Source organism: Pezoporus occidentalis, unplaced genomic scaffold (genome assembly GCF_034315485.1).
Source record: "Pezoporus occidentalis ecotype Australia unplaced genomic scaffold, CSIRO_AGI_Poc_V1 ctg287, whole genome shotgun sequence".
Classification (NCBI taxonomy): Eukaryota; Metazoa; Chordata; class Aves; order Psittaciformes; family Psittacidae; genus Pezoporus; species Pezoporus occidentalis.
The window spans coordinates 235,220-499,185 of record NW_026914796.1 but is presented as its reverse complement, the minus strand read 5'-3'; the positions used below and the strand labels follow the sequence as shown (position 1 = coordinate 499,185).

Here is a 263,966-nt window from a genome sequence, read left to right as displayed (position 1 = left end):
CAAACCCTTAACCGTGACCCTAACCCAAAAAACCCCAAACCCTTAACCGTGACCCTAACCCTAACCCTAACCCTAACCCCTAACCCCTAACCCTTAACTGTGACCCTGACCCTTAACCTTGACCCTGACCCTAACCCGAGCCCATAACCCTAGGCCATAACCCTAAACCATAGATGCTAATCCTAGCCGATAACCCTAACCAATTTAGGCAAGCTCATATCTGTCCAACCCAGTGAGGCCCGCTTTAGCCCAGTTTGACCTCTCCAGCCCAGTTCAGTACTGTTCAGCCCAGTTTAGCCCACTTCAGGAGAGGTTAGACCACTTTGATCCACTTCAGGCCACTTCGGCCCAGTTCACCCAGTCCAGCCCAGTTTATCCCAGTTCAGCCAGTTTAGAGTTGTCCAGCGCAGTTTAGCCCAGTATGGCCCAGCCTCGTTTACCCCAGTTAAGCCTACTTTGGCCCAATTTGGACTAGTCCAGCCTCCTTTACCTCAGTCCAGTGCAATTAAGCCCACCCAAGAACATTTTAGCCCACTCCAGTGCATTTTAGCCCACTTCAGACCTCTCCAGACCAGTTTAGCCGAGGACAGCCCTCTTTTATAGCAAGGTTATTTTCTCAGCATCATTTAACAGTTACCACAGAGACACTTCTTTCATGAACGCAAAATTAAAAGAAGCTTTACAGAGGCATAACATACTCCACAACAGACCTTATGTAAAGTGCTTCTCTTTAAATATTTCATAGAAAAAATAGAGGAGAGTGGGTACATTCGTTATGTCATCTTTAAAATCTGTACAACAAGTACCTTAAGAAAAATGCATACACACATCACAAACACCCCTTCTATTGCAGACCACGATGGATTCTTCCCTCTGTTTTCTCCTTCCATGGCAAACAAAGGGTGATCACGATGAAATGGTGGCAGTTGACATCCACCTGGGAGAAGGAAAAAATACCCCAAAACCAAATTCTTTACCATCCAGCTGGGTGGGAGTCTAAAGCTTCCTTTTTTTTTTCTGAAGGCTACAGCTGAGCAGAGGAAAAGGTATTTTGGACCACCTTTGCTACAGTTACTGAAAGAGAAAACGAGCAAGAAAACATAGGGCGCAGGACCAGAGAATAAAGAGGTGGGGGAAAATAGGAGGATGAAGAAAGGAGAGACAAGGACAGTGGTAGGGCATAGGGCATGCAGACAGAGAGAGAAAAAGGAGAGTAGAAAGAGGACAAAGGGATTGAGAAACAAAGAAAGGGTCATATCTGTAAGAGTCCAAGAACAAAAAAATCCAAAAACCAGAAATGGGCCAGAGGACAGAGAAAGAGAAAAAAGGGCCAAGGAGCAGGACAGAAGAGGAGAGAACGGGAAAAAGGGAGAGCCGGCTGGATGGAGAGGCATAGCAAGGAATAGGCAAGGACATAGAGGCATAGCAACGAAAGTCAGCAGGCAAAGAAAGAAGTAATGAGCACAGGAAGGACAGAGGGACAGTAAGCAGGACAGAGGTGGAGAGAAGCATTGGGGCAAAAGGAAAAGAAAGAGACAAGGAGCAAGACAAGGTGATACAGAGAGATTAAGGAATGGACAGGGAGGCAGGATAAACTGAAAGACAGGCAGCAGGACAGAGACTGGAGTAAAGCCTGGGATGCACATAAGGAGAAGCATGAGCAGCAGGACAAGGAGTTACTTCAGCAGTTACTGCTGAAGCTGTCCATCCATGGCTGCAAGAGTTTTGTGTTTGATTATGTGCATAATGTGCTGGGGAAGCAGGACCCTTGCAAAAGCCAGATTACAAAGGACTGAGGTGGATTGATCCTCAGTCAGCCTGTGTGGTCATCTCCATGTCACTGACAGCAGCTGGTATCCTGAATACACACAGCAATACCTTAGTTGCAGCTGCAGAGCCCTCCTCTTCCATTCAACTGGAAGCCTTGCCAAGCTTTCTGAAAATTTCTTCTCTCTGCTCCCTTCTTGAGACAAGCTGATTCTCCTCTTGATAAAGCTTCTCCTGCAAAGAATAAAGCAAGCTTTCCTGTCAAATACCAGAGTGTGGAAGCATAAAAACACCTGGTCACCACCTTGCAACTGGGCTGGAGTGTGGATTCCTGGGGCACTGCCTGCTCTGACCAGGAATTACTCACTCAACCTCCCAAATCGGAGCTCCTTCTCCCAGCATTACAGGAGCATGATGACAGTACAGCAGGTGTATAGACACATGCATACCAGGTATGTGATCTTAAAGCTGCACCAACAATAATTTCGCACACACTTAACATTGGTTCCCTCTTCCACACAACAGTTCTTGAAAAGCTGTAGTTTCTTTACAGACTAAGTACAATAGTTTGAAAACACACAGGTAAGAACACAGAAGAGATACTGTGGCCTAAAGTTTAACATGTTAAGACATGCTTGGGGAAAGTCTTTCTTTTGTATCAAGTCCACATGGGCTTGCCAAGTCTAAAGGCAGCAGAAAAATGACCAAAACAAAGTTGGGGTCTTCAAATCATCTTTCCCCAGCCCAAACAACTCCCCTGCATTCAGGTCAGCCAAGCCGTACAAGACACTTCTACGCGCTCCCCAGGAATGCTGATTTCTTTATATCCCTCTTAACTGGGTCTCAGATATGAGTAACTCCAAGCCATTGGCTAATTTGTCTGTTTTGTGTTTCTCTAGCTCTCTGAGCATCAAGTCTTGGAGTCTAACATGCAAAAATAACAGAAATCAGAGGTAGTAAGTGCCTTTAGCTGAGCAGCACATCACACACATCAGTTTCTGACAGCAGTGCTACATGACCCACCACCATTTCAAAGTAACGCACTGTGTTTATCTGGATCTTTAACCCAGCAGAGGCACTTTAACTATTTTTTTTCATCAGCCTCTTCAGTTCATTCTTCAGCAGGTCAAGCATATCATTTACATCCAGTTCCATGGGGAATCTCATGGACAAGCTTCTGCTTCTTGCCTGCTTTGATTTTCTCTTCCTCCGGTTTGGTAACTGTGCTACCACCAGAACTTTTGCATGTTTCTTCCTCTTTCACAGTTTCTCTATTTTCTTTAGGATCCTGTTACAGAAGAAGTACATTCTCAGGCAAAAGAACAGATTTGCATATTTTCCAACTTTCTTCCAGGACAGGGGGCAAACAGGAAAAGAACAGCACACCTGAGGAAATTCAACTTCTCAAGACAACAAAATCCAAGACCCTTTCCTTCAATCTGACCCAATACTCCAACTTCTCACCTTCTTCATTTTTCTGGGACTCTGTTCTGGGAGAGGCAGTTTCTGCCTGATCTGGAAACTGCTGTTTCTCTTCTCCCTGTTCTTCACTAGCATCTTCCACATTGCTTTTTTGGTCTTGTTTCTCCCCATGCTCTTCTTTACCTGTTTCTGCCAGTCATTCTTCTTCCCCCTGGTCATCACAGGCAAGCAAAAAAATTGTTTCTTTAATGTAGAAATGCCACACAAATGTTTCAGAGAAGAGATAATCCTCTGAAAAAAAAACATGTATGAAAAACAGCACTCACAGCAATTGCAGCCATTAAGGAGGGTCTCTGCTGAGCTACAGTATTAACTAAGAGTGACTTCAGTGCTGGACACCACTCTGTGACAAAGCAAAGAGCCTGCTAGACACCTGCAGAGATGATACACAGGCAGAAGCCTACCCATAGAGAACCAGGACAACCTAGAAACGAGAGACTTCCCCAGAAACAAGTCCTGCAACATTAGTCAACCCCTGCTGGACTTGCCAGCAAAAGATCACAAGCTTCTTTAAATGGATGCTATGTGAAACTTAAGAGGACTATAGCACTTTCTGAAAATACTTAAACTCTTGCTGTGCTGCCAGACACCTTTAGTTCTGGTTACACAAATGACTGTCTCTTTAGAAGCCATAGGCAGACCCATGGGCTCCCTGCCACTAGCAATCACCCTGGGGCTCACATGAACCAAGTCTGTCAGGTTCTCTCCAGTCTCTGCTGTTGGGCCATCACCTCCAAACAGGCTTGTGATATTGTTTCCAAGTTCTGTCAGTGGGAGACCAAAAAATCCAGGTTATTATGTACCCAAAGGAGTAAGGAAGCAATCTTCAGCCCTCAGTTCTTCCCCTCACAACTGTAACAATCACCTAGGAGCTCCCTTGGTGGTGTAAGTTAGCCACCTACACCCCAGAAACCCATCCTTCCCTGACGATACTTCGTGGTGGTGTGTGCACAAAGTGGGGACTGTACCACTGATGGAATAAGACCCTGAATTTGGAACTTCTACTAAAAAGCTTCAAGCTCCAACCTCTGGCTGCAGTAGCCATCCCTGCACCCCCCTTTACATCCAAACAGATATAGGGAAAATCTGTGCCATAAAATTTGAGCAATGCAAAGTCAGAGATCAGCGCATCACAACCCAAGCAAGATGAGAGAATGCTGCGGGGCTGCAGATGCAGGAATTCCCTTCAGGACAGACCTCCTGAGATCAGCAGCTGTGGCTGAACAAAGAGTAAACACTCCCCATTTTTCAAGTTGCAATGCATGCCATGGTCACCTTTGGAGCATATGGCATTTCTGAGCTCCTGGAAGCACCCAGCATCTACTCAGAAGGCTTTAAGGTATTTTGAAGCTGTTTGCACAATCAGAGGCTACGGCTAACTGCCATCCCCCTTTAGCCTCATGGCAGTGAGAATGAGAGAGCCAAAAACCCTGATGATGCAGAGATAAAAAGAAGAGAAAACTTACGATAACAATGCTGCAGAACAGTTAAACACCTCTCACAGTCACATCTGCAGTGATGGGCAACAGCACTAAGTTAGGAAGTGGCATGGTCTGGTTTGCTAAAGTGTGTAATGATCTGGGATCAACTAACAACATGTCATCTTGGTTCAGGAAAGGCAGATCTTCACAGCTGACATACAACTCAAAGTCATCTGTAGAGGTTTCAAGTGACAGTTTTGTGTTGCAGAGAGGGTGCCATGCGCTGGAACAAAATCCTTTTGTTGTGCTTTAAACTCTTGGATTTATCATCCTCCTCAACTCCATGAGTAAACTCCACCTGCACCACCAACAGAAAATGTCTCAGCAACTGCAGACTTCCTCTATGGCACCTTGTGTCAGAGGTTTCCACAGCATTTGGCTGCTCTGCCTCATGTAAAGGCCAGGGCACAGGCACATGTTTATCAGCAGATGTTTCCACTTGCCTGACTTCTTATCTATTGCACTTCTACATCATAGAAGTATTATGCACGTGCCCACAAGGTACAGCTGTAGTGCTTCTCCAGTAGCACTACTCTTCCCCTCTACTCTGCTCTTGTGAGAACCCCCTTGCAGTCCTGCATCCAGTTTTGGGGGCAAAAACACAAGAGGGATGTGCAGCTATTGCAGTTAATCCAGAGGAGGCCATGGAGATGTCCTGAGGGATGGAGCATTTCTGCTGAAGAAATGGAGACAGGCTGAAAGACCTGGGCTTGTTCACCTGGGAAAAGAGAAGGCTCTGTGGAGATCTTAGAGCAGCTTGCAGTGCCTAAAGGGGTTACAAGAAACCTGGAGAGGGGCTTTTGACAAGGGCATTTAGTGACAGAACAAGGGGGAATGGCTTTAGGCTGAAAGAGGGTGAATTTAGATTAGATATTAGGAAAAAATTATTTACTCTGAGGGTGATGAGACAGCGGCACAGGTTGCCCAGAGAAGCTGCAGCTGCCACATCCTTGGCAGTGTTGAAGGCCAGGCTGGACAGGGCTTGAAGCAACATGCTGTAGCAGAAGCTGTCCCTGCCTGTGGCAGGGGGTTGGAACTACGTGCTCTTTAAGGTCACTTCCAACCCAGACCATTCTGGGCTGGATTCTATGATTCTATAATTCATATCTCTTTGCCTTAAACCATTAGAAAAGTCTGCTATCTACTTTATAAACAGGATGATGGTTTTGAAGCAATGTGAAAGGAGACCACTCTGCACTTCTTCAATGTACATATGATGGAAGCAATTACTCAGTGTGTGTTATTATTTCTGTAACCTTTCCACGTTAAAACTATTCAGTTAAATAAAACTATTAATTCTTCAAAATGTGCTGCAGAAGTGACCAGGTTCTCTACATTTTTAGAGGCATTCATCAGGATTCTGGCAGCAAAAAGCAAAGAAAAAGGAAAGTTTGACAGAATAATAAGGAGAAGTAGAGGTATACATGGTACAATCTCCATGCTTCTCTTTGCTCTTCCAACTAATTAGCCACTTTAGCAGACTCATTGGCAAATGTCTAAGGCAGCAGGATGGGACAGCAGAAAAAAAACCTAAACCCCAAAACCCGTAGGGGAAAGTTGCAAGTATCCTGAAGATATTTAGTGACTCCCTAGGGAGCAAGAATATACATATCTAGCATGTAACAGTGTTCTACTATAAGTGGCAACACTGCAACAACTTAATGAATATTCACTTTCCTCAGCAGCTTTTCAGATTATTACTTAAAAATCACCCTTCCAATACAATAAACTTTCAGTAATTTCACTGGGTTTTCTACACAATAATAAACGATTCAACATTCATGCAACTGACAAGATGAATGTAAAACTTAAACTAAGCATTCAATTTTTTTTTTAAAAAAGGTAATGGATGTTTTTCTTTGTTCCAATATGAATCCACATAATCAAATTTCCTCCATTTCCTAATATGATGTGAAATCATTGCAGATTCACTTTGAAATAATTATCTTTTGCTTTTTAATGCCTTTTTCACTATCCCATGGTGTAGAAATATTGAACAGTAAACTGTGACACTGAATTCCTTTGCATAGCTGGCTTTCAACCTCATGAAATATTATTTGTGCTTCTTCAGGCATTTCTTTTTCAAATAGATCAATGTATAGGCTAGTTCTCTGGTCCTGCAATGAGCATAAAGTATTTGTTCAGAGGGACAAAATATGAACTATTATAAGAGCTACTAAATAAATACAAAATACAGCTTCAGGTAAGATTCTGAAAAGCAACACTGGTAATCCTTTAAAAGGAAGCAAAACGAGATTTAAAGATGCTGCAAATATAGTTTTTAGAGCAAAGAAAATACACACAAATATGCAATGAAAACTTATGAAATACAGAAAGGTAGGGAACCCCTGAGGTCACTCATTATAGCACAGGCATAGTAACTGTCAGTATTACAGGAGGAAATAAGAGTGAACAGTAATGACAGCTATGAATCTGTGACACATTCAGTCACCAGGGCAAAGCAGATATAAGGCGTAGACATTTTTCACCAATGGTTTGGAGAGTTTAGAAATTGCTATCCAATCCATGTTCACTGGAAGGGAAACATTAGCAAGATTCTCAAAATTAGCAGAAGGCATGTTACTCAGTCAAGGTTCTTAAAGTTTCCTTTCTTCCAATACCTTACATACGAAATCTTGATACCTTATACATTGCATTGGGCAAATTTATGTGGATTATCAGTCAGTGAGAACTGTATATACACTGAGTGTATGCATTTATTCCACTTTTTACACATACATGATACCTGTATGTACCTGTTATATCCCTAGCTAGCATCTGGCTTCTGCTTTGGGTTTTTGATCTGAAAGTCAACAAACCTGGTAGCATCTCTTGCAGTATGGTGGAACATTGAAATCATCAAGACTGCAGTCTTCATAATTCTCTTAACAGATGATTGACGATGGATTGTGTCTTGGCCCTGACTTGTAAAGCAAAGACAGGAGAGTACTTCTTTATCAAATCCACAGTTGTAATTCTTCTCTTCTCTTTCAAAGCTCAGGAGTGAATTTAAAAATCCAACACCTTTCCATAGACATTTCAGATTTGTACAAATCTATTCTTTCAGAATCCTGCAGGTCAGAGGGGACCTTAGTCCAACATCGTCATTGCAATGAGATAAGCACTGACTGACCAGGTTGCTTAGGTTTGTGCGTAGTTGGGTCAGAAAAATTCCCCAAGACAGAGATTCCACAGCCTCTCCGGGCAATATGTTCCCTCAAACCTACCTCAGTCTCCAACCTTCCCAATATCCACAGCCTGGCAAATCTAACAGAGAACAGCCTTGCAATGTCATCTGCCAGTTCTCCCAGCACACTCAGACTCAGATCCTATTTGGTTCTATAGACACACATAGGTCAAGATTTCTTGGGAAATTCCTGTTGACTTCCTCACATACACACTTCCATTCATCTGGAAAATGTAGTTCTGCAGGAGACAGTGATCCTGTAGAGCAAAGAATCAGATTAAAAATTAATCTGTTGCTAAAATATAAAAAGCCTAATGAGCAGAGGGAGACAACATTTTGTCTTCTTTGTTGCTAATGTTAAGGGAAGCAAGATAGATAGCATCCCATTAACATGGGTTCAAAACAGAGGAGATAAGCTATTTCAGTGAGGCAGAAATCTCTGAAGTGTTAGATCTATAAATTCAAGACTAGATAAAGTAAGCATTTGTAAAGCATTTTTAAGTTCTTTTTAAGATCAAGTTTCTTAATAAATATTGTTAACGGGAGATAGTGCTTTAAGCATGCAATTGCAGATGAAATGTATTTTAACTGTAAGTGAAACAACGATACCACAAAGGAGACCCCTAAGGACTGTTCGAAGTTCAGTCTAAAATAAAATAGGAACTAACAGAATAGATACTGAGAAGCACTGATGATGATGAAAATCACTGTGAATTATGGCAAGTGCACATCAAGGATCTAATTGCAGTCAACTGCAACTACCAAATCACAGCTTCCTGGGTTAACAGCCTCCTTCTTTCCTTCATGAGCTAGAGGAGAAGCTTGAGGCCCCTGCATGGTTTGGGCCTGGAGCAAGCATTCCTGCTTCCTCTCAGCATCCTGCAGCTCAGCCACCTGCTGCAGGAGGACCTCCACCAGGGAGCATCAAGCGCGGCCCTTCCCATTGTGCAGGAATAAAGAGGAACTTAAAAATAATACCAGTCTCTCCAATTAGTAGCTGAGTGAGTTCAAACACTTATAATGACTTTATAGACAAAGAGTATCAAGAAGGTTTTCTTTATTTATATGGAACGTCAACTGCTACTTAGCTATTTAAATTTAAAGAGAAGTTTTAGTGTAGTTAAATTCCCTGATATAATCACTTAGAAATATACTGACAGTAAACACCTATAAAAAAAAAAAAATAATAAAAGCAACTGCCTTTCATTGATTCTTGTACCAGCAGTGGTGTGGTCAGCAGGACCAGGGAAGTGCCTGTACTTGGCACTACTGACGTTGCACCACAAGTCCTGTGTTCAGTTCAGAGCCCCTGACAATGAGAGAGATATGGAGGTGCTGTAACATGGCTAAAGAAAGGCAGTGAAGCTGATGAAGTATCTAGAGCACAAGTCTTATGAAGAGCTGCTAAGGGAACTGGACTTGTTTAGCCTGGCGAAAAGGGAGCTCAGGGGAGACCTTACCAGTCTCTACAACTACCTGGAAGGAGGTTGTAGTGAGGTGGGTGTCAGTTTCTTGTCCCAGGTAACAGGTGATTGGACAAGAGGAAATGGCCTCAAGTTGCACCAGGGAAGACTTAGACTGGATATTACGAAACAAGTTATTCACCAAAAGGGTTATCAAGCATTGGAACAGGCTGCCTGGCAAAGGGATTGAGTCACAATCCTTGGAGGTATTAAAAGGTGTGTAGATGTGGCACTTAAAAGACAAGGCTTAGTGGTGGACTTGGCAGGGTTAGGTTTTCAGATGGACTTGATCTTACACGTCTTCTCCAACCTATATGCTTCCATGATTCTGTGATTCTCTGTCTCCTTCTTCATACCATCATGCAGTCTATAACAATTGTACAGGCAATGACAGAATATTGAAGCATCAGACAGCAATAACAGAAAACACAAAGTAGTTACTTTGCCTAAGAGGAAGTAATCCATTTTGAAGGTCATTTGTCTTTATATATTTATAATATGCACATTCTATTACATACAAGGGTTTCAAGGATTACCTAATATGGAGAGAACATATTACTTTTCTGTGCAGTGTGTTAAATGATAAATTGCTCCAGTGTTGACACAATACATAAATACACAGTATCCATCAATAAATAAATCTGAAAAGAGCTGTATGTAAAAGCTGTGACAAAAGACTTTTAGGAATAGTCATTTTACTTCTCCAATGATTAATATTGTGCTGTTATTACAGGAACATAAACATGTTGGTCTCTGTAGATACACAACACAATGCAGATTGTAATTCTACTTGTAGAATACCGAGTGATAAATCTTTATTGAAATGAACAGGAATACTTACATGAAAGACTCACATGAAGGTTAACAAAGGTCATTGTTCTGAACTCTGTGATCAAATGTATCTTTGGGAAGGGATGACCAAAGTCACTGCTATCAGCAATATCAAGGTTCTTTACATTCTCTTCAGCTATCAACTCAGTTAATTATCAGTAGTTCAATATTACTATGAGTAGCCTGTTAGAGAATACTGTTATCAACCTATCAGGCACAGAAAGAGAAATCTTTAACTCATTCTGAAGAGTCTAAGTTGATATTAACTCTAGTGACACTCAAAGCAATGACTTTCTCTTTCCCCGTCTGGTTTCCCTAAGTGCTTGAACCAGATCCTTCACTGTAACCAAAAAGTAAACAGAGAAGGGGACAGAAATAAGTGAACCTAGTTTTGGCACCTTCTGGTTATGAGTTATGTTGTTTGCCCCTAGTAGCCAAGGCCTTTAGGCATGTTAATCATGTCTGCTCAAATTCATTGCTTAGTATGATGAGGTGACAAGTACTGTGACCAAGACAAGGGCAGAAGATGGTTAGTATCTAAACTTTATCAAAGTCTTTGATACTGCCTCCTTATCACCAAATTGGTGACATTCAAGCTAGGTAAATGGACAATAAGGTATGCTGAAAATTGTCTGGACTGCCAGGCTCCAAGTGCCGGGTACAGCCTGTTCAGTTGGCAGCCAGTAACAAATGGCTTCCCTCAGGGATCTGTTTAATGTCTTCATCACCAACCTGGACGACTACAGAGGGCATTCTCAGTAAGCATGTGGATGACCACAAATTAGGGGGAGTGGCCAATTCATTGGAGCGCAGGGCTGCTATTGAGTGGCACACAGGGAGGCTGGAAAAACAAGATGACAAGAACCTTAAGGTTCAACAAAAGCAAAGGCATCTAGAATTTCGTAAATCCATTCAAAAATATAGCAAATGACTGACAGGGAAGTAGCATTGCAGAAAAAAAGTTGGGTATCCCGATAGATGTAAAGTTGAATATGAGTAAGAAAGACACACCCTTGCAGCAGAGAAAGCTAGATACATTCCTGGCTGTTAACAAAAGTGTCGCTAGAAGTTTGAAGGAAGGTTTTCCTCCCCCCTCTCTTTGGCACTTGTGAGAGCTGCTTTGGGCTTTGAAGTACAAGACATACTGGAATAAGTTCAGTTTAGAGCCATCATGATGGTCAGGGAGACAACTACCTTGTAGGACAATGTAAAACCAACAGAGATTTGGTTTCTTCCTGGAGATGCACAGCAAGCAATAGGACAAGACATACAAAGCAACAGACTTATTTTTTTTAAATCATTTTTTAAAAAAATGGTCAAATACTGCAACAGGCACACAGAAGGACGGAATCTCTGTTCTTGAAGGTGTTCAAAACTGAGCTGAACAAATCTTCTAAGCAACTTGATTTGATTAGATCTGCTTTGAGCAAGGGGACCTGTGGATTAGATTTGTAGCATATTTTATCTTGTAATTGATTCTACACACACTGGAACTCTTCACAGAATCTCAGCCCGTAACTATCACATTTGGTTGCTTTCCTTAAGTAGCTTGTGATTTCAGACTATAAGTTTTATCTGCTTAGGGAGAGCAGCCAATTGGAACAGAGGCATTAAACTCTATCAAGGACTCCCAGAACTCTAGCTTCAAACCAGGGTAGTTCCAAAATGAAATCCAAATCCTACAGACTTAAATGAATACTAGAGAAATGATATTTCATTTTCTAGGGTGACAACTTCATTACCAGATCTGTTGATAGCCTCCTAAATGGTTTGGTTTTCTTTTCCAGTTTCAAAGCCTACCAAATTAATGTGAAATGATACCAAGTCCAGTAATACTCTGCGTAAGAAAGATACCAAGTCTGAATCTAAGGAATGACCTGATCTGAGTTATGAATATATAAAACACAGTGAAGGAATTTTATAGTGAAAGAGTGTGATTATAGTAGAAAGTAAAGGACTGCTGCCAGAGAAACAGAGATAAGCAGGGATGGTGTTGCTATAGCAACAGGATGACATCAGGGTTTTCCTATTCAGTGCACTGGGTGATAATGAAGTATCAAACCAGCAGCTTCTCTATCTGCTTGCTCCCCAGAGGTGGGCAGGGCCCCATTTTTGTTTGATTGTTTCACACTTCAGAGTTGTCTAATTAGGAGGTTTACAGGTTTCTTGACATCTGTGTTAGGATTCTTTAATGCCTCGTTCTTCTGTGGGAGTCTAAGGAGAGACACATTCACTTGAAAACAAAAGAAGAGCCCTTTCTCTGTCCCTCAGGAGCAAAGCATTCTAAAGAGAATAAGATTCAAGGAAAAAATGGGAACATGGTTCATCACACAGCACTATGCCTCTCAGGCATCATCAGGCCACAGCTGACCAGCCAGCTGCAAAATGAAATTTAGTAGAGGATAAAATAAATGAGGTTATTGCTTCTGCCAAATTAATGCTTATTTTTAAGCTTCTACATTTTCCAGGGAAATGGTGTCTCCCTGGACCACCTTGCAACATAGTGTAGACTGCTTTAAAGACAATTACATTTCTTTAACCTTGAAACACATCTATGTTAGATTAATGAGATCCTCTTGGTGGAGGAGAGGGTAACTAGAAAAGGATAGGTGATAATACAGAGGAGGAACAAGAAAAAACTTAATAAAACCCTACTGATAAGGTGTATAGAAAAACATCCATTATTTGCATTGCAAATAATAAACACAACCCCAGCTAGGGGCTTATATTAGTTTTGTCTGTATCAAGGACTGAAGAAGATGTAGTTTCATAGCTATTGCAAAGAAATCCACAGTGTGACTTGACATTTGCTCTACAAAAGGCAATACTGAACCTTTAATAAAACCCCAAACTTTCGATCCACCTAACCCTAAGAGATCACTCCTATTTAGTAAGTATACAATAATAATCAAGGTCTGGATTTAACACATTGATAAGTTGAGAATTTTGTTAAATGTGGCTGCATCTCTACTCTGACTACTCTGCAGTAATGGTCTACCTGAGCTAGCTTTAAACTGAGTTGCTTAGACAGCAGAAGCAATTTAGCTACAGATCAGACAAGTCAGTGCAAGCTGTAAAATTTCTCAAGCAGCTGAATAAATAGCTCACAGTGAGTTTCTGGCTGCAATATTTAGAGCGAAGACAGACAGATGGACAAACAGGTAAGATTTACACTTTAAGCACCCACAAGGCAGCTAGCCTGGGCAGACCTGCTTTACATTGTCGTCACAGGAATATCTCCATCACAAATACACAAGTAAGAGAGAGTCCAGGCATGAAAAATTTATATTTTGACAGGATGAGCAACACAGAAAATCTCATGCAAGTGAAGCAAAGTTCTTGGTAAAATGAGGCACAAGATAAAGGTTTCCTAATGCTAACACTATTCCCTGTTATTTAGGATTCCCTGTTACTATTTTTGTGATAATACCTGTTATTATGTGAACTTTGGAAATTTTTGGTATGCTTGATTTATTTGAAGGCATATAAATTAAACTGAGTTTGCATGAATTGTTTGCCGCAGAATGGACTCAGAGATCAATATGACCAGACCAAAAGCTGTTTATTACAAAGTATCAATTCCTTATATATTGTTGCTTACACTTGCTCACAATGATTTGGCACATTATGATTGGATATATGTCCTTAAAACCCCTAGTAACTAACATATAATCGGTCAGGCACATTTATGAGAACTTGACCCTGAAAGCTTGCCAGCAGTCCACCGGGTCCCCGCTAGTTGGGGCCCTGTATTCCGGGTCCCCGCTAGTCGGGGCCCTGTATCCGGGTCCCCGCTAGTCAGGGCCCTGTAATCTGGGTCCCCAGCGACCAGGGCCCTGTAGTCCGCGTCCCTGTTCGGGCGCCATTTGTAAGAGGCGAGGAGAAGCAGACAGACCAACCCAATATGGGTGATAAGCAACTTCTACTTTATTTGTGACGCAGTTCACACATACATAGGAGTGGTATTCAACCACTCCTTCTTGGCACAACAGTATTGGTTAGCCCCCCACAGCTTCCTCCACATTCTCCTCCCATGTCCGGTCTCCGGCTACCTGTGGGGGCCACCCCCTGCCTTGCTTGCACAGTCCTCCAGAACTCTATGGTCCTGCTCTTAGAGTCATTCTGCAACAACTCTCCCCTTCTTTGTCCCCCCCAGTTCCCAGAGGGAGGGGGAGGGGAATCAAAAGCCTGCGAATCCCATGGGTTGAGATAAGAACAGTCCAGTAACTAAGGTATAATACAAAATCACTACTGCTACCACCAATAATAATAATAAGGAAAATAACAAAGGGAGAGAATATAAAACTAAAAGAGGAAAAGAAAACAATAAACACAAGTGATGTACAATACAATTGCTCATCACCTGCCAACCAATACCCAGCCTGACCTGAGCAGTGATCTGGCCTTCTGGGTGACTCCCCTCAGTTTATATACTGGGCATGACGTGCTGTGGTATGGAGTAACACTTTGGATACTTTTGATCAGGTGCCCTGTCTCTGCTTCCTCCTGGCTTCTTGTGCCCCTCCTCACTGGCAGAGCATGACACTGAAAAAGTCCTTGATCAGAGTAAGCATCACTTAGCAACAACTAAAAACAGTGGTTTGTTAGTGTTCTCAGGCTAAAGCTGAAAACACAGCACTGCATCAGCTGCTAGGAGGGAGAAAAATAACTGCTACAGCTGAAGCCAAGATATAGTTTCACTCTAAGTAGCAAGTACTTAGGAGTTAACATTTATTCACATTTTTATAATAATGTGTTTACTACTTATGGGAACAGAAAAATGACTGGAATGAATAAAAATATTTCTAATAACCTGATTCATGCCAAGTTTTATAAAGGTCGTACTTGAAAGTTAGAAAAGTATGTAATATTTTGCATTTTCCTCAGAATTAACCTGCACTTTCTAAAAAAAGGTGAAAGACAGTCAGATGCAGAAAGGAAATACTCATTATATGATACACATATTTAAAACTGCCCTACACTCATATTTCACTTTCATCATCAGGAAACCACACTCTGCACATTTCTGGAAAACACTTTGTCAAGAAAAAGCACTATAGACAATCCATAGAAAGGGGGAGGGAGAAGGATGTAACTTGAATTAGCTAGAATTCACTTTATAAATTAAGTTTTAAGGAGTATAAAAGTAAGAATATTTGAATTGTCACGTTTGAAGTAATTCCTATTGTTCTCAGAGGTACATTACCAGTGTGACCACAGATGAACCATAAGAAAAATAATCTGGTGTAGTCTGAATGGGACAAATCAGATACGGGGAGCCTCATAAATCTTCCCACCCTTGAAATTTAAAAAAAAAAAGAAATAGAGGCTTTCTAGAAAGGAATGCTGAAAGCCTGATTTCTTAAGAAACCTCAAATCAATAGACACTGTATAATAACATTAAGCAATTATTCCTTAGTAGAACTGAATAGAAAAACCTTGGACCTTTTAAACTTGTAGTGTCCATTTTTTATTTTTTTTTAACTTTTTTCCTCAAAAATATGTAGAATATATATTATATATAAAAATATATACAATAATAAATATAAATCCAGGCATAATTATACTTTTACTTTTATTAATATATTAATATTAATACATCTTTATCATCTATTAATTATATATTAATAGCTAAATAATTTTAATAAATACGTAGTATATAATATATAATATGTATTTACATTGTACTTTTGTTAAGGTATTGATGTCTTTACAATATTTGAATTTTCTGTAAACTTTTATTACTGCAAATATTTGACATAAGATAAAGATAAAACTTCTTCTGTTTTTGTGTTTCCTGATCTTGTGGCTAAAAACCAGTTGGGACTTCTAAGATCCTGATTACAAACTTGTGCAGATGCCATTCTGAAATAGTTAGAACCACCACCATAACTTGTCTTCTTCTTTTATGGAGTATGTTCTTTTCCTTCATGTGATTTCTTTTCCCTTGACAGACCATTCTAGGATTCTGTCATTCTGTGTTATGACAATACCATTTGCTTGGTTTGTACTAACTAAATGAACAGTTTCATTAGCACTGTTTCCACCATTTGAACTGCTACTGATAGGATACTAATATATAGTAGTATATGAAGTATATACGAAATGTGACATAGAAATCGAGCTGTAATGCTCTAAGCCCCAATAACTAGAAGTATGATATTGCTTACATATATAATTCTTACAAACACAGTTGTACCGAATATAGTCTCTACATTTTAAGAGTTACTGAATATTTACTGAATACTATGTATTACTGAATAGTCAAATAAACTTACCGCATTAAATTTTCATGTTATCAATGTACCAATTGGTTCCAGGACAAATACGGAATTTCTGAATAAGCAGTTAGTGTGTGTGGTCATCACATTAACAGCCAGCTATTAGGAAATCTAGAATGATATCCAAACCCTAAAGAGAAATCCCAAAGAGAAATCCCAAAATGGTTTTCAGTTCTAAAGTCTGAAAATAAATGGAGCAAAGTGATGCATAATCCAGTCATGTCCCTGATTAATTCATTTTTTCCAATTCTTCTTTCAATAGACGTGGAAAAAGAAGACAATTTTCATTTAATTCAGGAAAAAAAAAATTGTGATTTTCTGGGGTTTCTATTTTTTATAAATTATGTCTTAATACATCTCCATTTTTTTCCAAGTTTCAATACTTCTAATTTTCACTGCTTTGAAAAGGAAGTTTCTGTCAAGGCTTTTTTCTTTCCAAAAGGCAGGTTTTTAGATTAGGAAAACAAAAAAAAAGGAGGAAGAGGACAACTAAAAGCAAGGGGCTCCCTTCTAAATCTGTCGTCCCCACACGGAACCGCTTTGCTGTCCTGCAGGGGGCTAATGAGGAAATGCACTCCCACCAGAAACAGCCGGCTGATGCACTGGTAAAGAAGATCTCTACTGGTACTACCAGGAAAAAGCGGTGGGTCATAGTAGTAGGGGACTATGTAGGGACAGAAGCACTCATCTGTCGGCCCGACCTGGTTGCAAGGGAGGTGTGTTGCCTACCAGGAGCATGGATCAGGGATGTTGCAGAGAGGCTGCCTGCTCTAGTAAGTTCCATGGACTATTACCCACTTCTAGTGATACATGTGGGTGCTAGGGATATAGATAGCAGTAGCCTGGGGAACATAAAGTAGGACTACAGAGGCCTGGGAGAGGTGGTTATGGGCCCTGGAGCTCAGATAGTCTTTTCTTCAATTCTCCAAGATACAGGGGAGGAACTTTAAAAAGCTGGGAGGATTGGCCAGGTTAATAAATGGTTAAAGGAGTGGTGTCATAGTCAGGGGTTTGAGTGTCTTGAACACGGGACCCAAGTTTGTAGGGCAGGTCTACTGGGGGGCTGGTGGAGCTGGTTTGATGATAAAGAAGGGGAAGAGCAGTTTCGGTAGGAGGCTTGCCAGACTTGTCAAGGATGCTCTAAACTAGATGTGTTGGGGGAGCGGGGTATCATTCCATCCCAACACACCCAGTCAGTTGCCAGCACCTATAATAAATGCTCGGAGCAATGTAGAGATATTCTAGATGCCCTAGCCAATGAGCCAGCTTCATTTGGAGCTTGACTCAGATGCCTCTATACAAACGCCCGCAGCATGGAGAACAAACGAGGAATTAGAGATGTGTGCTTGTCTATGGGGGTATGATATAACAGACATCACAGAAACATGCTGGGATGGATCCTATGACTGGAGTGTTGGAATGAAAGGTTACAGGCCCTTTGGAAAAGACAGGCCCAGCAGGCGGGGAAGGGGAGTTGCCCTTTATGTTAGGGATAGGCTGGAGAGTATGGAACTCTATCTGGGGACAGGGCTCCTGCGGATGATGCACTCTACAGACAGATAGGAAAAGCCTCACTCTCACAGGCCCTTGTTCTCATGGGGGACTTCAACCACCCTGGCATCTGTTGGAGCAACGGTACGGCCCGGCACAAGCAATCCAGGAGGTTCCTCAATTGTGTGGAAGACAACTTCCTTCTGCAAGTAATAGGGGAGCCGACAACGAGAGGTGCCATGCTTGACCTCATGCTCACCAGCAGGGAAGGCCTCGTTGGAAATGTGACGCTTCAGGGCAGCCTTGGATGCAGCGATCACGAGATGGTCGAATTCAAGACCCTCAGGACAGTGAGAAGAGTGTGCAGCAAGCTCACTGCCCTGGACTTCAAGAGAGCAGACTTTGGCCTCTTCAGGAACCTGCTTAGTAAGGTTCCATGGGGTATAGCCCTAGGGGGCAGGGGGCCCAAGACTGTTGGTTGATATTCAAGGATCACCTGCTCCAAGCTCAGGAGTGTTTTATCCTGACTAGAAGGAAGTGCAACAGGAGGGCCAGGAGACCTCCTTGGATGGATAAGGAGCTCCTGAGGAAAATTCAAATGAAAAAAGAGGTTTATAAAAGGTAGAAGCAAGGACAGGCAGCCTGGGAAGAGTACAAGGATGTTGTCTGGGAAGCTAGGGACCAGGTTAGGAAAGCTAAGGCCCAGTTAGAATTAAACTTGGGTAGGGATGTTAAGGATAACAGGAAGCAATTCTATAGGTATGTAGCGAATAAAAAGCAGACTAGGGAAGCTCTCAGGAGAACTAGCTACACAGGATTTGGGGAAGGCTGAGGTTCTGAAGGACTTCTTTGCCTCAGCCTTCACTGGCAAAAGCTCTGACCGCAGCACCCAAGTCTTGGAAGGCAGACGCAGGAACTATGAGAATGAAGGCCTTGCGCCCACTGTAGGAGAGGAGCCGGTTCGAGACCATCTTAAAAACCTGAACGTACACAAGTCCATGGGTCCTGATGAAATCCATCCGTGGGTCCTGAAGGAGCTGGCAAATTAAGTTGCTAAGCCACTGGCCACCATATTTGAAAAATCATGGCACTCCGGTGAAGTTCCCGATGACTGGAAAAAGGGAAATATAACCCCCATTTTCAAGAAGGGGAAAATGGATGACCCAGGGAATTACAGACCAGTCAGTCTCGCCTCTGTGCCTGGCAAAAACTTGGAGCAGATTCTCCTGGAAGGCATGCTAAGGCACATGAAAATCAACAAGGTGCTTGGTGACAGCCAGCATGGCTTCACTAAGGGGAAATCCTGCCTGACCATTTTGGTGGCCTTCTATGATGGGGCTACGGAACTGATGGACAGCGGTAGAGCAGTTGATGTCATCTACCTGGATAAAAAGCGTTTGACACTGTCCCACACGACACCCTTGTCTCTAAATTGGAGAGACATCAATTTGATAGGTGGACTACTTGGTGGATAATGAACTGGCTGGATGGCTGCATGCAAAGAGTTGTGATCAATGGAGACCAGTAATGAGCGGTGTCCCTTAGGGATTGGTGTTGGGACTGGTCTTGTTCAGTACCTTTGCTGGTGACATGAACAGTACGATTGAGTGCGCCTGCAGCAAGTTTGCTGATGGCACTAATTTGTGTGGTTCGGTTGATACGCTGGAGGGAAGGAATGCCATCCAGGGCGACCTTAACCCACTTGTGAGGTGGGCTGATGCCAACCTTATGAAGTTTAACCATGCCAAGTGCAAGGTCCTACACCTGGGTTGGAGCAATCCCAGGCACAGGGCAAAGAAGAGATTCAGAGCAGCCCTGCGGAGAAGGACTTGTGGGTGTTGGTCGATGAGAAAATGAACATGAGCCGTCAGTTTCAGTGTTCAGTGTTCAGGTGAAAGTCAAAAACACAGCACTGCACCAGCTACTAAGAAGAAGAAAAAAATTACGGCCCCTTCCGAACCCAGGACACCTGCCCACATGGGCATTCCTTGCAGGCTGATTCATCATTTGTCTGAGCCAATATCCAGCACCTCCAAGAACTTTCATCTTCCTTAAGCCCAGGAAGAATCCAGCCTCTGAGTTGCTGAGATTCCTAGGTACAGTTCTTGGATAATTATTACTGTATACACACACGGTATTTTACTGTCCTGATGATAAGCTGATTGTTTTAAGATGTATAAATTTATAAATCTTAGTTGACGGTTTGCAGATGGTGTTCATAGAGAACTGTAGATGTTGGTAGTAATATTTTAGACGATACAAAATCAAAATTATTCCAGACAGTAGAATGAAGTGAGATACTTGGTTGGGCTCCTTTTTTGTTTGTTGTTTTTTTTTTGTTTTGTTTTGGGGTTGTGTTTTTTTTTTTTTTTAATTGAAATAACTACTGCCCCATTTAGTTCAGGCAGTGATTCTGGCAACAACATAACCTCCTGAAGATTTAAAATTCTTGTCTTTTCCCCTTTTTTATATGTTGAGCAAAATCTCTGTACTGTCAAAAATCGTACATGTAAACAAAAAGTAACATAAAAATTAACTTTATTTGTATTATTTGTATATTGGTTCCGGTAAAAACATTGGGAATGTGCTTTCCTTCAGTTGAAAAAAGACAGACAATGCATTTATTGCTTGACCAACCTGATACCCTTCTATGACAAGGAAAGGCTGTAGACATTGCCTGTTTGGACTTTAGTAAAGCATTTGCCACTGTTTCCTGCAGCAATCCCCTGGAGAAACTGGCTGCTTGTGGCCTGAATAGGCATATTCTTCATCAGGTAGAAAACTTGCTGAATGGCCAAGGCCAAACAGTGGTGGCAAATGGTGTCACGTCTTGTCAGTGACCAGTTCGTAACTCACGGTGTCTCTCAGGGTTCAGTTTTAGGGCCAGTGTTGTTTAATATCTTCATTGACGATCTGGATGAGGGAATCAAGGGCACCCTCTCTAAATTTGCAGACAACACAAAGTGTGGGGCGGGAAGTCTTGATCTGCTGGAGTGTAGGAAGGCTCTGCAAAGGTATCTGGACAGCTGTGGCCAATTCTATGAGGTTCAACAAGGAAAACTGCTAAACCCAGGACAGCAGGTATCTCGATGTCCTGGGTTCAGCAGTAGCAGTGATTTTTCCCCTTCTTGGTAGCTGGTGCAGTGCAGTGTTTTGACTTTCAGCTTGGGAACAGAGCTGATAGCGATGTTTTGGTTTGGCCAAGGACTTTGCGAGCCTCATGCTCTGCCACAGAGGAGGGGAAGCCAGGAGGAAGCAGAGACAGGACACCTGACCCAAACTGACCAAAGAGGTATTCCATACCACAGCACGTCATGCCCAGGATGTAACTGGGAGTTAGCCGGAAGGGCTGGAAGACTGCAGGGTTGGAGGAGGTATCGGTTGGTGCTTGGTCGGGGCTGGGGGGGCAAGTTATCGGTCAGCTGGTGGTGAGGTGTTGTATTCTCTTCCCTTGTTATTTCCTTTATCATTGTTATTACTGGTGGTAGCAGTAGTGATTTGTGTTATACCTTAGTTACTAAACTATTCTTATCTCAACACGTGGGAGTTGCATTCTTTTTGATTCTCCTCTCCATCCCTCCGGGAGTAGGGGGAGGGAAAGAAGTGGGGGGAGTGAGTGAACGAGTTACCTGACTGGGTTTAAACCACAACAGTTCTTTTTGGCGCCCAACGTGGGGCACGAGGGGTTGAGATAACGACAGATCTGACCGGATTAATAGTCATTCGTCACAATGCTGATTTATTGGCTCTCAGAGTTGTTCTTGTTGATCTCACAGCTTCAGACCGTTGTAACTTACGCAGAGCCGGTATTCGCTGTGTTAGTGTTTATCAAGTGTGGGGCTGGGGCTAAGGTTCTTGTCTCACTGTGCTTTACGGGAATGGCTTGTAATACGGGCGGGCTCCAGCAGCAGGGCGGGACGGACGTGGCCGTGGACTTGTACCTGGCCGTCCGGCTGCTCTTCACAGGCCTGGCCCTCGCCCTCGCCTCCATCTTCGTGAGGCCGCGGGGAGCCGAGGGGCGCCGCCCCGGGGAGCAACCGGTGGCGGGAGCGGGGCCGGAGGCCGCGAGGGGACGGCTGCCGGTGGAGGAGGTCAGGGGGGGCGAGGAGCAGAAGGAAGCGGCTGCCGAGCAGCGGGAGAAGGCGGCGGAGGAGCCGAGCCCCCCGGAGGAGCCGAGCCCCGCGGAGGAGCCGAGCCCCGCGGCCGAGCCCAGCCCTGAGACGGCCGAGAGCATTCCCCGGCAGCCGCCCGCCGAGCCCCAGGAGGGTGCAGGAGACCACGCAGCATTTCCCAGCAAGGCAGAGGAGGAAGAGCTGGACTCAGGAAAAGAGAAGCTGGCGTTGGGAGAGCCGGCAAGCACAGCAGCTGCACCAGCCCCAGTGACAAGTGCAGCAGCATCGTTTGAGAGTTCTGAAGGTTTTGAATGGCCTTTGGGTATCCTTGGGACCTGACTGCTGATTGTGATGGGGATCAGCATGTTGGCACACATACAGACTGTGTTCTACCCACAACCATTTTGTCTGATCTCAAAAGTTAAGCAGAGTCAGGTTTGGGTCTTGTCTGGGGTTAGATGACAATATAGGGGGACCAAGAGATTTTCCCCAAGGCTGGACAGTCATGAGTGGCAGGGTGTGTGGGACAGTATGGGCAAGTATCTAGTCCACTGGGCCCCTCCAGTGCTTTGGAAGCATCGGAGATGGAAGGCAGCTGTATGGAGTCTCAAGCAGCAAGCTGCAGAAACTGCTGAAGGGGACAGTGAATTATTTTAAGCCTGGTGGGCCCATGGCACTTCAGGCCATCAGAGCAGAGATGCAACATAGAGATGGACTCATGATCAAGGGGTGGACTTAGCAATGGACACTATTGCCCTAGTTATTCACGAGTGTGAACACTGCACACAGTCTCTCCTGCTCTGGAAGACTGTTACAAGAGATGGAGCCTGACATCATGGACCAGATGGACTCAGCAGCTTTATAGCTACTGGTCCATGCACTTAGATAAGAGTGATGGTATATTGAAAATGTGGGATCTGAGCATGACGTGAATGGTATGGAATAAGGGGTGGATGATGTCGTGGGTTCAGCAGTAGCAGTCTTTTTTCCCCTTCTTGGTAGCTGGTGCAGTGCTGTGTTTTGACTTTCGGCCTGGGAACAGAGCTGATAGCGATGTTTTGGTTTGGCCAAGGACTTTGTGAGCCTCATGCTCTGCCACGGAGGAGGGGAAGCCAGGAGGAAGCAGAGACAGGACACCTGACCCAAACTGACCAAAGAGGTATTCCACACCACAGCACATCATGCCCAGGATGTAACTGGGAGTTAGCCGGAAGGGCTGGGAGACTGCAGGGTTGGAGGAGGTATCGGTCGGTGCTTGGTCGGGGCTGGGGGGGCAAGTTATCGGTCAGCTGGTGGTGAGGTGTTGTATTCTCTTCCCTTGTTATTTCCTTTATCATTGTTATTACTGGTGGTAGCAGTAGTGATTTGTGTTATACCTTAGTTACTAAACTGTTTTTATCTCAACCCGTGGGAGTTGCATTCTTTTTGATTCTCTCCGTCCCTCCGGGAGTAGGGGGAGGGAAAGAAGGGGGGGAGTGAGTGAACGAGTTACCTGACTGGGTTTAAACCACGACACTCGATTAATTGCTGATAAGGTGCAAAGCTTGAAAAGGAACAGTCTTCAAAGTAAACAGCTTTTCCTTCTTCAGTATTAGTAAATTATTTATTTGTCCAGCACTGAAAGCATACTTTCAGGGGAAGTATCTTCTCTCTCTTCCATCTGCAGGTCCTTTACTTTTTCCTTGACATTTAATTTATTGTTACCAAGTTGCTGTTCTAGACTCCTTATCTTTTGTACTGTCCTTTTTTGTGAAATCATGTATTTTAAAGACATAAAGCTTTTGCTGACAATACTTGGATGAATGCTTTTGCGGTTTGAAAGAGGGGGTTGAGAATCTATTTCTTACTTAGGTGAGCAGTTCTAGTAGCGGAGAATGTTATGGCCTCTCCAAAGCTAGAAAATCAAGGAGTGCTTGTTCTGAATTTGCTAAACTTCAAGTCTCTAATTCATTTGAGGAAGCCTTCATTACATTTTCTTATGGTTGTTCAAGTAATTTAGTATAAAAAAAGTATGCCTGCTGTGATTTAGATTACAGCGGAGGAACTCTTCAATTTAGAAAAAGGTGATGCACGTCTCAAGATGATGACACCAACCTGTTTCACACAAATTTCATTTAAATAATTACCAATTCAGAGTTGCAAAAGTTATTTCAGGCTATAATGTTCATGTAATTCTCACATCAATAAACTGTGAATAGTTTGAGCAAAAATCATTTAGAAGTATTTGACAGTGCTCACCAAGTAGGCCAGGATAACTCATTTGTATAAAATTCTGAAATTCTGATTTGAAAAGACTGACTGAAATGCTTAGGCTTTAACTGGTGGAGAGATTTCATGTTTTGTAATCACATGATACACAAATGAGTAATACAGCAGTTGTAGCTGAAAAGAAAAATGTGTGCATTCCCTAGAACATAAAAACAAGGAATGAGGTAAGTGTTCTAATGAACAGTACTTGTGCAGAGTGATTCTATAGAAATCTAACTGTCAAGATGAGACAGTATGATGAAGGGACAGGGTAGGCACTATGTTGGTGAGCAGTAATTGTTTTGAGGTTCCTCATAAAAACTTAATATTCAGTAGTTATGTTGTGCTGTTTCCCAAAGTGACACCAAAGCAATAATCTGCAGACTTTAAATGTCTTTTTTTTTTTTTAACCCTTTTCCTCATGCTTAAGTAGTGAAATTATAAAAGAGTGTAAATATTACAATTCAAGGAAAATTAAGAAATTAATCCTGCAGCATTAATGATTTTTCCATTCCAGGGTGTAGTGGATTTGTGGTGTTCCTGTTTTTGAAGGGTAGAAGACCAATAAGCTTGCTGCATGATTTTTTTCTGTCAATGACTCATTTTCTGTTCTGAAGTTTTTGACAGTTTGGCAGCACGTTCTCAAAGTTTGTGCTTTGGGAACACACTATGTTAAAGCTTAAAGTGGTATGTGCCTTTGAAAACGATTCTGCTTTAACATGTACCTAATTGTTGCAGAATGACTCTAAGAGCAGAACCATAGAGTTCTGGAGGACTGTGCAAGCAAGGCAGGGGGTGGCCCCCACAGGTGGCCGGAGACCGGACCTGGGAGGAGAATGTGGAGGAAGCTGTGGGGGCTAACCAATACTGTTATGCCAAGAAGGAGTGGCTGAATACCACTCCTATATATGTGTGAACTGCATCACAAATAAACTAGAAGTTGCTTATCACCCATATTGGGTTGGCCTGTCTGCTTCTCCTCGCCGCTTACACCTAATAGCAACGTTTGACATGAGATACAAGGGGAAACGCTTACTTGAAGGCAGGCTTCACTATTAAATGGACTCAAATTCCTTAAGTATCTGGGATCAGGAAGAACTTTATGGGATAAGGGCATCTCATCTTCTGTCATACATGTGATATTTAAAATGATCTTAAAACTTCAATCAGTAAAGTCACAGAGGAGCATTAATATAAGGGTTTGTCTCTGATATTGGAAAGAAAGCAGTGAAAAAAAAATCTTAATCCCTTACTAATTACCCTAAAATTCCCTAAATCAGGGAATGACCAAATCCATGAGTGAACTATTCTGTATAAGAGAAAACAGAAACCACCAAAGGTAGCTAGAGAATTTTTAGATACAGAATATGTAAAATTTCAGACGGAGGATAGATTTGCTGTTCTGCAGAGTATATTTCAGTAAAACAGGAAATGCTGTCATTGCATCAGTTTAGGAAATATAAGGGTAAATACGTCTGGAGAGGCCATCTGCATTTGGGAAAGAGGTCTGACTTCTGCTGACCATTAGTTACTCATTGTATGAGTGAAAAGGAAATTATTGTGGCTTTCTGGTTTGTTTTGATGAAATACTGCTTGCTTACCTTGAAGCACTTTCTGAGCATTTCACTTTATAATACACTACAGAAATGTAATCTCTTTTCTGAACATTTCAGGTGCTTAAACAGAGGCACACAGAAGGCAAGTGGATCCAGCAAAGCTTTACAGAATTACTTGGAAACATGGGTAAAGTACCTAAACATCTGAAATTCGTATTGTGCAATTTGACTAAGACTGGTTCTGCAGACTGAAAAGCATGCACAGACACTTCAATAGAGGCTGTTGTGTGTACATGTTAAAAGGTAAAGGCCTATTTAACCCTGTGCACCCATACAAATATGTACAAGTATATATAGATACATACACACATCTATGGATCATAACACAGTGTAATAAACTGATGCCTGAGGTGGAGAATCTGCTTTTGCAATTTATGCTAGAATACTAATATTTTTGGCTGTTATAGTTGTTCGCATTGTCCTATTTCTGCAGGTTCTCTCCGATGGTTTCTAGAAATCATACACTGACTTGGCTCTCATGTTTAAAACAAAACTGGGAATTGGAAAAGGCTATGAAATCTCCAGTTCAAGTTGTACATTAATTAGACTTGGTCTTTTATTGTCTTTTAAAACTATAATTTAGTAGGCATACTATGTCAGAGCCATTTCAGTCAAGCTCCTTTCTTGTCCCTGCTTCAGGAAGAAGAGAATAATTAATGGCACTGTCTTTACAGACATAAGAATCTTTTTCAGGAAATTTGGACTCTGCTAGATTTTGGTATCTTTTAATGTGGGTACTTCGCAGAAATTGAAAAATTGTCACAATTATATTTCCACAAACAGTGTTCAAGGCTGTAAAGCAAAAAAGAGTTTGCATGGATTTTCATTCCAAGTTTGTATAAGGAAAAGTGGTGGCTGGTTTTCATTCATTTACAGTGACGCAGTTCAGACCAAGATTAGCAAATCTGAGGTGGGAAGAAGTGGTAAGTGATGTAAAAAAACCCAACTGCTATCCCGCTCTTTGAAAAATTAATGTGCAGTTATATCACAGGCAATTGCAAACCCAAATAACACTGCTACTGTCTAGCAAAATGCCAGTGTTCCTGAAGTAATCTGTAGATTTTGTAATTTGTATTTAAAGGATTGCTTCCTTTCAATAGGATTTACAACTTGTAGACAAGACTTACGTTCTGTGTTTGTAAGGCAAGAGATACCTCAATTTTAGAGTATTTTTAAAATAACTAGAAATAGACATGCTTGTTACCAATATAATCATTGATCCATGACCAGCTGTAGATCTACAAGTAATAATTAAAAAAAAATAAGGCAAGTTAAATTTATTGCAGTTGATAACTCGTAAGGCAGTTATGAAGTAAAAATTTTGAGGCTAGGTTGGATTGCTGCTTAAACTAGTGGCTCATTCAGGATTTTGAACCGCTGCAAAATGAGTCAGCTGTTTAATTGTAGCCTCCTTCCTGGAGTTTAGAGCAATGCTGCAGCCCTTCAGACAACATTCTACTATTAAATGTACTATCATGCTCCAATGATGTACCCAACAGTGAGTAACGAGTGTGTGTTTCTCCTGGATTTTTCTTCCCCATCTCTCCTTCCACCTCTCCACTGTTCTTTGAATGATAAATATACTACAGCAAGGAAGCGCAGAAGGATCACTACTCTGTTACCCCCAAATTAACATTTCCAAACTTACTCTCCATGTTATTTGACAAGAGATTCGTTTATGTTTTAGTGTCCTCCTTCAACAACAAATTCTTCCATTTTGGTTTGATTAGCATTCATTCTGTGATTCTGGAGAAGTTCTGCAAATTAGGGAAGTACTAACCACATTGCCTAAGTGTGTTCAAATAAATTACCCCTCTTATGCCCAGATTCATTCTATCACTTTTGCTAGTAGTTCTGCCCTCTTACTGGTAAGTTAATCTAAACTCTGCTTTTATCAATATGGGAGTAATGTATTGACAGGTGAGTTGTAGCTGGTCACTATTAATTTAATTATCAAAATGTTTGAGGACCAGTTCTAAAGCTTTAGTATCTTTTGTGCTGCTAAAATAGGCACTTTAATGATTCATTCAAGGTGTTTACAGTAGCATAATAAAGACTGCCACTAAAATCAACAGGAGTTTTTGCATGTCACTTAAAAGCATGTCACTTAAAAGGTTTTTTTCCCAACCATTTTCTTTTTATTACTTTCACCAAAATACAACATATAACATAGTTTTCACACACTTAGAAGATAAATAAGTGTATCTTCAATTCTTTCATGCATTGATAGCTTATGGAATACAATATTTTTGCTTCATTGACATTAATTTTAAATACAGCTTGTTTGTCCCTTTTCTTTCAAATTTTTTTTTATTGTTTCCCTTGTTAACTTACAGATGTTTAAACAAGAACTGGGAAACTGCAGTGATATTTATTGCTAGAGATAAAATGTTGCTCAGGGTGAAGACTGTATATCAAGGTATCAACTGGTAAATTAAAAAAAAACCCAACTTAAATGTATGCTGTGAACTGAATTGCACAGAAAAAAGAGTAACAACTCCCTACAACAACAACCATCACCTCCAATTTGTGTGTGGAATAGAAAAAATAAATCCAAATCTTCTACTTCCACACTGATTCGTATGCATGTTAATTACAGCATTTACTGAATTTCATTTTGGAATTTACAATAAACTTGTTTGTAATTATAATAAAGGTATAAAGGCAAAACCTCATACTGCATTTCTCTTGAAATTACCAACTGTTCTAAAGGCATAGTTTAAGATCATAAATACAATCCCACTGAATTTAACCAAGTATCATAAGACTAACTTGCTGCATAGTGGGGAAAAGAAAAAAATAGGTGGCACTTTGTATCTTTAATGGCACTTCTTTCAGCATAGTTTGCATTTTGTATTACTAGCCAGGGTTACTCTTCAGTATAGTGTTTTAATATATGCATGAAAAATACACAGAGCACTAAAAAAAGCAACAATTCCTATGCTGTTTTTCAAGCTTTAGCTAACAGTACAAGGATCATCATTGCTTGGTTTCATTTCCCCTTCCAGCAATAAAGTGATCACAGCCTTACTCAAGTAACTGCATGTTCCCTTTTTTCCAATTGGGTGTGTGTTGTAGAATGCAGTCATGTCATCCTGCAGGAAAAGATGTTTCTGTTAGTGTTGATTATATATAGCAGCCAAACACAGGCGAATGAGAGGAACGTCACAAATATGCTACAAATGCAAATGTGTTTTTCAGACTTCTAACTTACAGTAATATAGTTCTGCTCAGTTTTCAAAAGTCTCCCACATATACTTACCTAAATATGTGGAAAACAGACAACTGAAATATATTTCGGGTTTTTTTTACTGAGTTTTCCAGTCCTGTAGAGATACCATCACCTTATTATTTTTTTAAACTAGTAGATGACACAGAACAACTGCTCTCTTAAAACATACAGTGAGATGATTACTATGTGGTTAACTTACTGTGCTGCCACAGTATGATTGTGAGCCAGGCCCTTAGATGTACACATAGAGATACTGACTACATGTTTATTTGGAAGAAAAGAAAAATTTTAAATCAGAGAAGCTTTCACAGGTAGCACACTAATTCATTAATCAGATCAACAAAATAGGTGTTCTTCACTGAACACCTGTTTTGTAGAGTTAATGATGTTAAATGTCTGCAAATCATGGATTGGCTGCTATAATAAAGGTTCAATGCTTTAATCCAGAAAATTGGTTATTTTTATTAAATCAAGAGCAGAAATTGTGTGGTGAAAATATTAGACTTGTAGTTTTAGGATGTATTTAAAATCACTGGAGTAAATACTTTTCACACTAATTACATGGTAATAGGGAAATAACAAAGTTCAAAGTACTTGCAAGTCAGTTTAATGGAAAACCATAATTCAGATAGATGAGTTCTTTTAGTTAGGAAAGCTTGAGATACAATTATCATCAGAAAAATCCTAGCGAGGCTACATTTAACTGCCAGCAGGCATATACATTCAAATATGGGAGAGTCGGGTTTCAGAAAATTTTAATGTAAGGAGCTGGAATATCCAACAACAATTTCACAGATATTATTCACAACTACAATTTGAGATTTCCTCCTGAGACAAAAAGGCAACATTCTGTGTAAATCTGGGGTTGGAAAAAAATCCATCAAATTGGATTTCTGGATCAAATCCTCCCAAATGGAGGCTAGGGCAGCACCATTAAAAATTGGGTTTGCATGGGATTTTTCTTTCTTTTTATAACCACTGGGGGCTTCCAGCTTTTCACAGAAGTCAGCAGTGTAATCAAGATACTGTGCAGAGCTGGCACGTAATAGCCATTTATGTGGGTGGTAATTCTGATTTTGCTACACCTACAAATGTTCTACCCATCAAAATGTCCAGGCCAAAAGAATCATACTTTCAAGAAAATTGTGTCCTTTTAAAAATAAAGGTGTTGTGCAAGGTGGTATGTTGTTAAGGTAGCTTGCCTTGCTTTCAAATCCTACTACAGAGAGTACTGGGAAAAAGTGAACCTTGAAACTTTTGAAAGAATTCTTAAGGAGCACTTCCTCATCTTTTACAGGAGCTAAATTCAGCAACAGAAGTGTTGTTGTGTATGTTATGCATAAATTGATTATTCAGAGCTAGCATAGGTATCTCCAAGTATATTGTGCACAATAAAACACCAGACAGAACAAGGAAAATCATCCTCAGTAGCACAGGGACTTGTCCCACTGCTTCACTCATATTTCCTCCTTCAACCAGTTCAATAAACCTGGCTTTTGTACAGAATTTTAAAGCTTTGAGGCACCAAAACTTGCAGCAAGAATATTTATACATCTTTAAAGGACAAAATCCTAGTGAAGTAAATCTTAAAAGCTACATAATGATTAAGTTTCATTTATTTAAGTCTTAGAGATTAAAAGCTTGCTACATCATGAATGCAACTCTAGCACTAAAATTGGTAGTTAAGAACAGTTTGAATTCACAATTTGGTAATAAAGTCAGTGGCAATCTTTTATCTCTGCTCTTTGCAGGCTTAGGTAGCACTTGCGTATATTTCTTTCTTATTTGTGTTCCATTCTGAATTCCTATTGTTTTTTATTCTGAGTCTCACATAATTAACATTTATAAACACACTTCAGTAAGAATAGTAAAATCTGTAAGTTAGTAATTTTTTACTTACTTGCTTTTCAGATCCCTTCGGAAGGCTGTGATCTTTCTGAAAGTCATGAAATGCTTCTTGCACCACTTTGTCCAAGTCCACTTTGTCCTGGAACTCTAGCTCAGGATTTCTCTCCAAAATAACAGATATGACCATCAACAACTGGGAGGCAGAAAAAGACTGTAAGACTTTAAATTTGTTTTTTTTTTTTTAAATTCAGATTACATAAAAGCACTCTTAATAATTACATATGCCTCTTTCAAGCAGGAGGCCATTTAATAATGGAACAGGTAATAGTGCACAGATAATAGAATTCTGATTTTGATAAAAGAATCACTGGAAAAAGCAGGCTTTTATGACAATTACATTTTTTGGTGACTACCTAGTTAAGGGCACTGTGTAAAGACTGACATCAACATCTAACTTTGCTGGGAACCAGGGAAGTTATTTTAGTTTATTCAGTTCCTTGTAGGGCTGCACAAATGCTAATGTTCAGCCAGTGGAGAGGGTGAAAATCAGCAGATGCTGAACCCTAAGCATGTGATATTTAGAGGTATAATCATGTATGTCATAATATGATTATACCAAAGTTTATAAAAAAATGAAAACTCGCAGTTCGAGAGAATTTATATTCCATGTATCTGGAAAGAGGTTTAGAGGAAGGTGAACATGATGAGTGACCTGTCATAATAACTACAGGTGGGCAGCACAGTCTATATTGGTCATCTTGGGTTTTGGTAATTGTGTTATCTTTTAGCAAAAATTGGGAATGCTCCAGCAAACAGCATGACCATTAGCTGTTAGCCAGAATTGAGATGGATTTGATGTTACTGGGGAGGAATACTCATAAGCACCAGCACTTGGGAACTAACAGCGCTGCTGACAGCACAGATGCCAGTGACCAACAGTTCAGATGCTCTTCATCTGTTCAAAAAGAGTATGCTATACGCAGTGGTGGGAAGGAGTTTAAATAGCCTCTTACTTTACTGTTGGGTATAAGGAAAGCGGAAGTTAGTTGATTCAGTAGCATAAAGATAGACAGCCATAGCAAAATGGGTAAGAAAATCTACTGCAGGGCAAACTGATAATTTAGAGGAGTTTTTCCTTAGACCTAAAAAATTTTTAGGAAAAGGCATGGCTTAAGGAAGGAAATCTAACCTGGAATTACTAGTTTTCAGCTGTGACCTAATTGTATTGGTGCTGTCCTTCATATTTATCTATTTACTAAAGGGGAAGAACATCAAGAACTTAGTATATTCTTAACATGTGAACAGCAACCTGACTAATCACACAAAAATGATGGAGAAACCAATGTCTGTATTTAAACTGCTATTTCTTAAAATACTTGTTACTTTATGTTTTGCTTTTAATCTGTAACATACTCATATACATTATAAAATTTCATTCATTATAGGCCACACACCTCTACAATAATTTGCCTGTATTCTGGTTGGTCGATATTTTGCAGCATATCTTCAACTAGAAGGGAAAAATTCATTTCATACATCGTCATATCCGATAAGGTTGGTTGCTGAAAAACAAATCATACTTTTACTCAAAGACCATTTAAGCTAAATCAAAATCATCCCCAGCTAAAGCCTATTTGCTGGCCAAATAAATAATACTCAACTAAGAAATATGACCAATTTAGGATCAAAAAGAGAGCCATTCTCAGAGTCCTTTACTTGGAAAGGGTCTTCTAGACTTACACTTACATAAATGTGTATAAACTGACCTGCATTCTATTCTAATGGTATTTTACTCAGAACCAAAATGAAAATTTGATGTTTTTCCTAATTATTTCTTTTTTAATCATAACAGGAACAAACCACACTACATAATACATTACAGCATAAAACAGACATTAACAATAAAATAATTCAACATTAATAGTCAGACAGAGTAGAAATAACTGATCATCTCTGCTGATTATACCTGTGGTAAAAACTTCCCTGCCACTATTAAACCATTAGGGGTTCTCTCCAAGATCTGCCACACCCGATCATAGAATCCAGCAGGAGCTCGATTGAGAGACCCATCTATCTGTCTTCTGTTTAGCCAGCCTCTGTGGACAAAGAAAATTGGGAGTTTGAAGTAAGAAACCGTTACAAATACAGAACCAAGCCACGTTCTCTCATATAAGCCAGTGAGGTAAGTGGTGACATCAAATATGTATTAATGATGCATATACAATATATGTTGTCCTTTCTGGTATGTTATGCTCTAAAGCAAACAAAATCAAGATGCTAAGTCTGTAGAAGTTTGAATGTTATTCTGATGTGTGTGTTTGTGGTTTACCTAACTAGAAACGTGCGAAGCCTATACAGCACAGTACAGTAACAACAGAAGTAGGCTGAATTCATCATGTCAAACCAATTTAAGTCACCGTAAATTAAAATGTACATAAAATACTGTACCTATGACAGTCTAATTTACACACACTGGAAAAAATTACTATTAATGAGTAGTAACGAGTGGTGTCCCTCAGGGATCGGTGTTGGGACCGCTCTTGTTCAGTATCTTTGCTGGTGACATGACAGTGGGATTGAGTGCGCCCGCAGCAAGTTTACCGATGACACCAAGCTGTGTGGTTTGGTTGATACCCTGGAGGGAAGGAATGCCATTCAGAGGGACCTTGACACGCTTGAGAGGTGGACTGATGCCAGCCTTATGAAGTTTAACCATGACAACTGCAAGGTCCTACACCTGGGTTGGAGCAATCCCAGGCACAGCTACAGGCTGGGCAGAGAAGAGATTCAGAGCAGCCCTGCGGAGAAGGACTTGGGGGTGCTGGTTGATGAGAACATGAACATGAGCCAGTAGTGTGTGCTGGCAGCCCAGAAAGCCAACCATATCCTGGGCTGCATCACGAGGAGAGTGACCAGCAGGTTGAAGGCGGTGATCCTGCCCCCCTCCTCTTGTGAGACCTCACCTGGAGTATTGTGTGCAGTTCTGGTGGCCTCAACATAAAAAGGACATGGAACAAGTCCAGAGGAGGGCCACGAGGATGATCAGGGGACTGGAGCACCTCCTGTATGAAGACAGGCTGAGAAAGTTGGGGGTGTTCAGCCTGAAGAAGAGAAGGCTGCGTGGAGACCTCATAGCAGCCTTCCAGTATCTGAAATGAGCCTATAGGGATGCTGGGGAGGGACTCTTCATTAGGGACCGTACTGACAGGACAAGGGGTAATGAGTTAAAACTTAAACAGGGGAGGTTTAGGTTGGATATACGGAGGAAATTCTTTACTGTAAGGGTGGTGAGGCATTGGAATGGGTTGTCCAGGGAGGTTGTGAATGCTCCATCCCTGGTGGTGTTCAAGGCCAGGTTGGACGAAGTCTTGGGTGAGATGGTTTAGTGTGAGGTGTCCCTGCCCATGGCAGGGGGGTTGGAACTAGATGATCTTGAGGTCCTTTTCAACCCTAACTATTCTATGATTCTATGATTCTAACTGTAATATTAAAAGTCATTCTATTGAACCACTTTTTTTCAATAGTTGAACTACTGAACTACAATAGGCAAAACAATTATACAAACAAAGCTCAATGAAATTCTGCTTCTATAAAATACAAAGCGCTAATAGATAATGGATTAGAAACACCTATCATACTAATTTAAATACCAGGTTAGAAAAAGCTTTTCAGCAGGATTGCTGAAAGTAGGTTTTTCATGATGGTGTGTAGAAAAACAAGTGTCCTGTAAATCTGGAAAATTAGACAGAATGGTTTTCTTAATCTTTAGACACACTGAGTTAATTTCTCCATAAATTACAAATTTTGTTTGCTTTCAGAAGTACACTTTCCCTTCTTTTTTAAAAAAAAAACAACTTACAACCATAAAGTCTGAAATTCAATTTTTGTATTTTTCAGTATTACTACAGCAAAGTAGCCAAAATGTTTGAGATACCAGCAATGGAACTCTGGTAGATTCACAGCACAGAATTAAGTCCTATGTAGCAGTATGTATTTGAGAGAAGTTTTCCTAAAAGTTACTGTTCTTAGTTGGTTTTACGTAGAAAATCTATTTTGTATGTTAAGACAGTATTGAGCTTCCTCTAGGAAGCAAAGCTCTGACGAAAAGCAACTAATACTTTTGTCTCTTAGGTTAATATTCCTGCACAAGGTTTTTTTCCTAAAACAAGTTCCGCATCTTCTCTGGTCACAAACAACTTTTCTATAGCCTTAATAAAAGCAAACAAATACTGCTGAAAGACCTCATGCAGGAAAGGTGGGAAATTTCTACACCTACATATTTGGATATTTGCAGCACAGGAATCAACACACTATTATTATTTGATACTGTAGATACATTTAGATGTGGGGCTTTTTTTTTTGTTTGTTTGTTTTTTTTAAAACTACATTTAAATCACTGCTTGGCAATATGGCTTTCTGTATTTCAAAGACTTAGCTCTGTTAGGCTGCTCAAAAACAGAGAAAAAAATAAATAGGATAATTCCGTGATCAGTTTTGTTAAATTGGCTATTCTGCAGAACTTTTGTAGCCCAGCCTAGCTCAAATGAAATTCAGCACTAATAGTTTTGTGTTTTTTAGTTTTTGTGTCTTTGCACTGCTAGATACAAATCTGCTAGATATTGCTAGAATATGGTATGTTCAGAATAAAGTTCAGAGTAAAATTAGTTGTTTATGCAGATGCCAGCATCCTTCCACAAAGATAAAAGTGAAAAAGGAAGATGCAGTATAAAGGAAACAATTGTAGTATCTGGACACAGGTGAAAGAAGTTAAAAGTGCATTTTTGCTGTCTTTCCTTAAATACATGTATTATTGATTGCAGATGCCAGGTGATTTCAGATGTAGACAGAGTAGCTCAGAAATGAAAATTACTTGAGCAGTGAAAACAGGTGCCACAAACCCACACATCTCATTACCTCCCCTGCTGCTGTGGTTGAAGAATATCCAGCAGAAGCTGCTTCACTTCACTAGGGGACATCTGGTATAAGTCCTTAGCTGGCATATCCCCAGCCCGGATTTTCAATTCATACTTCATAGCATGGATAATCCATCTGAAGTAAAGCAAGGAATACATTTATCAATTATGTATGAAATTTCCAAAGATGAAATACTAGTCTAATAAAATAGCTCATAAGAATTCCATATGATCTTGCTACGCGGCTGACGGGACAGACAAAAAATACCAAACAAATACTATACTATTCTTACTGTATTGTGGAATTTACTCAGATTTTGTGTTTGTTTGCAATATGGTACAAACTAAAAGGAGTAATGCATTAATTTTAAGAAATGGGTTCTGATGCATCTTTTCACAGGGAAAATATATTGGACCACATATTCTCTTATGTCCCATGGTCATTAAGACAAACATTTACATGCCTTTTGATGTTAAAATTCCTACTCAAAATTATGTTCTGACAGGGTATGCATTTTGCTGATGAGTTAAAAAAAAACAAACACAAAAGCCACATAAAGTTTAAATTATTTAACATTAAAAAAGACTTCAGGGCTTATTTATGGTTTTAGCCTTTGAAATTCCTTCTTGCAGTCTACTATATTTTTCTTTCTTTTGCTACTGTCTTTTGAAAAGATTTGATTAAATAAAAATACACCACCAGTGAAGATTTTTCAGCCTTAGGTATGAGAGCGGCAGAGCTTTGCAAATTATTGACGGAAAATGCTGAATTTTTGTCGTGGTTTAAACCCAGTCAGGTAATTCTACGTATTAATATAGAAACAGTCCTACATCCTCTAATATCAATGATGAAATAATGCATAGCTATATCTGAAGCAAGGTAACTCAAGCATGGAGCTCAGTCTCTTACCACCTACATTGCTTCAGTTCAAGCAGGAATTACTAACAAAAGGGAAAAGAAACTCCACTAGTTTTTCCTTGAACAAGTCATCGTGTAACACTTGATCAAGTCAGTGTCACATGAGAGAGCCTTGCTCTCTTTATCAGAAAATGCATAATATTCCTAAAAGCATTACCTTGTCATCAGTATAGACACATTCTATGGGCATTTAATTATTTAGCCTACAACATACAGAATGTTTTTGTTTATGTAACTCAAGTCAGTCTTTCCTGAAGGATTCCTAGTATTCACAGAATTCATGGAATTCTGAGATGTGAGGCCAATTCATTCAACATTCCTTTGAATTTGAGGTTTCTAGGACTATTTATTGAAGGTGCAAGATACAAGAGATTATTAGGCAGCATGGGAATTTTACATAATCTAGAACACAGAACTTTCATTTTAGTGGGTGAATAGTGTCCTTCTCTTGTTACTAAGTTTAACAAACAAAACTGGCTTAGGAATTGTTTTTTTTTCACTGATGAGTCAAATTATCTGTCTGGAAGTCATTCACTGGTCTTTTCTCTTTGCAGTGGCCTACAAAACACAGCAAAGTCAAATGGTCCTCCTACCAAATTCTTCACTGGTAAGAGGTGGGTCTGTTGGTTCAAGTTTTTTGTACTAATGGGGCTGTCAAACACGTGATCTATTTCAGCATGAAATCCTGCAAACAAGTCAGTAATGAGACACTACATCAAATCATTATCAAACTGGAATAGTGTTTCTATTTGAGAAGGTTAATTTTGCTCACTGGGTGAGCGATTACACCAAAATAAAGGAAATGAAACCCGTAGCACTAACCTTGGAAGAAAAAAAGAGAAAAACTGCAAAAGGATTAGCTACAAAGAATGAGGAAGGGGATGAATGAGGAGTAACATGGATCTGCAGGGGGTACAGACAAAGTATGTAAGTGCAAAAGGATAGATGTAGTTGCTACTGGTATCTACCACCACTGCTGAAAGGCTCTATCTTCTCTATGAAAAAAATCCGGAAGATGGAACACTTACTTAAGCACGCGTACTAATTCTGTAAATCTCATTCAGTAGCACCTGCCTCCTCATGGAACTGCTTATTCAAATGTATGTCTCTTCCTTAATGTGAAAACATTACCAATTTCAGGATAGCAAAGTAAATGCAGATACCATGGAATATGATAACACTCCAGCACAGACTACTTGTTGTTCACCTCATCAAAGAACTAAATAGAACAATCCAGTAGGTAAATGATGTTTTAAACTTAGTTCAGGTTTGTGATTCCTGAACCATGTATAGCTTAGCCTAACCTATTTAATAAAGAATTGGACAACTATTTAGCTAATGAACAGTCAAGAAGTGTTTTATGCATCTATAATCAGGATACTACGCAGTTTGGCAGGGTTGCTTGGGGATTTTTGAAAGAACAAAGACATTTTTAGCAACCTTATAGGACAAATCATGTTTTTCTTTACCATGGCAGCAAAACATTTCTGTGTAGGGAACTGCTCTTGAACAATGTCTTCATTATGTGACATATCACATACTCAGGTTCACTATCAATCAGACGCACCCCTTGGTGCCTTAAAATATTTTAAAGGCTGTAATGGTAAGTACGTTTAAAGTGCAGAAGGCTATTATTACAAACAGTCTAAAAGAACAAGCTATCTTTTTAGGCAAACGATTGCGCTGAAACTCTGAAAAGAAAGCCTAAATACCTGGAAACACTGTTTCCAAGGGATCTGTTGCTCATGGTTGCCAGACTTCTAAGACCAATTTAGACAAGCCTGTATTGTGAGCTGAGCACTGACTAGGAACCAGAGAATGCAATTAGAAGCATATGTTGATTTGGATGATAATTGTGTGGTTTCAGAAAAGAATTAAATTCATGCTGAATCCTTCCTAGATAATCATATTTATGTAATCTCTAGCCGCTACTAATTTGCCCCAAACCTACATGACACAGGTGACTGCGCAACTGAGCAAAAAGCTTTTAAAGGCCTCATCTAGGAGCCTTAATCCTAGACTGCCTTCTTCCCTCCTTTCTTCCCTCAGTTCCTGAAGTCTGATAGTAAAAGCTTTTACTGTCCTCTCTATCTCTCAGTTCTTCCCTCCCTGACAATACAGTACACCCCTAGTCTTCGGCCATGTCCCTCTAACCAGCCTGATGGGTGGGCAGGCAGCAGCACACCCGGCGTGCCTTTGCATTAACAGTGGGGCACTGTAAAGGATGAACCAGCATTTGGTCTGGTGTAATCCATTGTGCTCCTAGGACACTATGTTGAGATCACATGTTTACCAGCAAGGAAATCTTTGCTAATTACCAGCCTTAAGCATGCACATCATACCTGTACCTAGTACAGAATAAAAAGATTTCTGCAGAGATTGTATTGCTGCCCAGAACAGATTTGTGAGCAGAATTTGCATCCACTCTGCAACTGGGAAACTCTGGATAGCACCCAGTGTCTGCTGCCAGGCAGGAAACAGGCAACTTGTCTCAGGAGCACCACTAATACACTTAAGTGCATACTTCATTACTTCGGGTATGCCTGTAAGGCCAGCTGCAATATAAAACAGAACCCCTTCAACCCACTGCACTACTAATGGAGTGTCACTGTGTATACATGATAGAGCTACACATGGTCTGGTCAGCCAGCTGATCATGCTTCCCTGGCAACTGGAAGAGCTAGGCAGAACATTCTGCTCCTGGCAGGACAGGGTGATAACTGCTCATTTGCTGTACAGAATGCACCTAACCCTGCTACCCTGTTTTTGGTTTTAAAGCCCTGACATGATACGGGATCAAGCTCTGAAAAACCCTGTAGTTCACTGTGCTAGCTGCAGAAAAGCTTCAAAAGGGCTACTACAAGTGCTGCTCCATGCCACTTCAAGCTCTTGAACAGCAAACTTGAGCTTAGTTATATAACTGATTTTGGCGCACCAATTTAAAGCAATGTAGAACTGAAGTATGCAAGTTTTGCTGCATCATCTTACATAAACCGTTTTTGCAGTATAGCAGCAATCTCTGTTAAAGTAGGTGTCTTTCCCGGCAGTACTAGCACTAAGAACAACAACAGATTGATCTTACTGACCCAATCCGTATCTTCAGCATGCCACTGAAAAGTTCAGGGGAATTGGAGATGATCCAACCAATGTGTATGACAAGCTCCTGCTGAACTACAGCTTCTCTTTCATCTTGTAAATGACATTTTTCATAGATGATTTCCTTAATCACTCCTGGGGATAAGGGATTAGAAATAACTTCTTCCTCTTGGCCAAAGGCTCCAAGTGTCACCTGTGGTATATTGAAAACAATTCAGAATACACAAGACAGGAATAAAAGCACCACAGAAGCAATTCTGAAATGAAACTTCATGAACTCTCCTTTCCTTGTTAAATTCTCACAATAATAATAATAAAAAAAAATGTCAATGGCTGATGCTTGTTAATATTGTTAGTTGGATGCTTTTAAAATAACAGATTTCACTATAAGCCACAGTAAATATGAAATATAATTTTCCAAATGAAAATAAAAATACAAGCCCACTTCTTTGGTTTCAAATCTGGCTGTGTAGTCATGACTGCACACTAGGTTTAGATAGCCTTCCATTTCTGACATTTCAGCTGTGGAGCTCGCTTAAGGTTCCAAATGAAATTCATAGTTTTGTTTTCTTATTTCTTATAGCATCCCAGAAGTTATAGTCTTCATTTTAAGAAAACATATTGCTGATACTGAATTGTTTAACCACAAAAAAATGAATTATGTTAAAAGTGTGATTTGCTTTTAATGAAGACAGTAAACCAAAGCAACACTTAATTTTTCTCTGACAATAAAGATCATTATTATAAAGGGATCCGTGAAGGCAAGTGAGGTTAAAAAGCTGGAAATAAATAGCTGCACATCCTGCTGCATGCACGTGCAGATTCCTCTACAGCTATGTGTAGTGCCAGAAGCACATACCCTGACATCAGTCTGGAGTAAGACAAACACAAATCTGTCATACTAGTGTACCATATAGGTAAATATACATACAGATGTATTCTAATACAAAAATACATAATATTCCATTACTATTATTTGAAAACAGCTCTTCATGAATGTAATTAAAATTGTGCTGGAAGTTAAAAAATAAAAGTCCTCCTTAGGAAGGGAAGAAATAGTGATAATTAAACTTTGGAACAGAAAACTGAAATCTTGAAAGAATTTACTCAGCTGCCACCCGTATGTTATCAGACAGAGTGGTTACATCTTCATTAAGTAAGTCTTAAAAATAAGCTTTATTACTTGATTTCATCTACTTTTGTGAAATAAAAGGGCATATATATATAAAAATAATAAATAAAAGGGTATAAATATATTAGATACATAAAATCTAAGGAATTATGGGAATCATAATCTTCCCTTCTTATGTGGATGCTGAACTGTATTTTGAGTATTGGTCTGCTAGTAAATAAAAGTAAATTTATTACCCCATACTATATGCAAGTATTAAATATATCCTTATTTTCCCCTAGGGTTTTCTTCTTCAGTAAGGATTTTTTTTAAGTCATTGGGTATTTTTAAAAGAAGCATCAGAGGCCTTAAAAATTAAAAAGCCTATTTATTTAAGTTTCTTTGATACCATTCCTTAATATATTTCTGAGGAGTGAAGACTTACCTGCTTGCCCTGAACTAAAACATTAGTAATAGATGGTGCAAGGCTGTCCACTAGTTTACCTAAAAGACTCGCTGCGAAGCGCACAACAGACCTGAGGGCAGAAAACAGAGCAATCCCACTACATATCAAAAGCTAGTTTAATGAATTCATGTCTATTTGAAGTCTGCAACAGCAGAGATCTCAAAAATAACTCTGTGAATACATACATTATTTATGATACAGAATTTGGATCAGATTTTATGTAATCTTCTATGGATTTTCATTTTTTAGTCAAGCTACAGGTTAATGGATCAAAATCAAATTTCATTAGAACTCATTAAACTACCAGCTCCATAAAAAGTTTGTCGATTTTTCTCAGCATCATCCTGAAATCAGACAGATTCTCTTCTGTGCCATTTTCATGGTTTTGCGAGATAACCTTGGTAATTTTTACTCTATTTAAGGAAGACTTATAAAGATTTGGCAAGAAGTACAACATGCAACACCAAGGCTTTGTTTTGTTTTCCATGCTGAGGTAACATTTTGCACATGTAGCATAGAAAGAAGAGACTTGTGTAAATTGCTAGGTTGAAAACTAGCTGTAACTTCTAAGAAAAACATTTTACCCAGTTAATGGTTAAAGATGTAAAGCTTAAACAATAATTTCGTGACAAAATACAAACCTAATAGGCTTGTATTTGAGCTTTTCTATCATGGGCTTTGAGGTGCCTAAAAATCATTATCCCAGAGAATGACTGTGTTGTAGTCATTTATAGTATTAGTAAAAAATTCAGACAGTTGATGTTGCTTCCTGTGAAAACTGCTATGCACTTTCTGAGATCAAGAGCAAAGCATTTAAAAAAATTCATTAGCTGATACTATCAGTATGCAAATAAGCAAAAAAAAAAAAATTCACAGAGCTGCATTTCAGACTTCTGGGCACTTTACCTGTTTGCCATGTACCAGTAAAGTAGTAATATGTGGGGTTATAGAAGAAGAAAATTTCTGTGCAAATGCAGCACTGTAGCGCAACACCAACCTGTATGTATGTCACGTGGCAACCATGGAAGAGAAATGAAAAACAGTTTACATGCTTTATTTCTAAAAATACTTTTGATTTTTATTCTTTACAAAAAATTACCAGCAAGGTATTTTGGTTCTACCTTATTATTACCAAAGGCCCATTTACATGTTATGAACAGACTAAAATGAATAATGAAAATAAATTTTTACATTTACAGCCTCATTCGTTAGGAATAGTGACAGAATTCAGGACAGGCTCAACTCATTTGTTTGAGAGAAGGAAATGAAATTTCTACTGAGTTTAATTAATAAACAACATGTAAATACCAACTGACTTGCTGAAACATTTTAAAGTAACTGTGACAAAGCCTCAATGTAAATTATTTCAGGGCAATAAGCCAACTGATCTGATCACCAGCTTTGCTGCACAAAGCTACTGATACTATTTTATCATCCCCTGTAAGAAATAATAACATTAGTATTCTTTTCTCATTATTAAACAAGAACTGTACACTTGCAATAGCACCCATAGGAAAACCAGCTTATTGCTCCCTTTTTATATTTGAAAAGATAACGGTAGGAAAATGCTTTTTTATTTCTTTTAAGCATTACAGACCAGATCTTCAGCTCCAGTGAACTGATACAATTTTGTTAGTAAAGCTGTCCTTTTCCTCCCATTTAAGTGTGTAAGGATCCGTCTTCCAGCTTTACTGTATAAACACATCAGGAAGAAAAACTGGTGCAAAACAAAAGGAACATGATATATGTATACAGACCAGAGCTTTTTGCTGCCAGCTCGTCTATAGATTCTTTCAATATGTTCAGCAACAGTACCTAAATGCATTAAAAACAAACCAAAACACAAATAAAACACATGCAGAAAGACACATATATGCATTTAATAGTAATAAGGTAAATTTGATGAGATTGGTTAACTTTGAAACAGCTTTAGTAAAGCACTTACCCACTGTGTTTAACATGTAAAATACAGATGCAATCAAGTCCCCTATCACCCAGCTGTATGTTGTTACGCAAGAAGCCAAACCAGGTTTCAGCTAAATTTGCTGCCTGTGCTACAAAGAGACCTATACCACCTATTCTTGCAATCTCGGGGGAATATTAATGTATGTACAGATTAGACCTATAAAAGTACATACCTATCAAAAGGTACAGCCTCAAACTGCTGTTTACATTTGGATATGGCAGGTAGATATAGCCTCCGCTGTCTTGCTTCTTTGCTGAGCTAAAACTGACAGTCTTGTCAAGTCTTGTACAGTGTAGTTCACTGAAGTGGCGTTACGTTTGGACAAAGCTCGTAACAGCTGACATCCAAGACACACGTTTTCAGCTTAGTATATGAACAATAAATGACCTGATTAATCATCTGGGACACGAGACTTTAGTTTTACAGGAAGTTGGGAGAGTGTGAACAAGATCTTTCACCACTTTGTGGCCCTGCCCTGAGTAACTACAATAAAGTGGCCCCTCAAAATAGCTGTGACTAAGGCGGTTTGATTTTTATTGTTTATTTTTGCATAGTGATAGGACAAGGGGCAATGGGTTCAAACTTAAACAGGGGAAGTTCAGGTTAGCTATAAGGAAGAAATTCTTTACTGTGAGGGTGGTGAGGCACTGGAATCGGTTGCCCAAAGAAGTGGTAAATGCTCCATCCCTGGCAGTGTTCAAGGCCAGGCTGGACAGAGCTTTGAGTGACAACATCTGGGGTAAGGTGTCCCTGCCTGTGGCATGGGGGTTGGAACCAGATGATCTTAAGGTCTCTTCCAACCTGAACCATTCTGTGACTCTGTGACTCTGTGTGTTACAGCACTGCTCTTGCGAAACTATTTATCACTCTTGCAAAGTACAGCATGGAATATGGGACAGAGATGACATTTTATTACTGATCTATTACTCTCCTTCTCAAAGCTGATTGTGTGTCAAAACCACAAAGAACGTTTTGTGAAGTGTTATGGATTAAAGCAGCATCGTGCGGCACAGACAACACCTACAAGTGGAGGGCAGGAAATGGGAAGAGCAGTATTTCTAAGTCAAAGTAGGCAGTTCAGGATTCAGAAAATGCAGGAAGTACATGAATTAGATTCATCAGAATAACAGATACCATTCTTCTGTAGCCCATAGTTGATCATAGTGCATCAGTGTGCTCTACTGACATCTCTTCAACTGTGCATAGCTCAAGTGGGGACCATTATGTTAAGGGTAAAAGTAGTGACAAACATTCCATAATTTTGACTTTATTTGGCTTCTAGATCTTGAGCTCTTGGATGGAATGGCAGTGTTTTTCATGCCAGGCACTTACCAATGAAGTTCATCTAGAATAACAGAAGGAGCAGAAATTGACTCACAAAAATCACAGCCTGTGACTGTCAGCTGGAATTCTCAAGGTTCTTCAGCTTTTATTTTTAGATTTATGTTTTAGTGATGGTGTTATTATTTAATGCCGGTCTCTGTAGTCTCCAGTCACAGGAGAGTCAATGACTCAGGCCATTTGTCTGAGTTACCATCATCCACTATTCCATGTGGGATGGCACCAAAAGGTCTATAAAAATTACCTCTGAACAGCCAGAGGCATAGCAGTACTAATTTTTTTTCAAGAGAGTTTTAAAGTAAGTTCTTCGTCATAATCTGCTGGTCAAAAGTTGCTATTCTGGTTGCCTACAGAGGTCAGGAAGTCTGCCTCAAGTAATTTCAAGAGCACAGAAGACACAACCCACAAAGGACTAAAGAAATCTATGACAACAGCACAGGTAACAGTGGCTTCAGAGGGTACACCTGCCTAGCACACAGATTTCCGACTGTGACTTTGGGGTCATGCTGTATTTCTCCAATGCATTGTGTATCAGGCAATGAATTTTATTCCAATTTATGTTGTTTTTCATAATGTTTTTAATACATTGTTGTGGTTTAAGCCCAGATGGTAACTCAGAACCATGCAGCTGCTCGCTCCCTCCCCCCTTTTTCCCCCTGGCTCCCAGAGGCATGGGGAGGAGAATCAAAAGAATGTAAATCCCATGGGTTCAGGTAGTAAGTAGAAGTCAGTAAGGCACCATACAGAACTACTACTGCCACTACCAAAAATAATAATGATAAGGGAAGTAACAAGGGGAGAGTATATAAAACTAAAAGGGGAAAATGAAACAAACACAAGTGATGCCCAATACAACTGTTCACCACCTGTGAACTGACACCCAGCCGGACCCGACCAGGGATGTGGGTCTTCCAGGTAACTCCCCCCAGTTTATACAGTGGGCATGACATGCTGGGGTATGGAATACCCCTTTGGCTAGTTTGAGTGAGGTATCCTGTCTCTGCTTCCTCTCAGCTTCCTGTGCACCTCCACACTGGCAGAGCATGAAAGACTGAAAAGTCCTTGATCGAATTAAGCATTACTTTAGCAACAACTCAAAACATTAGAGTGTTATCAGCACTGTTCTCAGACTAAAGTCAGAAACACAGCACTGCACCAGCTAGTAGGAAGGAGAAAAATAATGCTACAGCTGAACCCAGGACATACAGCAATATGTATATCATGTATATTTATGTCAAAATGACAACTCTACATAACAAGAACCAGCTGCCTTATCTCAAAATTATGAAGCAGGGTTCTGTAACATGGGATGGCAAGTTACACTACTTGACAAATAACTACGATATTATTTGATCTTAACACTCCTCTTTTTTCTCAGGAAATATATACAAAAGCAGCTAATAAGCAGTCTTTGAGGAAAAAAAGCCCAACACCAAGTTTTGCACTACAAAAGTCACAAGCCTCAGTAGCCTCATCTGAATTATTTTATGTGAATTTAAATCCTGTGCTCTTAATACAAAACTATAACACAAGAGTAAGCTGCACAGATACACTGAACTAATTACATGAAAGGAAAATCAAAATTCAGTATAAAGCTTCACACATTTCAGTGTGTTACAGACACACAACTTGTCTTTACTTTCAGTTTTCTATACAAGGTTAAATTCCCTATTTTTTGTATCTGCGTGCCCAAAATTGGAACCAGCTACAGCACCAGCCTACAAACAGCCTAGAAGAATTCATACATTTAGCTGCTCACTCCCCCCTACACTATGAATTTGCATGTCCCATTTAATGCAGAAATTGCTTTAAATGGCAGAGAAAATAGCTACACGACTGCTGTAGTGTAGCTATTTACTAGTGTGGCTAATGGCACAATGGCCATTATTCATGTTCATTACGACTAAACATACAGCTGCTTCCTGAAAAACTCAGAACAGTCAAATGAAAGAAGGTCTTACCGTCCTTGGTGATAAAATTCGGTCCTTCCCTTTTAAGCAATATACTTGAGAGTAATGCTTGACTTGCTAGGCAATTGCAGTCCTTAAAAAAAAAAAAACAACACAATCCAGCAACAACATAACCACAAACAGCCTTCAGGTTTTTACAGGGCCTTTCTTAAAAAAAAAGAATAAAAAAAACTACAGATTTTTTTTTCAAGGGGACATCACAACTATTTCAAACCCTATGTATGCTGTATCTTTGTCACAGCTGCTTGCAGATACTTCCCAGTGGATCAAATTAAGTTGCACTTATTTGGCCATAGAAATGTTTCCCGATTATCTGCTCCTGGGGACAGTCATTTACAGCAAAAATGCTTGTATTGACATAAGGAACCAAGCAGAATATTTTGTGTGTTCCTATCAAATGCTGGATCTAGAAACACTTGGTGGTAGATTTCTTCTAGATGGTAGATGGTAGATAGATGGGAAAATGGAAGCCAAGAATTACAGCATGAAGTACCAGAAGTAAAGAGGAAAATGTAAAGAGGAAGATTCCCCAAGCATGAAGCAGAACACTGGACCTTTTATGTTCCTAGTTATACTAACAGCATTGAACCATGACACAAATCATATTGATAAAAGAAGGCTGCTGTTAAAAATAACAGCACATTATTTCTGCTTTCATGAAGTTATACTGTATTTTTATCAAGTTTTCTTACATTAAATTTCTGCAGGATCTCATATGTTGACTTGTTTTTCCAGTCATTAATATTTACATCTGGTTGCTGCTCAAGTTCAGAAGCATTTGGAGTACTAGACTGTCTCTTGACCTTTGAATGCTTTGGAAGATCCAACTCCTCCAACCTCTTAAATACAGGAGCCCTTAAAAAAAAAAAGCATTTGATTTCTTCGTACTACAGAAAATATCCTGATTATGAAATATCATCATCATTATTTGCACACAGCCTTACTCTTCTGTTTCAGTGATTCTTAGGAAGTCAAGCTGTTCAACAACTGCTCCAGATATTAGTGTCTGAAATGAAAAATTGAAAAAATAAAAAAAAGACACAGAAAGGTACATAACTATACAGTTATATTCTGTTCTCAGTGTGCTGCTTGTTGTTTCCATTGAGCAAGAAGTTTCTTCATTTCCATTTCCAAATATCTTTACACTTTCAGAATATCTTGCCTCTTAAGATCTCACTTAACACAGCAGAAGTCTCTTGGACCTGCTGTCTCTCTTTTACTGGTGTTCTGCTGATCTTTTGCCTGCAACATACAGTGAAATCAAGCAATGTCCACCCCCCTGCCTGCCAAAAAAACAATGTTTGATGAGAACATCTGAGATCAAGAATTTGCATTTCTTAGAATCCTGCATGATACCCATGTTCTAGATGGTAGGTAATGCTTGTTATTTCAGGGACTGCAGAAGAATGGGTAGTTTTCCTGTCAGTATTAGTGATGTTTCAGGAAGACACATCATGGCATTTCCTACCCTGTAGTCATTCCTTAATCCAAGCCTACCTGCCCTAAGTCTACACATCAAACGCAACTTACAGAGACTTCTATCTCAGAATATGACATACTGGAAATTCAACATGGCATTTATCTGATGTAGTCATTACAATTCATTAACTCCAAATTTTTATGGATTTCCTATTTTGATACTGCCAGAAGAAACATAGTGTATAAAGCATTTTTAAGACTGCTTTTTGCTGATTCTCATTAGCTAAATAAAACTGTATTGTCAACTTTTACATTCCATTTTCATTGTACACAGGTTGCAGTAAAATACCGATCTAGTACACTGTGAGATGACTGAATATAAAAAAAACCTTTGACTTTATTGCTAGTATCATCCACTCTTTGACTTGCAGATCTGCTTGAGTACATGATCACAGTGAAGGTGAAAACCAGAAAAGAGCTTCAAGTCTTCTAAGCATATGCATTTTTAATTAAATTCGGTTTTGTATGTTTTATAAGTCAAAAAGAATGTTCACTCAATTAGACCCACCCATTCTGTCTCTAGGCACATTGACACATATGCATCTAAATGAAGTAGTGAAATTCACAAAGACTGCACACAGATTTTGTTGGAATAGATGAATTACTTAAGAAAACACCATGAATTAGACATGTCCCTTCTTTACCCAAATCCTCCCCAATGAAACAAGTAACAGTGCTTAAAAAAAAGACACATTCTGTTGATTGAAAAATATCTCATCTTGTAATAAATCAGTTTAACCAAATGTAAGGCAAGAAAGACATTACAGTTAAAAAAACCCAAACCAACAAACAAAAAAACCCCAACCCAACAAAAACCCACAACAAACAATGCTGTCGACAAACACTGTGGACAGAACATGTGGCATTTGCTATGGGAAAAGTCAACAGGCGCAGGAGAGACTAAAGGACCTTCATGTGACCAGCAGAAATACATCAGAATTTTTAAGATTACAAGGATATCTTAAATCTTTATGGCTCTGAGGATTTAATTTACAAATGACCCAGCGCTTGTACAAAGTCCTGATTTTCTAGGGAACAAGAAATCATAACAGTGTCTTTGGCCTTTTCTCTAATCAAGAGAAGGGTTCTTCAGTTGGTATTAACTAAGATTGAACCAGCATATACAAGTATTGTTAAAACCAGCACCTGACTCTGTAATTTTCACATTTTAATGAAGTGCTTTAAGATTAATTGAAAACAGCACAGATGTTAAAACTAGATCTTACTAATTGTAAGAACTTTAATATATATATAAAGCACCTTTTTTTCACTCTTTATTGATTATCTAATCAAAAGAAATCCCTCAATGCTTGACATGGCGCACTTATCTTTCGGTGGTAATTCTCAAGACTGCCAAACATAAAACACACTTTTTCCCTTCTGAATATTCTGTATGATGATCATCACTTTCAAAAGACTCAGCAAAAGGAATGAAGATAAATGTGTGCTTCTTTTGAGATGAAACAAAAGCTGTAACAAATGGCTTCAGTCTTGACTCCTTAGTTTTATGATATTAAAGGAAATATACTCTTTTCCCCATGTACTTCTAAGTAATACATATACCAATAGTAGGAGGTAAGAACACAGAAATCAGGAAAAATACCATACCTGTACTCTGTCAACATGAACTTTTACTCCTCCAACAATTCCCTTCCTAAAGGCTGCCAACATATCTAATATTGGATTGAATCTGCTCCCTCTGAAATTTGAAACAGAACTCCATTAATCTTGCAATTAGGTAAGTGTTACCCTGCAAATAATGCACATCTTGCTCTTGCTGTCTACCTTATATTGTCTTCACGGATAAGCACAACAAACAGTGGACGACCATGCATTTTCCAATACTGCTTAATGAACTGCAGTGCATTCTAGGTAAGAAATAATACATTAGTCACCAAAAATTCTCTGAAACAAAGCAACCCCCTAAAAAAACCAAACCACAAGCATAACTTATCAGAATATACAGTACAAGATACTAAAAAAGCTATCTTAAACTAACAACACTGAAAAACCAAACAGATTAAAAAAAGCTAATAAAACTACTAACAAGACTGCTTCAAAAAGTAGAAGCTGCTTTCAAACACTGGTATTTCACCAGTTTTCTGAAAATACTCCTAGCGCAGACTGTACTACTAGACGGTGTGGTGTACTGTGCTACACGTAATGACCTATCGAGTATGTATGGAAATGCAGGGCTTGAATCTTGGCCACTAATACGGATTAACCAATGTCACCTCCTAGCACTGAAAGTACCTGCTCCAGCAGAGGAGACATGGCATGTCAGTTTTACTCTGCTGTCTGCCTTGAAATCAGGGAATGGAGACAATCTGTAATATTTGTGCAAAGCTGAGCAATGTTTCCTCCAGGTAAGGCTTTGGTATTCCCCTTAAACAGATAAGTTTCATTCCTTTTTCAGCCAAAAGCATTTGTTTTCCCAAAGCAACAAATGATAATTTGTTTGCTGCATTACAGCATTCCCAGTCACTTCTGGGTGAGATTTTGTGTCAGAGATACTAGCTAGAACTCCTACTAGGCTGACAAGGATATTCACCTTTGAAGATTTTCCAGCATAAGCTGCAAGTTTATTTCTGTACTGGAAGAATACACACTACAGAGTGTTCCCCTTTCAGTCTTCTATTTTATCAAACTTCACATTTTAATCTTCTACAGACTCTATTTTCATCAGTTTCTCCAATGTAAAGTTACAGATACCTTAATGTCATCAATCAGCATCATAACATCCTGAGACATGTAAAAATCACTTAGATCAAAAATGATCGAGTAGCAAACTACAGTCTTCCCTAGTATCCGATAAATCTGTGGGGAGAAAAAGCTTCAATTAATATTTTCTTTAAAATATCTGAAGCAGTGAATTAGCTGAAAAGGAAAAAAGATATTTTGAAACTGAAAACAACATCAACATAGAACAGCTGACTTAAAAATCCCCAAAATATTTAATATAAAACCTACACATCTAATTTTAGGTACTCTGGTTTTTATTTGGCATGCAGGTCTACATTCTCCTTCAGTCAAAGCAGTTCACTTCTCCACCATCCAGCCTGTTTTGGCCCAGTATTGCTGGAACTGGATGTCTAGGAAACGTATGACAGTTTAACACCAAGACAGAGCACACACATGCATCACAGCAAAATGCATTACAAAGACTTTAAGATACACGCATAAAATAAAATTCCATCTCAATTCTATTTAAAATCACTCAGAGGCTAATTCAATATTTAGCTGAAATATACATTAGCACCAGTAACATTTATTGCAATAACCTTTGATGTTCCAAGGCATCCTATGGGCCTGTCCGGTCTTCCAGATAATCCCAGTTTGTCATTCACTCCCAAATGGAAGTAAGCCTGTGAGAAAGAATCATGAAAACTGAGGGAAACCTAGACAGATGGCTTTGGTATGCTCCTGCTGGTGCTTACACAGAAAGCTGTGTGTATTCTTTCATTTAGAAAAAAAAGATTCATAACGTGGTCATTACTTCTATTGGGATCATCTACATAGAATAATAAATCAAGTGAAAGTGCACTAGATTTAGTAAATGCACAGTTCAAAGACCAAATTGAATTCTTCTGATAATAGGTAACTTTACAGCAAAGGGGAACCAACAAAGTAACTTAAGAAAGAAACACAAGATGCAAGCGCAATCATCTTCTTCCCCTTCTTGCACAGCAGTACTCTGCTGTAGGCATGGTTTAACACTACCTCTTTTTCCTTCCTTTCTTCCTTCCTTCCTCCTTTCCTTCCTTCCACAGTGTTGGGAGGATGAAGGATTTTTACCTTACTTATGAAGAAAGAATACAGTTACTATGGGTTTACCTGAGAAGACAGCTGTTCAGTAAGGGTGAGCACAAGTACTGCATAGGGTCCTGGTCCAGGATTAGGACATAAGGGTGCAACTCTGGGCTTGGGCAAAGCCCTGGAGTCCTGACTATTTGCAGTTTCAAATGCAACTAAAACTTGTTGTTTCCTCCATTATGCCTTACCTTTGACTTATGATGTTTTCCAGTTTATATAATTAAAATATTTTTAAAATCTTGAACTTGCTCACTGAAATAATTTTTTAAAGGATTATTTGCATTTATTGTCTGGCCAGTCTTGCCTCTTGTAATGCTTTTCCAAATGTCAATATAAAGGTAAAACAGCAATATAGAAACCCTTTAAAGACCTTTATTTTAATTTTAGTAAAGGCCTGCACATTAGTGCATCAACAGCACAAGAGGGAAGTGTCTCATTCATTGCTGTATTATTATTTGAGTTAGATTATGTATGCCAGTATTACTTCAACTGATATAATTTTGTAAGACTTGCATGTTACAGAAAGAATCTTCACTTAGTACAGTGCATGAGAATAAAACTATAAAAAAGCCCAACTAAGCTGTAAGCAAGACAGTACAAACGTATCAGTGAAAGCACACTGAAAGGTGCCATTTTTTCCTTATTACGGCTGGTTTAGGTAAGTAACCCACCATGACTAAAACTTCAGAACACACAGAATTCTGATTTTTTGCGTTATAGGAAGATAATTCAGAGGAAGATGAAAGAGAGCACTTGAACAAACATGGCACAAAACAACTTTCGGCTGCTGCCAGCTTGGGGCCTTCCTGACATTGCCTAGGCTTCTGCATTAGTACAAGAACTATTCAAGAAGGAAAATAAACATTGCCACTTACATCACCTGTTCATCCAGACTAAGTAACCACACTCAAGTGGGAAAAGAATGGAGACATTAAAGCCCTAACACCTTTAAATATCTCATCCATATACATAACAAAACCAATGTTGAACCCCTTCTTGCAATAAGGGATGCTGAGGAGGAACTCTTCATTAGCGACTGTAGTGACAGGACAAGGGGTAATGGGTTAAAACTTAAACAGGGGAAGTTTAGATTGGATATAAGGAGGAAATTCTGTCCTATTAGGATGGTGAGGCACTGAAATGGGTTGCCCAGGGAGGCTGTGAATGCTCCATCCCTGGCAGTGTTCAAGGCCAGGCTGGACAAAGCCTTGGGTGAGATGGTTTAGTTAAGTGTCCCTGCCCATGGCAGGGGATTGGAACTAGATGATCTTAAGGTCCTTTCCAACCCTAACTATTCTATGATTCCATGAATAAATAATGGAGACCAGAAAAATGGCAGTAGGCATTATAATTTAACACGAAATATCACAAAAATAAAGCTCCAGTAGTAGTACAATATTGTCTCTCCCTCTGAAAATTCTTTCACTTGAGGCCTCATGTTGATCTACAGTCTGCTACAGCAGTTTCACCTTTTAGTAATAGCTTCCCATCTTGGTCTGTTACAAACAAAGCATTAGTTCAGATTCAGCACCAAAATATCTGAACACAACAATTACAGGCAAGTCCAGCTGCTTCAAGCAGGCTTTGTGGATAAAGTGCTCTTCAACTCTGGAATATCAAAGCTGCTAATAGCAAGAAAGGGCTGTGAAAGCAGGTGGGAGTGAGCTTGATTTCTGAGAGTGAACCAAACTAGAGTGGTCTTTCACACCATTTGTTTCTGTGTTCTGCTGTTCCCAGTCTATGCCTATGGAGTATTGTGCTACTCTCTCCGCTACTGTACTTCCACTACAGAAATACTTTATTCCTACATATTGCATACATTTTTTTACTAATTTCTTGTTCTCCTCTTCCCCCTTATCATTCACACCCACTAGACTCTGTGGATCTGTTTCTGTGATCGCCAGTCTTACTTTCAATCCGTAATTTTCCTTAATCAATGTCTTCCCTCATCTGCTTCTTTTCACACTACTTTTTTTTGACACATGCCTGTTTATAAGTGTAGGGGTTTAAACTGTTACCACATGCCACTAGACCAGTTCAAAAGTTTCTAATAAAATTAAATGAAACGCTACTGAGGACGGACAACATCAGAACTGTAAATATTGAGATCCATGTTCTTTATGGATCAACCCTCTTTTCCCCAAAATACAGGCAACTGTTTCAGCATTAGCTTCCCTTCCCCACAAATTTGTCCTGGTAGGACAAATACTACCAGAGTTTTTTTTTTTGCTTGCTTTTTGGTTTGTATTGTTTTTTTTCAATAAGCCCAGAGATGCAACTTCATTTATTGTAATTCTTATTTTCATTACTTCAGCTTCACAGCGAGAGCATCGCCTATTTTACAAGCCCAAAAGGATGAGGTTTTGCATAAGGCAATTTAATAATTTCATGACATTCGTTTTAAAATTAAACTTTGACAAGGCAGATGTACCTTCCCACCATGAGTACAAAGAAAATGCCAGAATTGCCAGATGTCTCACCAGCTTTTGAAAAACAGTTCCTGACACACAAGTTGTCACAGCTAGGAATGTAACTGTTAACAATAAAACTTAATGCAGGTCTCATCCTTCTGTCAGGGAGACCAAAGAAATGGTGGATGACTGAGAAAAACAATACATATTTCAACAGTAAATTTATGGAGTATCTATTTGCTAAACCAGAATTTCAGGTACAAAATTTCAGAGTAATAAGACAGAGAATCCATTTTGAAATATATTATCAAGAAGACTAATGAGCAAAACAGGGTGAAGAAATGAAGACATCTGAATGCATACAAGGGTGTTTATTTTCTCTTGGTTTAACTACTACTCAGAGGTTAGTGGAAGTACGTATTTGGGGCAAGCACTTTTCTAAATAAGCTAGCACAGTCTTGGTACATCAGTTAACCTCATTGTCCTGGGTTCAGCAGTAGCAGTCATTTTTCTCCTTCTTGGTAGCTGGTCCAGTGCTGTATTTTGACTTTCGGCCTGGGAACAGAGCAATAACAATGATGTTTTGGTTTGGCCAAGGGCTTTGTGAGCCTCATGCTCTGCCAGGGAGGAGGCGAAGCTGGGAGGAAGCAGAGACAGGACACCTGACCCAAACTGACCAAAGAGGTATTTCATACCACACCACGTCACGCCCAGGAGGTAACTGGAGAGTTACCCGGAAGGGCTGGGACTGCAGGGTTGGACAAGGTGTCGGTCGGTGCTTGGTCGGGGTGGGGGTGGGGGGTGCGAGTTATGGGTTGGCTGGTGCTGAGGTGTTGTATTCTCTTCCCTTGTTATTTTCTCTTATCATTGTTGTCGTTGGTGGTAGCAGTGGTGATTTGTGTTGTACCTTAGTTACTAAACTGTTCTTATCTCAACCCGTGGGAGTTGCATTCTTTTCAGTTCTCCTCTCAATCTCTCCAGGAGTAGGGGGAGGGCAAGAAGGAGGGGAGTGAGTGAACGAGCTGTCTGGCTGTGTTTAAACCATGACATTCACAAACTGACAAAGTCTGAAATATGTTGCTGTCTTCTCTATTTTTGATTTTGCTTTTTTCTGGGTCTTACAGGCTTCTGATACAGATAATAGCATTAGCCATAAGATCCTGATACCAGAGGAAGAGAAACACAGAGAGTCTGGAACTTCAGGATTGATAAATTATACTGCCCCCAAACATTCAGAATTTGTCACTCTTGTTTGAGAGAATTTGCATAATTCCAAGTTAGACAGAAGCTTTATGTACCTGATTCACAATGGAACTTCTGGTGGTGAAGCATGAAACACATCAAGTGTGCACCCATGATTCTGCACCAGCTTACTGGTCTGCCAGCTTCCTGCACATCAAGGCTTGCTTGTGCACAGAGGGACTATTTTCAAGGAATTTTCAGAGGAAGGGTACAGGTGTATGAGAGACAGAAGTAAATCAAAATCAAGTAATCATATAGATATTTATTAGGGCTTGTGATAAGTTTACCTACAAATGTTGATCAATGCATTTATTGTTTAGAGCAGCATCTGTCATGGTCTTTTAGATGTATTTCCAGGACAAACAGTTGTGGACACCTTGAAACACCTATTCAGTGTAGCAGAGTGCTCTCGTATAGAGAGCACTGAACAAGACTGAACAAAAAGAGGATGCTGAAGTGGCCTGTAGCTGCCATTCATAGAGTAATAGAACGGTTTGGGTTGAAAACGACCTTAAGATCATCTAGTTCCAACCCCCCCTGCCATGGGCACAGACACCTCACACTAGACACCTCACACTGTCACTCAAGGCTCTGACCAAGTTAGCCTTGAATAGTGCCAGTGATGGAGCATTCACAACTTCTTTGGGCAACCTGTGCCAGTGCCTCACCACCCTCGCAGTAAAGAACTTCTTCCTCATAGCTAACCTGAATTCCCCAGTTTTATGATTAAACCCATTACCCCTTGTCCTACCACTACAGTCCCTGATGAAGAGTCTCTTTCCAGCACCCTTGTAGGGCCTCCTTCAGATATTGGAAGGCTGCTATAAGGTCTCCATGTAGCCCTCTCTTCTCCAGATTGAACAGCCCCAACTTTCTTAGCTGGCCTTCATATGTGAGGTACTCTAAGCCCCCTTATCATCCTCATGGCCCTCCTCTGGATGATCTCCAACAGTTTTATGTCCTTCTTATGTTGGGGACACCAGAACTGCACAGTGTACTGCAAGTGAGGTCTCATGAGAGCAGAGCAGAGGCAGGATCACCTCCTTCAACCTGCTGGCCATGCTTCTTTTGATGCAGCCCAGAACACAGCTGGTTTCTGGGCTGCAAGTGCACTCTGAAGCCTGCTCATGTTCAGTTTCTCATGGACCAACATCCCCAAGTCCTTTTCCTCAAGGCTGCTCTGAATCACTTCACCTAGCCTGTAGCTGTGCCTGGAACTGCCCCAACCCAGGTGTAGGACCTTTCAGTTTGCTTTGTTGAACCTCATGAGGCTGGCACTGGCCCACCTCTCAAGTGTGTCAAGGTCCCTCTGGATTCCTTCCCTCCTCTGTGTTGACCACACCACGCAGCTCGGTGTTACTGGCAAACTTGCTGACAGTGCGCTCAATCCCACTGTCTATGTCACCAACAAAGATGCTGAACAGGATCAGTCCCAACACTGGTCCCTGTGTGACTAGTGACACCACTCGTCACTGGTCTCCATGTTGACAATAAACCATTGACTACAACTCTGTCTGCAGCCATCCTGACAATTCTTTATCCGCTGATTGGTCCATCTATCAAATTTATGTCTCTTGAGTTTACAGACAAGCATGTAACGCAGGACAGTGTTGAATGCTTCGCACAAGTCCAGGTAGATGATATCAACTGCTCTGCTCCTATCCATCAGTTCTGTAGTGCCATCAGAGAAGGCCATCGAATTGTTCAGACAAGATTTCCCCTTAGTGAAGCCATGTTGGCTGTCATCAACCACCTTGTCGTTTTTCATGTGCCTTTGCATGCTTTCCAGGAGAATCTGCTCCATGATTTTGCCATGCATAGCTGTGAGACTGACAGGTCTGTAGTTTCCAGGGTCTTCCATTTTCCCCTTCTTGAAAATGGGGGTTATATTTCCATTTTTCCAGTCATTGGGAACTCTGCCACTATTTTTCAAATATGATGGACAGTGGCTTAGCAACTTGATCTGCTAGCTCCTTTGGGACCCCTGGATGGATTTCATCAGGTCCCATGGGTTTGTGCACATTCTAGTTCCATGGAAGAGCTTGACCCTGTTCCTCTGCTAGAGTGTGCTTATTGTTTTCATTCTCCCAGTCCCTGCATTTGTCTTCCATGACTTGAGTGACATGGCTAGAGCACTTGCTGGGGAAGAGTGAGGCAAAGAAGTCACTAAGAACCTCAGCCTTCTCCAAATGCAGGGTAGCCATGTCTTTCATTTCCTTCTGGAGAGGATCCACATTATCCTCGTCTTTCTTTTGTTGGCACATACCTTTAGAAGCCCTTCCTGTTACCCTTGACATACGTGGCTGGACTTAATTCTAACTGGGTCTTAGCTTTCCTGACCTGCTCCCTAGTTTCCCGGACAATGTTTCTGTAATTCTTCCCAGGCGCGTGTCCTCCCTTCCACCTTCTATAAGCTTCTTTCTTCTTTCTGAGTTTGCTCAGGAGCACCATGTGTACCCACGAAGACCTCCTGGCATTCTCGCCCCATTTCATTTTGTCAGGATGCATCACTGCTGAGCTTGCAGCAGGTGATCCTTGAGTATCAGCCAGAATTCTCTGGCCCCCGCTGCCTTCTAGGACTTTATCTTCCCCTGTTGGTTTCAGCTGGCCTTGATAGTCACCTGAGCAGATGCATCTAAGCCAGCATCACCAGTGAGGCCCAGTACAGACAAGGCTACCAGTGCCAGCATTTCTAGTGAAGGGGTACAGCACTCCGGTAGGAGGGCACTTGCCTGTATAGAGAAAGGAAAACCCACAGCCTTCGCAGAGGACAAAGGAGATTCTGAAGACTTCCTTCATCCAAGTGATTTCTGAACAGAGTTCTTTAAATGTGCTGAGTTAAAGGGGTAAATGAGAAAGGGTTTAAACACCAAACTTACTGGATACAGTCAACTCAAGAAGACTATAAAATGCCTGTTACAGGATCTACACTATGAAAGTAGCTGATGTTTTATGACTACTGCCTTATTCCATTTATTTAACTATTGCTCATTTACTCGTTTCTCCATCACGATTCATGTCGTCTACTGTGCTATTATTAAAATCCTATTATTTATTCCCTATTTGTTGAAAGTGGCTCGGGTCATAAGCCTATTCAGATAATATAGATGATCTGGACATCCATGATTCACTGAGACTCTAAGGAGGCATGTATGACTGACCAGGATCAGCGTGTCTTAAAAGAGAGCTAGAAGTAACACAAAACCATAAGCAACGTGCTTCAGGATACACAAGCCTAATAGCTTGATATAAATTCCTATTGTTATGAAAGAAAGGTATAGATAAGAGAAATAATTTTAAATACAGATTTCTTACTTTGACAAGTTCTTTCTGAGCCCATATCTGAATTGGTTCCACCTGCTGGGGGGTCTGAGTTTGGATTCCATAGGTGTTGAGAAAAACCTGTAGGCTACAAATGAAATAACAGATTTAATGACAAATCACAGAACAAGCATAGTTTTAACAATTATCTTGGCAGCAGATACAGAAGTAGCTGTACACTTCCTGGAGTACCTTTAGCTGATTTAAGATGTCTGTTGTTGAACACTTCCCTAAAGCATACATTCATAATAAAAGCAAATACATACCGCTGACTTTCTGCTATCAAGGCCACATGTACTACCAGATCATTTTCTAAAGGACCCTAGAAAATAATGAAAAGTATTTATTAATGTTGCTAGCTAACCATTTCATTAGATATAGCATGAGGAGGGACAATGTCTATTTCAACAATTCACTAGTATGCCAGACATCACTACAGTGTTTTTTCTTACTATGTGAACATATTGGAAGAGCAACATGGGAGTGAAACCTGTACATCTCAAAACTATGGGAAACCGGTCCTGTCAATAACACTTTGCAAGAAGCATTTTGGAGAATTACTACTAAATAGGTTTCTGGTAATCACTTGCACTGTTTGGCTTTTTTAAATTAAAAAAACCCACCCCGATATGTAAGAAAAATACCTGATATGACAATGTTTCGATACACATTTTTGAAAGAGTGAAATAACTCAGTTATTTGGGTAACCAATAATACCCACTTTAAAATAATGAACTGATTATTTCAACCCTTTATTCTGAAATATTTTGATCAGACAGCCTCTCTTTACAGTTATATGAGAGGTATATTACATTTTACAGGAGATAACAGCATTTCCTTGCATTGTCTTTTTGGTACCTCACCTTCTAAAAGAGTGCATTTCAACAAAATCTATATACAGGCATCTGAAATGCTTACATACTCTTGTTTATTCCTTACAGTAATGAAATTTACTAAAGTGGAAATACTTTTCTGTTCAACTTAATCAAATAGTTCTTTAGCTGTATGAAAAGAGAAGACATCATTAAAGAGAAGAAACTAATTTTGATTTCCAAAAGCATAATTAAGATGTGGTTTCATACTTAAGTCATTTTTCTAGCACTTTAAGGCAAATACTAAGTACTGATCCTGCATAAATTAGCTCAGTTAGATAAAACAGCATCATCAAACATTCAAACTGCTTCAACAAATTTAAAATGTGGATTAAATAAGGCAAGGTCAACACTCTCAGATGAAACTTGTTTGCTGACTTTAACTGCAAGACTTTTGCTGACAAAGCACAACCCCCTCACCTTGATATATCTGTGCATCTACCTTTCATTCTTTAATCTTCTCAATGATGACAAAACTGGAACAAACATATGTATCAATAAATATTTTGCTCTGATCCTAGTGTGATAATAAAACCACACAAGATAGACCAGCACCTGTTTCAGCAGCAACAATCCCAGTGAAATTCCACAACCACCTGGTTAGCAGGGCATGGACACCAATCACACTCGACACAAGTTCCACACTGCTGCTCAGAGGATACAAGGACAAAGGCTTGATCATAGAATCATAGAATAGTTAGGGTTGGAAAGGACCTCAGGATCATCTAGTTCCAAACCCCCTGCCATGGGCAGGGACACCTCACACTAAACCATATCACCCAAGGCCTCGTCCAACCTGGTCTTGAACACCGCCAGGGATGGAGCATTCACAACCTCCCTGGGCAACACATTCCAGTGCCTCACCACCCTAACAGGAAAGAATTTCCTCCTTATATCCAAACTAAACTTACCCTGTTTAAGTTTTAACCCGTTACCCCTTGTCCTGTCACTACAGTCCCTAATGAAGAGTCCCTCCCCAGCATCCCTACAGGCCCCCTTCACATACTGGAAGGCTGCTCTGAGGTCTCCACGCAGCCTTCTCTTCTCCAGGCTGAACAGACCCAACTTCTTCAGCCTGTCTTCATACGGGAGGTGCACCAGTCTCCTGATCATCCTTGTGGCCCTTCTCTGGACTTGTTCCAACAGTTCCATGCCCTTTTTATGTTGACAACACCAGAACTGCACACAATACTCCAGGTGAGGTCTCCCAAGAGCAGTAGAGGGGCAGGATCACCTCCTTCGACCTGCTGGTCATGTTCCTTTTGATGCAGTCCAGGATACGGTTGGCTTTCTGGGCTGCAAGCACGTACTGACAGCTCATGTTCATTTTCTCATTGACCAACACCCCCAAATCTTTCTCCTTGGGCTGCTCTGAATCTCTTCTCTGCCCAACCTGTAGCTGTGCCTGGGATTGCTCCGACCCACGTGTAGGACCTTGCACTTGTCATGGTTAAACTTCATGAGGTTGGCATCAGCCCACCTTACAAGCGTGTCAAGGTCCCTCTGAATGGCATTCCTTCCCCCCAGCCTACCAACCGAACCACACAGCTTGGTGTCATCGTCAAACTTACTGAGGGCACACTCAATCCCACTGTCCATGTCAGCGACGAAGATGTTGTACAAGACTGGTCCCAACACTGATCGCTGAGGGACACCACTCGTTACTGGTCTCCAGCCGGACATTGAGCCATTGACCACAACTCTTTGCATTTGGCCATCCAGCCAGTTCTTTATCCACTGAGTGGTCCATCCATCAAATTGATGTCTCTCCAATTTAGAGACAAGGGTGTCATGTGGGACAGTGCTGAATGCTTTACACAAGTCCAGGTAGATGACATCAACTGCTCTACCCCTGTCCATCAGTTTCGTAGCCCCCTCAGAGAAGGCCATCAAATTGGTCAGGCAGGATTTCCCCTTCGTGAAGCCATGCTGGCTGCCACCAAGCACCTTGCTGTTTTTCATGTGCCTTAGCATGCCTTCCATAAGAATCTGCTCCAAGATTTTGCCAGGCACAGAGGTGAGACTGCCTGGTCTGTGATGCCACAGTGAGCTGGAATTCCCACATATTCCAAAATGCCTCTCTTTGTTCTCACCCACATTATAAGCACATGCAGTATCTTGCACAGTTTTATCATCTTCATGTCAAAGAAAAGCACAGCCATCTATAGCAAAGAAGTATCATCACTTGGAATAAGAGAGGTGTAAGCAGACTCAAGTGATTCCAGAGCTTCTCCATTTATTTACCTGTAAGCTACTGAACAACAGACAATCCATCTCAGAACCCCTTGCTTACAAAAGAACTACAGGAATTGCTGAATTGCTCTAAGTCAGATTTCTGTAAAGATTTTTAGGTTTAAAGGGAGAAAAAAAAAAGTAAACTTATCCTTTCTTGATTTCTAGCTTTCAAATATAACTTCAGTCTTGCCCATCAGAGTACGCTCAAGGATCACCCTGGGAAGGTCTTTCTCTTTCCCCTATTCTGGTAGCAACAAAAACATCAGTGGTCCCACGTATGAAAATTTCTGCCAAAGTTTCAGCAAAATTCAGCAGCTAAGGCAGCCCTTAAAGGGAAAGATTAACAATCATCAGCTCAGCCGAGCTGTCTGAGTAAAGCACAGTTGCTCTTTGAAATAATTCTAGACAACTGTTGAGTGCTTAAAAATGAGGACTGTATAGCCACTTGACAGTGACAAACCATCTAGTCTGATCTCATTTTTAACAGTGACAAAGCTTTTTTTTTTTTGCATCATTTGCAGATGAAGTAAAACATCAAAACAAAGCTGCTGAAGTTATTTTTTATTCTTTCAACACTCTTGAGCTTTTAAAGCCCCTATTACATAGCTGAATTTTATCAGGTAACTGCATTTTAGTAAGTTCTTTACTGACCCACAATGTGGCCACCAAGGAGTAAATTATGAGAAAATAAATTTTTATTGTATTATTTATAGTCTCTTCCAGAAAGCTCCCAGGGCAAAGGCTATTTTTCTCTGAAGATCTGGAAAGTCCCTATCATATAACAGCTACCCCCAAAAATAGTAAAAGTATTAAAAAAAAAAAAAAAGTATAAAAAAAAAATAGTAAAGTAAAAATGCTTTTCTACTATAAGAATTTCTGGTAAGTCATGAAGTGTCTTTAAACAAGCCAGCATTTTCCTCAAAGTGTTCATCTGTGGTGTATTAAGAATTACTGGTTTCAAGAATCAAAGAAGAAAAACCAAAAAAGGTGGATGTGCCGCATGCAGCTCTGACTGGCTACAGGCTTCTACTGGCACTCCTTAAAGGGCATGTGAATGCAGCAGCTCCCACGTTCTGTAGTGTTCATCATCCCTTGATGTAAGAACAAAGAAGGAAACTGGGAAGAAATGAAGTAACTGAGCTTTCATTACCTCATAATAACATGGCAGAAGTAGGGCACTGTGAACAATGAAAGTCTCATTATGAATGAGACACCTTGGTGACAGGACATAGTGGGGTAGCAGGCATTTTAAGCAGCATTTGGATTAAACATGAAAAACATTCTTCATTTCTGATCTTGGAATAAATCTTAGGGTAAGTATTTTACACTTCAATAACATATTCACAATGCTGAACAATGAACTTACCAAATACATATTCCTTATACCAAGAAATAAATGACTGAAAAAATCTCTTAGCTACATGCTGCTGTACATACAGTTCTTACATCTATAATAAAAGTTCCTACATATAGACCATGTTTCTATATTGTTATCCTATCTGCTGCAGATTTGAATTACACTGTTTCAAGCATTTCCCATCTTTGAGCACTCAGACTCGCTGCGCATATAAGGCAAAATCAGAAGCATCTCTACACACCATGCACACCAAAAAAGAACTTCATCCTTGTATCTCTTAGGAGCTTTAAATGAAAAAAATATTAATACATTGAAGTGGTAATTAATTTGAAAGAACAAAAACCAAGGCTCATTCTTGCTTCCCTGACATATCTTAACTCAAAGAAACACACGTATCTATTAGCAGCTACTTAAACTTGCATTTTACATATCATTTACATACATTTTGATTGCACCACTTAATTAAAGGCAAAACCTGCAATGTTATAATCTTCCTCTTGAAAGCAATCAATCTTCCATCAACTACGACAGACATATATTTAAAATTTCCCTAGCACTTTAACTGTAACGTTAGAAGACCATGTGTAACACAAAGGTCACATTTTTTCAGTAAAAATGTTTTAATTCTAAGCTTATGCTTACCTGATTTGAAAATCTCATGCTAACATTCCGCTGATCTTGTGGAGCTACATACCGACCAATAGGGTCAATATCTTTAGGACTTATTAATTTGTCAGCTGAAAGGAAATTATAATAAAATACAGAATGATGTGAGTACTTCCCTGCAGCTTTTGTGAAGGAGGCATAAAAATGTATCTTACATAGTCAGTTCTGCTGCTATAATATTTTTTTTAGATCAATAATTTACATATCAAAAAAGCATTGTGAAAAATTATATTAATTTTAGGACTAATTACTTAAGCATCATTCTTACTACAGCTAACTATAATACAACTAACTAAACAAAAACAATCCTTTATTTTTTCACAGAGATGTGTTAAAAGAATATATGCGAGCAGACTCCACAGCACACAAGTCACATATAAAGCCCTCAAATCCACAATCATGGAATTAATCTGGTGTTTTAACAAGAAACTCAATGTTTACCATCAAAAATTGTTTAGCTTTGAAGAAAAGCAGATAGCCTTTTATCTCAAAGTAATCTCACAACAATGTGGAATGGGACAAGGGATATCTAAGACAACTCTCAATATGATATCTCAAGAAGAAATCTAAAAAAAAACCAATTACGTGTTTTTGAAACCTAGCACTTTCTACACAGAGTTTTTTACAAGGCAGAATACAATCCCCACAACTCTAAAATTGCATTATTTTAACCTTCCCCAGAAGGAGAGAAAGAGAAGAAAGAAAGAAGGAAACGAAAAGAAAAAGGGAAAGGAGAGGAAAAAGGAAGGAAGTTATTTTAACCTTCTCCAGAAATAGAGAAAGAGAAAAAAGAAAGAATGAAAGGAAAAGAAAAAGGGAAAGGAAGGAGAGGAAGGAGACAGAGGGAGGGAGGGAGGGAGGGAGGGAGGGAGGAAAGGAGAGGAAAAGGAAGGAAGTTACTTTAACCTTCTCCAGAAAGAGAAGAAAGAAAGAATGAAAGGAAAAGAAAAAGGGAAAGGAAGGAGAGGAAGGAGAGGGAGGGAGAGAGGGAAAGAAGCAGGAAGGCAGGAAAAACAACAACAACAAAAAGTACTCCAATAAAAGTAAGGAGGCTGATCAAAACAAATTAATCACTTCCCTGGAGGCGACAGCAGTTTCTGAAAGGGATGACTAAATGGGAAACCAGTACTTCTCCAGAAATCAAGATGTTTGAAGTCAGGCTTCCATTTAATTAGAAAGCACCAACAAGCAAAGTAACACACATGAAGTCTTTCACTAAGGACAAGACTGCCACTGGGGTAGGTTTTCACCCAGAAAAGTGCGAAGTTAAATGCACCAATTATAAATGAGTATGAATAAAATTTGCCAGTAATTCAAAGTTTATTTGAATTACTAGCAAACAGATTTAGGTCTGTGATGAAGTTTCCAGACCCTATTTGCAAAGACAAAAGAAATAAAAATATTTTGAAAAAAAGGGAGGGAGGAATGAGAGGTAGTGAATACAGTGGAGGGAGAGTTTTTAAACAATAAAGGAAACAGTTAATAATGAGAACAATTCAAAAAGAGATTTAGTGCAACGACGAAAGTGTGCAACATTATTCAACAAAGGAAAGAATCAAAACAAACCAGAAGAAAGTTATGTTACTCAAACAGCATTTAGCAAACAATAAATACAAGTTATTTAACCAGTCTTTTGCAGGTACAGAACTACACAAATGTTACTGTAAGATGAATACTAGCAGAGCTACTACAGTATTTGACACATGCACACACATTTGAGGATTACTTGGCTAATACTAAAGGGTTAAATTATTTTTTTCTGTTAAAGGTGAGACTCCCTGCATTTACTTTACAGTGTTGACTAAAAAAGGAATTAGGCAAGGAATACAATAAAACGAAACAGGTGGAGCACCATACAGACCAGAGCTCCATACCTAAAGATACACCCATTGTTCTTATCAAGTCTTGCATTTTAAAGTCCCCTCCAGTGTTTCTCATTTTTACTACCAACAGCCTGTTTCCCTTCATAATGTTCACAGAAAAAAAATTTTATAACTCAATCTGATGATTACTAGGTAAATGTTGACTACGTTAAAATAAAGGAATATATCTTTCTCCTAAAAGAAATACTTAGAAGAGGAAAATCTTAACTTTGAAGACTTTCTAAGCTTAACAACTGCTTTTGCATTAGCCTTCGAATTCTCTCAAGAGAGATCACAAGTTCATTTGTGACTGAAATTCATTATAACAATTTTCAACAGCCCAACTTTGAAATGCACTTTCACATGCTGCTCATCTAGTTTCTTCCAAAAGCTAAAAATAACAGACTGAAGACAACATCAACTTTTCCTGAGACTGTAAAAAGGAAAAGCTATTCAAAAGTTAAACATGTGTTGCTTAAAACAGTAAATTTTAATTAAATGCTACAGATCATCTACAAACATCACTGTACAGGGGCAGCTGACACAGTTAATCCAGTGTTAATATATTTTGCCATGAAGAAGAGGAAATAAGAGAGAAAGCCAGGGAAAGAAAAGAAACATATGTTTAGAAGATTTTAGTATTCTGAATTAGTATTCTGATTTAGTATTCTGAAATATTCCAGTAAGCTTCACACCATGCTGTATGCAGCATACTGTGCTTTTAACATAAAGAATAAAAAGCAGTTTTTGCCTATCAGATATGTACCAGAGTACCTAAACCACGTCACCCACAGTCCAATCAAAATTCAAGACAATGTATATTTGTTCAGATTCAACAAAAACATCAACAAAATAAATACCCTTCATTTGGGGGTAAGTTAAAACCTGAGAGAATTTCCTCAGCCTCTTACCCAGGAGTTTTGCAATGATGTAAACTGCCTGTCCCCACAAGAAAAATTTTCCATCACATCCACTGTTACTAGGAAACCGTTTCTGACTGCCAGGGTTCTTCTTCTCCAGTTCAACAAAATCAGCTGGCACATAGTAATACTTCGGTACAACAGGACACCCTATGGAGTTTTAAAATAAGTAAAGTAAGCAAATAAATTCCACTTCCCTTATTATTTGTTTGTAGTTCCATAATAAAGCTAAAGTGGATTCAAAATCAGGAAAATCTGTACCCTAGCAACAATCTGACTGAACAGATATGACTGTTGCTATTCATAGTTATCTTGCAAAACCTTAATCACTATGGGAAACCCAGGGTAATAATAAACTATTTCTTTTTTTTCACTGAACATTTCCACATAATTCCTTCCCAGAACACATACACTATCTGTGTAGCACTTTACTGTGCAAGAACAAAAACAATAAAGCGAAGTGCAGTACAAGTAACAAACCATAACCGAACAAATGAAAAATGCATCAGGGTGAAACAGGGTGTTTTTCCCCACACTTAACAGCAACTCAGTATCAGATAAATTTTAAAGCTGAAATCTTGGCCAAAAGTAGCCAACCATTTAGTTACATGAAATTTGTAATTTTTTGCATGTACAGAAAACCAAGTAAAAATGAGGATTTTAGTTTTGAAGCATCATGAAACAAAATGGCATAACTTCTTCATTGGAAGGCAGCATATCTTGCATCTAGAGTTACACCACAGGTATTACTGATTATTGTGGATCAACAACCTCTGCTTCAACATTTTTTTAAGTGGACAAGACTTACGAATTTTGGAATATAATTACAATTGACTGACCTAATTATATGCAATACAAAACCAAATTAATATGCTTTTTGCAAAATTCTGAATTTATTTGGATAAAGAACATACGATGAACAGAATAATGTTGCAGTGTCTATTTGATTAGACAAAAAAAAAAACAAACTGCCAAGAAGCTGAGAAAAACTGAAAAATGAAAGGTCCCAGAGATGGAATATTCAAATGAGTGAGGTATCAAAACACACCCAGAAATTTTGACATGACATACTCATGATGACATTCAACACGAGGAACCACAAGATTAATTTAGTGTCCATGGAACTTCACATATCCATTAATAATTAGAAAAAAGAAATTATCAAGCAATGTCAGAATATTTGCTATGCAATAAAAATTTGGTAACAAAATTACAGAAACTAGTTGACTTCAAGACAGTCTAGGTTTAAAGAACAAGTCAGATTAAAATATTCTGCATTTACTTCTGTAACTGTAGCACAGATGTCAAGAACAAGTGACTAAAGATGCTGAGATCTAAAACTGGATTGTTGGTATATTGAAGCTTGTTCAGTTCTCAGGCCATTTTTTTCCCTTACACTCAAACTTACAGCCTTTCTCTTGTTTCTGTTCTTTTATTTTAACTGAATTTTGGATGGATGTGTGTGTAGGCCACCAATAGCCTTGTCTGCAGTTCCACCAAAATTCTGGAGTGCACAATTTAAGAGAACATTTGTATTAAAATTAACATATTGCCACTTTCACTGCTCTGAGCCAGAAACAATTTCATATGCACACATCAAATTATTTTTTAAGTCTTGTGAATTTAAGTGACAATGAATGACACGAGTAATTCTCAGCTGTATCCAGGTGGAACACTGAAAAAAATCTGTCTGTTGGTAGGTAGTTTTTTCCTGCAAAGTCAAAGTGAACTTTGTACACAATGAAGAATAGGTGAAAGAGGGCAGGAATGATGGGATACAGTGTAAATCTTATATTTTACAAGAAGCATTTGTATAATGTAATGTACATAATATATATGTCGTTCTTACATATACCAAAAGCATCTTCCCCTGTAACATTACTTTTATTATCACACTTTATGATACAAAGTACCTACATGAAAGAGGTTATTTCACTGCTAGTATTTTATCATCAGGAAACACTGTAATATTATTACTTCTTCTTTGCTCTGACTGCAGTATCCATTAATAGAAATTTCAGTATTTTAATAATTTTAGCTTCATAAAAAGCTACAGTGTTTCAGAAGAATGATTATCAGATAATACCTTCACATGTATGTTGAAGCAAAGGATCCAGAAGATCCTGATACTCCTTTACTTGTGCAGGATTTCCTCTAAAAACTCCTAAAAATAACAAAAAAAGAACTGATTTAATGGAAGAAAGAACTATTCCATCGGCTTAATGTTCATAACAGGAGAAAAATCTCGTGTTTATTTTTCAATGTGGTACTGCCTGCACACTAAGTAATTCATGAAAAGTAAAAGACTAAACTGTAGATCCTCACTTACTGCTATAGTTAAATCTCACATGGATCATGAGTCAGCCGCACTCTTTATTAGCTTAAAGTGAAATTGATGGCAAGTTACATGAGGTAGTAAAGCTGTGAATTTACAGAGGCTCAGGAACTGGACACAGACAACCAGCCCAGCTAGCTGTAAATAACTTAAGTATAGCAGAATGAAGAAGCAGAGCTTGTGTGTCAGTGCGGAGACAAACAGGCTGGTTCTAAATCTTTAGTACAGAGATGCAAACTGACCTAGAAGTGAGCTGCCTAGGAATCCTCATGAATAAACACAAAAGGAATCTGAAGTAGTAAATGGAACAATTTCCCTACAAAGACTTTTAGATGGAGTGTTTACACTGATAAGTTACATAGCTATTTTATCTTCATATCATAGAGGTTCAGAACTGCTGACACACCCTAATATATTGAACAGAATAGACAAGTCTTTATGATAATATTTTTGGGAAGAAACTGTTACATTTGGCAGTACCAGTACCTTAAATGTTCTTCTACCAGAACTTAAGTGATTCCAAAATGAATCTGATGAACATGATCAGTGTTCAGCTCATCAGAAGTTCTTCTATTAAAAGATGTATGAAAAATACCGAAAGCATTTCTGTTCATCAAGCAAAACATGGATGAACCTGACAAGTCACACTGACATTTTAAAATAGAACATTTTTAACACTGAAAGGGGAACAAGTTAGATGAAACTTCTTCATTGTAATCCTAACCCACACCATTCTATGATTCTTCCTTTCATTTCCTTCCAGTTTTCCTTTGCAATTACCATATTCTTCCATATTATTATAAATAGCTGTTTCCCTCCATATCTTACCCTAGAAAGCTACCATAATCCTCTATTCAACCAGAAATTTCAAAAATGCTACTATGTCTTATGAAAAAAACAGTCATATTGATTTAGTTTAATCCATTCCCACAGCTATAAATGCACAGCTGCTACCAAGAGAGTCCTAATCATTTCCTTTGGAGAGAAATCCCAACAAGGGGAAAAAAAGCCCTGCAAAAAAACCTAGAAGAAAAAGCAGCCTTTTTGAATTCTTGCGGGTGAATTCTGAAATACAAAAACAAGACGACAGAAAATACGAAACTAACCCACTGAGAACAAATATACCAGACCACTTTTATTACAAAAAAAGTTTAGATGCTTTTTATCAGATAAATATATATCAGATACACCTAAACTTATCTGTATATGCACAGATGCATTTACGTATATGATGTTTAGATAAGTTTGTTGTTCATTTTTGAGACATTTTGTTCGTTTTTGTGGTTTTTTTTTTTAAATACATGTATATTGTTACATACAATTAACAAGAAATTATCTTTTATTATTTCAAGAAAAGCCAACAAATATTTCTACTGGAAAGACAGACTGCAATAGGAAACCGGAATTTGACTACTGTATACAGATTTCATTTCATAGCTCTTCAACACTCTATTAAAAACCAAAGCTTCACAAGTTTTGTTTATGACACTTTAAAATATTCCCAAGTGTATATCTATATATATATATACAGGAAATGAAATCACTTCTTACAAGAAACAAACACGTGAAAGTTTGCACACAGAAAAGCCTGTTAAGTGACACGCTGCTGAACTATTTCAAAACACTTGAGCACAGCCATGATGTGCTGAAGTTTTCTGAATTTATAATATTCTGAGTATCTGTAACTTAATCTTATTGGCAGATGCTGTAGGGGATAATAAGACACACTTATGTGATAATACAATAGCTTTAATATCAAGAATCATCTAGACAACAGTTAGCTAGTAACGATCATCATCCATGAAGAATAAAATATAATACTATTATAAAAACTCTACTACATAATAATAACATAATTACATAATACTAATATAATAATACTACTTAGTACTACTAAAAAATGCGTAATCAATTCAGTAATTCAATACCTACTTGCCAGGACTGTTTTAACTCTCCATGTCTAAAAAATCCTAAAAGGCTGCCACTGAGAAACCAGGAAAGTTGATGGGCTAATTACTTTAACTTACAAGAGAAAATACAAGTACATATACGGTTACTTAACTATGCTCTGCTAATCTTTAAAAAAGTAAATGAAGAAAGAAATTTTGCTGATGTGAAAAAAACGAGGGATTAGGGACTATAATTTACAGGACACTCTCCTTCCTTACTGAACGAAGCACTGTCCCACCATTACACATGTAACACAATCCAGTTCTCAGGAGTCACCTAGATATTCAGTAGCTTAATACACTGCTGAGATATTTAGTGTCACTGCATTACGATTTATTTTGGCAGGACAGGAAAATCATTTTGTACCTTTCCCCTAAGGGCTCATCTCTCAAATGCCTTTAAAGAACAAGAATGTAAAGCTACACTTACCATCAATTATCATGAAAATAAAAAACAGAGGGAATTCACACTCAATGCCATCAAAAAGCTGAAAAGAAAAAAAAATTAATCAGACATTTCATCTTTTTTCTTTTTTTTTTTAAGATATATATTTGAGTATCCCACTGAATAATTTCAAAGCAACAAAATACAAACATGAATGAAAAGACACCAGCTTTTCATTTAGGTTACAGCTTCTTAATTCATGGGCACTTTAACTGTCCTCTGCGTCATTCTCCAGCAGAATTTTTATATAATCTATATATTTTTATATAATCTATGTTTTCTTTTCCAGAAACTACCAGGGAGGAAAAAAACGTAAATTTTCATTTAGATAACCTTTACTGATAAATATTGTGGTCAAAAGCAGCATTGTTTTCTATACGCTCAGGCTGTAGTCAGCTGTGAAATTAAATAATAAATAACTTCCTTATTTACGTGAAATAAACTGTACCCTAAATGCACATGGAAGCACATTCACTACAGAACAATCAACAACCAACTTGCTAATTTAGCAATCTCTCAAAAGTGCACATGACAAATTGTAAAATGCACCTCCTTTCACTTGAAGCAATTAGGCATCACTGTGCAATTCTAATTGCAAATACTGGTGATTGTGTCTGGTTTGGTTTATTATTTCTTTTCTTTTGGGGGGGCAGGGGAAGGGGATTTTGTTTTGGTGTGAGGTTTTTGTTGTTTTTTGTTGTTCACAGTATCACACAGTATCACAGTATGCTAGAGATTGGAAGGGACCTCGAAAGATCATCTAGTCCAATCCCCCTGCCAGAGCAGGAACACCTAGATAATGTTACACAGGAATGTGTCCAGGCGGGTTTTGAATGTCTCCAGGGAAGGAGACGCCACAACCTCCCTGGGCAGCCTGTTCCAGTGTTCCGTCACCCTCACTGAGAAGAAGTTTCTTCTCAAGTTTAAGTGGAACCTCTTGTGTCCCAGTTTGTACCCATTACCCCTTGTCCTACCATTGTTTGCCACTGAGTAGAGCCTGGCTCCATCCTCGTGACACTCCCCCTTTATATATTTATAGACACTTATAAGGTCACCCCTCAGTCTCCTCTTCTCTAAACTATAGAGACCCAGCTCCCTCAGTCTTTCCTCATAAGGGAGATGCTCCACTCCCTTAATCATCTTTGTTGCCCTGCGCTGGACTCTCTCCAGCAGCTCCCTGTCCTCCTTGAACTGAGGGGCCCAGAACTGGACACAATATTCCAGATGGGGTCTCACCAGGGCAATTTGTTAAATATTTGTTAAATATTTAAATTTGTTAAATATTTTTTATTTGTTAAATATTTTTTTTATTTGTTAAATATTTGTTAAATATAATTTGTTTGTTAAATACCAGCTAAACATTTGAGAAAATCAAAATTTGTCCTTATGTAGGCCACATATTCTTTTACCTTAATTTCTGCTGGTTTATAATAACGTCGTGTTTTGTCCTCCAGTGCTGTTCCGTACCCGTCTCTCAGAAATCTTTTAAACCCATATTTTCCTTTCAATTTTCTAATAATTTTATCTAGTGTTTGGCTGAACAAAACCTCATCATCCAAAGCAAATGCAGGATAACTAAGACAGGGCAGAAGAGCTGCATCAGTATTCTGTAGAAGGAGAGAGAGAAACAGCGTATGACAAATTTAATTAGATCTCTGACAATTATTTGATGCACAAAACAAAACCTGTTTAACTTACTAGTGAAATACACATTTGGAACATTATCAAAACTGCAGTGCAAATAAATTAAAATAGAGTACAAAACACTCTAAAGATGTATACGGATAAATGACAAATCCGATATTTGGATATATGATTTAAAGGAGATCTCATCTGACCCAGAATCTAACCTAATTTACAGTTGATAATCTGTAGCAAATAAGGGAACACATTCCTGAACTTCCTGGGTTTAGAAACACAAAGTATCCTCCAGGTTATTCCTGGAGGCAACAAAAACATTTTGGTATCCCATGCTCAAGAATAATCACATTTTATAAAGGTGCAATGCTGAGAAGTAACTATGACTAAACCATCATTTCTGAAAAGCTTTTTCAGGAATGTTCTTCAGGTGCCGTAACAAACAAGCCTATCCGATTTACAATTAAGGTGATATGGGAATGATTTCCAGAAAAGATATGAGCAGCATTTCTCAGGAACCATGTACAACTACCATGATTAAAATCGCAGATTACTAACTAGTGCATTACCAGTACAAGTAAGCTTACAGAAATACAAATAAAAGTAATTTTAATTCATATATCATGCACTGTTCTGATACTCCTTTCTGCTGATACATCCAAGATATTCAGCCATTTAAAATACCTATTTTTGACTATATTATTGATGAGAACCCATAAAAGGAAAAATAAGGACATAAAGATTGCTTTCATAGCATGAATAATTTATGAAACCAACTTCTCTTTAAATATTTCAAGTCTTCAGCAACTAATAAACAGCAAGAGTTCTAAAAGACTATTATACTCTACAAAAGTAGTTGACAGTGCCTTTTATTTTAATTATCTAGTATCACAACTCTGCTATAATTCTTCTACACAAGTAAACTACTAATGTTGAAGATTAACAGTCTTTTTTCGTGAATAAAAATGTCATTATAACCCAGAATTACCAAAAAAATTACAACTCGTGGTACTATCAGGGGAAGGGAAGGGAAGGGAAGGGAAGGGAAGGGAAGGGAAGGGAAGGGAAGGGAAGGGAAGGGAAGGGAAGGGAAGGGAAGGGAAGGGAAGGGAAGGGAAGGGAAGGGAAGGGAAGGGAAGGGAAGGGAAGGGAAGGGAAGGGAAGGGAAGGGAAGGGAAGGGAAGGGAAGGGAAGGGAAGGGAAGGGAAGGGAAGGGAAGGGAAGGGAAGGGAAGGGAAGGGAAGGGAAGGGAAGGGAAGGGAAGGGAAGGGAAAGGGAAGGGAAGGGAAGGGAAGGGAAGGGAAGGGAAGGGAAGGGAAGGGAAGGGAAGGGAAGGGAAGGGAAGGGAAGGGAAGGGAAGGGAAGGGAAGGGAAGGGAAGGGGTGTTGTGGGGAGCCAGACAGGCAGGTCAATGCCCCCTTACAGCAGGGTACAAGTCACCACACATCCTTATAATGTGATGAGGGGTGATGGTTTTAAACTAAGAGAGGAGATCTGAGCTGGATGTGAGGAAGAAATGAGGGTGTAACACGGGCACAGGTTGCCCAGAGAGGTGGTAGATGTGCTATCCCTGCAGACATTCAAGGCCACGCTAAATGTGGCTCTGGGCAACCTAATCTAGTTGAAGGTGACCCTGCCAATGGAGGGGGTTGGACCAGATGATCTTTGAAGGCGCCTTCCAACCCAAACTATTCTATGATTCTTTATTATCACTCATTTTAAATTACTGATTTTCAAAGAACAAATTTACCTTTCATGCTAGTACTTAAATAAGATTTTTTTAGTCTGCGTCACTTAGATTTACTCACTGGGGAAATACTTATTTGCAGCAGTAGCTTGGAATAAGAAGAAATCTTCTTTATTCAGCAATTTATAATAAGCCAACCTTAAAGGCATATTTTCCAGACAAAAGAATGAATTAATGCTAAAAAAAAGTATTAAAAAAAAAGCAGGCAGTGACTATATAGTGGAAACTAGACCAAAAGAAAAACAATCACCAAGACTGCAACCCATACTTAAGTTACTGCAGTTCATTTTAAATTTGTTTAGAAAGCTACCAACAGGCTACCACTTTAACTTAAAAATTCATAAAAGAAAATATGCCATTTTAGTTGCAATTCAGAGAAACACCTACATCACAGTGACATTTAGGAAGCAAAAATGAAACATCTTCCCAGCAAACTCCTGTCCTTATTAAGCAGAACTTAATGGCCATCATAGAACTAGGGATTATGTTTGTATCCATTTGTTTTTTCCACACTGTTGAGGTGAATTTCAAGTAATTACTTACATGAGACCTTGATTCGCGGGGTAGCAATGAACAGAGAGTCTGTCTGTTACGGTTATGGGCATCAAAATCCACAAATATAACAGACCAAGAGCAGCCCTGTAAACAGAACACCAAATCTATTTAAGTGGAAGGGAAGAAAGGTTATCATCTACTGTTGAAACTAATTGGTTCTTTGCTTTTATTTAAGTTATGATGTAATAGTCTGGCTACAGGCAATTTTAATCAGAAAATGTAACACAACATCAAATTGAAAACATATTAAATGTGCGAACGTATTTAAATAAACCTGAATCCAATGGCTTTATCTACTACTCATTATGAATTATATGATTCATTCAAGCTATGAATTCTTCCATTAATTTCTTGAAAAATAATTATTGTATGAAGGACAAAAAAAAAAAACCCAAAACAGTTGTCCCTGCCTGTGACTGCAGGAAGTGGTCCAAATAGTGATGATATTTCCTTACAAGTCCATTAGAACACAAATAATTGGATAATCACCTGAGGTACTGCTTAGGAAAAATGCTTCCGCAGCAAATAAAACTCTCCTGCTTTACAGCTAGTGTAATACCTGTTATCAACAACTACTCCTTAGCAAGACCCATTTCCCAGTAAGATTCTGTAGTTTTACAGTACATCTGTCTACCTTTTGACACTTCCTGAAACACTCAGAAAAATGCCTGTAGCTGAAATACTGTTAAAACAGAATCAACAACATTTAAAAATATTATCAGTACGCCACTTCTTGGAAACTCAATGCAGTATGTTACAGAATCATAGAATAGTTAGGGTAGGCAAGGAAATTAAGATCATCTAGTTCCAACCCCCCTGCCATGGGCAGGACACCTCACGCTAAACCATGTCACCCAAGGCTCTGCCCAACCTGGCCTTGAACACTGCCAGGGATGGAGCATTCACAACCTCCCTGGGCAACCCATTCCAGTGTCTCACCACCCCAACAGGGAAGAATTTCCTCCTTATATCCAATCTAAACTTACCCTCTTTAAGTTTTAACCCGTTACCCCTTGTCCTATCACTACAGTCCCTAATGAAGAGTCCCTCCCCATCATTCTTCATATGGGAGGTGCTCCAGTCCCCTGATCATCCTCGTGGCCCTCCTCTGCACTTGTTCCAACAGTCCCATGTTCTTTTTATGTTGAGGACACCAGAACTGTATACAATACTCCAAGACAGGTCTCAAAAGAGCAGAGGAGAGGGGCAGGATCACCATCTTTGACCTGCTGGTCATGCTCCTTTTGATACAGCCAAGGATAGGGTTGGCTTTCTGAGCTGCAAGTGCACACTGCCTGCTCATGTTCCTTTTCTCATCGACCAACACCCACAAGTCCTTCTCCAGAGGGCTGCTCTGAATCTCTTCTTTGCCCAGCCTGTAGCTGTGCCTGGGATTGCTCCAACCCAGGTGTAGGATCTTGCAATTGTCATAGTTAAACTTCATAAGGCTGGCATCAGTCGACCTCACAAGTGTGTCAAGGTCCCTCTGGATGCCATTTCTTCCCTCCAGCGTATCAACCGAACCACACAGCTTGGTGCTATCGGCAAACTTGCCAATGGTGCGCTCAATCCCACTGTCCATGTCACCGACAAAGATGTTGAACAAGACCGGTCCCAACACCAATCCCTGAGGGACACCACTCGCTACAGGTCTCTACCAGAACACTGAGCCATTGACTACAACTCTTTGCGTGCTGCCATCCAGCCAGTTCATTATTCACCGAGTGGTCCACCTACGAAATTGATGTCTCTCCAATTTAGAGACAAGCATGTCATGTGGGACAGTGTTGAACGCTTTACACAAGTACAGGTAGATGACATCAACTGCTCTACTCCTGTCCATCAGTTCCATAGCCCCATCAGAGAAGGCCTCCAAATTGGTCAGGAAGGATTTCCCCTTCGTGAAGCCATGCTGGCTGTCACCAAGCACCTCGTTGTTTCTCATGCGCCTTAGCATGTTTTCCAGGAGAATCTGCTCCAAGATGTTGCCAGGCACAGAGGTGAGACTGACTGGTCTGTAGTTAACTCGGTTACTAGTTTTTGCCTTCTGGAAAATGGCAGTTATATTTCCCTTTTTCCAGCTGTCGGGAACTTCACCTGACTGCCATGATTTCTCAAATATCATGAGCAACTCTTAGTGCTCAAGACTATGAAGAACGTAAAGATCCTAGATGTTTTCTTCTAAAATAGATAATGTGCGCATAATGTCTGATCATTATTTAAGATCCTTACTAGCTCCTAGCTCTTAATGCTTAACTTCAGCTTTTAAGATGTATACAGAGTAAATCGAAACAAGACCAAATGGCTAAGTCTTTTTGAAACAGTGCATCTGTGTATGCATAAAGAGCACTTTAATACTTTTCCACTGAGGCAAATAGCCATCAAAATTTCCTGAGGAGTGGATTGTAAACACAACACCTTACGCTAAATCGTATCACCCAAGGCCTCGTCCAACCTGGTCTTGAACACTGCCAGGGATGGAGCATTCACAGCCTCCCTGGGCGACCTATTCCAGTGCTTTACCACCCTAAAAGGAAAGAATTTCCTCCTTATATCCAATCTAAACCTCCCCTGCTTAAGTTTTAACCCATTACCCCTTGTCCTATCACTACAGTCTCTAATGAAGAGTCCCTCTCCAGCATCCCTATAGGCCCCCTTCAGATACTGGAAGGCTGCAGTTCTAGTACAAATAGATAGATGAAAAAAAACCCTCCACAAACAAAACCCAAAGCCCCACAAGCCTATCCACAAATACTGAATGCCTAAGTCTACAGAATCAGAAATCCTTGTTTAGGAGGCTCTCCTGTTTTATGCCATAAGACAAAGAAGGTTCTAATAACAGTAAGCGCTACTAAGCTTTTCATCAGTAGTTAAGTTTGTTTAATAGACTGTACTTCTAGATCAGCGGCTTACTATTTAAATCAAATTGTAACTTACAGTTTTCATCACAGGCATCTGAATAGGTCTAAAATGTTTTAGTTTAACAGTTGGTTTTAGATGAATAAACTGTGAGGAAGAACTTTTTGTTTGACAGTGCTTACAATTATTTTAGATTGTTGTTTTGATCCATACCTTCCATTTTACCAGTAGAAAAATGGCAACAGAAATAACTAGGAATGTTTTAATAAATCAAGCAGTACAGAAAGGAACTTGGAACATAATTTGGACTGTCTCAAAGTCACACTTTTATACTTTACACTCATTAGCTTATGCTCATTAGCTCACACAGACAGCACCTGAGAATTCCCCTTACTCACCATTTACAACTTCTCTCCTTTATACTATTTACCTTATGGCAAACCAGTGCATTTATACAAGTATATTTGCAACAGATATATTTGCAATCTGACTTACAAGATAAAAGGAGAGCACAGACATTAAAAACATTGCAGCCCAAAGCCATCAAGAATATATGGAAACTTTATTCAAAAATTAAACAAATATAACTTCAAGGGTTTGGAACTACATGACCTTTGAGGTGCCTTCCAATCCAGACCATTCTGTGATTCTGTGAAGTTCACAATATAAAATTATGGAAGGTCAAAAGGACTGTACATCGCCGAACTTAAAAAGAAAAAATAAATATGCTACTCATGTAAATGCATACCATTTTTTCAAACTAAGTTTTGAATGCTATTCAGCCCTAAGAAGAGATAAAGCCTGTTTCATCAATATTTACTTTGTGATGATACAGATATTTGAGCATGTGATCAAGGTCCATCAGTTACAAATAAAAAAGGACAAGATTCCAAGGAATCAGTGTCATACAGAAAACTTTACTTAGCGTACTAAGCTCACCTCATTGTGACTAACCTATCTTCCCTTCTCACATCATACAGACAAAACTCACCAGCAAGTTTTCTAACTATTTCTACACACACTGACACTATCCAATTTTCTTCTTCAGCTGCACTCCTACCCTTCATTTCCATTCATTAATAGCACCAATAGCTTGACAATGACTTTTCTATCTGCGTATTTTCTGGACTATTAATTTGGAAGCATATTCTTTTACTTTAGCTACAGGCTGCTGTAGATACAACAGCTAAAAAAAAAGATGCACATAGAAGGGGAATACAAGTCAGAGATAAAAAGCTAAGAAAACGCTTGCTTTCTTAATTGATCCAAGCCATTTGATGGGAAAATGAAGATTCCATCACTATGCAACATAATGAAATTAAAAATCAGTAAAACAGTGGAATTACGTACAAGTACCTTCTTTAAAGTATGGATCAAAAGACACATGAAGGAAGAAGACAGAAGTAAGGTAATGGCTGTAGGTAGAGGCATACTGTATTATGACCAAAAAGTTGTTTTCAGAATAAGCTGTGATAATTTTAGAATATTTTAAATAAATAAATGTAAGTAATTCTTGATCCTTAAGGCCACCAACGAATTCTGTACCTGAAACAGAAGCAATCAATTTCCAACCTCACTTCTTTAATGAGAGAAAACGAACATTTGTATTACCTGTTTTCCAAAGAGATTGAAACCATTAATTGCTTCTAAAGCTGCTTTTGCCAGCCCCACAGAACTGAGAAAACAAAAAGACAACAAAAAAACAGAGGCATCATAATACAAGCACAGACAAAAAAATCCAAAGCATTTGACAACTTCCAGAGCTATGATCTTTTCTTGATTTGAATTTCATACTTAACCTTTATGTTAATGATGATGCAGCAAACTTGGGGTGGCCTGGTAGTGGGTTGTTTTAGGGTGTTTTCTTTGTGTTTTGGTTGCGGGGGGGAGGTCTGTTTGTTTGCTTTAAACAGTTTTCAGCATTTGTCCTCAAATGTCAGAGGCTACCTGGAAAAATCACTTCAGCTCACCACCACCTTGCTACTAGTCATCTGGCATTATATATTTCAAGGTCTTGTTAATAGTGTATTAACAGAAAAATTATTTCAGCACGATTTTTCAACCTAACTCTCTAGCATTAAAGTTTAAAGGACTGATTTCTGACTAACTTTCAATATAATAGAAGATCAATCTGGATTCAGAAAAGGAGGACTTTCTGATGTCAACCATACAGCGAAACATCTTCTGTTTGACTTACTTCATGACTAGTATGCACCGCAAAGAAAACAAGACCCTTCAAGTTAGCAAGTTCATGCTCAAAGACATTAAGTACTAAAACCGCTAATAATAATTTTAAAATCAAAATATATACTAAAATTTATTAGATTATGAAAACTACATAGTACATATAAAAATATACACAATAAGACCTTTATGAGGCCTTTTTATTAGAAAAGGTAGTATCGTACCTTCAAGTTAGCAAGTTCATGCTCAAAGACATTAAGTACTAAAATCGCTAATAATAATTTTAAAATCAAAATATATACTAAAATTTATTAGATTATGAAAACTACATAGTACATATAAAAATATACACAATAAGACCTTTATGAGGCCTTTTTATTAGAAAAGGTAGTATCGTACTTTCCTTGCATTAAAAAAAACCCTAGCCCTCCTCAATGCACACATACACTTTGGTTGATTTTGGTTTTGGGGGTCTTGTTTTTGTTTTTAAAGAAAAACTCAAGATAAGCTAATAGATACCTACATGCATTTGACAGGTTTATAAGAAATATGAAGTATGAAAGCAAAATTTTGAAATATCATTTTAAAAGATACCCAATTATAGTTAGGCCAACTTCTCTTGTGTCCATTCAACTGCAATAAGGAGCAAAACCATTAACATACTCACATAAGAGACTCAATTTCTGCACATCAATTCAAAAATCATGGATGTTACAGTCACAGGGCATCAAAAAGTAAAATACTGAATGAGCCAGTAGTTTAAAAATGTAATATACAACACTACCAGATTTCTAACAGTTCTTACATTGAACGCAAGCGTTCCAAGTAGGGAAAGGATTTTGCACTGCTTACTAACTGGTGACATAAAAGTATAGGAAGTAGAAATATCACAAAAGTCTAATAAATTAAACGAACACCTTTTAACCTTTCTTAGGTGACCTGGTAAAAAAGACTCAGAGCATCCAGTAAAAAAATCCAAACAAACTAACATAAAAAGCCCACTATAGCCTAGTGTAATTCTCCCAATTTTAGTCATAAAACTAAAAATTTAAAATATGCCTTTGTCTCCACTTCACTATAGTGCCTCTGATAAGGCATCTTTATCTGTCTCTGCTTTGTTTTTACATAAACAAATGCAGTGATTTATTGACTTCACTGACACCTAAATGTCTGTCCCAGTTTTGAAGCTTCTCCTTCAGAATCAACTTTCATCTTTCTCCCTAACTGCCCATTTCTTGAGATAGCAGCTCTGCTTTCTAAGTAGTGTGCAATTAATTTGAAATATTTTTAGTCAAAAATGACAATGAGATAATAGAAAAGGAAGACAGCATAGTAACAGAAAAGTATAATGTCTACCTTGTTATCTGTAAAACTCAACAAATCCAAAGACATATATCAAAAGGGAAAAAAAAGAAAAAAAAAGAATTAATCAGGCTGACATGACAAAAGATTCAGAGTTAAGGGCACAGATCAACACTGCAGGAAGAAAGCCTTTCACCTTAGCAAGGTAAAAATGAATGGAAAGAACTGAAAGGTTCATCTTTCCATAAAGCCTTTTCCTATACAGGAGAGAAAGTTGTTCATGCTGTCCTCAGGTAACAACCATTCAGACGCAGCTACCTTGTTTTTTCCAACTGGGCACAATACCCAAATTTGGAAAAAAAAATAAAACAAACCAAACCTAAACACACACACACACACAAAGAACTCTCAAACATCTGCACTGCTATGTATACATGCTTGAAAAGTCTGAATTTTAAAGACCTGGAAAGAGTCTGGGAAAAAAGGAATATATCATTTAATAGCTTATTTATTAACATAGTAATTCCATGAAATATGCTTAAAAAAACCCTCCCTGGAGGAAGACGAGAGAAAAAAAAGCATTTAAAAGTTTATATTCTTTCTCTAAGACTGATTATCCACTTGGCCAACCGCACTTTCCTTTTATTGCCATCTCTGGAATAAAAATTATGCTGTACTGCCAAATAATGAATGTGGCAGGGGGAAAAGTTTGTCAGAGGATCCGTGTGACCAGATAGCAAGAGAACAATGTTGACAAGGAGACAGTCGTGATTATAAAATTTAAGCATTCTTAAGAGTCTGAGGGCTACAATCCACTCATAGGGAAATAACAAAATTAACAACAGTTACAAAAATGTACATTCTGGAAAGACAGCCCTAGATATTTTGTTTATAAAGATAAATAATGAAGTAACACCATGCTAGAAAAAATATTCAGAAAATACTCTCTAATCCCCAACTTCTGTGTAAGAGGAGTTGTGACAGCACGGACAAACAACTTCACTATTTGTCATAAAAAAATAAAGCAACCAAATTGTCAGGAAACTGCAAACAGGAACTGTGCTTTTACCTTTATTCTTCTTTACTCCATGCAGCACCTAGGTATCAGAGCAAACTTTTTACCTTACTGGAAATAAACTGATCTGAACTATTTTTTACCAATGTAAAATATCAATACTCAAATGTTTACTAGCCAATCCACAATTGATGGTATCCAATTATAATTTACACAGAAATTATTGAAGATAAAGGAAAAAAAAGTAAAATCAGTGCAGTTACAGCATTTGTTTACTTTAAATACTGTTTAAATACATGGCTTGGTTTTAATATTACAAGTACTGTAGACACCGATTTCAGACTCTAGAATTCTTTTTTAGCTATTACCACAGGTTTATAAGCCTCCATCTTTCTTTCTGAAACCTTGCCAGAAATAGTACTCATGGGATTTAATTCTAAGTGATTCAATAAAAGAAAGATGATTAGGTTTACTAAGTTCTGCTCTGAGCAGCTGCCATCAAGCAGTGGTGAAATCCCTGAGTTTGGCACCTTCTGCTGATGAAACATTTTGGTACTGGAGAATGTGATGAAGGAATACACTGAACTAAAAAGTGTTGTGAATATAATTATTTATCTGGCTTTGGGTCAAATACTTCAACAAAAATGTAACTGTACTAACAATTGCCCTCTTTTAATTATCACCTAGCAACCGATCAAACAAATTGGTGTGATGAATCAGTAAAGAACTTCACATAAAGTATTAATATCAAACTGCATACACAGAAAATGAAAATGGGAGAAATCCCACACACTGAAATATGTACCTCATGTTAAAATCTCATATGCTTCTTTTTCCTTTGAAACAACACTTCTAATACCAACAATGATATTTACAGAGTAGGAAAAAAGTTACTGAATGTCATGGTTTAAGCCCAGCCAGCAACCCAGAACCACGCAGCCGCTTGCTCACTCCCCCGTCTTCCTCCCACCCACTCCCGGAGGGATGGGGAGGAGAATCCCCTCCTGGGCAGAACATGAGGCTCAGAAAGTCCTTGGTCAGAGTAAACATTACTTAGCAACAACTAAAACCATTGGTGTTACCAGCGTTGTTCCCAGGCTGAAAGTCAAAACCACAGCACTGCACCAGCTACCAAGAAGAAGCTACTGCTGAGCCCAGGACACTGAAGAACTAGAGAAGTCACTCATTAGCAACAACCGCTGGTATTCAGATCATGTAAAACTACTCACTCTATCTACAAAATAGAAGGATACTGCTTGAAAAAAACACCGAAGACAAATACAGATTCCACCCTTGAAATAATTTCTATTTTTCGTAGTCATTATTCACAGAATCATAGAACAGTTAGGGTTGGAAAGGACCTTGAGATCATCTACTTCCAACCCCCTGTCACAGCTATGGACACCTCACACTAGACCATGTCACTGAAGGGTCTGTTCAACCTGGCCTTGAACATTGCCAGGGATGGAGCATTTACCACTTCCCTTGGCAACTTGTGCCAGTGCCTCACCACCCTCACAGTAAGGAAATTCCTCCTTATATCTAACCTGAACTTCCCCTGTTTAAGTTTAAGCCTATTACCCTTTGTCCTGTCACTAGAGTCCCTGATGAAGAGTCCTTCCCCAGATTGAACATCCTCAACTTTCTCAACCTGTCTTCATAAGGGAGGTGTTCCAGCCCCTCATCATCCTCGTGGCCTCCTCTGGACTTGCTCCAAGAGCTCCATGCCTTTCTTATGTTGAGGACACAAGGACTGCATACAGTACTCCAAGTGGGGTCTCACGAGAGCAGAGTCAAGAGCCAGAATCACCTCCTGCTGGTAACACTTCATTTGACGCAGCCCAGCACATGGCTGGTTTCTGGGCTACAAGAACACACTGAAGGCGGCTCATGTTCAGTTTCTCATCAACCAACACCCCCAAGTCCTTCTCCAGAGGGCTGCTCTGAATCTCTTCTTTGCCCAACCTGTAGCTGTGCCTGGGATTGTTCCAACCCAGCTGTAGGACCTTGCACTTGGCTTCCCTGAACCTCATGAGGATGGCACTGGCCCACCTCTCAAGTGTGTCAAGGTCCTTCTGGATAGCATTCTTTCCCTCCAGCTTATCAACCAAACCACACAAATTAGTGCCATCAGCAAACTTGCTTAGGCTGCACTCTATTCCACTATCGAGGCCACTGACAAAGATGATGAACAAGACCAGTCCCAACACCAATCACTGAGGGACACCACTTGTTACTGGCCTCCCCCTGGACACTGAGCCACTGACCACAACCCTTTGCGTGCAGCCATCCAGCCAGTTCTTTATACACTGAGGGGTCTATCCATCAAATATACGTCTCTCCAATTTTGAAACAAGGATGCAATGCAGGGCAGTGTTGAACACTTTGCACAAGTACAGGCAGATGATGTCAACTGCTCTGCTCCTATCCATCAGTTCTGTAGCCCCATCATAGAAGGCCACCAAACTGGCCAGACAGGATTTCCCCTTTGTGAAGCCATGCTGGGGGTCACCAAGCACCTTGTTGTTTCTCATGCGCCAGTCACTCCAATGTAGAGATATTCCAGTCACTCCAAACAATGAGCCGGCTTCATTTGGAGCCTTGACTCAGATGCCTCTATACATAAACACCCGTAGCATGGGGAACAAGCAAGAGGAATTAGAGATATGTGCATGTCTATGGGGATATAATAACTACCACAGAAACATGGTGGGATGGGCTCCTATGACTTGGAATGGAAGGTTACAGGCCCTTTAGAAAAGACAGGCCCGGCAGACGGAGAGGGGGTGTTGCTATCCAACATCTGTTGGAGCAACAGTACAGCCCAGCACAAGCAATCCAAGAGGTTCCTCGACTGTGTGGAAGACAACTTCCCTCTGCAAACAACAGGGGAGCCGACAAGGAGAGGTGCCATGCTTGACCTTGTGCTCACCAACAGGGGAGGGCTCCTTGGAAATGTGACACTCCAGGGCAGACTAGTATGCAGCAATCACGAGATGGTCGAATTCGAGATCCTCAGGACAGTGAGAACAGCATGCAGCAAGTTCACTGCCATGGACTTCAGGAGAGCAGAATTCTTCCTCTTCAGGAACCTGCTTAGTAAGTTTCCACGGGATATAGCCCTAGAGGGCAGGGGTGCCCAACAGTGTTGGTTAATATTCATGGATCACCTGCTACAAGCTTAGGAGTGTTTTGTCCCGACTAGAAGGAAGCGCAGCAGGAGGGCCAGGAGACCTCCTTGGATGGATAAGGAGCTGCTGAGGAAACTTCAAGGGAAAAAAAAGGTTTATAAAAGGTGGAAGCAAGGACAGGAGGCCTGGGAAGAATACAGTGATGCTGTCCGGGAAGCTAGGGACCAGGTTAGGAAAGCTAAGGCCCAGTTAGAATTAAACTTGGCTAGGGTTGTGAAAGGTAACAGGAAGGGATTCTATAGGTACGTAGTGAATAAAAGACAGACTAGGAACAACGGGTCGCTCTCGGGAAGCCATCAGGAGAACTGGCTCCCCTGGATTTGGAGAAGGCTGAGATTCTTAATGACTTTTTTGCCTCAGTCCTCACTGGCAATTGCTCGGACCACACGAACCAAGTCTTTGAAGGGAGATGCAGACGACTGTGAGAATGAAGACCTTAGGCCCACTGCAGGAAAAGATCTGATTCAAGATCATCTTAAGAACCTGAACATGCACAAGTCCATGGGACCTGATGAAATCCATCCGCAGCTCCTAAAGGAGCTGGCAAATGAAGCTGCTAGGCGACTGTCCATCATATTTGAAAAATCATGGCACTCCGGTGAAGTTCCCGGGGACTGGCAAAAGCAAAATATAAGCGCCATTTTCAAGGAGGGGAAAATGAATGACCAGGGAACTACAGACCAGTCAGTCTGATCTCTGTGCTAACTATGAGTTTGGACAGAGCCTTGGGCAACATGGTTTAGTGTCAGGTGTCCCTGCCCATGGCAGGGAGGCTGGAACTAGATGATCCTAAGATCCTTTCCAACCCTAACTATTGTAAGAAATACATGTGTACTATTTGCAAGCCAAGTGATATTATGATGACCAATACTACTTAAAAAACCCTAAAATATGCAATCTATAGCCATTTTATGAATAATGAAAACTCAGAAGTCAAAGTGTGAAGAAAACAACAGTAATAAGTTGTCAGATTACATATTTGATCCGTCAAGATAGAATATGTGGGAGCAATTCTACTGAACTGGACCACTCTAATGTTAAAATGTTAAGAACATTCCTAAATGCCTCACAGGACGGGAGACAGAACACCCAATTACTTGTAGCATCTAAAGAACCTGGAATAGAAATTGTGGAAAAGGCTATCCTCCAGTGTTCAGCATATTTCTCCCAGCACGGTGGAGATGAGAAAATTTAGACTCGTAATTCAACACTTAAACCAAGATATTTCTAAATATTTTTGTGTATACAATCTACTGCACATGCCTCAAGACTCTGAACTGTTCTGAATACAATTTTCACAATAATACGCATGCAGCTGCACATAATTACTGGGATTGGAATATTCAAATAGGAAAGCATCTATGTAGTTATTTCAGCATGCATAGGATGATGAAATTATGCTTCACAGGTTCCCAAAATACACTTCTTAGTCTTTAGAGAACTTTAATTTATCTCAAGCAGTATTTTAATGAGTAACTATTTTTAACTCACCCCACGAATTCTTTTTGTTCAAGTCACATTTACTTGCTTTGACTGAAAGAACTACATTTGCTCACATACCTTGAATGCAGCTCTGGACTGCCATTGTTGTATTTACTTCCTCTTTCCCAAACACCAAAATCTGGCACACGATAGGCTCTTTCCACACAAAAGACAAGATTCTGAATGAAGGAAACCTATGGAAAAGAAAGGAAGCAAGCGAAAGTGACTAAAGGAAACTGAAAATATAATTTCTTCTATTCAGGGGTTTTATTCGGTTTTGGCCTTTTTTTTTTTCCTCCGAAAAGACAAAGTTGTTTTTCCTCCACCATCATAACGTGCCTTCCAGTTTTCCCCCTGAAGAATGATGTTCCTCATTTCAGATATTCCTTTAAAACCAAGTTTTAATCACTAAATACTAAGAGCTGTTCAAATCAGCTGCTGAGATTTATGCAAGAGTTCCTACAAAGCCTGGGATAAAAATTATTTCATATTCGACACACATATTTGAACAGCTCCAAGAAGATGGTATTTTGATCTATTGAAAAAGATCTGTCCTAAAAAAAAAAAAACAGATGGCAAAAAAAACCTGAATCCTACAAGAGTAGGACACAGAAATCTTGGTGCTATTTTGTAATTCATTCTAAGAGAAATGATCTGCCAAACTTTTATTATATTAGCTCAAGATAAGACATACTTATTAAAGATAAGACATACAAATTAAAACATACTCCTTTATAAATAAAACTCTGAATCAATTTATAATTAAAATATCTTGGATCAACATGTTTCAACTGAATACTAAAACATTAGAGAATATTTTAAAGAATTTAAGGTGTATTTAACTACAGCTAGGGACTTAAGCAGATATTTTTTATTCATTTACACTGTTGAAAGAGACATTTGGAGTTGCTTCATTGTAGAAAAGTTAAATTGATGATTAATTTTTACACAGAACTTACAGGAAATTTAACCACAAACACAACACTTACACTGGTTCATCCACACTTCTGTGGGAAAAGAGAATGTAATGGCTATAAACACAGTCATATTGCTCTCGTGAGACCCCACTTGGAGTACTATGTGCAGTTCTGGTACCCTCAACATAAGAAGAACAGGGAGCTGTTGGAGATCATCCAGAAGACCATAAGGATGATAAGGGGGCACAGAGCACCTCCCATACGAAGACAGGCTAAAAAGTTGGAGCTGTTCAGCCTAAAGAAAATCTGCATGGAGACCTCACAGCAGCCTTCCAATATTTAAAGGGGGGCTACCAGGATGCTGGAGAAGGACTTCATCAGGGACTGTAGTGATAGGACAAGGGGTAATGGGCTTAAACTTAATAGGGGGAAGTTCAGGTTATATATTAGGAAGAAGTTCTTTACTGTGAGGGTGGTGAGGCACTGGCACAGGCTGCCCAAAGATGTCGTAAATGCTCCATTGCTGGCCATGTTCAAGGCCAGGCTGGACAGGGCCTTGGGTGACATGGTCTAGTGTAAGGCACCCCTGCCCATGGCAGAGGGGTGGAACTGGATGATCTTAAGGTCCTTTTCAACCCAAACCATTTTATGATTCTATGATCTACAGAGGACAAACCACTTTAGTACAGTCAAGTGATACTTAATTTTTTTAATGAGCTATGAGATAACAATCAAATTTTTACTAGAAGTTATTTGTTTTAATCTTAATTTACCTGTACACCTACCTGTTTTGTCCTTTTTGCTCAATTTTTCTGTAAATCTTAAAAAATTACTATTTCAGACACACTGTATGCTAATAGCAATCCATCAGTGGTACATGTAATTCTGTTCTTACTTTTGTCTGTATTTATTACATGTCTCTGTTAAAATTTCACTGTGCGGTGCTCATGTACAATATTCTGTACACTAAATCTTTTCACAGCTAGCATTTTCAAGGAAAAAGCCCCACTCTTTAAGATGAGATTAAATTCAATTTCCAACTGCAAACTCATGCAACTAGTTGCTAACACACTCACAGCTGCCATGCCTGACATCAAAGAACCTGGTATACAATGAGTGCATCATTTGGAACCAAGAGTTCTGTGTGCAAACATATCCATGCAGACAGCCTGCCAAATATCAACCACTTGCCAGTACGTTCCACTTCACTAGTCCTGGTTCAAAACCCTCTCTACAAATGGAAAGACACTAAACACATCCAACCTGACACTTGGGTAGCAGGTTGGCACAGCCATGGGGCTGCCAATGCCACTATCTTGCATATTATCTAGACACACGGGAAAACTTGGAAATACCACAATTATGTGGTGCTAATGAGATCTGAGAATATATGCAACTGTTGAAGCTATACAGAGACTATCAGAATATACAGGTCTGGGGTAAAATAATCTTAGTGTAAACCTTCATAGTCCACAGATTTCTAGGCCGAAGTTGCAATGAAAGCTACATCCTGACATTGAAGTAGAGAATATCCACTGACTGGAGGGTCATGCACATGTACTTTTTCTGCAGATTCTGTTATGACATGCAAACATCTGAAGGATAATATAAATTAAAAGTCAAGCTAAGTAAAAACATCGTCATATACATTTGCCTCCTCACAGGCATAAACGTAATTCAAAGAAAATAATACAGACCTATCATATAATCTAACTAAGCGAGAAAGGAGACAAGTTAGACCACTTAGTTTTCTCCTTATCTGTTGTGGTTTAAGACCAGCCAGTAACTCAGAACCATGTGGCTGCTAGCTCACTCCTTCCCTTCTTCACCTCTGCTTCTGGAGAGATGGGGAGAATTGGAAGAACGTAAATCTCACGGGTTGAGATAACAACAGTCCAGTAACTAAGGTACCATACAAAACCACTACCACCACCAATAATAATGGTAAGGGAAATAACAAGGGGAGAGAACATGAAACTAAAAGGGGAAAAGGAGAAGGAAACAATAAACAGAAGTGATGCACAATACAATTGCTCATCACCTGCCAATCAATACCCAGCCCGACCCCAGCAGTGATGTGGGCCTCTCAGGTAACTCCCCCAGTTTATATAGTTGGCATGATGTGCTGTGGTATGGAATACCCCTTTGGCTGCTTTGGGTCAGGTGTCCTGTCTCTGTTTCCTTTCAGCTTCTTGTGCCCCTCCTCACTGGCTGAGCGTGAGACTGAAAATTTCTTTATCAGGGTAAACATTACTTAGCAACAACTCGAAACATCAGTGCGTTAACAGCACTGTTCTCAGACTGAAGTCAAAAACACAGCACTGCATGAGCTACTAAGAAGGAGGAAAGCAACTGTTACAGCTAAACCCAGGACATTATCTAAAGAAAAAACATTAATGAAAATGTATATGTTAGAAAATATAATGCAAATACACTACTACTGGAAAAATCTCAGTTCTTAAATACGTTAGTACTTTAAGTGCATTTAAGCTTCTTAAGGCAATACAGCAGTGATGACTAAACAGACCAGAGTAAACTCAAACAACTTCAGATTAAGAAAACAGTGGGGACAGAGGAAGAGGGAAAGTGGCAGCAGAAGTAGAAGGGGAAGCAGAAGGGGAAGGGAAACAGACAACAAAACTTCTGCACTTTCTGTTCCTGCCTCAAAGCAATACCTCATTTTAGAGCAGGACCGCAGATTGTCCTGACATGACTTGTCCTTAAGTCAAGGCTATTACCATCTTATTTACAGGACAATTAACAATCTTACAAACATCTCTTACCAAGATATAAAATTGTATTATTTTAAATTAAAGATACAAGAAAACTTAACACACCCAAAGATTCATATGTATTTGAAGAAATTGCTTCAGCCTTCCAGAAAATTAATCCTATTATTCGTTATACTGAAATTCCACTGGACAGAATGCACTGACTGACAGGCTGAAATAAGAAGAAACATGAAAAAAACAGAAGTAGAACTTAACCATCCTAACAGATCTTTTAAATCTTCACCTTGTACCTTGCAGGCATAGCAGGGAACTATAAAAGTTTCCAATGTCATTTTGCATTCACTCTTCCCATATCTAACACTTAATTAGTTATTAATTTATTTCACTATCCATTCGCTCCTTTCATCTGCTCTGAATTCCATTAAAAAGGGGAGAGTATCTGCAGTGTATCTCCAGGACAATTATTTTACAGTTAAAATCAAGAAAGAAAAACAACTTAATAGAGCATGCATTTTAGCATCAGAAATTTATTCATACCTCATCTGTGTTGTAGATGACCTGTAGCCCCGAAGAGATCATCTCAACCAAATAGAGAAGAAACAATGACACAGCATTTATCTGAAGTAATTAAAGACAGAAAAGAAACTATAATTGGCTTTATGCTTATTGGAGTCACATAAGCAAGGTAAATGTGGTACGACTTACAAACAGAAATGGTCCCACTATAACACAGTTTTGGTTCTTCAAAAATATTATCCCAGTCTACCAGTATCATAGATGTAATGATGTGGGAACAATCAACAGGAAGAAATCCCTCAAACAGGCACTGTCTTATAAAACTGCTGCTGCAGTATAGTTTTTTAAATTATTTGAAATTATGATATTAAAATGTTTGCGCTTAGGCATGCTGCTTTGACTCACAGGCAATCACTTCAGTCACAAGCTGTTTCACAATTTATTAGCAAGTAGAGCACCAAGAAGGCAAGTAGCATATTGAATAGTACACAGCATATTTGGTCCAACCCTAACCATTCCATGATTCTGTGATTCCTAAAAAGCAAGTAACTTATTCATAACTGGAATTCAATTGACAGAAGTATAATTACAACATTCAAATACGGTTATATTTGTGAAAACTGTTTTCTTTTGTAGACAGCATTAATTAACAGTAATCACTTTTAGCAGCTGTACAGATGAGGACCATAATATTGATTTATTAATCAAAGAAAACTGCTTTTGTCACACAGAATTCTAGTATAACTGAGAATTTTTCCAGTAGGAAAAGTAAGTTTATAACAAGTTGCATCAATGAGCTGTAAAACCACAATCTCAGCATATGAAATCCAGAGAAAACATCTAGAACAAAAAATTGAATTCTCATCTGAAACACAGCAGATTAAGAACAAAATCAAACTTCTAAAAATTCCAAAAGATTTAAAGACCACTGACTCCAATTTCTTCATACAATTTGAAAAGCACCAAGTACAGCAATAACAGCAGGCCAAATGTGTAATGTATTTCATTCTTCCCAACTGCCCTCAGTTACTCTGTTTGCTGTTGTCTCCACCGAGCTGAAATGGCTCTATTTTTTGAGATTTGCTGATGACAGAAGGGAATGTGCATCCATGTTTATGGGAAGGGTTGAGCTGCCACAAAACACAAGAGACTTTGAACTATTACTCAGTACTCCCCAGGTCTCAACATTATTGTCTCCTCCTTCAGACAGAAAATGTGTATTTTCCGGAAGCTTCACATAAAAGTTCAAAATGTTAACTTAGGATAACCCCACAAATTGTTTTTGTCAGTACATTTACTGTACAAACTATTTAAGCGATGTCACTATAAAATCAAATAATTATCAATCTACTGTCACTTCTGAATAATTTCACTAGCAATTTCTGAACTAAAAGGAGTATGCGGAGTTATGGAATGCAAAATAACAAGGTCACAAATGCAAAAAAGGGTCTGAAGGTAAAGAGAAGGAGAAAAAAGGAGCAAACCAACACTCCGGAAATTGAAAGCCAGTAAGACAATCAATTATGCAGTGAATCTGACTAGGAAACACTACACAAAACAGTGAACAACAATTTGTAACCAGACAAAGCTGTTAACCGTATATTAATGAATATGAATAATATGAATATGAATAAAAATTGCTCAGACTTACAGAAAAAAAATAAAACACATAAAAAAATGTTAATAAAAAGTTATAATATTCAATGGAAGATTACACTAAATCTTTTGCTTTACTTTTTTAACATTTTTGTGCCAGGATTCTTTATTGACAGTCATCTGTTGGTCTTCAAAAATAGCACCTTCATAACCAACATCTACCTTCACAAATCCTGCAGCTGTTTCAGTACCTTCTGACTGAAACATAACACTGAGTTGTATTTCAAAGTCTTTTTCACCGAAAGATGCAGAAGGATTTTCAGTTTTATCAAGTACAAGACATTTAACACAAATCTAAACAGACAGCTGCACTGTGAAAGAATGGAGTCAACAGTAACATTGTTTAAAATCATCCAAACTTTCACTTACACTCACATGCATATTTTACCTGAAGGTGGCCGTACTCCTCATGGGAGAAGACCTCGTCTCCAGTGTGTGCACTGAAAACAGAATGAAGACATCCAGATGGTTTGGGGTCTTGCTTAAATTGCTGAACCTAAAGGCGAATTTAAAGGCAAAACATAAATCAGAGTCAATAATTTCAGTACATCTGGCAACCACAAATTCATTATGTAACTAAAGTATCTGAAAATTTATTGCTATGACCACTAAATAAAATTTATAAAAAACAGTTACTGAAACTTACCAGAGTATATACTTCAAGTGTACATAAAGAATATAAATATTCAACACATCTATCTAATCTGTAATAGATAGGCACAGATGCTTAGACACTTTCTTCTGGACAAACACCACCTCATTTTGCTGGTGCTGAAATCTCAGTAGAAAGCATATCACTCCTACTTTGAATCCACAGGTCTGAAATGCACACATAGAATTTTGACCCATGACCTCTCAGCTGGCTCACCATCTTTCCCTAGCAGAGGACCATGAATTCCAACTACTTTCTCACATACGGGGCACCTCCCCCTCTCACCTTCCTGCCCTGTCCTTATCCACCCAGAGTGTTCCAGTCACCTGAGCTACCCTACCACACAGCTGTGATCCTATGACAGCCCTGGAGCTGCGCACACAGCTCTAATTCGTCCTTTTAATTCCCCATGCTGCATGCACTAGTGTAAGGCATTGCTGAGTGGCACCCAAATATGCTGATTTCCCAGGAAGGGTACAAGAGCTTTCTATTCCATAATGCTGTCCCACAGGTACCTCCTTATTTTCACACCTGCTCTTGGGACAATTCCATCTGAGTTAATGTTGTGTGCCTTCTGTTCACATCACCTTAAACTCTTTGCTTGCCTACCCCATCACCACTTGATTGTTGAGCAGTCTCTCTCCCCCTCACCATTCCTAATTTAAAGCTCTTACCAGAGTGCAAAAATTATGTTAGCAACAAGAATTTTAGTAATTTTTGTTAATTACAATCAAGAAAACCTAATAATTCTTGTTGTACAACTTGACAATGTGATAAAGGTTTTAGAACAAAAAAATATTATTGTTACTGATACTAATAATTTTTAAGCCTTCTAGGTTATAGATGTACAAAGTGTTCAGAAATCACCACAGGCAGATCACGTAACAAATGAAAAGCTGTAAGAGCCAAGAATCTGGTATAAAAGAGAACATGGCAAAATACTGGAAAACATGGGAGCACAGTTTGTGACATTCAGATATTCAGTGAAATGTTTACAGGTACTAGATGGCAAAGCTGATAGCTTAGAAAGAAAACAAAAATATTATAGATAGGAAGAATAGTAACCCAAATTAAAATGACTTTTTATTCATGGACACTATTATTGAACCTCAGAATGAGCCTCTATGATTCAGAATTTCTTACAATAGAGATGGAATGCAGTAAGCCAAGTATTAATGCAGGAAGTTAACAATAAAGGAGTGAAACAAGAACCACAGTGGTTTTAAAGTAGTTTTGATTCCCTTTTTTTGTCACGAATTACAATGTCTGTGACATCAGGAAACCATATGAGTAAACAATTTGCACCCTCAGAGAGCTGCCACTAGGGCACAAAAAGGAAATCAAATTCACACACAAAAAAAAAAAAAAAAAGAACAAAGGTAACAAAGAAGCGCCTTCTCTGTATTTCCTCAACTTATGGTATGCGCTCCAACAGTTACTGAATTTTCTAGCCATCATTGTAAGTACTTGGTCCACATTTAACAAAACTTTCAATACTGATCATATCTTCATGACATGTTCTTCTCTACCAACAAATCATACATGGCATATAAGTACATGCCCCAGAAGCAAGCAAGTGAATAACATCTTGTGGAGTTCTCATGTCCAGTCCATGAACATATCTGACATATTTTAGGTCATAACTCATTTATTTGCAAGCAATACAATATAATATCTGCAATTTTTGTCACAAGCAGCATCATCTATTCAAGTCATGCTTTGGCTATATAGAATAAATATTATTAAAAAATATCTTCCTTCTACATGAGGCCAGCACATAGAGTCTCTCAGAATAAAGTCCTGTTTGACTTAGGTCTGTTAGGTACTTAGGTACTAGAGACTGATTATTACTACACTGTAGGAAGACCTCATAAGCTCAACGAATACTGGAAAGCTGCTGCCAAAGTAACTAAGCAACGTAATCAAAATCATCACATAGGTATGGATAACAACCGCAAGTACAATAACCAAGTAAACAGTATCCCGCTTTAGCCAGAAGAAATTCCACATCTTTCCATTTAAGCATGAAAATGACGTTAAAACCCCCCAATTACTTTAGGTTTAAACAGGATAGATAACTGCGAAAGGAACCGAAAGAAGTCTCAAATATAACCCTGCAGTTTACCTCGCAAAACGCTTGTCTCTTCTCTGTCCTGCAACCTGACAATAACAACGCAGCTGTTCTTAGCTGGGCAACACAGTAATACTGCATTTCCCCTTTGAAGTTCATCTATATTTAGAAATCAGTTTTCTCAGTTCAATTAATTCCTTAGAATTAAGTAAGAGCTTGTGTCCACACTATAGTGTTTTACCTTATCGGCCTGACGCATGTAGCAGTAAAGAATTCCTCTCATACACTTAATAGCAGAATGCTCCAGTTCATGAGTCCTTCCCTTGTCATCATCAATACGCCTGGGCAAGAGAGATAACTTGTAAAACAAATTGGAAATGCACTGAGGGTGAGAAGACACATTAGTGCTTTGGAATATTAAGTACATAGCTAACACTGTTCCACAGTGGGGCCCATACTCATATCAACATATTTACAGCCCTACCCATCTTTCCTTAATAAAATTAAAAATTAGTTTATGTTGCAACTTATACAAATATTCACATTTCAGAATTTAAAAATAAAAATAGGCCTGATATTTTAACATTGCAAGCCACTATTCTGTGTTCCTTGAGAGATCCAAAACACCAAGGCAACTTCTCTTTAACTCTACAAAATCTCTGCCATTCATAATCAAGCAGTCACTTTCCTGAGGATGCTGATAAACTAAAGCTGTACCTATAAGAGTCTCAAAAGTTCACTACTCTGAATGTCCAGAAATGTTTCAAGATGCCTTAACATTTTTATACCATAAATCACTCAGTATATGACTAAACATATATTTAAAAAAATGCCAAATCCAATTTTTTTTTAACCGTGTTGTGTGTATTGTAACCTTCACCATTGCATTCATGTGTTCTGTCTTTTCAAGCTCTCAATTTTTGATTGAGCCTTCCAGGGGGAAAACACATCTGTTAAGTTCTAACAGCATGTCTCTGATACAAATATGCAGACCAGCATAATATCCACTCTGCTACTTCTCAGTCCACTTTATAGCTGTTACTAATTTGATGACAGGTAAGTGGATGATAACTATACTGCAAGCAAAGCATATCCTTTTTCACTACACTTAACATTTTAGTAGTTTATGCTGTGGTTCTACTACCTACATGGAAAATAAGGAAGGCAGTGGTAACTTCAAAAACATATACATCCAGAAATCCTGCTATTTAAATAATAATCTTAAATTCAAGAAATGTACTTACTTTCAGTTTGAAAGGAGTGAAAAAACAACCTCATAAGTAATAAAACCAGAAAATGCAAAATTAATAGGTTAAGATTTTTTTTAAGCAGGAGGATTTATTCTTACTTTTATCAGACCAATGAAGTACACGTGAAAGCTCATGGTACAGTATTTTTCCTCTATTCACAACAGCAGCACTGGCATGAATCAAGCACAGTAATCTGCATGTAGTAAATAATGCAACCTTCCATGAGTCTTTTATCTTTGCTTGTTTAGCCATTCACTTAATTTCAACCATCAACCTTTGCCAAACAAAGTTCACTGCACAGCATCTGAAGTTCAGGGCCTTGTTCTGAGCATAACTGGGAGTAACAAACTATTTGTCTCGCTACTTTGCTCACCCTTCAACCTGCAACAAATTTCATGTATCACCTTTTACGACAGTACACAACGAAAACGAAAGGCTGAATAACTTGGGTAACATCATACCATGGTCTCTTCTATGAGCTGCTGAAAATTCAAAACAATCACCCGTCTCTTTTATTTTTCCTTCTATTTTTTTTAATCTGTTTTGTTTTCAAATGCTTTTATTTCAACAACAATAACGAGGTATTACAAGAAAGATGCAAAAATTTCAACAAAACAAAATAAAGCTGCAATTATACATTCCAACTATAAATTTCCTTTTATTTTTTTGCTAGTTTATCAAAACTTTGAAACCTATTAGATTTCAGGCACAGCATCTCCAGAAGTAAACAGAGAACTCTGCATCTTCTATTTCAAAATGCATAATTTCATCACATTTCCTAGAAGACAACTTTAACAACTTTCTTCAGAGTGGTGTCAGATACAGAATCTAAAGCAATAAATGGAGACAAAAAAGAAACTCAAAACTTTTTATCTGCTAAGCAGATCATCTTTATTTCAACACTAGCTCCTCATATTGTTTCTGGCCCTACTTCTATGAAACATACTAGAATTTTGCCCAAAAATACGATCACTACCTCAGTACAAGAGGTTGATTGCTAAAAAGAGGAAATTATCCAGTTATCTGCACACCATCATCTTTTCTCAAAACTGCATTTGAGTTATCACCTCTGTTTTCCTGGGTGGCTGGAGTGCCAAGGTTGGAATCAAGGAATACTAAATCTCAGAAAGCAATTTCCATAGTTATTTGACCTGAAGGAGAGGGCATTATTAACAAATTATCTCCCATAGCTCTTAAGGTCATACTACACCACACAAATTCCTAACCTACTTCTCTAAGGAGTCAACTATGGAAATGGAAGAAACAGAAAATAAGAGGAGCTAACAACTGAGACTGCCCACCCTCTGTACCTAGAGAGGAAGACAGCCACTATTATTTCCCAAATACACTTTTCTCAGCATTCAAGGATTCAGTCTGCTACAAGTACCCAGATTGTTACTGCCTGGGACAAATCTGCTTCTGCTTCATACTGTTCTACTGCATTTAAAATAAGTAGTAATCCTTGAGCACAGTTTCCCTCAATAACCTTTATTTTTAATAGCATGCATTAATTCCTCTGTTTCAGAACAGTGGTACCAATTAAATTATATGAAAACATGTTTACTTACCAAAAGTAGAGTGGCATTTTTTAACTAGTAGCTACATAAACATTTTTATCGATATTTGGAAACATTAACGCTACGAGTTTCCAAAACTTTCTTGTTGAAGCTTCATCTTCAAAAACATTCCTAGGGAACTGAGTAACAGAAAGAATGTGAGAGATGTGAATTTAGAAGTTATTCACCTGTAAGCAAGGGCTAATGCCCAGGCACATGCAGCACAGTAAAGACTGTCGTGTACTTTTGCCTTTTGGTTATCCCCATGCGTCTTTGTAGGAAACAGGCCTGTGGTTGGGCTTTGATGAAGCAGCAACGTTGACTTAACTGGAAAAAGTGGGGGGGGGGGGGAAATATTAACACGTTTCTTTCAGTTCCTACATAGATTTCAGGAATAAATCAAGATGTAAACAACCTGTTAGAGCATGCACAACATAAAACAGACAACAGAGAAAGGTAAGGAGAAAGACATATACAAATTTTTGTTATGTTGGTTTTCAATCAAATTAGACCTTTTTATAAAAATAAACACCCAAAGCCCCCCAGTATTCAAAACTACTTATATGCCTCTGTTCTCATACAATCCACTCCATACAGAATCTCTACAATGCAATCCAGTAACTTCCCTTTTATGAAAAATAATAATAAAAATTTAACAGTTAAACACCGAAGAATCCTACATTTATAAAAAGTACATCTTTAAAAGTACATCTTGCAACGCAACCCCCAATCCCCCCAATCAAAATATAACATCACTTCTTTAACGTGTTATGTTTTTGGCTTAAAATGATCTCATAATGAAAAGAAAACTACCAAAATTGTCTTAAAATAAGTTAGCTAATAAACAAAACTGGCACTGAAATTAATAACAGAAATTAACCTCTCACAAATCACCTGTCCAACTGTTACAAGTACTACAAGAAAACTTTTATCCATTTAAAGTTTCCTCAGCTGTAGCTGGCTAATGCCACAATAGTAAGTTACCACTTTATCCAGAATAATTCTAAATTCCGTCTTACACCTGGACTGGATTTCCAAGTATTTTTCATTTTCAACAAGTGTAATTCAACCCTCCAGTTTTTGCATCTTCCAAATTCACACCAGAAATTTAGGAAACTATCCTCAAGTAGGAATAATGACACCTAACATGTAAATATCAATTCTAATTCACAATTGGGTTAGTTCAAGCATCAGAAACTGTCAGCAAATTACCTTTACCCCTCCCCATCCAAGATTATCAGGTGCAATAGAAGTTATTCTAGTATTCAACAAATGCAGATGATAATTTCGAACACAGGTGTCATGGGGAGAATTGAAAGAATGTAAATCCCATGGGTTGAGATAAGAACAGTCCACTGAAGTACCATACAAAACCAATACTACTACCACCATAACATAAGTGATAAGGGAAATAATAGGGAAAAAAATACAAAACTAAAAAGGAAAGAAAAAAAACCCAAACCAATAAACACAAGTTATGCACAACATAATTCCTCAGCACCTGCCAAGCGATACCCAGCCCAACTAAAGCAGTAATGTGGCCCTTCTGCATGACTCCCCCTGTTTTATATAGTGGGCATGATGTGCCGTGGTATGGATTACCCCTTTGGCTACTTTGGGTCAGGTGTCCTGTCTCTGCTTCCTCTCAGCTTCCTTTGCCCCTCCTCACTGGCAGAGCATGAGAGACTGAAAAGTCCTTGATTGCAGTAAGCATTACTTAGCAACAACTAAAATCATCAGTGCATTATCAGCACTGTTCTCAGAGTAAAGCTGAAAACACAGCACTACACCAGCTATGAAGGATAAAAATAACTGTTACAGCTGAACCCAGGACAACAGGTCTGATTTTCCAAGCTATGTACAATATACCCAAATACATGCATTATATTATCACAGGAATGTTATGAGAAATTATAAACGACAGAATGCTTCACCTCTCAGAAAATAAAAATCCTTCTTAAATGCCGCAGATACCATTTTAAGAGAAAGCTAATTACTGTCATAACCATAACTGTAAATATTGTAGTCAGTTACACTAGAAATCTTTCATGGTAGGAACAATTTCTAACTTACCAATTCTATAATAATGATCCAACTTATCCCACAAACTTCCCCCCTCTGGTTTTGGAAGGTTAATACTTTTAAGTGGCTCATAAATTGAACCTAAAAAAGAGAAGAGAAAACAAAATCAAGACCAGAATTAGTTTAATAATTGTGCTATTGCTAACAATTACTGCAAGATGATTTTTTGATGTTTGTTATATAAAATCACAACTCATCAAATTCCAATTCAAACAAAAGTAGTTGCAATATTTCTAATCTCAGAGAATAATTTTTATACATGTTTATTCTATAGTACCTGTCCAAAACAACAAGACCTCTATCTGGATCTCTAATGCCTTGTAGATACTTAGCTACATAAATGTAATAGTTTAATTAGCACATGCTACATAAATGTAACAGTTTAATTATTGAAGACAGCCTATTAAGCGTTAAGGATTTCCTAGGAACATTTTCTTACAAGTATGCTACAGCATTCCTAAGGATTTGTAGAAAAACAGAAGGAAAAGGGCCAAAAGTAGCCCAAATTTAACTATGACTTCCCTACCTGCCTTCTAAAATGGTGAAGCGTGCAACACCATTAACATCTGACCCATCCTAACCTCATTTTTACCCACCCTATCAACAACCTTAGCTAATTTCATGACTTGAATCAAAAAAGGGGTTATCTTTTTCTCATGTACTACCAAAGCTTAAATAACCTATTCAACACATAAAGCTCCCAAATTATCTATATTCCAGAGAAATACAATGCTATCAAATCTACATATTTCCTTCTAAATATCCCACAAATTGACTGCTTTCCTATTTGCACCTGAAAAGCCTGTTTTCCTGATAGCTGAATTGAGCTACCCATTCAGTTTCTTAAAAATTACTGGGGTAAAGCACTTCTAATTTAAGAGTAACATATTGCTCTGCTTCCACAAATCACTTCAGCTTCATTTGGTTTTCTGGATGGTAAGATCTCCCAGAGCCATCTGCTAACAGGAAGAATGAGAATTTCCCTTTTCTGGACTGCATGATGCCCTTCTGACAAGCTCAGAAATCAACTGCTAGGGAAGCCCAACCAACAAAGCAGTCTGGCAGGATGTAGCACAACAGCATGCTGCTATTCAAGCTGCCTCTTTTGCACTCACAGCACATATCCAACCAACCAACAGACAGGAGACTGGCCATACACAAGGTCTCATCTAAATGAAATGAAAGCATGTGTAGTGGTGATACAAACTTTATTTATCAAGTCCTGTGGTGGAGAGACTGGAAAATGCTCCTTGCCTCTCAAGAACTCAAACCTCACCCTCCAAATTAGTATCACTTTTGCTTTGCAATCACAGTAGTTAGAAAAAAGACAAACAAAAAATACCAACAAAAATCCACCCTTCCTTGAGCAGACTCCTGTGGATCTGTTGTGCCTGGATTCTTCGGTGACATTTACCAACACATCTGAGTTTACCCACAGCTTCTAGTTTCCTCACTGGGAGAGGCTAAGTTACAAATAACATGTGCATATAGGGAAAAGGCCAGAGAAGGAAGCATAAAGTGCACAATTTATTTGAGTTGCCTATAGAAACAAAGCTAAAAGAAATGAAGTTGGTCTGTAGTGGAAAAGAAAAACAGTGTATCACAGCTTTTGTATCTTCTCTTTAAAAATCAACAGAATGAAAAGCATGAGAATGCCAAAGCACCATGTACAAATTATATTCTTTTAGACGCTTGAAACTTTACTAGACGAAATAAAACAGCCAGAGTAGACTGTTATTGAAACATAAAGGTGAAAAGAATTCAAACTTCAAGAAAACTAACCCCCCTCCAAAAAATATGATGCCTTGAAAGTATCTGTTACATTACTCCTACTACAGATAGGAAATCTTGGTTAAAGGAACATTCAAAATCAAAATTTTATTAATTTTATTAACTTTATTAATTCCTCATTAGCATCTATATAGTTTCCTTTTTGCTTGGGTGTCTAGAATGCTCTGCTGGAAAAGTTCTGGGTAAATTATATTTCATTGTATTACAATTTAATCAAACTCAAGAAACAGACAGGACAAACATGAAGCTAGCTGCTCTTTCCATGTGTTCTTGTAGTGAGACAATAACTCAGCAGAAGCTATTTTTAGGATAGCTAAAAAAAGACCATCTGTGCTCTTTTCCAATATTTAGTTAAAAGCTCATTTAAACAAGATAAAAACCTGCCTCAGAAAGCCATTTTCAATTAGATATTTAAAATTGGTTTTCAAACTAGACAAAAAAAAAAAGCAGCAAGACCTCAACACCTAAACATGAAAGAATGAAACATGCAAATAGTACCCTCAAGGCCTCAGTTTGTACCTGAAAAGCACTCCTGAGAAACAGAACTAGGATATCAATTTTAAATACAATTTTTCATAAATATCTGACTTCACTGTAATCATACAGCGAGAGTTTTATTGTAGATAAATAAGTAGATATGCTAGGAAACAATACAAAAAATATTTTGTTGATTTATTATTTTTTCAACTGTTTATCAATGTAACAACCCTACACAAAATTTAAATAGGATGCATGGTCCTCCCACAAAAAAGGAAGTATGCCCATTACTTCCCTACAGAAGTGTACTCCTGCAAGTCTGTAAAAAAAAAATACAAAAAAAAAAAACAAACAAAACACCAAACCAAACTCAACCAACAACAACAACAACAAAATCACTAAGAAAATATACAGATAGGAAATCAAAAGTGTTGCTTCTTGCATTAATATACTTAATGTCTTATATGAGAACACTCAAAATCTTTACCACAAGTCCAATTAAATCCTCGATTGTCTCCAAATACTGCACTGACTAAATACACCTAGTATAGTGGGAAGTTCTCTTGAGGTAAGCTATTAGCAGTGTAAATACTTATGCATATACAACCTCTGGAGCTGAGAATATTATGTTACCTTGATGTTACAGTACTTTCCCATTCACTTCACTTTTATTCCAGTTACCCTTGAGATTAGCTATGAACCGCCTAGATGTTTAGATTTAAAAGCTATAGCAAACATTTTGAAACACTTCTCCCATATTCATATATATGGAAGCTTTGAACACCCACACATTCTTCAAGATGGCATCAACTGCAGATATTAAAAACATGTTATCAGAATGGAGTACTGGACCTAGTCTATGGATAAGATTTGGGTACTTCAACTATTGATTATTCAAATTTTTCAAAGCACAGAATTTATAAAAAAATACCAACCAACCAAACACACACCTCCCCGAATTTTGCTTACAAATGGAAACAACATGACAAGAATTTTATTTCTAGAATGAAAGAAAATGGTTATTTGCACAATTAAATCAGCACAGACCCTCAAAAACCCTAACAAAAAAAACAAACAAGCAAAAAAAGGAGCCAACTACCAGATTTCTTTCTAGATTTTGTAAGAATAAAAACTGACCACAGACCTTTAATCTGACACTAGCTCTGGATGCAAGCCAACAGAGGAGACATGAACAAGTTCTGGACTTTAGATAACAACTAATTTCATTACCCAGGAAGTCATTGGGACTAAAGAGGATTATATTTCTTCATATAGCAAAGTTTAAGAAATGATATCACATGAATAAATCAAATCTTACCAACATCACATTTCCTTTCCCTCTAGACTTCTCCTCAATCTCTCCTGCGCTCAGACTTAATACAGTACTGGAGAGATATAATACAATTTATTCTAATAGTTTTCTGCCATCAAATACCTCTGCTTTTAAGTCCAAACCCATGAACAAGGTGATATCAGAAAATAATCGTCAGAAGCATTTCCACTAGAAGGAAAATTCACTTCTCACATATGTAAATATGTGAACTCTGAGTCCATGAACTGAATGTGCATCAACTGTGCTGTTGCTGATGGGGATTTTTAATCACTACATAGAGGAGGAAACTACAATCTCACAGCTGACTCTGCTTTGAGCAAAGAGCCTAGAGTAGATCACTTCCAAACTAAACTGTTTTACAATTCAGTGAAAATACGGCAAAGAAATTCCAGGAGAGAGGCTGAGGGAAGAAGAGAAAGGTATTAAGGTATTCCTCTACCTGAATAAACAGTAGGAGTAAACACAAGGTCAAAGTATACCTAGGTTGAGTGATAATAAAAACACAGGTAAAATGAGTAAAACCTTGTAGTAGTTTCATTTAAATAGTATTAAAATACAAAAGTTTTAAACTATCACTTATCAAGAAAAGTAATGTGTTAGACTGTGTATACAATTCAATTAGACTTTCATGGAAAAAGAAAAAATATGTATCAATTTATTTTGTCCTTTCTCTACTAGTCATATGAAGTGATTTCTCTCTACAGTACATTACACTTAACAGAAATTACTGATTTCAGGATTTACCATAACTAACAACACACCGAAGTTACTGAACACCAGAAATAAAACACTGACCATGATGTCAGTGCAGAGAAGCTTCTCATAATCAAAGTACACCAAAATGTTAAAGTCTGCGAAGCAAGGCCTGTAAATGCTACAAGCAAGACAGGAAACCATATAGGATATTCAAGGCAGTCACTGCCACTTCTGAGAACTCAAAACAATAACTCTTAAAACTACTTAAAATGATAATTTTGCGTAATAACATCAAGTACCAATAAAATAATTAGGAAAGAGTAATTTTTTTTTGTTATAATGTCAGTACTTCACATATACTTTATCATTAAGAGAGGCAAAACAGAAATGCCACAGGCAGGGCAAGGTAGCTGAAGTGACTCGGTTCTAGCAAGAGACAGCTGAAACCCCCTTACCTGGCTACTCTCACTAGCACCTGTATTGCTCCTGTGTTTCAACACAGACTAAACAAGAGTCTGTTCCAGTCAAACTCTTTTCAATATATATAGAGCTAAATCAGTAACAGCCTTGACAACATCACATATTCTAGCTTGTGCCATACTTAAAGAGAAGCTGCACCAGGAGGCTTTGTTTTGTTTCCACCTGGTTTCCAAAAATCAGGCTTTGGAACAGTATCTGACTTATTGAAGATTTTACTTCTTTCCACCAAACCAGTCACATAGGAGATTTTTAGGAGTTAATTCTAACACCATTCTTGGTGCACCTTTCAAATGACAATCATCTTAAGAAGAGAAACTTCAGTTCAGAAACTGTTCCACTGAGACAGTTACAAGAGCAAAAACCATAAACAAAATGAGATCTGAGCTGTAGGTTTCAAACCTCAGTAGATTCCAGTTTTCAGAAATTTCCAATGAAAGAGCTCAAATTTTTAGGTTCTACTGTACAGTTCTAAAAACTAGCACAAAACACTGCATGAAACACAAAACAGAATTATTTTTTGTTGAGTTAAAAAGCCACAAACAAAACCAAAACATACAACTGCACACTTACCAAATTTTGAAAAAGCATGCGCAGAGAAGGTTCTGTCATCATCCAAATTGGCCATTTCAAATTGGTGCAGCTAATGACAAACGTCTCAGGCTATGCTACAGCGATTTTCAAAAGTGTTTAGTACATGTTAATGGCAATCAGCATTAAGTTAAAGCAATGTTAGTCGAGTTATTAATACGACAGAGTGAAAACAAAAGAGAAAGTATTTCTCTCTCTACCTTAAAAATTTGGGTTTTTTCTGCTTTTACTTCCATAAAACTTGCCAGCCTAAAACAACGAAGTCAGTCTGCACAAAGTCCATTTTATGGACATGAGACAGTAGCTTTGTTATTAAACAGGAAATTTGTGCTGATGTCAGAAGGTGCTGAATAAAATCTATTTGATATATTTCAAGATAAAATAAAAATACTGATTTAACTAGTGCATATAAAAGTGTTAAGTAACAATAGAGAACTGAAATTCTGCTTATACTTAGTGCTGCTTTTATCTGCTACTAACAGTTAACTATCAAAGCAGCAACAAATGAAACACTATTTTATTGCTCAAGGTAGGAAAAAAAAAATCTCAATTAAATTTGGTTTTACTGGCAAAAATGTAATACATAAACATGAAGATATGGATTACCTCCTACAGGATAGAGTCTTAAAGGATACTTTGCTGTTAACTCAAAACATGAACACACATTTTATGCATGTGTGTCTATATTCCATGTTTATTATACTTTACTCCAAGCATCATACTAAAATAACCAAACAGTTCTCCTTGTAAACTGTGATTCTGGAGCACAGACCCCAGCCAATTCAAAATATAATGGGCAAGTTTCAGTCTCCTTCAATGACTGTACCAATTATGTCGCTTTCTGATCGTGTCAGAAAGTAAGTATAAAAGCTCTAAAGTTAAACCAATTTTATTATACTCATGAAGATGCAGGAGTAAATTTGAGAAACAAAAACATGATTTGGATTTTTAGACAAGAATGTTACCTGGAAGATTATGTATAAAATTTGATTTTAAAATTAAGTCTTTTATCAGAAAAGGATTTCAACTAAAATAATCTTTATTTCCCAAGTAAAAAAAAAGAACTCTTCAGTTCCTATTTAAGTGACAAAAATCTCCACAAACAGGAAAAGAAAGTGAACTACAATAACAACCTGTCATTTTTATAGGATACCCTTTCATACTCATTTAACAAAAAAGTAGAAAACTCAACCACTTAAAATCATCCAAATACCTTCTGCAGTCACAGGGTCTGAATTTGCATAGGTTGGCGTGGTGCCCTGTGCCTCAGGGTTCACATACACCCAACATGAAGGTTTCAGACTTTATTTTGTGGGCTACATTTGTAAATCAATTTTCAGATAACAATACTATGCAACCATAACTGGCCAAAAGCAACAACTCAATTACTTGATAGTCTTAATCACAGTATTTTGCAAATTCATACTACACATAAGTGGAATCTTTAAAGCCACATGAATTACACCAGTCTTCAATAAATCAATTCTTTTTATTAATGCCCTCAGAAAGCCCCAGGTTTTCTTCACAGTCTGATCAGTCACTACCAGAATAGAACTAATTGCAAATAATGCAATAGGGACTGAGCTTTACAAGCACATATTAACCACCACAGAAATAGTTTAGAAACTGTTTCCATTAGAATATTAACAATAAAAGCCCTACTAAGGCTGTATTGAATTTAGAAAAAAGTTAAAAAAAAAGGTGGTTTTTTTTGAACTTTGGAAAGTCAAGCCAACTCAGTAAACATCACGCTGTCATTTAGATCAGAATGTAGCTGCCACGCAGTCCAGAAGTTCAGAACAGAAAATTCCCATGTTAAAAATAACTGCCTCTCCCAATGGAAACCTGGCACTTCGGCGTACGTGGCTGCACTTTTAAAATACTTCACCTGTTCGGCAGCCTTATAAACAGCTGCAAAACCGCTGTGAGAGCTAGCCACCTGCAGCCCGCCGCCGCGCGAGGCCTGACCGCCCTTTGGGTATGGCGGCGGGAGGCCCCGCCGCCCCGAGCGTGCGCCTTGGGGGGATGGCAGCGCCGGGAAGACCTCAAGAAACCGCGCCCGCCCCGCGCCGGGCACGACAGCCACAAGGACGAAGTCGGCCAAAACCTCCTGGGGCGCGAAGAACTGCGGTGGAGCTGGCGAGAAGAGAGAACCCGGAGCCCCTCGCAAGCAAGCGAAGAGATCAGACCTGAACGTTTAGAGCGAGCGCGCAGCTCCAGCATCTTCCAGCTCACGTCAGCCATATGGGCTGCCGCTGGGGCCGTCGCCGCCATGCCGGTGAGGACCCACCACTCCTGCCGAACTCTCGTCGGAACAGCGGCTCCCGCCTCACGCACGTTGAAACAACGCAGCCACCCGGCAGTCTCTGCCCGCCCACTAGCGACAGCCGTAAAGAAACCGGCGCAGGCCATCACGCTATTGTCGCAAAGCCATAGGGTCAGTCCCGGAAGTGAGCCGCTGTTCTGTCGGGCACGCCCCCGTGCTGCCGTAAGTGAGGCGGGAGGGAGTGGGGCATGGGGCTGTGGTGCAGCAGGATGGGGGGCAGCTGTGGCTGTTTTGGGCTGGCCCTAGCTCTGTTGCTGGCCCTGGCAGGACCCGGCGAGACTCTGCAGAACGTCACTGCCCAGCTCTTCGGGCCAGAGGCCTACGGGACCCTGGCGGCATTCGGCGACTTTAACTCAGACAAGCAGACGGACCTGTTTGTGCTGCGAGGCGGTGAGTGGGGCGGGGGCGGGGCCGACGGCGTTACTAACGTCGGTCTGGAGAAGGACGGGCTCGTGGGGAGGCTCCGGTTGCTTATTTGACAAATGCGTTCTTGGTGGACGTGGAAAGACTTTGCCGGCGGGAGCTGTCCCGTGAGGAGCGAGGATCGAAGACCCTGACGGAACCCTTCCTGCGCGAGTGACCCTCGGTTCCATGAATCTCCTGCTGCTGTTGTTCTGCGCACGTCTTCAGTGCTTGGTCTGTCCGGAGTGTGGCTGGGGGCAAGGGTAGCGAACCAAGACTAAAATTGACATATCAGTTACGCATGAGATTTCCTGTATGGAAAAAGATGTTTTCGGTTTATACTCAAATACCGTTTAATGTAAAGAAAGAAATATTTTTCTTTAAGTTGAATTTATGGTAATGAAATAATCTGAAGACTTTATCCTACAGAGCTGAATGGCCACAAATTAGTTTTTGTCTCCTGCTTTCACAATATTTTGGGAAAAAGATCTACATTTCACAGTTGTGAAGAGGATAAATTGCATGTTATCCTACCATAAGCATTGTGTTAAAGTGGAAGGCTAGATAAATTTTTCTACACAGCTGTTGTCTGCCAGAAATTTCTGTTAAAGTTTCAGATATAAATTCAAATCAGAGCTTCTTATCAGTTATCATTTGTGTTACCCCACTTATTAGCGGTGTTATTTGTGAATGCTAATTTTTGGATTATTTTACTAACTTGAAGTTACACATTAAGATAAGAAATTTATTCCCAAATTGACCTATTTATATTCCTTCAATCTCAGAAATGGGTCTTGAAGTAGGTTTAGTAAAGCATGGGTAAATTTCTCATCTAGTTGAGATATTTAAATTCATGGCTCCTTGAAAATGCTCCTGTGCAAAAACACAGCAAAAGATTAGATTTAAAATGAATGTCAGTGATAAGAGATTTAATTTAAATTTTCTTATCTTTCAGAAGAATACATATAGAAATGTGTTTCAAAGTTTTAGAAACAAAGTTCATGGTTTCATCTTTGCTTCTGCATGCCAGCATAACCTACTTGATAACATTATTCTTCATCATTTAAGTCTTGTCAAAATGTAGCTTGAAGAACATACAGAATACCTTTTAAACAAAATGTAACAGGAAATTCTAAATAGTAGAATTCTGCGTAGTAGAATAAATGGTAGACATCTCTTTTAGTAGTGCTGAAGAACTGAGCGTTGGGAATAATGCTAGACCTTGAGTAGTATTGGCCTGGTAAAGAAGCCCAGTCCTAATAATCCTGACCCTTAATAAGGAAGTAGGGGTGATGTTTTGGGCCTTTTGCTGTGTTTATGTTACTGTTCTGATCTTGAATTACTTTGGTTGAATGAGAGTAATGTTCCATATGCTCAGATAGGTGAAAGAAAAATCAGTTTGTACCCAGAGTTTTGTAGGAGAGGATAAACTGTTTGAACATAAGAGGTAACCTGGATCCAGAGGTATCTTACTAGAAGAGAAATTCAAACTTAGAATTGGGCCCTGGGTTTAGTCACTTTTTCAAACTAAAAGTATGCGAAGAAATGGTACTGTACATACACTTGCCTGTTTTGCAAGTCTATGTACAAAATGGGGATAAGTGGAGAAACTCATGTTGTTTGCTTGTTCAACCTACCACCTTCTAGTTGTGTTTGATGCCTCTTCTGATAGTACAGGGCAGATTGTTTCCTTATTCAGCTTCTGCATTTCACTGGGGAATTTTAAAAACCTCTCTGGTATCCTCACTGAGATTTTCAGACTTAATCTATGTTATTGTTTTTTGTATGGAAACTGATCCCTTTTTTCATACCCTCCTATGTACTTTTCTTCTGTGTTCTTTTAAGGATGAGAGGGCAAGAACTACAAACAGCATCTAGGTTGTGAACACTGTGGATTGATGGAGTGGCATAGTAATTTTGTTTTCTGTTCATTTAATAATTTCTCCTGGTCAGTTTGTTTTGACTGCTGATGAGCACTGAGCTGACATTTTCATAAATCTGTTTTTAGTGACCATAAAAATCATTTTGGAGTGGTATAATTGACTTGGAACCTGGTATGTGTAAAAACACATTTGCTGCTTTATCATCATCATTACCACACAGATGATACAAAGGCAGGTGAAAGTCTATAGTGTGGAACTGGAATTACAAGTTTTAGTAATCAACCCATGGCTTTATTATCAAAAGCTTAACCAGCAGTAGGCTTCCTCATGTTGTTTTGTGCCAACTTTTTCAATCATCCGTGAATGTGTAGCGCAACCCAGGTTTTATTAGCTTGCCAGATGGGACTGCACTAGTTGCCCCAAACCATTTTGAAAGAGTTTGTTTTAATTTATTCATTTGTTGGCATATTATCCTTGGCAAATATGTTTATGGCAGTTATTTTTTATTTTTTTATTTTTTTCTCATAGCCAGGAAGCTTGCCTTCAATGCTCTTATATTAGGGTAGTTCAAGTTCACAGTGTAGAATTATTTTTGGTTAGGTAACCTAGTTTGTGCAGTTTGGGGTGCTACAGGTGAGTTCCTTGGAAATGCAGAAAACAAATGCAGTAAAGGATGAGTAAAAAAAAAAGTTGGGGTTTTGGTTTTGGGTTGTTTTATTTTTTATCTAGCTGTGAATTACTACTTTACTTACAGAAGTAAGCACCGATGTACTGTGATTTACTGACTGAAAATAATTTCATTGTTCAAATTTCTTTTTTTCTTCCCTGAAATACAATTATTTGTGCAGCATAAAAGATGGGCTGTTATTTATGTTATCAGGCTGTTATCCTGAAATTATTAAATGATAGTGGCTTGTAGTGATAGGACAAGGAGTAATGGGTTAAAACTTAAACAGGGGAAGTTTAGATTGGATATAAGGAAGAAACTCTTTACTGTAAGGGTGGTGAGGCACTGGAATGGGTTGCCCAGGGAAGTTGTGAATGCTCCATCCCTGGCGGTGTTCAGGGCCAGGTTGGACAAAGCCTTGGGTGAGACAGTTTAGTGTGAGGTGTCCCTGCCCGTGGCAGGGGGATTGGAACTAGATGGTCTTAAGGTCCTTTCCAACCCTAACTATTCTATGATTCTGTGATTCAGAAAAGGCAAAGATAGCCTCCAGTTGAGGAAATGCTGCAGAAAACTGGGTTACTTCTGTGAGTTTTACTTAAAGTGCTTTTGTCAGCTGAGTTGGGAAAGGGGTATCAGATGCTGTTATATCAGAGGCAATATTAAAAGAGTTCATTTGAGTTAGTTTTTAATGATTTGCATAGAACTGATGCCTGTTGCTTTTCCACAGGTAATGTTTATTAAGTTGTTACAGGAAGTTATATACTTAACAGAGAGGAAGGTCTAACACTAACCCCCAAGGAATATTCTTGATAGTAGCATTCCTTTGAAATGCAGTTAAATTTATAGGTTGTATTGAAGAAGCGTTCCTTTTGCTTCCTTTTGAATGAGGAGAAAATTGTTATATAGGAAGTCTTTTAAAGGTTTTGATGACTGTTTTTGTCATAAAATATAAAAATGACTATTTGTGGCATAGCTTTTTTAATGTCGGGATTTTTATGTAAGAACAGAAGAGTTGGCCTCTTTTTTTCATTGTCTTACTTACTTTTGCAGGAAGTGAGTTGGTTATCTTCTTGGCTGACCAAAAGGAGCCCTACTTTAAGCCCCGTGTTAAGTTACCAATGAAGTAAGTATTGATATGCAATGGTGAAATAATGGAAGTGGCTGGTTTTCTTGAACATGCATCTCTGCAGTCAGTGGGAACATGACTGCAATTGTCTGTGCTGCTGTTATCTGTTTGACTGTGTTGTTCAACTTGCCGTTAGAGCTCCAGTTCTTTGACCAGTTTCCTGATTAATTTCCTGATAGGTTTTTGGCTTGATTTGTTTGGATTTTGTAGGTCTGGTGAATTTGTGGAGACAAGTTTATCATTTATATTAAGTTTATGGAATTTCTGTATTTCTTTTTTGGTCCTTTAACTACTATTAAAAATACCAATATCTTGGAATATTTTTGCAGTTGACCTGTTTTTTTGGTACTTTATTTCCTAGTAAAGCAAACTATTATTCCATGTCATAGGTTAGGTCTTTTTGGCAGATAGTATTAGTCTCTGTTCCAAGATGTCTTTTCAGGAAAATTCTTCTAGTTGCTAATAGAATCCAGGCAATGTCATCTGCTTTAGAAAGAGATAGGGAGAATGGTGTTCTGGTATTTCTGTGTCGAGACCTGTTCCCTTCTAAACTTTAAATACGGCTTTAAAAAAAAACCATTGTTTTTTAATAAATGTGAAACAATCTGTGTGTTTATGTACATATGTATAATTTTAACCATAAGAATATTACAGGATATGTTATCGCTTATGAATAATGCTTACTAATAGTATTTTGTCTGTGAATAGTTTAACTGCTTGTATAGCTCAGCTTCCTCTTCTATAGTTCTGTATATTTTTACTTATTCCCTCCTATCTTGGAAGGAGCTAATTTGTTTAGTGAGATAGAAATTATCTGCTTCTAATTTTTAACAGAATGATCAATGTTTGCATGTGTAAAAAAGTCTGGAGTGGGTAACCAAGTAAAAAAAAAGATAGAAAGAACAAATAAATATAGGGAGGAGAGACAGGATGTGGCAGAAGATAGGAGGAGATGACATTGCCTTAAAAAAAAGATCCCGCTACCTGTCTGACTTCTGCTGTTTAAACTGCTCCTGTTGTGTTATGGTCTTGCTCTTGGAATGCAACCACAACATATTTTTGAAGACTGGTTCTACAACAAGTGAAGGTTTACTGAAGTCTATACAGCATTACCAAGCAGTATGTGGCAGAGGAATGCCTGTTAGCCAAATTTTAGAGCTAATGTCTTCCTTCCTTAGAGGAAGACAGCCTGCAGAATATTGATTTAAAGTTCCTTTTGCAATAGATAAAGCCTTTATAAAAACCCAGATTGTACTGGACCAACTCATAACAATTGGGATAAAAAAGCAAGCCTTTGAACACACAAATACAATTTCAATTATCATGCAGTTATTTGCATGTGGGTTTTTTGTTTGCTTTAAATTCTAGATCTCTCGGTGTTACCATAACCAGCGTAGTTCCTGGAGATTATGATGGTGATTCACAAATGGATGTGCTCTTGACTACCCGGGCACAAAATCATGGCAGAGATGAACTTTCAGTGTTTATTTTCTGGGGGCACAACCAAACATTAGGTGAGTTGCTAAAATTGCTTATTAATAATATTAATAGACTTCCTAATAATTCAAAGTGTTGTCAGAAAGTTAAAACTCATTTTGCAGTGTAGTAATTGTTTTAACAACTGTAATAGGGATTCATACCTTGCTGTTATCTTGCTCTTAAACTGTATTCAGTAATTAAGGAAAGAGAACAAAGCCAAATTCTTTCAACTCTATTGAGCAAAAGACATAACCAAACTATTACAGTTTAACAGTAACCTACTAACTGAAGAGCTGCTTCTTGTGGCTTCTCCACAGGGCGTGTCAGCCTCAGAAAGATTATCTCTTATCTTTGATTTAAAATGTGCTGAGAACCTGTTGTAAAGTTTAGTTCATGAACATTAAAAATATCATGCCTAAATAAATAGATATAGCTGATTCTGTCTTAGGGTAGAGTCATGAACTGTGTGAACTCTTGCAATCTCCTGTTTTCTGTCAACTTTGCTAGGAAATGGTTTTGGGAAGAGTTCTGGGTTTCAAGGAGGATGGAAAGCAAAAGCAGATACTCTCAAATCCACAAAAACTAAGCAATGACTATTATAAATAACTGTGTTATAAAATATTTACAGCTCAGGCAAGGATGGTATTAGATACCATTGCTTCTGGCTTTAATGAGAGGTGAAAAAGAAGCCTGGGAAAGTGCACTGGTTCAAGGATTAAGAGAATAGGAGTTATCTGTAGCACAGTAATTTATACTGTCTTGCTTCTGGGTAATCAAATATTGTGAGAGGCACAAATGAGCATATGGTGCTTAGAAAAGGAGTCGGAGGTTAAAAATTCAGGCAGTGGATGGTATGTAGCGAGGTTACTGAGGAAGAATATGGTGCCTACTTGGGTAATGGAAGTATGACAGCTAAGTCAATAGAGGGTACTGCATAAAATGTGGAAACTGGAGAGAAGAGAAATATGGAGAGATGAAGGAAATGCAGATGATGTGGCAAGGAGTTTGGATTACCAGTAAAAGTGAACCCAGAGATGATATAACCTGAATAGGACTTAAAATCTTCACTTCCCATTTAGGCAGTCTACCTTTAATTCTTATTTCAGACACTCAGTGTATATGATTAAGTATGGCTTTTACAGTGACAAAATGTTAAACAGAGGCCTTTTGTTAGATTTTAGACTGTCTTCAGCCCAACTATTTCAGTTTCATTTGCCTGTGTGGTTGCAGTTCTGAACTGGATTACGTCTAAGTTAAAAACACAAATGTAATAAGATACTGGTAACTGAATCAAAGTAATATTTTCTGTTTTCAGATCTTAATCATAAAACTATGTTAAATAAGACTTTTCATGATGAGCCTCTAGTAATGGAGTAAGTATGACCTACTTTTTAAGAAAGCATTTCTAATGGTGACTAAGAGCAACTTAAATATATTTAATGCTGAAACTTAGAACACATGCTCTTTAAGAGGAGCATTGTATTTGTAATGTCGAGTGGTGTAACAGAAGATGACAAAACACAAACCATCTTTACAAGTCTTGTCTATTACATCATCCTGGCAATAGTAACTGAATTTTAATTTTAGTACTCTGTTTTATGCAGAAAAATAGCCATTCAGTTTTTGTTGAGTTTTGTAAAGCGAAACCCTTACTGATTTATCAGGCTGAGCAAATAATCCCTTTCACACTGCACTTAACTTCTTTGTTAAATGCTGGACAGAAGAGTGGGGTTGGAAAATACAGCTGGAAAATCAAATGTATTGCATAGTGTAAAATACTGAAAGAAGCATACAGCTACCAGCAGCTCAGACAAGAGCCAAAATTCAGAAAGGCTACACAGCTGAAAAGTCATCATTACTTTGAGGGGAAAAAGCTAAACAAGTTCAACTTAACTTAAGAACAGTTAATTTCAACTCCTATAATGGCTAAAGTGATACTGAAATAGTTTTGCGTTTTCAGCTTTAATGGAGACTTGATTCCTGATGTCTTTGGTGTGACAAGCGATTCAAGTAAGCCACAGATACTGATAGGCGGGTAAGCTAAGTGTTTATTTACATAAATTTCGTAACTTACACATTGTGCATTTACTTCCATTCCTAGAGCCATAAAGCTCATATTTTAACTGGAAGTGAAAACGCATGAATCTTTTCTCATTTCCATGTGTATCTTTAAACATTCTGTGGCACTCTGCATCTAATTTTTTAAAGTGTAGCAATATCTCTAATATTGGGCAAGATGCCAAGGAACTTTGAATCTGTCTTTTGGAAAGAAGTTATAAGTTATTTGTTAAAGACACTACTGGACCCTAGAGCAGGACAGTTCACATTCTATCAGTTTTCCTGATACTGCTTTTGAAGTCTGTAATCTGATTAAAAGAACAGAAAGCTTTGGCTTCTGAGAGCAATGATGACACTAATTGGTGTGACTCTGAGTTAGTGAAAGCTACATTATTGAGCCAGATGACTTTAATTTTTTTTCTTAACAACTAAAAATTTGGGTTTGTACATCTTCTGTGACTGTTGCCAAACTGAACTTTGCATATGTTCAGTCTTTGACTTTTGTAAGAAAGAACTTGATCAATAGTGTTGTGGGTTGGGAGTTCTTTGAAAAAGAAAAAAGGCCTTAAAGAGAGGATACTTGAAGAAGAATTCTTTCCCTGATTTAAAGATTTTTCCCTTAGTTGTTAAAGAATGTGCTCAAAAGAGCAGGAATTATTTTTAGGATGAGAGTTGGATTGTAAATGTCAAACACATTGTTCTTAGCTTTCTGAAGAATATGAAAACTACTCTCAACATTTTGAACTATTTGCTTTTGACTGGTAACAGATAATTTCCAATGAGTTATTGGAGAAATTAGGTACTGGGCTTGTGTTTTCTTAGAAGATCGGGCCTTTAAAATGGTTGTTTGAAGAAGTTTGCATCTCCTAGCTTGCTATTTTGCAGCTTTTAAGTGGAACCTACTGTTTTGATTGTTACTTAGCAGCGTTAACAGAAACTTGCAGCTCTATGCCTTTCAGGAGAAATCCAGGCTTTGGCCGCACAGTTTGCATGAATGCAACACTTACATTTCTTTTAAAAGCAAAGGTGTGTTAAGAAACCTTTGCATTCCTATGTGGCTTCCTTTAGATACTGTTTCAAGAAGAATTCTGTTACCACTGAAGCAATCAATAAGATGACTGTGCTGTCTCTGTGGCAACAATGTATCAGCTTTCTGCTGTGTGTTTCTGTGGCCCTTAAAAAAATGTTGAAGTAAGGCTTTAACCACCCCACAACCGTCAGTGAGTTTTGTTAATCTATACTTGTGCCTGACTGGCTAATTTTCCTTCCCTCCAAGATGGTTCAGAAGTGGCATAGGGTAAACAACATCTAAATGTGTAAATTGCAACTATAGCAGTGTTGGCAGTATGGTTTTGATCTTTAATCCCAACTTGAATTTTATCACCATTACTTTTATTTAAATTGATTGCTTATGGAACACAGGTTTCAAATTGACAAGGGTGTTTCTGAACACCTTGCAATGATTATATATTGAAAAGTTTTATGAACTTTTGAAGAGATGGAAAAATTTGAGAGATTTGTTCTGTTTTGTTGAAGAAATCGTTCATTAGTATTGGGATACAAATATTCATTACAGCTCAATAAGACTTGAGTGTTATAGATAACAGCATAAGCAATTTCTTGTTTGTGGACAACAGTTATATGTCATCTGCTTAGAATGTTTCTATTTTTAATCTAAAATATTTTAGAATTTATAGAGCTATATAACTTTCTTGGCTACCTTCAGAATGGAATGCATAGAAAAGCCTATAGAAAATATTTAATTATTTCTTTAAGATTAAGTGATTCTTTTAAGCATTTTCAAGATTTAAGTTCTATGATCTCTGGGAAGTAGTCAGAAGCATTTTTGTTTCTTACCATAAATGAGTCACAGGCTCATTTTAAAAGTCATTAGAACATCAGTAATATGTATACAATGTCACTGGAATAAAGGAAGAATTCTAGATTGTAGTCATATCACTGTCCTGCTACTGTATAGTGCATATTCTTGGGTGACATGGTTTAGTCTTGGGTGACATGGTTTAGTGTGAGGTGTCCCTGCCCATGACAGGGGGGTTAGAGCTAGATGATCTTAAGTTCCTTTCCAACCCTAACTATTCTATGATTCTATATTGAGATTTTTCGGAGTGTATTAGCTAAGGACTCTGAAAGTAACTGATCTGATGATTCAACCACTATGACTTTAGACAGATTTGTTATATACCAATGTGCTGCTAATAGGAAGGTTTGGTAGAAGTTCAGTCATTTTTAGAGCACAAACCATTAGGGCAAGTATGTTTATAAATAAATGTATGGCCTATGTGGGAAATGACGTAATTAGCCTGCAGGTCATCAAAATGTGAGAGTGTAATTCTTGTATTGATTTTTTTAAGTGATTGCAGATAAAGTCCAGTTACACGCAGCAATGAGCTGCTCTAACAGCATGTGATTATGTCCATTTTTGCTCATCTTTATTAATCCTAAAGTAGATTTCAGAAGTACTGATAACAAAACTGCTTGAGGAAACTAGAGAGGATAGCAATCAGTGTCTCAAGATTTACAGTTGAAGTCTAGGCACTAAATTTCATTTTGTGGAACTGACAATTTTCTGTGTACAAAAAAAAAAATCCTTTAGAAAGTTAATAAAATCTAACTGAAACACCTGAGCTATGAATCATCCTTCTCAGAACCTTTCAAGCAATTATGCTAGTCACTTAGTATACTGTAAGCTAAGTAGGAATTTTAGCTTAGTATTAGGAGAACATGGTTTCTGTTCAATTTTATTTGAAGTTTCAGGTTTTTTTTTTAAAGTCTGTTATCATGATCACCAGTCCCCAAGCATTGATGAAATGTATTGCTTTTTATTATTGCCTATAGGAACTTATCATGGCATGCTGCATTGGAAACTCAAAGTAAAATGTATATACCACACTCTCATGCGTTTATAGATTTAAATAGTGACTTCACTGCTGGTAAGTCCTAAAAACATTAAATACCTTCCTAAAAATATTTATCACTGAGTATACAATGTAATGTATATCAGTTTCCTTCTAATATCTTATGATGGTTGTAAGAAGTCACTTCTGGAATGTTGTAATGAATATGACTTCACTACTTCTGATATTTTAATTCTTATTTTAAATCATTTTATTTTAATATCTGTGGTTTGAAAATTCTGGGTTTTAAAACAGTAACTACCAAAATTAGGAGCCTGGTAATATCTTCTAGTTCTTGATGGTAATTTAATTGGAGCTGGTATTCCAGTTATTGCTCTGAATTGTTTTGTGTTTACCATTAAAGCATTTTCTTCTTCCTGATGCTGTACTAATTTAGTTTGCAGTGGAATTGGAATTGAAAGCAGGTCTGCATTTTCTTCATCTTGAATCTGAAAACAGTTTTGTAGTTTGTTCATAAGAATGTTTTCAAGACTGGACTTAAGATTTGTTTCTTGAGAATCGCAATATGACTTCATTCAATTTTGTTTTGTTAATTTTATCACTGAGAAAATAGCATGTGAGACTTTATTCTTCTTTTAGTATGCAAGCAATGCAATAAGCTATTTACAATTCAGTGTTCAAAAACAAGTACTATAGACAACTTTTCGTGTAGTTAAACTGTATTCTTCCTTTGGTGGTTGTGGTTTTACTTTGTTTTTTGTTTGGGTATTTTTATTCTAATTTTGGGTGGCTTTTTTTTGTGAAATACACAATGCAATTTAGCCTTCGATTAACACAATGAATCTGTTTATCACTTAAATACCTGGTTCACACCTCCAAGCACATTTAATTATTGTATTAAACTTTTTTTTTTCCACACTAAATCAATTCTGAAATGCTTTATCTTCTGCTAGATGTGCAATGTATGTCAATTCATATATGGTAGTTTTGGAAAGAGAGCTTATTTTTTTGTCCTATTTAGTAGCATGGGAACAAGAGAGGAAAGAGTCCATAATTTTAATTAAGATGCTTATAAATGTTGGGGATTAAGTTAATTGCTTAAGCTCATAGATAAACCTTAATATTCAGTTCTGGCACACTGCTGCATGAAGCTGTCAAGTGGAAATTCCAACTGGAAAATTAAATATACAGCTGCTTACCATAATGAGTGTAATGTTATAAGCAATTCTAACACATCTAGTTCTAAAAACAGTTTGGAATTTTATTTTAGTGGCATGGGCAGCATAGATGAACTTTCCAAGTAGCATTTGAAGATTGATATATTTAAATCTAAACTCATAGGTAGGTAAATATAGGAACTCAAAATTGCTTCCATAGATAAATCACAGATTGAGCAATTTTTGCAAGAGTACACAGGCTTTTATGGCAGCTAACAGCCTAAAGAATGTCCAGAGAGTTCCAGTTAGTACTAATTACATATGGAAGTTCCTCTGTGAAGCAGAAAAGAAAGTCTGAATCTTTGTATGGGGAGTGCTAGAAGCTTTTATGGATTCCCATCTATATTCATATATCAAGATATGAATAGAAGTTTCTATGAAGAGAAGTCATTCTGAGAAGAAAACTTGAGAAAATAATAATAATACAATAATTTTCTTTAAAATAGTATTTTTCTTCCAAGATGGAAATGGTAGATTGTTGGGTTTTTTTTTACTGTCCCTATGAAAATTGGACCAACTGTGCACAAGGAACACGTTGCTAAAAAATAATAGCTTATCAGTGATATCTTATATTTCGTGACTGAAAAGTTATTGCAAAACTACCTGCTTTCAAAGAGATAAGCCACCAGTCATCTGGTCCTGTCCACACATTTATGGCAGTTCCCTCAAATCAGCTATAGTAACTGCTCAAGAACCGTGGCTGGCATGGAATGCAATTCATTTTCACTTGAGTTAAGCTGATCTAGCTTGCTGTGCAGCTTCAGGATTGCCAGAGCTAACGTAAGCACAGAGAGAAGGTTGAAGTCTCTTTCAGTAGCAGTAGCTGTAGCCTGCCTTTAACCAAGCATGAAATTGTACCTTGAGTCTCGTTGTGCCTTTTACAAAAAATACCCGTTTAGTGTTCTCTCCATGTCTCCTTTAATTTGTGTTTGTACAGAGTGGGGCAGGTGACTCATAGCAGGAGTCATAAAAGTAGTCAGCTGATATAAATTAAAAAACAAAGCAAAACAAACCCCCCAGCCTTGTATGTAAGTATCTATACAGTACTGACAATGCTGTGATTCTAAATGTGTTCTGCCAAACAGGGCCGAAATAAGGTGCTGATATTGCTTTAGTATGCCTATGCCTAGTTCTGTCTTGCTCTGCAGCCTGAATAGACTTTTCAGAAGATTGCTAAATGCTCTCATCTTTGTTTAGTTTTGTTCTTTGTCAGTTTAGATGGGGCAGTGCAGCCTAACTACACCATCAAAGAGGAGTGTGAATCATGCTGTTATTTCTCAGAGGACTCTATTACTTACAGGTTGGTTCAGGTAGAACTAGTGAAAAGGATTCTTTGACTCAGTATTCACCTGCGCTACCATTCTTGAGTTGGAACAAAACTTGACTAAGAATGGGTCCTGGTACACATAAAAAATTAAATTAATTAAGAGGGAGGCATTGATGTGGATGCAGGGGAGCAGTCTGCATGGTGAAATCCTGTTGTCCATTTGATGCTGCTGTGGTACATTTTGACTGAAAGATTCAGTGTATTTGCTCACAGGCAATGATACTAAAATGGATGCACTGTTTTGTTGTTTTTCTTACAGATGAAAATCAAACCTCCAGAATATGCCATCTTTACTTGTTGGGTTTCTGGGTTGTTTTTTCATTAAGACCTTTTCCTAATATTCTGCAGTGTTTTGGGACTCTTTGTTTTCTGTAATAGATGCAGCCAATTCCATGATTTTTAGCTGGACTATTTTTGGCAACTCTATAAAAAGCTTGGGAGATTTAAAATGTGCTTGACATCAAAAAAGAAAAAATCCTCTCTGGGAATCTTTTTGCTGGTTTATTGCCTAACCCATTTTCAACCTGCTGGCATTAATCCTTCAAAAGAGAGCTTTTAAGTGGCATGCTTTTCTCCGGATAAAAATAAAGTTGAATTGTTTTTGCATTTTTATTATATGAGAACATGTTCAGAAAGATGTTTTTAATCCCTAACAGTGCTTCATGAAAGCCTGTGTAAGGACTTTATAATGCAAAAATCCACTAAACAGAACAAAGATAATCTTTCTTGGTGAGATAAAACCTAGGCTGTTTCAGATGATGATACTGCTGTTTTATTTAAAAACAGCATCCTCATGTAGAAATCTTGACTTCTTAGAATGTTTAAATCAATAAATAATTTTGAGTAGGCCAGGAATTTTATTTAATCCATGCAAAAATTTGCAGTACGAAATTTTTACCAAACGGTTTATGTGTGCTTTACAGGTAAAGATGGAGTAAATGAAACATTTTCAAGTGTCTTCTGCATGTATATTAAACGTGTTGCTCCAGGGAGGAATACCTAGTTCACAGAACGGCTGAGGTTGGAAAGGAAGTCTGGAAGTGATGTAGTCAGCCTACCTACCGTCAATGTCACTTTCTGTATGTGCACTGAGACTGAAAAATAAGAAGATACTGTTGTGGCTCTTGATAGGATAGTAATACTTACTCACATGTGTTATGAGCTAGTTTTGACAGCTAGTTTAAGAAAATAATCTTGAAGCTAGTAATAATAGGCTTGTCTGAACAGATTAACAGCAGGTGTATTTTATAAAGCATGAAATTCCAGGTGAGCATTTCCAAAGCAACCTCTTCAAGAAGTCTTTCTTACAAACATCATGTCCTCAAAATGAAAAATTTACATTGCATGACTTAAGAAGTATTTGTACAGTATTTAACTTTTAGGGTAGCAGTTATTTTTTGCTACATGTAAATTTTTTTCTGATTAGTTAACTTGAATAAGTTAACTTGATTGTTTCTACTTCAAACATCTTAAAATATCAGATGTTCATTTAGGGGTAATGCAGTCTTTCTAAGCCAAAATTGTAGTACTTAATCTTTTTTTTCCCCAAGTAATTATTATCAAACAATAAATTTGTATGCACTCAAAGTTACAAGCCTCCTAACAAAAAGTCAGGCCATGACCCCACAGATACTTGTAAAACATTCGAACGTGTGAGACAAACTGGCTTGGACTCTGACTCGTACTGTAACATGATACTGTACATCGGGCAATGTATCCTTGAATGCTAAAAAAAAATAGCTAATGTGTTAAATCTGTCTTATATGGTTACATGCGTCCAAATTTTTGAAATACTGCTTTTACAACCTGCCTTGTGTTGAACGCTAGCACATGGTGTGTATAATTGCAGATAACTCAGGAGCTGTTTATATAAAATGAAGGAAAAATCATAAATTTGATTTTGGGAAAGCTTAAGTGGAAAAAGCATTAGTCAGAAACAGCTTGCTATAAGCTAATTGCTAGTCTCTGTAGTGATTTCTGATGGTTAATTTTCTTATATTGTTTTGTGCTGGGAATCTCGAAACCTAATGTACCAGAACATTTACAGTGTGTGCTTTTTTTAATTCTTACCTCTTAGTTTAAATGAATAAATGTAGATAGTTTTCTTCTCTACCAGTCATTCAAATCATGGGTGATATTTCTGTTGTAACCATTTCAACCTGAATTTTGAAGGCATGGCAATGCTTAATGTCATACACTGATTATATTTTTGGTGAGTTTCCTCTTGATGGAAGCTTGTAGCCTCTCTGCATGTTATATTATCATTAAAACTTATTTAATACAATAGATCTGCATTTATTCTCTAATAAAATAACCACTTTCAGTATGTTTGCGAACAAATGAGCTGGCCTTTTAAAACTTGAGTGGCATTTTAAAACCGTGTGTGTATGTATTGGAAGTTAAATTGCTCTCTCTGCTTTTGCCCCCTACCTTTTTTTTTTTCCCTCCAGAACAAATACTCAATAATGCCATAGCACTGTTTTATTTCTTGAACAGGTACATTTTTTAATTTCTTAACTGTTTTAAGCTCTGTTATGAGAGCTTACCTGAAAGTTTACAGCAAATAACGGATGCAAAAATGTATCATGAAAGATAAATAAGATGTATTTTAGAGAATCCTAATCTGTCTCTGTAAAGTTTTCTTTGGTTTTTATTGCTTTTATTACTTACAGATTTGTTATCTCTAATTAAAAATGCTCTATGTGACATGATCTCCTGTTACCTCTATTTCCCACTTAGTCCTGCACAGTGTTCAGTACCACTGGAAGTTCCTGCTCAAGAGATGAAACCAGAATTGCTCAAATTAGCTGCATCTCCTCATGCTGCTGAGTTTGGTCTACTTTGACAATATCACTTTTGTTACTCATTGCTTGCCTCACAAAGAGAATTAAAGAACAAGCAGAGACTTCCTGAGAAAAGGAATAGCTGTTTTAACTTTTCCCCAGTCTTTCTAAACCAACTTGTGACCTGTGTTATCTGCTTGACAGTTTAATTTTAAAATTAAAAGAAGTAAGAAGGGTCTCAAAAGCTATTCTTTTTGAAAATTTTTACTGATAAAATTGTATACACCAGGAGGTACTAATATGATATTTTTGTGGGAATTCACAACTTAATATTTGTAAGAAGTAAATTGGATATGCCTCAAACAGCATTTTGTTGAGAAAGCATGAATGTGAAAATGGATTCTAAAAGCACGCTTTGATACTGAATGGTCATCTTCTATTGCTTGAAACAATATTGGTGCCTTTATTCTAAAAATAAACAGAAATTTCTGTAAGAAAACTCATGCGTGAAGTGCTAAAAACCAGAGGAATAGTTCCACCTGCTCTGCCTGTTCAGAAGCATAACTATTCAGTATAAATATAATTTTTTCCCTGTGATGTTTTAAAATTAATACATATGGATTCTTTCTATAGTAATTTTTAATAATGAAAGGGACTTTAGCGCCTATGTTGTCTATAATTGTTTATCATCAGCTTTACTAAATAGTTCCAGTAACCACTTACTAAATTATGAAAGACCCATTTGAAAAACAGGGTAAATTCACAACCTTGTTTATTATAAGCACATTTCTTAAAAATTTGCAAGTACATATTAGTTTGTTTGGAGCATATAAAGTCCTTTTGTTTTGCTTAAATTTTTCAGAGGAAGTTGTTACTGGAAGGTGTGGTTCCTTCACTAGTAGGTTTTGGTGTAACTAGCACCAAAAATTCATGACAAGTAAACAGCAAACTCATTAGCATTGGTACTTTATCTATATTGTATATAGCTGTAGGTAGGCAGTACATATATTAATTTTCTCCACTACTAATGCCAACTTGCAAACCAGTCTGAATATGATATGGTAGAGAGTTTTTCTGCCTGCTCAAAAAACTGAAGAGTTTTGTGCTTCTGTTATCAGGTTTGGTTTTCTGATTCCTTGCTGTAGAGAAATAAACCTGACTACACTAACTTTTTTTGTACAAAATTGTGGGTATTAAAATTACTGCACAACTAATTGTATACATAGAACTGAATCAACTGTAAATAACATTTTTAATCTAGCTTTTAAATACTTTTTTTCCTACGGGTGGGTCAATCTGTGATGTAGATAGAGGAAATTTTCTATTGTAGAGAAAAGTTACCTTTTGCCTGACCTTAGGATTTATGACATTTAATGATTTTGATACAGTTGTTGCCTTTCCCATGCTGTCAGCGCACTAAAATGCAGAGATTTTTACATCAGCACATAATTTATGTGTACTGAGACATACAAGCAGGAGAGCTCATATCCACAGGTAACTGCTAGTTAAAAAGCATGCACACACACACCTGTTCTGCCGCATTAATAAAAAAAAAATGTTTAGGCATGTTTGGAGCATACATGTCTGCCTGTGCTAACCGGGTAATACTTTGTGCATTTTGATTGCCTTTAAAGAAGGGTTGGTTGGTTGCGGTTTTTTTCCCTACTTAGTAACTAAAACTTCTGTGACATAAATGTGAAATCAAGCTGTAACTTAAGAATGTTGATCATGCCCTGGTGGCTTCTGAAGACAACCATAGATGCTGAGGAGTGTAATTCTGAAATAAAGCCCTATGACATTAAACAGAAAGGTCAAATCAGTCATTAGTGAAATGAACCCTCCATCTATAAATAGTAGCAGTTTTTATAACACTCAGGAGTGAAGGAAAATAAGAATAATCAGAAGAGAACACGAAGCAGATTCTGTATAGTTATGTTTTATTGCTATTTTCTTGTAGTTCCAGTAAGAATCTGAAAGCATAGCTCTATTTTCTCTCAAAATGCGGAACAAATGTTCACATTAAGGGACCTGGTTTGTACAGCAGCTGAACAAAGATGTTAAATCTGTAAGCACTTCTGCATATTGAACATTGTAAACAGTTTAAATGTTTTAAGTTATCATATTTCTGTTAGCTCTTTGTAGTTTGACTTGCATTTTAGTATCCTGAATTATTCCTTCTACACTGCAGCTAGCTAAATGTATTCTTTGAATTTATTAATTGTGTGACATCACCCCTTTTATTTTTTTTTTTTACTTAGTTTAATGTTTATTTTAAAGGTACTTTTGATTCTGGTCCCAACATCTGGGTTTTTATATACCTGTCATTTCTTGCCTTCCTGCATTATTTCAATTCCCTGTGCAGCCATATTTCTCGGTATTTCTCTACACTTATTACAAAATCAGATTAAATGAGGGAGGAGAAAACCTGATGTAATATGCTTCAGACTAAGAGTGGGAAAAAAACTTTTTATTTTTTCAAATGCATAAGAAAAATCCATTGCAAATCTGTTACATGTTTTTACAAAATGTATGTGTATGTGATACACAGTAACCATCCATACTCTCTTATGAGTAATTCACCAACACTGGAGTGAGCTCACAATGGCTGTGTCCGAAAAGTAGGGTTAAGCCTGAAATATTTCTCCATCTCCTTTTCTACTCTTGTCAACAGTATATCTGTTGCTTAATTCAGCATCCACAGAATATAAACATGTTTGGTAGCATTTTAATTTTTTAGTAAGTCAAAAAGTCATATTTTTAGTAAGTCAAAAAGTCATATTTTTAGTAAGTCAAAAATGTTTATACTTTTTCTAGCTTTGAGGTCTGTCTCTCTTTACCATTAAGAAAAGTTCTTCAGCGTGCATATATAATATCCAGCACTTAATAGCTCGTAACACAAAATTAATTTGTGCAGAAACTATAAAATGCAGAACAGTGCCGAAAGTGTATTGATTATACAGAATAGTATCTGGTGATAAAAATAGTTGGTGGTGTGGTTTCTTGGGGGTTTTTTTGTTTGGGTTTTTTTTTTTTTGGAGGGAGGGGAGGTTGTGGGTTTTTTTGTATTTAATCTTTCTTGCTTAATATATATATACATTTAAACATCACCAGGTTTTAATATATTTATAACTTATAGGTAATATATTTTAAATATGTATCTTTATTAAGTGATCAAATATTTATGTGTGTAGTCTAATGTTAAATATTTTATTTCTCTTGCCTTTTTCCTTGCAGATTTGTTCCTTACTACATTACCAAATTCAGAAAACATTCAGTTTGAGACATGGGTAAATAAGGTAAGAGTGAAAACTCAATCATTCTACTAAAATACAGAGAAGCTTAAAAAAAAAAAGAAAAAAGTTATCTGATATTTATTGTTTCAGGAATGAGTGGAACTGATGTTGAGGCACTAACTGCACTATTTCATTTAGACTCCAGAATATCACTGGAGATGTTTTTCTCCGCATAAGCTCCTCTGCAGATTTTTTTAACATGACTTAAGTAATTCAATCAGACTGCCTTCATTCACCTTAGCTGCACTTCTGCTGTGTCATCAGCTCTTCTAGGTTACTGATACTTAGCGTGGTAATTTATGAAGAAACAGCTGATCAGATTTCTTTATACTTACTGGCTCGAAGAGCTGATTTCTTTTAAGCTTTCTTAGAGCTATGACTTCATGTCTTGGATAAGATTTTGTGGGAAGGAAGTTCAAAATCTCTCTTCTGTTACAGTATGTATGCAAGTCAAAGTTGAGAAAATCCTGAGTTCTACATTAACCAAACACCACAAATGCAGTTCAGGGTTGGGGAGCAATAGGTCAGTGGGTTGTTTTTATTTATTTATGGAGATTCTGCTTTTGTATTGCTTGATTCGGGCAGGGATTAGTGAAAAACCTCATTGATATTAACAGTTAATGAAATCAGTTGATTTGAAACGAAATGTATGCTTTACATGAAATCTGTTATCCAAAAGGACTATAATTAATAATCTTAGCATGTGTATGTTGAAAGTTTACTTGTTTGTTGTAACAGGAGGTGTTTCACATGTTTCTTATTAGTTAAGGAATTAGGTTTTTAGGCTTTATTTGCCTGAAAATTTATCCATTATACGGCAGCGAGTCACTGTAGAGCAGACAACAGAACTGCTGAAGTGGAGGAAAGGAGGAAAAAAAAACGAGAGGCAAAAGTAATGAAAAGTAGTGAAAGCTGCCACAGAAAAAATATGGACTCAGTCAGACATCAATGTGATCAGACAAAAGCCATTTATTATCGAGCATCAATCCTTTTTATACTGTTCTCTGCATCTGCTTACAATAGCTTGCTGTATTATAATTGGATACATATTCTTGCAGCACACAGCAACTAGTAACAATTAATCAAATAAGCGTATGAGAACTTAACGTTTAAAATTTGCTATCAGTCCACTGTTTTGTGGATAGCACAGTCCAGTTTCTTCTTACCTTGCTTGCACTGTTACTTTTGCTTCTTTAACCACGTCCTCCTTCATCCTTGGTTCATGTCGAGCTCCATGTAGGCACTTGCTGACTTGGGAACATGGCCATTCTTTGCTAAAAATCCATCCACAGAAAGCTGTACTAGACACATTTTTTTTTCTTTTACAGCAGTGGGTCATGAATTCTCTATTTCTAGCTTTTATATAGACTTAAAATATGAATAGTTTTTTATTTTGATTAATTCCTTTCTTAGAATCATAGAATCATTAGGGTTGGAAAGGACCTAAAGATCATCTAGTTCCAACCAGGGATGGGCAGGGACACCTTACGCTTTCTTAAGAAATTAAATGTTAGTGATTACACAAACTTTTGACCTGTCTCCTGTAGGTGAGTTTTTTTTCAAAATTTTCTTTTTTTTTTTGGATTTTCCAATTTCATGTATTGTAAATATTATCCTACGTGATAAATTTTGCGTGCATAGATTTTCCTGTCTTGAGAAAGAAGGAATTTTATTTTATGGAATCAGTCAACACAGTAAACATGTCATACGTATAAAACATGTACATATATATCAATCTTAAAATATATGAATTAATCCATTAAAAGCTGTTAAATGGCTCTACAAACATAGGCAGTGTATTTCATTGTACTGATGCACCATAAAATGAACTGAAAAATATTTGCCTGTATGATATATGCTTTTCTGGCCAACTGAGCACAGGGTGTGGTCATCTTTTCTGTTTGGAGATGATTTGCATCTTCTCCTCTCCCCCTCCTCATCAGAGTCATTGTAAATCATATGTCAAGGTAAAGATAAATAGTCAAACATTCATGTACTAACAGTTTCCAGAGTTGCATCTTCAGCAGCACTACAGTCTGCAGATGGAGTATGCCATCAATAAACAATATGGATAATTACACAAAATCCACAAAACTGTCATTTTCTCAATGGCTTCGTGTATGCCTGTGTGCAGAGAACTTGATATGAGCTTATTGCAATGACTAGAAAAGTGGGCCTTACATCATCTCAAATGGCTATGAAAACTTAACATTTTAAATGGTTTTCTTTCAGTTGTGATACAGTTCTGTGATAAACAAGCATCTAGCCAACACTCCTATTTTGTCATTGTGATGAAGTATTGGAATATTGTTCTCTGCAGACCTAGGTTTTAATAATAGAAATATAAAATAAGACCTAAACCAGACCTAATGTAAAATCAAGTTATTTCCTAATTAGAAGGATCAGAAGTTACTTTTAACAGGTGTGCAGGTTTGGGTTTTTTGTGTGCATATATCTATAAAATCACGTCAATATGCATAAATGCGCATTAGTATGTACAATCAGTTACGATTTAGATTGTGTTGCTGAAATAATCCAATCTGTTCTGCATAATACGGCAAAATATATGGACAATTAGTATCTGAATATTACTATTACTGGATTTCCATAAAATACCATGAAGGATTAGAAATGCAGAAACTCAGTCCCAAGTTTCAAATAGCACATTGTTTTCCATAGCTGAGATGTCACTTTATCTGCTTCAGCACTTTTTTATTGCCTTTTGCTTCAAAAGTCAAATTTTATCCCTTAGTCTGCAGTTTTTCTTTCATCTTTGTCCTATTTGATAGGATGGGAACTTCTCTAAAGCTGAAAAAATTCAGAAAATGCCTAGTGGTGTGAAAGTTGTTGGACAGTCCGTGTTTGCAGATTTTGGTGAGTTTTGTTCTTCTAAACTATCCTGAATGTTTCTTTTGCATGTTTTGGTTAAATACTGTAAATGAAAGAGCAAATAAAGATATTTAGCTCTAAAAGGTTTGCTGGGTTTGGGTTTGGGTTTTTTTGTTTTTTTGGGGTTTGGGTTTTTGTTTTACTTTGAGGTGTTGTATCTGTTTGTCTGTAAATCTTGAAATATCTGGGAATAATTATTAATAAATGAAACTTAGTTCAACTTTACTATCCCAGTACATTCTGCATCACATATATCTACTTTTGAGTACCGCACATAAGGACTGCTGCTTTGAACCATGGTACAACGCCAAAGTTACTTTTATCAGATGTATTTAGTTACTATTTTTTCCCCGTAATCTTGTTCAGAAGTTATTAAATATTCATAAATTCTTCAGTTGTACAAACTAATAGAGCCAAAATGTAAATTAATTAAAAACTACTTGTAAATATGGCTGAAACATGATAAAACCTCAATGCTTTTAATTGAAAATTCTGGAAGGCTTTTGGACTGAAATAAAACTGAATTTCTTTATAAAGCTATTTTTGTAGGGATTAGCAGAAGCCTGTACTTTTCTACTGGAACGTACATTTTCAATTGGTTATGGCTTATCAATGTGTCTCATGTTATGGAGAACTGTAAATTTTGTGTTTGTAGTCAAAAAAACCTTCCCTGTGCACTAAAATAAAATTTTGCAACCCAAGGAAGAGTGCTACAGGCCCAATTCTGCTAACAGTATTGAATGTAAATAATTTATTGTATAAATATAGTAACTTAATTTTTTAATACACTTTTTAATTGTGAGACTAAGCCTGTCTTTGACTGTTGTCAAGTGGTAAACTTGTTGGTTTAAAATCTGTTTTAAAGAAAATTACAGTGTTTTAAATCAAAAGACAGAGCCTGTATTAGGCCCAGAGGCTGTTTTTCTTGCCTATGCTGCCATTTAGAAGTATTCTTAAGAGTTCTAGCAAAGCAATTTACTGACACGTAACTAGAAGGCACCTCTGCTGGGTAGGTAATTATCCTTACATCCTCATCTATGAACTATGAATAGGTTTACAGATCTATTGTAACTGAAGTAAAGTAGAAGCTGAACTTTACGTTCTTCTGTGAAATGTTTAACACATTTTCTAGAACCTTTTACTGCTGATCTATAGATATAACCACTTGTGTATATAATCTCTGATGATACGGGTTTTGCAGTTTATAGAAAAAAAAGTGTTAATGTGTTGGGGTTTTGGTAACCATTTTCCAAGCTGATGTTCTGAATAATGTGTCTTAATAGGTGCTAAGTAGAAAGGTTCTTTTAGATTTATTTTGTTTTAACAAGGGCAATGTGGAAAGCAGTCTTCATGTATGCTAATTTTATCTCTGTTAGGTAGCTAATGAACCTGAATGACATATCATAATTTTAGAAATTTATGACAATTAATGGGTTTTTAATAAACGCTGGGATATCTTTGAGAAGAGAAGTCAAACTGTTCAAATATAAAAGTTAAAATTTTGAAAATGTGAATAAATGGAATGCAGTGTGGGGCACCGTGTGGATTTGGTACAGCTAAGGTTGTGAAAGACAGTGGCTGGTATAGCTACTTTAGCTGTGGGGGTCTGCTGTTTTGGACTTCCATCACCAATTGTTTAATACTCTGCTCTGCTAATTACAATCAAATTAATAGGCAAAGCACTAATGTGAGGCAGTTATGGAGCAATCTTTCTAGTAAGGTTGAATACAACGGGAGGCATGCAAGGACTTAACAAATGCATGCAAAGAGAATCATAGAATCGTTAGGGTTGGAAAGGACCTTAAGATCATCTAGTTCCAGTCCCCCTGCCACGGGCAGGGACACCTCACACTAAACCATGCCACCCAAGGCTTTGTCCAACCTGGCGTTGAACACTGCCAGGGATGGAGCACTCACAACCTCCCTGGGCAACCCATTCCAGTGCCTTATCACCCTTACAGGAAAGAACTTCTTCCTTATATCCAATATAAACTCCCCCAGTTTAAGTTTTAACCCGTTACGCCTTGTCCTGTCACTAAAGTTCCTAATGAAGAGTCCCTCCCCAGCATCCGTATAGGCCCCCTTCACATACTGGAAGGCTGCTATGAGGTCTCCACGCAGCCTTCTCTTCTCCAGGCTGAACAGCCCCAACCTTCTCAGCCTATCTTCGTATGGGAGGTGCTCCAGTCCCCTAATCATCCTTGTGGTCCTTCTCTGGACTTGTTCTAGCAGTTCCATGTCCTTTTTGTGTTGAGGACACCAGAACTGCGCACAATACTCCAGGTGAGGTCTCCCAAGAGCAGAGTAAAGGGGCAGGATCACCTCCTTCGACCTGCTGGTCACGCTCCTTTTGATGCAGTCCAGGATATGGTTGGCTTTCCGGGCTGCAAGCACGCACTGCCAGCTCATGTTCATTTTCTCATCAACCAGCACCCCCAAGTCCTTCTCCGCAGGGCTGCTCTGAATCTCTTCTCGGCCCAGCCTGTAGCTGTGCCTGGGATTGCTCTGGCCCAGGTGTAGGACCTTGCACTTGTCATGGTTAAACTTCATAAGGTTGGCATGAGTCCACCTTACAAGTGTTTCAAGGTCCCTCTGGATGCCATTCCTTCCCTCCAGGGTATCAACCGAACCACACAGCTTGGTGTCATTGGCAAAGTTGCTGAGGGCACACTCAATCCAACTGTCCATGTCAGCAGTGAAGATATTAAACAAGACCGGTCCCAACACCGGTCCCTGAGGGACACCACTTGTTACTGGTCTCCAGCCAGACATTGAGCCATTGACCACAACTCTTTGTGTGCAGCCATCCAGCCAGCTCTTTATCCACTGAGTGGTCCACCTATCAAATCGATGTCTCTCCAATTTAGAGACAAGGATGTTGTGTGGGACAGTGTTGAATGCCTTACACAAGTCCAGGTAGATGACATCAATTGCTCTACCCCTGTCCATCAGTTCTGTAGCCCCATCATAGAAGGCCATCAAATTGGTCAGGCAGGATTTCCCCTTCGTGAAGCCATGCTGGCTGTTACCAAGCACCTTGTTGATTTTCATGTGCCTTAGCATGCCATCCAGGAGAATCTGCTCCAAGATTTTGCCAGGCACAGAGGTGAGACTGACTGGTCTGTAATTCCCCGGGTCATCCATTTTCCCCTTCTTGAAAATGGGGGTTATGTTTCCCTTTTTCCAGTCGTTGGGAACTTCACCAGACTGCCATGATTTCTCAAATATGATGGCCAGCGGCTTTGCAACTTCATTCTCCAGCTCCTTCAGGGCCCGTGGATGGATTTCATCAGGTCCTACGGACTTGTGCGCATTCAGATTTTTAAGATGGTCTTGAACCAGCTCCTCTCCTACAGTGGGCGCAAGGTCTTCATTCTCACCGTCCCTGTATCTGCCTTCCAAGATTTGGGTGCTGCGGTCAGAGCCTTAGCCAGTGAAGACCGAGGCAAAGACGTCCTTCAGAACCTCAGCCTTCTCCAAATCCTGTGTAGCTAGTTCTCCCGAGAGCTTCCTGAGGGGGCCTACATTCTCCCTAGTCTGTTTTTTATTTGCTATGTACCTGTAGAATCCCTTCCTGTTATCTTTAATACCTCTAGCTAAGTTTAATTCTAACTGAGCCTTAGCTTTCCTAACCTGGTCCCTAGCTTCCCGGATAACATCCCTGTACTCTTCCCAGGCCACCTGTCCTTGCTTCCACTTTTTATAAGCGTCTTTTTTTCATTTGAATTTGAAAAATAAATGTAGAGGGACAGCATATATGACAAAGCAGATGGAGAGGCAAAGAACCACCAGTATCATCTGTGGGAGGGGATGCTGGTTTTCAGAAACTGAGTTTTCGGAACTGGTTGTTCAGAAAGATCCCAGCCATTTCATCTCTGAGAGACCACCTTGCAGTATGAGGGTCTTGCTTCCACTTCCTGAACAGCTGCATGCACACTCTCATCTTAAGCTACATTCCAGATCACTCAGGTTCATCCGGGGTAAAGGATGGGGAATTTAATTTTTAATGGCCTTTCGGCCCATTGATTTTCCTACGCAAGTTAAAAGATTGTTATACATGTAGGTGTGTGCGTTGATAGAGAAACAGTTTTATTCTGACAACTACAGAAATACTTGTTTTCAAATTTATTGAACACTATCATGACTTTATTATTTCCTTTAACAGTGGGTAGGAAATAGAGTAGTGCATCAATTTTATTTTATTTTCATCTTCCCAGCATTAATTTAAAGTAATCAGGACAAAAAAAAATTGTTTTCTTATGGAACAAACTTTTAGCGACTATTAAAGTAAACATGGTACTAAAACAATATGTATGAGTAATGAAGGGATGTAATTCTAAGTGCCATGTTCTTAATGAAATGGAATTTGAAGGAAGTTAAATAACATCCCACCACCATCAAAAAAACCCTAACAACAGTTAAATAGTAATGTGTTAAAGTGACTATATAATGCATGGTAGGAGGAAAAAGAATTTCAATGCAAAGGAGGATCTTGAGTTCTGCTCATGTTAATAATGCTATCAGAGTAACTGCTTTTACCCACTGTGCTATTTCTGCATATGTTTAGGTACTTCAGAAAGTAAGTATTTAGCGTCTAGATTCTGCTTGTAGTGAGCTGAAGTTAAAGAAAATGCCTTGCTAGAGATAGTTTGTCAGACTTGAACATCTTTTTTCAGTTTTCCATTTCAAACATGATGAAATAATGATTGCCGTAAGTCAAAATAAGTCAAGGTATGATTGTTTGCTGCTTGGCTATTTGTAATGGACCCTGAAAGATGTTGTATTGCACAACCCATCAAAATACCACAATGAAAATGTAAAATGAGAGGCATTAGAAGGTTGTGCCACCTTTTACTTAAGTAACTTTTGGTGAACTATGTGAAGTACTAAGCAGAGCATACAGAATCCACTCACACTGCTTTGTGGATGCTGCAAGCACCTTCACTGCTGGCTCTGGAATACAGCTGTTGTGACTAGAAACAAGCTCAATATACAGTTGCAAGCCTGCTACATTCGTACTTCTGTGCTGCCTGCCTCTGTTTTCTTCTCCTTCCTTGAATTTTCCTTACCTAATTGCTGATGTGCCAGCCTTGCCATTTGCTATAGGTCTCAAAGTATTTCATATTTCTCTGTGCTTCCACTCTCTGTGACTTCTCATTTAGTAAACCTTGTGCATATTAGACTCTGGAATGATGTCAGGTCCTGATATGAGCTTGAGCATTTTGCCACCTGTGCTGCTGCCTTCTCATTTACACCCACCTTTTTGTACACTGGTATATTTCTGCAGTACAAGATTCTGATTTATTGATCTCACCTACATCTCAGCAAACCATGTATTGTTTCAAAAGGTGACTTTGTCGAGCATTATTTCCTGATTCCGAAAGTTTTATTTGAAGTACCATTTCCAGCCTTAAGTATTTACCTGTTGTTTGAAAGAAGGGGGCAGATTTGAATAAGATCCTGACTGAGAGCCTCCAAAAGCAACTAACTAATTTGGGGCAAGGTTTTCTTTCTTAAACTAAGCAGGTTGAACTAGCTATCAAGTAAAAATTATTTAGATAAGTGGACTTGGAAAAAACAGACATTAGGTGACTCATGAAAAACTATCACAGATGTTAGAGTAATCTTAGCACCAAGTCTTGCTGAAGTACTGGAATAATTTTTCTTTTCTCATGAAGAAATGCAATTGTATGCTTGTATACAGCTCTGTGAGTTGTATATAGCTCTGTGAGTTGTGTACAGCTGTATCTGTGAGGTCTAGTACATTTCTGTGTATGTGTGTGTGTGTATTTTAATGGAAAAATATGCAAAAGTAGGTGTATATATAAATAGATTTATGATAATAAATACTAGACTTAGACTTTTTCTAAATTGGAACTTCTAAAATAAGTATCACTCCCCTCTGTTACATGATAGTAATGATTTGCACATTACCTGATGAAAGGACAGGGAACAATTGACATATTTGTATTGTCCTTTTAAAAACAAATAAGACATGCTCTATGGTACAGTTATTACAAATGGCATTTCAGTTAATTAAGGTGAGCAGAGTCAGGCAGTAGAGAATTCTGCACTTATTTGGCTGACACATTGCTCCAAACAGTTAGAGCTCTTCATTACTTTTTCTGTTCTTCTCATGTCACTATGGTAATTGCAGCGCAGTGGTTGCTATAGCAAAAATGATTAATCCTCCATTGTTGTTATCAGTATGCTAGCAGAGGCTTTTTATAAGATCTGCTTTGTACTGTCTTTAGAGGAAATCATAAATGTTGGATAGAATCCTGATGAATAATTCCAATTATAGAGTTCTAATAGTTGTCACTTGAAACAGTGGGAAATTTTGTATTTGTTAAAAAATTTAAGGATTTCAGTGGGATGCTCTTAAAATGACCAATTTTTTTAGTAACAAGAACAACGTGAACCGTATTTTGGACACACAAACCTGCTATTTTCTTTTTACTTTGAAGATTAATGAACTATGCCTTTAAGCACCTAGCACAGAATATTGTGCAGTCTATCCAGTCCATTAATTAATTTTTATAGGAAATTGATGTTATAACTTCCATTCGAGTATGATTGGTTCAGTTCAATAGTGGAGATTGATAAATCATCCTCTATAACACCTGATCTAAGAATGTAGAAGGTTGATTAGTCAGTCATTAATTTTGCTTAGTTTAGGCAAAAAAAAATGGTGCAGTCTGTATATAAAGAGAATAAAAGTAGCTTTTTTAAATCAGTCTTGATCATACTGTTGACATTGTCCTCATGAATAAAAACAACAGAGCTCTTTCTGAGGGTAGCATTTAGCCATTTTTACCTGAGTTCTTTATCTTTTACTCACCATTTGTTTTCTTAGGTGCTGCTGAGTCTCTCTGTTAACCGAGAGTGCTGTGTGGGCTGACAGTGGCTGTAGTTGCAGCCTTAGATGATGTGTTACTCAGTACTCCTAAGTAATCTTAGGTGTGTTCTTGAATCCTTCCAAAATATAAACACTAATTCTGTTACTTCTTTCTCTCCAGGTATTTAGTACGGCTTGGGTGTAGTGAGGTATTTCTATCTGCTTAGTTTTGAATGTAGTTCCAAAGCTGTGTCTATTTCTGTGGGGAAATCTGCTTTCCATATTTTGCCAAGTTCTTTCATATGTTGCTGACAAAAGCTAACATCTCCTGGGGGAAGGAAAAAAGATATAAAATAGTTGATGTCTTTTAATGTTAATTTTTGTCAAAGGGGCTAGTACATTAAGAATTACTTTGCTTTCTTTCTGGTACTAAAATTAGGAGTGGTGCATATGCCACCTGCTTATCCATTCTTTGTTGAATAGCTTAATCTCCTCATGACTTCCCTGCCTATGGCAGGGGTTTGGAACTAGATGAACTTAAGGTCCTTTCCAACCCAAACCATTCTATGATTCTATGACTGAATTTTTCTTAGAAAATGTGCATGACTAATATAACAAAAACTCCCAACCCAATGTTTAGCCACAGAGGTGGCTTTCTGTTATTAGTGTTATCCCCTTCCTTTGTTAGCATGTGAAAGCTTAATGCCATATGAACTTTCTATATGTGTAGCAGTAGCTAGTTCCAAGCTGTACAGTCAGGCTTTGTAGTTTCTGTACTAGCAATATGAGATAGTTGGAATTAATAGTTTCCAGCACTAACTCCAAGAGGAATGTCAGTGCTACTCCTTGCTTAGTGTGCAGGGGGGTTCTTGTTCTGTATTTAATTTTGTTTTGGATTCTGGTTAATGTATTTGATGCAGTCTTCCCATTTAAGATAGAAGACCTTCCTGTTGGATCAGATGCCACATGGAGGTCTCTGTGCAGTTTGCTGGTGCACTTTGTTTAAAAGCTTTTCTTGCAGTGGAGGTGTGAATAGGAGTTCTTTGGAAGGATACAGGCAAAGTCAGAATTGAGTGTAAAGGAGAGTACTAGAAGGGTTTCTTTAATGTCCACAGAACTTTGAATCATCTGAAAAAGCTCTTTGCATCTGTTTTTTTGAAGCTGTGATTCACGTTTTCTAAAAGCAGCTAACACTGATTCCTTTAATAATGCATAATTATCTTAGTAATTTATTATAATTGTCATGACCATCTTGTTGAGCACCTACAGGCAGAGTGTGACAAAGGAATTCTAATAATTTTATTACTTTAGAAGATAAGATAATCAAACAAACCTTTATTTTGTTTGAGTACCAAACTCAGGCATACTGGTTGTAGTCTTCTTGTCTGCCTCAGAAGGGTATTGTTTTGAGCACTACCATAACAGGGCTTTTTCCTCCTTGTTTTCCTACTGTTCATTAGAACTTTAAATGAAAGGCTCATGAGGAAGGAGAATGAGAACTGGGCAAAGCCATGAGAGAGAAATGTGAGCAAGTTATACATATGGTGAAATAAAAAGCATATAAATATTCATTAGGACATATTGTATCAAACAAGAGATGCCTTATGCGTATTTCGACTTTAAACAAGCAGCAGAGAAAAACTTGGCTTTTACAACACTATGATGAGAACACTTTTTTCCTCATCTTTTTGAAGGGAACTGGGGAAACTGCACCAGCAGAAGATCTGTACCAATACAGGGACTGCAGCTTGTCTAGAATCTGTATTCTCAAGAGAGAACAGTCGGTTCTCTAGGCATGAGGACTTTGTGGTATATGAAGGGTCTTGCTTTTATGTAGCGTCAGACTCAGAATTACAAAAGCTAGACTGTTCTCACTGTCTTAGCTTGCATAGTTAGCTTATTTCTATCGTCCCGAAAGCAATTTGTTTTTCTTTAACACAACTGTAATGAGTTGTAATAATCAGTCCAAAAAAATGTTGATTCCATTTTTGTTTTTAAATGCGATTACACTGCAGCAGAACTACATAGCTATTTAAAGTAAAAAGATTTGGATCATACGCCCACCAAAAGCTTTTTTGTTCTTCCTAACTACATCTTTATCTTGCTGTATTACAAAACAATTTTGAATTGAGTGATTGTGGTTCTTGCCATTTCCCCAGGTTCTGTTTTTTCATTCCCACTTCCCATGTTGGAAAGTGCATTGTACAAGTGTGTGCAACAAATGTAATAACCCTTGAACTGGTTGCAAAATACCGCTTTTCTGACACCTTTTTCTGTTTTTGAAGGAATTTGAACATCTGAATTGAATAGGTTTTGCCTGTGTTTACTCCTGCTAAGTAAATCATGTGCGTGTTTTTTTAAGATCTTGGCTCTGATACATCTTGGTTTGGGAAGGAGTCCACTATGTATGCAACTTTTTCTTAAAGTGTGAAAGAACTTCATAATTCACTAGCAGTCTCTTCAAAAGTCCATTTGGGAGTGGTGGGTTATGTTTTGTCTTTCCTCTACTGTAGGACCTGCTGCCTAATTGCCTATTCAGCCTAGCTATATTATGCGTGTTTCTTTTTAATTATGGGTAGATGTAGGTGATAAGTCAGCTGTCAGACAGAATGGAGCCATCCCAAAAGGTCTATGCCACTGTGAGATGATAATCAGTTGGTTCAGATTGAAAGGCTAAAAGCTAATTTACCTGCTACAGCAATATCTTAGCCATCCAAGCTGAAACTAGACAAAATCTAGTACCACCATTATGCATTAGCAGACAGCACAACTTCTATGTGTAGATTAGCAGTTCAGTGAGATGCCAAGACCTGGGGGGCAATGAATCTCTTGATAACCACCAACATACAGTTTCATATTTGTACATTGACTATAAAACATGTGCTTATGCTATGGTACATTAGCATTGCATTTTGAACATATAACACTTTTTCATAGCATCATGTTGTTCTTTATCTGATTTTAAAAGTTTTCTTGTGCTTTCTCCCACTCAAACAACTTTCAGAATTGATTGAAAATGTTTGAGCTAATGCTTTTTTCCAAGTTTGAACATTCACAGTCAATGTTAAAGCTTCAGCTGTGAGTCATTTTTCTCATACAATTTCTCTATATGAGGTGTGCTCCTAGTGAGCTGCACAATCTATGTCTTTTGGGTTACTCTTGTTCTGGATTAGATTGCTTTGCAGACAGAGGCAAAATGTTGGGAAGAACAGAGTATCCCTGGCTTGCCTTAATAATACAGTGAACAGGCAGTTGTAAGGAATCATTCATGTGCAGTTCTGGTGTCCTTAACATAAAAAGGACATGGAACTGTTGGAACAAGTCCAGAGGAGGGCCGCGAGAATGATCAGGGGACTGGAGCACCTCCCGTGTGAAGATAGGCTAAGAAAGTTGGGGCTGTTCAGCCTGGAGAAGACTGCGTGGAGACCTCAGAGCAACCTTCCAGTATCTGAAGGAGGCTTATAAGGATGCTGGGGAGGGACTCTTCATTAGGGACTGCAATGACAGGCCAAGGGGGTAACGGGTTAAAACTTAAACAGGGGAAGTTTAGATTGGATATAAGGAAGAAATTCTTTCCTGTAAGGGTGATGAGGCACTGGAATGGGTTGCCCAAGGAGGTTGTGAATGCTCCATCCCTGGCGGTGTTCAAGGCCAGGTTGAACAGAGCCTTGGGTGAGACGGTTTATTCTGCCCCCCCCCATGGCAGGGGGATTGGAACTAGATGGTCTTAAGGTCCTTTCCAACCCTAACTATTCTATGATTCTGTGATTCTCACATGATTCCTCTATAGCGTAAGACTGCTAATTTTGTCCCTGCGTGTTTTGACAGAAGTACAGATTTGCAGTTGATGAGTATGTGGGACTGTTCTTTTTCTAGCCTTTTCGACTGCCTGTAAAATTTGATCTTTATTAACCATGTAGTTCTTTATTATTACTAATTAAGCTGGAATCGTGTGTTGAGAACAGATTAGCTAATGGTTAAGATTTTATTTAACAGTTGAGATTTTATTTGCATGTTAAACATGCTTTCAGTCAGTTGGTAGTGGCAAAGGACACTTGGAGTCTAGGGTATGTTTAGTTAGCCACAGCTACTGCTAGAAATTACCTAGAAATAGCAAGTAAGGATAACCTTGGGATTTATGGCAGTTTGGACTGAGACTTTTTAAAATGTGTATAGTAATGGAAAGTAGACTCTGGGAGCTGAATGAAGACTGCAGAGAATCTCCAGAAACAGATTTTTTAGGTAAACCTAGGCTGAAATACATTATGAGAGCCATGTTGTGCAAGGTGTTTTTACATCTGAAACTAGTGCAGCTTATTTCAGCTGGTCTGATGGGTTCATCCAGCCACTGTGACCAATGCATGTGTTGCCATCTATGGATACCTAATTGCAGTAGAGCAAATGGCTAATGGTACTCCTTTTTGATTTCTGTTTTCTTCCTCCTTTGTGGAGGAATTTAAATTCAAGATTAGAGTTTAAAATTGAAGGGTATTTGTTTAAATTGAAATTGAAACCAAGCATAATGACAAGAGTTAGCATTAGTAAACTAAGTCTGTTAGCGAGATTGAGCTCTTCTGTGAGCAGCTGTTGAGGTTTTTATGTGTGGTCTTCAAGATCAGTAGAGTTGTGACAAAAGTTTGTATTTCAGATTCTTCCAAGGCTGGAACTGCATAAGTATTAGGAATAAATACTTTTCTTTCAAAACTGAAAAAGCCACTATATCAATTTGTTGGTTTTAGATATTGCCCTTGAAAAATCTTCAGAAATACAGGAAAAATCGTGCTTCTACTTATCACAGATGAGAACAGTTTCAGGTTGTAACGGATAGTGAAAAAGATTCTGCTTTAGGTTTGTGTGTAGTGCTGGTTTTGTGGGAGGGTTTTCATGGGCTTTTTTGAACAAAGGTTGATGCAAGATTTTAATTTAAATAAATTATTCTACAGTTTTAGCCAATGTTCCAGGTGGGGTTTATCCTTATTTTTGTAAGAAATGGTAACTGCTGCATTTGACTTATAAAATGTGGGTTAACAATTTTGACAATCTCTGATTTTTCTTCAGAAAACTGATTTTAATCAGATAATCTCAACAGTAAAAGATTGATCTGTCCATCAAAAGATGTGCATTAGGAATAAAAACTAGAGAAGAAATATGAGGTGATAGTATGATAGAGATGAAGAATGTTGGGGTTTCCTTTTCTTTATTGCTACTTTTCTGTAATACAATATATAACTAAACAAGAAAACACCAGTTCAGTATTCATAAGATGGATATCTCTATCTGAAAAACTTTTGGAGGGATCTCGGTGAGCTTAAGAACCCTTAGACTTCTCATCTTTTTCTTGACAAATTTTTATTTATTTATTTTCCTTAAAATTGTGCTGTAAATTTCCAACAGATTTTTCTCTTATCTTAAAAATTTGTTTCAACTGAAAGCAGGAGTGTGTAATAAAAGTTAGATAAATGGACCTCTAGGTCCATTCCGGTTAGGGGAACAGGGGGAACTGTGTCCTATTAAAATATTAATACAAGCTCCTTAGAACTGTATGGGTTAAGGAACAATTTATAAAGATTAATTCTTATTACAGTATGACCTTTGATTTCATAGCCTGGAAAAGCAGATTACTTGAGCTTCCCCTGAGTTGGGGCGTATCATCTCTTCAGTGAGTCAAGTTTGGTTGCAGTAGTCAAGGACTTGCAGCAGTAGTCATTAATGCAGGAATTCTAGCTGCTGCTTTTTGGCTGCTTCCATTAAGCTACTATCATCTTCCTTCTCAGGCCATACAAGATAACTTGTGGTGGCCTCTCTCTGTGTAGGAAGGTGCTGTATTTCTGACTATGCTAGGCAGGGCTGTGAGGCCAGAAAGAGAACATAGGGATCTCTCATGGAGTAGGAATTGAGCAGTGAATTCACACACACACACACGCACCCCAGCATTATTTGCTCTGTGTGCCAGAATTCTAGGTGCAAATAGACTTTGCTTGTTTAAACATGGAAAGGTGTCCTGGGTTCAGCAGTGGCAGTCATGTTTCTCCTTCGTGGTAGCTGGTGCAGTGCTGTGTTTTGACTTCCAGCCTGGGAACAGTGTTGGTGAAACCGATGTTTTTGGTTGTTGCTAAGTGATGTTTACACTGACCAAGGACTTTGTGAGGCTCATGCTCTGCCAGGGAGGAGGGGAAGCTGTGAGGAAGCAGATGGGGCGCCTGACCCGGGCTAGCCAAGGAGGTATTCCATACCACAGCACGTCATGCCTGGGGTGAGGGGGTAACTGGGAGTTACCTGGAAGGACATGGGCTTCCGGGTGGGACTCGTTTCTTGGCTGGTGGTATCGTATTCTCTTCCCTTGTTATTTTCTCTTATCATTGTTGTCGTTGGTAGTAGCAGTGGTGATTTGTGTTGTACATTGGTTGCTGGACTGTTCTTGTCGCAACCCATAGGAGTTGCACCCTTTTGATCCAGGAGCGGGGAAGGGGGGAGCCCGGGGGGGGGGGGGGTGGGCCTCGATTGTTGTCCTAACCCTAACCCTAACCCGGCACCACTCACTGGGAGTGAGTGAACAAGTTGTCTGACTGGGTTTAAACCATGACAAAAGGTCATCATTCTATTAAAGGTTTTGGAAATAATGTGGATTAAAAGTGCTTGAAGAACATTTTTGAGAACCTGTAAATTTCTCAGATTTGCCTAATTCTGTAAGGCTGGAGTTTATTAGCCATTGTGTTAGTCAACTTTCCAGTGTTGTTATTTATGTTATAGATTAATGTATTCTTACCTTAGCACAAGAATTTAAAAGTAGTTCAGAATATTAAATACGTTTGTATGGTGGACTTGCGATGATGCATGTATATTAAAGGTCATTTTCTTCCCAACTAAACACAGGGATTAAGTAAATTACTAAGCAGTCTTCTAAGTATATCACATTATCATCGGAAATAAAATGTTTATGGGTCAAGATGAAAATACATCAATTGAGAAAATTTCAAATAAAATACCAGAATTAGATTATCAAGTTAAGGACTTTAAATAGGTCTTGTTTCTCTCATGTCATTTTTCACATTTTAAAAATCAATGTATTATTCATAGCTGATGATTTCTTGCAAACAGGGAAACAGGATTTCTGATTCTGCAAATACAAAGCTGACAGTCGTGTGTGATTTTGGTTTTTGTTTTGTTTTTTTTTTCTCTCACAGATGGAGACGGACAAAGTGAACATTTATTACCAGTCTGTGAAGATACAACATGTCAAAAAAGTGCCATCTACTTAACTAAGCTAGGAATGGATCAGGTATTGTGAGTTTGAAATTGCAAAGACAAAGGAAAATACTGTTCTTTATGAAATAAGGTGAAACAGGAAAGCAGAATAAGACTTCCTCACTTGTAATCATTGCATATAAGACTTTCGTTTATTTACTTGTTACCTACCAAAAAAACCCCTGAGTTTGGTGGAAGATGTTGCATACCTAGAATTCTATATAATGGATAATTCTACTCAAGAAAATTCCAGATGTTTCAGTGAGTCACTTCTTGATTGTAAAACACTGCATCCAAAGCATCTTAACTGCCCTAACCTGAGATGGAAATCAAGGTTTGTGTTAAGAGTTCGAAACAGATCTAATTAATTCAAATAATCTTACCTAGTTCCAGGTAGGGAGTTATTTTATAGTAAAAATATATATATATATATATATATATATTTATATAAATATATATATGTGCATCCACATATATCAAGTTGAACCAGCTCACACCTCTTACACCTTTTTGCTACTGTGTCTTTGATTCTTAGTAAGTAAGTAAATTTCCAAACAGTATGTGGAGGCTAGTGTTTAGGCTGTGTATCTTCAGGGCTAGGTTTCTATTTAACTACTTCAGCTTCGCTCACAAACACTACTTGTTTTGAGAGACATGGTCATAATTCATGTAATAGATTACTATATATTCACTTATTTTAAAGTGTGTCTTAATCTGTTTTAAGTATTTATAGTTCCCTGCTTTATAATAAAGTTACAGTTTATGATAACTTAATATTTGTTTGATGCCTGAAAAATTATTTTTTCTAAATTCATGTTTAGCAGTGTGAATGTAAAGGCCAGGGTGTCCTATAAAGTACATGCTTATAGTTGACAGCAAAACCCACTATAGTGTACTTAGAATCATACAGTAGAATCATAGAATAGTTAGGGTTGGAAAGGACCTTAAGGTCATCTAGTTTCACCCCCCTGCCATGGGCACGGACACCTCACACTCAATAAACCATGTCACCCAAGGCTCTGTCCAATTTGGCCTTAAACACCACCAGGGATGGAGCATTCACAGCTTCCATGGGCAGCCCATTCCAGTGCCTCACCACCCTGACAGTAGGAACTTCTTCCTCATATCTAATCTAAACTTCCCCCGTTTGAGTTTGAACCCATTACAGCTTGTAACGGGTTACAGGAATTTGTAGTGTGTGCCATACATATTTCTTCATGTCTTGTTTGTTGTGATGTCAGATAAAACCAAATTAAAATCAGTTCCATGATAGCATATGATTCATTGGGATGAAATGTGTAACAATCAGAAATACACATTTGTAGAACGTTGTGGTGAAGCATGCAATGGCATGTCAGGCTTTCAAGTTGTTCCAGTAAGGTCATGTTTGATGTCTGTCATTCTGCAGTATATTTCTCATGACATCTTTAGCACAGCTGGATGGCAACTGGAAAGCCAAGCAGACCTAGGAAGATTATTTTCAGGGATGATCGTTCACCAAAGGTTTTCATTTGTTTAATTGTTTAATCTTTATGAGTATTAGAAATATCTCTGATAGATTTTCTTCTTTGGATGATGGAGCAAAAGTAAGGCAAAAAAACACATGAGTGACTTCAGGAGATGCAGATCTACTAACATTTCAAAAAAATGTGACTGTTTCCATAATGACAGAAGAGTTGCTGACAGATCTGAAGTAGAATCCCATGTGCTGTTTCAGGTTATGGCAGGTGTTAGGACACTTCAGGCTTCTTCTAATTCACCTGCAACAGCTACAGACTAATCAGCTGGATGATTCAGATCTCTCATCTACATTCTGAAAAGTAGACTGAGTTCTCCCTGAAAAATGTTTTGAAGTCTGTGATACCTACTGTGGAAAGTCTGTGTGCTATGATATTCTTAGAGGTGACTAACGTTTCTTCCAGTTTTCCAAGTATTCAGTATGATTCTTCCTTTGTTTCCTGAAGCAAACAGCAATATTTTAGTCACTTCACTGGAGGGCTTCTTTATGGCTTGATGATTCTTATAACCTTTCTTTGTACAATGGAAAGATTATAGCTTTATTCCTCTTCTAAATCTAGCAGCTCTGAAGTAGAACACAGTGGTACATCCTACAGCAAATCACAGGTCTTTATCATGTTGCTCTCTAGGCTAGAGAAGTTTGTGACAGCACTGATTATCAGCTGCAGTTGGTCAGTGTTAGAAGTTTGTCCTTGTTCCTCTGTAACAGTTTAAGGGCCATCAAAAGCTGGTGGAGGGGAGGGGAGACTGCAGCTGCAATTTCATAAATCTCAAGATTCTACAGGATCATCTCATTGTTTCCAAGTTGCTCATTTTCTCAAAGCAGCTATGGGCCTCTGAGACACATTCCAACATCAGAAATACAACTTTTACTGCTCTGGTTGCCTTTTTCTGGCTAAATCAGTGTTTTAGATTGTTGTCTTCTGGGCTTGAGCTCCATAAGTTAATGTTGTGATACTGATGTATAGATAACTTAGTTTGGTTTTATGTGATAGTAGCTGCTCAATTGTATATGAAATTCAGGGACCTTCATAAGCACCAGAAGCCTAATGCAGCCTGAAATCAGAGGATTTCTTTATGTGCAGCTGAACTGCAGTGCATGTGTACAGTAGAGCAGGAGCCCCCAGGGAAAAGGACTTCTGTTGCCCTGGCCAGTTTTTTCTGGCCACTCTTGATACTCATTGCCCTATAGGATGGCAAAGTGTTCGTCATAGAAAGGAGGAGAGACCCTGACATTTCCGGAAAATGTATTGGCCAAGAAAGGACTACCAGTCTCCAAATGCATGCTGATTTGCAGCTGGCTCCCTGCCCAAGTTAGGTGGTCTGGAAGAGGGAAGCTGGCTGAGTGGGTTGTGCTTCATAGGATTTTAGCCATAATTTAAAAATTGGGGTGTGTTAATTCCACAGTTTTGGATCAAAGACCTACTGAAAGGCTTTAGAGCAAGGCTTTTATATATTTCCTAATGTCTAGAAGAAGGTGGAATGAAAGAAATAAGCCATTTTCAAGTTCAGTAGGGTGAGTGCAACAAGCTTTAAATTTTAATCCAGTACCTGAGAGTTTTTTCAAAATGAAAATGACCCTGTTTTCATAGGGCAATAAAGCATTTTTTTCTCTTCTGTCTTGAAAAACAGGTAGTTTTTGTTTTTTAGGCTTGTTTTAAAACAAGAGTTGGAAAACAAATTTTAAAGCAGTGAAGTAAAGACTTTTTTTTCTTATTTTAGCCTACAAAATCATTAATTGAAGGATTAAAAATATGTATATAAATGTTATAAATAACATCAGTGGTGCTATGCAATTAAATTTTACCGAAAGGGAAGAAGTATAACTGTTTTCTCTAAATTTTATGTGTTCATTTAAATTTTCCTTTTGATACACTCGTTCCATTTTTCAGTATGTTTTTGCATCTTATCTAGGTAATAGAAATCATATGATCAGAAAACAGCAAAAATAGCTTTGTGTGTCCTCATTATACCCACCTATTTATATCTTATAGTAAAAGGAAAAAAATTAGTTTTAGTCTCTTTGCTATTAAAATGATAACAGCAAACATGAACCCTCAAGTAATTGTCTGGATTATCAAATACGAAAGAAGTAGGATATTTATATTATTGACAAACATACTTTTGTTTTTTGCCTTCTGTACTGAAATGTATGTCCTGAGGCACATGAACAATTACTCTTGCATTACATTGCACACGATTACGTTATAGTGCTATTTATAAAATATGCAGAATGAGTTTTACCAAACATGTGGGTTACTCTGAATTTAAACTCTCAGAGTAAGTTACTAGAGCATGCTCTGGTTGCACATCGAACAAGAATGATATTTTTAAAAGGTTCTACAGCTGCAGTTGTAAGTCCCACAACCGGTTCATGGGATGGATGAGCCTTATTCTGAAGTATGCAGAGTGATGATGCTTGGTTGCAATAGGGGATGTTTCTGTTTTGCTCACCCATTGTTTTGTATATTGTAGACTTGATGACTATAAATTGCCTTCTATGAATCACTCTAAGTAGAGTAAAAACGGAATATGAATTCAAATTTATGCCTAAAAACTATTTTTCCTTTAAAATAGTGTTACCTTACATGGGAACATTTAGAAAGTATATGATGGATATAATTGGATTTCAATGCAATGACTGTGTGAATGGTACCGTGTAAATCAAAACCTGTATTATATTTCATGGTTCTGATTTCAATCAGTGTTTTTCAAAAATTACAGTGGTTTGCAATAATACTGTTTCATCTGTGTTCTGCATGACAAGTAAGTGCTAAGAAATCTAACCCTTTGAAAAATTTCCCTTGGGTTAAGAGTCTTTTCCTTATTTTGTGTTTCTTAGACTTTTCCAAACCTTCAGCAGCTAGCAGTAACTACATGGGCATGCGGGGGGGGGGGGGGGGGGGGGGGGGGGAAGGTGAAAGAGTAAAGTATGTTTAGTTTCAGCTTTAAGTTTTCATCAAGTGTGGTGTAGGTCATTACTGCAACTGAGATGCCACCACTCACATAGGCAGACATGCAGTAAGTATAAGCAGTGTCTGGCAGGACTGGTCCAGGCTTCTAAGCCATGTGTGATACCCAGAGGTGACCTTAGCATACTTCAACAACTCTGCAGGCTTCTGTAATACACACATGGCTGTAGGTAATCTCAAAGGACCAGTCCAAGTCTCACACATTCCTGCCATATGGCAGAAGTGGTGTTGATTACTGAACTGTGTTAGTAAGGGGGTCTTTCCACAGCAGGCAACCATGCTGTCAGGGATCTCATTCTGGTTCCTGAAATAGCTAAATTAAGGCTTGGATAAAAAACATTTAAGATGCTTTAAGTCTTTTGATGCTGGTGATAGTGGTCCTTTAAGATGGCACCCTTCTGTCCTTTTGAAGGCATTGTGAGTTAATTGACATATAAAACTACTTCTGGTTTTAAAAATGGCACTGATTTTTTCCATAGCATTGAAATGTTAACCCTGGTACTTTGGATTCATACCAACTCCTAAAATTACTTTTGATTTTAATTAAGATAAATTGCTGTTTAGCACTTCTTCAGCACTTAGTGGAAAGTAAGTGCAGATACATTCTGTTTCTTGTCCTGGAGAAATTATACTTTGCATTTCTTTTGTACTTTCTATTTGATTCAGTAATCTTAATTTCTTATCAAATGGTTCAATATCTGGTGGTGTTGGGGAGATAAGAGGAGAATTGAAGCTCTTGAACTTCTAAATATCCGTGAATGATAGAATCATTCAAGCTGAAATGAGCCTTAGGAGATCCAGCCTTCTGCTTCAAGCCAGGACAAAACTGAATTCAGGAAATCATCTTTTGCTCTTACTATCTTGTATCTCAGTAGAAAGCCTGGCTTCATCTTCTCAGTTCTTTTTGCTGCAGGCATTAGAAGACCACTATTAGGTCCCCCCCCCAAAATCTTCTGTCCTGAACAAACCCTGTGCCCTCAGCCTGTCCTTTGAGTAAATGTTCACTGTCAAACCATCTTGGTGACCCTTCTGTAAACTTACTCAGTATTCTCAAATCTTGAACCATGGGAGACAAAACTGGATACAGAATCCAGATGCAGACTAACAACTGCCAAACAAAGAAATGATGACTTGCCTCAATCAGCAGGAGTATAGCCAGCAGTTACAGTGTGGTATGCTCTTATGCTGTCATAGCTGCCACGCTCAGCTTTAGCTTACTGCTCACCAGGACCTGGGCATCCTTTTTAGGAAAGCTATCCAGCTGGTGGGTCTCCAGCCTGTACTGTTTATGGCAATTTACTCCCCTGTACTGGATTTCCTTTACTAACTGTTATGAGGTCCCTTTTTTCCCATTCTTACCGTTCTGAATGGCCATCTGCTCCTGAAGCATATTGGTAGTATCCCCCAATTTGGTGTTGTCTACAAATTTAATGAGGGTGAACCCCCTCTCCAGCTTTAATGCTGCCTATTGCTTGCCATTCAAGGAAAAATTATGGGACTTGTGATTTGGCCTTACCTATACTTGAGGATTAGTATAGATTGCAGGCAAACCTGAATTTCACTGAAGTTATTCCTGAATATTTCCATACACTGGACACATTTCAAAACACAGGTCCTTTATTCTTACAACCTTTTATTTTATTTTTTTTTCCTGTTCTCGAATAGAAAAAACTTCAAATGATTTTTTTCATTTGGTAACAGAGCTAGGAAATAATCATTATTTCCTCTTTGGAAATTTTTAAATGGTTAAGAATCCTGATGCAGTGAATATATGTCAGCTGTTTTAAAAAGAACTAGGTTGTTTAAGTGAAGAAAATGGATTTCTTTTCCTAGCTGGGTTTTTTTTTTTTGTTTTATTTTACAGTGGATTCCAGTCTTGCAAGACTTCAGAAATAAAGAGACACTCTGGGGCTTCGTACCATATCAAAGTGACAAATCTTCAACAGAAACTTCATTTCCAATTACACTTCATATTGGAGATTACAATATGGATGGCTACCCAGATGCTCTTGCTATACTAAAGAACACATCTGGAAGGTAGAGTATATGTAAACCTAGAAATAAAGATTATCAAATACATGTTCAATCATCTGTCATACAAATTACTAATTTTAGTGCATCTTGTTCACTTTATCTAGTGAGCATGACTTTTGATCTCTGATAACTGTTTTATTTTTAAAAAGGTATGCATTTACAAGGTATATTCTGAATGCATAATTGTATAGGCTTGAACTGGGCCTCTTGGCAGGGAATCACAGCAGGGAGTGGAGTATGAAGTACCATTTTGGCCAGTCATCCTGGATAATAGGGGATGATTATCTCTTTCCTTTCCCAAATCATCTGTATAATCCTGACCTCTGCTTTCAGTGTTGGCTAGTAACACTGGTTGCTGAGAGCTGGGGAGCCTGCTCCATGCTGTCACATGGAGTGAACACCAGCTGTTGACTACTGAAAAATGCAATAGTGTTTTGCCCCTTTTGAGAACCAGGGATTTTAGACATACCTAATAACTCACCAGTGATATTATATCATTCAAATTTAACTGAAATAAATACACTTACCCCTCCCCCTAAAAAAAGGGGAGGGGGAGAAGCTTCTAATCTTTCCTGTTGAATTTGTCAGTGTAATCTTTCTCCTTCTTTCATCTGTCTTCATTACTTTTTTTCCCAATACTTTGTATTGCTACCTTCTTGTGTTAGGTAGGAGAGAACATGCAGTGATGTTTACTGGGAGGCTATTGTACACTGCGGAGTTAGTGATCCACATAACAGTTGACCTGAGTAGGTGCACACCAGTGCTATTATGCACACACCACTTGCCTGCAGGACAGACTTAGGTAGCTGATCAGAATGGAGAAACCTGTAGGCAGGCAGCTCTCGCTTGGCACCTGGTGATGATACCACTAGAATGTCCTTGTCTCTACCTTAAAGTGAAGCAGCATGTTTTCATGTGAACATCCTTTTGCTTGACAGTAGAAATGATGAATAGACTTGTTTACTTCTAAGGAAAACTTGAAAGAGCTCTAGAGACCATAGCGCCAGTAAACCTCACTCCCTACAGACAGGATACATGCAGCATGCCATGCCCTGACTCAGGGTCTGCTTGATGGTGCATAAACTGGGTTTTCCAGGATCTGAAGAGATGTAAAGTTTGATATGGTATCTCCTTTTTTTTAATCAATACCTTATGGAATCTTAACATTGTCTTTACTGAGATCTATGACAGATATTTGTGCTAGTGTATTAAAAGGCAAAATAGGTCTCTTACACGTGTATTTATTATATTCCTCTGTATGGTATTTTTGGTAAGCTTGAATGCAGGTTCATAGTTTGAATGAATAGTAAGAAAAACAGTATATAGACAGAATTTAGATGCTGAAGTTAAAGAAGTCATTACAGATTCTCTAGTGGTTGCCTAAATATTAATCACCCACAGACATTTTTATATTAAGAGTTCTTCCAATACCCACATCTGAAAATGACCCAGTTTGAAGAGCCACATGCTGGTATTCAGCCTACATGATGTGATTTGGAGACAAGGCAGTGAGCAGCTGAGCTCTGTCTCTGTACTTCTCAGCCTGAAAATAACTAGCACGGCAGCTGTTTGTATTCTGATACAGCAGAGGAGAAGGGGGTGTTATGTGAAGTTAAGCACTGGGGCCCTGAATGTCAGGTTTTTACTCCGTAGCCTTGTGCAATTAGGAGGTTGCGTCTCCTGTTCAGCAGTCATTGCATAAAGACTGTAGACTGTCTAACGAGCAGACTAGAACAAAAGTCCTTCTTTATCCATAGAATACCAAGACATCTAAACTATAACATTGTTCTTATCTTTTTTTTTCTGAAGCCCCACAAATCTTGGTTTGAGCTGTACTATAGGCTATTTTTAAGTGTGTACCCTGATAGCAAGTACACTTTGGAAAGACTTTGTGAAGATTCATAGAGTTCAGAAATTTATTTGATTTATTTTATCTTTTAAGATTCTTAGGAGCCTCTCTCCTCTGCCTGGCGTATAAACATGGCAGTGTAATATTGTGAACATTTAAATAGTTTGTAAATAGTTACTCCTATAAAAGGCCAGGAAGTTACCTATGCCTTGTTGCAATGAAATACTGTGATGCACTCCTTGCTTCTGAAATTGTTTATTCAGTGGGTGCAACTTGAAGTTATTTTGAAAATTAACTTCAGAGTGGAGTGACATAGTAAGGCATAAGGGCTGAAGGTACTGGCAGATGGTTTGACAAGGTGTTAAAGAGAGCTGAGGAAGTCTGCAAAAAAAGAAGTAAATGAAAAATTAAGAAATACATTGCACGTTAACATGGTGTATTTCCAGTATTTGTAGAAAAGTAATGGAAGCAGATTCTTTGTACTTTGGGATGGGAGTGAAAATCACAGTTTTTGCACCCCCTGTGAAATGTCACTTTCAGATTAGTATTAATTCATTGTATCTGAGAAACTTAAGGAGATACTTTCTTTCACAACGTGTAACTGGGTCACAGATTGAAAAGAATTAAAACAGTGTGGGAATTAAAAGCTCCACTTAAATTAGAGCACATTAAAATGAAAACCTTATTTAATTAATTTTAAACACTTCTGGATCAAGCTGCTTCTTTCTTTCTCTGAAGCCTTTCATGCTACATCTACAGCCTTAATTTAAGTGATTGATTATGGTGATTAAATGATAAAAGCATTTTTCTGAACTCTTGACCTTAATCTGCGCTATAGTCGAGGAAGCCTAGCTTCTAGTTGCCATCTGTAACTTAAAGAAATTAAAGGAGGCAGAAACCATTTTATTCCTTTGAAAATATATATGACAATGGAGAGATGACGAGATGGTCGAATTCAAGATCCTCAGGACAGTGAGAAGAGTGTGTAGCAAGCTCACTGCACTGGACTTCAAGTGAGAAGACTTTGGCCTCCTCAGGAACCTGCTTAGTAAGGTTCCATGGGATATAGCCCTAGAGGGCAGGGGTGCCCAAAACTGTTGGTCGATATTCAAGGATCACCAGCTACAAGCTCAAGACTGTTGCATCCCGACTAGAAGTACAAGTACATAGCAAATAAAAAACAGACTAGGGAGAATGTAGGTCCCCTCAGGAAGCTCTCAGGAGAACTGGCTACACAGGATTTGGAGAAGGCTGAGGTTCTGAAGGACTTCTTTGCCTCGGTCTTCACTGGCTAAGGCTCTGACCAAACCACTCAAATCTTGGATGGCCAATGCAGGGACTGTGAGAATTAAGACCTTGCGCCCACTGTAGGAGAGGAGCTGGTTCAAGACCATCTTAAAATCTGAATGTGCACAAGTCCGTAGGTCCTGATGAGATCCATCCGCAGGTCCTGAAGGAGCTGGCAAATGAAGTTGCAAAGCCGCTGGCCATCATATTTGAGAAATCATGGCAGTCTGGTGAAGTTCCCAACGACTGGAAAAAGGGAAACATAACCCCCATTTTCAAGAAGGGGAAAATGGATGACCCGGGGAATTACAGACCAGTCAGTCTCACCTCTGTGCCTGGCAAAATCTTGGAGCAGATTCTCCTGGAAGGCATACTAAGGCACATGAAAATCAACAAGGTGCTTGGTGACAGCCAGCATGGCTTCATGAAGGAGAAATCCTGCCTGACCAATTTGGTGGCCTTCTCTGATGGGGCTACAGAACTGATGGACAGGGATAGAGCCGTTAACGTCATCTATCTGGACTTGTGCAAGCGTTCGACACTGTCCCACACAACATCCTTGTCTCTAAATTGGAGAGACATCAATTTGATGGATGGACCACTCGGTGGATAATGAACTGGCTGGATGGCCGCACGCAAAGAGTTGTGATCAATGGCTCAGTGTCCAGTTGGAGACCAGTAACAAGTGGCTATGACATGATTGTGAGGTGGGCTGATGCCAACCTTATAAAGTTCAACCATAACAAGTGCAAGGTTCTGCACCTGGGTCTATGCAATCCCAGGCACACCTACAGGCTGGGCAAAGAAGAGATTCAGAGCAGTCCTGTGGAGAAGGACTTGTGGGTGCTGGTCGATGAGAAAATGAACATGAGTCATCAGTGTGTGCTTGCAGCCCAGAAAGCCAACCGTATCCTGGGCTGCGTCAAAAGCAGCATGACCAGCAGATCGAAGGAGGTGATCCTGCCCGTCTACTCTGCTCTTGTGAGACCCCACCTGGAGTATTGTGTGCAGTTCTGGTGGCCTCAACATAAAAAGGACATGGAACTGTTGGAACAAGTCCAGAGGAGGACCACTAGGATGATTAGGGGACTGGAGCACCTCATATGAAGATAGGCTGAGAAGGTTGGGGCTGTTCAGCCTGGAGAAGAGAAGACTGCGTGGAGACCTCATAGCAGCCTTCCAGTATCTGAAGGAGGCTTATAAGGATGCTGGGGAGGGACTCTTCATTAGGGACTGCAATGACAGGACAAGGGTAACGGGTTAAAACTTAAACAGGGGAAGTTTAAATTGGATATAAGGAAGAAGTTCTTTCCTGTAAGGGTGATGAGGCACTGGAATGGGTTGCCCAAGGAGGTTGTGAATGCTCCATCCCTGGCGGTGTTCAAGGCCAGGTTGGACAGAGCCTTGCGTGAGATGGTTTAGTCTGAGGTGTCCCTGCCCATGGCAGGGGGATTGGAACTAGATGGTCTTAAGGTCCTTTCCAACCCTAACTATTCTATGATTCTGTAATATGATTAAAATCAATTATGCTTTCAGCACAATTCAGGAAAGCACTTTCAGATCAAATCCTTAAAAATATCTACAAATCACGGAAATAAAGATAGGAATAATATTAGCTTATTGTCCTTCCAGGTGAGTAAGTCAGTCAAATTGTTAATAATGTGTGTAATGTTCTGAGAGCAAGGAGACATTCTTAACAGCCACACAACAGAAAAAGTCTCACTTGTGGATGCAAGTGTTGTGGGGGTTTGAACCCAGAGACTCAAGACATCACTCAGCAGGTGAAGATGCTAAATTTGCAGTAGATTTTTATATATTTATCTCTCTATTATATATCTCTTTAACTTCTGACTTGGGATCAGGTCAAAATCTGAACATTAGAATTCTAGTCCACAGGTTTTTCTTCAGGCTAGATTCATAAATGAATTTTTCTTTCCTCAGTTTATGACTGTATTAGAAATCATGTAGGTATATAGAATAACAGTAGGTAGAGGGATTTTATCAATAGTTGATTCATCTGTACTTCCTTTCACATCTAATTGCATTTATTTTTTCACATGCTGGTTTTAAATTGACTTTAGTAAACAATGGAAGTCTAAGCACTGCATGTGAGTTTATAAATACCTATCTTTGTCACACCTAATTAAACAGAACAAGTTTTGTTTAACTACTTGTTTCCAAATTAGATGTAATAATGGTTAATACTCTTGCATTGCAAACATGTAATTTAAGGAAGCTTTTTTTTCCAATTATGCTTTTATTCAAAGGAAATGTTTTTCACTGTAAAGCAGTGGTAAAGTTAGAGATCCAGTATCCTCTCTGACATTGCTGATAAATAACAGTAAAGAATAAAACCTGGAGATAACAAACAACTGGATATGGACACTTGAATGAAAAACTTTGAATGTAATAGACTTCTAGACAGTTTTCCAAGTATTCGTGCTCAGTTTTCAATTAATGTATATGTGTTAGTCATTTATATGGGTATACTTGAAAGGACTCTTGACCAAATTATGTCTTCCTCGATCATTGTTCCTTGTTCCTTGTCAGATATAAGGTTTGATACAGAACGTCTTTTAAATGTAGGATTGATGAGCAAATCTTGTAATTGAGTAAATCTAAAAGAAAGAGGCAAACTAAATTATTCTGAATGCCTGGAGTAAGATATTAGTCATTTAGATGTCCCTTGTATAACTGTAAATGAACTAGCCTAAAACTGACAGAATGAGAGATGTATGAAATTAAGCAGTAAATATTTAATTCTAATTGCAGAGAAACATGTTAAAATGAAGCTGAAATAAGTCTTCAGTCTTTGGTGTTAAGCCTTGCCTATAGTTATTCAGTCTTATTAAATGTGGCTTTGCTGCATAGATGACTTCATCAGAAGGTTTCAGATTGTAAACAACTCTATTGAGCATCACTCATGAGTTTTGTGGGATAAAGTTATGCAGGTAGTACATAAAATTTAGCTGCCACTGTGTATATATTGGTCTGTACACCATGCAAACAGCATGTTACTAGTGATATGCTAGTCTTAGTTCAGAGTTCTTTTACTCTGCCTCTTCTCAATATTTAAGGTGATGTACTGTTGCACATTCTTCTAGCACTCCAGCATTGATTTTAAGATTTTACCATTGCAGCCAAGTATGGTTTTGTGTTTTTCTGTAGACTTTCAGGGACATTTTGTCATTTAACGATGCTCATCATTTTCATTGTTACAAGGAGATTTTTTTCTTTTATGATGATGTTAATCTTTAAAATCTGGTTCATAATAATAGGTCATTAACTTGCCCTTGGTAATTGTAGAATTTAGCAGAAATAAAACATGGAGGTAGATACTTTGAGTCTAGTGATGCTTATATAAGCCCTAAGTAACACAAGGACTCAACTGGCAGATCAAAGGCCAAAGGCAGATGTTGGGAGTTCTTCCAGGAAAGTACTGAATACCTGAGAAGGCAGCAAACAGCTTATTTCTCTTCCCTCTGCAAACAGTACGGCATTGCAGCTGCCCCTGTTGGTTTCTGGTTTCCATTACTATTCATGTTGTGGTTTAAACCCAGCCTGTTCATCACATTCAGAATCATGCAGCCACTTGCTCACTCCTCTCTACTTTCTTCCCCAACTCCCAGAAGGATGGGGAGTGTCCTGGGTTCAGCAGTAGCAGTCATTTTTCTCCTTCTTAGTAGCTGGTACAGTGCTGTGTTTTTGACTTTCAGTCTGGGAACAACACTAATAACACGGATGTTTTTACTTGTTGCTCAGTAAAGTTTACTCTGACCAAGGACTTTCTGAGTCCCATGCTCTGCCAGGGAGGAGGGGAAGCTGGGAGGAAGCAGAGACAGGACGGCTGACCCAAAGTAGCCAAAGTTACAGCTATACCACATAGCCGTAACTATACCACCATACCGCAGCACGTCATGTCCACTATAAAAACTGGGGGCAATTACCTGGAAGGGCTAGGTCACTGCTTGGGTCAGGTTGGATATCGGTTGGCGAGTGGTGAGTGGTTGTATTCTCTTCCCTTGTTATTTCCCTTAACATTATTATTATTGGTGGTAGCAGGAGTGCTTTTGTGTTATACCTGAGTTACGGGGCTGTTCTTATCTCAACCCGTAGGAGTTAGATTCCTTCGATTCTCCTCCCCATTCCTCTGGAAGCGGGGGCGGGGGGAGGAAGTGAGTGAGTGGCTGCATGGTTCTGAGTTACCAGATCGGTTTAAACCATGACAGTTATTTGTGGTGCCCAAGATGGGCCATGAAGGGTTGAGATAATGACAGATCTGACCGGAGTGTGTTTAATCGTATTTGTGATAAGCATTCTTTTTTTGGATTACTATTTATTGGCTTTCAAAGTTGTTGCTCTTTATCTCAGAGTTTCAGGACGTCATATTTTACAGCCAGTATTTACTATTTTAGTGTTTATTGGCTGGGGGGCTTGGGCTAAGTTTCTTATTTCATTGTACTTTATGGTAATGACTTGTAATAAGATAGACTCATTGATTATGGAACTGATCTGGCATGCCTTCCCAGTGTGGTCATCACTTCTATACTTTAGGAGGTATATAATGGAAGTGTTTAGCAATTGCACATCTTTTTTCTCCTCCTTGGGTGGTCAACCTATGAAGGAGACATTCCCTTACCTTCCCAGCTCCCTCACCAAACTATTCACAGCTAATTTGAGAGTTTTGAAGGTTTTGAATGGCCTTTGGATACCCTTGAGACCTGCCTGCTGATTGTGATGGGATCACCATGCTGGCACATATACAGAGTGTGTTTTACCCACGACCATTTCGTATGATCTCGAAAGTTAAACAGAGTCGGGTTTGGGTCTTGTCTAAGGTTAGCTGATGATATAGGAAGACCAAGAGATTTTCCTCGAGGCTGGACAGTCATGAGTGGCAGGGTGTGTGGGACGGTATGGGCAAGTATCTAGGCCAGTGGGCCCCTCCAGTGCTTTGGAACTTCACCACTTAACACGAGCAAAATCCAGAAAAATTAGTAAAACACTTAAATGAGGTGTGTTGTCATCCTGGTCATACCAGAGAGGGACAAATCACAGCAGCATGCTGGGGCTTGGCCTGTGCTTACAGAGCCCTGTTCAACACTATCCAGCACCTTCAATGGGAAAAAGATGTCTCTGGATCTGATGGCAAAGCAACAGATCAACGCAGCTGTGAAAGAAAGGTTTCCATACAAAGATGATGTTAAGAGTTTTTTGGCCAACTGGACCACGCTAGAGAAAGGCATCCAGTCTCTGAGGGAATCAGCCATTGTAGAGATGATCTGTCACAAGCTGGATGCTGGGAATGCATGCGTAGATCCAGATGAAGTCGAATGTACATGACCCATGTGGCAGAAATTTACAGAGTGCACCATCATCATATGCCCACTCATTGGCAGCAATAACCTGGAATGACATAGTACTACCAACAGTAGATGAAATGATTCATCAGTTCCGAGAGTTTGAAGACTTCCATCATTTCAGTTGTAGAAAAGCTGTCCCAGGAGTTCAAACAATTAAGAGACGATCTGTCCAGTCTGTCCAGCTCCCCACGTGTACCAACCCATGTCTCAGCTATTAACAAAAGGCGTCCTACTGCTTGAGAGAGAAGACACGGGGTACACGCCATGGGCCACCCTATCATTTTACCTGCGGGATCACAGAGAAGACATAACAAAGTGGGATGGAAAACCTACCTCAGCTCTGGAGGAACAGGTGTGTGAGAGGAGAACAAAGGTCAAGGATGAACATCCCATGAAAGCTGCGGCTTCAGTCTGTGGTGAGCAGGTTCCCACATGGAGTGGAAGAGCTGATTTTACTCCAGCTCCTGTGATAAAGATGAATAATCCCTGTCTACAAGATGTAAGTGATCAATGTTGTGATCACTGTGAGGTGGCCCTGCCTCCAGCCAGTTGGAGGTAAGGGACGATCCAGTTTACTGGACTGTAGATCAGATGGCCTGGCACATCAGTCGCACAGAACTATAAGGTTCTAGTAGACACCGGTACACAGTGTACCCTGATGACATCAAGCTGTCAAGGGGTGGAACCCATTTATATTTCTGGAGTGACAGGCGGATCCTAAGAGTTGTCTGTACTGGAGGCTGAAATCAGCCTGACTGGGAGGAAGTGGCAAAAGCACCTCATTGTGACTGGTCCAGAGGCTTCATGCATCCTTGGCATAGACTACCTCAGGAGAGGGTATTTCAAAGACCCAAAAGGGTACCGATGGGCTTTTGCTATTCTGCTTTGGAGACAGAGGAAATTGAGCAGCTGTCCTCTTTGCCTGGTCTCTCAGAGGATCCTTCTGTTGTGGGGTTGCTGAAGGTCGAAGAACAACAAGTGCCAATTGTGACCACAACAGTGCACCAGCAGCAATATCACACCAACTGAGACTTGCTGATTCCCATCCATAGGCTGATCCGTAGACTGAAGAGCCAAGGAGTGATCAGCAGGACCCGCTCACCCTTTAATAGCCCCATTATTAGGGCTATTACTAATAGGCCAGTGTGAAAGTCTTAATGGAGAGTGGAGACTAACAGTAGACTATCATGGCCTGAATGAAGTCACACCACTATTGAGTGCTTCCATAACAGACATGCTAGAACTTCAGTATGAACTGGAGTCAAAGGCAGCCAGGTGGTATGCCACAGCTGATACTGCCAGTGCATTTTTCTCAATGCCTTTGGCAGCAGAGTGCAGGCCACAGTTTGCTTTTACTTTGAGGGGCATCCAGTACACTTGGAACCGACTCCCCCAGGGGTGGAAACACAGCCCTACCATCTGCCATGGACTGATCCAGACTGCACTGGGGCAGCGGCAAGCTCCAGAACACCTGCAATAGATTGATGACATTGTCTTGTGGGGTGATACAGCAGAAGTAGTTTTTGAGAAAGGGAGGAAAATAATCCAAATCCTGCTAAAAGCCAGTTTTGCCATAAAATGGAATAAGGTCAAGGGACCTGCACAGGAGGTTCAATTTTTGGGAATAAAATGGCAAGTTGGACATTACCACATCCCCACAGATGTAGCAATGTCTGCACCAACTAATAAGAAAGAAACACAAGCTTTCTTAGGTGTGGTGGGGTTCTGGAGAATGCACATCCCAAATTACAGTTTGATTGTAAGCTCTATCATGTGACCCAGAAGAAGAATGATTTTAAATGGGGCCCTGAGCAGCAACAAGCCTTTGAACAAATTAAATGAGAGATAGTTCATGCAGTAGCCCTTGGACCAGGCCAGATGTAAAGAATATACTCTACATAGCAGCCGGGAAGAATGGTCCTACCTGGAGCCTCTGGCAGAAAGCTCCAGGGAAGACTCATGTTTGACCCATCAGCTTCTGGAGTCAGGGATACAGAGGATCTGAGGCCAGCTGTACCCGAACTGAAAAAGAGATACTGGCAGCCTATGAAGGGGTTCAAGCTGCTTGGGAAGTGGTTGGCACTGAAGCACAGCTCCTCCTGGCACCCTGGTTGCCCACGCTGGGCTGGATGTTCAAAGGCAGGGTCTTCTCTACACATCATGCAACCGATGCTACATGGAGTAAGTGGGCTGCACTAATTACACAGTGCGCTCTAATAGGAAATCCCAGTCATCCAGGCATTCTAGAAGTCATCATGGACTGGCCAGAGGGCAAAGATTTTGGAATGTCACCAGAGGAGGAGGTGATGCATGCTGAAGAAGTCCCATCATATAATAAACTGTCAGAAAGTGAAAGCAGGATGCCTTGTTTACTGATGGGTCCTGCCGTACTGTCGGAAAGCATTGGAAATGGAAGGCAGCTGTATGGAGTCCCCAGCAAGGAGTTGCAGAAACTGCTGAAAAAGAGGGTGAATCGAGTCAGTTTGCTGAGGTGAAAGACATCCAGCTGGCCTTGGACATTGCCGAATGAGAAAAGTGGCCAGTATTTTATCTCTGTTCTCCTTCCCGTGCCTCTGGGAGCGGAGGAAGAAAGGGGTGGGGGAGAGTGAGCGAGCCACTGCATGGTTCTGAGTTACCAGCTAGGTTTAAACCATGACAGGAAGGAGAATGGAAAGAGTGTAACTCCCACAGCTTGAGATAAGAACAGTCCAGTAACTAAGGTATAATACAAAACTACTACTGCTACCACCAGCAATAATAATGATAAGGGGAATAACAAGGGGAGAGAATACAATTGCTCACCACCCACCAACCAATATCCAGTCCGACGCGAGCAGCAATCTGGGCCTTCTGGGTAACTCCTCCCAGTTTATATACCAGGCATGACACACTGTGGGATGGAATACCCCTTTGTCTAGTTTGGGTCAGGTGTCCTGTCTGCTTCCTCCCAGCTTCCCCTCTGCCCTGGCAGAGCATGAGATGAGAAAGTCTGTGATCGGAGTAAACATTACTGAGCAACAACTAAAAACATGGGTGTGTTATCAGTACAGTTTCCAGACTAAAGCTGAAAACACAGCACTGCACCAGCTACTAAGGAGAAAAATAACTGCTACAGCTGTACCCAGGACAGTTCATTATTGTGTAATCAAAACCTAAAATAATTTATTAATGTTTCATTTCAGTATTCATTATTTATCTTGTATTGAGTCAAGTGGGAATCACTTGGCGGCGCACTTGAAAAAATTAAGTTTGTGCACAAAAACAACTGGTTACAATACATTCAGCCTTCAGGGAAACTTGGAGCATAGCTCACCTCAATAACTACATAGACATTTAAAGCACTAAGACTGTTTATATATACTGATGTGAGGAAAGCTGAAAGTACAGTAATTTCTGAGAATTTAAAAAATGTTGAATTGAAAGAAAGCATCTTTGTAAAACTTCCTCAAAATTTTAAAATGAAATGTATGTCAAGATGATGAAAAAGAGAAATTGGAGCAATTTCCTTAGCTCAGGTTGTCACTTTATCTTATAGTTTGTTGATCTGTTACAATATTTGCACAGTACATGAAGTGAATGGGAGCACTTCATGATTTCAAGTTATGATTATGAGCTCTCAGATGGAGACAATATGATGTCTTAAATATTGTAGATTGCCGTTTCATTTTGTCCAGACACTAGTCAATATGCTCCTGCTTCTAACAGTGAAGTAGTAAAAAGTGGGTTATTCCTATTAAGCTTCAATAAGCATATAGCAGAAAAATAAAAGCCTGACTTGTGTATTTTTCACAGAAGCTTAAGAAATGTGATAACAAGGTTTTGAGAGAAATATTTAAATATCCCAATTTACCTTTAACACATCTTACAGAGAATGCAATCCTACATTTTTCCCATTGCAGGTTCTGAAATATTAATTTGGCAGTAGGCAAAGAACTCTTATTTCAGTGTCGGAAACTTTTTTTCTCAGAGAAAGTGTTTTGCCTTTCTCTAACTCTTTCAGAAATCAGTGTTTTAGGATATGATTCTTACAAGTAGCAAAGTATCTGAAATATACCATAAAGGTAAAGAAAAGTAAAACTTTCCTAAGGAGAATACTGGTGTGTGTGCCTATGTGACACTGCATCCTGGAAGCACTTTATGCCTGTAAGATACAGAAAATAAAGTCCTACTATGAAATAGAAGTATGTTCAAGGTCAGTATGAAGAACTGGTTTGGGTTATTGTCCTGGGCTCTGCCATGTTTAGCTGACTTTACAGAACACTGTCTGCTTTATCTTGTGGCTCTGCCACCAGAAAGAGAGGCAGAAACTTCAAACTTCATATGTTCCCATTGCCAAGGCAGTGATGGATTCTAGCAGGCTCCCAGGATACAGACCAGAGTGGGACTCTTGGTTAGTGAAGTTGGAAGGTTTTCACAATTCCAGTGAGAGTGGCAATATTATGGTGCTGGAGACAGTGGATAATGCTGTTAGTCATTGGGGTGCATGAACAAACTCAATTTCTACCACTGACCAGTGGGCATGTATTCGATAAATTCCTTGGAAGGGAGATTTTGCTGTACTAGACCTCATACTCTGGTTGGTTTGTTTCTCATTTCAGTATTACAGCCTATCTTTCTGTCTCTATTTGTTATATGTCAGCAAATGTCCAGTTTGGTTTATCATGTCCTCTTCTTACTGTGCTAGTAGGTTGGGGTTTGTGTTTTAGATTTTGCTTTGAAACAACAGAAAACATATCAACAGAGGTTTTGTTTAGTCTTAAATTTGTGTAAAGCATCATGCAGTGTGTAAGATGATTAATGGAGCTGGGGTGGGAAGAGATTGTCATAACATAATGAAAAAGCACTGACGCTTTTTAAGTATTGTTTAAGCTGAAGAACCATGGAGAGATTAACGAAGATGGCAGGTAAGTACACTTGTAATCATTTCAGAAGAAAGTATACATATGTTCACTCCTTTGAGTTGATGGTGAATGAAATTATTTCTGCTGATTTGGACCCATTTATTTACTGTATTCATTGGTTGGAAGTTAGGCATGACATAGTGGTTGTAATTCTGTAAAGTTAATGTATATGCTAATGGATTTTAAAGTATTCAGTGGCTGCTAGCTTTGCTTTTATTATATTTAACTTCTGGAGTCTTAAACTGCTTAATTACAATTTTTTGGTAATGTCTATTATTTAGACTGTTCATAGGAAGTAAGTTATTTTATATATATATATGTATGTGTTTTACAGCAATCAACAGGCATTTTTACTAGAAAATGTCCCATGCAATAACATAAGCTGCAAGAGTGTACATCGCATGTTTAAAGTTTTTTGGGAGCTCTCGGATCTAAATCAAATCAAGGATGCGGTGGTAGCAACCTTCTTTGACATATACGAGGATGTAAGTTCAACCCTTTTCTACAGCAGACGGCATCTCTCTGTGTTGTTGTATCTCTCTGTGCCACTGGCAGACTTCTGTGTAGAAACGTTTGGAAATGGGCTCTTGAGATGCTCCCCGGCAGGTGGGCAGTTTGCAGCAGCCCGTTGCTGCCTTAAAGTTTGCTGACCCTCCATATGCTCTCCTTGGGCTGCCCTCTTCAACAGCAAGAAAGAAGCCACAGACCACATGCATGGTCCTGGTTACATGTGGATGGAGCACTCTGTTCTTGATTGCCATAAATTAGTGAGATTTGAAAGACCCTAAAATAATAGCAAAGGTGCAAAATTGACAACTTTGCTGCACACACTTTTTTCTTTTTTAATTTGTATCTCAAAGGGAAAATTTTTGGTAAATTCAGGTATCTAGAGTAAATCAGCTTTCTAACATAAACGTTTTTCTTCTCCTAGGGGATTTTGGATATCATTGTGCTAAGCAAAGGCTACTCCAACAGGGACTTTGCTATCCATACGTTAAAAAATAACTTTGAAGCAGATGCCTATTTTGTTAAAGTTATTGGTAAGTTAGCACTGTATAATCAAGTCAAAATGAGAAGTATGTGATCATCTGAGTCTCTGTATATGATAGCGTTATGGTAGTGATCTGTCTGATAGTTCTAGAAAACTAAAATCAGAGTGGAAAATATTAGGGATTGCAGAAGCCTTGTTGCAGAATCTGAGGTGAGATAAATTTGGTTTGTTTCATTTCAACCTTTTTTTTTTTTCCTTGTTTTTATTTTAGTGTACTTAGTAAAATTCAGAGTAATTCTGCCCGCTGTTTTTGATACTTTTGCTGGTGTTTAATATCAGTGTTGACCTGATAAGTGTTAACCTTTAAATAAGTGTTTATCATTTCCCCAGTATGGTTTTGGTTTTGGTTTTGGTGGGGTTTTTTTGCACGTATGGATGTCTGATTTCACTCAGTAACTAGAGGTAGGCTAAACTTTCTTTTTCACCCTGGACCTTTTCTTCTGCATCCCAGCAAAATGCTTAAGACAGATACTAGGTCTTTAGAAACTCATTTCTCTGCTGGCTTCTGAAGGAACCAAGAATTTAACTGTCTTAAAATACGATCTGCAGGGAAAAAGCACATGGAACCATGTTATTCAGCCTAAAAGAGAAATGTCCATGTCTTCAGCCCATAATGATGCCTAACAATGGGGGAAGAATGTCCTGTGTGTCCATGCAGGATACAACGTAAAGAAACAGACTATAAAAAGTAAACAGTAAAAGTAATTTCCAATGGCAGCTTGCGAAGTACTAACATAAATTCCTAGAGAAACTGCAGTTACCAACATTAGATGTCCTGACAGTTAGATTAATAAATGATATAGTGTCTTTAATCGGTTTTGAGTGAAAGGGTTGAGCTACTGAGCTTATGGGGCCCCTTCCATGAACCTTTTGTACAATACATTCACATAATGTCAGTATAAAAGTAGCATTAGATCTGCACGTATCTATCTTCAGTGTAGATACATTTTTTTTTAATTTTTGATGCTATTTAAAATTTGAAGGAAGATTTAATAAATTGATGATTTGAGGAAAAGTACAGTTATGTTTGCATGTTATATGTATGGCATAGTGAGACAGAAAGGAAGAAATTGCAGCAATATTCACTTGAAGGAGCATGCTTTGTTTGCCTGCAATGACTGCATTTTTATCTTGCCTGTTTTCAGAAACCTGGCAAGAAACTATATCCAACTGCACTTATTTTCATTTGTGCCTTCAGTGGTTGCAGCTTTGCTTTCCAGCAGGGACTGCTTTACCTCTGTCATATCAAACCTACTTTCCTGGAGTTCTTTTCTCTATCCTGTGGAAATTATGCAGAATCTAGTACAAAATGGGATGGTTTCATTTCAGTGATGACTGGCACCAGTGATGACTGGTGTATATTTTGCTTATGCTATGTGATCTGTTAATGAGAGCCAGTTTATTTCCACATGTGAATCAGTTTGGTGGTTTCAGCCTTAAAGGACCACATGGCACAAAACACATTGTAAAAACACAGAATGGCAGTGAACATGGCAAGGGTGTGTGAAGTAATGAAGGACTTGGTTTAAAAGGCTGGAGTTAGATTATGATATTTGTAACTGAGAGTAATTAGGTTCTCAAATCACATACCCCACTGTGTTCTTCGGTTGCAAAGGTGTTAAGCTTTGAGCTGATTGCTTGTCTGTCTTCGTTGGTTTTTTGAGAAGAAGTGAAAAGTCAGGTTGTTCATAAGCTTCCAGGGACAAAGCTAAGTAGGAACAAGTAGAGGTTCACTTTCAAAACTGTATTTTCCTTCATGTTATTTAAATGCATCTAATCCTTCTAAGCACACATTGTGCAGGCCATAGGATAAATAGAACAGCAGCTACTACTGGAAGCTGATGCATTTATTACTTTCTCCTTAGCCTGAGCTTTATTTTCATAGTAATACCCTATAATGATCTGTTATATTGATGGAAGCCTTCTTTTAAATATTACAGTGTATGGGTAGTGTAATTCACACAAGCATGCATAAAATCCTCTAGAAAAATCTCATACTTCACAAAGCCATATTAGAATTATAACTAGCTGTGTGATATTTTAATGGGGAAAGGAGTACTTTGCAACACACTTTTTGATTCGGCCTGTGTAAATCAAAAATTGGAACAAGCATTTTTTCAGGACCCTTTTAGGGTGTATTTTTGCATAGAAACCACAGGAAAAAGGAATTAGTAAGTGGTCTAAAAATATTTTTACTATGACTCAGGGGAGAGTATTTCCAGCTGTCATGGTTTAAGCACAGCTGGTAACTCAGTACCACGCAGCTGTTCGCTCACTTCCCCCCCTTCTTCCCCCCACTCCCAGAGGAGTGGAGAGGAGAATCAAAAGAATGTAACTCCCATGGGTTGAGATAAGAACAGTCCAGTAACTACGGTATAACACAAAACCACTACTGCTACCACCAATAATAATAATTATAAGGGAAATAACAAGGGAAGAGAATACAACTGCTCACCACCCACTGACCGATATCCAGCCAGACCCGAGCAGGTTTTTGTGTATTTGGAGATTTCAGCATTTTTAAATCATAGGCAAAGAATAGTAATTTGGGACTCTTTGTTAATATTTGCACAAAAATATTAGAAATGTTTTTTCACTAGAACACTATCATTTCTGACCCTAGTGGGGAATGCTTTCTAATCAGACTATTACGCTGTGAATATCTGCGCCTTTTAGTATATCACTGTCCCCATTTTGTACCCAAAATTCCATTGTGCCTTATAGTAGACATAAAATGCTTCAAAAAACTACTGCTGGTTAGGATGACCTGCCCTCAGATCTGGTCCAAACATCTTTTTTTCCCTCTCTGCCACACTTGCTTCTGGATACCATAATTCATGGAGAGGTTACATTTTCACTTAGCTTTTGTACTGCCTCGTATGCATACTCCTCACTGATCATACCCATTGAGCTGCTGATCAGAGTGACACCTTAGATTATTGTGTGTGGTGTTTGTTTTAAAGCCATTTTAGTGCTGATGTTCTAATACTCATGTAACACAATATTCTATGTTACAGAACAGATGGCTTTACTTGTCTCTCATATATTTGATCATAAATAACTGTTATCAAGTATTTCTGTAACGTAACTGATTTTTGAAACTATTTAAGTTTTAGAAAAGTAATTGAACAACTGCCATAGGCTTTAGATATTAAGTAGCATTTTACACATCTGCTTATAATACTTTGAATTCATAGAAGGAATAGATAATGGGATTAATGTTTGATATTATAGAATAAATAGGTAATAAGATTTGTTTGTTACAGGTTTTCTGAATCCTTAAAACAAGTTGTAAAACTATCCCTTTTACAGAAGGAAAAGCCTTTCCCTTTTTAGCAGTTAAAACAGTAAAGTTGAATCTCTGCTAGTATTTTTAAATAGCTAGAAATGAAGAATGAATAAAATGTGTAGTCCACTATTTAAAGAACTGTTTTCATCTGGAATTTAACTGGCAAATCTCTCCTTTTGAAGGTGGTTAACCAGTGAGATATGATAAAACAGTGATTAGCTGATTCATGTCTGCAAAGAAATATGCTTCAAACATATTGGGAATTTTTTTATAGTATCACAGATGGTTTGGGTTGGAAGGAACCTTAAAGTTTATCCTTTTCCAACTCCTGCCATAATCAGGGACACTTTACACTAAATCAGGTTGCTCCAAGCCCTGTCCAGCCTGGCCTTGAATACTGTCAGGGATGGGGCACCCATAGCTTCTCTGGGCAACCTGTGCCAGCACCTCAGCACCCTTTCAGGGAAGAATTTCCTTCAAGTATCTAACCTAAATTAGCAGAAGTCAGATAAAGATATTCTTTGTGTGTTTTAATGGATACTTGACCCTATTACTATACTTTAACAGATTCAGAAGTAGTGCTTGTAGGATGGCTTATAAACTTGTAAACACTACAAGTTCACTTTTTGTTTTTCCAGTTCTCAGTGGCCTCTGTTCTAATGACTGTCCTCGGAAAATAACAGTAAGTTTAACTATACCTTTGCATTACTGTTTAGTTTCAAATAAGTTCATTGGGAAAGTTGCCTAAAAATGGAACTTAGAGGAATCAAAGCTAGTGTTAGCTCCACAGCTCTGCAAAAATATGAAATTCAGTTTTGACTTGAAAATACTGAACCTGCTTCAAATGAACCTACTTTTTCTTCAAGCCTACTTTAAGACAGGGTTTAATTTCTGATATAAAATAGTAAGGATGGTTGATACTATTATTAGCTTAATTACAAAAGTAAAGAGTGGGTTTGAAAAGCAAATCTTAATGACATATGGTGGTGAAAGTTTCATTATCAAGTTCATTGAAACACTATTGCCTCCACTGTAATAGAAGTTCTCTGACAGAAAGTAACATAATGTCCATCATGGCCAAAACCAGCAACTTGGTGCAAATATAATAATTTTTTTAAAACCCACACAAAACTACCAACCAACCACCTGCTTTTCACCTTATTTAACCATCTTTCATAGATATGCATTAACATCATCTTTGCAGTCTCCATACATTTCATTCTAATCATGATTTTTCAGGCTTTGATGCCATCTCTCATCATTATCACTTATCCTGATGGCTTAGAATTTACTATTTTTGGATGCATGGTGTGAAACATGTTATCATCTCTTCTTTTAGTGTTCTTTCTGTAATTCATTTGAAAGATCTTTTCTGAATTTGCTGCTTTAATATCAGCTTCAATTGAGCATTTAAAAAAAAAACAAAACTCTCCCTCATCCCTTGCCTTCCAGACCACAGCAGATGTTTGTTCCCTCTTCTTTTTTTCTTAGGTGTGTTTGTTATAGTTTATCACTCATAATCCACAACTCCCTTTGATTTCTTTTTTCATTTTTTTTATTTATTTTTTCCTTGTAGCTGTACTTTGATATTTAAGTGCATTTTCTCCCTCAAGAGATTTGCTTAAAATAGATATTTGTACTCAATAAGTAATTATTCAGCCGCTTGCATGAAGTAAATAAAAAATGGCTAAATAATAACAAATTTTGAATTTGTATAATATTTTTCAGTACAGAAAGACCATCAGGATAGTGCATTCTCTCATGCAGTATGAAATGAGTTATGCTTTTTCAGAGCATGCAATTATTTCTATGAATTTTTAGTTTTTTTCATTTTAGTTGTAACTTCCAAAGAAACATTAAACCTTTTGCCAGAGGACTGAATAGTATTGCTTTCTTCATGAGAAACTGAGCATTACTTAGCCAACTAATTAGGGTGAAAATGAATTTCCAGATAATGCTCTGACCAAAATGGTTCCAAAATTTTGAAATTATCCATATCAAAAGGAAATCATTAATCTAGAATCATTTTTCTTTGGCTTATGATTTTATTACTATAGCTTTAATATAGCTTTCTCCATTGCTAAAACTTCGCCTATTCTGCTGGGGTTTTTTCTTGTTTTGTTTTATTTTTCTTTCTCCCTGTAGCCTTTCGGTGTTAATCAGCCTGGTCCTTACATCATGTACACTACTGTAGATGCAAATGGATACCTGAAAAATGGGTCAGGTAAGATAGTCTCACAATGAGAATGCACATGGCATGGTCTGTCTGTATATGCATATCAGCAACCTGAAGAGTTGGAAAGAAGTTTACAGAGTGAAATGGGACTGGTTTTGAATTATGTCTTCAGTTTACAAGGCCAAAACTCCCTAACTTCCTCTTCTTTCTTTACCTATTGCATATTTATTAGAAACAGTACAGTTGCATTATATTTTCTTCTGTCTCATGCAACTTGAGTTTGAACAGTTGGCTTTATCTTACCCAATCTGAAAAATCATTGGGTACATCATCAGTTTGTAAAATAGCTCAAGATCCTAATGACTTACTTTTTCTATTGGTTACTTAGTAATTACATACCAAGAAACAACAGTGGCCTCAAATACCTAAATAAAATCTTGTAACCACATGAAAAAGAATCAACATAGTATTTAGTAAACACAAGATGTATTTTTCTGAAGTTGTTCACTATATCTGGCAGGCTAACAGGCATCTATAAAATCATGAGTAACATGAGGAAGATAGAGGGAATGGCTGCATCCTTTCACGTAACACAAGAACTGCAAGGTATCAAAAATCATTAAGGTAACAGGGTCAAAATAAATGGAAAGCAGCAGTGCTACATGCAAATTGTAGCCTAACTAGAGGTTTAATTGCATGAGATGTTGCAGATGCCACAGTTTACAAAAAAAGGACACAAAAAAGAGAAACATTAGGCCATGGTTCAAGCAGTGTCTAATGTTAGAATATCTTAGGGTTTATGCTGCTTTCTGGGGTTTTACTAGTGGTTCCTAGAAGACACAAGTGACTGCTAAGTAGTCTGTTGGTCTAATGCATGACTGGTAAACTTAGGAACATAATGGACTCACTTCTTAAGGAAAAAAATCCCAAACTCTTAAGCCAAAACCTGGTTGGAGTATCCATGTCTGTAAGTTATGCCAGTCTGACTTGAGCTCAGTAATGGCAGTCATCTTCATCTGTCACTCAAGTCTTATTTCTAATTAAACTCAGATTTAATAAAAGATTCCCATAGTTCACTGGGAAAACTATTCCATATAACACTAATTTAAAGAATAGCAATAATTTAGGGAGAAAATTGGTAACATGTTAAGGTCCTAAATCAGTGATAATGCTCTCACGTTGAATACTGTGCTGAGGACTGTTAATTACACCCTAGAAAAAAGAAAGATGTTATGAAACACAAACCTGATATTCTGTGTTACTTCTGTATTTGTACATGCTGAAATATGGGTTTGAAAGCTTGAACACATTAGCCTACATTTTAATCAGACAAATAACTAATGCTAACAGGAAAATGCAGAGTATTTTTCTTAATTATTGCACAAATTAATTTTAATAAACTAATCGTCCTGCTAATTGTATACTCAGCTTCAGCAGTCTGAAGGTTTTCTAAGCTAAATTTAAAAAGAGCTTACACATTTACTTAAGTTCCCATGACAAGATTTCTAGTTACGCTGTGATCCCTTAGAGGATTCAACCCACACCCTTAGGCAGCCGGCTCTGGTGGGTAACAACTGGCATCTCTCCTCATTGCCAGTTACCAAGATGAAGGCTTGCAAGCTTTGTCAGCCAGGTCCTGGTGCAGTCCAATCTTGTTAACACCAGTAAAGGCCTTCACAGAATCCTTCTCCAACCTCAAAAGCCTGGATTCATATGGATGGGAAGCCTACTTCAGTATGCTGCTGTTTTGTTATTTCTAGCCCCTAATACCTATGTTATTGCAGAATACAAAGTACTAAGGAATAACTGCCTAAGTAACAAAAAATATGAGACTTAGCTAAGAGAAGAAACACATTAGTAAAACCGTCAAACTGACTTTTTTCTTATTTAGGAAAGTGCTATAACATGGTTATATATAAAATAAACGAACAAAACAGCAAAACCAAAACAAACAAAAAAAACCTCATAACCTTTGCTTAGACCTGATAATACTAATTTAGATTCATTGTTTGTGCAGTCAGAGAATTTTTTAACTCTTGCTACTTGTAATTAGCACAGTATCAAACTTAGAAATCTGATGTTTTAACTGAATTCATAGAATGAGCTTTAAAAAATCATGTCCAACAGCTAGTAGAATTTCTATTATCAGATTTTTAAAAATATTTAGATTTGGGATATATACAGTTACTGTAGAAGACTGAAATTTAGCATACCTGAATGTTATGTTGTATGCTGCTTTTTAAAATAAATTTGCTTTTTATACATTGGCATCATTTTAATCAGAATATGACAAAACAATGGATTTGTGGGATCTCAAGTGCAGAATACCTATTAAATAACTCACAGCAGTCTAAACTGATTCTGAACCGCACTTTGAGGAAATATAAGTTTAGACCTTTTTGTTTTGTGTATATTTGACCTTTTGGCACTTACTGTTTAAGCAAACTTGTAAAATAATCAATGACAAATTAAAGGTGTTCTTCCAACTACAGACCTCTGTGTCATGAAAGAATGCACAGAGCTTCTGTTTTCCGGTTCTCTCTTCCAAGAACAAAAATGTTTTTATTAACCATTATCTTTAGGGCCTGGGAATATTTTAAAACTAATTCTCATCAACTTATTTGTATTCCTTATATAATATCATGGACAAACCTATGTGTATTTGAAGCTTTTAATTCTATAAAAGAAATAGTGAGATAATCTGATGGTTGATAAACAGAATTTTTTTAAACAGTTAGTCTCTTCTCCAAGAAGTAAGGTGAATAACAACATAGGATTTTTCTAACGAAAATAATGCTTTATATTCCTTTCTCCTGCCTGTGTCAGCTTACACTATTTGTTGTCTTTACCGTTGGTCTTAGCAGGACAGCAGGTGTAGGCTGGACCACTAAAACCAAACTATCCAGTCACCCTAAGTTTTCCTTCTAGACCTGGACTAAAATCAGCCATACTCAAACAAATGTCCACCATCCTTCTGATCTTCCTAATTCTACAGGTCTTTAGTTCTGATATCTTTCATGTATGCAGTATTTGTGCAGAGAGTAAACTACAAAGGCACATATGGCTGTCCTTACCTCATTCACTGTAAGGTTCTCTGATCTGCCAAGCCTTAACTACAGGAAATTTGCATAATTACAAGTTGTTTTTTAAAGCATTGTTATTTTCCCTTCTATTAACACTCCACTATGTTCTTAAAAGATAGCAGAATAATAATTATCACATTCTGTGCTGTTACTTTCATATTGCTCAATTCACTTGTAATCTTACAAGAAATGTTGTCAAATTAGCTACAAGGAATAGTAACTGCCAAAGTGAGCATTAGAATTGAGAAGTACTGGGTCTTATATCTGATGTTAACATGTCCACGGACCTATTCTCTCCAAGAGTAAATTCAATTGCAACAGCTTCTTCAAATATTTAAGGAGTTCTATGCTTGAGATCAGATTAGGGCCAGCTGTAAATCTAGGAAAAGCACGCAAACTCAAGTTTGAAATCATGCTTTCTGCACTCCCCATTCCTTTTGGAGTTGTTATTTTAAGGAGACCCTGCAGTTAAGAATGCTTGTCAACCTGGATTTTCAGCTCTACATGTGCATTTCCAGGCTTTTATTGGCTTCTGTGAAACTTCTAATATTCTGACAGCTATAGAGCTCTATTTGTTAACAGTTGTAACCTTGGCTAAAATGTAGGGTCCCAGTAATTGCGGAATCATAGAATCGACTAGGTTGGAGAAGACCTTTAAGATCAAGTTCAACCATTTCCCCCAGCACTGGCAAGGCCACCACTAAACCGTGTTAATAAGGGCCTCATCTACATGGGTTTTTTTGAAGACTTCCAGGGATGGTGATTTCATCACTGCCCTGAGCAGCCTTTTCCAATGCCTGACCACCCTTTTGGGAAGAAACTGTTCTAATATCTAGTCTAAACCTCCCTTCGTGCAGCTTGAGGCTATTTCCTCTCGTTCTATTACTTGTAAATTGTGAAAAAGACCAACTCCACCTCAGTACAACCTCCTTTTAGGTAGTTGTAGAGAGCAGTAAGGTCTCCACTAAGCCTTTTCTTCTGCAGACTAAAACCCCCCAGTTCCCTCAGCTGTTTCTCATGAGACTTGTGCTCCAGGCCCTTCACCATCTGCATTACCCTTTTCTGGACCCATTCCAGCACTTCAATATCCTTTGTGTTTTCTTTAGAAGGCTGCCTACCTAGTTTATTTTATTACCAATAGCACAGACTGATTTTCTTAGAACTAATGTCCTTGTGGACCCAGAACAGCTTAAATAAGATCAGGTATTTTAAATTTAATATGGAGCAGCTGATAATTTACTGAAATGTCTTCAGAATGTGCACAAGGGCAGTTTCATATTGTAGCACCAGCACAAGACAGGCATTTTAAATTCGTTATTGCAGTGTTGTCTGGTCAAGGGCTGACCAAGTCAAATGATGGGGTAGTCCTGTAGAGACTTCATGCTATGAACATCAGGCTACCTTTAGCCATCATCATCTTTTTACCCTGGTTTTCCTTCTGATACCTCTTTCCTCTCATAACTCATTTTTTTCTGTCTTCCAGCATGCTTTCTTCCTCTCCTGTGTAACATCTGAACCCTCCAATAGCTTCTCTTTCTCTCTGTAGGAATTCCTAGCCTGGAAGCCTGCCTGTTTGCACAGGCAGACAGAAGGGTAAGGCTGGTAGCTGTGCATCACCATAACAGCAGCAGTGCTGCCTGTCCCCTTGGCATGTGGAGAAGCCTGAGGCATGAACACTCGCAGCTTCCTTTTGCCATCTCTGTGTTAAGGCCATGGGGAAGGCTGTTCTTTTGCTCAATGTGTCCGTATCCAGATTTTTTTATGTACCACGTGGCTTGGATGTACCAGATGAACTCCAAGCCTGGCTGGAGCTTCAGGTTAAAGTATTGTTTCACTTTTCCCCTTCAGGTTAGAAAAGGGGAATATCTTCTGTATTTCAGCCTGTGCTACATGCATTCTTAAGTTTCTTAAAGTAAAAATATGCTGATAGATTTTGAAATAGGACCATAGTTGCAGTTTGTATCTACTATATATATTAATCCTGTGGGCCCCAAACCGCAAAACAGTAAAAGTTTAAGGTTTACTCTAAGATCAATATCCATATGTAGGTGTAGTATTATCATAAGAATAGATTAATTGAATGGCTTATATGGATCAAATCATGACTTGTCCAAGCATCTGTTTGACTGAAGCTTTATGGATTAATGATAACCTTTGCAATTGCTACTTCAGAGTTTTTTCATTTTGCTGGTTTTGCTTTGTTTTGTTTTAAGCCTTTCATGGCAGAATGACCTTTCACATGCTGTGAAGTTGTGCCCTCTGGTTTTTTGAAAGCTGCTTACTCTTCCCTGATGCTGCATTGAGTTCTCATACTGTGAAGCTAAGTTGGATTGTGAGATGAACACAAATGTCTAGCAGCTATTATACTAATGAATTTAAAAATAAACACTGCAGTATGCACTAGACAAAAGCAAAATAAGCTTAATTTTAATAGCCATTTGACTATTCAAGATTTATTATGTAGAATTCTGCTATATAGAAAGAAGAATATATTCATGAAACAAGCTGGAATAATTTAATAATTGAATAGCTGGATTTTGTTAAAAGGGGTTTTCTAGTTGCTGTAGGTGGTAATACCTTGCTCGTGTGTTCTGTGTAACTCTTGTTTAGAAAAATTGTGTGATCTGGTAATGTTGCATGCAGTATTATCAAACTTCAACCAATTCAAACTTCAAATTTCAACTAATTTAACAAATTAGACAACTCTAAAGGTGATAACAAGGCAACTGAAGTAAAGCTTTCAAATAAAGGCAAGGAAATCATATTCTCCAAGCTTTCAAGTTTGGAGGAGTTGGCATTTTGTTTTTCCTTCTGAAAGCTGCTTTGTACATTCCTATGCATATTACATTGGTATTTCATTACTATTAGTTATGTTTTCCCTTTCTTTTGCAGTAACTCTCTCTGGCATATTTTCAAATAAATTAAGGAGCTGCCAGCTTCAAAAGATGCGGAAACATATCCGTATGCAATGTAGCACAATACCAATAATCGCTGTAAAGTAAATAGCACTGTAGTGGTGCTGCTTGAGTGAGGCATGTTCACTGTGAAACGTCACCCAGCTCTTGAACTGGCTTCTGCAACTCCAGCTGTTGCAGGCATGTTGGTTACAGCTACACAGCAACTAATGCAACTTCTGCAGGTAGCTTTTTGGTATAATTTTCAGGTTTTCTAGGAAGCATGTATATCTAATCTATAAAAAGCAGTTATTCATGCGTTGACCTCAGTATTAAGGTAAATTATGGTACAGAAGAACTTAGATACAAATCTGAGACTAGTGGCTACAACTCAGATCCTGTGTTTTACACAATGAAGCATTTTTTACCAGAAGAGCTGCCTACATTGTCAACAGGTACAAAGAATGTGTGTGTAAAACAAAGCAACACCTCGCTATATTTTCTAACTCTGATAGATTTGGTTTATTCCACAAATATCTTCAGTTACTACTTTGGTGAACATACTAAATCTTCTGATAAATACATCATTTTGCAAACTAGAGGAAAATATAGCAACTGGGAGAAATCATGACACAATATTTTTATTCACAAAAATACATTTAACTATTCAGTCCTCTAACAAAATGAATTTGTGGGACTTGAAAGCCTAAATAATACTACTGTATTTTGAATTAATCTGAGTGGCTTTAACCGACTACTTAAATGTAAATGATACTTTTTCAAGAAAAGCTTAATTAAAAAAAAAAAAAAAAATAGTGCTTCAGGAGACCACAAGTTTGTAATCAGTTTCCATTAGTTCAACTCTGTGTAATGATTTTGTATGTTCTGCTCTATTATTCCACAACATTAGCTTATTTAAACTGACTGAACAGTATCAGTATTGTGAATCTGTTTGTTGGTTCAACTAGACTGATCATAAATCCCATAACACACATTATCAGTTCTGTTTAAAGAAACAATAGAAAGCATTGTTCCTACATGGAAATACAATCACTTTCCCTTCATAAAGGTAAACTGCCTTCATTTATGGACTTATGCTACCTGAAATAAACTGCTGACATTGCAGTTTAACCCAGGGCTGAATGGGCTACTCTTAAACTTTCAGCAAGCTTACATCAATGTAATAGAAATAGAAGGGTCATGCTTTAATTCAGATATAATGAACAAGTACAGTATGTACTATAGACAGCACATAGTTCTATTTCTTAGTCAAGACTTTCAAAAAGTTAATGATGTGTACTGCTTCAAGTTTTATATGCCAGACTTCAAAAGTAAGGAGATGATTGATTCAGAGGTGTTCAGAATGATTCCTGAATATCAAACTCTGTAAAATTCTGTGAGGTTTGGCTGCCCAGTGTCATTAGCTATTTCTCAAAAATTTGGTCTCTGACAGGCTGAAACCACTGAAAACTATGTCTTAAACTGTTGAGGTTCTTTATTCTGCCTAAGGTTTTTTAAACAGTAAACTTAGTGACTTATGATTTAAAGCAAAAATAAAAATGAAACCTGTGTCATAGACAAGTAACATTGAATACCAGGTTTGAAGGGACCTCAACGATCGTTTGGTCCAACTGTTAACCGTTAGTGTATAACTAATCGTAGAATCCCAGACTGGTTTGGGTTGAAGGGACTTTAAAGCTCATCCGGTTCCAACCCCTGCTATGGGCAGGGACACCTTCCACTAGAGCAGGTTGCAGCAAGCCCTGTCCAACTTGGCCTTGAACACTGCCAGGGATGGGGCAGCCACAGCTTCTCTGGACACCCTGTGCCAGCACCTCAGCACCCTCACAGGGAAGAGCTTCTGCCTAAGAGCTCAACTCAGTCTCCCCTCTGGCAGGTTAAAGCCATTTCCCCCTTGGTCTGTCCCTACAGGCCCTTGTCCAAAGCCCCCCTCCAGGTTTCCTGTAGCCCCTTTTAAGCACTGGGAGCTGCTCTAAGGTCTCCCCTTCAGGAGCCTTCTCTTCTCCAGGCTGAACAAGCCCGGCTCTCTCTGCCTGGCTCCAGAGCAGAGCTGCTCCAGCCCTCATTCACGTTCCAAGTTAAAGTTTAGCACCCTCCCTGCCTGCAGAGCTCAGTGCAGGTACCATACCCAGTACCATAGCCCAAGATACCTGGGTGCTTCCCAATAACTTTTTGAAATGAGAAGCATAATGCAGAAGACATAGTGTTAAAATAGTCTTAAAAGTAGTGTTAAAAGGTAGTATGTATAGCATGGACAGGAGAAGGCTTTTTAATTCCAGTTCTACTAATGAAGCAAAACAAACGAGCAACAGCCAGTTTCTCCATCTTGCTTGCATAGACTTCCAAAAGCTTAAAGAACAATCTTAGTATAAGAAATAAATCCCATCTTCCTTCTTGAAGATGGAATGGTATTTTCAAATCTTCTTAGATCAAGCATAAAACTCTTCACAATAGTTTTACAACAGGGCAAATTGCTAGAGTTGCTATTTCAATTAAAATTGAAATAGTTGCATAAGTAAATTAATTACCAGTGACTGAGAACTTCAAATATCACAACTGATGACAGTACTCTCTGTAATGTCTCCTTTTATTTTTAATTTTGTTCTGGGTTTTTATGTTTCTCAGATGAACATTTGTCATTCTTAGTTACTTGTTTGCAATTCCAAGTGGAACATTTGAGTAGCCCTCAGACAGAATTTATGATTGATATACAGGGAGTAAAGCAAGAAATAGTCCCAGAGATCTCATATTTGTAACCAGCCTTAAAGTAAACTAGAATGTTCTATACACTAACATCTCCCAACTGTAAAAGCAAATAAAAAAGATACATGCACATTTTCTGTCTGTGATGTAGCAGAAAACATTCTCTCTGACTTTTGCAAATGATCTATTTACATTCTGAAGCACATGATTTCATTATCCTTATCTTTGTAGATAACTACTAACAGAAGAAGCAGTGTTAGTAGCCATAAAATTATTCAATGCTTTTAAGAATTCTAGCTGCACTGTCTGACTTCTCTAAGGCTGATTGCACACAGTGTATTACACTTTCTTTTGTTTCATTTAATTTAGTTGAAATTTATACGTTTCATTTGTTATGATGAAAGAAAAAGGAAGATCTCACTTGCAGTCTTCTCATAATGCTAAATATTTCACTCGAAAGTCCTTCTGAAAGCTTTTCAGTGTTAAATGTTACAGCAGTACCTTGTTCTTTTGGGAGAAGTTCTTCAGAACGCAGCAAAAGTGAAAGCATGATCTTACCTTGTTTGGTTGTATAACCAAGTTGTGTAATAAACGTACCTTTGCTCCTTGCCAATTTTATACTGATAACCAGTGCGTTCAAATATTACATATCATCTAAAATTTGAGTAATTCTCAAATTAAGAGTTGGAAATTGAGACCTGAAGATTAAGCAGTTTAGCCACAGTCGTATAAGGAAAGTCAGTCAAAAAGTGGGGACAGACTCAAGACCTATACTGTTATCTCATCTTACTGGACAAAATACCTTTTTTTGGAGAGAAAGTTTCTGAGTTAATGCTTTCTGGCACAGAGTCCATAATCTAGGAATTCACCTAGCAACATACGCAGTACACCTTGACCCGACAACAGAGGACTGAAAAGACAAATCCTATTTAATTATTTCCACATTTTCTTGCTTTTTATATGGTTCTGCATGGGGAAAAAGTAAATCTAAAATATGCCTAATCTTTCAGAAGACTGTACTATTTCTTTCTGCTAAAAGCATTTTAGCTTAATAAAAAGGTAACTGTATCAGGCTGATTTTTCAGATCTTGTCTTTCAGCCCTGGAAGAAAGTGTGGCGAGGTAGTAAGGAATTGTCTGTAAATCAGTTATAAATTCATAGAGTCATTGAACAGTTAGGGTTGGAAAGGACGTTAAGATCATCTAGTTCCAACCCCTCTGCTATGGCCAGGGACACCTTGCACTAAACCATGTTACCCAAGGCTCTGTCCAACCTGGCCTTGAACACTGCCAGGGTTGGAGCATTCACAACTTCCTTGGGCAACCCATTCCAGTGCCTCACCACCCTCACAGTAAAGAATTTCCTCCTTATATCCAATTTAAGCTTCCCCTGTTTAAGTTTGAACCTGTTACCCCTTGTTCTGACACTGCAGTCCCTGATGAAGAGTCCCTCCAGCATCCTTATAGGCCCCTTTCAGATACTAGAAGACTGCTATGAGGTCTCCACACAGCCTTCTCTTTTCCAGGCTGAACAGCCCTGACTTTCTCAGCCTGTCTTCATAAGGAGGTGCTTGTGAATTTGTGTTCTTTAATTCACATTTTATTATGTTCTGTCACTTAACTTACACTTTCCAATTTGACGCATAATGTTAGGTGTCAAAGCAGAGATAAATCTCAATCCTTTAAAAATACAGACTACATCATACCTCTGTGAGAAGCTGTTTCTGCTTATCACATAAACCTGCTTGTGGTTGTCAAGTGTCCTTCACACTCATTTCTGTTAACCTGGTGAAAGGCTAAATTCATTGTGGTGCTTATGAGGTGCTGATATTTTTCCTGCTTCCTAAAATCCAAATTAATTCCTAAGAAGCTTTCTAGACAATGAACAAAGAATCATCATAGGATCTGAATCAGTTTGTCAGAAACTAGAAGATTACAAATTTTTTTGTTTAAATGGACAAATCAGATACCTTGGAAATGGGATGTTAGCAAACCTGTTGATAGCTGCAACACTATCTGTTGCAGCTGTCTGTTTCCCTGCTGCCTTTTCAGGAAACACAGAGTGTTACTTTTCCCCTAGAGTCTCTATTTTAATTAGTTATAATTACATGCTCTTACTAGGGCCTGCCTTACAACCACTGTAATCCTGCTTTCATTGAATCAATTTATTGTGTAAGAATTGGTTCATACAAATTTACTCAGCTTATTTTGTGACACAAGAAAAATCAGTAGTTACTGATTAAAACCAAGAATAAAGTGAACTTCCACATACTGAGTATGAGGTTGTAAATCAATAGGGCAAAAGACTTGGCACTATTTCAAATAAAAACAAGTGCAGAAATCTGATTTCTTCTCAACCTGTGAAAAATAGTTGTCCTGCATTCAGCAGTAGCAGTCTTATTTCTCCTTCTTAGTAGCTGGTGCAGTGCTGTGGTTTTTACTTTCAGCCTCGGAACAATGCTTATAACACCAATGCTTTTAGTTGTTGCTAAGTAATGCTTACTCTGAGCAAGTACTTTCTGAGTCTTATGCTCAGCCAGGGAGGAGGGGAAGCTGAGAGGAAACAGAGACAGGACACCTGACCCAAAATAGCCAAAGGGGTATTCCATACCATAGCATGTCATGCCCCGTATGTAAGCTGGAGGCAGTTACCCCCCAAAGAACTGTGTGGTTTAAGCCTAGCTGGTAACTCAGAACCATGCAGCCACTCGCTCACTCTGCCCCCCTTTCCTCTCCCTGCTCCCAGAGGGATGGGGAGGAGAATCAAAAGAATGTAACTCCCATGGGTTGGGATAAGAACAGTCCAGTAACTATGGTATAACACAAAACCACTACTGCTACCACCAATAATAATAATGATAAGGGAGATAACAAGGGAAGAGAATACAACTGCTTACCACCCGCCGACCGATACCCAGCCGTACCCAAGCAGCGATCTGGCCCTTCGAGGTAACTGCCCTCAGTTTACATACTGGGCATGATATGCTGTGGTATGGAATATCCTTTTTCTTAGTTTGGATCAGGTGTCTTGTCTCTGCTTCCTCCCAGCTTCCCCTCCTCCCTGGCTGAGCATGAGACTCAAAAAGTCCTTGCTCAGAGTAAACATTACTTGGCAACAATGAAAAACATTGGTGTTATCAGTGTTGTTCCCAGGCTGAAAGTCTAAAACACAGCACTGCACCAGCTACTAAGAAGGAGAAAAGTGACTGCTACTGCTGACCCCAGGACAGTAGTCTAGATTCAGTTTAACATGGAAATGTTGCTCAAAAGAATCATCTTACCTAGAAACCTAAAACATTCAAGCTGTTCTCCAAGTGAGTGGCCACAAGAAGTTTTGGAAATGTGGGACTGAACCTTTAAGAATTAAACAATCATGCAGTTGATTAACGTTTTTAAATTTTTTTCATGACTGACTCTGAATGTATACATGTAGAAAGTTAATGGTTTCAGGGTTGCTCTTTTTTTTTTTTCCCCACAAAATGCCTATTTGGACTTCTTTTCTAATTTTATTTCAGCTGGACAGCTTAGCCAATCAGCGCATTATGCTCTACAGCTTCCATACAACGTACTAGGCTTGGGACGTAGTGCTAATTTCCTTGACCATTTGTATGTTGGCATTCCTCGTCCTTTAGGAGAAAAGGTCAGTTGAGATTTAATGATTGTCAATACTACAATTGTCAATGTATATGGTGTTACCTTTCTTGATAGACTTTAGATGGAAATACTGCTAGGGACTTTTTTTCCTGTTTTCCTTTTTTATTTTCCCTCCAGAAGCAAGGATATTCATAGAATCATAGAAGAGTTAGGGTTGGAAAGAACCTTAAAGATCATCTAGTTCCAACCCCTCTGCCACAGACAGGAGCACCTCACAACAGACCATGCTGCCCAAGGCTCTGTCCAGCCTAGCCTTGAACATTACCAGCAATAGAGCATTCACCACTTCTTTGGGCAACCTGTGCCAGTGCCTCACCACCCTCACAGTAAAGACCTTCTTCCTTGTATCTAACCTGAACTTCCCCTGTTTTAAGTTTGAACCCATTAACCCTTGTCCTAGCACTGAAGTCCCTGATGAAGAGTCCTTCCTCAGCATCTGTATAGCCCCCCTTCAGATACTGGAAGGCTGCTATGAGGTCTCCATGCAGCTTCTTTTCTCCAGGCTGAAAAGCCCCAGATTTCTTAGCTGGTCTTTGTATGGGAGGTGCTCCAGCCCCCTTATCGACATCATGGCCCTGCTCTGGACTTGCTTTAACAGCTCCATGTCCTTATTATGTTGAGGACAGCAGAACTGCACACATTACTCCAAGTGGAGTCTCACGAGAGCATTGTAGAGGGGCAGGATCACCTCCTTCGACCTGCTAGTCACACTTGGTGCAGCCCAGCACATGGTTTCTGAGCTGCAAGTGCACACTGAAGCCAGCTCATGTTCAGTTTCTCATGGACCAACACCCCAAGTCCTTCTCCACAGGGCTGCTCTAAGTCTCTTCTCTGCCCATCCTGTAGCTGTGCCCAGGAATTCCCTGACCCAGATGCAGGAGCTTGCACTTCGGTTTGTTGCACTTCATGAGTTTGGCACTGGTTACCTCTCAGACATCTCAAGGTCCCCATTGCTCCCATCCGTTCCCTCCAGCTTAGTGTTGTTGCCAAACTTGCTCAGGGTATACTCAATCCCATGTCACTGACAAAGATGTTGAAGGGAATGGGTCCCAAAATGGACCCCTGAGTGACACCACCTGTTACCAGTCTCCACGTGGACACTGCGCTGTTTACCACAATTCCTTGTGTGCAGCCATCCAGCCAATTCTTTATCCACAGACTGGTCCATCCACATCAAATTTATGTCCCTCTAGTTTAGAGACAAGGATGTTGTGCGGGACAGTGTCAAACACTTTGCAGAAGTCCAGGTAGATGACGTCAGCTGCTCTGCCCTTATCCATCAGTTCCATAGCCCCATCATAGAAAGCCATCATAGAATCATAGAATAGTTAGAGTTGGAAAGGACCTTAAGATCATCTAGTTCCAACCCCTTTGCTATGGGCAGGGACACCTCACGTTAAACCATGTCACCCAAGGCTCTGTCCAGCCTGTCCTTGAATACTGCCAGGGTTGGAGCATTCACAACTTCCTTGGGCAACCCATTCCAGTGCCTCACCACCCTCGCAGTAAAGAACTTCTTCCTTATATCTAATCTAAACTTCCCCTGTTTAAGTTCGAACCTGTTACCCCTTGTTCTGACACTACAGTCCCCGATGAAGAGTTCCTCCCCAGCATCCTTATTGGCCCCTTTCAGATACTGAAAGGCTGATATGAGGTTTCCACGCAGCCTTCTCTTCTCCAGGCTGAATAGCCCCAACTTGCTTAGCTGGTCTTTGTATGGGAGATGCTCCAGCCTCCTGACCATCCTTGTGGCCCTCCTCTGGACTTGTTCCAACAGTTCCATATCCTTTTTGTGTTGAGAACACCAGAACTGTACACAGTACATCAAAAGTAGTAGTTTGCATACAGAAAAAAAGCTAGAAAAAAACTTGTGTGCCTGGTTCTTATAAAGCATATAAACTTCAAAGCTAACACTAAGACCAAAAGATGACTGAATTTGTTTGTAAATGTTAGTACAGGTATATAGTGCTTGCTTATTTGGCAAATGTGTATTAGATCTGAAGATCCAGTTATTGTGGTCAGCTGTAAAACTTTCCTGGGGTTGACCTGGCCAGCCTGTAAACTCACATAATCCTCTCTACCTCAGTTATAAAACCAGGATCAGTATGGTGGGAGGTAATCTTCAGATGAAACATAAAAGTAGGGTCCTAGTAATTTTCAGTCTTTAAAGATCTGATGGTACAACTTTAAAAAGCAAGGTATTCAAATCAGCATCCTGGCCAAATTCTGATTTGGATAATTGCTTTGCCTGCCTCCTTTTTAGAACTGGTTCTTTTCAGCTTTCCCTATTACGTTGTTGCTTTGTACTTTATTTTACTTTGTTTTTTTTAAGCACTTTGGAGTTTTCAGAATAAAAGGCTTATACAAACATAAGGGAATAATCACTTATATTTAAAATAAAAAGATGAAAAACAACTGGATTGGGTTTTTTTGTGTGTGTGTTTTCCTTGTCATATTTAACCCTATCCCACAACTAAGTACCACACAGCTGCTTGCTCATTCCCCCCACTGCTGGAATGGGGAGGTGAACCAGGAAAAGAGAAAACCCGTGGGTTGAGATAAGAACAGCCCAATAATTGAAATAAAGTAAAATATTATTATAATAAAAGTAATGAAAGGGAAATGACAGAGAGGAATAACACTTCAGAAAGACAAGTGATGCACAGTACAGTTGCCCACCACTCTCTGACCAATGCCCAGCCCAGCCCAGGCAGTGATTAGTCCCTTCCTTATTCCTCCAGCTCTATATGGTGAGAATGACAGGACATGGTGTGGAACATCCCTTGGGTCTGTGAGGGCCAGCCATCCTGGCTGGGTAACCCCAACTCCAGCCTCCTCGCTGGCTGGTAAGAGGCAGAAAAGGCCATGGCTTTGTGAGCACTGCTCAGTGGTCAACAAACCACCACTAGATTGTCAGTGCTGTTTTAGCACAAATCCAAAACACAGTCCATACCACCAGCTATGAGCAAAACTAGCTCAATCCCAGCCAAAGCCAGCACTCTCCTTTTGTATGTCTCAACAGAGAATTTCTTTGCTTTTAAGTATATTGTTTCGTTATGAATTGACATAGCCTTTGTTTTTCTTTCAGTCTCCAAGAAAACAAGAATGGACGGCTATCATACCAAACTCCCAGCTTATAGTTATTCCCTACCCTCATAATGTTCCTCGAAGGTAACTTCATCATTTTGTTTTGCACTTCAAAAAATCACATTAATACAGAGTTTACTTCAGGCACTATGTGTAGTATGTTTAAAACCAGTCACTTTTAGAGCAAGGAAATTTAAGAACAGTGGTGGCGATCAGTTCTGTGGATGTAGTTTCCTCAGTGGCTAGGCAGAATACTTCTCAGGTATTTACACAGCTGCTTAGGTAGTGCCCATAAGAGATCAGAATATTACCAGCTCAACTCCTGTAAAAGTAACATATTTGCAGAATTTACCAACATTCTTTTGACAAATTGCAAGTGTGGTAATGATCTAAGCAAGCACTTCTGTTTCACCAAACGTGCAGTTTCTGTCTGGTTGCATATAAAACATTCAGTTCAGCCATTCTGAATGCAGTATTTGTTGCCACAGGCATTAATACTTTTCTTTAAGAAAAAGTGAATGGGTCAGTAACACAAGAGCATAAACACAGAATTCACTTTGCAATTAAAATGTTTATCCCAGAAAGAGAGCATGTTTCTGTCTTTTCCATTAGTCAGATATTCCAGCTGCTTTTTGCCATTTGACGTTTTACTGAGTTCAGTTGCATTTATCATGCAGAAATGATTCTGACATCTGTTTCAGCAGTTAATTTTACTATAGGACAGATAACAGTTGAGAAGTGATATGCTGCTTAAGTTGCTAATTAAGAACGACAGGAATAGCATCTGCCAGATGAAGAAAATCTAGTTACAGTCTTGAGGTATTTAAGGGTATGCGTTATGCAAAATATTTCCTGTCATTTTATCCTTAAATTATTTTTGCTTTCCTATAAAGTTTACGGACACTGGAAAAGCAGAGGAGAGAATCCCAAGAAGAAATCAGATTTCATAATAAACCTTTACAAATTTATAGTTTCTTTGACACGGATACATGGCCTCCTGCTGACAGCTTTCCCATGACAGGAAGCCTATAGTACAGAAGGGGTGTTAGATGAGCCGTAGGACCCCACAACATTCAAGGGATGGCTTCCAGAAGCCCTTCAAGTGCTTAGGTTTTTTGCTTTCCAGCATTCTCCTGCCATAATCAACTGGTTATTTTGCCTACAACTGCCATTGTCTCTGGTAAACTCAGACTGAGCAATGCCCAACCAGCTGAGCTCTGTAGCCTGTCCAAGAGGAGCTTCTTGTCTGCAGAAAACAATAGATCTTACAGGCTTACTTCACCCTGCTGCTCCCTCTCCCCGAGCCCCAGGCAGTTTTGTGGGAGATTTTGCTGCATCTTTTACTTTGTCCTGGGCAGGGGAAGGAGATAATCTCCTAATGAGAAAAAAAAAAAGTCAGTCCCTGAGGATATCCATAGGTTTCCTGGAAAGTTAAACAGAAACCGAATTTAGACATAGCATTATCTGTAAATAATTATATTAAGCCATATATTTTCAAGTAAAAAAAAAACATTAAGCTTCAGTCTTTTAAGTATAACCCCTAGTTCCCATAGCCCAAGTTGTTATCTGTCTTACACTAGGAATGGGTTGCCCAGGGAAGTTGTGAATGCTCCATCCCTGGTGGTGTTCAAGGCCAGGTCGGACAGAGCCTTGGGTGACATGGTTTAGTGCGAGGGGTCCCTGCCCATAGCAGAGGGGTTGGAACTTGATGATCTTAAGGTCCTTTCCAACCCTAACTATTCTATGATCTTTTTAAGTTAACTCTGTTTTCTGCTTCCTGGCGAAGGGTATTAATGTTTCCTTGGATTTTCTTCTCCCATATAGCTGGAGTGCCAAGCTGTATCTGACCCCAAGTAACATTGTGCTGCTAACAGCTATAGCCTTAATTGGTGTCTGTGTTTTCATCCTGGCTATAATTGGCATATTACACTGGCAAGAAAAGGTAAGCTTAATTAGCTAGATTCTTTTCTGTATTTTCTGTACTATTTAACACTTCCTAAAATTTTACAGTCTTGTATGTTGGTTTTTTGCATATTTTTCTACAGTATAGTTTCTGACACAGACTGCATTAACTCCCTAAAAGTGTTTACTTATTGAGTCAGAATTTACTGCAAGCTTTAAAACTGGCATTGTTTTTATTTAAGCTCTAAGACACTTAAAAAGGGGAGTGAAGACAACATGGATGAATTTTTGCCATTAAGGTATTATTCCCAAGTAAATGATACATTTTTGTTTCATATCTAAGCTTTCTATTATGCAGAGTTTTAAGGGGTGCTGTTTTGGAAAATGGAAAATGAAATCGGTTTACCTACCTTGAGTTCTGCTAGTAATATAAAAATAAGGAAAATGTCTCTTTTTCTGTATCTGTCTTTGCTGATTGTACTGACATCATCATTCAAAACTATATACGAATTCAATCATGTAATACTGGCTGCTTTCCTCTGTGTGTCTGAATTATACATGCAGTGGATAAAAATCTATTGATTTGAAGAAGCATTTTGAATGGGCCTTTCATTTCACAAAAGAAATGCGTTCCCATTTTTCTTGACTATGCTCAGTTCTCCATCATATCCAACTGGCAAAATTGCCAATAAATGCTACTGTGTACCTAAGCCATAATCTTAACTGTCAAATAAAATTACTGCACAATTTGACATGGTAGAATTGTTTGTTATTTTGTGCTTGTGGAAATAAAATGACCTTGTTAAACATTCACATAGGCTTTGCACATTTAAATGTTGTCTGTCAGTCTTCACTCTTCAAAGTATTAAATACAGTCTCCAAATAATAGAAAAGCTGGAATAAAATACACAAAGTGAAGCAAAATTTCACTGACTGTCCTTAGCATGTCCTACTGTATCAAGGAAGCATTGCTGATAGCTAGGACTATATACAGGCTGGGTTTAACTCTGTTTCTAGCAAATCTTAAGCAACAAGAATAGCAGAAAAAATACTTGGACTTTGAGCTGGGGAAGGATTAACTATATATAATGCCATCTGGAGAAATGGAAATTCAGTGTCAGTGTTTAAAACAATTCTTCACATAATAGTTCATGTATTGTGATATAAAGAAGCACTTGGCCCAGAGTGCTTTCTGAGCCATTTTAAATCCCATTAGGTGTATGTGAATGAAATGGTGTATTAGTTGTATTATAAACACATTTCCAACAGCTGCATCTTGGTCAAAGTAGGCATAAATATTTGGATAAATTGTGTGTATTTTCAGACTACCATATAAACATTTGTTAATTCCTGTAATTTTCCAGTGCCTTCCTACTGATTTTAACCTTCCCAATTTTTAGAAGGAATGGTTGAGGTACAGAACAAATAAGGCTCTTAACCAAGGCTGTATTGTGTATCACTGACATAACTGGGAGTTAAACTCCAAAATTCCATGTTCATGATCTTGTTCATGGTTTACTGCCTCTTTCGCTAGTCTTATAAAAATACTGTTCTGCATAAATGCTTATTTCCTTTACAGGTCTCTAGAGTACCTGTAGCAAAGAAAGGAAGGGGACATATACTGGCTGTTGCAATGTCTTCTTTTTCCCCAGAGGTTATATCTGTCTGTAAGATGCAGTGTTTTATTCAGCAGTTAAAATAAAACATGTACTTTGGCCTCTGCAGATAAGTGATAATAGGAGCCCTTTGTCTACAATAGTTGTTACAAATTCATCTGCCAGCCAAGTATTGTATGGTTTAAATAACTGTAGGACTTCAGGGTAGTATGTCACTCTGTCATTCCTTAGAAATTTGATACCTTAGTTTTGATACATGAAATGAAAGAGAAATTGAGGAAGAATTTAAACCGTTATTCATCTTACAGCAAATCTAGTCTGCTACATTAGCTAAGGACCTTGATACTCCTGTGTTCTCATTCTTTATAACTGGCTTTGTGGCCTTGATGGTAGTCATGTGAACACTGCTCATGGATGATAACACTGCTAGAGAAGTTTTGATGGATTCCTCAGAGTATTGGTTACTGTCAAATCTGAATTAGTAATTTTTCAGGAAGCATACAAAAAATTGAGTGAAAATTGCCTTCTAAGTGAGACTACAAAATTTTGTCAAATGTGACAAGCATTTCAATGTAGGAAACAGCATGGCACTCCCTTCTTCACACTCCATTTTTGACATTCAGAATACTACTGACATGGATAATCCCTTCCAAAAAGCCAGACCGATACATCTTAAACTTCACTGACAGCTGCTGCTGCCACAACATGCAGTAAAATCCATAGTTAATCCAGTGGAGTTGCTACCATACATAAACATTGTGTGATAAATAAATCTTTGGCCTTGTGCCAAAGCAGATGACAAACTCCCATGGCAGAACACATGCACTGATTTCTACAAAAATTGTCATGTATATTTATCCATTGAGATACAAATCTGAATTCCCTTTGCAACAGCATACTGTAAGAGCTTTTCATTTTACTCATTAAAAAAAAGTTGGGATTAAGCAAGCAAAAAAACACTTAAATCCGTTTTGCTAAATTCTCTTATGCTAGGATTTACACATACCGTCAGTCATTACAAAAACACTGTTTTCTAGAAAAGTTCACATTCTGTGTTCAGAATATCCTTTAAAAAGTACTTTCAGACTCTAGTACTGCTTTAGAACACAAGAGGAGGCTTGTGGGAAAGGACATGTTTTTCTGCATTACCTGGATCATAAGTACAATTTAAATATGCTGCTTTTTCCAGGCACCATCCAAACTGCTCTTTCAGCAGATCACTGTGTGCTCTGCATAAATAAGCATGGAAATGCATCCTACAAACAAAACCACAAAAAGTTTTTAGCCTACTTGGTGCTGTTAATTGTTGGTTGAACTGCCATCTTTGTAGAAATTTGTATTTGATGGAATTGTTAAAAAGAATCTCATTAGAAGTGTAACATCTACATGATGACATCTACATGATGATTCACATACACAGATGACATTATTCCAGAGTAACTTCATCTCATATTTATAATGCATACTAAATAAATAAATAAATACATAATAGGAAACATTCTTCGTTTTTGAAATGCCACTTTTAAAAAAGCAGTATTACAAATAATAGAAAATAATGGTACATAAATACTAAAACCGCTGAGCATTGACAGCAGAAGCCAATTTTGAGTAGATTGTTGCTATTTCAAACTGACATCATTTAAAAGCTAATTATTGAGGGTTTTACTGAGCATTTTGCCTTTTGCTAACAGTGACATGGTAAAAATCAACCATTCTCTGACATTTGACAGCTCATTTCTGTAACACTATTGCTCTAGATCCCACAAAGTGGTTTTTTTATTGTTATTTTTCAGAAAGCAGATGACAGAGAGAAGCGACAGGAGGCTCATCGGTTCCATTTTGATGCTATGTAACATGCCTTAGTATTTATGAAGGAGCTGCTACTCATTTGCTTAATTGAAATACTAAATTCTGGTTTGTAAAATAATTACTGTGCAAATACTGCTGGTATGCTATTTGTAAATGTTGCATTATTTGGTATTTATTTGGAAAGTATTAAAATCAGACCTGAATGTCTCACGAGGCTTTTCAGTTAACAGACTGTATATAATAGCATTTCATCTTTATTTAACAGAACTATGATTTTATTTTTCTTAGTAAAGGGATCAGATTGCATGTATCATTATTTATGTACCACCCGTTCTTTAGTAGTATTTGATAGAAAGAAATCTGTCTAAATAAAGTTTAGTGTTTCAGTGAGCAGAATACGTTGTATCACCTGAATTGGTCTTGTCATTTACACATTCCTGGAAAGTAACATGCATTTCTGAAAATTAAGCTTGGGCAATTTATCGGATGACTTTATCATTAATTATTTTGATTGTAGTCTTAATGGTGCTCAACCTAAAGTATTCTGTATTTTTTTTGTTTAAATCCATATGTACAGTAGTTAAAGAATTTAGCTGTTGGAGAACTTAAAAAAGCTGCAATGTTAATGCTGATTCAGTGGCTCATCATGGGACAGATGTAGTACTTGTGTGTGTTAGTTCCAGAGAGAAAACAATGCATTCAGAAATTAAAACCATAAAAATGTATCAGCTTTATATAAACTGCTTTTATAATTAAACTATAACCACATTTATTTTAGAAAAGCCTGAAGTAATTATGAAAGTAACTTTCTAAAATAATAAAGGTGTGGTATTTTGTTTTTTAATAAGTAAAAAGAAAACATTTTGGAGTGGAAGATGAATGAGGATTGACTCCCCAGAATTTATTGCTAAGGAATGAGATATACAAAGATTAAATTAAGAATATAGTAGGACACTTGGAATAAGCAGTGTACGTTATCTTTGTGCACTGGTATAAGACAGGTAGCTCAACTTCATATGTCTAAAATGGTGATGAAGTTACAAGTTGCTCAGTGTAGGGTCCTGGAAAAATCTCTAAAAATAATCATGCTTTTACTTAATAGTTAGTCCTTAGTGATAGAAGTTTACATGATTAATTGTGCATTTAAATCTCTCAATTTGCATGCCTAATGAATACCATTTGATAAACTTGTCCTGGGTTCAGCAGTAGCAGTCATGTTTCTCCTTTGTGGTAGCTGGTGCAGTGCTGTGTTTTGACTTCCAGCGTGGGAGCAATGTTGGTGAAACCAATGTTTTCGGTTGCTGCTAAGTGATGTTTGCCCTGACCAAGGACTTTGTGAGGCTCATGCTCTGCCAGGGAGCAGGGGAAGCCGTGAGGAAGCAGAGACAGGGTGCCTGACCCAGGCTAGCCAAGGAGGTATTCCATACCACAGGATGTCATGCCCGGGGTGGGGGGTAACTGGGAGTTACCTGGAAGGACACGGGCTTCCGGGTGGGACTCGTTTCTTGGCCGGTGGTATCGTATTCTCTTCCCTTGTTATTTTCCCTTATCATTGTTGTAGTTGATAGTAGCGGTGGTGATTTGTGTTGTACATTGGTTGCTGGGCTGTTCTCGTCTCAACCCATAGGAGTTGCACCCTTTCGATCCTCCTCCCCGTTCCTCCGGGAGAGGGGAAGGGAAGAGCCCCGGTGGGGGGGGGGGGGGAGCCTCGATTGTTGTCAGCCCCGCACCACTCACTGGGAGTGAACAAGTTGCCTGACTGGGTTTAAACCACGACAAAACTAGGACATACTTTCTCAAATAACTACAAACTATTCATCTTAGAGGCACTCAGCTCTGCAGCTGGCTCTCTGCAGTGTGCTCTGGTCTAGCACTCGTCCCATCACATGCTGTCCTGTAACTGCTGCTTTTGCTTGGCAGCCCAGAAGCTGAAAAGGGAGTGCAGATACAATGCTGAACTGATCCCACCCACCCTGAAGGACAGTCAGACAGGTTGTTACCATGTCAGTGCTGAGCAGTGACCCATTCAGACAGCAGCACAAACCCGGAAATCAGAGAAGTACTGATGAGGAGTCTGCCAAGCTATGACGTTTTACTGGATGTTTCTAATATGAACTGATCAGCGGCCAACAAAGGAGGCTTTAATACTACACTACTGTTACTATTAAGCATATCCCTAATTCACACCCTTAATATTTCTCTTAGAGTGGCATAAAAAAAGTAAGATTTTTTTTTAGATAGATAAATACTTAATGCTATTGAACTTTTAAAACCCCAGGATAGAATTTGCTCCTGACAGCAAAAATAGTAATGAATTTCATAATTAAAAGGAAGCACAACTTAAAATATTTTGCAGTCTTTTTCAGATGGTTGGAAAATAAGGCTAAACACATGCCACTGGCAGCAAAGCACAGTTGTCTGTAGCCCTCTATCACAATATAATAAACATAGATTAGCCTCATGTTTTTTGGGGAAACAATTAGGAATGAAGTCACCTCATGCTGACATTTAGGCTGTCGTCAAGTTAATAGAACAACAAACTCAGTATCTCTTGCTTTAAGGTATTTTGCATGCTCAGTAGTGCATTGTTGTATCACTTCATATACAGTACATCACTGGTGCTTTAGATGCTTTCTTATAATAAAGGTTTCTACACTCATAACTTGGCTCACAACAGTATATTTGCACTCTTTTGAATTAAGGCATTAAATATTGTTAAACTTCTTGTCAAAGGTTTCATGTTGTACTTTGATTTTCTATTCTGTAAGCATCCAAAATAGTTTGGGTAAGGCTAGTACCCTTCTAGCAGAAAGCAACACCAATTAGAAAGTGTAGTTCCAGTTGATTGTCACAGTAACTGAGAACTGAGAGAGAGTTACAACTACATCCACAGTAACACAGCTCTGGTGAGAAATGCTGTTGGAAGGCTTTCTCAGAGTGAAATCTCACCTATATAAAAATACTACTGACATGCCAACTGACAGATGGCAGTTGAAATTACCATCTTTCTTGGTTCTCATTTTCCATGAGAAGCTTTAAGACTGAATCATCCTACCAGATTTATCATTACTGCATTATCATCCCCAAACAAAAGAACCAACTTTTCAGCTGCGGATTAATAGGCATATTCTATACGGTATGTTGTTCCTCCTATGATGAGGCCATTCTCCTGAGCAGAGAGTCATATTAAGAACATTTGCTACAGAAAGGCAATCGCCATAAATGTAATTTAAGCATTTTACCAAATCAGTTTTAACAAGTCAGTTCAGTATTTTCAATAAATAGAAGTCAATCCATAAGTTTCTACTATATTACGATCATTAGACCTTAATTTTGTTAAAAGTGTAAAAACCTTAACCATGCCAGTTTTGAAGGTATTCATAACCAACAGCATTATTAAAAAAAATCCAGAAAATAAAATTGTGCTTAAAATAATCTCAAACTTTGCAATTAAACAGTACTAATTCTAAATGGATGGCCAAAGTATTTGATCAAAGCCTGAGAAGTATGTTAAATCAAGAGCGATAGAGATGTTAAACCTGGAACATTGCTAGGCTGTTTCAGTAATTATTATCCATTCTTTCCTTCTTTTTTTTTTTATTTATTTTATTTTGGCAATAGGATCTTTCTGTTGAGGCATCAGAAACATCAGCCCCAACTGTCACTTTGAAAATGATCAAACAGTGCCACACAGCACTATTCTTATAATTAATTCCTGTCTTCAATGAAAAATGTGATCCCATCTATGATACAATTTATAAAAATTGTGAAGTATATGCTAACCTTATTTTGAAATTCCTCAGTGTCCAACTTAGGCCAGAAAAATGTAGCTATATTCTAATCCCCGTATCTAATTATATTACCTTCCAAATAAAGCAGTGCACAGTGAGCATTATGAAAACTATCAATATTCTTCATGACTATTTGAAAGTTTGTAGTGGCCTTAACCCAGTAGTAAATAACAAAACCCCAACTACTTACTCAAGCATGATTACATATTATGCTACATTAAGACCCACTTGAACCTTCTAGTATTTTCTAATTTGAAATTGTATATAATTAGGATTCACCAAATGCACCTAAATCCTATTGGCAAACCCAGGTACCAGAACAGTCAAAATGTAACTAACTCCTACCTTCGTAATTACTTACTGTTGAACACTATATTTTTGCAACTTCGACTATAGATACTCTTTTACAAACAATATCCAAATAGCCTCAAACATAGTAAAAAACTGCTGGTGTAAGACTATTTCTGATGTACAATCTGCTACTCAAGAGCAGCAAGTACTTTAGGTAGTATTAAAATTAAAAGTTCTAGCAGAACAGCAAAACAAAGGAAGTTTCAAGGAAGAACGGTTGGGAGGAGGCAAAACCAGTTCTCATATTGGAAGTGTAAGCCTTTTACCGCAGCAGAGCATCTGCTGTAACTAACTCATTTTTCAATTGTGCAGGTATTTCCCTACATCAAAATGAGCAGTGCCACTGCCTTCTGTTAACTACTCCCGGTCAAAAATAATCACAATGACTCAATAGAGTAGCAGAACCACAAACAGGTGGGTGTCTAAAAGCTGTGTCCAACTGTTCTTAACTCCCAAACTCAAGTGTGATTCACTCCAGCTTACTGGTGGCTTGACCTGGTGGCACAGCATTTTCTTCCCTGGAAACTCTGCAGGCTCACAAAACAGGAGGTGAGGGTTTCTTCAAACCTGTACACTACAAAAAAAATTAAAACACCATTAGTGCTCTAGCACAGGTGTTCTAGCAAGACAAAACAACAGGGACATCCATCTGAGAAACTGAAAACAGCAGTAATGTTGACAGAATGTCCCCCCGATCTACAAGCTGATGCCACTACCTGCATCTCCCAGACTGACAGCTTTACACAGACCTCAGAAAACAACAGAATGGAAAAACTACTGCACTTCCCAAGTGAGTAATAGCTCTGTTCAACCTTCTAATGGGCAAACTAGAAGTTCAACTTTTCAGTTAAATTGACTGTAGCATATTGGGTTTTTGCAACTGGAACTTGATGATCTTAAGGTCCTTTCCAACCCTAACTATTTTATGAGTCTATGATTCTAAAAGGAGTGTGACCAGCAGGTTGAAGGAGGTGATCCTGCCCCTGCCCCTGTATCTGCTCTCTTGAGACCTCACTTGGAGTGTTTTGTACAGTTTTGGTGTCCTCAACATGGAACTGTTGGAACAAGTCCAGAGGGGGCGCACGAGGATGATCAGGGGACTGGAGCAGCTCCTGTATGAAGATAGGCTGAGAAAGTTGGGGCTGTTCAGCCTGGAGAAGAGAAGGCTGCATGGAGACCTCATAGCAGCCTTCCAGTATCTGAAGGAGGGCTATACAGATGCTGAGGAAGGACTCTTCATTAAGGGCTGTAGTGACAGTACAAGGGGCAACAGGTTAAAACTTACACAGGGTAAGTTTAGATTGGATATAAGGAAGAAGTTCTTGACTGTAAGGGTGGTGAGGCACTGGAATAGGTTGCCCAGGGAGGTTGTGAATGCTCCATCCCTGGCAGCATTCAAGGCCAGGTTGGACAAAGCCTTGGGTGAGATGGTTTATTGTGAGGTGTCCCTGTCCATGGCAGGGGGATTGGAACTAGATGATCTTAAGGTCCTTTCCAACCTTAACTATTCCATGATTCTGTTCTAACTCTTATCAACTTGGACTGAGCACAAGATACTGCTGATGATAGATTTTTTGCCTGTTTCTCTGGTGGAAGACAGCAGACTAGAAATAGTTTTCCCAAATGCAAATTCAGCTTGAGGTCTGAGGATCACACTAGTTCTCTCATTCTTGTATCATCACAACTAATAAAAATTCCTAAGCCAAATTTTGCCATCGGCTACACTGTGCATTCCAAAATTACAAGAAAAATCCAAAACCCAAGTCTCCTAAGAGTCTGCACAAAGCATAGTCAGACTTTAATGTGCTTATGTGCTTGCAGAGAGGACAAAAATATGTGCACAGATACAGAAGAAATTATGAGTCTGTATGGTATTTTCTTGAGTTTAATAACAGTTTTGTGAGAAAAAATGCAAAGTAGATCTACCTATTGAGGTCTTCTCTTTGTGAGGGAGTTTTCACTATAGAATTTAACATTTCATCACACTACTATAGATACATGGTTAATAGATCTATACATTAACCTGCTGGAATGCAGCACCTATTTAACAATTCATGGGGAAACTACTCTTTGAGAAGGTCTGTATAATTTCTATTTGAAATTGAAAGTACAATTCAAGTGGAATAATGTAATTACGTAATTTGCGATTTTTGCCAGAGCATCAAGCTTAATATTTCATCAAGCTTCTTAGAACTCTAAAATGGGTCTTTAACGCCCAGAAAAGCCCAGGACCTTTACGATGGGGTCTCGCCCGGGCTGCCCAGTGCCCCATGGCTGAGCAGAGCGCAGCAGCTCCGGAAAGACGGAGGACGGACGAGGAGCACCGCCAGGCCCTGAGGATTCCACTCCCGTTTCGGCCAGCTGCTCCTCCGTCCCTGCCAGCTCAGTTTGTCTTAACTGACAATCATATACACCTGAAGAGCATGGAATATTTAACTGACAATCTGAAGCGAGAGAATATTCTTTTCTAACAGGATATGCTGACCTTCGAACAGTGTATGGGTTCAGCGTTCAAACACATAGCACCAAACCACAGGGAGTTTCATCTCTCACGGTTATGTTCGAGGCTGCAGTGAGCGGCTCTATTCCTTAAGCAGATAGAATCACAAGTTACAACTATGCATCTAACATACCGCTTGCCAAACTTATCGGGTCTGTCGAGTGGGCTCCCTCAACGCACCTCAGCTCGTCGAGCGCAGGTCCGCGGGAGGCACCCGGGAGCCAGACCTGCATCGTTGTGTACAGCAGCGATGGGGGAAGGCCGGAGTCTGGTGGCGACTGCTTCGGGGCACGGGACACAAGTCACCGCGCCTGGCACCGCGGCCTCGGACTGCGCGAGGCTCTGCGGTGCCCTCCGCACACCGCCGGACACCCCTGTGTGCCAGTGCTGCGGCACCCCGAGCAAAAGCACTGAGGATCCCCGCATCGTAGCTGGGAAAGACATCCACTATGGAATACCCGGAGATTCTTCAGTCCGTGTTGCCTATGGGAGAGTTGAAAGAATCTCTCATGGGTTTATACGTGTAGCTGTAATTTCACACACAGCCAGCCCCTCAGCACGGCAGCCTCTCCTAGCCGTGCTCTGGCTATCCAGAACAGTCTCGGCTCTTGCCGTTAGGCGGCTCCACTGCCAGGTCCGAGGTGCCCTTAAGCCCAGAGAATGCCCTTTTCCCAGCAGCACCGTCACGCTGCCCCGACATCGGCACCTGCCCCAACTTCAGGCTTTTTCCCAAGGCAACTTCTCCCTTCACAAGCTAGCCCCATGCGATGGATAACCAGGGGTATGGGGAGCCGGGGCAGGCAGCAGGCTAAGTGCACCTTTTCGTTAACTTCATGTAAAGTAATAGCTCCATTGCAGCTGCCGATCTCTTCAGACAGCAGCCGCACAACTGCATGTGCAAGGCTCTCGCCAGCGCCTGAGCTGCAGGCAGCACAGCGCACTGCCGGAGCTGCAAGGGCCCTGCCACGAGCGGCGGAGAAAAGGGGAGGAACGAAGGGCTCCTTTTGCCCCACTGGGACATCTCTCAGATCCGAAACAAAAGGGGGGAGCGGCAGTCTAGTTCACCGAAGCCACCGCGTCTGGGAGAGGGGCTGCATGGGTCTCCAGCACCGGCGGGCCCCTCTCCGCGGGCGGGAAGGATGGGGCCTGTGGCCGGGTGCACGGCATGGGACCGAAGCGGGTGCCTCAGCGGGGCCGCTGCCGGTTTCCGTGGGGCAGGGGTGAGGACGGCTGTGCCCCTCGCCTTGTGCCCGGCAGGCCGGGAAGAGCGGGGCGACCCCCGGTCTGCGGCTGCTTGCGGAGCTCCGCGAGGGGCAGGCACATGCGTACAACGGCTCATCCAGGCAGACACCCCTCACATCTTAAATGAGCCTCCTTTACCGGCAGCCGCTTTAGTCGGGTTAGGAGCTTCTCAGCTCCGCTCAAACTGACACCCCGGGAGCCCACCCCAAAACCCCCGCCCCCGTGCCCGCCCCCCGAGGCAGGCCAGCCCGGACGGATCCTGCCGCGCCCCGCTCTAGATGTGCTGATACCGTGCCGCGCGGGGGCCCAGACATGGTCAGGGACGGACGGGAACCGGCCAAGCTGTAGCCGCGGACCACAGCGCCCTCGCTGGGGGCCGCCGTCAAGCCCAGCTGCGGCCATGGAGCGTCGGTGATCGCCGCAGCCGCGGAGTCACGGCCGCGGCCCCGCCAGGAGATGATGGCCCTACATGCGTTCTGCTCGGTGCTGGAAGGTAGGAGCCGCGGGCGGCGCAGCGCCCTCCGCGGCACTCCCGGAGGCGCCCGCCCCTTCGCTGCCCCGTGCGGGCACACCCCGCTCGCACCCAGCCTTCGGCCTTGTACCGTCGGCCGAAACTTTAGTACGAGGGGCACGGGGCTGTGCAGGGAGCGGTCGTCCCTCTGCTACCTGGCAGGGCGACTCCCTAGCTCCGCGCGAAAGTCAGCGCCGCGGGGCTGCAGAGCTGGATCTGCCGGGAGCCCGGCGCGGGGCTGGGAACCCGCGGCCGGTCCAGGCAGCCCCCGTCTCCGGTGAGCGCGGGCGGGCGGCAGGAGTATCTAGGCTCCTCGGGTGGAGGGTCCCTCCTGCAGCGCCGCGGGTCACGGCGGCAGCCGCAGTGCCCGGTCTGTTCCCGAGAGCTTCCTACGCTCCAGCGTTTTCACAGTAAAAACGCTCTTTGTGCTTTCGGAACTCCTAACGAGCTGCCTGGCAGCGTTCGGGTTATAGTACTGTGTGCGGGAGCAGGATGTTTTTTCAGCAAGGTTTTCACAAAATGAGTCACCTGAGTGACAGGCTGCTTCCTGACCCGTCTTTATCTGCTCTCCTCCTGAGGCTTTTAAATCTTGTTTGTAACTTCTTCAGGCTCAAAGGTAAACAACTCAGGAAGGCTCCTCAGCCCAGCATTTCTTTGTCTGTGGTATCACTTGCATAGTTCGACAATGGGCGAGGATTTCTTCTTCGGAAGTAAAGCTAGATAACGGCAGTTAATCGTATGCCTCAAGAGATTATTTTCTAGCATTCAGTATCTTCTTCAGCAATAGCAGACTTGAACCATCAGGGATTAAAAAAAAAAAAAATCATGATTTTGTTAGGAAATTCTGAAGTGTCTGCTTGCATTACTGAAGACAAGGCGTTATTGTAGGCAGAACTGTTTCTGGTATGCGCTTATGTCCTCCTCACATATGAAACTTGTGCAGAAGTCTGTTTTAAACCCAGAATGTTTCCACGGCCCATAAAATCCCATGTTTCTGGCCTGAAGGCCAGATGTCTTGAGGGTTTAAATAAATATTTTTCTGTTACTGCCACAGTAACTGAGAAACAGAAGATACTTGCTCTCAATAAATGTTTATGTAGGTGGTGTTAGCCATCCACTGAGTTTAGATAACGTAGGAACATAAGGCTTGCATGGGGAAAAAAGGCATTTAAACCACTGTAAAGTACCCATAAATTACAGCTCACATCTCTGCTTTTTAATTACTTTCTACATCTGCAGATTTAATTGCATTTCAGAAATACGTGTTTGCTGCACATCTGACTGTCCAGGTTTCCTCCTGACCAGATCTCATGCTAATCTTTTATAATCACAATAGAGTCCAGATACTAATTCCCTCTATAGAAGTTTTTTATTATTAATAACCTATAAATTGCACAAAACCATTAGTCAAGAAGCTGTTAATATTCTAAATGCATCACTTTCCATGACTACAGAAACAATCTATCATTACTTAGAATCAGGCAGTCCCTTTTATCTCTTCTTCATTAGAAGTCTTCATATAGTCCAATTATTACATCTAATCAGGAAGAAAAAAAAAAGAAAGATTCCTATAAATAGACACAGAGATTTAATCCCCAAAGGAAACTATTGGGAATCACTTTCAAAGCAAGTCTCTGTATTTTACAAGTTGCATCTCAAGTTTTGCATGGAAGCTCTACTTATAGTGGCAGGGTTGTTTTTTTTTCTCCATGCAAAAAGAGCTATGTGTGCAGCAGATCTGCTAAACCACACATGAAGTGCAATGAAGCTTAGTATATTGTGAGAAGTCACATACCTTTTAATAACACTTAGAAACTGTTTAATATCTTGTTCTTAACACACAATGCATATAAACATTTTTGTCATTCAGAGGTGGTATTTTTTGGCTGTACCTCAGGCAGAAAATAGCCCATCATACTCACTTTATGGCAATTCAGATTTCTTCTGTAATGCTTGTTCAGAACTACACTATGTTATTCCTCAGCTATCAAGAATATGGTCTGATTTAAATAAACTTAATATCATTGCTTCTGCACAAAGGATTCAGCAAAACTTGTAGAAGTCTCCTGTAGAAGTCTCCTGTCTGAATCCGATCACCTTGCAGTGAGGATGTGCTCCCATGTAGCTCTTGCAGCCAGCTATGCTGCCTGACAGTGATGGTGGGTCACTACAGCTCTGAGCTTGCAGTAGCTGCAGGTTTTGCTGAGATGGAGCCCAGCCTAGGCCCACCTGTTTCCTTGGCAGTGGATGTAATCCATCAAAGGCCAAGGTGCTTGCTGTGTTTTGGTTGTTGAAAGATGAAGCCTTTTTCTCCCATCTTCAGTTTTCAATGAGATTTTAAACACAGTGAAATCACTCTTTAATCCTAACACAGTTTGCAAAGTGCAACTGCTCTACAACAGTAAAGCATTATAACCCTGTACTTCATATGGGAGAAAACCAGATGCTTTCTGAATAAATCTATGTTCCTTTTATGCTTTGGAAGTAAATAAATCTGTCTGAAATTTCTTCATATCTGCTGTTGCCCCAAAATGCGATTGCTAAGAGCTTATTCCTATTCTTCAAATGTGCCCCTTCTTTCATTTCCATATACTGATATTCGGTTAAGAAAAAAAAAAAACACCATCAAAACCACAAGCTGAGTTAAATCCTAACTGTATGATAGGTTTGGACCATTTCAGTTATTACATTTGATTAACTTAAGAAGTCAAAATATAATTCCATAATTTCTGCCCTGATAATTTAACAAACAGCCAGGACTAGAAGAAATCACTTCTACTTCTGGAAAGTCGACATTCTCAGCCTTCCAATGAGCTACAGAATTATTTCCAACTCTGGCAGGTTGCACAAATGTGCACTACTATGATTAACTTCCTGCCATTCTGCTCAGCCTGTTCATTTGCATTTTAACATTATTCTAACAACAAATTTATCACAAACAAGTAGTGTTAGTAAGTAATGCTTCCTTCCACACAAAAGCTAGGAATCATGGCCTCCTGCTTCCAAAATCAAAAGGTGTAACAATGGCTCAAAAAAACTTGAAGCAAGCAGAGAAAAAGGGTGATTTAAAAATATGTTAATGATTTCATTATTTGTCCACTGAAACCAAAAGCAAAGTACTGACTGTAGAGGATACAGTGGCCCTAATGAAGGCAGCGTAAGTAAGTCAGAATTTTATTTTTCACTTCAAAACAGAATCTACTTGCAACCTTTTCTACTGCACCAAACAGCTTGCACAGCTAAACAGTTACATAGAAGTAACTCAAGTAACTGTAGAACAGGATTCAAAAAGCTGTTGTGTTACAAACAAGGGAAGTATCTGGTAATATGTATTATGCCTTGCCTTTACTACATATACAAACATAATACCCAAAATGCACTGCTCCCAGAGTAGCATAAATTAAAATATTAATGTATGTTACAATTACATCGGTACTAACAGAAAACTTACTTAGTGTATAAATCAGGCATATAGTTGTAGGTGCAGTACAGAGGAACAGTAGACTGAAGCTAAAGGAGCTATTGAATTATGTATCTTTATTTAATGAAAAAGCTAAGATTTTCAGCACCTTGTCTCAAGTTTAATTCACAGAGAGAGATTAGACAGAAAAATTAAGCTCAGAATGAAACTTCATACACTATTCATCATTTATGAACCTATCAGAAATTCACAATATAATTTGCTGCAGGAATGGCAAAGAGTGCTGACAGACATCTGCAATTAGAGCAGAAAGTGTGCAAAGTCTTCTACATGTTTACATGTGAAACAAGTTACACACGTAGTGATGGACATGCCTATCTAGACTGAAGCAAAACCTAAAATTTAGTATCATGGACACAGCCTTCTAGCTCTGCAAACAGGTTTGCTGCTTTTTTTGCTTATATTCCAATTTTTTTTTTTTTTAATAGATAAAGCACTTACTTAGAGTTTTGATCAACTTAAATAGCTTGCTACCTTTAAATAGCTTGCTACCTTGAAATAGCTTGCTACCTTGATCGATACATGACTGACAACTGCCACCACAAATACTGCAAGTAATTGGGGTGGGGGAGTGTAAATTTTTTAACAAAAACTCAGCAGGTAACTTTTCATTAAAAAAATCCCATTTTCTTTTAGCTTAGCTTTGTATTTCACTGCATCTTCTGTTAATACAAAGATAACCCACTCTGAAGCAGGAAAGGACTGCCAGTGTGTTCACATTTCACAAAACCTTCTCCTTTAGCATACAGTAAAATCCATGAACACAGAGAAGTCTCTTTTGAAGGGACTGAGAATACAAAGCTAGAAAAAAAGAGGATACTTTGCACGCAAATTGTTGTCAGTCATGATAGAAGACAGCAGATTAATTCCACAGCAGAAATTCCTGAAAAGATATTGACTGAAAAATACAATATATTGATAATAAAGAACAGTTTGGTGTAATCTGATCTGGTTTTAAGTCAAAATATCACTATCCAAGTATTTTAGGAACAAGTAGAATACATCTGGGAAAGATCTATTCAGAATAGTCTTGTACAGCAGGATCAGTTCTGTCAGCTACAGGGAAACCGTCTGAACTTTCAAGTCAGTGTATATATAAAGTTCAATTATAATATTAATAATAAGGTTTGCTAATACATTAATAAGGTTTTTGGAACCCTTCATCAGCATGGTTTGCACATGCAGCCTTATCAGCCTATTGCTACACACAGCTTGGAGATGAAAAAAGATCTTCCATATAAAAAGGAAAGCTGCATTTTAAAAATGAAAGATACCATTCTTCTGGCAGACATAGCCAGGAATGGATTCTAAATAACAGGATGTAGAGCAACTAAAATGAAGCAGCCCACAGCTGCTTATACATTTCTAATGGAGGAAGAGATCAGAAATGTTTAATGTTTTGAGTAAACCTGGAGGGCACTCTGTCACAGATCCATCCAAGCATGAATTCTTTTGCAGAGGATTCTTATCAAAGGGATGTGAGAGAACTGCATTTATTTCCCGAATTAGTTAATCTGGTTTCTCTGCAGAGATACAGACTCCTATTTTGTTTCTTTGGCAATTTTAGAGAGAGGAATCCCTACTGGAAACAGCTGGAGTGAGATGAAACTGTTATATCTGAGAATAGACCTGAGTGCATTCAGATATCCTGCTGGCATGCTAATGACTAACAAGATTTGTATCTTGGAAAGGAGCTAGAGTCACTGATAAGAACTGGTGAGGCTCACTTCTGCTATCAGGCTTTTGTGAGGAGGATTAAAAATGGGTTGGCAGCTCCTCTAACATGCTCTGGGTGGGATATGCAAACAGCTTAAATGTGTCTTTCCTGACGCACACCTTTCATCTCTGTTACTTTATTCTGTGGCAATCCTTCAGGATATTCCAGTATGAGGAGATCGCTGGAGCAAAAAGTTCTAGGCAGCCACCTTAACTGTTCATTGCTACTCATTTTACCAGCCTTCAGATGTCCTATTGAGACCTCAAGAGAGTAGCGTATATACACAGACTATGAACTAGAAGAACAAGTGGGATTCAAAAATTGCTGTTTTCATCCTCACCAATAGAATTGATTTGAAATTTGAAAAGGCAGCAGCAATGCAAGCTAGTATTCCTTTTATCAATTAGCAGATGTCACCAAATGCTAGGAAGAGAGAAAAATCTCGTTCCCTAGAATTTACAGTTTGTGTTTCTGAGCTAAAAATGGCTTAAACCCTTAAACAGCTTTCTGAGAGAAAAGGATGTGACCGTCCCCACAGAATTACTGGACACTTTACTTATCTAAACTGCAGAAGTTCTTTACAAGAAGACTGATCAATTACTTTGAATTTGTGCAGCATCTAGCAGCATGGGACACTACACTTGATCAGAGACCTTAAAAGCGACCAAACCACATGGAAGTTATTTATGTTGTACATATAATCTTGACCAGAGAATGAGATAGGATATGACCTCACAAATGTTCCCACCACATTAATAGCTAACAATGTTTAGACATATGGAGGGGGGGGGGATTATGTAAAAGCTGGGATACTGTGATTAGCAATTACTGAATGTAACATTAATTTCAGCACACAGGGCAAATTAGGAGGTAGGTTTAAGAATAGTACACAGAAAAGGATTTGTTCCTGTAAGGCAAAACACAATATATAATTAAGATCAAGCATTTGTTACTCTAGGCTGTGTCTGCCAGAAAGGAGTGGGCATCCTGTCAAGATTTTCTAAAATGCATGACCTTTGTGTTGCCAATTACTTTCTATTTGGACTATATGTGTTCAAGGTGCTGCCTAATACAGGGAATACAGCACAGAGATAAAACAGTGAACCCAGCTTTAAGCAATGTCTGTCATCTTTATCTCTGGGATTCTAACTACCACTATACTAAGAATGTGTAATACCTGAAATGATTGTCTTTATTTAAAAAATAGGTGGAAGTTTCCTCTCTGTTTCTCAGTTGTGCATGATGCTCCCCAGTTTGATATTCAGCTTGCTCTGCATGCGGAGGTCCCCCATTGTCACCACTGAAGACAAGCACTTCTCTGAGCTACACAGCAAATCTAGTCTGTTTTCTCTACATCCAAAGATCCTGAAAGCATGCAGAAAAAGCAGAAGAAAGACGTACCACAGGGAGCTGAGAGCCGTACTGTATCCCATGAAATGTGAAGAATTCATTGCCAGGAAGTACAAGCATATGTCAGATCTGCAGCCTAAAGCACTTGTTTTTCTTAAGCAGCACACTGATAGCAGCACACTGATTTTTTCAATTTTGGGTTGAGTACCCATTTACTATAAAACTAGCTATATTATTCTAATTTAAAGAGAAATAAGAATCACTCATTTATGATTCTCTCCATATATACTTCAAAACATATATTACTGAAGGAAATCTTGACTCCTGCAAACAACGCATAGTTTATTACCCTAGTTCAGGGGATTCTTTTATATTATTCCATAAGCCTGTTTCAACAATAGAATAGTAAGAAGAATTTGCAGCGTATGGTTACTGTCTTCATTCTTAAAAATTTACACAGTTGTCTGCAGGCTATGTGATCTAAAATATTTCAGGCAAAGAAGCGAATAAAATGAGAAGTCAGTTCTTTCAAAACCACAGACAGAAGGTCACTGCTTTTTCTTTATTTCTGGTTAATGTTCACACAGGTAAAAACTATCAGAGCTTTAAATGGTAGGACAAAAGTATGCACCATAATTCACAGAATAAAAGTCTGTAGCAAATACCAGATTCATGAATAAAAGAAGCCCCTCTCAGTCTCTGTCTGCCTCAGTGACTGTGCTGCTGTTGCCTTAATGACAGCCTCTTCTACAGTGCACATACAATACCATGAAGCAGAAACTCAATATAAGGTACGTAAACACTAACCTCTCTTGTATTTACCAGATAAATATCTCTGACTTTATCAGGTCAGTCTCCCATATTTCAGTGTCCTCTAGTAGAACTCTCAATACACTCCTCCATTAAAAATGAAGGAAACAATTAAAAGAACTAAACAATCGAGCCCACCCTTCTGTTCCTTTGATATTCAGTGCAGTCATGCAACCCTGCACTGTTTATGTTGTTGCTCACATTAGCAAGCCATGTGCAAGTTTAGATACTACTTCTGCTTCCTGTACAATATTGGAACATGGAGCTGAAGTCTACCTTTCATCCGCACTGAAGAACAGTCGTGTCACAGTGATATGAAGTTGACTTTAAAGAGGAAAAATGAAAGAGCATTATAACTGTTTGAAGTTAAGTTCATCAGAAATAACAAGATCACTCTTCCTCTTCTCAAAGTGCTACAAGACTTTTTGTGAAAGTAGTTCAGGATCTTATGTCTGTTCTAATTGTGTCTGTGTCCCCACATATAGTACCAGGACAGTGGTCCGGGACAGTGGTTCAGCACTAGCTCTTCACTGTACCATGCTACATGAGCTAGGTCTTCTCACACATCTTCCTTCCTTCTTACTGACTTGTATAATCCAAATTCGTCTTTGAGAATCAAAAATATGTTTCCAGGAAGTGGTATGGATATAGAACACCAGGCAATAGCTTTGTTGTTTTTAAAACACACACAAAAATGGGTTAATGGAGTAGTTTAAGAACATCCTGACTTTTTTTTCCCCTTCTTTCTTTTCCTTTCATCCTGAACATTAATAGGCCATGTTTTCTCAGCCAGAAACCCCCTGTCTGTTATCCTATACTGTTTTGTGTAAACGCATGTTTAAGGCAATACTACCCTCAGGCTTCTGTCCCATGTTTTCGGGAAGAACACATATGATTCCTCTCTCCACCCCTTTGCTACCAATGTCACAGAGGTAATGACAGCACACAAACAGAGTATTAGTCAGATACACCTCTTTTCTTTATCATATTATCCTCTGGGATAAAACTAATAGCAAAGAAAGGCCTTTAAACATTTGCTGCCTGCCTTGAATACACCTTAAGGGTTGTTGAGAGCATGGGAAGGATGGGAATTGCCAAGGAAAGGAAAGAGATGGAAGAGATTAAAAATTAAGAGGCTGAAAAGGGCAGCGAACAGAGAGGTAGCAGCTCATTCTTACTACATCCATTCATCCATATAACATGACAAAAGGAAGACAGTAAGGCAAATATTCAGCTCATTTATCTTCCATAATTACCTGCATATCCATGCTTTTCAGCAGGAAATACGCGTTATTCCTTTGTACTTACACACACATATTCTGGACTATTTATAGAAATGGCAGTCTTTCTTTGGTGAAAGCCAGTCAGATTTTCTCAATTCCTTTTAGGACTTTTTTTGTTCTTGTATCCACATAATTTTAAGAAGGGAAATCACTGGTTAGTGTAACTGAACATCTGTTCTTGCTGTCTCTATCTGTACAAGAGAACACAATCACTGAAATAAACATAGATGCTTTCTGATATTTTAAAGAGGAAAAAGAAAACAAAAAAAGGTATACTGTAACAGTGTTATCAATGTAGATAGCTTTACTAGAAAAACACAAAGCAAACCAATAAACCCCTAGATTTTTCACTTGAATTATCTGCATTACTTTTGCTAGTCAGTAAAATATTTATTTTACTCACATTTCTGTGTTTGTTTGCTTTGAGGAAAAAAAAAGAGAAAATCCATTTCACATTTTTAGAAGCATCACAAGTATATAGAGATTGCATATATATTCGCAAAACAGAGGGTGGGCACAGCACATCTTTCTTTAAAAACATAGTGACACGTGATTTGCAAAGGAAACTGCATTTACTTTGCTTCATTCACATTTACTGCATTTACATGTGGAAACTGAATTTACTTCAGTAATAAAAAAAAACAACTTTGAAGTATTGCTCCAAAATCAGTATAGGGGAAAAAGGGAAAAAAAAACAAAACAAAACAAAAAAAAACCAAACCAAAACAAAAACCCCCAAAACAAACGCAAAGAAAATACATAGACAACTTTATAATCACTGTAAAGATTGTTAGGGGCAAGTGATCTCAGGAGTACAAATTTATGCACTTAAACTGTGATCTTCTGAGTGCAGTTTAACCACAGAAGCCGCAAAAATAAACGGCAAATAATTTTGAAATAGTGTCTTCTATAGAAGAAATACTAAATAAAAATATCTGAAAACTAATGTCATTCATATGTTAATAAAGATGTGATATTTGTTTATTTTATGTGCTTTAAAGACAAGAGAACATCTGTAACTTGAAGACCAATAATGGGTACTAGATACTTTCTTCTGAAGGATGAGTCTTAACCTACTACCTCGTAATCCATCCCTAAAAATCAAATGAACTTCTGGGAACATATCACTTGTTTGCAAGACCAATATGGTCTTTTAGAGCACTCAGGGATGTGAACTCAATGTACAACGGAGGAAAGTGTTACAATGACGTGCAGCCTGTTTTAATATGGGGAGAGAGGAAAAAGGGCATCAGAAACAAACGTAATAAACCGCACATGCTAGAAGAACACTTTCAGGGGCAGACTTTGATTTCTTTCCCCAAGATAATGTATCTATGCCAAGATGCAACATTGCATCTAGATGTGTTCAGTTGAAGTCGCTGTAGCGCACAGTGAGTTCCTGCTTACTCTGGAACTTTCTGAAGGGCTCAGTCTAACAGCAACTCAGGGAAAATCATAGAGAAAATGCCATTTCAGCATGAGCCAGTAAAATGCCTGAGAAATGAGAGGGGAAAACCGCAAAAATAAAATGGACTTCTTGAATGTGATAATAAAATTCTGCTGATTTTTTTTTTTCCCTGCAGTGGTAAGGCTGTGCCTGTCTGGCTTAGTATTAACAAGTAGATTAAGAACATTGGAAAGGCCACACCAGCTCAAATCAAAGGTCCATCTAGTCTGGATCTCTTTCTTCACAGAGATAGAAAAGCAGAAAGAGTATAAAAGTAGAGCAAATTATATTTTACCAAATAGTATCCCAGAGTTCCAACAACTTAAGACTTAAGGGGTTTGTGAAACAGGATTTTCTAGCTCAAGGATGTATTATGAAGTATAAGCATTAAAAAAAAAAAAAAAATCTCATTTTAGGTTTGTCTAATACCCCTAGTTCCTGTACTGGAAGAGACAACAAGTATTTGCTCTCTATTCACCATCTCAAGGACCATTGGTATTTTATGACTTGTATCCTGTCTCCCCTCAGCCAGCTACTGTGCAGAACAGTGTGCTGCCCTGCTTTTCAAGTTCTCCAATACCTGTCCAGAATTGTAGAGATACTCAAGACAGAAGCAAGTGAAAGTTTTGAAGACTGGCATAATTAATATACTCTACTTCATTCTCTTTTCCCTTCCTGGTAATCCCTAATAATTTGAGGGCACAAAGCATTTTCGAAAAATTTAGATATTAAACTTGCTTTGTGACTCTTGATGATCAGTGGAATATGGAATCTTCACTACATGCTGTTCAGACTGATGCTTCTTGGGTGCAAGAGAAGTATAAGCGTAAGGTGAAGGCCAAATGCAAAATCACCTAGACAGCTTCTTTTTAGGAAAGGAAGAAAAAGGGTTAGAGGAAACACTATAACAGAATCTTGAACAGGTCTAATATTTAGTCAGTTCAAATCTAGAAAACACTAGCCTGTCAACCCCTGAGACTAGCAGCACTCCAGCAAACCAGAGTGCTTGCAGCAGTGTACACCCTAACAGTGTCCACGTCGTAGCTGTTGTGACTGCTCAGGGTAAGTCTCTTTGTTAGAACTTGTGTCTGATTGTTTTCTACTGCCACATCATTCACAGAAATCAGTGAATTTCTGTGTGACTGTGACTGCATCTCAGCCACCAGTCTCATGAGCACAATTCTGTTGTGCGCCTAAAGTCCATGTAGGGGTAAGACCATGAAGTGTCTCCTGTAGTCCTGATTAATTTCTTGGAAGCTGGAGAAGTCATTTGTACATATTACACAAATGGAGGTTTAGGATAAATATGGTTTGATATAGCAGAAAAGCATCTTCTTTCAGGATATAGAAGTTATATAACAGATAGGTACCATACAATTTTATAAAATGCTTGCAAATCAGTAGATAATCTGGAAAATATTCGTGAAATACTCAACTGTTTTTATCTTCTCAAGCTGATCTTCTCAAGCCTTTAGTGGGGGACATGGGGATGAAGAGCAACATCACAGATGCAATGAAAATATGATCAGTAGTTTTTGTGCTCTCTCTAGTGTATCTGGTCTGAAATCATACTGGCTTTCAATAATTTGCTTGGACCTTTCTACATTGTTCATGTTGGGTGGAGGCTTGGGTGACATGGTTTAGTGCAAGGTGTTCCTGCCCGTGGCAGGGGATTGGAACTAGATGATCTTAAGTTACTTTCCAACCGTAAATATTCTATGATTCTAAGTTCCCTCAAACAATAAAGTTTACTATTCTTATATATGTTTTTTTAAGGAACCTGGAAAAACTGACACTGCACTTAGACTGCACTAGTTTCCTAAAGCTGAAATTTTAAGAAAGCACATTATGTATTTTTATATGTTCCGAGTTGTTGTGGTTAGTAATTTATAGGATTTGCATGAATCAGGACTGCAGAAAATGGTCTATAATTTTGATGAATTACTGATGTTTTTCCTGTCCAATTTCTCTCATCAGTGTTACTAGTAACAATCTTTGTTGTGGAAGGGATTGCCGTTGCACAGAAGACACAAGGTACAATTTTGGTTTGATGATTTTCTTTCAAAAAATGTAATGGTTTTCTCATTTTTAAGTATGCAATATAACTGAAAGAAAGTATTTGTGTTCAGATATTAATACTTCTTGAATTACCAATATGAATTCCAGTATTTTCAATTTTCCCTCCATTTACTACTTTTTTTTCCAATTGAACAAAACCATCCAGTCACAAAGAATTTGGAAGTTCACTTACCCAGTTAAAATTCTATGGATTTAGACCTTAGAAGTGGTAAAAAAAGCACCACGGAAATGCATGTTTTCTGTGTCTGACAAGCTTTTCAAATAGTCCACCCACAACCATTTTTGAAGCTTGCTGAGTGGAGAAGGCATCGGTTTCGCAAAACTTATTTTCTTACATGTGGGATTAACCCACTCTTAGGAGAGAAGAATTCCTAGAACTGACACCTACAGAATTTCCCTTAAGAATTTCTGAGGGAGAGACTAAGTTTTCACCCCCATAAATCCAAAACCTGCCAAGATACCAGTGAAAGGTGATATAATTTACTGGAGGCAGCCAAGATCTGTATCAGCATGGACTCCCTCTCAAAGCTGTGCAAATTTAAGCCATTTAAATATAAATAACATTATGAGAGCACCCTGTAAGATTTAGGAAAAATCTAGCAGAAACCACATATCCTGTGTTTTGCTCCAGTTCTGCTGATAAAAAGGAGAAGGGCCAAAGGTACTTGGGAAGAATGTCAGAGATCATACTATTCCCAACTCCTTTCTCTTTGGATAAGAAAATCTGATCTAACAAAGCTCCTGCAAAGGGTCCAGCATGGTGCAGGGGCTTAGTAAACTGCATAATCTCAGTCAAGGACAATATTTCCTTGTACATCCAGAAGAGCTTTCATCTTAAGTGAGACCCTTAGCTACCAGTGCAACCTAGCTATTGCAAGTAATTTCATTAGCTACCATTGTTGCATTTAATGTATTCTACAAATCATAATTTGTTCTGGTTTAAGCATTTTGTATTTAAAAAAAATACTGTAAATAAATGTTTAGCCTAAGGGCCACATATTTCAGTATAATCTGGAATCAGGGCAAAAATAGTAAAAGCTAACAAATATTTTTGATTATATTATTTGTGTAGGAGTAGAGAAGGCATAAGCCGTAAAATAATGCTGGTGTATTGGCAGCCACTCTATTTGACTTAGAAAGAAGAACATCAAAAAGTCTAAACTGGCTTGGGTAAAAAAATAAATAAATAATAAATTTACCCCCTCTCTTTCCTTCCCAAGGATTACTCAACATATTTGATATTCTGAAACTGTGATCTCTCTAAGGTATACCACATCACTAAATTAAACATAAGATTTTCCTTTCTAGAAATTAGCAAGCAGCATAGAAGAGGCATTTCAACCAAAGTAAATTACTTTCTTCTTTCATAGGATATGGGTTATATCAGTGTTTTACTTTTTTGCAAAATCAAACTTGCATGTTTGCAGGAGAAATTTATTTGATCATTTTTTTTTTCCACTTAAGGTGGGCAAAATATTGGCATGAATCGTATTCCTCCCACTCAGTGTGACAACTGGGTAAGGACAAGTAATGGAGGACATTTTGCTTCACCAAACTACCCTAATGTGTACCCACCAAATCAAGAGTGCATCTATATCTTAGAAGGTACATGCTGTCTTTCTCTTTTGTTGTGTTGTAATCTTACTGTTCATTGGATAATCTTGAACTGTTAAAACTGTGTCATCTTACTATACTGTCAAGTACCATATAGCCATATTGGTAAAATAATCAATTCTTCAGTCATTTGGTTAAACAAGAAACTGAATTTGCTCTCTGAACTAATAACAACAGATTAATAGAAAATGCAGTCATTCAGGAATTAGCTGTATAGAATAATACATACACTCACAGCCAGAAAAAGGAGTGTCAGATCTACTGTAATGTATGAAGACACAGAACTACTGAAATTAAAACTGTAGCTTGTTATCTTAATATCACTTCCAATATTGCAGATAATAAAAAGCAAAAAATGCATGAAGACTGTCTTCAGCATTTACGAGACCTTATCCTATTATTCAAAGTGTATCCCACAAGAAGAAAATCTTTATACTGCCCTTTATTAATGAAAACAACACATCTGACTGCCATGGAGCTGTACTAAAAATACGGAGATTTGTTAGCACTGTGGAAGTCACTACTGAAATAATGTGATGAGGACAAAGAAAAAATTAATTAATTAGAATAAAACCACATTCCAATGAAATATCTTGGGTAAAGGCTGCAAGACTTGGGACACACTAATTATTTTTTCCTCTTACTAGAATACATCCAAAACCCACTGAAGTTAGCTAAAAACATTAGCTGGCTTAATGATCAGATTCATAGCAATTAACTGAAATATTTCAAGCAACATGTTTCAGTGAGGTTTTATATGTACAGTATAGTAGTGGTTGACAGACCCTCAGTTTTTTGCTTCTATGCATGCACATCTGAAGTTCTGCATCTTTCCTGCCGGTGAAAGCATGGGGGGCAGATGTGTCCAGCTTCAGCATCGGCACGTATCAGATTGACTGCTGGATCTCCCTGATGCGAGGCAGTTTCCATGAGGCATAAAGCCTCACAGTCCTTATACAGAGACATGGTTACTTGAGTGAGACCAAGGTCTTCCACAATTTCTAGCTAAAATATTCCTGTAGACCTATGCCAGTATGTGCAGCTACAAATGTTTTTAACTCATGTATAAGGTCTAAACAAAGTTTTGCAGACATACAAGTAAATCGTTTTTTGCATTCAGAAGCCACACAGCATGTGGTTCTTTAATGCTGTCATTCCAGGTAACCAGTTAGCATCTGAAAGTTCATGTAGTTTAATAGATGACAAGAACAAGAAACACTTAAGCCATTCATACAATATAAAGTCACAGTTCTGAACTACAGATGCGAAAATCTGGTCACAAGGTGGCCATAGCTGCATCTCCCCAGGACTGAGGGATCCAAGTCCTGATGCTAGACTGCCACTGGTTCAGAGTTAGTAGTTACCTGCATATTAATAATGTATATGAAGCATTTACACTTCTCTGAATATTCTAATAAAAGATATCGCCTGCCAAAGTATCTCCAGATTTAGGTTTAATGGTTTGGAAATGTACCAGTAAGTAGTTATTCATATTTATTTCTTTTCCATTCTTTTCTGTATCCCTCAATGTTTTGTCCTTTTTTAATATACTTTGCTTTCACAGAATGCTGATTTTAATTTTTATTTAATATTAAACCCTGTCTGAATACTTTTGCATATATGTTAGTATCTGTTACATGTACTGAATTCAATGTATCTTATTTCTGAATTTTCAACAATAAAGATCAGCAAGCAAAAATAATTCCTTTAAAAAAGATCTCTGACACAGTAATTTTTTTTATTATTATTAAAGCATATCTGAGGTTTTGTAGCTGGAGGCCTGTCTGTTCATTATTTCATGTCTTCATTTGTTTTTTATGTAGATCTTCATTTAATCTTTTGCTTGATTTTTTATGTCTAGCTGCTCCACGACAGAGAATTGAGTTGACCTTTGATGAACCTTATTACATAGAACCTTCATTTGAATGTCGCTTTGATCATCTGGAGGTTCGAGATGGACCCTTCGGTTTCTCCCCTCTCATTAATCGTTACTGTGGTCTGAAAAGTCCGACACTAATTAGATCAACAGGGAGATTTATGTGGATCAAGTTTACTTCTGATGAGGAGCTGGAAGGAAAGGGATTTCAAGCAAAGTACTCATTTATACCAGGTAAAGGTGCCTAACATTCTGACCGATTTAATGACTGTCCCCTCCCATGGAATTCTGTGATGTGTTTATGCTGGCAGTCTAGAGTTGTGTATTTCATCCTAAGTGCTTATGAAAGCAAAGTGACAATGCAGTAGTTACAGACTCAATCTTGCTAATCCTACAGCGTACTGAACTAAAACCACTTTTGAAAATTGACTGAAGGAAATTGCAGGTCTACAGTTTGCTAGAGAAGAAGTCAGTTGGTCTTGTTTGTGCTGAAGGCTTTACCAACTTCCCTCTTTGCTACTACTCTAACTTGTACCAGTACTTCACCAGTGTTAGTAATGGAAAGAGCATTTATGTAGACAAATAGCTGACGTTTCCAACAACCTATGATCCAAGAATATAAGATACTATGACAAAAACACCTGAAGCACATCTACAGTAGCACTTCCAGCCATATGCAAAGCATTTTAAATCTCCATTCTGAAAAGCCAGAGGAAATACCTACACAGTCCAAGCATCAGCTCCCAGTATAACTAGATTCTCTCAACTCACAGGCTCAGACAACAGACTTGTTCTTTGCTTAAAGTACTGTGTAGTTTACAGGGTATGGAGGAGAAGATAATATGCTGACAGTGTCTTTATTAAAACAAAAGTACATCTGCTCTATGGGGCCACTTAAAACTGGCAGGACATTCTTTTTATGGGAAAATTTGACCTGGTGTCCTTGTGCAATGCTTGACTGCTGTACTTCATAAATCCTACATGTGTAGTTATCAGCATTTTGTTGTCCTATGGGACAAAAGACAGTATACAAATGTCAGCTTTAATACTACTATAAATGTATACACAGACATAACTTTTTAATGTCACCTTTACTCAACTGGTCTTTACTCCCACAGCACATGAAAACACTGTACGTGATTATGTCTTACTGCTCATAGAACTGTGTACTTTACTAGGGATTTAGACTTGGAAACACTTCAGATTAAGAAGACCACTGAGAGTCCACTGAGAGTAACACACTAAAATGTTTTCATAGGGTCAGTACTTAAGCATTTTGTTAAGTTCATTTCCAAAGCCATTTCATTAGCATCACTGTCAAAACTAACTTAGCCTAGTTCCAGGCTAGAACTTAAAATATACTGTATATTATTTTTGCAATAGATTGTAGCAACTGAAGGCCCAATTTATTATTTTTTTCCTTTTCTTTTCTCTACATCTGCATGGAATGTGGTAAAATATTTTGGGATTGTACAAATGGAAGGGGACATGCACATACATATCATCCCCCCCCCCAGTTCAAAAAAAAAGTTAAAATTTTCAGTGAAAAGTTCAGAATGTAACGTAGGAACAATGTACCGAATAGTGATAGTTCTGTTATGCTGGAAATCTGTGCTGTCAGTATAGCATTACGTTATTCAGATCAGGTCAATCTTTGTGGAATAATGTTCTCAAAAAAAAAAAAAAATCTGTAGCCTGCAATCAATTCAGTAAACAATTTTTATTGTGATATAGTAATAGACGTAATCTTTAGCTTATACTAAAACTTGAAGTGATTCTCAAGCACGTATAGCCCATATGATTCATGACTTCTTTCTTTTACAGATCCTGACTTCACTTACCTAGGAGGTATTTTAAATCCCATCCCAGGTCTAGTATTACAGTAGCAATTTCTTTATACATTAAATTTTAAATTAATAACATTCTGTATTTGACTGCAAAGTATATCTTCTCCCTAGACTGCCAGTTTGAGCTCTCAGGAGCTGATGGAATAGTACGTTCTAGTCAAGTAGAACAGGAAGGAAAAACAAAACCGGGACAAGCAGTTGACTGCATATGGACAATTAAAGCTACTCCAAATGCTAAGGTGGGCTTCATTCATATCATTCAACATATAATGAGTTTCCAAGTCGTTAGTAACAGGTAATAGTCACTAGCTGTGATTTGCATAATGTTTCACTTTCAGTGAAACAAATTACTTATCAGTACCTTAGGAAATCCAGATAGAGGATTGCTCCTGAAATTAAATTTATAGAACAAGTCCACAGTCTTGTCTTCCTATTATTTGAAACTTAAAATACAAAATAACGAGACGCTGTTCAAGCAACAATTTCCAAGGGCGTTTGACTTGTACTCTGGTTTTATTGGAATATGGCAGGCAAAGATGCTAGCTATCAGCTTTGATAAATTTCCTTAAATCTTGATGCTACATTTAAAAATTTTGCCTCCAGCATTTCTATTGGAAAATTTGGTTTTATTCAAAGTCGGAAGAACACGTACCTGCTTCTCCCAAGTGTAATTCACAATCCAGCACCTTAAACCTCACTTTCAGCAGTAGCTTTAGCTAAAATGAAAAGCTCTAGCTGGAAGCAGCTGATGAATTGTCACTCCTTCTTTTCTGACTTAGCTATAGGATCACACCCTCTTAAAATGACACAATAAAATTTGCTAGAGCTTTTCTGCCCAAGCCCTAAAGGGGCATAGTAGCTGTTCAAGCCAAAAGTCAGCATACATTACCTGGGTGCCTTGTGTTTGTGATTGTGCCTACAGAACTAGAGACTGCTTAGGAAAGCACCACTATCATGCTCATTAAAAACAACTTGAGCTTTATTGTTAGGGAGAAGGATAAAATTCTGTTCATAATTCCAAATATAGCCTGTGCAACAAAAAACAATAGCTATGTGTTTCAGAGACATAGAATGGTTAATATAATTTAGGAGTTGCACTGAAGAATACATACTGTTTTCTCCATATAGTATACACATTTTTCATTTTGCTCCTGTATGTGTGTTAAAGCACGTATCTCTGCTTGTATGTACATAAAAATTAAAAAATATTTCGAAGCAGTAGCTGCCAAGATGACAAACCTACTCTATGCCTTCTTATGTACCCCTAATGGTTAACTAACCAGTCCTGTTAACCAACTTCCAAATTAAAAGTTCAAAACCAGTAACCTAAAAGATGGTAGTAAGAGGACAAGACACGAAAGAAACTAAAACTTTATTAATATATTTGAGCCTTTGAGGAAGTGACTCAACTCCCAGGAGCCCTACGCTAGTCTAATTAATAGTAGCAGTTCTTCCAGAAACAATAATAAAATCATTTTCACCCTACATTGCCACTTGAGTGCACCAGGTCTTATGCCTAAGTATTTTAATAAATTACTGAATGTTGCCAGAAGGCAGAGTTATAGTTTGGTCAGTCCTGCGATTAGATCAGCATCCTAAATTACAGACCTAAAACATTATAGAAAAATAACTCTTAGTATTCTGAGAGTAGCTTCTTAAGCTTCAATTCTGGCAGAATTATGATGATAAGATCCATTTGATCTGATATGATGCAGTCTCTTGAGAAAAATAAACATAGACATTTTTAATTTCCTCAATTTGATTTTGTAATGAAAGTAAATTTTTAAAACTGACACAACTGCAGCAATGAAAGGACTTTTGAAATCTGTGTAACAGATGTTTACACATACAGAGAATAGTTCTACTAAAAGTGTCCTAGTTTATTTTTAACTTCCCTTGTAGTTTCACACCAGATACATGAAGTCAATCATTAAATGAAAATACCATCTCTCAGCTCATATGCTAGCACTTAACAGTTCACACCTATGTTTGTGAGATAAGACCTCAGTGGAAGACAGGTTCTCAATGCAGGTGAGAACAAAGACAGCAGGAGTAAAAAAAAAAAACTGAAGAAAAAATGTATACTGAAAAATAACACAATAGTGAGATGAAGCATGAGATAATATGACACAAGCTGCACCTGTTAATAGAGTGCAAGGGGAGACAGAGCTGGCAACCTGCCTCTGGAAAACATTGGAAAGGAGAAGTCAGGATGTGCAAGTATTGCCTTTTCCTGTGCTCACTATTTTACCATGTTTTCAATACAGCTTGTTAAGTGTGTTTTTGGGGGGGGAATATTTTTTTATTTCGCCACACAAAGTTCGTTGGTTTTGTGTTAGTGAATTCTTTACAATTCTGTTTCAAAAGGCTTTGGCTGTAGCTGAGGTTGTAAGGGAGATACAGCAAAAGGGCAGGAAAAATAGGTAATATGAAAGTTGTAAGCATAGTATTAATCGCCCTTCCCAGATCTTTGCACGCGAAGCCAAGCCATCAATCTACTGTTGCCTTCCCTGCTTCACAAGCAAAACAAGAGCTGGAGATTTTTGTCATTAGGCAGATGCATGAAAAAGCATACTGCCCAAAAGGTCCTTAGAGCCTGTAATAGCATAATAGCAGCCTGAGAGGTAGTTGTAGGCTGTACTCACTCAAAATACATCCGGTCCACGCCTTATCTGAGAAGCATGCTGAAGCGGAGAAGTATCTCTTCTCCCACAGAGCAGGAGATCTCTGCTTTCACCTGGATATATTTCTTCTCTGTCAAAATAATGGCTATCTGAGGAATTTTTGAAGTTTAAGGATGACCTTTGCAGCATGTCTAGGTGACAGAGTTACACGGTTCATTTAACTTCCCCTAGAATTTTGAGAATCCCAATACAACCATTCCGGAGATTAAAAAAGCCTGTGATTTTTCATGTAATTCTACCTGAATTACAATCTTGCATAAGTTTCTTGCTCCAGCAAAATAAATTGTTTATTTTCCAAGTGCCACGTTGGTCTTCCAGTTTCCTTGCTGCATGTGTTCTAACACATACACTGCCCTCTCTTGAATCAGATTCCTGCTTTTAGAGGAATTAAGAGTGGTTTAGCTTATTAGCACATCCTAGATAGACAGCCTTTACTTTTCTTCTGCTTCCATTTTTATTCAAATGACTCCTGACTTCATGGCTTGTGTCTTCCATAACAGTGCTATGGTTCAGTAATTAGCTTTCATTCTGAAGCAACAAATTTTAACTTCCGTGATTTTTCTTCAGAGCCTTTCTGACTAAACTCCTTCCCTCATATTTTAACATTGTTGTTAGGAATTAAAAAAGAAGAAAGGAGAACAGTCAAAATACCATTAAAATTATTTCAGCACATTTATGTGTTTCTCATATCTCTTCTAAAGTAATCGGCTGCGCATGTAACAGAGCTCTTTAGGGCTTTCTTCAGCAAGTGTGTTGGTTTTTACCTTTTTTTTTCCCCCCAAGGGGACTAGAAATATTATCAGAGTAAATTATTAAGTAAACATTGTTTTGGGGAGGGTTGAAGCAAAACAGACGCTTAAACTTCAAGTAATACTCCACATTTACATTTAATGTGAAAATGTAAGCTTAAAAGTGCTGTGCATTGGGAGTTAGACGTGTTTAGGGGGACACAACATCTCCAAGATTTGCTAAGAAAGACTGTCTTTTCTGTATTACTTTTACCAGAGACATTAATTTTTCTTTTCTAACAGATTTATATGCGATTTCTCGACTATCAAATGGAGCATTCAAATGAATGCAAAAGAAACTTTGTTGCTGTGTATGATGGAAGTAGTTCTATTGAAAACCTGAAGGCAAAATTCTGCAGTACTGTAGCAAATGATGTCATGCTGCAGACTGGGACAGGTGTGGTGCGGATGTGGGCAGACGAAGGCAGTAGGCTAAGCAGATTCAGAATGCTATTCACTTCATTTGTGGATCGTAAGTAGATTTTAAAGTGTCTGTTCTCCCTAGTACTTCAGGAATTTCAGGAAAAGCATCAGCTATCTATTATGCAACAGGAACACATGAAAAGATTGTTTCCTTTTCCTTCATGTACTGGCATCTAAATTAAATACTTGCTTTATTATAGTTAAAAGCATGGTTCCTGAAGAAAGGCTTTCCTTCACTCTTAGAAGGTTTATTTTTCATTTTAAGTCAGTAATAATAAAGCCTTAGGCTATGTCTTTCTCACAAAGAGTTATACAAATGAGCACAGACTTACTTTAAAAAGACAGCAGTGTGACTTAAGTGTGCTGTCCCACTAGCCCTCATCTCACAGTTCCCTGCCAGCTGCCACAACAGGCTTTTCTCAAGCCCACACAGGATGTTTAGAAGGCTAGGGAACACATGTAACCCCACAGTGTCTGGAATTACCTCCAGTTTCAGATCTGGAAGTACATGCACTCCAGCTACACCTAAGCTGCTACCTCCTTCTCAGCTGCACCTGACTTGGAGCAATCCCACATGTGCTCCCTTAGCAAAGTCTAGTTGTGTTGCACAACCATGAATAAGCAGTTAAATTCAAACTATTTAAAAAGGTTATATTAAAAGCAGAGCTGTAAATGCAAACTGGATTTCTGTTTGGATCTGACAGCCTGGGGTGGAGATAGATAGTCTTTATTCCCATTGTAAATGAATATGTTTCTTAAAAGTGTGCTTTTTGTGAGATCTTTAAAGTGCTTTCTCTCTGATCTGCCTAGAATATATTGCCTCTCATGTTTACAAAGGACAACATCATCCATATTGCAGAACCTGAAAATAAGTGGCATCTTCAGGACTAAAGTAGAATAAGTTCAGAACTGCAGAGCAGATCTGTAATGCATGGAGAGAGCTGAATAAAACTTATCTGCCATTTCAGGAAATCAGACCTATGCTTATGCCAAAGGTTTTCAAAAGGCTCTGCTTGAAGAATAAGTAGTACAGATCTGCTCTCAAAGAAATACCTTTTTTGACAAAACTAACATATCTGTGGCTTGTCCTGAAAGGGACGCTGGTCACCACCTTGCAAAAAAGTTTAGGCTATAGGTAACAAGTGCATTTTATATTCTGTTCCATAAAACAGTAAAATTTTAACACAAGCTAAAAGTTAGACTTTAGAGACTTAAGAGAAATAGCTAATTGCTTGTGTTGCCTAGATGGAGTAATAAACAATTTCATGGCTCAAACTAGTCTATTGTTTAAGCTACAAGAGGCAATTTAATAACAGATATTGCGCTAAAAACTGGTGCTTACTGCAATTCATAACTTGCAAATTTGAGAACTGCTTTTCCAGTAGCATTTCTGTCCATATAATTATTGATATTAGTGGTAGTGCAAGTTAATCCAGCTTTCAATCTAGAAAATGCTATGAACTTTGCCAGGGAAATTATCCGTTTATATTACAAATGCTGGAGTGGGGTTGGGTTTTTCTTCTGTTGAAGTTTTGGGGGTTCTTTTTGTAGGTTTGATTGTTTTTTTTTTGAGTGCAAGAGGTTGAAACATTAACTACTCCTAAAGCTAGATAACTTTGCCAATGTACAATTTTAATGCAACTCAAATGTCACTGGGAGAAGAAAACCTGAAAAGGTATGTGTTTTTTTTTTTTATTTATGTTCTAACTTGAGATACCATCTTTATTGGATAGGGTAATTGAAAGGTATGTGTCTGAAAAATGTTTCATGTATTTTTAAATTATCCAGTGATAAGCAATTTTTCTAACTGAGAAAAAAAATGAATCTTTGCTTATTTTCAGGTCAGTAGGCTATTTTTCTTTTCTACTTTACTAATGATTTGTAATTATATGAAGCTAACCATGAAAAACAATATTTCTTAAATGATTTACATAAATGAACTAATTGTGCGTGACAGTCACCTAACACACACCTAGTGCTGTTTGCAGATTTGACTAATTCAGCTAATAGAAATGTTAAAAATCCATGTATTTGATTTGTGGTTCAATTCAGTACATGAATAATGCTAGATACAAAGAACACTGTGAACACTGCATCAGTCTTAGGCAGCTGTTATGAGCTCAGCTATGTCCTTGAAGCCCTGGAATGGAACCAGTCAGCCCTTGTGACTTTTAGATTTAGTAATCCCCTGATAAACAAAAGGAAAATCAAGTCTGTTTCTCCTATCTTTATGAACCTGTGAAAAAAGCTATACCCAAAAATGTCAAGGAGACTACACAGAAATGTAAAATAGAGACTGTGCTGGCATATGGAGAAGCAGCAACAGAATGCATCATCCAAATATATGAAACAAAGGAAATGTGTCATACATCATAATTTTTCCTCTGCCTCCAAAAGAACTACAACTTGATACAGATCTATACTGGAACACCAGCAAATACACATGGATCCATGACAACCACTCTGGACACAAATTTCACAGATCCACCTTTATGTCAGTCAGGAATACTTCAGTAGGCGTTATGGCCTATTGCATACATAGCCTTTTTAAGCTATTCTGTTTACATGATGAGCCTATTTATCCTTTTACAAAGTAAAACCTGTGCAACCTTTCTTTCCAAATTCAGGAGAACCTACCTACTCCTTTTTCTGTCACTGAGGCTCTGAAGCCTCATAGAAGGAGTGAGAAGTGCTTTATTCAGGATTAGTCACCCTCCTCTGATGCACTCTTTGGGTTTTGTATTGTTTTTCAGAGAATCCAGACTGCTCAAGAGTAAATTCTTCCTATGAAATCAGAAAGAATATCTATCTACCATATATCTTTAATGTACAACTGACTTCACTCATAATAGACATTTATATAATAAAAAATACCACATTACAAAGACAAAGAGAAAATCAATTTTTTGAATAGTGCCCACAATTCATAAAGAATTCCCCACACATATTAAGTAACATGCTGAAAAGAATTATTACTATTTTTTAATTATTTTTTTTTATGTAAAGGAGCTATACCAAATGTTCACAGAAACATAAAATCTTTAGGGCAACTTTCTAGTTAATTTATTTCTACAAATTTCTAACTATATAGAGAGAAATAGATAAAAAGGTAAACTGTACTCTCACAATCCCTGCATTAGCTCTAACAGGAGGATGTAGGAGCTTTGATTCACAAGCAAGAATGACTTAGATGCCTCCAGTTATTGAAATCTCGTGCAATTACTGAAACAGTCCTCCACAAGCTGAAATCTGATTTGCCTTAAGATATTAATGGGCTCTAAAATGCATATATTCATGAACTGCTTCACAACATCTGCATGGCAGATGCACAGCAGACTGAATAAATACATAACTGGGGATGAACATACGATTTTTAAGTATTTAAAGGCAAGTATTTTAAAGCAAAGTATTAAAGTATTATTTTAAAGGCAAGTATTAAAGCCTTCTTCCATTATCTGTGGTATGTGACTATCTGCTACTCATTTTGAGCAAGAATTTTTTTTGTAGCATTGATAATGCCCTTGCCAGAAATCATATGACAGGAGTAGATCGTCCAATAATTAGTGATTTGCAAGAAAAGTGTTAAAAAAGGGATTAAAAATGAGTATGCATGTTTAAAAAAATTCAAACAAACAAAAAACCCACAACAACAAAAAAAAAACCAACAAAACACCACAGGAATTTACTAGTTCTATTGCTGTGCGTTGATTACTGAAAATTCCTGATGTTTTCTTTCTCTTCTCTTCTGCAGCTCCCTGCTCAGGCAACACTTACTTCTGCCATAGCAACATGTGCATCAATAATTCTTTAGTGTGCAATGGCATTCAGAACTGTGCATACCCTTGGGACGAAAATCACTGCAGAGGTGAATATTATCCAAAGTATAGCCTTTGTCAGCTAGGCTGGTCAGTTTGCCCTTCAGGAAAGTCATGAAATCACTTTTTCCTGGAAATATGCTGAAGACAGCTATTCTACTAATCTCAGAAAGTTGTTCCAAATGTTTTGTTTAAACTCAGGAGACGTGCAGGCATCTTGAATATTGATCCTGCTGCTTTGTATTACTTCATCTTCAGCATAAAGTATCTTATTTTAAAAGGATGTTGGCTTGATAGGAAATAGAATTTAGTATTTGCCATGTTGCAACCTATCCATTTCTGAACTTTAAATGAAGCCAAGATTGTAGGGACAGGTAATATCTTTTAGAGAAAAAAATACAGAGCTTGAAAAAGACAGACAAGCCTTCAAGCATAAAAACCCTGTCTCAAGCAACAGTCTTCAAAGAGAAAAACAATTTTAAAACACTTGTTTTAAATTGTTAATCGCAGGATATCTCAGAGTAAATGCAGCTGCTGCATATGGTGTGAGAACAGGTAGGAAGAATTGTTTAGGAAGCAGGAGTGATCTTTTATGGAAAATGGACAGATGTAAATCACTGCTTTTAGAATACGGGTAACAGGAGTAGTGTTTAAATCATCACAGCTACAGGAAAAATGTGTCTCAGTATCAGGTTTTGTAGGAGAAATTCTCATGAGGAAACCTATTCTGCTAAACTGCAAATATGTTCATCTGTGCTGCAACAATCACTGAATTTTCAGAGTTGAAACAAAATAAATTTAAAGTCAACAGTTTCTCGTGGTAAAAGAAAGCAAGAAAAGAGCACATGTGAACAGGGTTGTTTGCTGGTTTGGGGATTTTTTTTTACAAAGAATGGCATAAATAGGTCTGCACACATAACTCCAGAAACATTTAAATACTAACTCCATTTCAAAGAGAAATCGACCCTGAAGGAAGGGTCAAAACCTTCTTTACAGAAAATCTTGAAATCAGATGGCTTTTCAACACACGAATCCTGCTTAAATATTTAGTAAATATGTCTTAAAAACCTTACTTTGAAATTTCATTTGGGGCAAACAAAAAAATACGCATCACTAATAAATACTCAAATGCAATGTATATTCTGGAAGCTTTCCAGTTAACAAAGCTGATCCATAACTCCCAAGTTTTCAATGTAAAAGTGAGCTCCTCCAAACAATGCTTAGCTTTGTTAATATTCATTATTCCCTCTAAAGTGCAATTTCCAGATCTCTTTCCTATCTTTACCAACCATTTTCTAGAATCTTGCCTGGAATCCATACTTCACTCACATACTGCAGTATTTAAAAAATGAATTCCATTAAGACCGTGTCACAGCATGAAGAAAATGTCTTTCGCAGTATTTGCAAATTACTGTATATGGTGCTGAATAACCTACCATGCTTTGTGCTGAATACAGTCTAAATTCTGCTGTAATACTTGCACAGCAAATAATGAAGAGACAGCTGAAGACTGGAGCTGTATTGCCAGCGTAGGCAGACTGAAGAGAGGCTGCTGTAACCGAATAAGCAATATCTAGCCTTAAAAAGAAACTTCTCACAGTTGTGTAAAATTTCTGCCAGCACCCAGAGTTCTCATGTAGTCCATACTGATAGCTAACAAAACCTGAGCATATTGTGAACTAAGCCAAGTGGCACAAAAATTGATAGGAAAGTCAGTTGTGTGCTATTTATTTAAACAGGCTGAAGAAGACATTGCCTTTTGCGTGACAACTTTTTCACCAGAGAATTAAGAAACTTAGACACAGATGAGAAAACTGCCTTAGTGCATTCATACCTCCCACAGTGTACGGTAACACTGAGATCTAAGCTAGGCATGTTTAAACCATGACAGCAGGAGAAGGGACATATCCTCCTTCATGTTAAAGATACAAGTGTAACTCAGAGTAGACAGTCAATGCTCTGAAGTAGAACTGTATTTCAGACATAATTTCTTACTAGCCAACTCCTTGGGAGTCTGTTTAGTATACAGATTGTTTCAAACAGTATAGGGTGGTACAGACTCTCTCCAAGCACTGTGTGCAGAGTACTTAGGTGCATACCAGGAGCCAGGTATCTGACCATAGTGTGCAACATTTAGGCTACTGTATTTTCTTCTACATAGTCTTAAATGCTTTCCTCCCCCAGAAGAGGACGTTGCAGAGTCTCAGTATAGAATTCTATAAAGTCCCCTAGGACAATCATAGAATCACAGATTGGTTTGGGTTGGAAGGGACCTTAAAGCTCATCCACTTCCAATCCCCTGCAGTAGGGGGCTGCAGGGCACTTTCTGCTGGACCTGGTTGCTCAAGGCCTGTCCAACCTGGACTTGAACACTGCCAGACAAGTACATTTACAGAACTGAAATCCAACTGGAAAAATTTAATCTTCAAATACAAATTTTTAGTATGAAAACCATCTTGTTCTGATGCTGCCATGTTGTGTGTTTCATATGAATGCAAACTTCATATGAAGTACCATATCATTTAGGTTAGTTTGTCTGTGCCTGTTCTCCCCAGCCCATCTTTTTTTTTTTTTTTTTTGTGCATTTGACTTGATTACTGGACTGTTAAAACTGGAATACATCTATGCTAAAGCTCCTTGTATAGAAAAGGATATAACCGAATTCCATAATAGACAGTCATTCAGTTTCCAAGAGACATAAAAGCAAATAGTACAGTCACCTTCATATCATTATTATGATAATAGATTTCCCTTTTACAGAAAAAAAAAATCATTTTAAATGTAGGTTTCCTTCTACTGACTTCAATGGGAATGTTACCAGGAGGAGCAAAACATGGTAAGATAAACATCATCTGTAGCTGTTAATTTAAGCCTACTTGTACATTTTGGAATATGAGCTGATGGATAGAGTTTCAGGCTTGAAGACACATCCCAGCTGAGTCAGTCTACACTGGCCACAGAGTTCCACCTGCCACTGAAATACTGTGTAGGGGCCACTACTACAGACAGAGAATTAGACTTGCTGAACAAGGATGGTAAATCTCATTGACACACAGATTTAGCCTCCAATGCCAGTAAGTCATTCCATTAATACAGCACTTATACGGCAATCACAGTGCAGCTTGCTTTGTCTTAATGCATGATCAGAAAATGTGAAAAATCATAATACCCTTATCATAATCCTCATTTTTTCTTTGCAGAAAAGAAAAGAACTGGATTGTTTGAACAAATTACCAGAACTCATGGAACGATCATTGGCATCACATCAGGAATAGTTTTAGTACTTCTCATCATTTCAATTCTAGTACAAGTAAAGCAGCCTCGCAAAAAGGTTATGGCTTGCAAGACTGCATTCAATAAAACTGGCTTCCAGGAAGTATTTGATCCTCCACATTATGAACTGTTTTCACTACGGGACAAAGACATTTCAGCAGATCTGGCAGATTTATCAGAGGAACTTGAAAACTACCAGAAAATGAGACGCCCTTCAACAGCTTCCAGATGCATTCACGACCATCACTGTGGCTCCCAGGCCTCTAATACAAAACAAAGCAGGACAAACCTCAGCTCCGTGGAGCTTCCCTTCCGCAATGACTTTGTGCAGCCTCAGCCAATGAAAACATTTAACAGCACATTCAAGAAAAGTAGTTACACTTTCAAACAAGTGCATGACTGCCCTGAGCAAGTCATAGAAGACAGGGTGATGGAGGAGATTCCATGTGAAATTTATGTTCGAGGAAGAGAAGATGCAGCACAAGGTTCATTATCTATTGATTTTTGATTTCCTAGTGAAGGTGGTGTCAGTGTCTACAAGATGCTTGTGTACAATGACAGTATATATTAAAAGTGTATTATATGCAGCGTGTGAGATACACATGCTTTTAGCTTATTATATTTCATTTTAAATAAGTCTGCATAAGTAATTCTTTCTGAGAAATGGTGGATTTCCCCCCGTCTTCCCAAGATACTTATCTAGTGGAGGAGTAAGACAGACTTTGCATGGAAATTATAAATAAAGGATATTGGAAGAAAAAACCCAGCAGTTACTAATCACTGAAGACTGAAAAAAATGATTACTATTCTCTTCCTTATCTAATTTTCTCTTCTTTAGGCGTCTGCTTTTCAAGACAATTTTAATATCTCAGTTACATAAATAAAAGTAAAGTGCACCACATGTATGTCAACATAGGTGTCTTACTGTATTTGTCAAATTGAAAGTCGTGTTAAGTGCCAGTTAAGAATCAAGAATAGTGTTACAGCCATGTTTCATCTTGCCTACTATTTATATTGCCTTTAATTGTTAGTTCCTCACTCTGCTTTGTGAGAAGTAAGTGGAAAGGATTACTGCCTTTTAAAATACTGAGTCACATGAATTTTAATATATTTGAACATATGTAATTTTGCAGCTTGTGGTTTAAACGCAAGTTAAGTACTCATGTTAGTCTAGATGCAGACTTTCACAACAGTATTTTTTCAAGAAGGTTTGGGATTTTAAAATATTCTGCCATGTATTACAGATCCATATGGCTCACTGATTTCACAGCTCTGTAGTTAGAAAACAATTTTGTTCCTGCCTTTTCCAAGTACTGTCATAAATAGGCTGTACTGTACATTTGTTCCTTAAATAGCTTTTTCCTCCATATTGCAGCAAATCTTCCCTACTGAAATCAGTGGTAATACTTTTAGCTCATGTCCTACTTGCCTGAAGAGAACTGCTCTGAGGTCTGTGTGACTACCAGGTACATGAAGATACTGGAGATAGAGAAATCACAAAGCAACTCTTAATTTACCCTTGGATCATTTGTTACACCCCTTGATTCCACTCGCAAAATTGCACATTTCATACCTTTTTTAATAGTGGTTTGGACCTAATTTTAGAATTTTTACAATATAAAAAACTTTTAAAAATAAAATAATTCTCATTGTGTTTTTAAACTTTTTATACAGTTTGATACTGTACAGACTATCTATTGAAACAAAATCTAACAGCTGTACAGCAGACTTGTTTCAGTGTCCCTGTTTGCAGCTCAAAGTAACATGCAGTGCCTGCTGTGTACATTGCAGTTTGCCAAGAATACTTAATATGGCTTCTACATTAGCCTACATTTTAGTCCCTGGCTTGTTTAGGCTTATTCTGGTATTTCGTTTTTAGGAAACCTTTCACTGAAGGTGACCAACCAGCGTGTACTGTGCATATCCTTTATTTACAAATGTATGTAAAGCCATAATGCTTGCTGTGCTATTGTACAAAAAAAAAAAAAAACAAACAAGAAAAAAAACACAAAACTTTAATATATAACCCTAGTAACTGAAAAATCTTTTCTTTAAAATAAAAAATTAACAACAGCTGTAATCACAGATTTCCATAAGAATGATTTTTTAAATGTATTTGCAAATGCTTAGAATGCAAGAAATGAAAGGGGGAAAAAAGAAAAAAAAAAGAGGATTGAGGGAAATTGCGTACCTCCAACTCTTCCCAATTTAAAAATTAACCCAGTCAGATGTCTAGAAAAATTTAATTTGAAGCTCAAATATCAGACCCATAAGGCTGTATCCTGGTGTCAGGTTTTGTGCTGGTCCCAGAGTGTATGTTAATTTGAGAGAATGAAAATGGGCATTATTTTTAGATGCACTTCATGCAGATGTGTTAAAAAATCTACCTGAGTTGACAATTTTTGAGTATGTAGTTAAAACATTTCTTGATAGATTTAGTTTAATTCTCATTGATTTCAGTAATAAATATTTCACCACAAGTTATATGGTACAGAATGTTATTTGTGACAGTCTGTTAATTCCGGATTCTTTCTACAAGAATACGCAGTTTTACATGGGTCATTTTTATCCATATAACTCTTGTAACTGCTAGGTGTGCCTGATTAAGTTTTCTTTGAGGTATATTTGTTCATGTGATAAAAATAATGTGATCCCTATTCTTTCCTAAGTTATGTTGTCTTTGAGCAGTATACTGTAACAATAAAATAAATAGCAAGCCTGCAAAGCCCAATTTCATGGCGAAAAGGGGGAAAGTTCTATTGAAGAAGTTCCCAAATGGCCCGAATAATGTTTCAGTCTCTGTTGTAACTTTTTGATTACATGGTCAGAACACGGCTGCTTTCGGCAGTTTTTATACCCCAGAGAATAGAGGTGAGCTTACGTAGCCAGTCATGTATTCTGTGCAGAACTTTTTCCAGTGTCCAGAAGCCCAGCTCTACAAGCTTCTCTTTCCCCACTTCCTTGCTGTGTAATAAGGGTTTTTTGGTCTTTAGGATAAATAAAGACCAGATACTCCTGCCTAGTTAACACCTGGTCCCTAGACAGACATGGACCAAGAAAAGGCAAACAGCATTAGTTACTTTTTGATATTTATAATCCATTTGTCTTAGTAGTTTAGACATCAGGCTATGGAACATGAAGAAGATTTGTTGTGGATGAAAGTTGTAGAAATAAACCTACAGCCAAGACAAAAAAAAAGCAACTAAGAACCATGGTACTTGGGAGTTCTGTCAGGATAGGTCTGAATTTACAGACATGACATTAGCAGTACAGGAAATTCAGACTTGTAAGTGACTCCAAAATGTTTCATAGAATCGTAGAATAGTTAGGGTTCGAAAGGACCTTAAAATCATCTACTTCCAACATCCCTGCCATGGGCAGGGACACCTCACACTAAACCATGTCACCCAAGGCTCTGTCCAACCTAGCCTTGAACACTGCCAACAATGGAGCATTTACTACTTCTTTGGGCAACCTGTGCAAGTGTCTCACCACCCTCACAGTAAAGAACTTCTTTATATCTAACCTGAACTTCCGCTGTTTAAGCTTAAACCCATTCCTTGTCCTATCACTAAAGTCCCTAATGAAACATCATAGAATCATAGAATCCTCACCAGCATCCTTGTAGGTCCCTTCAGACACTCAAAGGCTGCTATGAAGTCTCCAGGCTGAACAGACCCAGCTTTCTCAGCCTGTATTCATGTGCTCCAGGCCCCACATCATCCTTGAGACCCAGCTCTGGACTTGCTCCAACAGTTCCATGTCCTTATGTTGAGGACACCAGAACTGTACACAATGCTCCAAGTGGGGTCTCACAAGAGTAGAGGGGCAGGATAACCTACTTTGACCTGCTGGTCATGCTGCTTTTGATGTAGCCCAGCACACAGTTTCTGAGCTGAAAGCGTGCACTGAATCTTGCTCATGTTAAGTTTCTCATCAACCAACATCCCCAACTCCCTTTCTGCAGGGCTGCCCTGGATCAGTTCTCCATCCATCCTTTAGCTGTGCCTGGGATTACCCCAACCCAGGTGCAGGACCTTGCACTTGGCATGGTTGAATTTCATCAGCCCACCGCACAAGCGTGTCAAGGTCCCTCTGAATGCCATTCCTTCCCTCCAGCGTATCAACCGAACCACATAGCTCGGTGTCATCAGCAAACTTGCTGAGAGCGCACTCAATCCCACTGTCCATGTTAGTGACAAAGATACTGAGCAAGACCTGTCCCAACACCGATCCCTGAGGGACACCACTTGTTACTGGTCTCCAGCTGGACACTGAGCCATTGACCACAACTCTTTGCGTGCGGCCATCCAGCCAGTTCTTTATCCACCGAGAGGTCCATCCATCAAATTGATGTCTCTCCAATTTAGAGACAAGGATGTTGTGTGGGACAGTGTTTAATGCTTTACACAAGTCCAGATAGATGACATTAACTGCTCTACCCCTGTCCATCAGTTCTGTAGCCCCATCATAGAAAGCCATCAAATTGGTCAGGCAGGATTTCCCCTTCGTGAAGCCATGCTGGCTGTCACCAAGCACCTTGTTGATTTTCATGTGCCTTAGCATGCCATCCAGGAGAATCTGCTCCAAGATTTTGCCAGGCACAGAGATGAGACTGACTGATCTGTAATCCCCCGGGTCATCCATTTTCCCTTTCTTGAAAATGGGGGTTATATTTCCCTTTTTCCAGTTGTTGGGAACTTCACCTGACTGCCATGATTTTTCAAATACGATGGCCAGCGGCTTCGCAACTTCATTTGCCAGCTCCTTCAGGACCCGCGGATGGATCTCATCAGGACCCATGGACTTGTGCACGTTCAGATTTTAAGATGGTCTCGAACCAGTTTCTCTCCTACAGTAGGCGCAAGGTCTTCATTCTCACAGTGCTTGCATCTGCCTCCCAAGACTTGGGTGGTTTGGTCAGAGCCTTAGCCAGTGAAGACCAAGGCAAAGAAGTCATTCAGAAGCTCAGCCTGCTCCAAATCCTGCGTAGCCAGTTCTCCTGAGAGCTTCCTGAGGGGACCTACATTCTCCCTAGTCTGTTTTTATTTGCTATGTACCTGTAGAATCCCTTCCTGTTATGCTTAATACGCCTAGTTTAATTCCAACTGGGCCTTAGCTTTCCTAACCTGGTCCCTAGCTTCCCAGACAACATCCCTGTACTCTTCCCAGGCTGCCTGTCCTTGCTTCCACTTATTATAAGCCTCTTTTTTTCATTTGAATTTTCCTTAGGAGCTCCTTATCCATCCAAGGAGGTCTCCTGGCCCTCCTGCTGCACTTCTAGTTGGAACACAACACTCCTAAGGTTGTAGCAGGTGATCCTTGAATATCAACCAACAGTCTTGGCTCCCCGTGCCCTCTAGAGCTATATCCCATGGAAGCTTACTAAGCAGGTTCCTGAAGAGGCCAAAGTCTGCTCTCTTGAAGTCCAGGGCAGTGAGCTTGCTGCACGCTCTTCTCACTGTCCTGAGGATCTCAAATTCGACCATCTTGTGAACGCTGCATCCAAGGCTGCCCTGGAGCGCCACATTTCCAACAAGCCCTTCCCTGTTGGTGAGCACGAGGTCAAGCATGGCACCTCTCATTGTTGGCTCCTCTATTACTTGCAGAAGGAAGTTGTCTTCCACACAATCGAGGAACATCCTGGATTGCTTGTGCCGGGCCGTATTGTCCTTCCAACAGATGTCAGGGTGGTTGAAGTCCCCCATGAGAACAAGGGCCTGTGAGGATGAGGCTTTTTCTATCTGACTATAGAGTGCTTCATCCACAGGTTCTCCTTCATCAGGCAGTCTGTAACAGATCCCCACAGTAATGTCTCCCATAGCTATATTCCCTTTAACCCTGCCCCACAAACTGTCTGTGGACTGCTCCCCTTTCCCTAGACAGAGTTCCATACTCTCCAGCCCATCCCTAACATAAAGGCCAACCCCCCATCCCCGCCTGCCAGGGCTGTCTTTTCTAAAAAGCCTGTAACCTTCCATTCCAACACTCCAGTCATAGGAGCCATCCCACCATGTTTCTGCGATGCCTATTATATCATCCTTGATATTATATGATTCTTGAATATCAATCTGCAGTCTTGGGAGGCCCTGCCTTCTAGGGAACCTTATTGAACAGGTTCCTGAAAAGGCCAAAGTCTGCTCTGTTGAAATCCAGGGCAGTGAGCTTGCTGCATGCCCTTCTTACTGCCCTGAGGATCCCAAACTCGACCATCTCATGATCGCTGCTGCCAAGGCTGCCTTAGAGTGTCACATTTCCCACCAGCCCCTTTCTCTTGGTAAGCACGAGGTCATTGGTAACAGAAACACTAATTTATACTTAACATGCATGAAAGTGTCTTGTTATGAAAAGAGCTGTCACTGACTCACAAGAAAAGCTGCTTGTCTTGTGAACACAGAAGTTTTGAAGTCATTCAAATACACTTTGTTCTGTTTTGCACTTCGTACAAAGAATTCTTGGCATTAGTAGCAAGTCTTCTAAATGAGAAAAAAGGATTGCCCTATTTTCAAATGAATTTAGTAATTAAAAAAGGTTATAAAACAATGATCATAATGACATTTAATTTTCCAAACTATATAAGTATAATCCTTTATCAAAAGGCTACCAACAGCAAAATATTTTTTAAAAAATCCTAGCATCTATACCTGACAAAATAAGTCACTGCTTGAAACAGAACAACTAAATTCATATGGATATACTGAAACATATCTACAGTTGGATGTTCCTGTATGGTCGATCTCTATATCTTTTCACAGCAAAACTCAATCAAATCTGTCTATTTTTACATGTCCTTACTTCAGTGTTTATGTTGAGCCCTATGATTACTCAGAAGGTCTGTAGATTGTTCACCAAAACAAAATTTCAAATCGACAAAAGCCTGACGATGTTGATTTTACATTTTTTTGAGCTCACACAGTTAGAACTGAATATTATTTATAATGAGGGAAAGGATTTTAAAAATCTTGTGTTTTTTTTAGTTGATTCATGCCTTGAAAATGAGTATTTCTATCATCTATCTCAATCTAACAATATAAAAGCTACTACCTTTAAGAATTCTGTTCCTGTAGTTTCCAATCACAATCACTGTACAGCGTAAATCCCCGTATAAATGCACAAATAAGTTACGTGTCAATGTGCTCTAATCTGTGGTTCTGTGTCACCATGGAACTCCAAGTTTATTTTTGCATTCAAATTCCTTTGCTACACTCCATTTTAGAGAATCAGCTTAACAAAAATCTGTTTTCCATCTGTTCAATAAATCACCAGGACATTTGTGACTTGTCAACTTATTCCCTCTTATCTAGCTATTGAAGATAGTCTACCATTTACCAGATAAAACAACTTAATTTTTATAAGCCTGTTCTTACAGAGCTAGGCTGAGCGAGAAACAAAGAAAGCGAGGTCTTTTGAAGTCTTTTCATTACTATCACTTAATTTATGTCAATAGCTGGTGAATGTGGCCAGTGTACTTAAAGGATGCACAACATACCATCTTCTCTGAACAATTGCTTCTCTCAAACACAGATTTCCTAGATGTCTTTAAACTGTTAAATCTTATTTCATAATTTGATTGTTTTATATGTAGAAATATATTATGTACATCTTATAATTAAACTCAATGTACATTATCACCTATGTAAGGGTTGCTTCTGTCATCCTTCCAGATGCATTTAGAAGCAATAATAATATCGTAGCAGTATTTGTCATTAAAATACAACATTTCAGAGCTTAAGCATTATCTTAATTTCTGAGTTTATACTGCAGCTTATTTTTCACCTGAAAAGAAACAACAAGGAAAACTCAAAGCTCACAGGATTATCTCCTGAGCCTCAACTGAATATGGCTAAACTGGAACAGAGTACATCAATGTTCTAATACTCAAGGTTTAGTATTTATGTGGAAGTAATGTAAGAATTAGAAGAGCATACGTTTTATGTGAGAGGGTTGTTTGCCCTTGGTTATCACACTGCTCATAACACTTGTCTTTAGTAATTACTACATTTGCCTGTGAATAACACAGGAATCCAGATCTAAGCTCCTTTTCAGTTCCACCGCAAAGCACATCAAATTGCACAAAAATTTTAGAAAGTTATTTGCAGAGTCAGAAGAGGAATTGAAAATTTAAAATTGTTTTAAATACAAAATGGATACAGTAAAATACTAACCACTGGACATTTCTGATATAAAGTTTAACTTGCCCGTCAACACTCTCAAATTATTCTCAAGGTAATAAAGCACTCAATTCTACCTAATCAATATGCTAGGTTCCCTCATGTCAGTAAATACCCTTAATACTCCTAATAATTTGGAAGAAGCCAGCTGTTAGTACGAAGTTGAGTGGATAGCATTCTCAGTTACTACTGATTATAATATTAAAAGATGATTCAATGATTAATGGGGGAGAACAAAGCAGGAAAATACTCTCAAAACAATTATGAGAATAAGAGATTCTTAGAAAGACAAGTTAATAAATCCCAATTGTCTTAAACACTGTAATGAATCTTCTATTTGTAAAGAACAGACAAAGTACATAAGCAGTACCAATCATTACTGGCTCTCGACTGTATGTTTAATAACCCAACAGAGCAATGGAAAACCTGAAGCAAAGCCAAATTATTTTTATTTTTCTGTAGTAATGAAAACCAAAGAGATCTAGTACAGTGAAGAAGTTTGTTTCACACTTCTCAGGGGCAAAAAGTTCTTACAGGCCATTTCATCTTGGGACATGATTACATTTTATCCTTAATAGTGAAGGGAATTCTGAAATATGCAAGAACAGTACAAAATATCTATGAAAATTTCAAGTGTGTAGTAAGCAAATAAAAAAGTAATGGATACTTAAAATAATCTTAAACATTAGGCAATATTTAGAGCTCTGCATGATTCTTAAGGTTATATTTTCCCAGATATTTCATTTATATCTGTTTTGACAAATTTGAAAAAAGAGTTTATTGTACTGCACTGTCAGAAGAGGAGCAAGGACAGACATTAACATAAGGGAAACACATTCTTCACTCAGACTAGCAGAATCTAAACATGATTTATTTTTTATTAATTGTTAGAACACACACATATTAAGTTGCTTGGGTTAACCATATTAACACCATACGATGAAATGTTCTCTAAAGTAAGCATGTGGATTTCTTGCCTACAAAGAGCTATAATAGGTAGGTTTAAATATTGCATCACTTTGTTTAAATTATGAAATACCTGGGTTTAATGCCAATTTATGAAAGTATCCAAAGCTACGTTACGTGCATTCATGGAATAGTTTACATTACAGCAAGTTGCCAGATGTTCAACATCAGGATTTACTGACAACATTTCAGCACCACCTATAATGCTACCATGGTACAGTTGGCCAATACGAATGCTCAACAACAGAAATAAAAAGCACAAGCCCAGCTCTTTTTCTGTACTCTTTCCTCCCCAGGAACACAACTAAAGGCTATGCCGAGCTGTTCTTTAGCAGCAGTACCAAACAGGGAGCTCAAGCTCACAAGCAGCCCTCAAGGCCTAGGGGAACATTAGTGAGAAATAGAAAGATCACAGAAGGTATTTCTATATTAATTTTCTTATTCCTAAGAAGTTCATGCATCATTTGAAAACAAACAGGAATACACAGAGTGATCAATGGAAAAATAAGCAATAGAATCCAGTTTCATCTGAAATGAAAATGGACATCACAACTTATTCTTACCATAGGAGTACACAGAAAGTAACAATGCCAAAACCACAAAAGATAAGGAACAGTCACTTCAGACTTTGGAATATCAAAGAAATAACACACACATACATTCCCTCCCCCAAACACAAGTGAAAAGTTTTCTTAATAAATCCTTGAAGTTGGTTACACAGCTTGTACAGGGAAAAAGAGATAATAATAACAACAATAATAAATTCCTTTAAATTCTGACTTACTCTGGAAGGAGGAATGATGCCCCAATTACACCCCTACCAAAACAGAGACATTTTTTTAGAAAATTGTTTCACTGAACAGTAGTTCACTGAATTGTTACACCAATGTACATTTGAGACTTTGAAATCAGGGGGCCAAAGCAGAACTGAATCAAGAAAAAAAGTCATGTGCTGTGGCCCCTTGACAATTGTATTAATGATTTTTCCCATCTCTGACTGTGGAAAAATAATTTATGTATCTAAATTCCTCATTCTACTAACAAGACTTCATTTAGCAAAGTTATATACCTCGCTTATTTCATTAGAATGCTCACAACTTACAGTGGTCAAAATGAGAGCAGAACATTCTTTACAGCCTGATAAGCATTCAAATGAAAAGCTTATGTTCCTCCACTAACACCAGCTAAAGCACACTGGGGGCAACATGACTAAGCAAAGAGCATCATGAAAAACTTACTTGCACTGATGTGATGTTCTAGTAATAACAGATACTAAGTCATAGCATTAATATGGGAGAAGAGTCTTATCTGTCAAGTGCATAATTAAGATACCCATTACATTAGCGGACTCAGAAATTAATTAGTAAAGGTCATTAATAAAGGTGAATTTATGTATGTGACTTTTTACAACAACTATTTCAACACTTTCAAGATTATTTTTGTCTGTAATTTTTAAGCTCACAACTATACTATGATCAAATACCAAAATCATAGTGATGTAGCATTAACTGATAGAGCATTAGCTTTTCTGTCAGGAGTCATGACTTTTTTTCCTATTTCTACCATTGTTCGCTGCATTTTCATGATTTAGTCGTTTCAGGTCAAGTGATCCAATTTGTCAATGCTACAGGAGACTTGGAAGGTTCTCCTTAGCGTTTTCAACTTTAGACTGCATTGTGCTCCTGAAACAAGACAGTATGCAGATCACTGAAAAGAAACTGCATTTTTCCTTATGGTATTTTTGTCAAAAACAAGATTGTGGCAATTTGCCAGAGCTACTTTTCCAGCACGTGGAACAAAACAACAACAAAGAGAAGGATTAAAAAACACATACAAATAACTGCTTTATTTAGACTAGATGGAAGGGAAGGAAAAACTCCACCAACACAGAGAAGTTTGACAGTTACCAAATAGCTAACCATTTTCCACTTAAAATGTATGACTACTGCCTGCTGTCTCTGATCAAAGTGCAATCACTGCTCTCATCTGTGCTGAAAAAAAAAAAAAAAAAAGAAGAAAATTGTAATTGTTTTGTGGCATGTAAGCAACAAAGAGGAGAAAAAAAAAATATCTTACCACAATGTCTCTTTCATGATGCAAGGCATGATGCTTTTAACAAGTCTCTATTACAGGTAGAAAACAGTTAGTTTAAAGAAACAAAAAGACAAATCAGTGGGGAAAGTAACAGAATATCTCCTTCAAATTAGATTTAAAACTGTCCAAAGTGAACAACCAAACAGCAAGGCAGTAAAGATAACTTTCTGCCAGAATATTAAGGTGTCTGAGGACATTAGCAGGGTCCTGCTAATGCTATGTAGCTCTTTCTAAGTTCTCTCTACTTTTTCTTCTATCCAGATTCTGAAATATGATATTTCGGGATATATTTAGTAACTTATGTTTAGATTAAAAAAAAAAAAAAAAGGAAATAACTATCCATGCAAAACTGCAAATACATCTAATACATTTTGACACCCAGAGGGACCTTGATAGCCTTGTGGGGTGAGCTGATGCCAACCTCATGAAGTTTAACCATGCCAAGTACAAGGTCCTACACCTGGGTCGGAGCAATCCCAGGCACAGCTACAGGTTGGGCAGAGAAGAGGTTCAGAGCAGCCCTGTGGAGAAGGACTTGGGGGTGTTGGTTGATGAGAAAATGAACATGAGCAGCTTCAGTATGCGCTTGCAGCCCAGAAAGCCAATCGCATCCTCAGCTGCATCAAAAGCAGCGTGACCAGCAGGTTGAAGGAGGTGATCCTGCTCCTCTATTCTGCTCTCGTGAGACCTCACTTGGAGCATTGTCTACAGTTCTGGTGTCCTCAACATAAAAAGGACATGGAACTGTTGGGACAAGTCCAGAGGAGGGCCACAAGGATGATCAGGAGACTGGAGCACCTCCCGTATGAAGAGAGGCTGAGAAAGTTGGGGCTGTTCAGCCTGGAGAAGAGAAAGCTGTGTGGAGACCTCACAGAAGCCTTTGAGTGTCTGAAGGGGCCTACAAGGATGCTGGGGAAGGATGCTTCATTAGGGAATGTAGTGATAGGACAAGGGGTAATGGGTTAAAACTTAAACAGGGGAAGTTCAGGTTCGATGTAAGGAAGAAGCTCTTTACTGTGAGGTTGGTGAGGCACTGGAATGGGTTGCCCAGGGAAGTTGAGAATGCTCTGTCCCTGGCGTTGTTTAAGGCCAGGTTGGGCAGAGACTTGGGTGGCATGGTTTAGTGTGAGGGGTCCCTGCCCATGGCAGGGGGGTTGGAACTAGATGATCTTAATTTCCTTTCAAACCCTAGCTATTCTATGATTCTATGATTCTATGATTAGTGTTAGATCTTTTCAAGTTGTTTGAAACCAGAATAACTGGCATTGTTATTGTTATAGGAATGATGCTGAAAGTAGCTTTTTGTCAGCATATGAACAGGTGATGTTAATTATTCAGGTCATGTTTTTCTAGAGTAAATATTTGTAAGCAAATTACTGTTTGCACTGCCATTTCCTAGCCAAGAGTACACTCGTGTAATCTGGTTATGTCACATTCCTCCCCCTTCTAATGGGGATGATATTAGAAATACCAAAGAAAAAAATAATCACAAGGCATATGAAACTATTTGGACCCAGAAAGGAGAAGAACAGTAACGAGAAAAACCTGTTGTAAAGCAGAGGCAGCTAATAAAGCCAGGTGAATTGTGTTTCCTTTGTCTTTCAGAAGCAAAAAAAAAAGCCAAAACCCACCAAAACCAGCAAAAAGTTGGGGAAAAAGAACAAACATCTTGTCTACAGCATCATCGAAAACTCCAGGCTTTGTAGTAACTTTGAATTTTTATTCAATTTAAATAATAGAATTCCATAAAGGTTGGAATGGTCACAGAGAATGCCAGCAAGGGTTAGTTACTATAGTTGATATTAAATTGAAGAATCTCATTTTTCTATCTTAAATCCGTTCAGCTGCTGCGTTGGTTTTGTTCTTATGCTCAGATCCAGCTCATCTATGGTCAAAGTAAATATCACATGGGAACACTGCACAAATTTGGGTGGTTAGTAAATGTATGTAACATACTACACTGGGAACTCATTACAAAATTTTAACTGGGATCTTTCCTATGCATATCTTGCTCCCTTCTCTCACACCTGACTATGGATGAGGATAACGTCTACAAAAGCATTTACTTTGGAGTGAAATATTTCATTACAATTGATTGATAGTATCTATCAGCAGACAGCCACATGCCAGTGCTTTCACTCAGGATAGTCACGCTGAGGCAGCACTTGACACAGGGCTGTTCCACAGGTGTATGGCAGCTGACTAAGAAACCTGTGAAACACAAGGTTGCCTCCAGGTACCACTGGTTTGGTACTGTTACATTATAAGGCAGGAAATGCCTGCCTATATCTAATGCCCAGTCATCTCCTCAGTTGAAAGTAAAAGAAGCAGTTTCAGAAAGAAAGTAATTTATAGGTTACAGTACTAAACAAAACATATAGTCCATTCCCTGGAGAAACAAAGCCTGTAACACTTCAAGAAAAAAGCATCACAGTAATGGATTATTTAAAGGCTCTAAAAAGAGCTTGCTTTGAGGGGAACTAAGCAGAAAATTAGAGAAAATGAAAACAAAGACTTCATTTATACCTGTGGCTATGAAAACAGATTAAAAAAAAAAAAGGGAGATGAAAGGCTGCAAGTTCCACTGTTGCATGTCCTGAGCCACAATGGGCTCAAAAGGCCAGACACATATTTTTGCGCTCACAGGGAAAGAGAGGGCTAGAATAGAAATCCTGAACTCTAGAGATGATACCTATCCTTTCAAAACATGGCTCAAGAAAAGCTTGGAATTCGGGTTTTTTATGTAAGCAAATATCAAAAGAACAGATAAACAAACTAAATATATAATAGGTTTTAAACTGGTTTAGTATTGTAAAAATTTGTGGATTTTATTTTTTAACAGCAATCTAAGAAGCATATAAAATCTAGTACAAATAATCCTCTAACAATTCTGGTGACATAAATACAAGACAAATTCAAATACAAGACAGTATAATAATTATTGTCTCAATCACTTTTGGTAATTAAATGTCTATAGCAGTTCTTAATTCAAGATACCAACTGTTTGACAAAGATAAGATATATTACAATTTAGCTGCACAGTTAAGCAAGTCTACTGTCTTTGATGAATCTACTCACACAAGTAACAACTGTGTAAAAGAAGTATATTTTTTATAATAAATGAAATACTTATTTTCAGGTGCTCATAAAATAACTGCTTGTTCTAACCAAAGAGCAGAGAGAGCTCTAGGCATGTACAAAGAAGGTGGCCTAACTCAGAGGCTGTTGGAGGCAGCAAACTCACAACAGTGCTGCCATCTGCTATAACTGGGTGGTTAACTCTACGCAGAGATCCTGACAGGTAAGTTTGTGGAGTTTTATAGCTTTAGAGCTCCTTCTTCTCCTCGTGTCTCATCCTTAAAAAATGAAAGATTCTATGCAGTAATACTGTGTAATGTGTCCATCTCCATAAGGAAAAAATGACTCCTGTAAGAACCTGCTTGCTTTCTTTACTTAGGATCAGGGAATAATATGGTTCCTTTACAAAAACAGAACAAATTTTTCACCTGTATCTGTCAGCTTCTGTAAAACCTAGCAGTAGGGGCTTCTGGAGAAGACAGGAGGAAGGATGGCACAGGATAAGGCTTTCTTCTTCTGTCAGCAGGCATTTTGGGCCCACATTATCCTACCCTACTCTTACTCACACCTCCAAGCAAGAAGCCATGTAATTACTATTTTTCTGAATAGCAGCAGAGTAATGCTTTGCTTACATGACTGGTTTTGTCACAGCAGCTTGCTACTTCTTAATTGAGTTTATAATTCTGTTATAACATTGCATGCATGATTAGTGTAACAAAAATATGTTACACTGATTGAACAAAAAGTATAAATCCATTTGTAATGTTGTCGGTTCTCCTGCTCTTTTTATTCAGTACTACTTCCTTGAAAACAGGCATTGTCTGCCCCCCCTTCACTTCCCTAGATTCTTTCTTCTGAGAAAACTGAGTGCTAGATGTGGTTCTGCCTTTTTTTTTTTTTCACTTTTTTCCTGTAAAAAGAATGCCTCTAAATTATACAGTATTAAGTGAAAACAAAATATGGACTACCATAAGCCATTTCAAGCAAATTTTACTAATGCTGCTTTCATGCACTTAAAGTACAACATTCCCCATCCATATTACTTCAAAAATTTTACTTCCAGGCAACCCTGACAAAACAAAACTGTCTCAATGCTACTTTATCCAACCTTCTAACATAAGCTTTAGAGAAGATAGTTGAATATTACAGACTTTGTTTTGGCAAATCACCATATATCACATCTGTCCAAGCAGTACACTGTGAAGCAATGTATCCTAAGCATAAACAACCCCCAAAATACATATGATGTTTTAAAACAAGGGATAAAACCTTTTACTATTTGTCCCTATTTTCTTTTCCTGTTTCACCCTTATTTACAGATAAGCCACAAACTATATTGAGACAAGAAAAAGGAAGCTGAACTTACAAAGCATATGACAGTAAACAGCTTATCAGCAATAGGTGTATGCCCTCCCTCCCTGCCTCATTCAAGTTAAAGGAGATCTAGAATTTATAGGATGCTGGGAAAACACACTTTAGAGGTTTCAAGCAGACTCAGAAAAGAATGTGATAGTTATCGAAGTCCACATAGGGGCAGAAAGATATGAACAGCCACTATCTGTGCTACTCAGCTGGAGAAAGTTACTCATAAGTATGCAGTCAGCAGACACATGACTGCAAAGCAAGCTCACAACAGACCTTCTGTCCCACCTTTCCCAGATAATCTAGGAGCCTAGCACAGTGACTGACAGCACCTTCAAAAATAAAGTATCAAGCTGTTTTCCTCCTGTAGGATATAAATTCAGATTTGGAACAGACAGAAAATAAATATACTAGAAGGTAACTGTAACATTAATCTATAGCTATCTCAGGCTTGGATGATGCAATCCTGTGAGTATTTTTCAGTACATTTTTTTTAACTACTGCTAAAATAAAATGCCTCTCCTACACTACTAGATCTTGCTGTTCCCCCAAAGCAGTCACTTCAAGAAGTCTGAATTCTAAACCCCTAATATTTATACAAAAAAGAATTCCCTTTTAGCATATAGAGTTGTCAAGTCAATAGAGCTTTATAAAGCATTAATAATTTTCTGAATATATTTGATTTATACTCTGAAGTTATTCCTGTAACTCTGTGCTCTATGCTGTCATATAGTCCAAAAGGCACAGAAATGCAAACACTGGTGCACTTCTGTGCTAGGTTTTTACAGCAAGTTAGAGAGGATGATTGTTCCTTTATCATAAATTTTAACTGCAGTTATTCAACTATTAGATCAGCACTAATGAATGTAGTAACATTTTTAAAGCAGTCAAATTGCTGCTGGGTGCTATACAAGTTTCATCTTCAAATTCTGTCCACACATTTCAGTTCCTATCTGGATTATCTAGTTGATTCTAGACCTGGAACTCTAAGAGACCAAGGATGCCAATTTCACAAACTGCACCTAAGAACTAAGCTATATGAATCAGACAAGTATTTTTTCTCCACAGTAAATAGGCAGAAGCAAGAAGAATGGTTAGGATATCTCTGTACACACCTAAAAATATGCTGTGCTGCAGTCATGCTGCTGGGATAGCCCACACTAAAAAAAAATAAACCTCCACCACCAACAACAATAACCAGGAAAAAGCCTGAAACACCAAGGATATCCTGTTAAATCAAAAAGATGTATTAGCCAGCAAGCCTTCAAGACATTATCACAGAACAAGCTATAGACAAAGGTAGAAAAGTAGTTATGAGGTTGCCCTGAAACAAGTTGAACAAGTATCTTGGAAGACTGCAAGACTGTTCATAGCTTAGACATTAGATCAGATAGTAAAGCCTTACATGAATGCTGTTTTGAAAACATTGTCAGAACCACGACAGTTATTCTTTAAAATAATTATTTTTGCAAATACAAAGAAATACTCATGAATTTGTCCAAATTAACCAAAGTGCTCTTTGATTAAATCACTGCTCATTTATCAGTTAAATCACTGCTCATTTATCTTCTATAAAATCTATTAAAAGCAGTTTTGCTAATAATGACAAGAGACATGTAAGTAATTGTATACAGGCACAGGTCTAAACTTCTGAAACACAGTTCGAACTAAATTTCTTGCTTGCAAACTACTGTGTGTACTCTTCCAGTGTTTATACTGGTTTGTGATTGCAGAAAAAAAGAAATTGGAAATAAATTCTTGTATGTTTTTGGAATCCAAGGCCATGCTATCTACAACTCCTTCACTATAATATGATTTATTGTGCTAGTTTTTAAAAGCTAACACAAACTTTATTTCCTGAATAATGACAGTACATTAAAATAGTAGATATTATTGTGTAACTTGGAGTCTTTACGTGAACTAAAACATTACTTTGTTCCACATTGGTTTCATCTGGAATTAATACTAAGACATATTTGGACTATATTCTGGCCTTGGGTACAAGAACTAACACAAAAATGATACCGAAGATCTCCACCCTAATAAATAAAGTAAAAAAGCAGAAAAACATGTCCTGTTTAAAGAATTGGCCCATATTCATAAGAAGAGATGATTGTTCAGCTGTGGAATTTATTTAGTAAGACCAACAGTTAAGCACATCAAGAATGTCTGGATGACAGCATAGATAAAGAGTCCAAGTTAAAACACTCATAATGTAAGTGGACTGCAAAGTATGTAAAAACTTCCATTTAAAATTTCAATTAAATCCCCAAATTTTATATATTTGAACTCAGCCTTTAAGGATACACATTCTTCGGGAGTTTGTTTATAGGCATCACAACAAACAGGACCTAGGGACAGCAAAATGATAGTCTGATCTAGTATGACAATAGCATTGAACATAGAGATGATACTTTCTTAGTCCCTGTCAGTAGGTAGGTATGAAGTAACAGATGTTGAGAAAGAAGTCTTGTGACAAGGGGAAAATAGGGATTACTGTTTACAACTCCTATTCGAAATTACAAGAAATTCATGATGAAAAAAGTGAAGCTTGTTTCAACTCATATTAAGCAGTGCCTCTCCTCACAAATGGCCTACTTTATCAAGATAAGAACGCTTTAACCACATCTTGAAGGTGAAGTTGAGTTCCTTGCAAAATATCATTATAAATCCCATTCACCAGGTGGAGTTTACATAGAATTTAAAAGGCATGTAACTCTCCCATCAACTTTCTGTTCAGGGATCAATTTTGCCTTAAAGTACAAAGCAAACTACAGTAAGAAAAAGGTTATTGAATAGTATTTAAAAGAAAATAGGTCATTCAGGAAAAAAGTAAATCTCATCATAATCTCTATAGCCTTTATCTCCTCACTAAAAGCGAGTAGGATAGCTATTAGTTCAGTTGAGAAGAGTATGACACATGCAGACTGTAACACAGGTACACAATTATATATATTTTTATATGAAATCCAAATTTTCTACGTAAGTCCTAAGTACTATTCCAGATCATATACTTCTTTATTTGTTGTAAGCAGAAAAAAAGAAGAAAAAAAATATTCTAAACCAATCTTATTCCCAACCTATCTCCCAAAGACACAAAGACACTAGGATCTTTGGATGCCAGAAATGACCATAAGACTTCTGACAATTTTCCACCGTTGAGACTAACAACATGAAATGAAGCCAAAGAATTAATCAGCCGATGAACTACTTTAAGTTACATGAAACTCATTATTGAGTTGACACTAGCTAGGTTTTGTGTTATATATATAAAAGTGCATAAAAAGTACATGGTTTGGATTTATGTGAAGATGAAATTTAGATTCTATTATTTGTGCAGTTTTGCATGTAACTAGTATTTATCAAGCAAGTTTCCTGCACTATAATTGATGCAGTATCTTATCTGTATAACATTATTCCTTCTTAGTAAACAAATTGTAAATCTTGCTACGGCTATCAGTGATGATATTGGGCCAGAATGGAAAACTAAGTGTAGCTGGCTGTGCAAGAGATCGTAAGCTACCTCAGTAACTGCTTTAAATCACTTCTGTTCTGAAGAATAAGTTATTTACTACTTCGGTAGAAGTGATGGGAATCTTCATGCACAGGCCTAAGGAACTCACTGTAACTGCTCAGGATAGCAGCATGCACTAGCTTTAAAATCCTAATTCTGGAAAAAAAAAGCCAAACAAAAAAACCCAGTCTGTTATGATTTCTCATCCTCTAGGTCACCACAATCATAGGAGATAAGCATTTACTAAAAACTTATGAAGCCCTAAATCTTATTTTGCTTGTAAAGTACTCTACAATCCACATTACCATCCGCTTTGAACACTTAGCTAATACATTAGTTCCAGAAACAGAGGTTCTCATACATTTTACCTCACGAGATCCTGCCTAGTTGCTCAACATTCAGTTCAGCTGAGTAGATGCATGTCTGTTCAGTGTCGCTGCCTAACTAGCAGGTGTGAATAAGAACCCACATATACAGACATGCTCCAATCATGCTCTTCAGCTTTGCAAGATGTCATGCAAACAGTTACAAGGAAAAGAAAAAGAAAAAAACACCTTTTTCACATTTCTGTTTCTATTTTCTAGAAATGTTTCACATTTCTATTTTATATATTGTCTCTCAGGACTAACACAGTACATTCCGAGCAATTACTAAATCACTTCGTAAGGGATGAACTCCGTCCTCTATTGATCTCCCCTAGTCATATCACCCTTCTTTTGATACAGCTTTTGCCAGTAGTAGTAGGAAACTATTATTTGATTTAGCTCATCTTGGTGCTGTGCTGTAGCTAGGCCCTTTGCTCTCCCCAGCAGCTCAGAACTGGTAATGAAGTCTCATTCTTCTACATGTTATGGCAGTGGTAGTATACACTCCTTTGTCATACATCATTAGATGAGGTGCTTCCTATGAGGAGCACGGAACTGTTATGCCCAGAGGTTCCTACACTTGACAGGAAGAGGCAATGCTGAAGGTAGAATGTGAGCTGGAGCAATGCTGAAGGGCATCTGCACTCATTAGTCACTTTATGTGGAAACAAAGTATCTATTGTTATGAGATCTTACCTCCACCAGGGCATCTTATTTCTGAGACTCTCAGGATACTTGGTGTAAGTCAGCTACTTGCTTAATTGTCAGTATGCCAAATCCATATACCAAATCTATATACTGTACTTTTATTGACTTAATAATATAAGCTTGTTTGATTAATTGTGATTGTTTCTGGTTTTAGCTAATAAAAGTGGAAAATTAAAGGCCTCAAGCTGCTTTCAGATGTTGAGGATTTGTTGGGTTTGGGGGTGTTTTTTTCTTGTATAGAAAGCCAAATTCTTTTTAAGCTTAATAAGTTAACAAACATTTAGCAACACACATACTGTGTTCCCATATGCAGGTGAAAAAAGCTCTTCTTCATTATCAAGTGAATGTAGCTAGAAAACCAGCCTGCAACCATTAGTACACTGGTTCCATGCTGCAATATTGAAAAAAAAAGCCAGATCTGTCCACAAATCTTAGCTGCATTTTTATATAGGTTGTAAAGGACGAAAGAGTAAAGCTGACTCTTTTAAAGGATGTATTTTTAGAAGTCTGTCCACAATATCTGAACTCCCTTGAAATTATACCTGAGGTTATGCCAACCTACTCAACTACAAATAAAAATTTTCACAGCAAATTGTATGTTGTAACACTAAAAGCAAAAGGCCACATTTCTTAGCAAGCATAACTCACTCAGCATGCTGCCTTAAAGATCTGCTGATATTAATGGCCGGAAATAAGCAATATGGTTTCTACAAAGTATTACTGAAATTGTCCCTTTGTCCATTTTTAAAAAATACACAGTAACAGGATTCAAAAAATGTGCATCATCCTCTTTTTTCATCGCACCTTTTACTCTATAATTTCTGGTTTTCCCTCCCAAATAGTTTGACAGCAGAGTGCTTTACCTCTGTTAGCTGACAGACTACATTCCTACAATCAAGAATACTACAGAAAAAGCTCCTCTCAGTTTCTGCTGTACTTCAAATTATTAAGTTTCTCCTTTCAGCTAGTAATTAGAAGTTCCAGGGTTATTGACAAGTGTGTTTCCTGGATACTAGCCAAAATCTTCCTGTGTCTTCCGTTTAGTTCCTTAGTTTCATTTTCCAACTTAAATTGAATGCACCACAAAATATTTACAGCTTATAGAACTGCAAGATGGAATAAGTTCTCTTCATTAGAGCTTTTCAAAGAGACCAGTAAGAAAACAAAAAATTTTTATTCTGGGTGTTCAAAATTATCTTCTGATTCACTACTCCATATAAAAGTCACCTAAGTAACATAAAAGAGGACTAGGTGTTACAGGTATCTTCCTAAAGTTACTTCTCATTGACTAGGAGATAATCTCTGCACTTCTTAAAGGAGTGAGATTTTCCTTCTGTTACCTCAGTGATAGATCAAGAAGTGAAAAGTCCTTTCACACACAAAGCTGTGTTCAATACTAGAAGACAATACAGTGTCACAAGTCCTAGCTTTTTTCATGAGATAGTCATGAGAGATGATTACACTTGGCATTAAATAAAACAGAAAAGCAGCTTTGACTGCCACACCTCACAACACAGGACTTACATAAACTTTCCTTTCGCTGCAAGATGTATAGCAAATATAATTTAGCCTCTAATTTTAATGTTTGGCATCTACAAATAATTTTTGTTTTCCCCTCCTTTTCATCTGTTATCTATAGGTTTCAAAATGTATTATTTTCATGTTTTTGAAAGCATGACCTTCTTCTTTGAAAGCATGACCTCCTGCTATTTCTGTTACCAGCTCCCAGGTGAATCATAGAATCATAGAATCATAGAATAGTTAGGGTTGGAAAGGACCTTAAGATCATCTACTTCCAACCCCCCTGCTGTGGGCAGGGACACCTTACGCTAAATCATATCACCCAAGGCCTCGTCCAACCTGGTCTTGAACACCGCCAGGGATGGAGCATTCATAACCTCCCTGGGCAACCTATTCCAGTGCATCACCACCCTAACAGGAAAGAATTTCCTTCTTATATCCAACCTAAACTTCCCCTGTTTAAGTTTTCACCAGTTGCACCTTGTCCTGTCACTACAGTCTCTAATGAAGAGTCCCACTCCAGCATCCCTATAGGCCCCCTTTCAGATACTCAAAGGCTGCTATGAGGTCTCCACGCAGCCTTCTCTTCTCCAGGCTGAACAGACCCAACTTTCTCAGCCTACCTTCATACGGTAGGTGCTCCAGTCTCCTGATCATCCTCGTGGCCCTCCTCTGGACTTGTTCTAGCAGTTACATGTTCTTTTTATGTTGAGGCCACCAGAACTGCACACAATACTCCAAGTGAGGTCTCACAAGAGCAGAGTAGAGGAGCAGGATCACCTCCTCAACCTGCTGGTCACATTCCTTTGGATGCAGCCCAGGATATGGTTGGCTTTCTGGACTGCAAGGGCACACTAAAGCCAGCTCATGTTAAGTTTCTCATCGATCAACACCCACAAGTCCTTCTCCACAGGGCTGCTCTGAATCTCTTCACTGCCCAACCTGTAGCTGTGCCTGAGATTGCTCCGGCCCAGGTGTAGGACCTTGTACTTGGCATGGTTAAACTTCGCAAGGTTGGCATCAGTCCACCTTACAAGTGTGTCAAGGTCCCTCTGGATGCCATTCCTTCCTTTCAGCGTATCAACCGAACCACACAGCTTGGTGTCATCAGCAAACTTGCTGAGGGCGCACTCAATCCCACTGTCCATGTCAGCGGCAAAGATGTTGAACAAGACCGGTCCCAACACCAATCCCTGAGGAACACCACTCATTACTGGTCTCCAGCTGGACATTGCGCCATTGACCACAACTCTTTGCGTGCGGCCATCCAGCCAGTTCATTATCCACTGAGTGGTCCATCCATCAAATTGATGTCACTCCAATTTAGAGACAAGGATGTTGTGTGGGACAGTGTTGAGTGCTTTGCACAAGTCCAGTTAGATGATGTCAACTGCTCTACCCCTGTCCCTCAGTTCCATAGCCCCATCAGAGAAGGCCACCAAATTGGTCAGGCAGGATTTCCCCTTCGTGAAGCCATGCTGGCTGTCACCAAGCACCTTGTTGATTTTCATGTGCCTTAGCATGCCATCCAGGAGAATCTGCTCCAAGATTTTGCCAGGCACAGAGATGAGACTGACTGGTCTGTAATCCCCCGGGTCATCCATTTTCCCTTTCTTGAAAATGGGGGTTATATTTCCCTTTTTCCAGTCGTTGGGAACTTCACCTGACTGCCATGATTTCTCAAATATGATGGCCAGCGGCTTCGCAACTTCATTTGCCAGCTCCTTCAGGACCCGCGGATGGATCTCATCAGGACCCATGGACTTGTGCATGTTCAGATTTTTAAGATGGTCTTGAACCAGCTCCTCTCCTACAGTGGGCGAAGGTCTTCATTCTCACAGTCCCTGCATCTGCCTCCCAAGACTTGGGTGGTTTGGTCAGAGCCTTTGCCAGTGAAGACCGAGGCAAAGAAGTCATTCAGAACCTCAGTCTTCTCCAAATCCTGTGTAGCCAGTTCTCCTGAGAGCTTCCTGAGGGGACCTACATTCTCCCTAGTCTGTTTTTTATTTGCTATATACCTGTAGAATCCCTTCTTGTTATCTTTAATACCTCTAGCTAAGTTTAATTCTAACTGGGCCTTAACTTTCCTAATCTGGTCCCTAGCTTCTTGGACAACATCTCTGTACTCTTCCCATGCCACCTGTCCTTGCTTCCACTTATTATAAGCCTCTTTTTTCAATTGACTTTTCCTCAGGAGCTCCTTATCCATCCAAGGAGGTCTCCTGGCCCTCCTGCTGCACTTCCTTCTAGTTGGGATGCAACACTCCTGAGCTTGAGGCAGGTGATCCTTGAATATCAACCAACAGTCTTGGGAAGCACTGGCTTGTGTTCAAAAAGGTTTCCCGCATAGTACAATATAGCCAACTACCTGAGCTGGCTGATCAGCCAGTATGGAACAAATTTTCCTCAAACTGACACCTTACTGAATTCACAGAAATCCCACTAGAGTCACTATAATTAACAAAGTTTTTCCAAATTTAATTTACTCTCAGTTTAGTAGACCGTGTTCCTAAGCATCTATTTCCAAGTTACTATGGAAACAGCTCAACATCCTGATATTTCTGCAATAACTGACAGACTTATTTTAGTTATTTAGTTATTTAGTAATTTTAGTGAAAACAGTTTCGTCTGGCAAAGTGAAGGGTTTGGTTTGGTTTGATTTTTAAAGAAAACAAAAATTAGGGGCATGTTCGAGGCACGCACAAGTGGGGGCAAAACAATTTAACAAGCAAATGCTCCCTCTAGCGACAAGAAAGGCCGGCGGTGACACCGCAGTAACAATAGAGATCTGTTTCCAGCACACACCTTCTCTGTCGTTTGCATATTGCCATTCTCTCTCCGGACAGTGACAAGAATAATGACAGAGGAAAAATAGTTCTTTTAATGAAAGGAGTCAAGATTAAGAGGAGCAACATAGTAACCAAAAGATAAGAAGATATGACTGGAGTGTTGGAATGGGAGGTTACAGGCTTTTTAGAAAAGACAGCCCTGGCAGATGGAGATGGGGAGTAGCTACTCATGTTAGAGATAGGCTGGAGAGTATGGAACTCTGTCTGGAGACAGGTGAGCAGTCAATAGACAGTTTGTGGGGCAGGGTTAAAGGGAGAGCAGTGATGGGGACATTACTGTGGGGATCTGTTACAAACAGCCTAACCAAGAGGAATCTGTGGATGAAGCACTCTATAGACAGATAGGAACAGCCTCATCCTCACAGGCCCTTGTTCTCATGGGGGACTTCAACCACCCTGACATCTGTTGGAGGGACAGGATGGTATGATCCTGCACAAGCGATCCAGGAGGTTCCTCAAATGTGTGGAAGACAACTTCCTTCTGCAAGTAATAGGGGAGCTGACAAGGAGAGGTGCCATGCTTGACCTCATGCTCACCAACAGGGAAGGGCTCGTTGGAAATGTGACGTTCCAGGGCAGCCTTGGATGCAGTGATCACGAGATGGTCAAATTCGAGATCCACAGGACAGTGAAAAGAGCATGCAGCAAGCTAAAGGCCCTGGACTTCAAGAGAGCAGACTTTGGCCTCTTCAGGAACCTGCTCAGTAAGGTTCCATGGGAAATAGCCCTAGAGGGCAGAGGGGGCCAAGACTCTTGGTTGATATTCAAGGGTCACCTGCTACAGGCTCAGGAGTGCTGCATTCCAACTAGAATGTAGTGCAGCAGGAGGGCCAGGAGTCTTCCTTGGATGGATAAGGAGCTGCTGAGGAAACTTTGAAAGAAAAAAGAGGCTTATAATAAGTGGAAGCAAGGACAGGCAGCCTGGGAAGAATACAGAGATGTTGTCTGAGAAGCTAGAGACCAGGTTAGGAAAGCTAAGGCCCAGTTAGAATTAAACTTCACTAGGACATGAAAGATAACGGGAAGAGATTCTATAGGTACGTAGCAAATAAAAGACAGACTAGGGAAAATGTGGGCCCTCTCTGGAAGCTGTCAGGAGAATTGGCTACCCTGGATTTGGAGCAGGCTGAGGTTCTGAATGACTTCTTTGCCTCGGTCTTCACTGGCTAAGGCTCTGACCAAACCACTCAAATCTTGGAAGGCAGATACAGGGACTGTGAGAATGAAGATCTTAGGCTCACTGTAGGAGAGGAGCTGGTTCAAGACCATCTTAAAAATCTGAACATGCACAAGTCCATGGGTCCTGATGAGATCCATCCGCGGGTCCTGAAGGAGCTGGCAAATGAAGTTGCGAAGCCGCTGGCCATCATATTTGAGAAATCATGGCAGTCAGGTGAAGTTCCCAACGACTGGAAAAAGGGAAATATAACCCCCATTTTCAAGAAAGGGAAAATGGATGACCCGGGGGATTACAGACCAGTCAGTCTCATCTCTGTGCCTGGCAAAATCTTGGAGCAGATTCTCCTGGATGGCATGCTAAGGCACATGAAAATCAACAAGGTGCTTGGTGACAGCCAGCATGGCTTCACGAAGGGGAAATCCTGCCTGACCAATTTGGTGGCCTTCTCTGATGGGGCTATGGAACTGAGGGACAGGGGTAGAGCAGTTGACATCATCTAACTGGACTTGTGCAAAGCACTCAACACTGTCCCACACAACATCCTTGTCTCTAAATTGGAGTGACATCAATTTGATGGATGGACCACTCAGTGGATAATGAACTGGCTGGATGGCCGCACGCAAAGAGTTGTGGTCAATGGCGCAATGTCCAGCTGGAGACCAGTAATGAGTGGTGTTCCTCAGGGATTGGTGTTGGGACCAGTCTTGTTCAACATCTTTGCCGCTGACATGGACAGTGGGATTGAGTGCGCCCTCAGCAAGTTTGCTGATGACACCAAGCTGTGTGGTTCGGTTGATACGCTGAAAGGAAGGAATGGCATCCAGAGGGACCTTGACACACTTGTAAGGTGGACTGATGCCAACCTTGCGAAGTTTAACCATGCCAAGTACAAGGTCCTACACCTGGGCCGGAGCAATCTCAGGCACAGCTACAGGTTGGGCAGTGAAGAGATTCAGAGCAGCCCTGTGGAGAAGGACTTGTGGGTGTTGATCGATGAGAAACTTAACATGAGCTGGCTTTAGTGTGCCCTTGCAGTCCAGAAAGCCAACCATATCCTGGGCTGCATCCAAAGGAATGTGACCGGTAGATCAAAGGAGGTGATCCTGCCCCTCTACTCTGCTCTCGTGAGACCTCACTTGGAGTATTGTGTGCAGTTCTGGTGGCCTCAACATAAAAAGGACATGTAACTGCTAGAACAAGTCCAGAGGAGGGCCACGAGGATGATCAGGAGACTGGAGCACCTACCGTATGAAGGTAGGCTGAGAAAGTTGGGTCCGTTCAGCCTGGAGAAGAGAAGGCTGCGTGGAGACCTCATAGCAGCTTTTGAGTGTCTGAAGGGTCCTGCAAGGATGCTGGGGATGGACTATTCGTTAGGACTGTAGTGACAGGAGAAGGTGCAACTGCTTAAAACTTAAACAGGGGAAGTTTAGATTGGATATAAGGAAAAAATTCTTTCCTATTAGGGTGGTGAGGCACTGGAGTGGGTTGCCCAAGGAAGTTGGGCATACATACACATACACATACACAGAGGCAGATATCATTCCTTAGTCCATGGACCATCCCTATAAAGTTCACTGACTTCATTCAGTCCAAGGACAAGTTCAGGACAAGGCTACTTCACACCATATCGAGGGTCTTAAATCTCAGCTGTTAGTTGCACTATACACCTCCTGATAAACTGAAACACTTTTTCCAAAGAGAACTCTTATTAAAAACATTTTGCCTAGTAAGATTCCCAGTAAAACTGATACCTTCACATGAGAAAAAGAGGGAATCTGGACCTCATTCAGGAACTTAAATGATAGAAAGACCACAACAGAGCTAGCTGATTTTATTCAGCAGTGATTGTAATGATTTTTCCTTTTTGTCCAAAAATTTGATTTGTTTTTTAAATAAAATGATGGTTTTGAAATTAGGGAATTATTTTGCCAAAAATTAAGTGTATATTTGAGTTGTGAATAAATTTTGGTACTATTCATTCTTTGCTGTCTTTGCCAAAACTATTTTCACAACACCTTTGCTCGCTACTAACATTCATGTAACTTACTTGTATCGAGCTCCTACTGCAATTAGCTCTGTAGTCCATCAAATTCTCCCCAGAAGCACAGTTTTAGCACATGAGGAACAACAGAAAAAAAACTCTTTAGAGTAACCAATTAGCTCTGTAGTCCATAAAAATCTCCCCAGAAGCACAGTTTTAGCACAAAAAAAAACTCTTTAGAGTAACCAGCTGGAAACCCAGTGTTAAGACACGTATGGCTGCAAATACACAGTCTAAGACATTGCTTAGTACAATGCAAAGTACAAGACAAAGACAAGACATTGCTTAGTACAATACAAAAATCACAAAGAAATCAATGATATAGGTTCCAAGAAGCTGCAACTCAAACGGAGAAGGAAACATCTTCCAAAGTCAATATTTTAGTACATGTATGTGAACACTTTTCTGCTTTGTATCTACACACGTTTTCAGCTTTTTTTTTTACATTACTCATCCAGCTTTTACTGTTGGATAAACTTACAGTCCTTTAGAGGCTTCTCCTGAACTTATTAAAAAAAACTTTCCATCTTGCTAAAGACCAAATTCAGCTTTACAACATAACTTAGTACTTCATAACTTTAGCTCAGAAATTGTGCACCAAGCCAGTGTTGAACCTTTTGATTTATCTTGCTCTAGCTCACAGAGGAAGGTACCTGATCAAGAGTTTATTGGGAAGAGAAATGATAAAGTTGATGGTTTTCATCAGGGTGTCCTGGGTTCAGCAGTAGCAGTCATTTTTCTCCTTCTTACTAGCTGGTTCAGTGCTGTGTTTTTGACTTTCAGCCTGGGAACAACGCTGATAACACCGATGGTTTTAGTTGTTGCTCAGTAATGTTTACTCTGACCAAGGACTTTCTGAGTCTCATGCTCTGCCATGGAGGAGGGGAAGCTGGGAGGAAGCAGAGACAGGACACCTAACCCAAACTAGCCAAAGAGGTATTCCATACCACAGCATGTCATGCCCAGTATAGAAACTGGGGGCAGTTACCCAGAAGGGCTACATCACTCCTTGGGTCAGGCTGGGTATCAGTTGGCAGGTGGTAAGCGGCTGTATTCTCTTTCCTTGTTATTTCCTTTATCATTATTATTATTGGTGGTAGCAGTAGTGGTTTTTTGTTATACCTTAGTTACTGGGCTGTTCTTATCTCAACCCGTGGGAGTTAGATTGTTTCGATTCTCCTCCCCATCCCTCCAGAGCCAGGGGCAGGAAGGGAGGGAGTGAGCAAGTGGCTGCATAACTCCGGGTTGCCAGCTGGGCTTAAACCATGACACAGGAACTGTAGTGACAGGACAAGGGGTAATGGGCTCAAGCTTAAACAGGGGAAGTTCAGGTTAGATATAAGGAGGAAGTTCTTTACTGTGAGGGTTGTGAGGCACCGGCACAGGTTGCCCAAAGAAGTGATAAGTGCTCCATTGTTGACAGTGCTCAAGGCCAGGTTGGACAGAGTCTTGGGTGACATGGTCTACTGTGAGGTGTCCTTGCCCATGGCAGGGGGTTGGAACTAGATGATCTTAAGGTCCTTTCCAACCCTAACTATTCTGTGATTCTATGATCCCCTTGCAATTTTCAAAAAGGTCTACATAATACTAAACACTGTTGATCACACAGAAATCTCTTTAGTGAGAGGGAAATTAAACCTCTTTCCCTTCTCCCACATTGCTCTGTGATCTCCGACACCACATCCCAAAACCTAGATCCAAATTCAAAACACTTGTCCTGGTTTCAGCAGTAGCAGCCATTTTTCTCCTTCTTGGTAGCTGGTGCAGTGCTGTGTTTTGACTTTCAGCTCGGGAACAGAGCTGATAACAAGGATGTTTTGGTTTGGCCAAGGACTTTGTGAGCCTCATGCTCTGCCAGGGAGGAGGGGAAGCCAGGAGGAAGCAGAGACAGGACACCTGACCCAAACTGACCAAAGAGGTATTCCATACCACAGCACGTCATGCCCAGGAGGTAACTGGGAGTTAGCCGGAAGGGCTGGGAGACGGCAGGGTTGGAGGAGGTATCGGTCAGAGCTTGGTCGGGCTGGGGGGGCGAGTTATCGGTCGGCTGGTGGTGAGATGATGTATTCTCTTCCCTTGTTATTTCCTTTATCATTATTATCATTGGTGGTAGCAGTAGTGATTTGTGTTATACCTTAGTTACTAAACTGTTTTTATCTCAACCTGTGGGAGTTGCATTCTTTTCGATTCTCCTCTCTGTCCCTCCAGGAGCAGGGGGAGGGCAAGAAAGGGTGGGAAGTGAGGGAACGAGTTACCTGACTGGGTTTAAACCACGACAGTTCTTTTGGCACCCAACGTGGGGCACGAAGGGTTGAGATAACGACAGATTTGACTGGATTAATAGTCACTCGTCACAATGCTGATTTATTGGCTCTCAGAGTTGTTCTTGTTGATCTCACAGCTTCAGACCGTTGTAACTTACTTAGAGCCGGTATTTGCTGTGTTAGTGTTTATCAAGTGTGGGGCTTAGGCTAAGGTTCTTGTCTCACTGTGCTTTATGGGAATGGCTTGTAATACGGGTGGGCTCCAGCAGCAGGGCGGGACGGACGTGGCCGTGGACTTGTACCTGGCTGTCCGGCTGCTCTTCACCGTCCTGGCCCTCACCCTACTCTCCATCTTCGTGAGGCTGCGGGGAGCCGAGGAGGAGCGGCCCCGGGAGCCGGCGGCAGCCGAACCAGCCCGGGAGAGCGGCCCCGGGGACCAAGCGGCGGCGGGAGCGGGGCCGGAGGCCGCGAGGGGACGGCTGCCGGTGGAGGAGGTCGGGGCGGTCGAGGAGAGGAAGGAGGCGGCTGCCGAGCAGCGGGAGAAGGCGGCGGAGGAGCCGAGCCCCCCGGAGGAGCCGAGCCCCGCGGCCGAGCCGAGCCCCGCGACCGAGCCGAGCCCCGCGACGGCCGAGAGCATCCCCCGGAAGCCGCCTGCCGCGCCCCAGGAGGATGCAGGAGACCACGCAGCATTTCCCAGCAAGGCAGAGGAGGAACAGCTGGACTCAGGAAAAGAGAAGCTGGCGGTGGGAGAGCCGGCAAGCACAGCAGCTACACCAGCCCCAGTGGCAAGTACAGCAGCATCGTTTGAGAGTTCTGAAGGTTTTGAATGGCCTTTGGGTATCCTTGGGACCTGACTGCTGATTGTGATGGGGATCAGCATGTTGGCACACACACAGACTGTGTTCTACCCACAACCATTTTGTCTGATCTCAAAAGTTAAGCAGAGTCAGGTTTGGGTCTTGTCTGGGGTTAGACAACGATGTAGGGGGACCAAGAGGTTTTCCCCAAGGCTGGACAGTCATGAGTGGCAGGGTGTGTGGGACAGTATGGGCAAGTATCTAGTCCACTGGGCCCCTCCAGTGCTTTGGAAGCATCGGAGATGGAAGGCAGCTGCGTGGAGTCCCCAGCAACAAGCTGCAGAAACTGCTGAAGGGGACAGTGAATTATTTTGAGCCTGGTGGGCCCATGGCACTTCAGGCCATCAGAGCAGAGATGCAACACAGAGATGGACTCATGATCGAGGGGTGGACCTAGCAATGGACACTATTGCCCAGGTTATTCACAAGTGTGAACACTGCACACAGTCTCTCCTGCTCTGGAAGACTGTTACAAGAGATGGAGCCTGGCATCATGGACCAGATGGACGCAGCAGCTTTATAGCTACTGGTCCATGCACTTAGATAAGAGTGATGGTATATTGAAAATGTGGGATCTGAGCATGACGTGAATGGTATGGAATAAGGGGTGGATAATGTCCTGGTTTCAGCAGTAGCAGTCATTTTTCTCCTTCTTGGTAGCTGGTGCAGTGCAGTGTTTTGACTTTCAGCTCGGGAACAGAGCTGATAACAAGGATGTTTTGGTTTGGCCAAGGACTTTGTGAGCCTCATGCTCTGCCAGGGAGGAGGGGAAGCCAGGAGGAAGCAAAGACAGGACACCTGACCCAAACTGACCAAAGAGGTGTTCCATACCACAGCATGTCATGCCCAGGATGTAACTGGGAGTTAGCCGGAAGGGCTGGGAGACGGCAGGGTTGGAGGAGGTATCGGTCAGAGCTTGGTCGGGCTGGGGGGGCGAGTTATCGGTTGGCTGGTGGTGAGATGATGTATTCTCTTCCCTTGTTATTTCCTTTACCATTATTATCATTGGTGGTAGCAGTAGTGATTTGTGTTATACCTTAGTTACTAAACTGTTCTTATCTAAACCTGTGGGAGTTGCATTCTTTTCGATTCTCCTCTCTGTCCCTCCGGGAGCAGGGGGAGGGCAAGAAAGGGTGGGAAGTGAGTGAACGAGTTACCTGACTGGGTTTAAACCACGACAACACTCCACTTGCAAGAAAAAAAGATTTGCACATATCCTTCAGATGGAAAAATCTAGTAAAGCCTAACTGCCTGTGTAACTTGGCATTTAAAAATGTGGAACCCATAAGTTCTTGCTAACTAGAAGGAAAATCCCTTAAGCTATCTCCCTTCTCCTAAACTGATTCCTACAGTACAGTCTTCTCAGCTTGCTACCTGCCAGTGTTCCCCTCTTCACTGATATCTACTTTCATTTTAATGAAAAAATGCAAAGTGCTCTGTTAAAAGGAAGTTTTAGTCAATTCAGATTATACTTTTAACATATTATTTATAATATTCTATGTTTCTATCAGCTATGCTCAGTTAGGGTTGCAAGCAAATGACAGGCCCCTGACTAGGTTTCAGCATGAGATTCAGTTTATTGAGCAAGATGTGGAAAGCTACCAGACATGAAATGAGAAAATATCACTAGGAATTAAAAATAACATTATGAGATGGTGACAAAAGTCATAGACAGTGCTTTGAGGGTGGCTGGATCCCACAGGTGCTTAAGGGGCACTTACAGGAGAAATTAACAGATATGAGAGATGATTGGAAGGGACTACTATGGACCTTTTAGTGACATAAGTCATGCAAGGTCTACAGCACCTAAGTAACCATATCAGTAATACCATATAAGGCTGAGATTTTCTAAGTAACCCAAATCTGAGTACAGGTGTACAAAACTGGGACCAGTGGGGAATAAATAATTGTGGATGGGTTTAGGGTGGGTTGACTATCTGGGAGGAGACTGGGGTGGAAAAACAGAGGTGTAAGGACAGCAAAAATGAGAACCAGGAAAGGGCAAAAGGAATATGGTATGCAACTCGTGTTACTGGTGCTGTACAGAGGTACCTGTCAGGCAGCCCTGAGGTTCATCACTACAGCTGGGGCAGGACTATAAAATGAACCTGTTGTTCTGACTGTAACACAAACCTCCAGCCTGCTTCCCTGGTCAGAAGAACAGGGGCAGGGGCAGGCAGGCTGCTTTTCCTGACCAGCAAGGGGACAGCTGGATAGCATACAAGTCCTGGTTGTTGCGCCTTCTACACCTGCCAGCAGACAGCTGCCCACTTCCTAACAGGCTCTTCAGTTAACTAGCCTTAAAATTCTCTAAAAGTTTCTGATTTTTTGTTCTTTAGTGGTTTGCTTTCTTTCCATAGTTATAAAACTCTATCAGACACTGTGCACAATACATCAACTGCCTTACTTGATGAAAGTTGATATCAAAAAGGTTCAAAGCAATGGCCATGTAGGCTCAGTAATTTGTTCAGAGCAACTGCATTATTTTTCATGAGTACTTAAAAAGAGCACTTTTTTTAAAATCTAAACTTGATTATATAGTATTAGATTTAAGCAGGAGTCGGTGCCACCTGCTTATGTTTTCATAAGACCATCTTAAACACGTAAAATAACTTCATAAATAAACTTAAAGGAAGGGGTTATTTTTCTTTTGCAGTAACATGAAACAGATCCTTCCCATTCTCCAGTGATAAACATAATCAGTACTTACTTGGTTTCTAAAGAGCTATTGTAAAATGCTTCATCTGAAAAATGAAATTTGTTTCATATACAGAATGAAAAAAAAGGTCTGAAATAAGAACTGAATTTGAATGATCCCTTTTAGTGCCTGTGTGAGGCCAAAACAGTACCACATAGAGCTGAGAATTGTGCAGTCCATTTAAAAACAAACTAAACTTTATATGGCGACTGACTTTCATCACAGTGTGTAACAGTAGTATTAGAAACTGAATGAAAACCTCTTATCTGGAGGAGGAAGAGGAAAATAATTAAAAAACAAAAAGACATACAGAAAGCCAAGGACAATTTGCAATTGTTAAGAAAAAAAGCGGGGGAGGACATACCGCTTCAGCTGCGTGCCTGACATGTTCTGTTGGTACAACCCACAACTCAATGGTAAACGCATTATGCAGAAAGAAAAAACTCTAACTTGCTATTCATCTGCATTTTAATTCAATAAAAAGGTAATCATCCAAGCTTGTGATTCTTTAGGTCCACTTCAAAATAAAACGTGGAATTTCATCCCAGAGGAGTTTTCTTATAATATACTGCACGGTTTGGTTGTGTAAAATCTAAAACAGGCCTGATGCGACAATATTTTGGCAAGGGAGAAGAAAGTATGCAAACACTGCTTTTGAACTGCCTCCTCCACTTGGGCTGAAGCTGATACACCAAATTTACCTATCATTACCACTACCCACACCAAATTTACCTATCATTACCACTACCCATCTATCTGGTGCTTCACATTCTGGCTTGCAAAGGAACCCCTCAGCTCACAGGACAGGTGTCTGAGCTGAATCATACTTTTGGTGAACTTCATCCGTACAGGAAGAGATATGAATGACACCCCACTGGTTTGAGTTAGCTCAACCTTCTCAGATCTTTAGATTTATTTTTTTTTTTAATATAAAGACACCTATAAATGCTATCCTATGATACTTTAAATACTGCTTATATCTGTCCTGCTGAGTTTGCTCAGGTCCTGAAACTATAAGTCTGAATTGTAGGGCAAAGAAGTGCTCCACCACACACTTCCTACCTGATTTCCCACTAAAACAAAAATCCTGTAGAACAACAACAGAAAAAAAAAATGTTCTCTAGAAACATATCAATCTGTAAGCAAGCACAGTCCCACAGTCCAAAACAGTCAAGCCAGGTGTGTATGCCTGACAGTTCTTAGAGTAGATGAATTCAGATTTGCCAACATAAAAGATGAAGCCAAGTAGTACAGAACACAGCTAAACCAAATTGTGAAGCCTTATTGGCTTTAGCCACATAG

General features: G+C 38.8%; 3 protein-coding genes across 11 annotated transcripts; 2 read left to right on the top strand and 1 right to left on the bottom strand.

Moving 5' to 3' along the window:
* Nucleotides 1–28,787: 28,787 nt before the first annotated feature.
* On the bottom strand, nucleotides 28,788–108,836 carry PHKB (phosphorylase kinase regulatory subunit beta). 5 transcript variants are annotated; one of them, XM_062626033.1, is made up of 32 exons: nucleotides 108,687–108,810; nucleotides 106,480–106,574; nucleotides 101,124–101,213; nucleotides 99,239–99,377; nucleotides 96,486–96,585; nucleotides 93,910–94,017; nucleotides 91,887–91,967; nucleotides 87,779–87,894; nucleotides 80,138–80,201; nucleotides 75,656–75,751; nucleotides 73,137–73,334; nucleotides 71,713–71,770; nucleotides 69,085–69,162; nucleotides 66,990–67,148; nucleotides 64,193–64,287; nucleotides 59,353–59,408; nucleotides 59,081–59,174; nucleotides 51,581–51,664; nucleotides 51,012–51,116; nucleotides 50,085–50,167; nucleotides 49,908–49,998; nucleotides 47,765–47,826; nucleotides 47,513–47,675; nucleotides 46,812–46,893; nucleotides 43,301–43,358; nucleotides 41,523–41,613; nucleotides 39,957–40,159; nucleotides 35,953–36,087; nucleotides 33,005–33,134; nucleotides 32,493–32,600; nucleotides 31,091–31,231; nucleotides 28,788–29,053 (listed from the first exon to the last, which is right to left on the bottom strand). In XM_062626033.1, exons 2-32 carry the CDS (start codon nucleotides 106,532–106,534, stop codon nucleotides 28,916–28,918), a joined length of 3,261 nt encoding a protein of 1,086 aa, XP_062482017.1. In that variant the 5' UTR covers nucleotides 106,535–106,574; nucleotides 108,687–108,810; the 3' UTR covers nucleotides 28,788–28,915. The 5 variants fall into 5 exon arrangements, with proteins under 5 accessions (XP_062482017.1, XP_062482016.1, XP_062482015.1 ...); XM_062626032.1 differs by lacking the exons at nucleotides 41,523–41,613; nucleotides 106,480–106,574 and adding an exon at nucleotides 42,450–42,540 and having other exon boundaries at nucleotides 108,687–108,836; XM_062626031.1 differs by lacking the exon at nucleotides 106,480–106,574 and having other exon boundaries at nucleotides 108,687–108,836.
* A 183-nt stretch (nucleotides 108,837–109,019) lies between these two features.
* ITFG1 (integrin alpha FG-GAP repeat containing 1) lies at nucleotides 109,020–192,899 on the top strand. Of its 2 annotated transcripts, XM_062626045.1 has the most exons (18): nucleotides 109,021–109,213; nucleotides 112,826–112,898; nucleotides 114,270–114,415; nucleotides 115,696–115,753; nucleotides 116,341–116,415; nucleotides 119,295–119,389; nucleotides 127,876–127,937; nucleotides 130,724–130,808; nucleotides 144,846–144,940; nucleotides 151,261–151,433; nucleotides 165,165–165,315; nucleotides 165,762–165,870; nucleotides 169,809–169,852; nucleotides 171,316–171,394; nucleotides 183,562–183,686; nucleotides 186,789–186,871; nucleotides 188,612–188,729; nucleotides 192,099–192,899. In XM_062626045.1, the coding sequence occupies exons 1-18, from the start codon at nucleotides 109,033–109,035 to the stop codon at nucleotides 192,156–192,158; spliced, it is 1,812 nt and encodes a 603-aa protein (XP_062482029.1). In that variant the 5' UTR covers nucleotides 109,021–109,032; the 3' UTR covers nucleotides 192,159–192,899. The 2 variants fall into 2 exon arrangements, with proteins under 2 accessions (XP_062482030.1, XP_062482029.1); XM_062626046.1 differs by lacking the exons at nucleotides 169,809–169,852; nucleotides 171,316–171,394 and having other exon boundaries at nucleotides 109,020–109,213.
* Nucleotides 192,900–200,261: 7,362 nt separating this feature from the next.
* NETO2 (neuropilin and tolloid like 2) lies at nucleotides 200,262–231,476 on the top strand. 4 transcript variants are annotated; one of them, XM_062626026.1, is made up of 9 exons: nucleotides 200,263–200,491; nucleotides 212,575–212,631; nucleotides 214,141–214,281; nucleotides 216,152–216,400; nucleotides 217,991–218,035; nucleotides 218,125–218,252; nucleotides 221,729–221,957; nucleotides 225,660–225,773; nucleotides 228,924–229,907. In XM_062626026.1, the coding sequence occupies exons 1-9, from the start codon at nucleotides 200,455–200,457 to the stop codon at nucleotides 229,502–229,504; spliced, it is 1,581 nt and encodes a 526-aa protein (XP_062482010.1). In that variant the 5' UTR covers nucleotides 200,263–200,454; the 3' UTR covers nucleotides 229,505–229,907. The 4 variants fall into 4 exon arrangements, with proteins under 4 accessions (XP_062482011.1, XP_062482010.1, XP_062482012.1 ...); XM_062626027.1 differs by lacking the exon at nucleotides 217,991–218,035 and having other exon boundaries at nucleotides 200,262–200,491; nucleotides 228,924–231,476; XM_062626028.1 differs by lacking the exon at nucleotides 214,141–214,281.
* The last annotated feature ends 32,490 nt before the right edge of the window (nucleotides 231,477–263,966 follow it).

Bases quoted from the DNA above. Each gene is read 5' to 3' on its own strand.
- ITFG1 (XM_062626045.1), top strand. From the start codon at position 109,033: ATGGGGGGCAGCTGTGGCTGTTTTGGGCTGGCCCTAGCTCTGTTGCTG. The intron at 130,809-144,845 runs GTGAGTTTTGTT...TTTCTCTCACAG, and splicing joins GTCCGTGTTTGCAGATTTTG to ATGGAGACGGACAAAGTGAA. The intron at 169,853-171,315 runs GTAAGTTTAACT...TTCTCCCTGTAG, and splicing joins ACTGTCCTCGGAAAATAACA to CCTTTCGGTGTTAATCAGCC.
- PHKB (XM_062626032.1), bottom strand. From the start codon at position 108,771: ATGGCGGCGACGGCCCCAGCGGCAGCCCATATGGCTGACGTGAGCTGG. The intron at 71,771-73,136 runs GTAAAAGAATAT...TTTTCTTTTCAG, and splicing joins ATAAACCAGCAGAAATTAAG to CTTTTTGATGGCATTGAGTG. The intron at 33,135-35,952 runs GTAATGAGATGT...CTTTGTCCACAG, and splicing joins CAACCACAGCAGCAGGGGAG to AGGCTGGCTAAACAGAAGAC.
- NETO2 (XM_062626026.1), top strand. From the start codon at position 200,455: ATGATGGCCCTACATGCGTTCTGCTCGGTGCTGGAAG. The intron at 200,492-212,574 runs GTAGGAGCCGCG...TTCTCTCATCAG, and splicing joins GTTCTGCTCGGTGCTGGAAG to TGTTACTAGTAACAATCTTT. The intron at 225,774-228,923 runs GTGAATATTATC...TTTTCTTTGCAG, and splicing joins GGACGAAAATCACTGCAGAG to AAAAGAAAAGAACTGGATTG.